Below are 274,315 nucleotides of genomic sequence, written 5' to 3' on the forward strand. Positions count from 1 at the left end.
GTCCTCTATTTGGGAACTTGAAATATGGTCATTCTAGGGGTTGCTCCATTCTCAGGGCCTTGGGTTCCGGAGCTGGTGGGAACGAATCTGCCCTGCCAGCAGCAGCTGCCTGCCCTCAGTGCTTGGGCTGGGCACCGGGTTTGCCTGGCCAAGCTCAGAGCTTGGGCTGTGCAACCACAGGCCCTGCAGCCATGGGGCTGGGGCAGGGGAGCAAGGGGCCCCACAGTTTGAAATCCTCTGTAGTAAATGGAAGGCAGAAATCTGGGGAGGGGCACAGACTGCATGCCTCCCCAAATGTCGCCTAGAGGGGGTGCAAATATGCTTGCTCGCCCCAGGCACTAAAATGATTCATATAAAGTTACGGCTCTGTCTACATTTATATGATGATCTAATACAGCAGAGGTTTGGGTAGGCAGGACAACTGCTATGTTTTAGAAAAAAGTGTGTGTACGTGCACGCGCTGTGGGGGAGCAGTATATGTTGAATGGTTCCCCTTGAGAACTCCAGTACTGAATTAACTATCTCTGAAACTTCCTTTTACAGCAATGTGGAATACTGGCAACCAGCCTGTTATCTGGGTCTACCTAATTCTGAGTCTGGCACCATCTGCTGGATAAAACTAAATAACACATTCATCCTCAGCCATTTACTTTGGTGCTGTTTCTCTCTCACTTAAAGATAAACACACATACCGCACTGGGGTTGTGTCCATTTTCTCTGTGGGTAAGGATAGCTTGAAAGGGTTTAAGATTTCCCACCCTTGAGGAGAAGAGGCAAATGCAGCATTCATCGCTCTTTTATCCCCCTAAACCTGAGAGCAGCCGCTGCTGCAACCTAGAGGATCCTCAGAACTGCTCTAAATTGCAGTAGCTGGGTTTGGAGATTTGGGGATAAATCTGTATTACTCTCTGCACACGGTGGACATCTATCAGGGTGATATCGTTAGCAACTCCATGGCTAAAGTTGTTTGTTTTTTCACTTAATTCCATATTTTAGGTATTTATGTGGCCCTCGTGCCTGCGTTATCTGAGCTCAAACAAATCTCTTGATTCTCAGTGGAATGTAAGTTTCATCACCAGTCTTGCACCATTTTCTCTACTAGCTATAGGGTAACAATTCTGTAACCTATGCATGGATGTATGTGTAGATATCCCATGGTGGTAATGCTGAGACTAAGGTAGTGTGGTATAAATACCAAGTGAGGGGGATGATAGGGTTGGGCAACACCCATTATAGATGCCTTCAAGGTACAGATTTATTTATTATTTTCCTTTTTAAACAGTCATGTAAAATCATTTTGCATGTCAAAGCATTACTCAATCTTTCATTAATTCTCACAGAACTGTAAGAGATAGGTAAGTAGTATTATCCTTAATCTACAAAAGGGAAGTGACTTGCTCTTAGGCTTTGCATAAAGTTAGTGGCAGACCTGAGGTTAAAGGTTTGGGGTTCTTAGCTTCCAATCCCATGCTCAGTCCTCTAGACTGAATTGCTTCTTACCATAATCTGATTTCTTTTTCAGACTTAATATTTATGCTTTGTATGTCTAGAATGCTTACACTTACACTGAGGATGTTTGAACCTGCCATACACCTAATATGGTGAGACAAACTGCATCAGCTGTTTAACTGCTGGCCCACATCTCTATAAGAGGAACATGAACAAGAGGAACGGTGTTTTTGAAGGGAAGAAACTGTGGTAGTGTGGTTACTGTGGAGGAGCATTTTTCTTTTCTCCTCAAAGCTTTTTAAAACTTCAGAATAGTCTTTTTGCATAAAAATATAACAGGAAACACATTAAGACTCCATAGTAGCTATACAATGGCTCAAAGGCTTGTTTGAAACAATAAATAGTAACATAGGTAGACCATCAGCTCCATAATAGTCTGACAAATAGTACAGCTGAATAATTCAGAGTGCATATGATTTTCACAGCCACTGAGCCAGTGGCTGTTTTAAAGACAGCAGAGGTGAAAGTAAGCCAGTACGCCCCGGTACGGCGTACCGGCAAGAGCAGGTGCACTGTACTGGGACCGGCTTTCCCAAATGGCAATTTAAAGCCTTGGGGTAGCAGTGGCGGGGCTCCGGCAGGATTTAAAGGGCTGGGGCAGTAGCGGCTGCCGGAGCCCCAAGCCCTTTAAATCCCCGCCTGAGCCCTGCTGCCCGAGCCCTGGCGTAGCGGCGGCAGGGCTCCGGTGGGCATTTAAAAGGCCCCGGGGCTCCAGCCCCCGCTACCACCCCGGCCCTTTAAATCCCCGACGGAGCCCTGCTGCCAAAGCGCTAGGGTAGTGGCGGCGGGGCTCCGGAGGGGATTTAAAGGGCCAGGGCAGTAGCAGTGGCTGGAGCCCTGGGGCCCTTTAAATCCCCTCCGGAGCCCCACCGCTGCTACCCTAGGGCTTTGGCAGCAGGTCTCCGTCGGGGATTTAAAGGGCCGGGGTGGTAGCGGGGGCTGGAGCCCCGGGGCCTTTTAAATGCTCACCGGAGCCCTGCCGCTGCTACGCCAGGGCTCGGGCAGCAGGGCTCAGACGGGGATTTAAAGGGCTCGGGGCGCCGGCAGCCGCTACCACAGTGGAGCTTCAGGTCCTTTAAAGCTCTGTCAGAGCCCCCAGGGCTCCTCAGTGATTTAAAGGGCCCGGGGATTTAAGGCCACACCTCTTCCGGTTGAGGCCACGCCCCCTGCTCAGGACTCCGGTGTACCGGTAAGTCCTTTAACTTACTTTCACCCCTGAAAGACAGTCTCCCATCCCATCCATCTTTGATCACATCACTGTCCTCAGCACCCTTCTCAGCCTCCCTCCTGCATGCCATCCCACTACAACCTCTAAATCTGCCTTCTAATATTCCTCATTCTCCCCATCCATTTTTCAGTGTCTCTGCTATGCCTCACAGTCTGTGTCTTTTGAGCCCCCTGAACCATGGAGAGGCAGCCATTTTGCTTTTGGGTCTGGGTTTCAATGTAATTGCAAAACAGTGAGCTTTGGCAGCCAACTTTATTATAGGCAGCCTCACTGCCACATTCAGATAGACTGTATGGAAATGGTGGCCATCTTGCTGGTTTCAGCCCCATTGACTGTAACAGGAGATGGTGACCATTTTGAATATGTGAAAAATTGTGCTGGCAGCCTTTCATCATGTGTTCATGAGATAAGTTTAAAAAAAACAACCCCAAAACAAACACCTAGACATAAGAGAAAATTGTGAGAGTTGGCAATACAAAGTATGAATTAACGATTCTGAGAGGGGTAAACGCTTCTGCTCCTTGTTGATCTGATGAAAGCATCCGCTCTAAAGTCCAGTGATGACATTTTGATAACATTAACTATTTCATGGCTGATTAGTTTAGTTGCTGGAAAGGGGGAATTTAGTAAGGGGGAATCTGGAGTTTTTGCAGGGAAGAAAATGTAGAAGGAACAGTGGAAACTCACAAAGGCATAGAGTTAGGAGGATGTGGGAGGAAGAGATACAAAGGGCAGAAATACACACCACCCCCCGTTGGGCCCACTTGTATCTTCTCCTTGAGTGATGGATGCAGTGACAGGACAAAGCACAAATAATAGATAATACATGTTTAGTTACACCATAAAGGCTGTATTCTTCCCTTGATATCTGTGCAAACCTTTCATTAATACCACTAGGTGAACTGCTGTACAGTGTGAGGGGGTGGGAGAGACTGTGTTCTGAATTTATATACATACACCCTGCCATGGACCATAATTAAGCATGGATGTAGGAACTGGTAGTATATTGTATAAAGAACAAACAACACAACATCTCCCAATGGGTCTGACCTCCTGGTTTAGAGGGAGAGCTTACAGTCTCTCTTCTGGCAGGTGGCCCCCCACATTTTGGTGTCAAAAAAGTGGATTAGGTTTACTGTTCCTTCAGAGATGTAACAAAGCAATATGAAAAACAGACCAGCTGTTACCGTTGTCTGATCCTCTGAACCATGTTTTTTAATATAACGTGAGTTACAATGGAGAAAGAGGAGATGGATGCAGATTGATTTTTTTTTTAAACACACTATACTTGTTCCTATGACAAAGTTCCTCAAGTTTAGCCCCTCCTTACAAAAATGTATGCAAAATTAGATATCTCAGAAAGGAAAACTGTTTTGTCCAATCCAGATCTGGATTTAGGCAGTCCGAACTCTGTCCACATGCCATTGCCCTGCCGTCCACTTGGAGCAGTGATTAGTGAGGGTTGCCCTGTCACCCCTCTCAGCCAAGTACAGGCAGTAGCATGCCCTCACATCCCTGGCAGCAGGGATCCCCTCTCCTTTTGTAGAGGCAAGGGTGTTGTGATGTTATTGACATAAATTGTGACCATATAGATCACTGTTGCAACCAGGGTCCTATGGCTGTACTAGTTCTTATACAGAGGAGGCCAAGTGGGGTGTCTATGGAAAGCTTGTAGTTTGCTAGTTATGATTATGCTGTCTGTATGTGTATCATTTTTGTATTTGAAGTTATGAATATTGGCTATATATTTGTTTGATTCTAAGTAGCCTCAGTGAAGCATTTGGTCAGCTTCTTGAGAAAGGACTATTCTCAGTAAGTGCCCAATCAAGAAACACATAACTGAGAATGGACTTTGGGAGACGCCAATCTACATCTGAACTTTCCCAGGAAAGTTCACACTAACATGTAAACAATGGTGTCAGCCTGCAAAAAGCTGAATCATTCACAGACATGTGACTTGCCCAGGTGGCTACAGACTCCATCTTGTTGCTGTGATCTTGCACAGGAGAACAAAGGGGGTTCCACCCACAAGAGAGAATATAAAAGGCCCTAAAAACCCCTCCGTTTTGTCTTCATCTGGCTCAGAAGATAGCCTCTCTACCCCAAAGAGATGCCTGAAAGAAACTGGAACAAAGGACAGTAACTATGGGGGTATGAGTGATTGCTGGACCCAGACTAGGAAGGAGTCTAGTTGTGAAAGAAGCTTATTGCAACATCTCTGAAGGTGAGATTTACCTGCATTTAATTTCCTACTGTATTAGGCTTAGATTTGTGTGTTTTTTGTTTTATTTTGCTTGGTAATTTACTTTGTTCTGTCTGTTATTCCTTGGAACCACTTAAATCCTACTTGTTATATTTAATAAAATCACTTTTGTTTACTAATTAACCCAGAGTAAGCCATTAATTCCTGGGGGAGCAAACAGCTATGCATCTCTCCCTCTATCAGTGTTATAGAGGGCAGACAATTTATGAGTTTACCCTGTATAAGCTTTATACAAAGTAAAACTGATTTATTTGGGGTTTGGATCCCATTGGGAACTGGGTATCTGGCTGCTAGAGATAGGAGCACTTCTTAAGCTGTTTTCAGTTAAGTCTGCAGCTTGTGGGGGACGTGGTTCGGACTTGGGTCTATGTTTGTAGCAGGCTAGCGTGTCTGGCTCAACAAGACAGGGTACTGAAGTCCCAAGCTGCCAGGGAAAATGGGCTCAGAGGTAATCTCAGCACATGAGGTGACAGTCCCAAGGGGGTCTCTGTGACCCAACCTGTCACAGGTGTATTGAGGTAGCCCTCAGTACTTACTCCCAGCAGGTGGGGTGGATGGTTCATGGTTGTTGTACTCTTCTTCTCCAACACACAGGCCTAATCTTTACTAGGAAAAAAGTGTTTATAGAATGTGTGTTTAAAACCCTACTTTAGACAGTAATTTGTATTTTCATACGTGTTAGCTGCTCAGGGTCAACCCTAAGAGGGAGCCTAGGTTTAATTCATCCAGCTAATGTGTTAGAACTACTGCTTGTCTTATTTATGCGGGGGTTTTAATGCTACACTATGGTTTTATGTTAAGAGGTGTTTAACACACCACTTTTTCCCCTAGTATAGACATGGCTATAGAATCCTCTGCTGAGATGGTGTTGGTGGGACCCCCTGGAGTCTGGGAGCTAATACCTCAGGGAGATCCATGGAGCAATTCTCACCTCTCAGAGCTATTGTTTCAGGCCCCCTGAAGACATCAATGCATTGGTCCCACATCATGGTTTCAAGGTTTTCTTTGTAACCAGGAGAACAAGAAACTTACATCCACTTTCATTTAAAAAAACAAAAAAAAGGTCATCACATGACTACACAATGTGGGCTTTAGGCCTGGGCCTATGTTGTGTATGCCTCAATAATCTGGCCATGGAAACACTTTTCCCTGGTGGAAGTGGCTGGTTGCAGACAGCTTCAGAAAATTATATGCTAATTCTCTTTTTGAAGACTGGTAAACATACAAAAAAAGATTCATCCCCTTGGTATAACATTTGGACAGACATTTCACTTACCCACAGTATTTCGTGATGACATCCTCCCACCTCTACTTGCTTATTGGGGAGTAGTTCAACAACAAAATACCAACAAATAACAGCAGAACCAAGTTAAGTATATGTGGTTTCTTTTCCGATCCACTGACTCCACAGGCATCTTTATCATTAATATTTTCTCCCATCTGTCCTGTTGGATGTGTTTATGCTATTGTCTGAGTACCCAGGAAGTCTGTGTTCTCTCTCTGGTGGCACCTTCCTAGTACATGGGACTGGTTCTGCTAGTTCTAGGAAAACAAGGCTCTTAAAGGCAATTAGTGACTTTTACATCTTGGAGTGTGACAGGATTTTCCCACCTTCGGTCTACTGTATTTATACTTGGGCTAAGCAAAGCAGATTAACAATTCTAATAATAGAAAGCGAAGATAAAGTACACAGGACAGGTATAATAATTAACATAAATTATGTATTATGACAGTATCACCCAGAGGCCCTGATCAGGAATTCATTGTACTGGATGCTATATCAACTGCAAATAAAAGCTAGTTTAAAGAGCTTACTTTGAAGGGACTAGTGGCCCAACATAGGGACAAGACCAACAGGGAGTTGAAGAACACCGTGAAGGTGGTTGGGGAAGAAGAAGACAAGGGTGACAGTAATAGGACCACAAGGTTATATACATTAATGCAGTTTAGAGGCTTTTCTTTCTTTCAAGTGGATAGGCACTATTAATGAATTAGGCCCATATCCTCAAAGGTATTTAGGTGCCTATCTGCCTCTTTAGGTACCTAAGTCCACCATTTTTTCAAAAGGTGACATTTTCAAAACTGGTGCCTAGCCCTGCAGGCACCTGTGTTTCTGCTGGTTGGTGTTCCCAGAGTCACCTAAGTGCTGATGCCACCCCAAAGCTAATGAACCACTTGGAGGCCTAACTCAAGCCAAAGCCCTGGAGACCATGAAGCAGGATTCTCATATTAAGTGAGGGAATGGCTATCTTGCCAGAGGGCCTGATCCTGACTTCATGCCTGGAAGACCTCAGCAGAAGGGCTGAATGCAGGCCACTACTAGGTTTAGGGGCAGTACAGTGTGACACTCTGTACCTCAGAGTAGCACCCTGGAACCCCCATATTCACCACTGTCATATAATTATGTTGTGTACAAAGTATGCTTTGTGAGGTATCGTTTTGTGAGGTTCCCCATTCTCAGCCAAGGTGAGCTGCAGGATGCGGTGCCTGCAGGCGAGGGCAGCATGCGGAGCCCTTGCTCCCACCCCCAGGGGCTGCAGGGATGTGATGCCGGACACTTCCGGGAGTGGCGTGGGCCAGGGCAGGCAGAGAGCCTGCTTTAGCCCTGCTGCGCCACGGGGCTGGCAATCTGGTGAGCCAGATCCAAAGCCCTGATGGGCCAGATCTGGGGGCCAGATCTGGCCTGCGGGCCGTAGTTTGCCCACTCCTGATGTACACAATAGACTGCTTGACCAGTAAGGGCGGACCCTCGTGTCACAAGCATATATCTAAAAGAGGGGAAGTGACATCATCACTTGACCTCTCTTCCCCCCTCCCCAACTCAACACCTGAAAGAAACGTCTGGCTGACAGACTTTGAACTGGTCAGGATGATCCCAGACTGGAAAAGAGTCCCACATGTTTACTGAGGATTGTTCCATCTGTCAGGGTGAGACACTGCTTCATTCAAATCCTGTTAATTTGTAGAACTCAGACTGCGAATTTATTTTTGTTTAAGTAACCAACTTCAATCTATATGCTTGCTACTTATAATCACTTAAAATCTATCTTTCTGTAGTTAATACATCTGTTCTATATTTTACCTAAAAGAGTATGTTTTGGTTGAAGTGCTTAGGAAATCTCAGAACAGATTACAAAGGCTAGTATGTGTCCTCTCCACAGCAGGGGAAGAACGGACTGGGTAATGAATTTACACTGGTCAGGCTTCTGAACAGGGCAAGACGGTACGGTTCCAGGGAGCAAGGCTGGGGAGCTGGAGTGGTGGGATCCTCTCTATTGTTGGTTCATGAGTGGCTGGCAAAGCATCCATGTAATTCAGTTGGGTGTGTCCTTGCCTGTGGATGTCTGTGTAAGTGCAGTACCTGCCAGTGATTTGTGGCTTAACAACATTATCACAGTGTGAGAAGGATGTCCCAGGTTGGTGGAACAGAGGGCTCAGTGGTCCCACAGTCCATGTTGCACTCTAGGAGCCCCATCACACACAGCATCTGCAAAAAAGCTGGTGGTAAAGGGAAATGTAGCATGAGAGCACCAGGTCAGCTGCTTAGAATTATAGAATATCAGGGTTGGAAGGGACCTCAGGAGGTCATCTAATCTAACCCCCTGGTCAAAGCAGGACTAATCCCCAATTTTTGCCCCAGATCACTAAATGACCACCTCAAGGATTGAACTCACAACCCTGGGTTAAGCAGGCCAATGTTCAAACCACTGAGCTATCCCTTCCCCTATCCTTTGCTGGCTTCTGAGGATTCCTTGCTTAGGTGCCTAACTTGTTTCCTGCATTGTATATGGAGTCTGGGCACCTTATGGTTGAGGGTTCTGCTAGGCAGCAGACGGCCCTAGGGGTTAGGTGTTGCAATGCAGAGCAGAACAATACCTAAGTACTTTGAGGTTCCGGGCCCAAGGGCCAATTACTGCTATGAGCTCCATGCTGGCAGACTCCCCTTCATAGACATCAGTAGGACTCCACTCAGAGGCAGTGTTCCGTCCACCTGCCTGGAGCTCAACGGAGGCCTGGGGTTTAAATGATTAATGGTCACCAGTTAGACTCAAATTTAACTGTATGCCACATAAACTTGTGTGAAACTGCTATCCAGTCGTCATGGTTATAAATTTCCAGTTTAGACTGGCAAACCGTTGTCTTAAGCAACAATTTAATATTATCCTCAAGATCTCCAATACTATTTTGTTTAGTTAAAGACCAAATTTTTGCTAGTCTGCTGAGTGGTTGCATAAGGCAAGGTTTTATTGTGTTTACATCTGAAAGGGTGACTCAAAAAACTGAAGTAATACAGACTGAATCCATTATTTTAAGCTTCTCTCACCATTATTTTTCTTAGATCTCTTATTTTGAAATTTTACATCACACTGAGGCTTTGAGAGGATGACAGGAACCATACAAGTAGGCCCTTAAACTGAATCAGGGTTACTCTGAATAGTGTTTTATTCTAGTACTAAATAATGTGAAAAGTGCCTGAGGGCTCTAGGCCGTTTGTTTGCAAGAGATGGCACTGAGCCAACCTTCCTTCAGAAATCAAGTGCTGCAGTAGAGGCATGGCATTTCTCTTAGTGGAGATGGGGTTTAATGTAACGATTGACAGCATTAACACATTAATGTAAGAGGATTTTAGCTGACATGCAGCTTTTAGATTAAAGTGCTGCTTAGTAAATTTATCCTCAGCCCTCAACATTAATTTTTTTAATAGCCTAGTTGCTGTCAAGCTTCCTTCATTAGACAATAATTGTATCCCTAGCTCACTCAGAGGAATTGACAACAGTGAGTTTCTTTGTTTTACACTCCCAGTCCATGCAGGTAAGTACAATACCTTGAAAACAGAGGTATGAATCTTCACAGAGTTGACTCAGCCTTCTGAGGTATAGAGTAAAATATATGTAGTTATGCAATCATAATCCTTTAAGTAACCTTGCCCTCAACAAGCGAGAATCAGAACCTCTCAACTATGCGGCATAGGCTCTGTACTGCTGACGGTTAATGAAAATCATGCACCTTCAGAGGCACAAATGTGTGCATCAGAGAATCAAAATGAAGGACACAAAAAGGATTCATACAGGCATCCTAAAATGTTATAGGTTTCATCTTTTGATAGTGAAAATAACTTTGCTGTAACCTGTTTTAATAATTTTTCTTCCAACAATAAAAATGAGGGGACACCAATTTGTGTAGAAGGTAGAGAACTTGGGGATTAAATCTCTGAAAATGAGGTGCACTTGACAGAGCTGATAGAGATTTCCCTTTAGTGCAAGGGTTAGAGGTCTTTGTGTTGTGGGGCAGAAGGCTGAATTTTGTTCCTATGAAAGATAGAGCAGCTGAGGTGTTTCGGTCAGTAACACTCGCCATGTCCAAAGGGGACTGAGCTTTGTTGTGATATTCCTCCAATGCAGTTTTCAAGATGTAACAGTATTATCCGTCCATGCCAGAACTGGGAACAGAACCCAAGAGGGCCTAGTCCTGGAGGAGTCTGCACTACTCCCTCTCCTGGTGGGTGAGGAAGGTGGAAGCGGGGGGGGATGAGAAGCTGCTAGCTAGAGGCTGGGCCCTGGGAACAGAGCAACACGGGCCCTAGCCCTGAAGGCCGTCTACACCCCTAGCAAAGGGCGTGCAGGAAACACGTGCTGGCGTAACCCCCTCCATCCACTATGAGGCTGTTGCCGTTGCCATGTGAGGCAGCTTTTCTGGCAGGGGCACCCTCTGCCTGAAAGACGCCGTGGCTGTTGCTTAACTCCCCCGATCTGTTTACATGCATGAAATCCCTTCCCCCTCGCCCCCCCCCCCCCCCCCCGTATCTAAGGTGGAGGTGAGGAGGGCGTTTGTGTCCCGCGGGAGGGCTGCATTTTACATTTCCTGGCGATCACTCAGGCGATCTGCGCGGACACCTACAGTTGGTCTGTGACGCAGCGGGGAGGGGTCCTTCGCCCTCCACCTCCCGGAGTCGAGTCCCGCCCCGCCCCGCGCTATAAAAGGCGTCGCCGCAGTCGGGCCCTAGTTGTAGCTGCTGCCGCCGGGTCTCGGTCAGCGCGGAGGGACGTGGAGCCGGGCGCCGTCTCGCGGTGAGGGGGGGTGGGGGTGACGGCTCAGGTCTCTTCCCCAAGCTCGCCTGCGCCTGCCTGCGGTGGGGCTGGCAATCCCGGGAGCGGGGCGGGACCGAGGGCTCTAGGCCAGGCCGGGGCTGGAGGCCGCAGCGGCCGCCTGGGGGAAGCGGGGCCTGGCCCCGCGCGGAGGAAAGTGGGGAGGTGGTTGCTATGGGCTGCTGCCTGGGGAGCCTCCTCTTCCTCCAAGTGGGGTGGGGAAGCGCCTTCGGGCCGGGGGGCTTCGTACCACTTGTGGCGGGGGGAGGGCCGCGGGCTTCCCTGGGCGAAGGGCAGGCAGGCCGGCCGGCCTCGGTCAGCGCGGGGTAACGCAGGATCCCTGCCCCCGGTGCTGCTCAGGTAGAAGGACCCCTCTGAGCCCCTGCCGCGCAGGCAAACCCCGGTCTGCTCTCTGCTCCGCTGTGTTGTGCGTTGCCCTGGGCTCCACGGAGCATTTCCTTAGTGTGTGTGTGTTTGTCAGACCTTAAACAAGTGTCTGAAACGTGACCCTTCTTAATGGATGTTGTGTGGGAGCCTGAGAAATACAGGGGACGAGCCCGGAGTACGTCTTTTAACAGCTTCGCAGGGCGCAGAGTTGGCTAAAGATACCGTAAATGGTTCAGCTGAGCAGCTGCTCCAGTAATATTTGAGCGCAGTGCTGTAATTTAAGTACATCTCTTTAATAGTAATACTAAAGCGCTACCTGATTAAGTGTTGTCAAATACAGGATCTGCACTGTTCTGCTTAGTCACTGAGCTGTACTGGTGTCTGAGGCTAACTTGTTTTCCAAGTTCTTTACTGCAAACGATATTTCTCTTCCAGGAGGTACTCTTGTTACTAACGAAGTACAAACCCTGATCTCCATGATTGATAATGAGAATTAAACTACTTAAAATGTCCTTTTGATTAGGACTTCTAACAGTAAAGCCCTGTTTGTGAAACTGATGTAATCAATATGTATTCGAGTTTTGGACTAAAACTGATGTGTGAAACTGACCTTAATGTAAATAGTTTTGCATAGACTGAATTTGATCAGGCAAAGTCTATGGATATATCCCGTCGTGCAGAATTATGTAATAATCCTAGACTTCTACAACCTAGGCATGTATGAACACTAATTTTACACTTTTTGCATTTGTTGCACCTTAACATGACTAAGTTTTGGCTGACTAGATCCAAATAGCATCTTGACATTATACCTATGTCTAATTTTAAACTATTCATTGTGTGAAAATATTCCGTGCTGCTTAATGTCATGTAGTTAATCAGGTCGTGCTAATAACTACTCAACCTATTGTGTCAATGCACTGAATATACAAGAAAACTTGACGCTGTCACTCTAATAACAAATATAAACTTGAAATTGCTCCTTTCAAAAAACATTCACATGAAGGGAGAAGTGTAAATTTCAGTTTAAAGAAAGTCTTGTATTTCCTGATCACAATAAGCAGCAATTTCTATATGACATCATGCAGTCAAAATACTTAGATGTATGAGACTCTCCCTTCACTGAATATTTCAGCTTAGTTAGACTGAAAATAGGGCATTTAAAAATACTGCTGACTCAGTCTGCTTATGGAACAAGCAGTGCTATGATGTAAATCAAATTACACTTAGTAGAAATTTGCTGTATTGACACTAAACAAACTGGAAGCAATAACTTAATTCCAAAATTTCAAGGAAACTAATTAATAAAATGCAGGAAGTCTAAATAGTCAAAAGTAGACTTCGTGTCTTGTCACTGCTTTCTCTCCCGCCCCCTTCCTCTCCCCTGCCCCCCCGCCCCCCCCAAAAAAAGTAAAAAGGATTGCGGGGTGACTGTTTTTAGATGTGAAGTTATATTTATATCTAGCAAATAAGCTAGATTTGTACTTGAGGAAATCTTAACTTCTCATTGTAGGACTGGTCTGCTTAATAATATTGAATGATGTAACTTTAATCAATATTCAGCAGTCTTAAAAGAAAAACCATAGTTGTAACATTGCAGCAATAAATTCAGTATCCTAGTTCAGTGAGAAATGCAGTGCTCATGAGTCTGAGTCCATCCAAAAATACCCATACCACTTAAGATATAGTAACATTTTCATATGGGGTTAAAGGATTGGCTCGAACTCTGCCAAACATAAATTGAGATGAGGTTCTATATTCAGCTTGTATGCTGCTTAATAACCTGCACTGGCTGGGCTTCATTGGGCTGGATTTGTTGCAGTACTCCGGATCAGCAGTATTGACATGCTAGAGTCTGCCTTGTGGAGCAGATAATGCAAGCTAGCTGAAAGAGCGACATCCAATCAGCTGCTTTAATTGCAGTAGATCTTGGGTCTGTGGAATCTTAGGCCCCCTAACCCTTACCTTTTGTCCCCAAAGCTTTTTCCAGCAGGTTTTGAACTGGATTGTCTGACTGTGTCAAATGATGCATGACTTAGCTCTCCTATATCCACTAATGGAGCTCTAAACTGTGATATCCTTCTGCAAAGCAAAATAACAAATAGGTAATAAATGACCAAAAAAGGTCTTGAGACATGGAAGGCACTAGGGCTAATGACTTCACACAGGCTCTTCTCCAAGTATAGCTGCCTTCAAAGACCTTTCCTGTTAACGTAAATTGCTTTCACAGCTAGTATAGAACCAATTAGTCTAGACTAATTCTTTAACACTGCAATAGAAGCAAGCTTGCTTTCTTCTTCTATTAGCTGTTAACTGGAGAAATTCACTGATACAGCTTACATATTAATTGTAATGAATTAAAGCCAGTTTCTAATATTTGAAGTAGCTTGGCTTCAGAAGCACTCTTGAAGGACGTGTGTGTGTGTATATATATATATATATATATATATATATATATAATTTTTTTTTTTAAGGCACTGAGGCACCATTATCATCTCGTCTGACCATCTGCATAGCCATAGAACCTCACCCATAACTTGTATTTGAGCTGTAGCATAACTCTTAGGAAGATCAGTTTTGTGAGGCTTGATAATCAGACTCCTAATAAAAACACCTCCAGGAAACTCAAACGCACATGCTGCAACAAGTAATCTTAGTTTATTATTGTTCCTGAACTTGTTAAGATTTATGCTCTAAAATTCTTCCTCCCCCCCCGCCCCTGCCCCAACCTAGCAACGTATTAAGTAATGTCTTGAACAGTAAGTGTGATGGCAGGTGTGAAAAGCTTACCCAGTATCTGTTCTGAAAGCTCTCCAATATCAGTAATATGTCAAACTTGTTTCGTCTGGGGGAGACTTGTCCAAGAAACCAGAATTTTGAAAGTGCCATGGGATCTAACTTCACCTGAATAGTCTCCAGATGGCAGAAGGGGCTAGCAGATTTGAAGAAATATTGGTATTTGGGAGTACTTGGAAGTTTTGGTGCGTCACTTAAAACCATATTCAAGACCAGAGAGGGATGCTACTGCAGCTGTAGTACTGCCACCATATGGCTGGCATTCATTCACATTGCATCATTGCCCTAAAACTTAAATGTGAAACGTGTTGGCCTCTTGTTCAACATATTAGACACTTCCTAATTGCTTAATCTTGGACGACTTCTTTTCCACTCTCACATCCTCAGCTGCTTTTCTCTAGAAGTAGTGAGTTAAGACTTGCTTATCCAAACAGTAAATTTTGTAAAGATGTGTCTGATTGTATGGGGGACGCTTCATTTGCCCTTCCATATACAATGGTGTGTCCCATCTTGATGGCATTTGTCTTGAAGAGGCAATGTGAATGGTAAAGATGGCTTTTGTAACTTGAACAGCACTTTGTATTACACTAACTTCTCTGCAAACTATTGCATGAAAATAACTGGTGACTTTCTTGTGTTGTAGATGCCTTCCATTAAACTGCAGAGTTCAGATGGAGAAATTTTTGAAGTTGACGTTGAAATTGCAAAGCAATCTGTAACTATCAAGACTATGTTGGAAGGTAAGAGTCCAGATTTGAGAGAGAAGCTTATTGCAAACTAATGTCCCAGGAAACATCACTCAAATCAGAATTTTTAAAAACTGAGGTGCATTACCACAACTCCACTTAAATGGTTCTTGGAAGCACTGTCTTAGGCACAAATATAATAAGAGAAGGGATTAGTACAACCACAAATAGCAAAGCAAACACTTATGTAAGTAACACTTAAGTGTGGGTTCTTATGGTGTAGTTGTAAGATAGAGATGAGTTTTGATGTGCAACTTACTTGGCTATTTAGGCCTAAAGTACAGGTACTGATTTGTGGTGGTAGGCAAGTAGCACAAATTGATTCTAGGCATGTGATCATGCTAAATAGCTGATCTCTACAAAACACTTCTATTCTGGGTTGAATTTACTGGCTTTGTGTGATGGCTACTAAAGTACAACAAACGTAACTTAAACATCAAAGCTAAGAGATGAAAGTGTGTTTAAAAAGTAAAAAGAAGTAAATGGTGACGGGGGTATCAGACTGGCCCTATTGTCTGAATCTTTAACTTAGCTGTTAGCTGCTGCTGCTTTTTTAAAACTGAAATACCCTGTATGTCTCAAGGTCTCATTTACATTAACCTCCCACTGTTGGCAGCTTACAACAGAGGACAGACTATCAGTGCAAGTCTACCAAATACCTTCCAATTGATGTGAAAACTATCTTTTGTCTGACTTTCTGTTGTAGAAGTTTTGTCGTCATAGCCTCTGCAAAACGCACCTCTGTATTTGACATGTCTGTGGTATGAATGTTTCTCTTAAACCTTGTCTACAACTTTGGGGGAATTTTGCATCATGGCATGTGGGTAGAATTCATGTCCCCCTCAGATTTCTTGGCTTCCCCATGGAAAAATGACTTTCTGATGGGGGAAGCAAAGGGAAACTGTAAGAGCGGTCACACACCCCCTCCCCAGAAGCTCGGGCATGTTGTTTCAGGCGTCTGGAGCAGCTGGTGGAGAGGTAATGCCGGCAAGGGGATGCCAAGACTGGTGGCACCTATCCTGCGCCTATCCTTTAGTCCCGGCTGGGCTGTGAGTGCGGGAGAACAGGCCTTCCTCTTCCCCTGCAAGGAATGGCGGGGCTGGGTTAGACCAACCACCAGAAACCTCCCCTGGCTGCTGGAAGTGCTGCATCTCACCCACCCTAGCTTCTTGCTCCCATTGCTCCTTCAGCTGTGGTGGGAGGGTGAGTCACTATACAGGCAGCTGCTCCTCCCTGCATAACCCCTTGCTGACCTCCAACCACCTTCACCTGGACCCCCCTGCAGAGTCTCATTGCCTCTACACCCCCAGTGAGCTCCTCTGAATCCAGATCATGCCCCCGCATCCAGCCCTCCACTCAGCTGCCTGCACCCAGATTGCCCCACCCAAAGCCCCCTCACCTCACCTGGATCCCTCCACGCTTGGATCCTGCCAGTCTGAGCCTGCCCTGGTTCGGAGGCGCCAGGCCTCAGGGTGTTTTTGGACAGACTGGGCCCTTGCGTTGTCAGGATCGGGTGCAGCCTCACCGCTGTGTCCCATGCGTGGGGGCTGCAGGGTGATCTCCCACCTTTGTGTAGCCAGCAGCCTGAGCTCCCTGCTGCTATGCTGGAGCCTCCATTTATTTATTGACAATTAAATTTGGAAGAATTTTAAAATACTGTGTGCAGAATTTTCATTTTATTTTTGTACGGAATCCCTCAGAAATAGTCTGCATTAAGCTTCTTTGGCAAAAAATTGCCAGTTGGTGGAAGCCCTGGTATATACAAGGCTTTAGCACCAGAGTCCTTATCACTGTTGCTTTTAGCCTCTTTTGAGCAGAGTGATGACATGGTATTAAGTGCCAGTGGCCTTGAGCAGTGTCTGCCCCAGGGTGTCTGTCATGAACCTTCACCTGTGAAACCAGTGGCACTCTCCTTCCAAACTACAGTCCCTCTTGTAGACGTGCTGTAGTCTTTTTTTTTTTTTTTTTTTTTTCCCAGTCTGTTGGCTCACTTTGACTGGCACTACTACTTCAGAGAAAGGGCCTATACAGTACTCACTCGTGTCTTGTTTCTTATCTTTTCCTAAAGTGTCAGAAAAGATGCTTGTTTCTAAATGCAGTTATTTCCTCAAGTGTGACACATTTGTCAATGTCAAATTCATATTGAATACAGTTGAAAATAAGAAATGTTTTTATAGGCAGTCAGCTGTTTTCATGGTTGAGCTGTTTTGGTCAGGGATAGTCTGAATGGCAAATTTGCATTCGTCATCCTCAGGCTGACTGTTAGCAGTCCTCTTAAGATGCTAATTTGGACTTCTGCACAACTAATTTGTGGATATGCCTTCAGAAAGCCTTTTACCAAAATAAGTACAATGGGAGGAAGCATTTACTTGATCAGTGATTACAATCGTATGAGTCCGAATTAATTTGGTTTTAAATTTACTCTCTCAGGAGTGATGTCTATCTAAATACTTTTGTTCAAATGCCTGGGTTTATGGAAACAGGCTACTTCTTGAACATTGAGGATCAGACTACATTATTGCAGTGCGGGTGTGGCAATATGCTAGAAACTGGGGGCCTCTCTGATATGCTCTGTGCCACCAATATTAGTGCAGAGAAAGGATACATATCTAAAACTTGTAAGGTGCTGCTTTCTCTAGTGTACCTCCTTCAGAGTAAAGGTTAGATTATGCATACCATTTCCCTTGTTCAATTTTCCATGTTAATGTTGGTTTTATTTAGGCAACTTGTTTCTTAGATAGCTTTCCCGTTTTTGTCCTTGAGGTTTGAAGGCAGTTGGGGAGAAGACAGTAATACCCTTGAGCAGCTGGCCGGGTGGATTTGATTTAAATCACTAGTCAGGAAGACTCAATTTAATCACTATTTCTACAGAAAAGTGCATTCTTGTTGGTTGTTATAATACATATTCTTAATTCTTAATACATATTCTTCACAACTTTTAGATGTAGATTTCATTTTTAGAAGGTGTACACTATACATTTTTAACGTGATTTATTTTGAAAACTTTTCAGATTAGTTTTACAGCTATATCGGAAAATGAATGATTGTTTGGTTATTTCATTTACCAAAGGTAAGTGAAGCACATAGTTCACCTCCCAATGACTTCATAAATATTTCCAATTCAACAGGTTAATCATTAATATTTGGAGGATTTTCTTGCCAGGCTGTATTAGGAGGAGAACATCACCAGACAGACATTTAAATTGTTTTGTTTTAACTAAAACGACATTATTATGTATTCTGGATTTTTTTCTTCAACAGCAAACGTATAATATTTTAACAAAACAAACATATGAATTTTCAAATTTAGTTAAACATTCAAGTTTTTTAAAATCAGGTTTGTTTTTTGTTTTTTTAACTAAAATAGTTTAATTTTTGTGTGTTAAAAAATATTTCGTTTAAATCGACTGTCAGCCAGGTCAACATGAGAAACTTAAAATATTGGCTTATGCAGCTAACTCTGTCGTCTTCACCTTCAATTTCCTGTTTGTTCATAATCTGGAAAAGAAAAACAAGCTTTCCTGCTTTTTCAGGTCCCAAATGATTTCTCAATTTGGAATGAATTAGTCCAAAGGAAGAAAATATTCTTTCTACACTGGCAGAAGAAGCTACTGCTGTTAAAAGTGAGATTATCACTTCAACAGTCTCTGAATCCAAGTTCTTAAGTGACTTCCACCAGTTCACTGGTGTGACTTCCTTTAAAACATCATCAGCAAACATATATTTCTTGAATCGTTCTTATTCCCAAACTGGGTCTCTTTTACGGCCTGCTGCCTTTATAGTTTTTCCCTTCTAGTGAGAGAATGGTATGGTAGATCTCAAATCAATGAAGGCTACACTCAAAAAGACCTCAAGACTTCTGGAATATACTGCTCAAACAGTTTCACTTTTATTTCTACTGCGTGTCCCTCCCTTCTCACGTTTATCTCCAGGCTTCTTGTCCAGATCTATTCCACCCCCAACAATCTTCTATTCATTGAACTTTTTGAAACTTTGTACTTTTAGAGAGAGGTAAGAGATTGACTCTGTGTACACAAATTTGCAGAGGGACAATAGGGTTGAGGTCTGTTGTTTCTCACCTCTGTATATTTGTTTAAAAACATTTTTGCTGTTAACAAGCATGTTACCTCTGGAGAGACCAATCCACAGTTTGAGAACTGCAAAACTAAGCTTCTCTGATATCTTCTAGACTGAGCACTGAGTCCAATAGGGTAGATTAACCTAAATAATCTGTACAGAAACCCCTGGAGCCCCATAAAATTGGGTACCTAATCCATGAACTATTGTAACTCATTTACAAAACTTTTCTTAAACATTACATGAATATATTCTCCTACTATAGAATTAGAAGTTATAATCCCTATTCCATGATGAGATATATTTGAGCTATATGACTTATGAGGAGAGGCTGAGGGAACTGGGATTGGTTAGTCTGCGGAAGAGAAGAATGAGGGGGGATTTGATAGCTGCTTTCTACTACCTGGAAGGGGGTTCCAAAGAGGGTGGATCTAGACTGTTCTCAGTGGTAGCAGATGACAGAACGAGGAGTAATGGTCTCAAGTTGCAGTAGGGGAGGTTTGGGTTGGATATTAGGAAAAACTTTTTCACTAGGAGGGTGGTGAAACACTGGAATGCGTTACCTAGGGAGGTGGTGGAATCTCCTTTCTTAGAAGCTTTTAAGGTCAGGTTTGACAAAGCCCTGGCTGGGATGATTTTAGTTGGGGATTGGTCCTGCTTTGAGCAGGGGGTTGGACTAGATGACCTCTTGAGGTCCCTTCCAACCCTGATATTCTGTGATTCTATAATGTATCTTAATTAAAATTCTTTAGATAGGTTTTTCCTCAAAAAGCATTTTACGAAAATCTGATTTTAGATTAAAAAAAAAATCAGATTTAAAAAAAAAAAATCATTGAGTTTTTTTCCACCTGCAGCTGGCTGAGGCAGTCACTTAAAAGTGCCATCCAGATATTGCCTGCAGCCAGTAGGGATATAAGGAAAACTGGCATTCCCATGTGAAGTGGTAGGAACAGAACCAAAAGTTACAAATGTATTCATGTTTAACAGCAGTTATTTCCTAGGTTATAATGACTCTTAGGCAAAAGCCTTTTAAAATGTTTGTCCCCTGAATATTCTAGTCTTGTGTAGTTCCAACACTTTCCCAGAAAGGAGGTTCATAAAAACATAAGCCACCTACCTTCATTTGCATCCAGCCTTTGCTTACTGTTGTAATATGTTAAACTATAGTAGATAATGCTAAGATGGACAGACCAGATGGCTTGGTCCGCTCCAAATACAGTGGATCTCTCCTTCGTATGTTGGAGCACTGGATGAGACTTCAGAAAGTCTCAATACATGAAAAGTAAAGCAGAAACAATGTTTCACATTTGTGAAAGCAGTTAAATTATTCAGGATAATGCTTAGCTCTGATCTCCCACTGACACAAATTGCAAACAAAAACATCTGTGGAAGTCTACCAGATGGTCTGTATGTACAGCAAACTATGCCTAATCCTTCTAAATAGGGATGCCCGTCTGTGCTCTTACACGCAAAATCACAAACATTAGAAATGAGTATGTTGGTGCCTTAACTTCTAGAAATGTCTCTTATAGATCTAGTTGAACAGACTGGATGCCCTCAAGTAGAAATTGTTTTTAGCAATGAGACGCACAAGATAAAATACTATAGACCTTTAAAATTGTATTTTTTTAGTGTTTGTCCTTCATTCCCACCTTGTAACACCACCAAAAGCTGCTTAGTGTGTTGCTGCTCTGCATGACCAATAAACAAAATTGGAAAACACGAGCAGGAAGTTATAAAAGTTCTCTCAGCAGGTGGCAGAGAATGCACTTGCTTGGTAAGCCCATCCAAAGGGATCTTGCCACTTTTAGAGTTCAGAACATTGTTAAGCTCTTCAGTGTTATCAGTGGCTTTTGGTTTACATTGAAAATCAGAAGTAGTGCTTCTAAACAAATCTCTGTAATACCATAAATAGCACACTAGACAGACCATGTATTGGGAACTCTGGAATCACATGGCACTGCCTCTTACTGCTTTAGAATCCCTTGTGCAAATAAGACACTCGCTGTTGCTCCCAGACATCTGTGCTGCAGATTCATATGCTGATAATGCAGAATTATCTTTCTAAAGGGGAGCAGGAGGAGAAACTGGAGGGCTGAAAGGGGGATGGAGGGACAGGTAGGGTTTTGACACCAAGAAAGCAGGAGGCAGTCTTTCCTAGTTTGGGGGTGCTAGAGGCTTCAGCCAGGACACAGCTGCTCTCTCCCTTGGAGTGTTTAAATTTTTCATTCCACAGTCCAACACTTTGACAACTAGCTTCTCTCCCTGCACCTATATATGTCATTGCATTCAATGAAGTATATCTGAAGTTTCCAATAAAATGATCAGTGAAATACACAATACCTGTTACAGCTCACTACTGCAAGAAGACTTGGATAACAATAGCATTTCTGTTTAAAATCTCCCAATAGTGGTAATTCTGGAGTGCCAGTGTAGGTAGGACATTGGCATGTTAGCCACTGTGCGTAGGCTTGCTTTGAGGAGGTGGAGGTTGGGGTGGTGCAACGGTGGTGTATTCTAACTCAGTTAATTTCTTAATGTATTTGGATGATGCAGATCAGTTATTCATCAAATGCATAGATAATTTTATACATCACTTTACATGGCTGCATAACCTTACACAGGGCACTCAAACTAAGGTAACATACCAATTCTGATATCTTGATTTGCAACAAAATGGTATGGTGCATCATTTAATCAGGGCAGTTACCTTAATGTGGTATTTATCCTGTGTAGTTCAATCCAGGTATGGATTAAAGTCTACGTTGTGAATTGCAGTGTGCTTTCAATATTCTCTACATGATGATGTTAGTCTCTTAGTTCTGAATTTGATGACTCAGTAGAACATAAATGTGTTTAACCATGTCTCAAGTATACTCTGAATTTTTTTAAACAGTGGTTATTGGTTTTACCACCTTCCGTAAAGGATTTTTCTGAACATGTCAAGTGATCTCTCATTGCCTCAAATAGAGTGGAAATTAACTTAGTTGTATACAGTGTTGTAGCTGTATCGGTCCTGGAATATTAGAGACACAAGGTGGGTGAGGTAATATCTTTACCCACCTTGTCTCTGGAAACTAATATGGCTTTTATGTTTCAATATACAATGCCTTGTAAGCCAAATACCCAGCATCTCTATGGCTACAGTATTAACTGCTCCTGCAGAGAGGACAAAGTATTGTCTGTAGTTCATACAGTAGCTCTTTAAGATCTCACTTAATAGTAGATTCAAAGGGAATTCTTTTTTGGAACACTTGTAGCAAATTTGGGACCTAAAAGCTGGTACTGACTAAAGAGTTTTCCTTCCAATTATCCAGCACTGTTAATAGTGGGATTACATTGAAATAGGGATGAACAGAACTTCTAATGGCAATTTAATAGCCTTGCAAATAAGGAAACATAAATGCATCAGTGTATATAGAATATAAATAAAAATACTAGCTATTTGGGTATGATGAGCATTCTGTTATGTAGCATGTAAAAGTGATGCAGCTGTGGTATTATGAAGCCTTGTCTAAGACTGCTTAACTTAAGCAGGAGAACCATAATCTGAATACAAATTGAGTGGATTAGCAACATTCTGTATCGGAATGGTATACTGTAGTTGTGGATTGAAGAAACCATCTGAATTTCAGAAAAATGAGTGAATGGCAAGTTACAGCATCTAAATCCTCTTTCCATTCTTAGATCTGGGAATGGACGATGAAGGAGATGATGACCCAGTCCCTCTTCCAAATGTTAATGCAGCTATATTAAAAAAGGTAAGATGCTACCCAGGTGCTGTTAGTAGCTTTGAACTACAAAAATGTGTAGACTGAGCCATCGCTTAATGAGAACTGGAAATATTAGATTTAAACACAAACTTTCTTGTGCACCAGTTACATTTTTTAGAACATAAACTGTTTATCAGTCAAAAGCAGGATTTGTTGAACTGCAGTTTCAATTTCTAGATAAGATTTTTCTGTAAATCATACAGATAAACTAATTCTTTTCATATTAGTGCTCAAAGGGTGTGGGGCCAGTAGCAGCGGTTATAGCTGTTGCCAGACATACTATACAAGTGCTGTGCACCAAACTCACCATCCACACCCTCATTATTCTTGTCCGGGGGTTCTCCAGTTGTAGACTTCTTGTGGTATTATCTGAGGACTCACTTGAGCGCACCAAATTGAAATGAAAGATTGGGAGGCTTATGTTCAGATCATTAAATGCACTGGCTGGAATCTGTTGTTACTAGGTGAAATGGAAGGAGGAACAAATTTGCAGGTCAGGGCTCTTCAAGGATCCTGTCTGCATTGTGTTGGAAGAGTTTGAACCAATTTAAATGTTTGAAATGAATTGGGTTAGTTCTATAATAAGCAGCATTTGACCAGTGAGGCTAGGACAGTGCGTTCTATAAACTCCTAGCCAGAGTGCAAAAGGCGACTGTAAGAGCAGGCAACCCCTGTTCCTTGTGCAGTGCTTAGGTAACACTTCACTAGTCAAAATTCAGATGAAATAAAAAATGTAATATTAGTAGATTAACTACTTGTTTTCTCCCTTACACAAATGCATAACCATTTATGCAGAGTAGCACTAATGCCCGACCATACTGTCTGCTAATAGGTGGTATTTGGTTTGCTTAACAAGAAAACTATCTGCATTTCTCAACTATCTTCAAAACTGTATGGAGAAGGTCGTACTTAAACCATCTTGTGTTAGCGTTAACATTAAGAGCACAGTTCTGTGTGTCTGTGTTGCTTAGACCGGGGTGGCCAACCTGAGCCTGAGAAGGAGCCAGAATTTACCAGTGTACATTGCCAGAGTCACAGTAATACGTCAGCAGCCCCACATCAGCTCCCCCGTCCTGCCCGCTGGCAGTCCTGCCAATCAATGTCGTCCCCTCCTGCCCAGCACGGTGCACAGGAGGCTCTGGAGGAGAGGGGGAGAAGCAAGGGCTTGGGAGGGGGCGGGGGGGAGGATGCAAGGAGCCGTGTATTAACTTCTGAAGAGCCATATGTGGCTCCGGAGGCACAGGTTGGCCACCCCTGGATTAGACCGTGCACTAATGCAAATGTAAGTCTGCTCAAATACCTTCTGGGAAATTTCCAGAACCAGAATGTCTGACTTTCATTACCTAGGCTCACTCAACAGGATTTTAAAAGGCTTTGAAATTCCAGGGTCTTATAGTTAAGACTGGGTCTGTACATGTCTTACTATCAGGCACAAATAGCGCTCTCACAGCACATTGTGTCCAAGATTTTGTGCATTTTTTGCAGTTTTGGGAGAATAACTGTTCCTGTAATCTGAAGTCAGTCTAAACAGAGCTGATGAGAATGCTTAAGAACAGTTTTTTATATTGATTCTAATGTCTTTAATATTAGGTGATCCAATGGTGCACCCACCACAAGGATGATCCACCTCCCCCTGAGGACGATGAGAACAAGGAAAAACGAACAGATGACATCCCTGTATGGGACCAAGAATTCCTGAAAGTAGACCAAGGAACACTTTTTGAACTTATCCTGGTAGGGTGTCCATGTTCCATTAGATGCTCTCTTCAGCACATAGCTACGTTCTCTAGGCTTCTGAACTTGGTGGTGTAGGTAGAATTGGTCTGACTTTCCCCACATCATAGTAAAATCATTCAAGATAATACGTGTTGTGGACACCCTTCAAATACTTACTAACTACTAAGCAGCCCAATCTACGCTTGAGGACCGAAGTACAAATTTGACGTTTAGCTTTGCACTCAAGTTCAGTAATCCGGTCTTCTACCTGAGTCAAGTTTGTTGCAAACACGGTAACTTCCTTCATTTGAAAAAGGATTGTGTACTAGATTCTGTTCAGCAGCTTGAACCCACTTCTAACTTCAAAAGTCAGTCTTAACATTTTGAGGCCTAGTTCCCCCTGACCCTAATGGTATGTAAGTTGGTGTGCACTTAAGCAATGTGCTGTATTGCGTGGCTAGCCAACTTGCTGCCCAAAAGACCTCATTGTTCATAGGCTTCTGTAAGCCTTTTCTAACAGGAATGTCTCAAATTTTAAGTTTGCTTAGAACTATTCTGAACCGTTCCACTAGGACTGCCCTGTCAGATATACTTAAACACTTGCTGTAATGAGCTACCTAATCAAATTAGTTATCATAAAATGAAGGTAGTCTGTATTTGGTTTAAGTTGTACATCCACAGAGGCAGAACGTTGACTTTAAATCTGGTGACTCTCTTTTTGCAGGCTGCAAATTACTTAGACATTAAAGGTTTGCTTGATGTCACATGCAAGACTGTTGCAAATATGATTAAGGGGAAAACTCCAGAAGAAATTCGCAAGACCTTCAATATCAAGAATGACTTCACTGAAGAGGAAGAAGCACAGGTACTCCATAGTCTGGGTTTCATTAAATTCTGGATTGCTTATATACTGAAGTAGCCACGCTAGTGTTATACACCTTTACCCTGACATAATGCTACCCGATATAACGCGGGTTCGCATACAACGCAGTAAAGCTCCGACACACTGCTCTGAGCAGCGTGTTAAGGGTGCCGGGCCGGGGCGTTGCATAAGGGGCAGAGGGTCTTGAGGGCAGTCAGGGGCTCTCCACCCCCCCCACCCCCCAGGGTCTGGGAGGCAGGAGCTGTGGGGGGGCACTTTTGGGGGCTCCGTAGTCCCAGAGTGGCCCAGGGGATTAGCAGGGGGCTGGGAGCAGCCTGCTCCGCTTCCCTTGCCCCAGCTGTGTCGCTCGGGGGATGGGGGAAGGGATCCCCCCATGCTCACTGGCAGCGGCGGAAGTGGAGCAGCCCAGCCCCAGCCCAGCCCCAGCCTGCTCCACTCTGCCAGCTCCCAGCCGCGGCTCTCCACTTCCCGCTGCAGGTGAGTACGGGGGGCATCCTTTCCCCAACCTCCCCGCACTCACTGGCAGTGGGAAGCGGAGCACTGCAGCTGGGAGCTGGCGGAGTGGAGCGGGATGGGACTGTGTTGCTCCGCTTCCCGCCGTTGCCGGTGAGTGCCTGTCAGGGGGTGTGGATAGGTGTCGGAGCAGTCAGGGGACAGGGATCAGGGGGGTTGGGTAGGAGGTGGGGTCCTGGGTGTGATTAGGGACGGTGGTCTCTGGAGGGGGTGGTCAGGGAACAAGGAACGGGCGGGCAACAAAGCAAGTTAGATATAATGTGGTCTCACCTATAATGCGGTGAGATTTTTTTTTTTTGGGTCTCCTGAGGACTGCGTTATATCGGGGTAGAGATGTTGCTAATGTGTTTCAACTCATAGACTTCCCAGCTAAAACTAGGATTTTTGGTCTAAATATTATAAAGTGTAAAGCAATTGTGCTAGAATTGGTGCCTCAGTTAACTTGCCACTTAAGTTTATCCCTGTGTAGACATACCCTGTGGCTGGCCCAAATCAGCTGACTCTCTGCTTATGGGGCTCGGGCTCTGGAGCTGACAAATCACTGAGTAGAGGGTTGAGCTCGGGCTGGAGCCTGAGCTCTGGGACCTTGGGAGAGTGGAGAGTCCCAGAGCTCAGGCTCCAGCCTGAGCATCTACAGAGCTGTTTTTAGCCCCACAACCAGAGCCCCTGCAAGCCCAAGTTAGCTGACCTGGGCCAGCTGCGGCTCTGCTGCAGGTTTCTTATCCCTCTCTAGATGTACCCTTACAGGTTAATGTTTAGCATGTTGCTTTTTTCACAAGTGAATTAATATCACTATGTCAGACTTGCAAACTTTTTTGACTGAGGTCAGATTTACACTTAATGTAGATTGACCTATATCACTCGGGTGTGGGGAAATAAAATTACCCACCCCTGAGTAACGTAGCTGTGCTGACCTAAACCCTGGTGTTAGCTGCAGCTAGGTTGAGGGAAGAATCACTGAAGCTAAACCAATAATAGGACATTCTGGGTTGCCATAAATAGTCCTTTGTTGCTCTTTCCAAAGCCTCAGCAGTAAAGCTGTAGGTGTGTTGGGGCACCCACCTACAAAGATTCAAGCTACTCAGAATTTCCCTAATAAGGCCTTTCAAGGAGTTAATTAAAACAAGCTGTGCTTTATGGTCTACCTTAAAATGATCATTAAACAACCATTTTTAAGCAGAGTACTCTGGAAGCTGCAAACTTACTGAACAGGTTATAGAACTTGAGTGTAAAGTCAATGCACTTCAGCTCTTCCTAAATCCTGTATAGCAGTGGTCCCCAACCGGGGGAGCCTCTGCCAGTCAATTGCGATCTCCGGGCCGCTAAAATCTGGCAGGGCTCAGGCAGGCAGGTTGACTACCTGCCATGGCCCCACACTACTCCCAGAAGTGGCTAGCTGTTGGCATGTCTCTGCAGCCCCTGGGGTGGGGGGAAGGTGGCTCTGTGGAGCTGGCCAATGGGAGCTGCGGGAGCACTGCTTGTGGACACAGGCAGTGTACAGAGACCCGTTGCCCCCCCTTCCTCCAGGGGCTGCAGAGATGTATCAGCAGCTAGCTGCTTCTGGGAGTGGTGTGGGGCCGTGGCAGGCAGCCTATTTGAGCTGAGCTGCACTGCCAGCCGGGAGCCGCCTGTGGTAAGCCCCTTCTGGGCCGAAGCCTACACCTCTCACCCTGTCCTGTGCCCCAGCCCGGAGCCCCCTCCTGCACCCAAACTCCCCCCCCCCCCCCCCCGAGCCCACACTGCTCACCCCTTGCCCCAGGCTCAGCCAGTGCATGCCCCACAGTTGAGAATGTTACACTGATTTGTGACCGTCCCTGCAGGATTTTGGTTCCATAAACCACAAATGACACTAAATAAGTAAAATTCATGAACTGTCCAGTGGATTCTATGAGATTAGGTGCAGTGTGACCATATGATCCCTGCACCCCCTCCTGCCCCAGCCCAGTGAGAGTGTGTGTGTGGGGGGGAAATGGAGTGAGCGGGGCGGGGCCTCAGGGAAGGGGCAGGATAGATTCTGGGTTGATCTTAAATTCAAAAAGTGATCTTGTATGTTAAAAGGTTGGAGACCACTGATGTATAGCAAGATGACCAGTTAACTAGCTATTCATGAGTAGAACATGCAGGCTATTTTAGGCAGTGGTTGGAAGATGCATATATTATCTTCAGTAACTTCTCAATCTGCAATGGTAAATATTTTACGAAAATTAGTTTCAATCATCCAAGTAAAAATCTGGCATTTCTTCCAATGTCACCCTTTTTGTGGGAAAGGAGCATAATCCAGGATGCCACTGGGGCTGTTTTTGTCTAATTAGTTTTTAGAAGTTCATAGCATGCGTATAGTACTACATCTAATTAAAGCTTTATCTTGTTTAAGGTACGCAAAGAGAACCAGTGGTGTGAAGAGAAGTGAAGTTTTGTGCCTGACACTCTAACACTGTAAGGATCGTTCCAAATACTAGTTGCACTGCTCTGTTTATAATTGTTAATATTAGACAAATGCAGCAGCAAATGAAGTTGTATTAGCAGGATATTGTTCCCTTTGCATGTGTAGTGTTTTTTTGAGTACAGATTTAAATCCTATGGTTGAGTTTTTACCAGTGTAATCAGATGTCTTTTTACTTTACTCAGCAATGAATAAAACGGAACTAAGCGTGGATTCTGTATGGAAATAGCACTTCAGGTTATCCTGTTCATGACTCTTAACTGTCCATGTCCAGTTACAATGTTATCTTGAGATGTCAGAATTTAGATAAGCATTTAAACTCCACTGTAAATAAAACCACTTGCAAAAGTTTTCTGAAATGGAATTAACAAAGCATATTTTTATTCAAAGAACTAAAGGGTTTCTTGGGGAACCAGGCTGAGTGAAGAGTTGTTGAGTTTCCTCCAAACTTCTAAATATGAAGGATAATTACCCTTGGAGTAAGTTAGTACTTGACACAGTTCTTAGTTGGTCACAGGCAAATACTTAGGCATTACAAAATCTCTTCAGTGGCTAGTACTTTCTAAGCCTGTTTTGGTTTTGCCTGCAAAAGACCAGTCCTAGCACAAATGTGGCTTTGGCAAAACTGGGTAAGCTAGTTACAGTTAACCTGGAACTCTTCAGCCATGTAGCTTAAGACCTGCCTCTAGCTGGTACAAAGCAAAATCTGAACTGCTGTAGGCACAGGAGAGTTATGAATTTTAATAGGAAAAGCTAATTCCCAGTTTGACCAAAAACATGACTGACTTTACCAAAGTTAAACTTATTGATCCAGCATGTTGTCAGTAGCTGGCTTTAGGCAATTCTAAACCCGCTTGTGATGTAGCTTTATTAAACATGGCTTCATGTGTCTGCAAGAAACATTTCACCTATGTACTGTACACGAAATCACAGCTTGTAGACTCTTCATTATTGATACAAAACAAAGCTAATGCTGTATCTAGTGTGACTTCTTTTGGACAAAGCCACTTGCAACTAGTTAAACAGTAACTGGTTTTCTGACTTTTACAGTTCCCTTATAGGGAGTAGGAGATGGTTGTGTAGTAAACATTTGAGGTGTGATCTTAGCTTATTGCATTCCATTTTCTGTATAAACCTTAGTTTAGAATTAACCTTAATAAATGTACTTCTCTTCATTTTAAAGATCATGGTGTTGCACTAAGTGGTGTTAAAGGGTTAATGATGGATGTGTTAGAAAAATCTTGTTAATTTAACAAGAGCAACTTGACAGCCTCTAGAACACTCAGTGAATAGCATGTCTTACTAAACATTAAAACTTGAAATTGCTGATAAACTTCCATGTAGCTGCTGCATAAACAAAATCTATGTAGAGAAAATTTTAACATCTGACTCTGTGTTGACTGACTGCCAGTTTGCACTATAAACAGTTTCTCCAACTACAGTCCATGGAACTGAGTGTCCAAACAATGGAGAGTTGGGTATAGCTATTAAGAGGTGGGCAACAGCATGAAAAATTGGAGAGCCACTGCTGTAGCACCCAAGCAGACTTGCTCTCCACCCATCCCTTAACTTGCTTCCTCCAGCCTGCCACAGCATCTCCAGAGGGGTTGCTGAATAATGGGTCCTACGTTCAGAGTAATGGTAACATCATTGGAGCATCCTAATGCTACCAAAAATAAATGCTCTTGGTGACAGATGGGGCCTCTTCTATGCAAGCTATGCAGTTAATCTTAGAAATGTTAACACCAAAAATCATCTGTAGGAAACAGTACACTCTTTAGGAAAGAAAATGAGACCCACTGCTACGGTTAGTGGAGTAAGTTAATCCTGTTTCGAAGACTAATATTAAAGCGAGGTCATGGGTCCTTAGATGTTCAGTTCCTTCCTTAACACAGGTATCAAGATGAACTTGTGTTTAGGCTTTGTTGTTTTATGTTGCATCCAGCAACAAAGGGCTTAAACTTGCTTAGTGTATCTTCTGAGACAAGGGTTGGCCACCACTTAAAAAGTGATGTGATCTACCCTACTTCAAACTGATTCTTCTTTTTGGTGGGTGGAAGAGAAACTACAGTCCTACACATCAGGGGCAGTTCACCTCTCCTCTCATTAAATGTTCCCTTTCCTTATCTTCTAACTATGCCTTATGACAAGAGGCAAACCTACATGCAGCTCAGCTGCACTCTTGCTGTCTGCAGGTACATCCTGACCTAGGCTTGGAGCGGGTATCAGTGCTCAGCTGTACCATAAGGTGAGGACTGGCAGGGTTTAGGATGGGGAGGAGGCAGAAGTGTAATGCCACATAGTAGAATGGGAAAAGTGAGGGGGGCAGACTCAAGAATATGTATTGAATTGCCCTAACTGTGTGTAATGCACCTGAGAAGAGACCTCTTCTCTGGTGTGAGAATTGCTGATCTTCATTGGAGGGTTTGATAATCCAAGATGTTTGTTCATTATACTATGTCTCGATCTTTTAATGCTAACTCATGTTTGCAGGATTCTTATGACCTCAGAATAACACTCTAATTTAAAATGCCACCTGGAGCAATGGTGGTCTGATATTCTAACTAGTCTCAGTAGTGTTTAAAAAAAAAAAAAAACATAGCATAGTGCTGGAAGGCTGTAATAACTTCAGTGCTTACTGAGACAAGGAGAAGAACATCACCATTTCTAATCCAAAGAAATAGTGTTATCCAAGCCATTCCAGGAGCAGTTGCAGGCATTCAAGACTGGCTTGGTGTTACCTAAGAATCTCTAGCTTGTAAGTAGATGTGGAGTAGCTTGCTCTAAAATGACTTCCGGCTGTGTCTGTACCAAAGTTCAGGGAAAGTACTGTTTTTCTCCAAGGCAGAACATGCCCTCTTAAAATGCTACTTGCTGCCTTAAGTGATTTCAAGTAGCAAAGCTACAGAGGGGAGTTTATGGGTGCCCTTGATTTGGGGCACTGTCAGTAGAAATCTCTGTGCTAAGGACCACGCTACTGGGGAAGAAGATTAGCATAGGCAAAATTTTGTCTTTGTGTGTGTGTGTGAAGGGAGAAGCAATGTGATAAGTGCTGTGGGGACGTCTTTGCAGAACAGGCCTAGTTAAAGGGACTATGGTAGGAAGCATACTCAATGATACTCCTAGTAGTTCTGAAAACTAGAAGGGTGGGCTGCCCCATAAAAATAGCTGATTATGCCTCTGTTTAGGGGAACAACTCTTCATGCTTTAGCTGGGGCTCTAATCTACTGCTCAAAAAGCACTTCTCTGTGACTCACTGTGTTCCTGTTTGGGTGAGCTGGAGAAAAGAACCCTGCCCGTCCCACCCCCAGCACAAGTCAAGATAGTTTTGTATTAGTGGTTCCCCCAACCCCAAACTTTCAGGCTGTTGGTAATCGGCTACTGTAATCTAATCTCTCTACTCTTCCAGTTTTAACAAGATTTAAATCCAACACCTCATCCTTTAGCCTTTACACATCTTCCTTTATAAGTGTGCATTAGAAATGTCTCTTTGGGGAATTGACTGGCTCAGGAGTTATTACAGGACTCCAGGATTCAGCTTCTGTAGTGCCAGTTCAAAACCAGCCAAGGGCTGCTAGCCTGTGAAATGTTAGTTGTCATACTCTCAGCAGATAAGGTAGGGTGAACTTAATCCGAGTCAAAAAGGGACAGGAGGTTTCTATGGATATCAAGAGTAGCTAGGGTTGTTATAAGTAATGGGGGAGGGAGGGGAAGCTTTGGAAGAGAGATCTAGAAGGCTCACGTTTCAGAGCTAAAGCCAGGCTACTAGAGAGCAGGATGAGATTGGGGGGAGTGGGTAGGGATAGTGCATATTTTATAGCAGCCTACTGCAGAATTCTTACACCTTTCTCTAAAGCATCTGGGTTTTTGACTGTTTGGGCCGGGGGGGTGGGAAGGGAGGAGGATATACTAGACTGCTCAGGTCAGTCATTCATGTAAGGAGTGGGAGAAGGAGCTCCCCTCATACATAAAGGTGGTAGTTCTAGTTATTGGGACATAGCATGTGTTGAGTAGAATACAGGAGGCAGTAGCCCAGGCTTCTAGCAGTGACGTGGATAAATGAGCATCTTTTACCAGCACTGCATTCATTTCAAAATACCTTAATAAAAAAAAAAGTGACTGCTTATCTGACCACTTTGATTCTTTAAAGGCAAGTTATGCCCATGTTCTTTTGTTTGACTCTTTCCCCTTGCCATGTTCAGTAACAGATACAGCTTTTATTGGCTGAACCAAGGTAAAGGGTGACTGAACCAGGCCCTTGTGCATGGAAAAGAGGATTGGTGATAAAGAAATCTGCTTCAGCTGCTAGCATTCTCCATGTCATTCATATACTCACAGTTGGCTATATGCAATTAGTCTAAAAGCCCTGTTGCCTACAAGTGGGGAAGAAACACAGGAATCTTTAAAATAGTAAGAAATGAGATCTTACAATATAATTGTATAGGATTATAACCCCCCAGTGGCCCTTTTTGAAGGGCCAGGCTGGCACACTTCTTTATTTATAAAGCTATAAACATATTTTGAACATAAAAGCCAAAAAATACAAACTCAGTGATGTAAAAAAAAATTACAGTATATGGTGGATAGTTATTGGACAAATGAAAGTACAGCTGCAAAACACTTATCTGTGCTACATACATACAGTGGTTTTACTTGACTTAATGAAGTGGTATTTCTGTGACTTCTACATTCAAACAGGAAATCAAATGGGTAATTAATAAAAATGAAACTGTCATATGAGAACTAAATCTTGCTGCAGTAAAAATTTACAGGCAAGGTTTTTTTTTTTTTTTTAAAAAAAAAGTAAAACTTCCTATAGCATATCTAAAGACATGTTTTTTTGGTATTTAAAAAAATTAGGATCTCTGTTTTGGCTTCCTAGGGCAAGTTGTAAAAGGTGATAACACTTACTCAATATTTTTTCCTTGGAATGGGCAGCTTAAAGGTCTCCTTGTATGTTCCAAAAACTAAACAATCGAAGTCTGCTCTGTTACACACACACTCTCTCTCTCTCTCTCTCTCAGTTACAGCCCTCCACCTACAGGACTTTCTGAATTTAGCCTAGTATCTGAGAGCAGAGGATAGGGTCAACAGCTGAACTTGTACAACTAAAGTGGGGCAAATTATATTTCGCACAAAGTCAGAAGAAGACTAGAGGTTAAGGGCCACATTTAGTGATAGTGTACAGCAGTCAGAAAATGGGTGTAAGTTGCAAAGGGATCCAATGATCCTGGTTCCATAGCTATGCAAACATCACTTGCCCACTTTGGATAGAAGAGGAAAAGCTGTAGCAGGAACAGGGGCTGTTAGCCAGAGTGCTACTAAGCAGATCCTGCAACAGTGGGAAATGGAAATCAACTGAGTAGACTGTGATATCAGGCAGCCCTTCCCAGATGTTGCCATGCACTTCTGGGGTCCCAATTAGCATTAGACTAAGTGGGTGCCACTTCCACTGAATGCTGAAGTCAATGGTAGTGGTGTCTGTTTACTCCAGCATTGAGTTTGGCTCTTGGTCAAATGGTGCCATTTATATACTGCAGGACTTTCTCCCATAGTATCCCGGAGTGTTAGCTAGCCACATCTGTTTGTCCATTTGTACTCTCTTGTGATGGCTGCTGAGGGGGTAGGTTACATTTGTTTTGCACAACCACAGTAGGTGCAAGTTTCACTTTACACCCAGTTTTTTGACTAACATACCCAACCACTAACCCATGCTATAGCTGAACCATATCTTGTGGTTTTAATAATACTACTACTTGTCATGTCCACAGTACTTTATATCTGAGAATCTCAGAGCACTTGAAAAAAGATTAGCATTCTCATCTTACAGATGGGGAAACTGAGGCACAGAGTGGTGAAGAGACTTGCGTGAGGTTACAGTCAGTGGTTAAGCTGCAACTAGTCACCTACCTCAGCTTTAACCACTTTGGTTGGAAATCATTTAAATGGTACTAGTTCAGATATTGATCCAGTGCTAGATAATTAACCACGTGGTGACTGTCAGTATATGCTTTTACATATACATGTGTGGAAGTGCAGACAATGCCAGTGGTCTAAGGGTTAAATAGGCTCTTTTGGATTTGTGCGTGTAACTCCCGTTAGTACCAACAGAGGTTGCAGTTGCACAGCAAACAGAGACTAATAAAGCACCAGCTTTAGATTTTCTTGCAAAGAATTTGCATGGTTCTCCTCTTCTCCTCCCCCCCCACCCCCCCCAAATCTACAGCAACTTCAAGCAAAAGGAACTGAATGGGGAGGGGGGAACCAATAACTATAGTGCTCTACACTATAAGCAGCTTTCTAATCTTCAGTCTCTGATATAGAAACCTATTAAAAAGTTGGAATAAACATATATAAAAAAGGTTTTGTTGCCTTAAGAAAAAAATACAAAAATAGTTTGTATATCAAAGGTTCTTTTAAATTTCTTGCAAGCCTATATAATACTACTTTAAGTTTGTATTCAGTATTCTAAATCCTATCGTGTACAATAGAAAAAATAGCCCCCCCCCCAATGTTTTATGGTACTTTTCTCTTCAGTCTAGAATAGGTTTTTATAAAGCAGGAAAAAAAACAAGGGTCTGGATTCTGATCTTAGTTACAATGGTATAAATCTGGAGTTATGGCAGTTCCTTTTGTGCAATATCTCTGGATTTACATCAGTGGAACTGAGATCAGAATCTGGCCCCTAAAGGTTTATGTTTACCAGGCTCAAAATATAAATAAAATATCAGAAATCCATAGACACTTTCAAGAGCGAGAGACTGTATTAATATTTGACAGCCACTGGATGGGAAAAGGAGTAGAGAGGAAATAATTTGTATTGTAAAATCTACAGTGCAACTAGCTAGTAGACGCTGTATACCAGCTCATTTCACTTATAACCACATTTAGAGCTTGGTCCTGCACTGCATAGCTGCAGAGTGACATCTGAGGTTAAAGGTGATGGGCAGGGAGTGTGGGGCGTCAAACCCTACAGCAGGGACTCTGTGATCTGCCTCAAAATCCCTGCCTCCAAGGGGAGAAAGGCTGAAGAGGGAAGAGTGGAGCTAAGCACCTCATGAATGTGATGAGCATCATGCTCAAGCCATGTCCACTCTCTACGCTACCCTGGGTCTGTAAGAGTAAGGGAGTGAGTGCACAGGAGCTTGAGTTACAGCAGCTCTGTGCAGCAGGCCACGCTTTGACCTTACATATAGCCTCTATTTCAGGGGTGGGCAAATTTTTTGGACCGAGGGCCATATCGGGGTTGCAAAACTGTATGGAGGGCCAGGTAGGGAAGGCTGTGACTCCGCAAACAGCCTGCCCCTGCCCCCCCCCGACTGCCCCCCTCAGAACTCCCAACCCCCTTGCTCCTTGTCCCCTGATGGCCCCCTGCTGGGACCCCCCACCCCTATTCAACCCCCCGCCCCCCGGTCCTGGTCCCGACTGCCCCGCCCCCTATCCACACCCCCACCCTCTGACAGGCCCCCCAGGACTCCCATACCTTTCCAACCCCAACTGTTCCCTGTCCCCTGACTGCCCCCCCCCCCCCCCCCAGAACTCCCACACCGATCCAACCGCCCCCTGCTCCCTGACTGCACCCCGAATCCCTTACCATGCCGCTCAGAGCAGCATGTCTGGCAGCCACGCCGCCTGACCGGAGCCTGCCATGCTGCCCTGCAGGACTGCGCAGCCCTGCCGCCTAGAGTGCTGCCCACGTGGCTGTGAGGGAGGAGGGGCCAGGGGCTAGCCTCCCTGGCGGGGAGCTCAAGGGCCAGGCAGGACGGTCCCGCGGGCCGTACTTCGCCCACCTCTGCTCTACTTATACTTGGGCTGATTCTTAATCCCACGCATCCTGCTGCAGCTGTTACGCAAGGACCTGTAGGATCAAGTACGTAATGGCAAATGGGGTCTACTCTGAGCCTTTGCAGGGTCCTTTACTGAAGGAGTCTGACTCTCCAGTGTTTACTGTGAACAACCTGAGCAGCAAGGAGGACTCTGCACTTGACTAACATGTTACTATTGTATTTTAGCTCTAAAACAATGAAACATTGGATAGATAGACCTTCAAGCAGCCAGTCCAAGCTTCCTTTTCTGCCTTGAGCGCTCTCACTGTTTGTCTGCCATTCTGTATGCTAAGAGAACTTGACATGTCTGCAAAGACCTGTTACCTGTAAACAATATTTTTCTGTCCTCAAACAAGAAGTTGAATAATAGTCACCTCATTTGCCTATATTTCACTTTTTTCTTATGAGCCAGTCAGAGTGAAATCTAGCTTCCTAACATTTAGCTCTTGGACAGAGACGGGCTTTTTAAAAAATGCTCCTGTACCAGCTTTCCTAACTCCATGGTGAAATAGCTACAAGAGATCTGTGACTGACTACAGTTCAAAGCTGTTTGGGATGCAAGAAACAGAAACCAATGCTTAAGATTTATAGCACCTACCATCTACTGCAAGAAGCCAGGGAGTTAGCTTTCACTTTCAGCTACTTCAGCAGATGATGCAGTAAAAGGAAACTCAGGGTGGGGATGAAAGATTCGTTTACTGATTGGCATTTTTAATTTTGGCGAGTCCTCATTTCAACCTTTTTATGGAGGGAGACACCATTTTTCTATCTTTGCTCCAGATAAAAATGTTGACTATTCCAGCCTCTTTGAATCATTTTGGGGCTCAGGACACAACTGCCCCTTGACTTTGAAAACACAGTTTTACAGCATGGTGAGTAATTTGGGCCTCCAGTCCATTTCAATGGGCAGCAAAACCACTTGGTAAAAGCAAAGTGCCCAATGCATTAATAAGTGTTGACTTGTACAATGTGGCACTATGTTCCTGTTGATGGCACACTGTACTCTGAGGAGTCGCTGGATGCTACTGACACGTGTGGCATGGATGAGCACCGAGTGGATGAGCAGTGAGTGGTCAGTCCAGAGGAGCATGGAGCGCTTTTGACATGAATAGAGGTGGGGAAAGGATTGCTTTGTTCTTTGTGTGCGAAATCAGCAGGTGTCGCAAGCTTGTCTGAAGTAAATGCAGAGGATATGCATTGGAGCGTATCCAGAGGAGAGGGAGGGGAGTCTATAGCACTTCCATCGGAAGAAACTGGGCTGGAACAGCGTCCTTCTCCTTGTAAGTACCGAATGCACTTCTTTTTCCTCCTAAGAACAGTGAAGAGAGTTATCTGTAAATAAAGGGTGAATTTACAGTGTCATATTTAAAATGAAAACATTACAGTATTCACTGTAAACAGGGCACACAGCAGAAATGAGTGCTAAAAACAGAACATCAAATTACAAAAGAAAAAATCCAATTTATTTAAATGCCGAGCCAACAGCCCCTCTCTTCTGGGCCTGTAAGTCTTGCTCTCTGCTACTCTTTGTTAGATAACTGTGTAACTGGACGGTCCAACTCCATAAAGTATGTGGAGATAGCCTTTGGCTGACAGACAGTGTGCAGAACAGAAGCGGAGGACCAAATTCAGCTCTTAGCTAAACTGGTATAAATCCAGAGTAACTTCAAAACGTCAGTACAAACCGGCATAACTCAGAGTAGAACTGGGCCTGTGTTCTCTTTGATTACCTTCAATTTCCAATCATTGTCACTAGGTGGCAGCATAACAACAGAATTCAGCCTTACTTTATTAGGCTGATGGATAAAGAAAGAAAGGCCCTATCAAATGAAGACCATCCTTTCCCAGTGACAAGAATAAGAATGGACAATTAGACTAATCCAGAATGAGCCAAGAAATAAAGCTTCAGCTGACACCATTATTCTCAACATCTCGAGTGTGACTATTCATAGCTCAAAAAACAAGTCAAGTGGAGAATATGAGGGTCAAGCAAACAAGTGCTAAATATTTAAAGCTACTAAAATTTAACTCTCCTTCATGGTTACTCCCTTCCTTAGGCGTAGCCCTTCTAATGGCAAAGTTGTTCCATTTTCAAAAGGTGCCTTTTGCTCACCATTTGAGTTGTGTGCTGTATTGCTGACCTAATGGAAGCAGGGCCAAATTCAAACCTGATGTAAATGGGTTGAAACCCCATGATGCCAAGTACAGTTGCACCCACTTACTTTAGATGTAGGCGGGCTTGTGCCCACCCATCCCTGGTGATTCAACAGGTGCACCCACTTACATCAGATCTGAATTTGACCCCAGTCTAGGGCCTGGTCTATACTTTGGATTAATTCCAATTCAGATGTCAGACCCCAGCAACAAGTATGGCTGCAACAGCTGAAACCCCTTGTAGAATCAGGGAATGCTGTGATTGGCACTTCTTGAATTTACCTCTGCTTGACACTGGGGTGAGCTGAGCAGATGCAGATTGTGGCTTTCCTTGCCTATACCTGGCATATGCAACCTTGCTGACTTCCTACAAATGAGACCCAAAACAAAGCCTAGGTTTGTGGAAATTGTGCAAAGGCTTCTGGTCAGCATGAATTGCCATGCAAAGTTCAAATGTGAGCATGGGCGCCCTCCCTCACTTCTAACAAAGGGGTGCATGTGATGACTGCGATGGAAGTGCTACCTTCTGTTTTAACTTGGAGAAAAGGGCTGATTCTCAACTCTGTCTTCCATGTCTAGCCCAGGATCCCAGGAGGAATAAAGGAGCTGGCCAACAATGTACTGAAAAGTACTAAGTCTAAGGAGCACTTACGTTGTGCCTGTGTAGCCCAAAGTCATTTCTGGGAAGATGGGCAGTGTTGCATTTGTATGAGAAAGCTGGACCTGGCTATGGCTGGGAGAGAGTCACACCCACTACAGAAGTGGGTCACCCTGCAAGGGGAGACAATTATGAAGCAACAGCCAGGGCAGATCCCTTCAGTAAGAGGGCGCTCAGCCTTGGTAACGTGACAATGAACCGGAGGCACAGAAAGGGCTGTCGTTATCTGGCCCGGACAGCAGGTCCTTAAGTGAGGGCCCCTGTGATAGGGTGTAAAGCCCACACTGGTTCCCAGAGGGTTAGCAGGAGTTTGAATGCTCAATTAATGGACCTGCTGGCACTAGAGAGGTGTCAAGTGGGTAAATTAGCAGGTCCACCTGGAAGTGAGTCAAGTTTCCTTAAAAGGCCTGAGAGGGCTCAGCTGGAGACAACCTTGCTGTCTGAAAATGGGCTGATAGATGTCAAGAGAGAGAACTGGGAAAAGCAGTAAGAGGGGAGCTAGTTCTGGTGGTGGGTCTCAAACTAGGGTCAAAGCTCTGAGGAGATGGTGCTGGTGTTCAGCTGAGGAGCAGAGTACTGCAGAAGGCTTGTGAAGAACTCCAGTTCAAGCCCAGCACGGACAGAAGTGGTTAAAGTTTGAACTTTTGGTTGGGGCTTTGGAGAATTCCAGGGGAATCCTGCAAGCCAGGCCCTGCAGGAAGGGTAAAGCCTGAGACCTCTGGGAGCCTAGGGGGCAATGTTGGTATGTGGTGAGCCTAGGAAGGGGCTGGTATGGGGGCCGATCTCCTGGCTGAGATAAGAAGAAGCTCAAGGCGGAAGCAGGTGGCCTGAATAGAGAGACCTTGTCTGCTTATAACAGAGTCTCTGGGCTGGAGCCCAGAGAAGCTGGGGGGCCTGGGTTCCCTTACTGGCTGTCAGCAAAGGTTATGCAAAGACCCTGCAAACCAGGAGTGGAAGGACTAGCAAGCTGGGACTTGGGTCAAAGAGTTGGCTTGAGGATGCAAGACTATTGTTTGTTGGATTTTTGGTTTCCCTGGAAGAGGAGACACTTTAAAGTGACCTGGCTGGATGGGTTGAGTCACCAAAAGAAGCATGTCACCACAGAGCCGGAACAGCTGTTGGCAGGGGGCACAGAGAGCACGCTATGCCACAACCAGCCACAAGGGGGTGCGCCAGTGGTGAGTCCTCTTCTACAGCTTCCTTATCCTTTCCAGTCCTGTAAGTACTTTGAAATACTGGTTTTACAGAGTGGTAGGAAGTGAAGGACTAATGAGGGTGTTTGGACAGCCTACCACGCAGTGGTCTGGCACTCAGACCACACTAAGCTGAGATCTAGCTGGACCACATAAGCTAAGCAGGTACTTGGCTAGGATATAGGGAAAGCCCAAGTGCTGTGGGAAGTGAAATGGTGCTGGTAATTCAAAGGGAAAAGTGTCACCTACTGAATCCAGACTGAACCACTGCCCAGTCATGTTCTGAGATCACTGCTGCAACTGGTGGTTCTTTCAGATCGGACGTAACGCTTTCAGATCACTCACGGCCTTCTCTCAAGAGAGTGGGTGTTACCCCAGTTGGATTTTGTTGCTGAGGTTAATTGTCTACCTCCTTCCCTGTGGATATTTCAGTTGGACATAGACTCTTTCTCTTTCTTTTCCAAGTTGTTGAGTAGTGTTAGTGTGGGCTGTGTGTTACCCCAGAGGTGGCTACGCTTGAAGCGCAGAACAAACAGATTTCTCTCTATACATGTATCTCAAACAATCGGTTGTAAGACCTGTAACATGTGTTTAACATTTGTTAGTATTTACGAGATAATTTTTATGGTAGCTTGACAACCTACCAATAGTTCGTTCTGAGAACCCAACAACGATAGCATGTTGGTAACATCCCTGTTCAGTGGAGGAGGAGGGGTGCACCAACCTGAACTCTTCTACAGCTATAGTTTGAAGTGGAAACAAAGGCACAAGGAAGAATGATTTGGGAACAAAGTAGTAACTGGGGAAACAAGGAAGGATAACTATAGCATTCTGCCCTTCCCCTTCAGGATTAGCCAGTGGAAAGGATGGCAGTTTCCCCGGAGGATCGAAAAGAGGCCAACATTTTCAAAAACTGGACTCTAATTAGCGGTAGGGCGCTCATGTCCCTCCATTCTAGCTGCAGTGCCACTCACTGAGTTTCCTCTATCTGATCCCCCCTCTTGTGGCTCTGCCTCCTCGGCAGAGACAGCCTGAGGCATAGCAGATGGCCACCCACGACTCCTCCTAGAAGAACAGATGTATCACCAGTGCCATTCTGAACTGTTTCCTACATCTGCCCACCCTGGTTCCTCCTGAAAGGGATCCTTGATCCTGCCTAGGCCTCCACAGTGTCTCTGGATCCCAAATTCTTTGCACTGGCTGTGCAGTGCCTCCATTTAAAGCACAACCACAGAGCACTCTGGGGCATATCTAAGACTGAAACATGTTCAGCTACCCATGGCCGAGCAGGAACAGGGACCACCTTTTGGAGGAGGAAAAACAGCGAGGTACAGGACTGGGTGGGTTGGCCAGAGGAGGAATGTGGTCAGAGGGTGCCAAATCCCTTCAAGTCCGGGATGGTGATGAATCTAGGGCCAGCATTGTCCCTGGGGAGGTGCCTGGAGAAGGAGGAAAGTCAGCAGAGTCAGGAATACATATAATTGTCTGGCCTGTGAGTTTCTGGAGGGTAGAACTCCTGTTTATACTGGTGTATGGGCCACTTGCAGTTGTTGTTTTAAGACAGCAGCTGTCATGACAACTCCATTGCTCACACTTCATCCAATGTACCTTCTGGATGAGGAAAGCTTACCATGAATTGTCCCTGTAAGAAGCTCAGACACTGGTAAGGAGTGTGGTGGAGGTAGAATAGGGAGAAGTGTTTTTGAATGAACCCCTAACCAAACCCTTGATTCAAAACTTTGCTCAATGGTCTGTGATTAAACAGCTGGTTAGAGGTTGAGAAAAATCCATTCTAAAATAAAGACAATGGGAAAATGGACAAATTCACAGCAAGTATTCACTAAAATATTCCACTAGCTCTAGCCTCACATGACCACAGTCTTATGGACCAGATCCCTTTGTAGGACAAACTTTAACCACTTTGAAAAGCAAACTTTCACACACATCCAGGCAGAAGAAAAGGGTACTTGAGGCGTGTAGTCCACCCCATACATCACTGCAGAAGAGTGTCTCCATGGGCCCCATTCATTCACGTACTATGAGGATGGATGCTTCAAAAGTGCATGTACTAATAATCATCTTCTCTGTAAACTTACTGGGCAGTGAGTCATTGACAGGTTATCTATTGTCCAATCTACTTGGAAATGCTAAGATTTAGCCTATGTTTAGTTATCTGTATGTACGCAGGACGTTTAGTTAACTGTAAGTACGTAGGAGGCGTTAAGCTAGTGTTCTCAGTGTTACAGCAAGAAGGCCTGGACTAAAGTTATCACATTGCCCCAGTTCACCTGGTTTCTAGGATTTCTATATTCAAATCTCTAATTTCTCTTCAAATAGGAAGACATTTTTATAAACCTTTTATGCCACCTAACATTGGATTCTCTCCACTTTCTCTCTATATGGTTTAAAACGGAGCCCTTTGGATGTGATCTCACATGTCTTGAGGGGAACAACTCTTTCCTTGAAGATACTGGTGATTTTGAGTTTAGATTCCCAGCTGAGAGGGTAGAAAAGAACTTTCTCCTACCTACTGTAGTCAGTCAAGTTCAACCCCCTGCTTAGGTGTCCCAGTTCAGGAGCACAGCTAAAATACAGTACTCTCGGGCAGGCATACATCTGTCTCTGAGCTTGCTAATGAAAAATGGCCTTGTTTTAGAACATGTATTAACTAATATGCTATTAAACATGACTTTGCACTCACTGCTGCATTTATGTGTCAGTGTTGTGGTTAACTTTAGGGTGAACCAGCTGGCATGGTATTAAACACGACAGTCCTTGTGTAAACTGAATGTTCACCACCGGTGTTCGTTCACGCGGGTTCTAACAGGAGAGAATTCTCCACTGTAAACAAGCCCATGGTGAAGTTGTTTCCCCATGCCACCTCAGGCACTTGCTGCTGTGCGTGAGGGCGTGCAGGAAGAAAACTGACTGCTGTATTTATACTCCATCAAATCTGTTTGGGGGAGAGGGAAGGTTAATGAATTGAATGAATCTCTTTAAACAGTAAAATTATAAACAATAAGGAGACCTGCTGTGTCTGATTCGATACAGTAACCCTCGAGGCCTAAAATTTACATGTATGCTATGCAACTTAAAAGAGAAATCATGAGGTATTTGTGTCCATTTAAGCTGTAGAAACTTCAATGGATTGATTAGACTAGGTTCACTAACTATATAGATTCCACTATCTTTCCTCTAAATGTTGGATGGAAAAGGAGTCTCATAGGACCAAGCTTTCCCATTAGGGTTTACAGATTATACTAGCAGAGCCAGAGGAAGATAACAACCTCTGAGGGGACAAAGCATTTTAATCAGTTAAATCTCTCCCATTTTGGAATGGATATTCTCTGGAGGTTTCTGTCCGAGGCAGAAGTCAGTGATGAGGAAACATACATTTCTGAAGCCTCCAAGTTGGCTGTTGTATATTAGTACCTGGAATTGCAGAACAGCTGCTATTACACAGTACGTGAGATGTCAGGGTAAAACATTAGAAAGCATGCTCAGGTTTTAGGAGCACTCCAGCAATGCGTGTTAGTTGGTAAGCAACGTCAGGCAAAGCAAAGTGTTAGCACTGCATCCTAATTAAGAGATCTCAAACTTGGGAGTAAAGATACGAAGACTGCCCAGACACCTAGTAATTGTGCTCTTCATGGCTGTATGGGAGACCTGGATTCAACACTTTGTCCTGGTCTGTCAATTCCCTGACTGGCACTGCTGCTAGGAAAGGCCTACATCACACAAGAGGCTCTTTGACCAATTTTAAGGTGCAGCATTCAGGGTTGCCAAGGGCACCCCTGTCTTCCAAGTTCAGAAAGATGGTGATTGCAGTGGTATCATGAGGGTGTGTTTATATTAAAAATGGAAATGAGGAATTTTCAGGGCTATACAAAATTCCCCAGTTGAAAGATCAGATACAAACAGGGAGCGATTTTGTGTAGGAGGAGAATACAAGGGGTTAACTAAGCCTCTTTAGGACCAGTGACAGACTGGTCCAATTTCCAGCATAACTACAAGACTCGCATGAGGACACTGCCAGTTAAATAGGAAGGATAGCCAGTATCTGACACCCTGGCTCAATCACAAGTGATTTATTTATTTTTCAGCCCCAATCTGGAAGCCCCAATTTCCAGCCAAGAATGCACCAGCATCACAAGCTGTGATCAGCCAACATCTAGGCCCCTCATAGCTGCATATTCCTTTACATTAAAAAGCAAATAATCTGAATCTCTAATGCAAATAACTTTCAGGTTTTGCTAGACAGAAGCCAAAAGATGGTACTATAATGCCCTGTGGCTCGCAGATTGTGCTGAGAACTATTCAGACACCACTTTCCTGTACACACCTCTCCTCTGCTCAGGCTGCATTTACTCCTTACATGGTTGTCCAGAAGTAGGTCATGGGCCTCCCATGCCTGGGAATGTTTAATGACCCTCTGACCCAGGTAATACTCATTCTGTTCACTTGTCAAGCTATTTCCTCATTCTATTTCCACATTCGGTCCTTAGAAGCCTGAGTTGGTGGAGTCCTCAGACCATCTCATTGCTTGGGGCACTAAGTGTTCTAGTGGCCGTGTGCTACTGTAATGGATGCTTTTAGTCCCAAATGTAAATAGGTAAAGGCAGCCCTTTAGGTACACTCTAGGGCCCCTCAAAGCGGTGGTCATGTGGGGGGGAAAAGGCTCCACATCAGGTCCCTCTTTGGAAATAGGAAGATTGGGGGGGGGGGGGGGGAGCAATAAGCATTTGTTTTCTTCCATTCCACACGTGCACCAGTGTGTAGGGATCTCTCATCCTGTAGATCAGCCTCTCAAGAACAGTGAAATAGGAATCTTAATAAAGCATGTAAAATATTACATGCGCTTCGCCAACCTGGTATAAGAAACATATGTTGACTTTTGGGTCTAGCAACCTTGACAACATACTCTCTTTTCTCTTGGACATTGAAAGAATTTGGGTAGAACCTTCAGAAATACCAGCCCACAGCAATGATACCCTGGGAAAACCTTCCCAGTTTGGAAGGAACAAATTTTAGCAATGCCAGTAGTTTTTGTGTGTTAGGAGCCAAGGGCACTAGAAACATGCATGGAAAAATAAAACCACATAAAAGGGGGGGAAAACAACGCGCTCAGGAAAAAGGCACTAAAAGCAGAGTAGAGTTTCTCTGATACACACCTGCATGGGCCGCACCAGTCCGTTTGTTGGTTGAGGCCAAAGCGAGCTCTGCATTTCTTAGGAGAGGCGGGATCTGAACACAGAAGCATGCGTGGCGGAGAATGGGCAAGACAGAGGCACAAAGAGGAGGAGGAGGAGCAGGAGGAAGAAGAAAAGATGCAACATCATTTCAGCCACTTAAGACAAAACTAACAGACTAAAATCCAATTCTTCAACAATGGAACTATTCAGACACCACTCTCCTGTAAGAAAGGGATGGTTAGGCAAGTATCAGAGAGATTACACCTGGCGGGTGGGGGGAGAGAGGTTTGGGAAATGGCCTCAGTTACAGATGTTGGAGACTTTGTTCCCTCAAACCTGTGGTGCTTCCCCAGCTCAACCACTGCTCCACAAAGGCGAGTCCAGGCAGTCAGAGTTCAGCTACAGGAAAGCTAGGAATTCACTGCTTCTTACGGAATGTCAAATTTCTTAGTTTTGAAATGCTGCGAAATCAGAGAGCCACCCATTGCCTCCTGTATTGAAATCCTTACCGGTTCCCTGGTTAAGTGGCTGGCCAAAGAACTCAGTCCTCATACATATTAAAACAGAAGAGGAAAATATTGCAGAAGCAGATTGAAAACAAATAGCACCAATAAGACCCATATGGGGCAATTCCATTCTGCTTCCCTAAATTCTCTCTCTAGTTCTAATGGACAAGCTGCTCTTTTCTGCATGTACTGCCCTAAAGTCCTGTGTAGTGTTGCTGTGTGACATAGGGTCTGATTAGAGTAGTGCCCTATTTTCATTTAGATACATGTGAACTTTTTTGCACTAGTGTAAATGAGATCTGAGCAGTACCTTTGTGTCAATGTCACTCTCATAATTGCCAACTTCTGTTATGTGCTGTTAATCGGCAGCTGCCTTCCAGCCCAAAGAGGGCTGCATTCCAGTGGTGGGTGAAATTATTATTTTTACACCACGTATATTACATAAAATCTTACACTTGTTATCAATCTAGGCAACAATTGAGATGAAAAGTTAACTTACTATGAGAAATGTGCAGTTTAGCTTCATGAGAGACACAAAGCAGATGCCTTAACGTTTTCTCTTGATGTGATATAACAAAGGTCCATTAGTATTGCTAAATTCGAAATGCTTCCAAATCTACGATGTGAATAACTTTGGATGGTGTGGGTGTGCGCACACATCTATACACACAGTGAAATCTGCACAAGGGTCTACTTCCAATAAAGAGCACTTTGTAGAAAGCAACCACGTTAAAATACACCATGGTTTTCAGTGCAATTTTGTTTGACTTTTAGGCTACTTCTACTACAAAAAGATTTGTGATATGGTCCCTGGGGTGGTCTTTAAAGAAGTTTCATAGCTCTTAGATACGCAATATTGATGCATCTAACAGATAAAGGCATCACTTTTGACTACAGAACATTGGTGCCTCCTGCCACTCACAACCTAGTGGAGCATTTCCCCTGCATATCTCTGTGGCAGAACAAATTGTAGATGTGACTTCTATTAAAAATGATTTATTAGCCACAATCTAGTTTGACTGCAGTGTTGTAGCTGTGTCAATACCAAGATATTAGAGACCAGATGGGTGAGGTAATCTCTCTGATTGGACCAATTTCCACTGAGTGAAAGAGAGAAGTTTTTGAGCTACACAGAGCTCTTCTTTAGGTCTGGAATCTCTCTTGCTCAGTTTTCATGAATGCCATCCATGTTCTGGTCCACATGTGTTTTTTAAGAACAAGATAGTTAAATAACTTACTGTGGCTTTAAAATATACCATTTTTTAGCTTTAGAAAACTGACTGAATGAGCTAAAACATGGATGGCAAAATACAACACCCAGTGATAAGCTACTGAGTAACATGCTGCATTCAGTACCAATTAATTTACCTGAATTGGAGTCTTGCTGCTTTTCTCTTGCTCGTCTTTTCTTTTTTCCCTAGGATGTAAGAGGGAAATAATATTAGTTCGCTTCTCAGAGGACTGGTGGAGGCTGCTCAGTATTATGAATACAACAATTGCAAGGGACTGTCATGGGGCATAAGTAAAATTCATGAAGCGTCACAACATCTGGAGTAGTTGTTGCCCGTGAGGCCTGAACCAAGCACCTTTGGAACTAAAAGCATGAGCCTCTTGTGCTTAAACTAAAAAAACAAACAAACAGGTCCATTAGCTCAGAGGCAGTAGCAAACTCAAACCTCCCAACATGACCTGCCCAGTCTGATATGTACATCTCCCTCTGTCATTTCAGTCATCACAGATGATGTAACGAGGGGCCTTGTACAGAACCAGACAGCTTTCTGTGTCATCTGATTGGCCTTTGCCCATCAGTAATCCACACACTAGGAATTAAAGGTGTGTGTGTTGTTTTTTTTTCTTCCCAAAGCTATGGTTGATAACTTCTGCAAAAGGTTGCTGGTAAAACCAACCTTTCCTTAGCGTTTGAGATACATGTACAGTACTTCCCATCAGTCATGGTTAAGATACAGTTTAGCAAGTCATGGGAGAAACCACTGCTTCATTTTCTGTCTGGTTTAGAGCTATCAGTCTTCACAGTTTCAAAGACTAGATAATCTCTGGATGTTCATTCTGAACAACCTTCTTGACAATTAGGGACAGCAAACTCTACTATGAAATAATACCATATTTTTAAATACAAAGGAAGAGACACAGAGTCATGAACAACAACTGTTATGCTTTGTCTCCCCTTCAGTGAAAAAAGTGCCGAGGCAGCACAGAGTGGGCTTTCCTTTGCCAGCCATATTCCCAAATGAAAGCACAGACCAAAATCAGTGATTTATTCCACAAATCAGACTAAGCAGGCTTAGGGATCTTCCACAAGGTAGCTGCCAAGAGGCCAGCTGAATCTTTGCAGGAATGAAACACTGCTTTTTATCCATATAAATGCCAACTCAACACAGACGGAGAGACAAAAAGATACAGCGCAAGCCCTCATGGAAAGGGAACACACTGGTAACAATTTAGGACAAGTATTTCAGCATACACTGGAAGTTACAGGATGCAACACACAATTTTTCAGAATTCACCAAACAGCAAATCAATCTCTCTCCACATACAGTAATATATATGGTGTATAGACAGACAGTTCTGAGGATGTAGGGCCAGATTGTGCCTTGATGATCTCTGGAAGTGCCAGGGGAGGGAAGGAAGCTATAAGGAGCCTCCTGCTTTGGGCCCCTGTGCAGCAGAGAGTCACCGTCATGGCCCGGCCTTGCAGCAGGGAGGGGCCTGAAAGAGCATAGAAGCTTTGTGCTCCTCTTGTGCAGCAGGAAACTTGGAGATGGAATTTCCTCTTCCTGAAGCTCCTCTCGGAGGAATGTGCCGAAAGGCATGAGTAAACTGATAGGAAGGGATATCACAAACATAGGTAGCAAATTCTATAGAGAGGCTGGGCCTTCCTTAACTGTCATGAGGGAGTCACTAAAATGAGAGGGGATGAGCAGTTATATCTGTTCTGAGGATGCTAGTTATAGATAAATAATAATTAGCTGTGACACTCTGAGTACCTTTCCCAGACCAGAGGAAGAGCTCTCTGTAAGCTCTCACCTACAGAAGTTGGTCCAATAAAAGACATTACCTCACCCACTTTCTCTCTCTAGATAAATCATTGTCAAGTAGTTAAAGAAGGAAATGCCCCAGTGTGGCAAATCATAGACTCCAGTCACAGGAGAATACGACCCCCAGTTAGACCAACAAAACACTTGATCTTAACCGAAAAACAGAGAAGTGATGGTTGGATTTTTTTTCCATTCCAAGGCTCAGTGCTAGGCACATGGAATGGAAATCGATGCAGGTGAGATGGCCAAACAGTTTGTTTATATGAACACCCGCTTTTCCATCTACACGTTCTGGTCCCCTTGAGTGAAACCATAGCTGGTGTTTTTTAAAATAACTATAAAAAAAGCATTTGCTCAACTATCTAGGGCCTGTTTTTCACATTCCACATATCTACTGTTTTCTGGAATATATTTTCCTGATTTTTCAAAGTCCTGGAATCCAATATCATAAGCACTTTGATATTCCACAACAGGCTGCAAAGATGGTGCATAAGATTTACATATAATTTAAGAAAAGTGATTAAGAGTTTGGAGACCACTGAGGCCCTGTCCACACTCTAGCTTTTACTGTGCTCAAACATGTTTAGTGTTAGCAAGGTGCTAACACTGCGTCCCTCATAATTGTGGGTACGGTCAAAGCATGTTATGTAACTAGTCTACGATCACATCCACATTACAAATTCAGCTGCACTGAAGCAGCTGATTAGAACACAGCTGTAACCCCTCCTCCTTTGGACTAAACTCCATCTGAGCGAAATAATGCTGGCATTTTAAATCCAGGGCACTCCATTCAGTGTTGCTTGTCAATGAGTGTCTGATGCCAGCTGCCATGGTGGCCCAGGCTTGACTTATGGGTATAAGTCGCTGGATAGTTTTGAATGCTCACCTTCAAGCACATTAGCTGGAGTATCAGGAGTAAAGATACCAGGACTACTGGGCTGGTCCTAGACTGAACTTTTTTAATACCTCAATGGAAAAAACACATCGTCCATTTGTTGCAATTTCTTCTCGTCTGTCTCTGTTCTGTTATGTTCCGTAACAGAACAATGTCCAATGACATACTGGGCATTGACTTTAAAGCAACATATAGTCCACACTGTACTCTGAAGTGTAGTGAAAGGATTAAATAAATTCCATAGCCAGTGAGCGATTCCATGGCCATGGAAGTGTGAAAAGCTCAGGGCTCCTGGAATTCTGCAGCTAACACTGGAGTCGGTGGGTACAGAGTGGCAGACAGCTATACGTTCTCACTGCTGCAGAGTTGACTAACATTCGCTGCAGAATTCTCTTACCCTTGCCGCAGAAACTGGCCCTGAAGTGCCGCAGAATTCCAGGGGCCCTGAGTATAACTGTGTGTGTTCACGGGCTGAAGAGCCTGAAGACTGAAGAGCAAAGTATTAAAATAGTAAAAATGGTAAAGTTTTAAAATAGTAACTGATTTTTAAATAAATCCAATACATGCATAGAAGTTAAACAGTGTTGTCAACGTCCTAGACTTTACTGCAAGTCTCACAATGGCTGATTTTAAAGTCCCAGCTCACAGAATTATGGTATGAGAGAATCTCAGCAGACAAAAATAGCCCTCATGGTTGCAGGGAGAAGCTTGAAATCATGAACCTTAAAAGCTCAAACAGCAGAAGGCAAATAAAAAGAACCCCAAATGTATTACTTTCAAAATATCAGGAGTGGGGTGTGTGTGTGTGGGTGGGGGGGTTGTTTTGTTTTTAAGGTATGACTCTTGACTGCTTGGGGTTGGCAAAGCTGGGTATAAATGAGATCCAAAGAGCAAAGTAATGCACTGTTACTTGATTGACAATACGGTACTAGTCCCATCCTTAAGTCACTAATGGTTAATCAGCAAATCCCTTCTTGTTGCTTCCCGGTGTGCCAAAACTGATTCTGCAAAATGGCAACTGGCTGGTTAAACAACCCTAAGAGGTATCTTCTTTCTCTCAGTATGTAGATGTTCGAGAATATGGTCAAGATAAATTCATATGTTGCCTGTGTTAATAATCTACTATGTTGTTTAGTATTTTCTTCAAACTACCTCTCTTATCTGGGTTGCCAACACCATACGGCAATATTTCAATTGAATCCTTGCCTCCCCCTTCCCCCGTGTTTTCACTGGAATTGTTTTACATACTGATAGTTCTACTCACATTAGCGTTGGGTCTAAACTACTGAACAACACTCTTTAGCTTCTCCCAGTGATTTACACCAGCAGTAAGTCTGGCCCATTTTTTTTTTTTTTTAAATGAATAGACCAAATATGCCCATGCCCAACTGAGACACAGTGTGATCTTATTACCATAACTCTGGTCATTCCTCACAGCTTCCCTTCCTATTGCTTGTCACCTCACTGCATCACACAGAAAATGAAACTAAAATCTTTTGCAGAAGGGACCATGCCTTTTTATGTTTCTGCGCAGTGCTAGGCGCATTTTAGAAACTTGTAAAAATAAAATATATTTTATCTTCACGATAGTAAAGCAGTGCACTCTAAAGGAAGCCTATGTTAAGGCTGAACAGAAGAGCTTCCATGGGATGGACAGTATTCTGTGCTGCTGACGTATCATGAAGAGAAGATGCTCTTCTTAGCGTACAATATTTGGTAATAACAGCCATGACCACATTAGCGTTGTTAAGGACTCTTAAAAATAGCCAGGTTTGTGTTTCAATTCTTTCTTCCACTGCTCTGGACCCGCCTATCAATTCTTCCGTTTCTTCTGCACATTAATAAGGAAACACATTTTTATCCTCTACTTGTTTCTCTGACACAGAATGCATAATAACGCCCTTTGTGTCCCAATGAGTTCTATTAACAAGCGCACAAGAGCTGCTGAAGCAAATCTGTCCTGTATGAAAGGGCTGTTTGCCGTGCTGGCTTTGACCTGTGACGACTTATATGACTTCTTGTGGTTTGAGTGAAGGTGGAAAGCTCCGAATCGCGGTGAGCTTTTCTTCAGTGTGGGAGTAACTGTATTTCCTGTCTCATATCAAGGCACATGCCAAGGGCGTTGACCCAGATTCCTCCTCCCCATTTGAGTTACAAAATTGGGAAGACAGAAAAGCATTTGTTGTAGATACAGTGAGAAAAATCACAAAGCAGCCGCTTCCTGGCTTTGGGCACTCCTGTCCCAAAACAACTTTGGATGATCTGATCACCAGACTGCTAGAGCCTAGATGGCCAGCAGAAGATATGGGGGTTACTGGAGAATTGCAGGTAGGGTGAGAGAATGTTTCCAGAGCACAGATGGCAGCTTCCCCCCCACCCATTTTTGAGGACAAAAGATTCGGTGAGAGAAATGCAGAATGAGGAGGTTTTGTTAAAGGAAGCACTCCATCTTGGTGTGTGTGTGGTGATGCAACCTGCTGTATTAGAGGCTGCTGGTGTTGCCCTGGCTCTCATAACACCGCCGACTGCTGCTTCGGATACTGGTTTAGCAGCCATCCCAGTGGAATACACGCCACTGAGAATCCTGAAGAGCTACATGCATAATCAAGAGATCCTTGGCTGAGGTTGGTGGAGCGCCGCAGAGACAGATGCAGGCTTGTGGAATGAGGCATCACGTGGAGAACAGCCTTTCAGGGAAGCCACAGAGTGGCTATAAACACAGTGGTGGTGTGATCATTTATCTTATCAGCACTAGGAGAGAAGGGAGCAGCTAAACGAAAATGCAAGACTCTCTTTGACTGCAATGGGCTTTGGGTCAAGTCCCAAGCTAACTAGTTAGGCATTTCTATCTAGGATCAAAATAAAGACTAGAAAAGCAAAGCTGAATGTGCATGTTTGTGTAGCACTCTTATGCCTATAAAACCACACCTAATGGGGTTGCCTCTTAAATGATCAGTACAGCTAAGAGAAAATAGGGGAAATGATTTATTTTTATAGTGGCTCTTCTCAAATGCACCACAGATTAGAAAGTAAAGAGGTGATGGGACTGTTTCAGACAGAAAACTCTACACCGGGGCTTGGCTACTGGAAGCATGTACTCGCTTGAAACTTAGTAGTCACAGAAACATTCCTGGAATGGTCAGGAGGAAAAGAAATCAACTTAGAACACAAAGAAAATAATGCTAAAGGGACATCAGGATTCATGTGTCTGCTTTAAAATACTCTTTAGGGTCTAGTTCAAATAAGCCTTTGTGTTTCAAACTTCTCCCTTACTTGATTCCAATAGATTTATCTCCTGCCACCTAAGGATGACCTAACTCTGTTCCCATTGAAGTGGATGGTAAAACTCCCCTTGATTTCAATGGGAGCAGAGTTTAGGCCAACAGGGAGCATTTTTGAAAATCCCATCCTCTGTAAATAGAACAACCTAATCAGATTTCTAGACAGAACAAAACAAATAACATTTCACTAATGTCTAATGAATTGATTCAGAACTGCTACCAAGGCTGCTGGATCCTGCTGTTCTAGGAATCTAATCAAGAAGAGACCAAACATACAGAGAACTGGAGCGCAGTTAGGCTATATCAGAGATACCCAGATGTGGCTTGTTCCAGAGCAGCAGCCGTGTTAGTCTGTATTCGCAAAAAGAAAAGGAGTACTTGTGGCACCTTAGAGACTAACAAATTTATTTGAGCATGTGGCTTGTGTGACTATGGCTTTGTCTACACTGGTGGTTGCAGCATGTAGGGTGTGCATAGCTGTAGGCTGCGTCCATATTGCAGAGTGTAGCTACACCCACTGGGGAAAGTCTCTGGCAGGGGGAGGCGGCAGGACGCCACACTGCTATGAAGGCACGGCTTGGGTGCGTAGAGAGCCATGTTGGGTACATACGCCAGAACCTTAGGATGTCTTTACTCTACTCACCTAAGCAGTGCCTTACCAGCTACTCTGCTATTTATACCCATGCTAGGCCGCTTTCCAGTGTATGTACTCTACATGCCGCCCTAAGTGTAGACATAGCCTATGGGTACTTGAAATCCCAACATTCAGTATGCTTCGTGGCCTTCCCCATCGGTTACTTCAGATCATGCTTCACATTGCCAACAACCAGTGGGGAACGCTGCTCTGACACTGCCATGTGTTGAATCCAGCAGTGACAGCTGAGATGTTTACGGAGCAGATTTCTTGGTGGTCTATTCAGCAACCTTATTCTGGACACTCGTTTGAAATGGTCATTTAAAATAGAAAGACCTGCCTCTGGTATCCCTGCTCTGACAGGAGAATCATGGAAGTTAGGCTTAGTCCCCAGACTGTCAGTACAACCACTGGTGCTGCCATGTTTGGATATTCCTGTTTTAGTTGAACACCGTGAACGGAACATTTGTTTGGGACCCCTTTAGAATCACAGGGTCGGGCAAAGACCTATTAGATCAGGGAGTCAATCATCCTGCAAACGCAGCATATGAGCCCTGATCAGACAACATTGTGCTTACCTTGATGTAGGTTCATACCCTTATTTATGACAGCAGAATCATGAATGGATTGAAAGTTAACCCAGATAGGCTGCTAACCTAAGGCCAGGACTAGAATCTGTACAATGAAGATCATTACCTCCACTGTTGTGGAATTCTCTCCTAATGAATGGCAAGCCAAACAATATTGGAAAAAGTCCAAAGGCCACCAACTCAGCTGATGATAAAGGTGTTATAATAATGGCCAAGAGAGGATATAACCATGGTAAATGGAATTAGAGTAAAGAAACAATAAGGATCCCATTTGAAATTCCCCAAAGCTCATTAAAGTTCAGTAACTTTCACTTGTTACAGTATCTTTATAGCTAATTAACATTACTGGTGGGAAATACAACAGAATCAGCTTGTGAATATTTTATACTCTGTATAGTTAAGGAAACAGAAAATACAGACACTGATATTTCCAGTAACTTTAGGGCAGTGACTGATTCTGGGCAACAGAGCTGCTTCTGTACATTAGGCCAGAGCTGGCAAACTTATAAAAGGACTTTGTCTAGTTTCACACTGGTGTAAATCAGGAGCAATTCCTGTGACATCAGTGGAGTTACTCAGGTGTAAAACAGGCTTAAGTGAGAGAAGCATCAGCCCCAGAGCAAAATGATATTGATATTACATGTCACATCATTCAGTAGGAATATTTCTAATTTTTTAGATTAAATAAATAGTTTTTAAAATTATGATAGAGTACTATAAGGATAGGTGAGAGACTGCTTAACCAGTAAGGGAGTTCATCTATAAAGCATGTATACTTTCCACAGTTAAGGCACTCTTGAAGACCTACTGCCACCTACAGTAAATCTCCTGACAAGCACAATAAAGTAGAAGGAAAGAAAAAAGTGTGTTTCCTATTACCCCTAACCTCTGCCAACTGGTCTGTTGGTCTGTCTTTAGACTGCAAGCTCTTTAAGGCAGGGACCATTCCATCTTACCAGCAAAGTAAGTGCTACCATCAACAAATAATAAAAAATGAGTATAAAGTCTTTAAACCATTAAATCTCCACAGGGGAGGTAGCCATATTAAAGGAGAAGGATTTTCTCTCGGTTATTCCTGAATCATAAAGCTGATCCCCCTAAGGAATTCAGGAAAAGGGCCTAACAAGCACCATAGCGAGTACTGTGGAAGTCATTGCAGCTCTCGATTTATCAATGTCTTAGGCCAGGAGTTCTCCAGATCTGTCATTCAGAGGCTGAGATTTCCTCCTAGACCCACTCCTTTCCTAACCTACGATGTGGTTCTCAAAACATTCCATTCTGCGGATCACCACGAAATGCTCCTCTGTTGTCCATGGACCATAGATGGAAAACCACTGACTGCCTAAGGCCACACATCGTAGGATTATATTTCCATAGGACTAATATTGCCAAGGACCACTCAAGTAATTTAAAAATAATTTTGATTTCTACTTATTTTTCAGAGGAACTTGGGTATTTTTATTAGAGCTTCTAAGCTTCTATTCTAAGACAATAAGTAAGCAAACCTCCTTCATTTAGCAGCTGTTGGGAAATGTGACATGCTTGCCAAAAGTATACATTAATCCCCAGACGACAAAATGTAACATACTGCTTAGACGTATATTCTTATGCCTATGGGTATATGAATACCCTCCCCTCTATCACCTATCTGTATGAGTGCATTGGTGCGCCCCATGGCTATCAGGAGATACGGTATCAGGGACAGCTGTTAAATAAGGCAGGTGACATTTTCAAGTTCAACTATAGCTTTCTAAACATGCTGCCAAGATGGGGCCGTTAGTCCCTAGCTGCATTAAGCACTCACATAGTTATCTCTAGCAGACCAGCCTGGGTAGAGCTGCATGTGAAGCTGCCGTTCCTTCCGGGCCAGTTCATAGTACTTGGCCTGCTCCTCCCGTGACAGTGCGTGCCACTGCAACAAAAAGATGCGTCAGTTGTGAGACTCCTCAGTGCATTTCATCACCATCCCTCTTTGCTGTCAGAATGAGATGAGGGCTAGACGGGCTCTCCTTCCATTATCCCTGGTGTAGCGCCACCCAGTGTCAGCTGAGTTCCATCAGGGTAATTTGATGCTGGGTATTTACAGTGGCATAAGGACAATGTACACATTTTTAAAAGTGAGCCGCTCGCTACCTGCTTGAGGAAAACACTGGTATGTGAGCTAAGCTGACCCTTGAATCTGCAGTGGTATGGCTAATTGGCTTCCCCAGGGAAGGAAGTGAAGGTTCTCTATGTAGCTAGTGGTGCTCGGAGCTGGTCTGACTGGCCCAGGGGCTGCCTGAGTTGCTGGGCAGACCCAGAGCCAGTCGCACCGGCCGCTCCAGAAGTCACAGAATCTGTGACCTCCGTGACAAACTCGCAGCCTTAGTCATAATACCCCTTAAATTAGGATCCAGTGTCAGAGTGGTTTGTTACCGATAGACCAATGATGTGTAAACTATCTTGTATTTCCATCCCTCTGCCCTCATACATTGAACGGGAGTTTGTAAATGTTCATTTCAGTAACAGTACATAAAAGGCACCTACCCTGGTGGTTTAAAAATGTTATTTAAAAAGCACTAGTAGAGGAGAGACCTTCCCATGGGCTTCATCCCTCTAAGGAACACCCCCCCCCCCCCCATCCTTCCTACTGTTTGCTCATCTAAACATTTTATTCTGTGGAGTCACTAGTACATAGACCACATTTAAAGAAACACTGATTTTCCACACAGCCTCACAGGTAATAGTTTTGTTGTTAAGTAGCTGATCAGTTCTCTCTCTCTCTCTCTCTCTCTCTGGGATTGTGAAGAAGAGAATGGCTTTGCTTAGAAGCAAGCAATATGTTCTGTTCTGTGGTCTTACCCTCCTTCCTAAAATCTGATTGATAGCTGCACTTTCTTTCAGGGTGCACTCAGCAATGACTTTTGCCCGCATTTCTTTCATATACAACATGAAAGCATTCAGGGGCTTCTTGATAGTGGGCTTCTTGGCTTCCTTCTCTCTCTTTGGTTCTGGTTGGGGTTTCCTTGACAGAAACAAAACAGTCAGTAACAATCACGCTCTTGCATCTCCGCTATCCGAACTGAACAGTAGTCAGAAGAAACTGTTCCTCGTGAAAATACTAAATAGTAAAACACTTGACCTCAAATGTAGACTAACGCATATTTTATGCAACTAGGGCACGGACCCTTCTAACGATCATACCCATCATTACGTTGGCGCCTTTCAGTTGATGGGGCAACAGTGTAGTGCCGCAAACCTTGCTTGTCGAATCGACAGAGTTGCAAACGTTCCACAACTGGCCTCCACGGGTTTTACCACCCTAAGTGTCCCCTCCCATACAAACAGTGGAATAATTGAGACTCAGACTAAACAGTTAAGGAGATCATTTTGATAGTCTCACCCTTGTCTCAAGACTTGCTGACTTACATGCTCCGGTCGTAATGATCCATTTCTTGCTTCCCAGAGTGGGGTACTATGGCTGGATGAGGGATTCCAGTGGTGTGCATTCCAGAGCTCAGCATCAGGGGATGTGTAAACCTGCAATAGAGGGCATGTCAGTGATCACTGGGACTTTCTGTGTAGCACAACCCTCCCGCGATAAATGGCTGGATTCAGCTCTTAAAGGAGGATTCAGATATGGGAGAGAGACCCGTCTGCAGAACATTACTGCCAGATGAACAGGAAAAGGGGTGGCTGGGTACAGCTTTTTCCATCAGTAGTCACGTCTGGCAGATGGAGAACACATCTTTTCTCACTAGATGGCACTCTTTGAGTTGTTTTTAAGTCACAAGAACAAATGCTAAACTGAAGTAAACAAAGCAAATCATTGAGATACATCCCTTATCTTATGCAGCTCTGAAATTTTGTAGGGAAAGCATTCTTCCTGAAAGAATAATAGGGGTCCATGTAGGGATGCCAAGGTGCTGCAGATCTGCCAAGCCTAACCCAGGACTTTTCCATCACTGCTGGTGCTCTAGCAGTAGTAGTTAAATAAAGGCAGCAGTGCTTCACTTGGTGTTTGATTTCACCTGAAGAATGACACTTACAAAGTTTCTGAATCAATGAAAACAAAGGGGAGATGTGCATTTTGCCTGGGGTCTTTGATACTTTTCTTTGGCTTCATCCATCAATACATCCCTTGCTGAGTATTCCTCTGTCATGATGACAGCGGATGAGTGGATAACATAGTAGCCAAAAGAAAAGGAGTACTTGTGGCACCTTAGAGACTAACCAGTTTATTTGAGCATGAGCTTTCGTGAGCTACAGCTCACTTCATCGGATGCATAGCATATCGTGGAAACTGCAGAAGCCAAACTGATAGCAGAAAAGATTTGGAACAGCATTCAGATTCCATGGGTTTTTTTTTAATAAAAATTAATTTGCAATATAATCTAGCCTTACAGCGATCAGCAGCTTTTATTTAAAAAAAAAAAAAAAAAAAAGCATTTTCAGATCTCGGTTGTCACACTATTTTTGTTAGTGTTACAGCAAAAACCAAAACCACACCAACATTTGGATTTGAATTAGGACCCCCATACACCTCTCTCTCTCTTTTTTTTTTTTTTTTTTTTTTTAAAACAGAAAAAGCATGAGTCTCAGCACAAATCAAACTGCAACCCTTGGAGGTACACCCAGCCCTTGCCATGTTATCCACCAACACAGAAATGAGTTCATAAGAGGTTTCACTAGCTTACAAGCTTCATTAGCTCTGTATAGATTTTTGAGGTTACAGCCAGGCTTTGCCAAGCTTGCCATTTTACGGCAGGAGGTTGGAGAGAGCAAGAATTTCCCCTGGGAGATAAATAACTGTTCATGAGATATGTTGTCACACACAAAAAAAGATGTTTTGATTTGATCCATTGGCCACACTGTGAAGTTTGATCCTCCTCTGACAAGGTGTTCTTTTTTGTCTGCAGTATTGCAAAACCTGTCCCACTCTATAGTATACGTGAAAATGCCAACACCATGCAAGATGAGATTTTTGGGCAACTATTGAGGACTGTAAACTCCTCTCTATCATTTTATAGTCTATTTAGATGCTCAGACAGGAGAAGTTGCCTCAGGCAGCATGGTGGAAAACTAAAGTAACAGGCTGACTATTTTCCAGCCACTGTTCCAGGGATAAGTCCCTGAAGAATGCCTTCAACAACAGTTTGAATGTTATCTCCTACATATCATGACAACACATAGCAGAAGCAAAAGCTGGAGATGCGAACAAATGTTGCTTGCACATAAACTCCCATGGGGCTTAATCTACTCTAGCTGAAGAGACCAACAGGAACATAGGGGCTTGCTGTCGGTCGGCAGAAGGAACAATGCAAGCGTTTGTAACGAACTCTTCATAATTTTGTCCAAACATGTTTGTAAGCGCTCTAGTGCTATGTAATTGTAGGACAAATCCACACTTAAGGGGCAAATTGTGTTAACAGGCATGCCTGTGCAATCAGTGGGAACTGTGCACATGTATATGAAGGCAGAGTTGGGCCCGACATGCTAATAAATCTGCCAGGGTAACGTATGGAGAAGAGAGGGACATTGCAGTACTCCAATGTCCTAGGCTTGTGTTGCAAAATGCAACTTGCTCTGTATGTAAGTTTTATTGTGTTCTAGCGGCCAGATCCTCAGCTGGTCTAAACTGGCAGAGATCCACTGAAGTCAATGGAACTACACTGTTCTGTACCTGACCCTAGGTTTTTAAGTTTTGTGGGGAGGCTTTAATAGGGGTTAGCAAGGAGTTAGTTCCAACAATCCAGTGATGCAGCATAGCAACTCCTCATCCTTCTACTGGAATGCAGCAGGAGACAAATGGAATTTAAAAGGCTCAGATGTTCAAATTTTGCAGTCATGGGGACAAATAAAATCACTGGTAGTGATCATACTCTCCGCCAGCTTTACAACCTGACCAAGAGTCAGTAAAACATGTCAGTCTCCGCACAACATAACTCAGTCCATTATACTGAGGAAAGGAACATTTCTATCTCTAGTAAAGATTACAGTTCAAGGTAAGGGAGCTGTTTGGAGTGGCTGCAATGACACTGTATATAAAAACTGGACCTCATCCAATCTTTATAATATTGATAGCGGGGGATTTTTTTTATATTTGGTTTTAATCAATAAAAAAAGTATAAAAATAAAATCTTTGTGGCTTCTCCATGGAAACTCAATGTTTTTATGATTTTAGAAAGACTTGACTAAAAGCAAAATTCTTTCCCTGCTCCTGCCATCTGGAAGCTTGACAGCCCCTCCCTGGACGTTTGCAGTCTGCTGCAAGCTTGTATGGCGCAAGCTGCGAGACCAGCAGAGCTGCTGTCTTGTCTCACACAGCTCATACTTACCTGGAGAAAGTAGCCCCAGCAGAGAGCGCTGACGAATACGGCTGTCTAAATCCACATGACGGAAGCGGATAGACAGACTGGCTCTGCCTGGGATCGGGAAGAAAGAGTCTATAAAGCATCTACATCCGTGTGGCTTTTCCTAAAAATATCCTCTATAATTGGACTCATTGTTACTCATTGATGTGAAAGCCTTAGTCGCTCTGGCGGCTAGAATGTATGCCACAAGCATCTGTCTTTTCCAACCTCAGCGCAGAGGTAATGCAGATGGACCCAGATTGCAAAGTTCAGATCTGAATGTGGATCCCAACTTCCCCCAAGTGTTGAAAAATACTAGAGCATTATGTGAGTGTATCACTTCATTAGCTCTAAACAGTTTAAAATCTGCTATACAGGTATCAAGATGAAAGGTTCAGGTGGATTATTACTGTAGGAACACATTGTTCAGCAGTGCGCACCCTAACTGAAAAGGTGTTTACAAGGCATAGACACTTGCTGTGCAATACCAAGATGAACTGCCGAGTTCAAAATCAGCCTCAATCCCACTCTGGTGATTAGGGGAATGGTCAACCAATCAAATATCTGCACCTGGGATCACTGGAGTAGCAGGCTTTGGTAGATCTTTTAAGTCAGTAAGGAAAACAACACACTGCATTATACCGTTTTAAAATGATCTGATTTCAAAAGTAGGAGACAAACTCTCAAGTGGTGAAAATTGGTGTAGCTCCATTGAATTCAACTGAAGACTCTGACTTCAATGGAGCGATGCTAATTTACACTAGCTGAGGGTCAGGCCATATATTTCTTCAAATGAAGTAACGCTTACATTCCATACTCAGGACTGTGTACGTGCCAGGTTTGGAATCCGAAGCTATTTTTGAGTTACTAGAGTGCAAATGTCCGAGTTACGTTCTTAATCGATGAAAAACTTTTTCATGCTCAGATAGGTTAAAATACCCCCATCAGAATGGATTTTCTACATACTTTCCAAAAATTATTTCACCTCTGGCTTAAAGTTGGGCATGAAGTTTCAAACTTAAAGAAATTGAAATGAGAGTTTTTTTTGCTAAGCACAAGCAAATTGGGGTTTAGAACAGAAGTGCTGCCTCATTCGTTATTACTGAACATGATCGGTATTAACGGCTTCAATTGATTTCCCACCCTTCTGAAAATGAGGTCCATTATTGTTAATTATTATTATTATTATTATATCCCCGAAGCATCCAGATGTCCTGCAAAGGACTGGGATCGCCTTTTGCCTGGTGCTGTTCAGACAGAGGTAATCACGATGCCTGCTCTGAAGAGCTATCACTGTGGAATCATGGCACTTAGCCCCTAAACCCGAAAGAACAAGGTTTTTGTTTATGGCACTCAGGGAATTACTGTGTCTCAGCTTGATGAAATCTAAAAAGCTCTGTGTGTATTAAAGTTGCAAAAAGAAAAGGAGGACTTGTGGCACCTTAGAGACTAACCAATTTATTTGAGCATAAGCTTTCGTGAGCTACAGCTCACTTCATCGGATGCATCAAAGCTTATGCTCAAATAAATTGGTTAGTCTCTAAGGTGCCACAAGTACTCCTTTTCTTTTTGCGAATACAGACTAACACGGCTGTTACTCTGAAACCTGTATTAAAGTTAGTGCACATGGTTGAGAACTGGCCTGCTCTGTTTACAACCTGCCAGTCAAAAATCCCTCTCACACTACTTCGAAGTTAGTAGTGTATAAACATGTCAACAAACAGCCAAGTGCTACAATATATCAGGAACCTAAACAACCTTTGAAGTTTAGCATTCCTGCCCCAGGGGTGAGAAAACATTCAAAGTTAATCCAGAAGTGACATTCATTACTCTAGGGGCCAAGATATCTGAATATAAAAGGATCATGGCACTCAAGCCTTTATCCAAAGTGATTTTGACATGCAAATTAATTCAATTGCAAAACCAATCCATGATCGCTGGGAATGTACAATTAAAGATTTTATCACCCTATGATGAGAGAACAGCTTTTAGACAAAGGGGAAAACATAATAATGAGACAGCAGCAAACCTGGTGCATAGTTAAGCTGGCGAGCTGTGCAAATGACAGAGTTTACAAGGCTCTTGGTTAAGGTGTGTTGTCAGGCTCCAGCGATCAAACTCACTGGACTGGACTATAATTCATTTTTATTCGAAGTTCCTGACTGTCATCCCAGCTAATTAAAGAGAGAGTTATTGCAGCTCCTCTTCTCAAAATGCTCAGCAGGAACAAAGACCATTTCTGCTGAACTCTTGTTAGGCAGCTTGCTAAGGAAAAGCTGCTTCCTGTATTAAGACCGCTTTGCGTTTGAAGTCAGCTTCATTCCAGAACAGTGAACCTTAAGAACTGTCCACATACCACAGCACTAGTTATTGGCACAAGGAGTCTCTGCGGTGTTTCTTCTCCTACACAATTAGTTTCCACACTGTTTAAGCACCAAACCTCTGTAAAAGCATAAACTGGTGACCTATCTCTTTGATGAAACATTTGAAAATATCAGTCACACTTCCCTGAAGTGCGTGGGGAGAGATACAGCATTCGGGTTGTAAACACACACAGAAGCTCTAAGCGGACACAGCTGAGAACCATCTTTGCTTCTAGGCACTTCTCAAATGCAGAATTTCTTCATTTACATAACTCAGAGGCAGTTCTGACTGGGAACTCCCTTTGGGAGGCCCATCATTCCTCTGGGGGAAGCCAAGCTCGAAACTTACTGGAGCTTACCATGTGTTTCTGTTCACAACAGATCTTGAAAAATAAGCATCAAACTAAAGTTTAGGACTGGGAAATGGTTCTATGGAATTTTGTAAACTTCAAGCAGACAACTATTTTAAAAATTAAAAGTCTATATTACATACATTTCCTATTTGTAAAAGTGCTAATTGAAATGTCTGCTCTCTGATCCACAGGGCTGTTTTTCTATTTGTCATTTTACCATATCAGTTTCATTAGTCATTAATGAACTTGTCTGACTAGCTTGGTTAAAGGCGCCAAATCCTGCCAGATGCTGGCTGTCAGCAAAATGAATTTCCTGTCTGACCAACCAACAAACAAACAAACATTTTGAGAAAGAGACTTTTTCCATGTAACTAGGCTGCCTTTAACTGTTTCCCATTCTCCCAGCTGTGCCTTTGGCCGAGTAGCTGCTTTTTCCTCCAATTTTTTTTTTTTTTTTTTTTCATGTTACAGCACAGTCACTCCTGCAGTCTCTATTTGTCTGTCCTGAGGAGGAATCACATTGTCCAAGGCGTTAAACCATCGGCCAAGAGCAGCAGGTTTAGGACAGAAAGCAAAATTTAATCTCCTCGCACCCAAACCTAAATCTAAGGCTGGCCTCCATCTCTGTTTCTTTGGGGTTAAATATTTGGAACACTAACAACAAACAAAAATCTAGTTAACATGTCACATTGTTCTTTAATTGTTTCACCTCTCTCATTTTAAGATACCTACATGTCTATATCAGGTTTTTGCAAGAGAAACAGGAAATTTTTGCACACTGCTGTCCATTGATTATTTCACCTTAAGATTCCCCCATGCAAATGGTCAGTGATGTATGTTCCCAAACTCACCCTACAGCTATAAATCTTGCCTCATGTCTCTACAATTTCAATACATTATCAGGAACTGGTGATGGCACTCACTGAAAATGTTAATTTAATTTGAAGAGAGATCACGCAAAAATGGCATGTCCTGACTCACCAGATCTGGTTCCTATGAGTACTCAAAGTCACTCAGTTTTAATGACAAAAATAAAATATTAACTAATAAGGAGTGAAGGATTTACATAGGTCTCTGAGCCACTCAGAATGCAGGATTCCAAGAGATCATGGGTTGAATAATGTCAGGACACACACATCCTGCTGTTGGGGGAGCAAGCATTCTGTGTACTCCGCTGAGACAGTTCTCTGCCATACTGTGTTTTTCTGTCTTACACTTCTTGAAAGGCAGCTTCTGGTGGATTGAATGCAGGGCTGGGACACCAAAGTTTGATATGCTCAAAAATAGCAGCCCATGGCTAAATCCAGAGCATGACAGAACTAGATCCCACTCAAAACGAGAAGACTTGATTACACCTAGAGCAGGATGGGCAATGGACTGCTGACCTAAGCAGCTCTCAATTTTTTTATTTTATTTATTTATTTATTTATTTGTTTTATTTAAAATCCCTACACAATGTCATGTGAAAGGCATCGGGGAACGTAGAGAGATATCTAGCTAGTGGCCCAGATTCCCAGTCCCAGCTCTGATGCTGAGTCACCTGGGGCAAATCTCTTTGCTTCTTTGTGTCTCTGCTTCCCATTTGTAAAATGGGGGTGATACTATTTGCCAACCTCACAGGGGAAATTAGGCCTTGTGAGTCCACAGGTGGGGCCATTGTGAAGATTAAAGAGCTAATGTTTGCCAAGTGCTTTGGTAAACAAATTGTGCACCAGTAAATTATACTATTTAGAATGGATCAAAGACCTAGAGAGTAAATGGACCTTGGTGCGGCTTAGGATGCAGGTGTAAGAGCAACGCTCAATTTGCCTGCTGAGGCCCTGGATAAACTGTCAACACTTACCATCCCATAGAAGGTGTTATCTGTCCAACCCCACCGGGAGGGAGGGAGTAGAAACCAGGGATATCCGATGTTTGGGAAGGACGGTGCACACCTAAGCAGAGGATCAAGACTTTAGTTAGAGAAGGAAATTTGGGAAGAGCAAGCAGTAGCATTTCCAGGTTTCTGGTCATCCATATGTTTTCAACTTCTATATTTACTTCCATGTACTCCAAGGACAGCCACTCAGTTAGGTTTGCGACTCGTGAGGGCAGATCTACACTACCGCTTAAGTGGATGTAACTTATGTTGCTCAGGGATGTGAAAAAGACACATGCACGCCCCGCCACGAGCGATGCAAGTTATAGTGCCCTAAGCGCTGTCCACACTGGCGCTATGTCCATGGGAGACGCTCTCCTGCCAAGGTAGCTTCTGCTCTCACAGAGGTGTAGTAATTATGTCTCCCATCAGCATACAGCTTGTTCACCGGACGCGCGGTAGCGCTTCTAGCGCAGACCTGCCCGGAGAAACGTATGTGACAAAAGTATTTTCCTTTGCACAATCGTTCCAAATGACAGGGTACAACAATTTATCCCTTTTAATGGTTTGGTTGGGTCTACGCTGCATCTGGGAGCAAGCCTCCAAGCTCGGCTCCACAGACTTGTGCTGGGTGGACTCTCACTAGCGCTCTGAAAATAGATCTGAAGCCTGGGCTGGAGGGGAGTGGGGCTTGGGATTCCAAGCTCCATCCTGATAGGCAAGGTCAAAGCACCACTTAGCCAGCTATTTTTATAGGGCTAGCGTGAGCCCTGCTAACACCATGGACCAGGGCTGGGAGGCTCCCTCCCAGGCATGCCCTTCGGTGTAGCCCTTTGCTGGGGGGCAGGGCAAAGCGATAACCTTCAAACATTACTGCAGAAAAAAGATGACGACTCTACTCATGTTTCGTTCATCCAAAGGCCACAACACTCACCTGCCAAACAACACTGTGCTTTGCATTTCGGCTCCATCCCAGCAGTTTCTATTCCTCTCTTCCCACTCACACTGCTCCTGCTCATCACAGATAAACTCTTCCTTATGGGGTGTCACAGTAATGCTGACCAATGACCCCATTCAGGAGCAAGGCCTTCCTTCCCTGTGGCTTCCTGCCATTTCATTATGCACTCTCTTTATTCATAATGACTTTTTCCATGCGCTTCCCTCAGGGCCGTTTCTCTAAGTGTCCCTTGTGTATTCCATTTCAGAGAGGTCTTGATTTTAAGGGCCTGATTGTCTCTTCCACCACAACCTATTTGTGCTGCTCTGTTGGTGTCAAGGGGCCATAAACTTAGTTCATGTGGCCAGCTGGGAATTCCCCTTTGCTAATGGGATTCCCTGGGTGCTCTTCACAGCTGTCGGTAACAGAGTGTCGTTAGAGGAAAGGGGTTATGGCCAGAGTGTCTTTATACATTGACTATTTTTCTGGCTTTCAGGACAGCTTCTCTTGGAGCCTTGGGCAGCTGGGAAGAAGTTAGAGCAGCCTTGAAGCTGCTCCTACACGGAGGGTCAAATGGGTCTTCAGCTGCCCTCAGAATTGGGGAACTGAAAAACATAAACACCCTGCTTTGCTCTCACTGCACTTGGCACAGGATTAAAACCCAGAACCAGGCTTTAGGTATTTACCTCCAAAAGGGACATGGGGAAGAAAGATCCCCAGATTAATGTCCCCCATGTGGGAAGAAAGAGAGCGAGCGTGTGTGCATCTGTCTGTGTGATGAAGAGTGAGATGTTGCCAGGGAAATGCCTTATGGTGAAAGGATATGAAATGAATGATCCCTTGCACACAACACTGACCTTTTGTATAGTTACCTGGTGACAACAGAACATCAAATAATCTTCCAGTTATGTATTAGCCAATAGATCCTTGCCCTGAAGGACACTGAGGATGTAGTTTGGCCTATCTCCAGGAGGAGATCACTCTAGATTCATGGGTCTTCAACAGAGATTTATGCCGTGGGACTATTAGCAGCTCCAGTGCCAATCTTGATTTTCATGAAAGGACATAGGGCAGCTGCCAGTCCCTGGGGTAGGTTGGTGCTCTACTGTTTAAAGCTTTACATACTAATAGGAAGTCCCTGAAGCACACTCACAGGCAGGGACTTTCAAAGGCCCTTGAGGAGTCATGGAGCTGTGTTCTGCAAGTAGTTTTCAAGGGCAGCCTGATATAAGGCGCATTGTGTTATATTCCCTCAGGAGCCAAGCAAGATTGGAAAAAAATAAAAAATAAAAAATAAAATCTTCCCTCGCCCCTTTTGTAAGACTTGGAAATCTGCCATTAGCTATGCTTCTAATAGGTTTTAATTTAACTTTGTATTTTTCTGATGACTTTATTACATGCTGGTGGCTGGCAAGCAATCGGCTGTCTGGAAGAGACACCAGACATATTCTGGTATCTGTTCCATGGGTGTAAATCCTCAGCAGTCTGTGGATTTACTGAGGGTAACACTGGTGAGACCAGAATGTGGCCCCTAGGGTTCAAACTGCTCACAAATCACCATCACCTCCTTAGCCATTCCCCTTACTTTATCGCACATTGTTTGGCAGCACTCGTAACTCAGCTAAACTATCATTTTGCAACATGCTCAGAAGCTTTAGAAATTGAGATTACGTGGACTGGTGACTGTTGTATGAAATTACAGAAAATTCCCCCACTCCAAAAGGTGAGCAACAATACTGTGTGGGTGGAACACTTCATTTCTTTACCTCTCAATGGGGGTGTTGGCAGGATAGCTTCACATAAAGTTTAGAACGGTAGGTAGCCATGTGGCTTTGGTATGCAGGGCTTTGCGTGAAACACACCATCTTGTGCATGCACCTGGAGTTTTCCACTGACTTCCAGGTTCAAATGAACCCAAGATCCCTGCCAGAATTTAGGTTGACACAAAGCTGTAAATTAACCTAGTTTTACTTGAAACTATGCCCAAGGTCTGCCCAAAGTTTGTGAATCTTAGCAAAGCTTTGGATGAATTTGGAAGATTTTGAGTCTGTTGCACCAATACAACATATAACAGCAGCTTCTCACTAGCCCCCAAACCAAAAATGATTTATGATAAATTCACACATGTATTCACTTTTCACAGTACAGGGACTAACCTCTCCTTATCGTACTTTCCTCTATACTCTTCCTGAGATGATTGTCTGCTATGTATTATATTAACAAATAAGAGAAATCCAAATACTCAAACTGTGTGACAACCACATACGCACGGCTGCAGACTGTAAAAATCCAGCTACACACCAGACACAGATCCCAGTTAGTCAAAATATTTCCTGTTTCAAGCATTTATTTTCTCATAATGACAACCTGACAACTGTTCGGGTATGAGTCAAAAGAAAGGTTACTTTCCATTTTCTGGTTGACTTTTGTGACTCATCCCCAGACTCTGGTCTATTCTAAGGCTACAAAGGGAGTTATTACACGGAGAATTAAGCAAAATGGATGATCAAGGCAGATACTTTTTGATGTTCAAGCCTCTCTTGGCCATGACTGCAAAGCATCCTCAAGGAGCTAAATCCCAAGCAATTCCCCTGCTAGCCGATGCCCCTACCTGCCCATGGCTCGCTGCACTTAGGGTTTGCATTGATGGTCATTTATTTTTTAAACTGGACATAGGTTAAAGAATCTGACCATGCTGCAAAAACACAGGCTATGTAGCAACTCTAATTTCAACAGCTTATGGCATCAGCCCCCTCTTCTAAGTCTTCATGAGGACCCCTGCCCCAACAAGCTTATGTAGGATAAGAGTTACCTTGTTTCTGGTTGATGTCGGCTGGCAGGTGTGGTGAATGGGAGCCATGGCTGAAATGTTCGTTGCTGTATGGAATGAGTGGGGTGAGTGGATGGACTCCGTGGGACGGCTGCACTACAGGAACCTTGTTGGACTGTAAAATACAAGGGGAGGGGAAAGGCTTCAGCAATTTATGCCTTTGTGCTTTACAATCCAGGTATATTGAGTATCTGGTATTAAGTGTCTAAGCAAATATCATTAGAACTGCTATTCCTAGCAACAGCAAAGGTCTGGATCAGAGACTTCACAGGGGGGAGGGATAGCTCAGTGGTTTGAGCATTGGCCTGCTGAACCCAGGGTTGTGAGTTCAATCCTTGAAGGGGCCATTTGGGATCTGGGGCAAAAATTGGGGATTGGTCCTGCTTTGAGCAGGGGATTGGACTAGATGACCTCCTGAGGTCCCTTCCAACCCTGGTATTCTATGATTCTATGAAAGCAGCCATTCATGCCTGCCTAAGACTGCAAGTGCCCTCTATAGGCCTGGCTTTGGAAGTGAGATGCTGAGAATTATAATAAATCCTCTCAAAGACAGAGCAGAAAAATATCTTTACCTAAATAAATAAATGCTACAGTCCCTTACAGGAAAGATCCACACCAGCAGTGACACTGGTGTATTTTGGACCATCACAGTAAAATAAAACACTGTTTTGTAATATTTATGATGTTACCCTGAACCAGCACAACCAACATGAAGTTTTCAAACTCTTCAGTACTACCTATTCCACACAGAATTTCTCAAATGTGGCCACCAGTGGCTTTTCTTGTGGCCACAGCCTCCTGGGCAGTGATGAGGGACGGGGGGCAAAGCAGTGGTCCCTCCCTCTGGAGACACAAATGCTGGAGGAGCAGGCAGCTAGTGAGTTCCCAACCTTCCTGGGGATGGTAGGGTTGGGCTTCCGCCCTGGGGTGTTGGGCAGCAGGCTCTGGCCACTGGGTTCCAACCCCAGCTGTGGGGCTCACACCCCCATCATCCCTGACCCCCTGCTGCCTTCACCAGCCTGTCATGTTTCTCCCACTGTTTCCCTATCTACCTCCCCATCCAAGGCTTAATTTGTCCCTGGGCTTGCCAGGACTGAGTAAGTCTGCTGATGTGAAAAGTGATATTTGTATGTTTGTTAATATCACTTTTCACAGCAGCAGACTTACTAGCTAGCAAGTCTTTTTAAAAAAAGGAACCAAAAAAGCAAAAGAAACAACAACAAAAAAGACAAGAACCGGCAGAGCACCTTATTTGTGTTTCTATTCTGTGTAGGTTCAGTAAACAACAGAGACAACTACATTATTTTTATTATTGAGTCTGAAAAAAGATTCAACAAATTAGAATGATTTGGACACGTGTATACGCTTATTTATTTGTTTTTCCTAAAGTTAATTCAGTATTTTAGGAAAAATTTGTCAGCGCGGCCACCACCAAGAGTTGTTGGCCGCACATTAAGGCCACCAAAAAATTTGTTGTGAGAACCCCTGGCCCTACAATACCTTCTTTATCACAGGATGATACTGAGTATGTTAGCAAATGTACTGCTATCCTAGCGCCCTCTGTTTTGCCCTGCCAGTTCCCTCTGCTGAGGCACGTGGCGGGGGGGTGTGCGCTCTCTCTCTCTCTCTCTCTCTTTTTTCTAAATCTAAATGTGAACATGTGTTTTCTAAAGTAAGCGACAGGCCCGGTGTGTTTATATCAAAGGTGCTCACTAATACAGAGACCCAGCCCTCTGACTCCAGGGGCCCCTCAGTTTAGCAGACTTGAAGCATGCCTATTTCTTGGGCTCTCAGACATTGGAGGGAATGAGTCAGACGCGAAGCAAGGAGGTGGGGGGACACATGAGGTCATGTGTGCCGTGCCCCCCCCCCCGAGTTGCTGCTTGGCTTGTGCTGAGCATGCTCACACGGACTGAGCATGCTCAGTAACATCCGGTGAAGCCACTGCCCTCACTCTGTCCCCGTCTCTGGAATAAGTTTAGTCACCTTTGTTAGTGTATAAAGTGCTACACTTTACATCTAGCCACTTCAACTACCAAATTCTTCCCTATTGGCAGAAAAATGTAATCCCTTGAAAGAAAGCTGAAGGAACACACAGCAAAATGGTTTCAAGGAAAGGGATAAATTACCCCTTCTTAGTTGCCCTATATGACAAAGAAAAAATGGCACAGAAAAGTGTGTGACTAAAGGTAAAGAATAAATAGCACAAACTGCCGTTCTGTGCTAATTTGTACTTACAAAGACACTTCCCTGCCTCAGACTCTGCTAAACCATAGGCAGTGGTCTTTTTGAAGTAGGGACAGGTGTCAAAGGTAGAGATTCTGGAAAGAGCACAATCCCTTCAGCTGCCGGTGAAGAAAGGAAGGCGCAAAAAAGGAAAGGAGAACAATCGGAAGCAAAAGGACAGTGTGTCCTGGGAACAGGCCCTCCAGATTCCTGAGCTATACTTTGGAATACCCAAAGGAAAGACTGGCCCCAAAGATTCCCACATAGTTTTACACCGAGTCAAGTACATCCCGGGACACAGAATTTAGGAGCTTATAGGTCCACACTTTGGAACACTCTGGGTTTTCACACGTACTAGTCACTGATTCTAGTTGTTTTAGGTTTTCAGCACCTCTGAAAATCAGGCCCAAAATGTCTAATGGATGGTTCTCAGAAATGGAGAAACCCGTATTTAGTGGACGCTTTTTGAAAGGATTGGCTTTCCTGAGTGCTGTGTAAGCACTCATCCAGAACAAACATCAACTAAATCTATACCTTCTACCCCGCCAAACCTGAGTAACCTTGGAATAGCTTCATGCTAGTCATGGACAAATCTGAAGGATGCAGCAAACAAAATTAAATTCAGAAAAAACATTTGTCTCCCCCTCTCTCTCTGTTTCACCACCAGAGCAATCAAGTCCTGAAATCTTTGTGAAATCAGGCTTCTGTGTTAAGCACAATGCAGAATATTTCTGCATGTTGGAGCACAGAAAAGGGAACTTGTTTAAAACAGTTGCAGTGCTTTAAGGAAAACACACACACAAACTTTGCTGTCTGCCTCAAGCATGTCTGCCATTTCATACTTGCCCAGTTTCGCCCACAATTGCCTTTAAACCCAAACTGACTTCACCATGATTAGGGAAACAGTCAGGATTTGTCCCAGGGAAAATCTGCAGACAACATTAGGACTGATAATAGTACAAGTTTTCGGAGGAATAAGAGTGGACCACATACAAATGCTGATCAGTAGTTAAAGGAGGGGACCCTGAATCAGCTCTCCTGGGTTCTATTGCAGCATCTACAAATGATTTGTTGTGTAGATGTAGGCAAGTCACTTATCTCTAGGCTGGATTCTCCACTACCTTTCATCTGGTTTAGCATTTACACCTGTACAACGTGAGTATAAAACATGACTTTTCTGATTTCATAGCAGTTTCACACTTAATCTGCACAGGTAGAAGAAAGTGGAGAATCAGGCTTCTGTGTCTTGGTTTTTTTCCATCTATAACAGAGGATAATAATACATAATCCACAGCAGTCTTGCAAAGCTGAACTTATATGAAGTATTTTAAAATCCTTGGGTAAAAAATACATTATGCATTTATATAGCATCTCTGTATTAATTGGAATATCAATAATCTGTGCTAGTAGAAACTGTGTTACTTCACATTTGTATACACTACCAAATGTTTGCTCAAGTAAATAAAACAAAGCTGCACATAAAATTTTATTTAAGAATGAAAGCAAAGCAGCTCTCCAAACTCAGAGTGTTTAGTCAAACACTGGATCTTTAGGTTCTACCATGAAGCACTGAATTTTGACCACTCTGGATCATGAGATGAAGTCTGGAATAGTTTTTCAGGGATATTTCTGAAATTAGCTATAGTTGAAGCCTAATTAAGTGCCGGACTTTCAAAGTTAAGGATATGCAACTCTATATGCATATCTCCACGTTCCTAACTTAATACATTAATACCCAGCAGGCTCGTGCAAATCAGTTGTCTGTGCACACTAAAAGCCACCCTTATACCTATGTGCTTGTACAAATATTTGATTTGTGCACACAGCTAGTGCTTTATGTGCAGAACTTAGGCACAAGCAAAATTATATGTGCAACTTCACCTGCCTAACTGATAATCCAGCCCTTGATATATTAAGGGTGGGATTTTTAAAAATGCTCAGTGGGCCTAATTCTGCCTCCTTCGAAATCAGTGATAAAACTCCCATTGACTTAAATGGGAGCAGAGTTAGACTAGTGCCAAGTGCTTTTGAAAAATCTAAACCTAAGCATTTCTGTTGTCCACAAAAGGGCAGAATTTTCATTCTTTCACATCCAATCTGGTCCAAAGTGGAGCATCATTCTACTATTTGATCCCGGTAGGAGGTACAGTCCTGTGCTCTTCTGATGTGTGGACTGTGGGTTTCTAAAGCAATGAGTAAAACAGCTGGCCATTTAAAAAAATGTGATTCATCATTATTTTAACCCCCAATATATATAAAAAGGAACAAAACACAAAGGTCATGCAGTTACAGCAAAGGCACAAACTGACAGTTTTTTTTTTCCCATTAGACGCAAAGCAGGACACCAGGGCTTGGCATACAAAAGGGCTGCAAATCAGTTACTCAGATTTTCTGTCAGTTCAGATGGAAAACATATTGCATACACCAAGATAAGTCCAGCCTTTCCCCCCCTGCTCCCGTTAAATTACTCCTTCACCTGGCTGTAATACCCTTTCTTACTACTCCTGGCCTGGCACACACATCAGGCAGGCCAAGGCCCTAAGCAAGCAAGCAGGCAGAAGCATGTCAGTAAGGGCCTGCCCGGGGGTGCTGCTTCCTCTCTAACAGCAAGTTGGCAATGGGAGCCTGTTTCCTGAGCTAGACAAACAGAGAGAAGGAAGGAAGGTTCTGGGAAGATGCTGAGAAACTGAGAAGGTGTCTTCTACTTTGATTCACAGCTTTAAATATTTTAGTCCGTATTTGTTCACAACCAGGAGCCACCTTCATGGTTACTAAAAGAAAAGGAGTACTTGTGGCACCTCAGAGACTAACCAATTACTCCTTTTCTTTTTGCGAATACAGACTAACACGGCTGTTACTCTGAAACCTTCATGGTTACTGGCCACCATCAGATTCTCTATAAGCTGCCAGGCACTGCAAGTTGTAAAAACAGATCTGACTGCTATGAAAGCCTATACTCAAGACAGGGGGCATCATTTCCCCTTTTGATAAGGCCTGGATTTAGTTCCTGCAAACAATACATTAATACCTGAGAGAATCTTGAAGGTAAGTCTGAAATTGCCAACCAATAACTGCCTTATGCTGGGAAAACTGACCTGAAGACAAATGTTTCCACAAGCTGAATTGCATTTAGTATAGGAGTATCTTAAAAATTTTAATAGTCCCTCCAACCAGGCCCCTATTTAACCTTCAACCTATATTAGCTTTGAGAAGACAATTTGCAGGGAGAACGCAGGAGAAATAGAACTGTTACTGGAGGACTCTGAACGGTACTGTTTTGCATGTATTTTTATGTAGTTTAAATATTTCACCTGGGGAAAAAAACATTGAAATGACATTGTAAGGGATGTGGTGGTATCAGAAATAGGTCTATCTAGAATGTCTCTCTAGAACACAGGGGAAACTGGGATGGGAAAATGTAAGTTATACTAAAAATATGAGGAACTGGATGACTCTGGGATTGGTGAAGGGCTCTATGAACTTTTGTCAAAAAGCCACTGATTCAAATCCATTTTAGGTCAGTGGTGGCGGAAAGTTTTTAGTTATCAACTGAGGGCTATTTTAGATGCCTATCTAAAATAACCTGTCTGGTTTCAGTCCAGCCTCCCATGCACAGATGTCTACATCAAAACCCACCAAAACTGGAGTCTTTGTTCGCAGTCTCAGTAGAGGCCAAGGAATGAATGGGCCACAGAGATTAACATCTTCTCACCCTTAAAAGTGGGACCATTCACACGACCCTACAGGACAGCTTACACTGCTCTGCTACCCACACAGGGCCTGTTTTATGGACAAGAGGATGGACACAAGAACTGTTGTTCCCAAATGGGACACAGTATCTGAATGTTCTTGTGTCCCAGATCACCATTTTTTCTAACAAGTTTGACATCTCAGACTTGTCTCTAAACACATACTTTCTGAAGTGTGCAACTGCGCATTCTCGTTTTGTTCACCCTGGTAACCAAATAACACTGTGTTCTGGTGCAGAATTCCTGTCACCGTCATGCATAATCTTATACTGCTCTTACTTTTAAGTAGCCACACTACTGAGATTACTCAGCCTCTACTAACCTGTGTGAAATTGAGAGAGGGGGGGAAAAAAAAAGACCCAGACAGCAGCAGCTATCACTCTGAAGCTGAAAAGCCACCTTCCTAACTAATGTAATTGGATGGGCAGTGCAGAAATGCAGGTGCATTGATTATTAAGGAAGACGAACTGCTGGCAAGGGACAATTATGAGACTTCCTCCCTCACATATAGGTGTGTCCAACTTCAAGAGAAGCTCTAGGCTAACTATCAAATTCTTATTCTTGCTGAATGGACATAAAACCAGAAGATTCATCATCACCACCATCACCGCAGTATCTTTCCCTTCACAGCAGGATGAAGGGCTAGGCAACTCCATCCTTGGCCAAACGTGACCAAGATGCATGTGCAAACGGGTACCATTTATCCCTTGCTGCCCAAGGTTCCTGAAGCCACCAGTGGTTTTACCAGTGCATTATCCAAAACTGCTCAAAGCAGGTGTTAAATCATTGACGCAGTGCTGAAAATGCTAACAGTCACAGGACCCTTGTCTACACTTGGTATCCCAGCATTGCTGCTGCTGGTGTAGCTGCATCAGTAGTAGCAGGTAGAGGACATGTTTTAGAAATATTCCCTTGTGTAGACAAGTCATAACTAAAAGGAAGACACGTAATGCTGGTGGCCCTTAACTCACTAGGGGCCTGAGCCAATGAAAGCCTTTTTTATTAACTTCATTGGGAGCTGGAGCAAGCACCCAGGGTCAAAGCCCTCAGCTGGTCTGCAGACATGAGCTGTAAACTCTGGATATAGCATTCAGGATGATACCAAACTTCTTATGGATTCTCACCTGAGATTCCAGGTCTGTGCTTTGTTGTTCACACATTAAAATAAGAGAGAAATGCAGGTAACACAAGAATTAACACATTAAAGCAAAAGAGCAAACGCATCCAACCACAATTTGAATTACACAACAAAGACAACAGAGGATCTGTGCATGGGGCATCTTTGCTGGGACAGACATTTGCACATTTGATACAGGTGCTAATGTTTCAAGGTTTCCCCCCACCCTCCATTTTGAACAAAATAGAACTAGTACAAAGATGTTTAATAAAACTACTTAAGTGGCGCATCTCCTGTAAGAGGGAAACTTACAAAAGTAATTTCTTAGATTTCCCTCTGTTTGAGAAGAAACTAGCTGGAGGATTTTGCTGACACTTTATAACAATCAGGCCTAGCAGCAGGTTACTGACCCTCCCAGCTGAGATAAGCAAATTTCAGAACCTGCAATGTCACTCCATCCCCACTCGAAATGAAGAGGGCTAAAACTAACTGATCATGCACTTCAGATTCCTGAATCCTCAACATAAGGGTGAGGATTTATAATCAAAGTTTCTTCCATTACACTTTTGATATTTTAAATAATACTCTGCCACTATTCTGCCCTGCCAGCTATTTTTTTTTTAAAAAAAGGACTGCAAAGTATTCCTGAGGCTTTGGAAAACTATAGTCAAATGGCAGACTCTGCAGCTACAGACCAGTCTGTTAGCACTCATCCAAGTAAGCCACTACAAAATATCCCAGTAATATAAAATAAGTAAAACAGTAAGAAAGTATCTGCTCTCCAAATTTATGTTTGAGACATCATATGAAATATCCTAACCTCTGGCTCCCAATTCCTATTTACTACCTCAAATCTTTTCTTTAAAGCAAGAGCCTTGCTCTTGTACTTTCTTTCCTACACTCTCTTTCAGGGAGGAACAGTAAGGGAGCACTGATCATATTTCAGTTATTGCCCTATTGTAAGAGACATATATTTTATGCCACCTCTGGCTCCCTGGGGCTGCCGTGGATTGGTTTGGGTTCCTGGCATAAATTAGAGTAGCCTCAGGGCTGCTCTAACCTCTATCTGTCTTCAGCAGGCCCTCGAGCCTATTGCAGCAGCTGGAGATCACTGGAGCATAGCATGCTCTGGCTATGCCCCTTCCTGTTAACCTCTATGCCAAGGGCTGGGAGGGACTGTGGTGTCAAGTTGGCTGAATCAGCTCTATGCCACCTGAAGATTTCCCTACACTAGCCTATTGTAAGGCTGGTTTGCAGCTGCAGAGTAGAACACAATGGGTCATCTGGTCCATCAGCTTCAATGTTTGAAACCTTGTAATGTGAAAACGATCTACATTTAAAACATTTTAATTTCCTTCTGACTTTTCATTCCATTCACTGATTACTTACTTTAAACTGAGTGGGTAAACTGCAAGGAGTGGATGACAGTTAACACTTGTGGTCTCCAGACCTTATCAACATGTCAGCCATAAAGGAAACAGAAATCACGTACTGACCGCAGGACATTTCTACACTGACCCTTTGGTAATTAATTGTGCCTGTTATGGAGGATCTGGCTCATGGAGCTTCGCACTGCCACATTCTGTTTCCTCAACATCCAAATGGAAAAACACAATCGGTCTTCTTTCGCAAAGGCAGAATTAATGATCATAACAACATGTTCACTTACATAATGCTTTCCATGCCTAGATCTCAAAGCAGTTTACAAAGGAGGGAAGATCATAAGCCCCATATTACAAATAGGTAGGCACAGTGACTTAGTTATAATCACAGAGCAAGTCAATGGCAGATTCATGAATACAACCAAGATCCCAAACCCCTGCCCAGTCCTCAGGACAATACTGCCTCCGTGGCTTCCTGAAAATTAGTTCGGCAGACACCACAGAAAATGCCAGACTTCTAAGCAGTGTAAATCTGGGAGAAGGGTTGTTTTTCCCCAATTTTTTTTTATTTAGACAAACAAAAAAGTAAAATTTCCATTTTTGCTGCATAATTGTTTCCCTGGTGATGTCGCTGCTGCCTTATAAGTATATCATACACCATTCCTCAGGGATCATACGGTCTCCTTGTGATCACAGGAATATGCCACATGCAAGAGATCAGTAGGAAAAAAAGACCATCAGCAAGGATATATTTACGAATGGTTGCTGCTTACTATAATACTTTGCCTTTCTGTAGCTCTTTTCATCTCAAAGTCTTCAGATGTGCCCTTTTTTTTTTTTTTTTTACAGATGGGTTACAGAGGCACAGGAAGGTTAAATGATTTGCCTGCTGTCATACAGTAATGCAGTGGCAGAGTTGGGACTTGAATCCAAAGAATCAGTTCCTGGTCCTGTCTTTTAACTAGTAGACGTCACTACCGATGTTATACATATGTATCATTACAAAAGCTTGCTGTGTAGATTGTCTGCATTTCCCCTCTCCTACTGCACCTACCCACCTTGCTGAAATCTCTTTGTGTTCTGATGACACATGCACATAGCAGTGAGCTACTACCAGTGAGCTCTAGTCACAAGAGGCGCAAATCTGGAAACACCCCCCTAAGTTTTTGTATGACTAGTCCCTCACTGTCACTAACCAAATACTGTACACAAGTTTGCCGCCGCCACTGCTGAGTTGAGTGATCACTGTGGTTTCTAGCATTCGGCAGGGTAACCTAAGCAGCGGTAAGTGCAGATTAGTCATATCACTTTCAAACTTTCCCACATTGCTGGCCCCAGAAATAGCTCATTGAAAAAGCAGCAGGCAAGTCTGTCAGCTTCCTTAATCTTTGGGGAGACTCTCCATGACTCCATGAGAAATTCTTGTGAATGAAAGTCAAAAATCTGGGCAGCTCACTCCATCTTATTTTTGTATTTTACCAGATTGACTTTAATTGGCAGAGATAGGCAAGAAAGTTATTCAGACAACTGAAGGAAGCATTTGCTTTTCCATCTAATGGAAGGGAAATTGTGGTTTTGGGGATTGAGCAAAGAACCGGGAATCCCTGCCTGGCAAAATAAAGAAATAGCAAGGAATGAGCTGCCCAAAATTTTGAACAAAGATCTCTTTCCAGCTCTAGTGGTGAGTGGCTGCTGTGTCGCAAGTCACTGAACTGCCCTTTGCCTCAGTTTTCCCATCTGTAAAATAAGGATAATAATCCATCTTTGCAAAGTGTGTGAGCTCAAAGGAAGAATGAAAACCACCAGATAAGAGCTAAGCATTGTTGTACGTGTAGGGTGACACTTTCAAAGTCACCTAAGTGAATTGGGAGCCTAAACCCCGTTTTTCAAAAGTGACTTTGGCACTTAGGAGACTACATCCCATGACTTTCAGTGAGATGTGCCTAAAGCACTTAGACCCTTTTGAAATTTTGACCCTTAGTCACTAACCTCTAGATCCTAAACAAAGTTGAGAACCTGCACAATTCCCTCCTTTTTTCCTCTCACCACTTGTTCAAACATGGGACTGCACTGACTCGTATTGGCATCTACACTAAAACAAAACAAAAAAACAACCCAAAACCCTTGGCAGCAGGTCTTAAAGCCTGGGTCTACAGACTTGAGCTTGCACTACGGTGCTAAAAATAGCCAGGTAGATGTTCCCTCTTGGGCTCTGAAAGTTGGCAATGGGGATAGGCCTCAGAGCCTGAATGAGAATGTCCACACGTGGCTATTTTTAGCACCATAACACGAGCCTCGCGAGATCCAGGCTCTGAGGTATGTTGCCAAGGATTTTTCCCCATCCTTAGAGCACTATATGCTGTTCCATATCCTGCTTATAATTATATGTATTGCCTGGATTCCCCAGTCCAAAAAGCTGAACTTAAAGCAGCTGGAGATTGCCCCTGGAGAATTGCCCCTCTGTAGGGAGGTGGTCTCCATCAGCACGGAGCTGGAGAAGGTGACACTGCTGCCACCTGCACCACCTCTGTAGCCATCTGGGCTGGAACACCGGGGTGTCAGGAGGCGAGGGGAGTGCTGGGGCAGGGAAAGGAAGATCTGTTCCTCTATACACCCAATTTTCCACTGATGTTAAGGACCTTACATGTGAGTTAAAGCTGTCCTGTTTTGGAGCATGTCAGGCTCCCTGACAGCTTCCCCTCTCCAAAACACGCAAGTAGGGCTCAGGGCGGTAGAGAATCAAACCCAAAATATTTTAAAATGGATTAACTTTTCCTACTTGAAGCAGAAAATCCGAACATATACCACAGTTAGTGTAGGTCCTACACATAAACACAGCTGCACATGTTGATATGGATGGGAGACTGGCAATAATCAGAACTCACGTGAATATTCATGTCACTCTCCCGTAAGAGCCACATAAACAAGGACAATTGTAAGCCGTACTCACTGAATAACCTTTTTTCATAGTCCATCTGGGTCTGCTGGAAAACAGCAGTCTTCAGCAGCGGAGCCTTGACTATCTCAAAAGCCCTGTTATCTGAAGGGGAGTTGTGTCCCCTGGACAATTCAGATAAGAAAAGTTTGGATAATCAGCTGAGCTGGCTTCCCTGAGGCTAGTCTGCTCACAGGAGCTAAAATCTTGCTTCCTTTGTTTGCCCAGTCGAAAAGAGAAGCTCCAGTTCTGTAGAATTTTGTATATGTGCAGAGCTTACTCCTCAGAGCCTAAGAGTTCTGTATAGCTGTTCGTTTACACTTGAGGAGCCTTAAGAGGAAAAGACTCTGAAGCCTGCATGCAGACTTGTTGGGGAGCCATAATCTGAAGTAAATGGATATCTCCCACTTAAGACTTTAGAATGACTGTGGTTCTAACATACATGCTGCAAGCTATGCAGTCAAGTCAGGAAAAGTCATCCTACGTGTGTTTGTCACATTTCACTTCTCAGGGAGAGATGAGTCCACATTTAGGCCATGAAAAACAAAATGCATGAACATTTACTGTTGCTGATTCAATGGGGAGTTATCTTTTTTCTGTAAAATTAGTCATCCGAGCCCAGCTTTTGTGCTTGAGAAATAAAGCTATAAGGTCAGGCTGCAGTGAATACGAAGCACGCTTTGCACTGGAAGAAGTTCCCAAGCTCAGATGGGGTGTACCCTCATGCCTTTGCTGATTTCATTTTCATCTCCTTGCACTGTAACCAACTCAAATTAGTGCAAAAGTATTAGGGATGTGATCCATGCTGCAGATTGGATCTGAAGTTTATTAGAAGCTCACAGGGGTGGGTGGATGTGAGTTTGCATGCAATGTTCTGATTTAGGCCCACTGCAGGTATTGGCCTGAACAACCTAGCTCAGAACCAGATCTGAACAGCCCCATGGTATGTCTAGAATCTGGCTGCTTTGCCAGTTTGAACCATTGTGTAATAAAAATAAAACAAATAGGATTGTTCTGATGCTTGTTCTGATGCCTCTAGACACCTTAAGCAATTGTCTCTTTGTGCTATTGCACCACAAAAACTTTACTGATAGAAAATATCACACCCAAGGTAAAAATTCAATATAATTTTTGTTGTTGTTTGAAAGCGTGTGAGCACATACCACTTGAATATAGCAGTAGCAGCCGCCGCCACCTCAACTCTCTTAGCAACTGGGCTACCTCCAGTGTCAACTCATTTCACATCTCTGTGCACTTTTTCTCTTTTCTCACTTTTGCTACACTGTCTCATATCTCCAGCCCACTGCTGTAGCAGAAAGGAAATAAGGAAAGTTAATGCCGCTCACACTTGGGCGCTACTTTCCGTGGCTATGCTGCTCCCTTCACCAAATGTAGCAGGGAGGGGGGTTAGCATCTCTGGTGCTGCTGCTCTGTTCTGTGTCACTGAGGTACTGGCTATCAGATATGGCTTTCTGGGTTCGCGTGAGTACTGGCCTCTGACCTAGCTAGAACAAATGGAGGCCTGCCTGCTTCCTCTAATGAACAAATGATGAATGTTGAAAAGAGCTACTAGAAAGTGGAGATGAACTAAAAGGACTGGACGAGTGATAAGTGGGGTGACAGAAACAATGGCAGGTTGCTGCTGCATTTTGAAATCCTAAGATAGGTACTTAGATGCTAAAGCCTCTGGGCCAGATTCCCAGCTGCAAGGTGCCATGAGTGGTTGGAGAGGGCAAAAAGGAGCTAGTTTAATGTCTCTGATTCTGAGGTGAACTATGCACTAGCCACACAGCTGGTGCAGATGTGCCTGGGGAAGCTTTAAAAGATGATAGTTGGCTGTGTCCCTCAAAGGCTCAGAGTTTTACACTTCATCACTGCCCTTCTCCACCAGATCAAACCCCCAAGCCAGAGGGAGCCCTGCTTAACTTTCATATTGCAGGTTGAGTTTTCAGGAGACAAACTAGATAAACCATCATTTTACTGATAAAATTTGCCTTTGAAATTAGTAAGATGACAAGCATGGAGCCCTATGAGAAGCAGATGGAACATATCTCAGAATTCTATTTATTGTGCATGAGCCAGAATAGAATTCAGCTTACTCTCCAACTGCTGTGTTGTCCCAGGCTATAAGAACTTCTTCAGGGCAGGAACTGTCCTCTTACTCTATGTATGTTCAGCACCTGACACCTGGGGGGGCAGGATTCTGACTGGGGTCCCCAAATGCTATTGTAATAGAAATAAATAAGAAAAATAATAAGAGCAGCAGCAAGAGTAAAATAACATTGTAAAAAACTTAGTTTTGTCACTAAAGTGAACAGTGTGATGTTGCTGAGAAAAAGGCAAATGTTATTCTGGGATGTATTAACAGGAGTGTTGTATGCAAGATGGGGGAGGTAACTGTTCCACTCTACTCAGCACTGGTGAGGCCTTAGCTGGATACCATGTCCAGTTCTGGGGCCACACTTTAAGGAAGTCATGGACAAATTGGAGAAAGTTCAGAGGAGAGCAACAAAAATGTGATAGGTTTAGTAAAAATGACCTATAAGGAACGGTTGAAAGAACTGGGCATGTTTAGGCTAAAGAAGAGAAGGCTGAAAGGGGACACGATAAGTCTTCAAATATGTAAATAGTTGTGATGAAGAGGAACGGTGATCAATTGTTCTCAATGTCCACTGAAGATAGAACAAGCAGTAATTGGCTTAGTTTGCAGCAAGGGAGATTTAGCTTGGATAAGAAGAAAAACTTTCCAAGTATAAGGATAGTTAACCATTGGCACATGTTATTTAGGGAGTTTGTGGAATCCCTATCTTGGAAGTTTTTAAGGACAGGTTAGACGAACACCCATCAGGGTTGGTCTAGGTACTTTAAGCCTGCTTCATTGCAGGGTGATGGATTACATGACTTTTCAAGGTCCCGCTCAGCTCTACATTTATTTCTATGATTCTATTATATGACTTTGAATAGACAAAGAAAGCAGATCTGTTGAGTAAGAAGTTGCTTTATTTACCTATTTTTCAGAGTTACAGGTGAGTCGCATCATACGTGCATTTAACTTACGCTAATTCAACTATATGCCCTTGCAAAAAAAAAAAAAAAAAAAAAAAGAAAAATAACAAGATACCTGAAAATAGTGCGGGCGATTCCGCCCACCATTCCACTCAATGAGTGTATGCCCCAGAGTGAGCGTGAGATGGGAGACGTGAATCTGCTGTTCCCTCAGTCGGTCTCAGTTCCCGCGTGCCTCTCAGAGTGTGAGCATCTGCTGCGCTGAGTGTGAGTCTAGTGTTTAAAGATACTGTACATATTTTTTGTACAACATGGCCCCTAAACGCAAGCCAACTACTTCATCTGGTGCTCAACCGAAGAAACAGCGATCTGTTCCAACGCTAGAGGAAAAACTGGCTGTGTTGGACTTATTGAGAGACGGTATGTCGGTCTCCAACGTGGCGCGTAAATATGGCCACAACTAATCTAGCATCCATGCCATCAAGGTTCAAAAGAGAGAAATTCGTCAAGCCGTGGCATCAAGTGCTCCAATAACTCCTAAGGTGATGAGCCAGGTGCATGATAAGACTTTAGTGAAGACTGAAAAGTCATTCAACTTATCGCTGGAAGACATGAACTGTAAAACGTGTGCCTATCGATGGCAACACGTTGCGAGAGAAGGCTCTTAGCCTCTATGCGCTGTTCAAACCTCCCTCTGAAAAGGGACAGCCTTCTGATGAGAAGGAATTCAAAGCCAGCCAAGGTTGGCTTAACAGTTTTAGGAAACGCTTCAACCTCAAAAACGTGCAGACTACTGGTGAAGCTGCATCTGCCAATGAAGAGGCAGCAAAAGCCTACCCCAAACAATTAAGGAAAATCATAGAAGAAAAGGGCTATCTTCCGGAACAAGTTTTTAATGCTGACGAGACTGGGCTCTTCTGGAAAAAAATGCCCAACCGCACTATTTCTGGATTGGTTCCACAAGTGCTTCATTCCGGAGGTCAAGCAGTACCTCGAAGAGAAAGGACTTGACTTTGAAGTGTTGGTGAACGTAGACAATGCTCCTGGCCACCCTGCGGCACTCCAGTTTGCGCATAACGACGTTGAAGTCGTCTTTCTCCACCCCAATACCACCTCCATCTTCCAACCTCTCGACCAAGGCGTGATTCGCTGTTTCAAGGCCACGTACACGAGGCTTACATTCTCACAGATACGTAGCGCTATGGATGCTGATCCTAATCTTAATGTGATGGAGTGTTGGAAGTCCTTCAACATTGCCAATTGCATCACTAATATTAAGCAGGCAATGGATGCAATCAAGCCTGAAACAGTCAATGCATGTTGGCGAAACCTATGGAAAGAATATGTGAATGATTTTAAGGGTTTCCCGACCATTGACAAAGAAGTGAAACGCATTGTTCAGGTGGCCAGGCAAGTGGGTGGTGATGGCTTCGTTGACATCCTTGAGGAAGAAATTGAAGAATTAATTGAGAGCCATAGAGAAACAATGACTAACGAAGAGTTAGAGGAACTGATAAAATTGTCTACAGAAGACAAAGATGATGACAATGAACAGGAAGAGCCAGGAAGTTGGAATCTTCATAAATTTGCTGAAGTGTTCCAAGCAGCGAAACACTTGAATGATTTAATTTCTGAATACGATCCCTCTGTGGAACGAAGCCTCAAAAATCACATGCAGTATTACGGACGATTTGAGACCGTATCAAGAAATGTTTGAGCAGCTCAAGAGACAACAGCGACAGTTGCCGATCACCATGTTTTTCAAGGAAAAACAACCAGCAGCAGATGAGCCTACGCAATCAACTTCTTGAGCTGAACCAGGGCCAACCACTTCGTCTACAACTCGCTCTCCGTCACCCAAGCTCTCCATCACCTCCATCTCCTGGATCGACATCAAGCCCTGACGACCCCCTGTAATTACCTCCCTGTAATTACCCCCTGTAATTAAAAATACAGTACTGTAAAATTATATTTTACATATGTACTCTTTATTATATACTGTAATTACTGTATACATTTTACATTTATACATATTACTGTACAGGGCTGTATACACAAAACCAGGTACAGTATACTGTACTCGATGGGCGATTTAAGGGATTTTCAAGGGTAATTTTGACTAAACGTGATTTTCGCCTTACGCGCTGACTTGAGAACCTAACCCCCGCGTAAGCTGCGACTCCACTGTAAATTGCATTTAAGGAGCACGAGGGATTGACCTAGGAGGAAAGACTAAAAGAGCTAAATATATATAATGTGCATGGCCAAACAAATTAAGGGGTGGGGATGTGATGATCATCTGCAAAATACCTGAAGGATGTAAACACCAAAGACGAGAAGAATTGCCTCGGTCCAAAGGTCGATAACTGGGAATAATGGGATGAAATGCAGAAAAGGGAATTTTTAAGCCATATATCAAAATAAATGTCCTGTTAGCAAGAGGTCTCCAAAGGAAAGAGGTAGAAAGCCTTGCATATCAGGGCATTTAAAACTTGATAGGATAATACATTGATGAATGTGCTGAGAAAACAATCCTGTGCTGAGCCTGGATAGACACGATGAACGGATAAATCTTTTCCATATCCAATTTCAAAGTCATAGATTAGAGTAGCACTCACTGCACTAGGACACTAAATTTCTCTGCTATTGTTTCAGAAGGTGGAGGAAGTAACTAGGGGGACAACAATTTTAGACTTGTTTCTGATTAACAGGGAGGAATTGGTTGAGAGTCTGAACACTGAAGGCTATTTGGGTGAAAGATTTTGAAGTGACAGATTTCAGGATTCTAAGGAAAGGAAGGAGTGAGGGCAGCGGAATAAGGACAATCGACTTCAAACAGGCAGATTATAACAAACCCAGAGAACTGGCAGCTAAGGTGCAAAGGGAAGAAATCTAAGGGAAAAAGGAGTTCAGGAGAGCAGGCAGTTTCTCAAAGAGCCAATATTAAAGGCGCAGCAGCAAACTATCCCCTTGCAAAGGAAAGAAAGGAAGAATAATAAGAGGACAAGTATGGCTTCACTAGTTAGCTGAAAATCAAAAAGGAATCCTACAAAAAGTAGAAGCATGGACAAAGTGCTATGGACGAGTACAAAAGAATAGCACAAGCATGTAGGGACAAAATCAGAATGACTAAAATGACAAAATGAGTTACACCTAGCAAGAGACATAAAAGGCAAATCAGTAGAGATTTTATAAATAGAACCAGGAGTAATGGAAAGATGAAGGAAAGCATGGTCCTCTAGATAGCAGGGAAGGAGAGCTAATAACTAATGACATCAAGGCTGCTAAGGTGTTTAATGCCTATTTTGCTTCAATCTTCAATAAAAAGGTCAATTGTGACCAGATACTTAACACAATGAATATTAGCAAGGGGGGGGGGGGGGGGGAAGGACCATAAGCCAAAATAGGAAAAGAACAAATTAAAGAATATTTAGATAAGTGAAATGTAGTCAAGTCAGCAGAGTCTGATTAAATTCACCCTAGGATATTTAAGAAACTAGCTGAAGCTTGGTACCACTAGCAATTATCTTTGAGAACTCATGGAAGATGGATAAGGTCCCAGAGAACTGGAGAAGCGCAAACATAGTACCTATCTTTAAACATGGGAACAAAGAGGACCTGGGGAACTACAGACTAGTTAGACTATCTAGGATACCTGGAAAGATACTGGAACAAATGTATAAAACAGTCAATTTGTAAGCACCTAGAGGATAATAGGCTTATAAGTAATAGCCAACATGGATTTGCCAAGAATAAATATTACCAAACAAACCTAACTTCCTTCTTTGACAGGTTTATTAGTCAAAGATGGGGGGGATGCTGTAGATAAGATATAGCTTGATAAAGGCTTTTGACGCAGTCCCACATGACATTCTCCTACACAAACTAAGGAAATGTGGTCTAGATGAAATTACTATAAAGTAACTGGTTGAAAGACTACACTCAAATAGGTTTCAGAGTAGCAGCCATGTTAGTCTGTATCCGCAAAAAGAACAGGAGTACTTGTGGCACCTTAGAGACTAACAAATTTATTTGAGCATAAGCCCACGAAAGCTTATGCTCAAATAAATTTGTTAGTCTCTAAGGTACACAAGTACTCCTGTTCTTTATACTCAAATAGTAGTTACCAATGGTTGGCTGTCAAACTAGGGGGAATGTATCTAGTCTGTTTTCACAGTGCATTGTCCTGAATCTGGAACTATTCAATAGTTTCATTAATGACTTGGATAATAGAGTAGAAAATATGTTTATGAAATTTACAGATTACATCAAGATGGAAGGATTGATAGCACTTTGGAGGACAGGATTAGAATTCATAATTACCTTGACAAATTTGGAGAATTGATCTGAAATCAACTAGATGAAATGCAATAATGACAAGTGCAAAATACTATACTTGGGAAGGAAAAATCAAATGCACAAAATACAAAATGGGGAATAAATGGCTAGGTGGTAGTACTACTGAAAAGGAGGTGGGAGTTATAATGGATCACAAATTGAATATGAGTCAACAATGTGATGCAGTTGTAGGAAAGCTAATATTATTCTGGGGTGTATTCTGGAATGTTGTATGTAAGACATGGGAGGTAATTGTCTTGCTTTACTCAGCACTGGTGAGGCCTCAGCTGGAGTACTGTTTCCAGTTTTGGGCATCAGACCTTAAGAAAGATCTGGACAAACTGGAAAGAGTCCAGAGGAGAGCAACATAACTGATCAAACATTTAGAAAATCTGACCTATGAGGAAAGATTAAAAAACTGGGCATGTTTAGTTTTGAGAAGCCTAAGAGGGGGACCTAATAACAGTTTTCAAATATGTTAAGGGCTGTTATAAAGAGGACAAGATCAATTGTTTTCTATGTCCACTGAAGGTTGGACAAGAAGTAATGGGCTTAATCTGCAGCAAGTGAAATTTAAGACAGATATTAGAAAAAAACTTTCTAACTATAAGAATAGTAAAGCTCTGAACAAGCTTCCAAGGGAGGTTGTGGAGACTTTTGAAAAGAAGTTAGACAAATACCTGAGGGATGGTCTATGTATACCTGGTCCTGCCTCAGTGCTGGGGGAAGACAGATGACCTCTCAAGGACCCCCCCACCCCTACATTTCTATGATTCTATGAAAATAATTTCATCTGTCCTAAAAGTTAAGGTTATTCAATATTAAAGCAATGCCAACTTTGTTATTTATAAATAGCTCTATGCATGATTGAGGAAAGAATTGAGCAACCTTCTCAGTTGTCTATATATTTCTGGTCAGAGCTCCACACCTGTTCCAACACTGGCAAAGTTTAAGTTGCAGAGGACTTTAACTTTTCCTAAAAGAACAAAGAGCTAAAATGCTCTGAGCTTGCTGTTGGCATGAGGTTCTTTTGTCTCAGAAAAGGAGCAGTTCACCAGTGAGGTTCATTTTGCTGCTGTGGGTTTCTGTTTTTAAATGAGGATGGTTATTATTTTTAAGCTACACTCAGTAGGGGAAAGAGCTGAACTTCTCACTGCTTACGGGCACAGGAAGAGACATTTCACTTCTTGAGTATTTATCTGTTGAGAGAAAGATGTAGGTGGTTCTTTGCAAGAAAGAAATTAAAAAAAAAAAAAGAAAGAAAGAAAGATCAGAAAGGTCCCTTAGTGGCTACTTCTCTCCTAGAGTGGCAGGGACAAGTACTGAGTTGATTACATCCTATCAGAGAAAAGGAAAAACCCTGCAAAGTGAACTTTTGACATCACTGCCCAATATTGACAGTCACATTTAGAAGAAGAGCTACCTCACTTCGAGAAGCCTTCTTAATGGTGCAGAAAGTCCCGCTGCTCTCCACTCAAATTTTGCCTATGAAACACTCCACAGCTGCAATATTAATCAACTTAATCAAACTCACACTAATGCACATGTTCAAGGCGACCTGTACACTGTACCAAAATTCCCTACAAGTGTAGTGACATGCCAAAGTAAAAGAGCCATTCGGGGTAATGGAACAAATGTCACTGTGGTACAACCACACTAACTGTATTGTAACAGAAAGCAGTATTTAATCCATTGCTTATTTCTACTTCAGTTCTGTAACATCCATCTCCACTTGGGTCCTGAGTGCCTGCTTCAATGTCATGTGTGCCATCCTCTAGGCCACAAGTTCTCAAACTGTGGTCTGCGGACCACCAGTGGTCCGCAAGCTCCATTCAGGTGTCCGCAGACAGTTCTCTCTAAGGTACGCACCTGGGCAGCTACACTAATTAGGTGCCTGCACTTTGAAGAAGACGTACCTGTAAGGTAAGGTAGTGGCCTTGAAGGAAATAGGGGGTAAATGGGAAGGGGCAGTGGGGTGAGAAGAGGGGGTGGGGGGAATCTGGGATGTGCAGGGCTGCACAGGCCAGAAAAAGAGGCGACTTTCCTCAGCTCCAGGGCTGCTGCTGCTGAGGAGAGACGGTCCTCCTTCCCAGCCTCAGCTGTGGCTGCTGGGATGGGGGAGAGAGAGAGAGAGAGAGAGAGAGATCCCCACTCCTTCCCAGCCCCAGCTCGGGGGCTGCCGTGGCAGGGGAGAGAGGGCACATCCATCGCATTAGAAATGTAAGACTACTGATACTAAAATATGAGTTGTGTGCTTTTATTTATAGGGAAAAAAAAGGTTAATTATTAAGGTTTTTTTAATATAGTGCTTTTATCCAAAGTGCTTTACAATAGTTAGCTAACTGTACAAACAACATTTGGAAAGATCATTAAGTGCTCCACCAAGACCCTCAGCAATTTTCAAGGGGTCCTCAAAAAAAAAAAAAAAAAAGTTTGAGAACCACTGCTCTAGGCTACACGGAAAACATTTGTCATATGTATCTTCTGAAGCATTGAGGGAGCCCAAACAGAGCCATATAAGTGCTGACTTTATAGGCCATTATGCAGTTTTGTGATGTTTGAAATAAAAACTTTGCAAAAATAAAAAGGCACTTACCTGACCCTCAAAGGCTGGTAAGATCTGGCCTCCCTTTTATGCTAAGCGTCTGATAAAGGTGTGAGATCTTACTCAGAAATAATCAGGAAAATATTCAAGAGAGAAGGGGAGGAAAGCAAAAACAAGAAAGTAGGAAGCATAGCTATTTATTGCATTATGTTTTAAGGAGCCATGAGATAGCCATTTCATAAGGTACAAAAGGAATTATTTTGACTTGCTATGTATTTAACATCATCAAGACAGACAAAACAAGAAGACAGATACTCTTCGGTGAGAACTAGAAATGGGCTTCAACCGCAAGATCTGGATCCGGATTTCAAACAATCTAAAAGTTCAGATCCAGGGCTTAGTTTACATCATTCTGAAGGAGACATTTATAACACATGGATCCAGATATGGGTTTGAATCTGGATTAAAGCTAAAGGGGTTATCAGATTGAGGATCTGGGTTTGGGTCCATCTTCAGTCAGGATATGCTCTAGCAGAGGGATGGCAAATTTTTGAGAGATTTCTCAGCATATCTATCGGCAAATACCTCATGATTTCCTTGTCTGTTATCAGTCTGTTATTTTCTGCCATTCATTATTTGCTAAAATGTTGTCTCTCCACTCATGACAAGGCTTGCAACTGCTTAGATCCCCCCCCCCCCATTTAAAACAAAAATAAAAACAAAAACCGCTACTTCACTTGAAAGAGCTGAAGGGAAATTTAAAAAAAAAAACCTGATGCGATTCACGGTGTTTCGATTTTCCTTAACATCAGAGGTGGTGAAACTTAGCCTCTTCACACAAGTGACAAGGGCTGCACCGATCTGACTCACACGAGTGCTTCTTGGTGATGCACCCATTACTGACACAAACACATGCTGGGTAAAATTGAAGGCGTTAAGTAGAGCAGCTGAAAGTTGGCTGGCCTTGTATATAAATTCAAGGGCATGAATGGCTGCAATCTGTTGGGTGGTGCTTCAGCTAACTGCTGCACAACTACAGCCAAACAGCAATCATCTGAACAAAAGTCTCTCAAATAGACTCACTTACCACTGTAACCTGCTCCTCTCCAGCCTCCCTGTGCTACGTAACGTCCCTTCAATCCCTCCAGCATGTTTCCACCAAGATCATCTTCACCATCAGCCCTTCTGACCATAAAATTTGCCGCCTTAAATCTCTTCACTGGTTTCCCTTCCCTATTCACATGAATTCCCTCACCCACCTGGCTTCACCTCCAATTTCATTCCTGCCTATACCATTCCCACCCACACTCCATTTATTCTACTTTCACCTCACCTCTTCCTTTGACCAGTGTCTGCTCACATCTGTATAATTCAGTTGGCTTCACCGGAGTTACCCGCAACCCCTGTCTTACACCAGGGAAAGGAGTTACCTCCAACCCCTCTCTCACACCAGGACCTGTATCAGGCCTTTTGTGTCTTAGGATATCTGATGCTTTTCTTAGTCCCAGCTCATGAAGTCATGTTATTATGTGAAAAGAAAAGGAGGACTTGTGGCACCTTAGAGACTAACAAATTTATTTGAGCATAAGCTTTTGTGAGCTACAGCTCACTTCATTGTGAAGTGAGCTGTAGCTCACGAAAGCTTATGCTCAAATAAATTTGTTAGTCTCTAAGGTGCCACAAGTCCTCCTTTTCTTTTTGCGGATACAGACTAACACAGGTGCTACTCTGAAACCTGTTATTATGGTTATTATGTGAGAATCTCAGCGTGAAACCTGTTATGTGAGAATCTAAAACAAAACAAAAAAGTGTCTAGCCCCGGTAGGAGAGAAAAACTTGAAACTGTGAACCCTAAGTGCTCAAAAGCCCAAAGGCAAATAACAAGACCCCCAAATTTATTATATTTTAAAATACTGAGTTTTTCAGGTCTGACTTATGATTTTTTAACATCTGTAGTTGGCAATATTGAAATGTCCTCCCTTCTCCTCATAAAGTAGCTGTCCATTGGGAATCATTAGGAATGGGATAGATAAGACAGAAAATATCATATTGCTTCTATATAAATCCATGGTATGCCCACATCTTGACTACTGCGTGCAAATCTGGTTGCCCCATCTCAAAAAAGACATATTGGAATTGGAAAAGGTACAGAAAAGGGCAAAAAACATGATTAGGGGTATGGAACGGCTTCCTTATGAGGAGATATTAACAAGATTGGGACTTTTCAGTTGCAAAAGAGTTGACTTAGGGTGGGAGAGAGATGATAGAGGTCTATAAAATCTGACTGGTGTAGAGAAAGTAAATTAGGAAGTGTTATTTACTCCTTCTCATAAGACAAGACATAAGGCTCACCAAATTAATAGGAAGCAGGTCTAAAACTAAGAAAAGGAAGTATTTCTCCACACAGCGCACAGTCAACCTGTGGAACTCTTTGCCACAGAATGTTGTCAAGGCCAAGACTATAACAGGGTTCATAAAAGAACCATACAAGTTCATGGAGGATAGGTCCATCAGCGGCTAATAGCCAGGATGGGCAGGGATGGTGTCCGTAGCCTCTGTTTGCCAGAAGCTGGCAATGGGCAACAAGGGATTGATCACTTGATGAGTACCTAGTTCTGTTAATTTCCTCTGAAACACCTGATAGTGGTCACTGTCGGAAGACAGGATACTGGGCTAGATGGACCTTTGGTCTGACCCAGTATGGCTGCTCTTATGTTCTTATGTCCAATCTGTCTTCTCTCAGATCCCTTCTCCAAAACACACTTCTCAAAGTCTATCATTATTAACTCTCCACCAAAAGAAGTGTGGGCAGTATCTATTTAAAAAACAGAGAAACAAAATCCCCTCCTACACCACTGTACGATATCATTTCATCCTTGACTGACACTTTCAGTGTGTTGTTGTCTGCTGTTTTTGTTCGTCAGCTTCACAGCACATTTCCTCCATGTTCTGCACAGTGTTAAGCATGCTGATTGCACTCCGCAAAAACAGTAAGAGTAAAATAAACTAATCCTGATATCCCTTTTAGATCCCTATTTCACACATTTCCTAAGGCTACATACTTACACAGTGTCAGATGACATTAGGGTGAGGTCATTTTAACATGCAGGACATGGTGCTTCACATCACACCTACATTCTGTGGTGTGGGCTACTGCCTAATTGAAAGATAATGAGGTACAGACAACATGGGATAGTAATTTATAATCATTATTACATTTCCTTGGTATTTATTTTATTGCTACGATGAACTCCTTCGATAATTATGTGGATGCCAAAAGCATTTCCACTGTAAATAATCATGAATAATTGAATTAGGGCCTGATCCAAATTCTCAGTGAAATCTCACAGAGTCCAGGGCAGAAAAAGAGACACAGTGGGTAAAATCCTGGCCTCAGTGATGTCAATGGGAGTTTTGCCATTGGCTTCAATGGGACCAGAAATTCACCTAGTGAATATAAGAGAGAAATTGACAGCATGGTCCTAATTCACCACTGACATAAATGAGTGGAACTTTGTTTGTTTTACTCCCACGGTGTTGCCTCTGCTTATGCCAATTGTGAACGTGAATGCCCTCTCTCTCCAATATGGAAAAGGCCTTGCGCACACCATGATTCTGCTGCCATAAGACTTTCTGCAGACCCCACCCCCGTCACAAAAACATGTTCCAAAATCTAATCTGTGACATGCTGAAAATTTAAAACTAGGGGGCAGAATTACATTTATTTAAGTAACTTGGTGAACGCCCTGTGAATTGTATTACCCATTCCCATGTTTAATTCAATAAAAACTTCGTTTTTGTTAATTTATCTGAAACTGCTGCAGAATTTCCACTCTGCAGCACTGCACTGCGGCAGAATCTAGGCCCCTCTCTGAAGAATTTAGGCCAGTCTTGTGACAGCACACCCAGAGCTTTGATTGTGGAATGTTGATCGCTAAAGTCTAAAATACTTCCTTGAAGCAATTAAACTGAAATTCAGAAACACAAAATCAAATTCACGAGCATGGCCAGAAATGAGAAGCCCTGGTACATATAATACGTCCCCAACGCAGGGTAGTGGAGAGCCACTCTGTGACAGGGATAGCAACCCAGAACAGTCTCTCTGCTCACAACAACCACCATATTATACTAATCTGCACTAATGGTTTTTTCTCAGTTTCTTGCTTAAACTCCTCTCTTGAGGAGGCAGAGGGAAGATAATCCTCTTTGGAGTCAAATGAATCTTTTATTGATACCCTACAGCCGGAAAGTGATAGGAGCTTTCCCTGTTACTCACTTTCAAGGATGACATGTTTACAAAGAATGCCACTGTCACTAATCTGGGATGATACTATAGGTCTGCCTGGGAGAAATCTTAATTTTCTTGATATATGGAATTAGTTTCTTTAATGCCTAACACCCTTTTTTCAGTTGAAAGCAAGCATGCTTTATTGTGCCAAATGAAATAAACACTTTAATTAAAATGTAAAAATTTTTTACAGCTGAATTCTTGAAAGCCCCCATTGATATGTCAAACCCCACTTTCCCGTTTTGATTCTCTCTCTGATCTCTTGATGAGAATGGCCGAATTAAAACCTGTGCTTGATGGATTTGCATAAAATTAGACAGCCAGGGAAATTAACAGGGAATTTAATGGCTGCTGCCTCTGCCACATCTGATGCTTTTACCAGATTAAAGACAAAAGAGTTTGATTTTGTTTTTTAAACCACTTTAAAAATGTATTAAATGTTACTTAAACTTTTTGTCAAGAGGGGAGCAGCAGGAAGGGATAAAAATCCAAACATATACATATGGTACTAAATACTTCCTACAGTGAGAAGCAAACGGCCCCATTGCTAGGTTTAGAAAAGAATCCCAACTAATCTCATTTTGCCACTTGGCTTCTGGAAATTCCTTCAATGTTACCTACAATTTAATTTAAAACAAGGAGCAGTCTGAAGACTGGTCAGCTAATCCCCACTGCAGGCACTATTCAGCCATCGTTACTGACTCCTTATGGGCCAGACTGTCAGAGGACCATAGGAAAGCCTTGGGCAGCGGTAGAGGACAGACCCCATGTAAGGTCCAGGGAAAGCTGCAATTCCTGTGCTTAGGCAGCATAGGCAATGCTCCCTCTCTATGTCTCTGGGGGTATAAATGGCGCCAAAATGAAGAGTGGGGAGAAAACAGGGCACAGAATCTTAGAATGATAGATGTGTAGCACTGGAAAGGACCCCATAGATCATGAAGTCCAATCCCCTGCACTGAGTCAGGACTAAGGGCAGATCTTCACTACCCGCTGGATCCCCGAATGCGCTCCCCGTCAACTCCAGAACTCCAGCTCGAGAGAGGTGAAAGCGGAGTCAATGGGGGAGCGGCAGCGGTCGACTCACTGCTGTCCTCATGGCCAGGTAAGTCGACCTAAGATACGCCGACTTCAGCTACGCTATTCGTGTAGCTGAAGTTGCGTATCTTAGGTCGAGCCCCGCAGCGTAGACCAGGGCTAAGTATTATCCAGATCAACCCTGACAGGTGTTTGTCCAGCCTATTCTTAAAAACCTCCAATCATGGAGATTCCTAAACCTCCCTACGTAATTTGTCCCAGTGCTTAACTACGCTGACAGTTAGGAATTTTTTCCAAATGTCCAACCTAAATCTCCCTGGCTGCAGTTTAAATCTACTGCTTCTTGTCCTGTCCTCAGTGGCTAAGGAGAACAATTTATCACTCTCCTTGTAGCAACCTTTTATGTATTTGAAGGCTGTTATCAGGTCCCTGTCTCAGTCTTCTCTTCTCCACACTAAACAAATCCAATGTTTTTTTTCAATCTTTGGTCATGTTTTCTAGACCATTTATCATTTTTGTTGCTCTCCTCTGGACTTTCTCCAATTTGTCCACATCTTTCCTAAAGTGTGGTACCCAGAACTGGACAAAGAACTCCAGCAGAGGCCTTGGAGTTGACTAGGCACTAAGGGGGGAGCACAGTGCACCTTCCAAAGGCCCTCATAATAATCCCTCCCTCCCTCCCCTGGACCCATATCTCCACCATTTTGGCACAATTTGGCCCTCTGTTGGTAAAACTCCCTATGTACCATATTTTTCACTTAGATACAATCTATGCAACCTCAGTGACTTGAATGGAGTTGCACTTGTGTAATGAAAGGTCAAATTTGGCCCAATGATTTAAATAGGATTTCAGTTACTTTTAATGAGAGCTTTGCCCATGTTGGGAGTGTTGAATACACATTAGGGCTGACTCAATGTGCTCTAGATCACCCAGATTTAAACAACAAACTGTTTGCTCCTTTTGCTTTTCACCTTTCTGACACAATGAACCATTTTTATGGCTATCAATCAAGCCTGACTGAAAAACAGATTTGAGAGCAGTTCTTACTTGTGAGAACACCCCAGTTAGCCAAAAATGGCAATTGTAATTAAATTGAAAATATAATAGTCTCAACAGGCAGTCTCTGCTATGCTTGCTACTCTTTGCATTCCAGGGCAATGCGTAGTGCCGGTCCAGCAAGGCCAATCATTCCATCCGCACTCACATGTAACCTTGCATAAGTGTTTGTTGATTTCTCTCTCACCCTGCATGTAAATTAACACCTTGCCTCCTCTTATATTTAATACTCAACTGGCAATAAGGGGGAAATTGTTTCAAATGCTTATTTTGGGGGTGGGGTGGGAGGTTGAGAAAGGAAATCAGGATTGTATTTTTAAATTAGTTTATTTCAGAAATAAAGAAAAAATGACAAAAGGAAGCACTTAGCTGAGAGACGGTAGTCTACAAACCTACTTCAGAGTAAATCCACAGTCAATTACATCTGCTGTAAATCCAAGTAACTCTATTGCCAGTCATCAGCACAGAATAGGCTCAATCCAACTCCCACTGAAGTCAGTGAAAATACTGTCACTCAATTGAAAAGGAGCTTGGTTGAGCCCTTAATCTGGATTTATACCAGATGGAATTTTTCACCAAAATTCCGAATTTTGAAAAATTTCAACCAGCTCTGTTAGAGAGACAAGGTGGATAAAGTAATATCTTTTATTACTTCTGTTGGTAAGAGAGACAAGCTCTTCAGCTTACACAGTGCTCTTTTTCAGGTCTAGGAAATGTACTCAGAGTGTCACAGCTGAATACAAGGTTGAACAGATTGTTTAGCATAAGTAGCTAACACATATTTCAAAGGACCAGCTCTACTGTTAATAAAATTACTATGTTACATTTCACACCATATACTAGTGGACACATAGTAAAACAAACATCAGCAATCTATGATATATTAACTGCCAGAGCAATGTCTGCTGGAAATGGCCCACCTTGATTATCACTACAAAAGGTTTTCTCCCCCCACCCCCCGCTGGTATTAGCTCATCTTAAGTGATCACTCTCGTTACAGTGTGTATGGTAACACCCATTGTTTCATGTTCTCTGTGTATATAAATCTCCCCACTGTATTTTCCACTGAATGCGTCCGATGAAGTGAGCTGTAGCTCATGAAAGCTTATGCTCAAATAAATTTGTTAGTTTCTAAGGTGCCACAAGTACTCCTTTTCTTTTTGCGAATACAGACTAACACGGCTGCTACTCTGAAACCTGTACCTACACTTGACATTTGGGGATTTCTGAGTTCTTTTTCTAGGTTTTAATCAATGTTGTCAATACATTCCATTTAGAAACATTTATTCTGATATCATTTTGGGGGTGGGAGTGATAATAGGATGATAATATAGTCAAGGAACAGCGTGAAGTCAAGAAAACTTAGTTCTATTCCTTACTGTTTTGTACCTCAGTTTCTCAGTCTATAAAATTGGCATAATAAGGATTACCTACCCTGACTCGTATTATGTCACTCATACTATAAATTATATCTCATCATATATCATCAAATCCTGTTTTTCAGGTATTGAGATTCCTCAACTGGACTGTGTAATGTTTGGTACAAAAATGCCAAGTGGTATGATCATTTCAGTTTATTGGTCTTTGATATAAAACCAGGATTTTGAGAGGCTGTTTGCTTCTGCTGTTCAAACCTCGGCTGAAGTTATAATCTCCTGTTTGTGATACCAAAACAAGTTGCTGGTGGCAAGGTGACATTATAAATGGAGGATTATGACTGACTAGGAGGAGAAGAAGCAGCAGATTAATTATTCTCCTTGCTTTATATTAATTATTAAATAATGAGGGAACAGAGAGTTAGAATTGCTTCGAAGCAGAATTTTTTCTAAGGTTCCAGCTACTGCTTGAAGAGGCGGATCATGAACTACACTCTGGGGATAACATGGTTTGTAGAGCCATGAAAAACTTTCACTACGAAATCTGAGACCACACAAAGTGTGGCTGGCCTTGGGTTTCATTACAAACATGAAACTCAGCCTTGGCTCATCAAAAGGTTCACAAACTAGGACTGATCAAAGGTTTCATGTTGAAACAATGTGAAACTTGCAATTTCATATGGTTTTGATGAGAATTTTTTTTTCCCTGTGCAACGTTGCTCTTTCAACTTGATTTTGCTTTGAGTTTGGGGTTCATTTGAACATGAAACACAAAGGGTACAAACCCACAGGAAACTAAATCACGGAATGTAGTGCAGTCCTAGTGATCAGATCCTCACAGTGGGAGCCAGTCACCCGATTTAGGAACCACTGACACTGCAAAGTCAGCCATGTCAGGGAACTTGATTAGAAACTGCTAGTCTGCAAACACATTTAAGACCTAGCTTCAGCTTGCAGTACAGATAAGGATAGATAACCATTCCTAAAAAGAGAACCGAGAGCGGTGGACCTCCTGTGTCCATACAGATCCCCAAAGACTTCAGTGGGTGTTCACCTGTGTCATCTCTTTAAAGGATTATAGTTATAACATACTCAGTTCAGTCGTGCAATATAGACAGACCTATCTTATAACCATGTCAAAAGACAACTGTGTTACAACTATAAGTTCCCCCTACATGGTTGATTTTGTAGTGTAGACAAGCTCTTAAGTAACCGTTGTTTGAGGGGGTTAATTCCTTAGAAAGCTGAGGGATACTTTATTAGCTTTTCCTCATTGCTATATCTCAGCTCTCTGTGACATAGTCTTTTTCTCACCTTGTGGGTGTGGCTCACTGGATGTCCCATGGCGAACAAATGAAGGGTTGTGCTCCATGGGTAGAGGCTGGTCTAAGGCACAAGGAGCTGAAGTGACCTGTGCAAGGTCACACTGGGAGCTATTGACTCAAACAACAATAGGACCCATGCTTAGCCAGGTTCCTACAGTCCATTGTGCTAACCTGCTAGACCACACTGCCTTGAGAGCAGATTTGAGTCTATATTATCATCATACTCCTGAGTTAAGTGTGCAGATCTGAATATGCAAACAGTCTGATCTAAAAAAAAAAAAGGTACACTTTTTAATGTGTATGTAGGAATCTGAATCCTTTTAATAGCAGAACTCAGAGAACTGCCGAGGGGTTTTCCGCTGCTGTAGTTTACTGTACTAAAGTACTTGGGCATTATTTTGTGGCTGCTTTTGCCCTGAAATGCAAGCTCTCATCCACTGTAACAACTTTAGCAGCTAGATTTGTTCCAAAAGGTGGATTTAAAACAAAAAGGAAGACGACAAATTACAATTCTGGTTTTTAGTTCACACACCAAGATTGTGGATATTTTGGAATAAGATTTTCTCTGATGATAGAATTATACATGCTTCTTGCCAGATAATTAACTAATTTACAGAAGCACGCTAATAAAATGGCAGCGACCTACTGCTCAGCTGTAGATCATTTTGCAGCATGGAACTCATTTTTGAACTTACTTTGGATTATCCTTGTTTTATTACTGTAATTGACATTGGCAATATTGAACGCTGAAACGGAGGTTATACAGAACATCAGTTGTACCCAAGTGGTATACCTACCCCACCCACCTCCAAATCATTTTCATATCTATATGCTGCTATTTTTTAATTTGTCTCTCTCTCATTTAGGGCCTTTGCCATACACTTTTAAAAGGCCTATGTGTTCTACACCTGGATCTCTGAAAGTCTGAAAATCAAAAAAACCCTCTCTATGATGGGAGCATGCTCAAAGGACAAAGGAAACTTGCTATAAAGGAACACGCTACGGAGCTGAGGCCTTAATTGAGGTTTTATAAAAGTTAAAAATGTTCTACAAAACAAATGTTTTCAGGATTTGTTTTAAAAAATCCACACTAAACAATGTTTTATTTGGTTGGGATTTAAATATTCCGTTGGAGTGTTTGCAGCCTAAACATGATAATTTTGTGCTAAAACATAATTTCCAAAAATGAAACTGACTATTCTGCGTCCACTGTCTAAGATAATTTAAAAGCAAAAAGGAAACTAACATATAAATGATGAACGGCTAGATATTTTTAAAAGTTCTTTCAGTTTTTACTAAGCTAAGGCGTCCCACAGAGAAAGACATTTACACTAGACATACTGCTAAGCCTAACCATACCCCTTTAATTTGTTGCCTACTTTCTGGTACTGTTTCAGATGATAAAGGAGACAGAGCTGGGACTTTCTGAAGAAATACATCCTCATACAAGCCACCCTCTAGTTGACAGCATTTAGGAAGAAACATCTCAAGCATGGGTTATTCCATCACTGTCCACTATGAGGTTTCTTGCACCTTATTCAGAAGCATCTGGTACTGGCATTGTCAAGAGGGGATATGCTAGACTAGATGGACCAGTTTTGTCATTTATCAGATTTGTGGCTAAATGAAAAAGTGACCTGTGAGGCTGGGAATAGTTTAATTTTTTTTAAGACATATTTTCACAAGTGCTCAGCATTGGCTTAACTGCTCCCACTGAAGTCAATGGGAATTTTACCTTTAACTTCAAGACACAGAAGGGCATATTTTCAAAGATATGGAGGTGTCTAAAGATACAACCCAATGGGTCTTTCAAAAGCGCCTAAGAAGATTAGGTGCTCAACTCCCATCAAAATCATTGAGACTTAGGGCTTGTCTACACTGGCAACGTTAAAGCACTGCCACGGCAGTGCTTACGGGCTTGTGTAGTCGCGGCACAGTGCTGGGAGAGCTCCAACCATCTCCACGAGGGACGTAGCTACCAGCACTGTCTATACTGGCATGTTACAGTGCTGAAACCTGCATCGCTCGGGGGAGGGAGGGGGGTGCCTAACTTGCTCAGACTTTTGAAAACCCCATTAGGCACCTATCTGCATCTTTAGGTGCCCAAGTAACTTTGAAAATCTGACCCTGAAAGCACTTCCTGAAAATCTCACCCATAATGTGTGAGGGGGTAAACAATGCACAGTAACAATCATGTTCTGCGTGCTGGACGGTTCAAGTATTTTTTACATTATATTTTCTTTTTTTCTACTCTCATGAAAGATGCAAAGTGCTTTAAACTAGTAAAACACTCAGCTACTATGACAGGTTTCAGAGTAGCAGCCGTGTTAGTCTGTATTCACAAAAAGAAAAGGAGGACTTGTGGCACCTTAGAGACTAACAAATTTATTTGAGCATGAGCTTTCGTGAGCTACAGCTCACTTCATCGGACGCATTCAGTGGAAAATACAGTGGGGAGATTTATATACACAGAGAACATGAAACAATGGGTGTTACCATACACATTGTAAGGAGAGTGATCACTTAAGATGAGCTAATACCAGCAGGAAGGAGTGGGGGGAGAAAACCTTTTGTAGTGATAATCAAGGTGGGCCATTTCCAGCAGTTGACAAGAACGTCTGAGGAACAGCTACTATGGTGATATGCGTGGCATAAATATCTAAATAGATAACAAAGATACCAAAAATCACTCTGAAGGTCTTAACAGGAATATACAATTTTATTTTATTTAGGACTACAGTGTCCTATTTAGACTTTAATGTATTCCTTTTAATCATTCACCTCCAGGTATAACTACTTCAAACCAACTGCACCACTGAAAAGCCACCTGCTTTACCAGGCTAAAGAGCAAACCAGGCCTAAAAGCTGCTTCAGGCATGAAGGTAACAGCTACAGCTCTGCTATTTCTTCAGAACATCTGCAAAGCTACTTCACCTCTGCTTTTTAACTGATAGTATTTTATCCTGGTTCCCAAGAGAACCACACTAAAGGAGTATGGTTTCATACAGGTGTATAGAAGGTACTGTGCACGTACAATCTTTTTGCAATATAACCAACTACCTTTTGTGAACAAAGTTCCTGTGTAAAACCTTGAAGAGTCACCCTTAAGCTTATCACAAGATAAATCCCTGTCTATAGTATTGTGAGGCTACCAGTAACACAGATAAGTCTGGTAATACATTGCATTAAACAGGGATAATCTTATCTTCATAGCTATCCCCTACAGTTTGCGGGTGTGTGTGTGTGTGTGTGTGTGTGTGTGACTGCCCGGTTTCATACAATAACAGCTCAATCACAACTCATTATTTCTCAGCTGTTAAGTTCTTGGGCCAGGGATTGTGTCATCTTATGTTTGGAACACCTAGCTCACTACGATCTTGATCTTGAGTGGGGCCTTTGCACGCTACTACAATACAAATAATAATTCAAATTAGGACTAGGCCTTCTCTATGAACTGTGAAGAAAACGACAATCCTCCCCCTAACCCCAAAGTACTAGAATAAGCTGGAAGGACTCCAAATACACATATGCGTATGTGCTATTTGTCAAGCCCGTCATGTTTAGCTAAAGTAATCCTCTCAAATGGTGAGACTTCTCTAAGGATCTTAAGCCATCATGCTAGCTGAATAGGAGGTATACTGCACTAGCACTTTATTGTAATGTGTGTTTGTGCAGAGAAATAATTGTGTTAGAAACCAGATGACAGAGTCTGTCGTCAGGCTGTTTTAAGGAATGCATAATTCTGATTGGAGACAATCAGGCTAACTGTTTCCAAAATTCTTGTCACATCACAATAATGATCATGTGCAAAGGAGTCATATTTTTATGCCTTCAATATCTTGAGTCTTGAGCTAAGCACACAAAGGGAGCTTGGAAGAGGCTTAGTCTCAGCTCTGAAGCATCTTCAGATGATTCATGGGGAGCCCATGGAGGTCATTTTGGCAGACAACCATCTCTCTTTTTGATTAATGCGTACGAATGATAACTACATGTGGTTTCATGACTCGTACCAAGAAAGGTGAATCAATTTATAATTGGTTGTAATTAGCGCTCCCACAAGGAGTTGTTACATTTTGTTTTAAACTTTTAGCTAAGTTGCACCCAGAAAGGTGTGAAATTCTTTCAAGCCCGTGCAAGCACCACAGAAAATCACCTCCCTATCTGATCCTTACAAACAAAAGGCCAGATCATTGATTAGTAGCAGAGAGAAGTAAACACCAGGATCAGAAGCCATGGGACAGAAATAGCATTCTGGAAAGTAAGTCCCCTTGCGGGTTGGCAAACAGAGAGGCTCTGTCTGCACTAAAATCATACCACTGAAACTTCCAGTGATGGGACTGAAACACTGCTAGTTACCTCTGTGCTCATACTAACCATGTTTTTTATTTTTGTTTTTTGGGGTGGGGGGTACACTAATATGCAGTGATCCCTGCAAAGTCTGCAGTGACAGTGCATTGTGGATTCCTATCACACAGTTCCCAGCACAGCGAGCTGAAGTAGGTGCCCTGCAGATGAACAGCTGGTAACAGTATAGTGAACACATTTATAGTACAGCACAGTAAATGCTGAGATAATATTACATTCTATGTCTGATAATACTGAATAGCAATTAACAGCATAATAACAGTTATGTATTGTACTATATATGCCTTTATTGTAACAGTGATGACTATATATATATATATATATCCATCATTTGATTTCCAGTTCTTTGGTGTTTGGCTGCAAATCCAAAAGAGTTTAATGCAATGTTTGGTTACATTGGTTATGTTTGGTGTGTGGCTACCCCCACACTCCTTCATGTGGTCCGATGGCCAGGATACTCCTTCTCCTCCACTAAAAGACTTTGGGCCTGTCACTCTAGAAGCTAATTGGACAAGCACCTCGACCAGCAGACAACACTGCTAGAGGATGTACGTTCACTATTCTATATTCTTCTGTGCAGATCTGCAGGAAAATTTCCTCTTAAAGTTCTGTTCTTTTCCATGTCTTGCCATTTTCAAAACTCACTACGATTCTCTCTCTCTTATGGTTGCTCCTTACGAACCAAAGGTGGGGCATTCTGGGGGCCAGGGACCTCCACACAGGCTTACGGCAGGTCTACACTACCGCTTAAGTCGATCTAACTTTAAGTTGCTCAAGGGTGTGAAAAAGACACCTCCCTGAGCGACGCAAGTTACAGCGACCTAAGCACTGTCCACACCGGCGCGATGTTGGCGGGAGACGCTCTCCCACATAGAGCGTCTTCACCAGACACTAGCTCTTCACTTGACCTTAGTTCCTACTCCCTCTGCCACATTTGTGGCATTGGTCTGCTGTGGGATCACACAGCCCAGCCAGAAGCACAAAGGGAGACAAATGGTGGCTGGAAAGCAACCAGATGGTAAATTAAACATTTTGTGGACTGGGGAGAGTGTTCAGTAGACTAGTGATGCAACATATAATTTGCTATTATACTAACTTTCCCTTTTTTGCTTTCTCTGCCATCTAGGACCTATAAACTAGTAGTTTTCTTACAATCTTCCCGTGTGGAACTAATGCCCGCACAACACCATTGGTGATCGTAATGTAGACTGCTAATGGAGACTGGCTGCCACCGTTTTAACCACTGTGTCATTCTAAAAGTTAAATAATATTCTGGGCTGGTGACATGACATAAATATCATCACGTCACAACACAAGTAAGGTATAAGACCAAATCTCTTCAGATTCAGTTGATCGCAGGTCTGCTGGCACAGATGCCCTAGAAAGATTGACCAAGGTCACTAGTGGCTACCATCTTGTCTCTTTTCAGTTAAAATTAATGTCACAGCTCCTTTTAAAAAACTGCCTCTGGTTATAAGAATTGTCTGTGCTCCGTTCTTTCACACTAGTGACATCTGACAGATGATGGTAACAACAACTGTTTCAATTTAGAAAACCTTTTGCCTTCACACCTACAAAATGTAAGAGAATTAATTAATATGAATGTGTTTAGTATTATAAATCTTGTCTTTACACACCTAACCCTGTTGTTTGCCATCCTGTAGCTGTGCGGTATCTAAAATTAGCCTGTAAACTTTCCAGGCAGGGCCCTTATCTTTGCATGTGTATCTCAAAGTCACCTAGCACACTTCTGGGTGCTGTCCATGCAATACATACACATTTCTATGAACACTGTCCTTTAAATATCTGTATCAGGAGTTAAAATGAAAAACAAGAGGTAAGCCAATACAAAAGGCATCTAAGCTCTCCTTTTGGTTAAGAAGGTTGTGTTATTAATTATTATTATTACTTCTACTACACAAAGTTCATCTATTTTAAAATTTCAGCTAAGGTGTTTTTCTGTAGCACCTGTCACTATACATTCAACACAGAAAGCATGATTGCATCTTTAACATGATTTCTGGCTATATTATGCAATGGTTTTGTTAGCATATGTCTTTCTTCCTTATTAGTAACAATAATGTTCAGCACTTGGATAGGGCCAAATCCTAATGTGCTTATTAAAGCAACATTCTCATTGAAGTTAATAGGCGCTTACCATGAGTAAGAACATCTGAATTTAGCCCACAGTGTTTTTCCTGTTCGAAAGCCCTGTACAAACATTGACTAATTAATCCTGACAATAGCCTTATGATGTAGGTGCATATTACTCTCCCCATTTTATAGACAGGAAAACTGAGACACAGAAAATTTAATTACTTGCTCAAAGCCACACAGGGTGCTTGGGACAGAGCTGGAAATACAACTAACACCTCCCAATGCTCCACTCTGTGCTTTAGCTACTAAATAATGCTTCCTCTCTGTAAAATGCAGGAGAGATTACTTTCCTCTGGCCCCTCAGAAACCCCTCCCTCCCCCACCAGTCACCCCCCACTTAAATACTGGTATACACAGGATGTAACACCTTTAAATTGTGCTAAATCCCATCTGCAGTAGTGCTTAAGATGTATTAGTTAAAACGTGTTAGTTAACACATTTTTAAACATGACTATTTTCTGCATAAAACAACGAGGAGTACTTGTGACACCTAATAGACTAATTTCAGAGCAGCAGCCGTATTAGTCTGTATTCGCAAAAAGAAAAGGAGTACTTGTGGCACCTTAGAGACTAACCAATTTATTTGAGCGTCCGATGAAGTGAGCTGTAGCTCATGAAAGCTTATGCTCAAATAAATTGGTTAGTCTCTAAGGTGCCACAAGTACACCTTTTCTTATAGACTAACAAATTGTTAGTCTCTAAGGTGCCACAAGTACTCCTCATCGTTTTTGCTGATACAGGCTAATACCTATTTTCTGAAACCTATTTTCTGTATCTAAACAAATCCTAGGGGACAATTTAAGCAGCCTCTTTTGCAATGCATTTACACGGAGTAAGATGTTTTCCAACCTATGTTCACGTCATTTCTGATCTAGACTGTAAACTCTACTTCAGGGATGAAGTCCTGCCACTACCAAAGTCAATGGGAGCTTTGCCATTGACTTCAGTGGGGCCAATATTTCACCCCAGATGTTTAACAAACCATACTATATGCAGAATTATCCTCCCCCTAAGAGATGTCCACTTGAACTGATTCACCAACACATCTCTAAACGACATGTTTTAAACTGAAAAGGAATTAATGTGTATTAGCCATGTTGTCGTAGGTTTTGATATTAGGCCCTATGATTTCAGAAGAGTTTTCAGCAGGTGGTGATGGGAAGGGTAGGTGTAAGAGAAATTACCTGCGCTTCCTTTTGCAGTTAAGTCTGGTGCTACTCACAGAATTTTGGAAAGGAATACACAGCTGGGAAAATGAATTCAGACTTGGCATGTCTGCTACATGGTCCAGATTAGCATAATTAAGTACGTTTCTGCTTACATATTAAATTTTAATATTAAATCTGATACAAAATAACTAATTTAACTTGTGACATATGAGTCATAAGTATTCCATGGAAAACAACTTTACTGCGTGGTATGTTGCACCCCAGGTGCATCTCTTAAATTAGCTATCCCTAATTTCCTTAACCTGGATTTCCCAAATACAGCAATGAGATCCAGTGATCATTTGATTTTTTCTTAAATTTAATTTATAGGATGGTTGTTAACTGAATTTGTGAACATCTTTGTTCTCATCCTCTGCATCCTAATCTGCACTGGCTACAATGACATCTGCTGGTAAGTATAAAGCCACGCAACTCTCCCAAATATTTCTATCCATTCATCTTCTAGGAAAACTGAATAGGGATTCCTGTACCTCTGTTTCAAACCAGTACAGTGCAGATCCATAGGATAGGTCTCAAAACCAAAAAAGTTATGCTAAAATCGGAGAGCCAAAGTTCAAAGGCACCTATTCCTTCCCACCCCAAAGAACTCTGCAGAACACAGTGATGCATTGAAACCCTTTGACAGTGGTTTCTTTAAAAAAGTCTATTTAGTTTTTTTCAAAAACGCGTGCATGTGTGTGTCACAATAATGGAGGAATCATATCAGCATAATTATAATTTACTAGACCACTGCAAATTCCACTGTAGATAGAAGCATTTCCAATGGCAGATAACCTGATCTGTGTCTCTGGCTGCCTAAGGTGCAAATCCTTTGGCGTACAACAACTAGAGAAGTACAACTGCAGACACAAATCCTTTAAATTTTGATTCTTAAAAGACCTCTGAATTCACACACCAGAGCAACACAAGTTGTTTTCCCCTACACCTGGGGAGGCTCTTGTGCAGACACCCTGCACCAATATGGAGTTGCACTGAAGTCTCCATTGCAGGAACTTTGTAAACAATTTTCAAAAGCACCTAAGTGACTTAGGAGACTCACGGCTTATCTACATGAATATTCAGTTTGCGGCAAGCTGGGATATGAAACCCATTTCAAAGAGGACTAGATTCAAGCTCATTAACAAACTGTCAATATGCACCAGCAGGGTGCACGCGGATAGTCAGTGTGTTGCAGGTAAGTGTGAGGTAGATTCACAACCTAAACTAAATTTTGTGTGTAGAGATGCCCTAAGTCCTGTTTTCAAAAGTGAATTAGGCACTTAGGGCTAGAGTTTTGATGGTATTTAGGATTTTCAAAAGTGCCTAGGCATACTGCAATCAATGGGAGTTAGATAACTAGGCATTTAGGAAAATCCCACTAGGTGTCTAAGGGCATGTCTTCACTAGCAATGTTAGGTTGCAGAGTAGCAGCCGTGTTAGTCTGTATTCGCAAAAAGAAAAGGAGTACTTGTGGCACCTTAGAGACTAACAAATTTATTTGAGCATAAGCTTTCGTGAGCTACAGCTCACTTCATCGGATGCATTCAGTGGAAAATACAGTGGGGAGATTTATATACATAGAGAACATGAAACAAAAGCACTCCCGCTCCCAGCGCTATAAAAAAACCCACCTCCATGAGGGGAACAGCTCCCAGTGCTGTGCACTGTCTACGCTGCCACTTTACAGCGCTAAAACTTGCAGCACTCAGGGGTGTGTTTTTAGACAAGGTGTAAAAGTCTTTACAAATCTATCTCAAAGGAACCTAAATCCTACTGAAAGTCAATTATCTTTCTGCTAGTACTACAGTGTCATCTTAAAATGCATTTTCCCACCAGCATTTGTGCTAGCAAAACTTTATCGCACCAATGTTTAAAGGAAACAAAAGGTTATGAGGAGAGCTGAAGCCAATTCATTAAAAAACTGAATGAATACTGTAGCTGTCAACTTGAAAAGAAATTTGCCAGGGACAAGTCTCTAAATAAATCAGTAGTTTGGGATCCACAGAAGGGTCATGTTTGCATACTGGCCTCTTGCTGTGAACAGCTGAGAGGCAGCTGGTTATGCTACAGCAACATGGTCCCTGTACATAAATTGTGGCATCAGTTATCTGTGATGAGCTTTAAAATCCCAGGATTGTCCATGCCAAACCCAGACTGTTTTCTCCTATGGATTATACCTGGGAAAGTTTTTGCAGCATTCACTGTCACTAGGTATTTTTCTTGTCAAAGGTAAAAAGGAAGACTTTCTAAAAGAAGATAGTTCTTCAAAATTGTTTGAAAAAAATTAAACCAAACTTTAGTGTAAAGTGAGGGGAATTTAGTCTGATATCACAACAACCCAACATCATCTCACGGGGTACAACAGAGAAATATTTCCTATTGCCACCTATTGTCTCTGAAACTCCTTAAATGTGACACCTCTTGTCTCCTTCTGTGAAACTGCAGGAAGTTAGATCAACAAATTCTGGAGCTAACAGCCTCCAGATTATAATGTAAGGGAGCTACAAGCAGGGTTCTCTCACAAAAAGCTCCTCAAATATGGAATTCACTCCACCCACTGGGTTGACAGACCCACGGTCTGTTGATTTTCAGGGCCTGCTGAGGCAGTAAGCTGTGTCGGTGGGTCCAATCAGGGATAGTGGGTGGAGAAGGGTTGCTCAATTTGTTATGTATTTTTAAAAAAATGTCTACATGTGTCTTGAGCTTTGAAGAGGTGCATTTTTAAAAAACTAAGAAACCAAAATTAATTAATTAAATGGTTGCCAACAGAATGCACAGTTAACATTTTCTCACATAGGTTGGAGCTTGGATTTAAGTTAGATAGCTTATCTTCAAGATGGATCCTGATGCTTCATCACTTACTACTTTAGGAATTAGGATGCCTCCAGAAGAAATGTATTAATAGATTCCATGAGTATTTGCCATGACTGGAACACTTAAGGGTGTGACGTTGGCGTGCAAAAAAGACCAACTGGAAGCTCAGTGAATCAAACCAGCATTTCTCAACCTACATCTTCCAGGCGTTATAAAAAGATTCAGGGCCTAGACAAGACTATGATGATGGAGACAAATTTATCTGCCTCATCAGTGGTATACAACCTTAAGAGTACAAAGGGCCTCAAAGGCAACTTGCCCGGAGGCTGTGGCTGCAACTAGTTTGCATATAAATTTAAAGCGGATTTTAATAACCATGAAATGCATCTGATTTTTATTTATAGTAGGTGTATACAGCATTTCACAAAGCATGTAGAAAGAAAAAATACAACTGGAAGCCAGAAGTGGAAGGAGTATCAATGGGAAAACGATCATTATTTTTCAAAACTAGCTTCTTGATGTATTGCTTTATCATTGAGGTGTCCCCAGGCATAATGGGATGCAGGTTTGAATCTGTGAGAAGACTTCAATCTTTTGAAAGGCTTAATGTCAAATCAGAAAAGATGAGCCCCAAAATGTAAGTTCTTCATTTGTCATTCAGCCACTATTTTTAGAGATAAGAAAGGAGTGGACTGGAGCACAGCAAGTTATTCAATTCTAGGTGAACTTGGCCTCAAGTTTCTTTGGTGTCATCTGAAAGTGGGACTGCAAACAATTTGATCCCTTTTTTTGCCCTTCTGAAAATATTTGAACTGTTGGTCAAATGAATTCTGAAACTATTTTATTCATGCAGAATAGGGGCAACACTCACATCTGGAAGGTTTGCTGGCAAGCTGCAAAGTGGGGAAGGTCATTCTGTTGCATATGTATACCTCCATGAAAAAAAGCATCAAGGTTATTTGCAAGCAAGATCAGAAAATAGCTGATTCTTGTGCTGGAGTTGGAGACTGAACTACTTTTAACGTGCAACGCAGTATCCAGGCAAAATACAAGATCCAAAGAGCAAACTGCTATCTTTAGAGCTATCAATAGATCCTGCACACTCCCTATTAAAATGCCTTGATCTCTTCTGAAAGTCAATAGAACTTACTAATGCTTTCCCTCTGCTATACGACTGAACCTCAAAGCAGTCCATCTGCTCACCTTGTTCACTTTTGGAAAAGATTCTGGTCCAGTGGTTTAATGAAGTTCACTATAGTGATGACAATAGATATTTGTTAATGAAATCTAGATTTTTCCAAGAAAGGCTTTTTTGGTAGATGCTGAAATAGCACCAAAGTTTCCTTCATAAATCCCAAAGCAAAGTCAGACAATGAAAAGGAACACTCTGCTGCTTTGTACTCCGACCACAGAAAGAGCATCCTCTGTTGTGATGCTAGCAAGTTTAGACAGACCCATATCCAGAAAATGCACCTTCCATCAGAGCAGATCCCTGGGAAGGCCAAATACTTTTATTTGAGCTTGAATTGAAGCTAGACCCACTTTAAGAAGAGTTGAAAGTAAAGGAATCCACATGAAGGAAAATACTCAGCCAGTATCTGATTGCAACCGCTGTATCACACAAGGAAAACGGCTTGCTCTAATGTAGTCAGGACCCTAATAATTTATGCCTTTATACCACAGGTCAAAACCAACAACCTAAGTTTCACCCAAAAATCAATTGTGTCAACTGTGGAGTGTCTTGTTTCCTGCATTAAATACTTTTCAACAAGCAGGCTGTCATATTCAGCACCATTTCCAAATGGTCTGAAGCTATAGCCCGATGTCGAGCACATTGCAATAATCCACTCTGGAGGTTACAAAGGAATGGATCACTGTGGTAAATTCCACGTCTGAGAGAGAAAGTAACACACCTATTGCCATCTGAAAACTAATGCTCTCTCACTAACGCTCTCTCTCTACTGCTGCTATCTGATCATCCAGAAGCAACTGAAGTGAAAGGTTCCACATTCTATTGGCAATCCCCAGAGCTCATGAAAAGCATGTTCGTGTGTGAGAGAGGGAGAGGCTGAATACATTTCACTTAAGGTTTATACATTAATATGTGAAACCCACAGCCCATTCTGAACTACATACAGCCTATAAAGTTAGGCCAGAAAGAATCGGAAATGAATGCAGTTCTGAATGCTGGGGGAAGTTATCTGACCCATATGTCTTAGACACAGTCATAAAATGAATCCAGAAGATCTCATCGGCATGATGTCTGTTGGGTTTCCCTCTCTTCTGATGCAGATTGAATCTCCAATATCAAACCAGAAACTTACAATCTCAAATGATTATTCTTAGACCTGATCAGTCATAATTTTATCCCTGACACTAATTAACAGATATTTTAGAATGAATAATATTTGTTTAAAATGAATTTATGTGCTGCACATCCCTTCACTGCAGGCCTCAGACTCTCTGCACTTTGGAGTTCTGCTCCATGGCGCCTGATCCATTGTCGTGCAGAAGGTGTTTGGAGGCAGCACAGCCGTGGGTTACGAGGCACATGGTGTGGCCTGTGTACACCTCCTAACTGGTGTAGGAGAGCCTCAGACATGCCCTTCCCATGCTGGTGAATGTAGTGCCATCAGGGTACTACGCTCAAGTACATAAGCCTTGCACTCAGGGGATGCAAGAACGGCATTTATGCTTCATCCCTGAGCAAGAGCCCGTGGCATGCAATAGTTTACTCTCCTCAGAGCTGTAATACTTTGGTCTAATCCCGGTTATTGGGCTTGGTATGGATGTGGCTGGGTGGTATTTAGTGGCCTGTGATATACAGGAGGTCAGATTGGATGATCTGGCTTTCCCTTCTAGCCTTAAACTCTATGGCTCTAAATAAAAGACTTAAGCCTTGTCTACACACAGATTTTGTACCAATATAACTATTTTAGTCAGGGGTGTGATTTTTTTTAAATATACTGATACGGTTGTGGACTCAGTTATATTTATAAAGAGTGCTTATATCAGTAGAGCCTACTCCTCTTATACTGGTATCGCTATGGCAATAAGCAATACCTGTATATGCACTTTTACACTGGTGTAAGAGCATCTACACTAGGGAGGCTGTACCACTTGACCAGTACTTGTGTGTGTAGACAAGGCCTTATCTGTTCGAATGTATTTAATTAGGTGATACAAGACAGATACAAGACAGATTTTCCTTACAAATTCTGTCAAGTTGTCACCAATTCCTATTCACTAGTGACAGTAACTGCCCCCACAAGCTAAAATAGTACATATTAGGAAATTACCTGAGAGGAGCTGTGTGTGTGTTTGGGGGGTTAATTTTAGTTTCATACCTGAAGTTACTTACTCTTCGATAGTGGTCTCCTCTATTGCAATTTATTTGTAGTGGAGCTCAAGTGAAAAACACTACGTCTCTATTTTCCATGGTAAACCACAATGAGTTTAAATTCACTTCACTATATTTGCAAACAAGCAGCTCCTGCATGCAGAGAAATCCTAGTTTCATTTCAAACCCTAACCCCTGAACGGTCTTTGTCAAAGCACTTTCAAAAACAAGAAAGTTAAATTCTCAACCACAAGCAAAAAACCTCAGAGCTGGCCCCATTGTGTCCTGTGTAGCCCTAGCAGAATTGGAGCTTAAATTTTGGTTTCCATGCCATGGTATTTTTCTGGGCCAAACACCTGGTCTGTCTGGGTTGGTTAAGACCAGATTCTGAGTACAACTACCCCTGCACTCTCTGACTGCTTTCCCCAGCACCTCCATTTGAGATGGAATTCAGCCATACTCTCAGGTACTAGACTAATGAATACCAATCCTCTCCCCAACCCCACGGCCTACATCTAAACACTGCCGGCTTGCTGTCTAAATGATCACTCCCATTCACCATCCAACATGCAGCAAGAAACTTGGCAGGTTGGATCTTTTAGACTTTAGGGATCAGATCCTAGCCCCAGAGCTCCAACCACTTTGTGATATTATGGTGGTGCAAAGGCAGATTCCTAAGTCCTATGGCTCCTAATCAGGCTTTTCATGTCTCTCCTTTATTAGGAAAGTTGTCTATGGGATGGGAAGCAGCAGAAGGGCTCAAAGGGCTCCTCTGATAGAGCAGTGGATGTTATTCCATGTTTTATACTGTCTCCTTGTCAGCTGGTGGATAAAACATAAGCCGTGGGGTGGGAGAAAGACAATAAAGCCATTGTGTGAGTGGCCAGATATTCTTATTTGCAACTGTTGCTAGTCTCTCCCTAAGAAAGTTGCACCATTTAATCTGGCTCACCTACATTCTTTGTAGGTACAGTAATCTTTCTTTAAAAGGAGTCTATTGCTGTCTCAGCACCATGATTACTCCCTACTACAAATGTCAACTTACTGCCACAAGCAGCGAGACAGACAAGACTTCAAAAATCAGACTTGGCAACTGATCTCTACCACATGAGATGAAAAGAGATTTTTTTTTTGGTTCGTTTTCCCTGGTGGAGATTAATAAAAATGGGGTCACCTGAACTACCTGAGTGTGCACGGTCCATCCCAGCGTGGTTAGATGTTTGGCTGTGTGTGTGTGTGTGTGTGTGTGTGTCTGTGTTTCCTGTGTGCTGCCCCAGCTCTGCACTGACAGCCAGCACAGCAGACCTCGAGCGAACCGCCCAATGACCACAAGATCTGTTAAGGTACGAAAGCACCAGGCCAAGTTTATTGTCAACAAAGTACTGTAATAGCACCTGGCAGACTCTACAAGGATACTATGTACGCCCGTGACAATGGGGATGCAGCTCAGTGAACGGTGGGACTTTCAATTCCCCCCTTGCCTGGACAAAGATAGTTCCTTTGAGATAGATATTTATACCCGGATACAAACAAGTTATGTACTGCGTCTGACATAGTTAGTTACTGCCCCCTGACGTGGCTAGTTATTACCCATCACCTTGTACATGTTGGTTTGATTAAAACATCTCTATTACATACTGTCATCCTGACCTTATCTTTTAGGAGCAGTCAGTGTGTTCCTGTTATCCTTGGGGAATGTTTTTGTACCATCCTTGATATTAGGATGTTCTAGTAACACTTGATATCGCGATGTGTTTGCATGAGTACTCTGTGCCTAGAACTTCTTAGGAATGTGTATTTTGGCAATATCAGCCCTGTGTGACGTTGCACTCTATATGATTTTATAAAAATATGCTAATGAGTGTGAATATAATGTAACTGGAATATGCTTCATGGAAAAGGTCTCTTGTAAGGTGTCATTACAAAGCTTATAATCTACTGAGTGTGCTCATCCTATTTGTATAAATGTATCACTCTTGTATCTGAAACTAGAAATATAAAATATAACTCTGAGATCCTATTGTAGTTATGCAAAGTGTGGGCCATTAATGGTGGTTTGGAATCTTAATGGCTCCCATTAACCAGGACAATTGACTGTAGATGGCTCTGTTTTACTTGTAAGTCTTCCTGTATACCTGTGTGCTGGCAAGTGGGTAATGAAGTCTTACAGTGACATGTGATCACGTCACCTGAACTGGAATCCATCTTTAACCTGGTGTTTTTCCATTGAGAAGGAGGGGTGGGAACCCAAAGGGACAAAGGATTCCCACCTTATGCAAAAGATATATAAGTGGGTGGAACAGAACAAAGAGGACCATCATGAGAAATCCCCTAGCTACCACCTGAGCTGGAACAAGGGCTGTACCAGGGGAAAGGATTGTGCCCAGACTAGGAAGGTGTCCAGTCTGTGAAAGAAACTTATGGAAACATCTCTGAGGGTGAGATCTTATCTGTATTCAGTTTTATTACTGTACTAGACTTAGACTTGCATGTTTTATTTTATTCTGCTTGGTAATTCACTTTGTTCTGTATGTTACTACTTGGAACCACTTAAATCCTACTTTCGGTATTAATAAGTAAAAAGTGATTTTATTAAATTAACCCAGAGTATGTATTAGTACCTGGAGGGGGGAGCAAACAGCTGTGCATATCTTTCTATCAGTATTGTAGAGGGCGAACTATTTATGAGTTTACCCTGTATAAGCTTTATACAGGGTAAAACGGATTTATTTGGGGTTTGGAACCCATTGGGAGTTGGGCATCTGAGTGATAAAGACAGGTACACTTCTTAAGTTGCTTTCAGCTAAGTCTGCAGCTTTGGGGCAGGTGGTTCAGACCCTGGGTCTGTGTTGGAGCAGACTGGCGTGTCAGGCTCAGCAAGACAGGGTGCTGGAGTCCCAAGCTGGCAGGGAAAGCAGGGACAGAAGTAGTCTTGGCACATCAGCTGGCAGTCCCAAGGGGGTTTCTGTGATCCAACCCGTCACACCCTGTTCTTGCCAGATTCTGTGAGCAGGTCCTGCCCCATACCAGGCCTCTGATACAAGGGCTTATGTCTGATGCGCTCTTCCTACTACACCCAGTATCACTTCTTTCCACCCAGCGTTCCAGGGAATTCCAGAGGCAGTGTCCAGTGATCTGGAGGTAAGATGGGTTGGCAAAATACCAGTCCTTACCATTAGCTTCCAAACACCGCCCTAAGGTGTCCCAATGTGTAATATGCATCATGAAGGGTTTACTCATGCATTACTCACAAGTACAAGAGTAAGGAAATATAAAACAAATAGTTTCTGTTCATATAAACTTGTTGCTGAGATTATTAGCTAGATTGAAGAGGAAAATTACTATTTAGTTATCTTGTAAGATAGAAACATATGTTAGGAGGAGCAAATAATGGCTTTGTTTAAACCAGGGTTCCCCCTAATTTTTTTAAACTGTGGGCCCCTCTTACTAGACAGCTTGTCTCCAGGACACTTCTACGCCGATTTGTGATTGTGCAGAACACCTGCCAAGCCACCTGTTTCTCCTCTCCTCTTCACACATTGCTGAGTTCTCTTCTCTCCTGCTTTGGACGCTCCTTTCCCCACTGGTGGCTGACCACTCCAGTCCCGTTGGTGACCCCAGTCCTTAAGGAAAGACCCTGTTACCTCTCCTCTTCCTAGGCAGAGGAGCCTAGTAGAGGCAGCAAGATTGGCTTCTCCTTGTTTCCAGCTGCTTTTTTCAGCTTCCACACTCTTCTTTGCAATGAGCAGCCTAGAGACCTGTAGAAGCAACTATCAGAGAGCAAGAGAGCAAAAATCATGTGATCTGGCAGCTCACCAGTCAGTACTCTGGCTACCACCAATGGTCCACAGACCACAGTTTGGGAACCACTGGTTTAAACAGTAAATGTAGAAGTAACTGAAATTGATGTTCTGTTATTTCTCAGTGGTTCTCCCGACTGGATGTTCAGAGAAAGCAACATATCTCAGGCGAAGACTGCAATGGGTGGATATATTGCAATGCCAGTAACATTAAATGGAACATGATGTTGTACAATAAACATTCTGAACATAAATCCTAGAGTCATTTTTGTTGCATGTGGTTGTTATAATCTTCTGTGTATCGGCTTGCTTGGCTTATTATAGCACTTTCCATAAGGCTGTTCATTAACACATGTACTGAACCTATGCTATGGTACAACAAGGTGTATGAATGGTCTTCAACTGTACAAAGTGCCATAGTTTTTACAAGATGAAATTATTCAAAGGTAACTTTACAGTTGAATTTCTGAAAAAAATGATTTAATAATTTTAAATTTCCTTTTAGTTCAGGTGGACATTATGAATCTCACATTAAATGTGGGTTCATCTCCAAATAGTTAGCACATTTCACATTTAAAGTGTGGGTTTGATAAGTGGCTTTACAAAAATAGCCATGAGGGGTTCCGTGTTTATTGCCTCTCAGTGACTTCAATGCACATTTGCCAAGTTTACAAAATAAAATTATATTTTTTCTACATGCCCATCCTGCAAACTCATCCTGGGATCTGAAAACCAAGCTGGGTTCTTCCCTTGCACATCATCACCAATTCTAAAGATTATATATGCCAAATTCTACTCTGCCACACTGTCCAGACCTATCATCTTCAAATTATGCCCATTACCCTGTTCAACCCAGCAATTTTGCATTTTAAATCCAACCTTACTTGAGGGCTGAAAAACTCATAGGATTTGCATTGGTCCATAGAGACATTTGCTTCAAGGTTGTCAATTTGAATCCAGCCCAGATCAGTAGTGACTGAAAGTTGCTTTAATCTGAGAGCTGTCTGATGGCCTTTGAAAAATGAATCCAGCTTCCAGTACCCACTCCACAAAAACACAGCACCACAGTTGCCTCAGCAGAGAGGCAAATGATAGTTAATTTCATGCCCATTCAATCTTCCCATCTCTATGCAGAAAATAAAAAAAGACTTCAGTCCGCAGTGCTCTTAATACAACCCCTTTCAATATCTTTAGCAACAACCCTAAACATCTTCACCATTGCACAGAAACTCTACAGTTTAGGACAATTAGCAAAGAATATCATACCCACAAGAAAATGCAGGGAAGGTTTAGGGAGACTGAATATAATTATTTGAGTTAGAATCTGACCAAGACATTCAGAGAGCTGCAGCGGCACAAGAGCTAGCAAACAGAGCTGTAAACAGGGGAGTTTCAGTGGGAGTTTGTAAGGGCAGTTTGTCTTGTGGTGCTTGTTTGGGGGTTTGTTTTTGCTGTGGTGGTGGAGTTTTGGTGTGGTTTGTGTTTCCCAGATTAACGGGATTTAGGTGGGAAGGCGATGACAGATACAGAGGCAGCAGTGGGAGTGACTCATGTAGTGGAAGACACAATGAAGATGACTGGATGTGGAAGCTGCGGTATGTCCATGATCCTGGAGGGGGTACCTGGTAAGAGTTTTGTCTGCATGAAATGCCATCTGATAGAGCTGATGGAGGAAGAGATGCAGGTGGAAAGTCTGGTTGAGTTTAGAAAGGGGTTTGAGCAGATTATGGAGCACAGACATGAGGTTTCGGAAGGGAAAATCTCAGACTTGCAGATGGTAGCAAGACTGAGGAATTCTGAGGGGAAACTGGGTGAGGAAAGTAGTCAGTGGAAGCATGTGACTAAAAGAACCAGGCAGAGGAAAAGACGGGCTAGTGAAGGAGAAATAGAGCTTAAGAACAGGTTTGCAGAGTTGGAAAATGAAGAAGGCGCTCAGCAGGTAGTCACTGAAGGTGGAAGGGCAAGGAAGAAGAGAAGAGCGGCTAGTCCTATAGGAAAAGGGGAAGAGTCAATGGAGACTACACCAAATATGAGCCCCAGGAGGATACAGGATGGGTTGAAGAGGATTACAAGGGAGAACAGAAAAGGAAAGAACTTGCAGCAGACGGAACAGGGGATAGACTGGAGAATAGCACCATCACCAGGAAAAGGCAGGTCTATGTGATTGGGGACTCTTTACTGAGAAGAATAGACAGGCCTGTAACCAGAGCTGATCCAGAGCCTAGAAGGGTGTGCTGTCTTCCAGGTGCTAAGATATGGGATACAGACCTGAGGTTGAAAAGGATCCTAAAGGGACCAGGAAAGAATCCCCTAATTATCCTTCGTGTGGGAACAAATGATATGACTAGCTTCTCGCTGGAAAGTATTAAGGGAGACTACGCTAGGCTGGGGAAGACGCTTAAGGAAATCGAGGCTCAGGTGATCTTTAGTGGGATTCTGCCCGTTCCTAGAGAAGGGCAACAAAGGTGTGACAAGATTATGACTATCAACAGATGGCTTAGGCAGTGGTGCTATAAGGAGAGCTTTGGGATGTATGGCTACTGGGAGGCATTCATGGACAGAGGACAGTTCTCTTGGGATGGACTTCATCTGAGTAGGGAAGGAAATAGACTTCTAGGATGGAGGCTGGCACAACTGATTAAGAGAGCTTTAAACTAGGAATCTGGGGGAGATGGTTGGGAGATGTCCAGGTAATCTCCACGCTGGATTTTAGCATTGTGAGAGAAGAAAACGAAGTAAGAAAGGATACAGCCATGGGTAGGAGAATGTATATAAAGGAGGAAGGGCAGTGTGGATTCCAGTCTAATAGGTTATACTGGCTGTAGAATGACCATGCCTAATAGGGTACAGAATGTGAGCGAGGCCAAACAGCAAAAATTAAGATGTTTGTACACCAATGCGAGGAGCCTAGGTAACAAAATGGAGGAACTAGAGCTACTGGCGCAGGAAGTGAAACCAGATATTAAGGGATAACAGAAACATGGTGGAATAGTGGTCATGACTGGACTTCAGGTATTGAAGGGTATGTGCTGTTTAGGAAAGACAGAAATAAAGGTAAAAGGTGGTGGAGTAGCATTGCATATCAATGATGAGGTAGAATGTAAAGAAATAAGAAGCGATGGAATGGATAAGACAGAGTCCGTCTGGGCAAAAATCACATTGGGGAAGAAAACTACTAGAGCCTCCCCTGGGATAGTGGTTGGGGTGTGCTATAGACTGCTGGGATCTAATTTGGATATGGATAGAGCCCTCCTTAATATTTTTAATGAAGTAAATACTAATGGAAACTGCGTGATCATGGGAGACTTTAACTTCCCAGATATAGACTGGAGAATGAGTGCTAGTAATAACAATAGGGCTCAGATTTTCCTAGATGCGATAGCTGATGGATTCCTTCATCAAGTAGTTGCTGAACCGACTAGAGGGGATGCCATTTTAGATTTGGTTTTGGTGAGTAGTGAGGACCTCATAGAAGAGATGGTTGCAGGGGACAATCTTGGTTCGAGCGATCATGAGCTAATTCAGTTCAAACGGAACAGACGGATTAACAAAAATAAATCTGCAACTAGGGTTTCTGATTTCAAAAGGGCTGACTTTCAAAAATTAAGGAAATTAGTTAGGGAAGTGGATTGGATTGAAGAACTTATGGATCTAAAGGCAGAGGAGGCCTGGGATTACTTTTAAACCACGATTTGAGGACTTCAATAGCTTAGACATAGGTGAGAGGTTTTTCGCAGGAGTGGGTGGGTGAGATTCTGTGGCCTGCGTTGTGCAGGAGGTCGGACTAGATGATCATAATGGTCCCTTCTGACCTTAGCATCTATGAATCTATTAAATCAAAGCTGCAGAAGCTATCGGAAGTCTGCATCCCAAGAAAAGGGAATAAATTCATAGGCAGGAGTTGTAGACCAAGCTGGATGAGCAAGCATCTCAGAGAGGTGATTAAGGAAAAGCAGAAAGCATACAGGGAGTGGAAGATGGGAGGGATCAGCAAGGAAAGCTACCTTATTGAGGTCAGAACATGTAGGGGTAAAGTGAGACAGGCTAAAAGTCAAGTAGAGTTGGACCTTGCAAAGGGAATTAAAACCAATAGTAAAAGGTTCTATAGCCATATAAATAAGACGAAAACAAAGAAAGAAGAAGTGGGACCGCTAAACACTGAGGATGGAGTGGAGGTCAAGGATAATCTAGGCATGGCCCAATATCTAAACAAATACTTTAGCCTTATTAAAGATTGAGGCAAAGAGGATCTTAGGGATAATGGTAGCATGACAAATGGGAATGAGGATATGGAGGTAGATATTACCATATCTGAGGTAGAAGCGAAACTCGAACAGCTTAATGGGACTAAATTTGGGGGCCCAGATAATCTTCATCCAAGAATATTAAAGGAATTGGCACATGAAATTGCAAGCCCATTAGCAAGAATTTTGAATAATGAATCTGTAAACTCAGGGATTGTACCGTATGATTGGAGAAGTGCTAACACAGTTCCTATTTTTAAGAAAGGAAAAAAAAGTGATCCGGGTAACTACAGGCCTGTTAGTTTGACATCTGTAGTATGCAAGGTCTTGGAAAAAATTTTGAAGGAGAAAGTAGTTAAGGACATTGAGGTCAATGGTAAATGGGACAAAATACAACATGATTTTACAAAAGGTAGATCGTGCCAAACCAACCTGATCTCCTTCTTTGAGAAAGTAACAGATTTTTTAGACAATGGAAACGCAGTGGATCTAATTTACCTCGATTTCAGTAAGGTGTTTGATACCATGCCACATAGGGAATTATTAGTTAAATTGGAAAAGATGGGGATCAATATGAAAATTGAAAGGTGGATAAGGAATTGGTTAACAGGGAGACTACAGCGGGTCCTACTGAAAGGTGAACTGTCAGGCTGGAGGGAGGTTACCAGTGGAGTTCCTCAGGGATCAATTTTGGGACCAATCTTATTTAATCTTTTTATTACCGACCTCGGCACAAAAAGTGGGAGTGTGCTAATAAAGTTTGCAGATGATACAAAGCTGGGAGGTATTGCCAATTTAGAGAAGGACCGGGAAATCATACAGGAAGATTTGGATGACCTTGTAAACTGGAGTAATAGGATGAAATTTAATAGTGAGAAGTGTAAGGGTATGCATTTAGGGATTAATAACAAGAATTTTAGTTATAAGCTGGGGACGCATCAATTAGAAGTAACGGAGGAGGAGAAGGACCTTGGAGTATTGGTTGATCAGAGGATGACTATGAGCCGCCAATGTGATATGGCCGTGAAAAAAGCTAATGCGGTCTTGGGATGCATCAGGCGAGGTATTTCCAGTAGAGATAAGGAGGTTTTAGTACCGTTATACAAGGCACTGGTGAGACCTCACCTGGAATACTGTGTGCAGTTCTGGTCTCCCATGTTTAAGAAGGATGAATTCAAACTGGAACAGGTACAGAGAAGGGCTACTAGGATGATCCGAGGAATGGAAAACCTGTCTTATGAAAGGAGACTCAAGGAGCTTGGCTTGTTTAGCCTAACCAAAAGAAGGTTGAGGGGAGATACAATTGCTCTCTATAAATATATCAGAGGGATAAATACCGGAGAGGGAGAGGAATTATTTAAGCTCAGTACCAATGTGGACACAAAACCAAATGGATATAAACTGGTCATCGGGAAGTTTAGACTTGAAATTAGACGAACGTTTCTAACCATCAGAGGAGTGAAGTTTTGGAATAGCCTTCCAAGGGAAGCAGTGGGGGCAAAAGACCTATCTGGCTTTAAGATTAAACTCGATAAGTTTATGGAGGAGATGGTATGATGGGATAACATGATTTTGGTAATTAATTGATCTTTAATTATTCATGGTAAATAGGCCCAATGGCCTGTGATGGGATGTTAGATGGGGCGGGATCTGAGTTACTACAGAAAATTCTTTCCTGGGTATCTGGCTGGTGAATCTTGCCCATATGCTCAGGGTTTAGCTGATTGCCATATTTGGGGTCGGGAAGGAATCTTCCTCCAGGGCAGATTGGAAGAGGCCCTGGAGTGTTTTCGCCTTCCTCTGTAGCATGGGGCATGGGTCACTTGCTGGAGGATTCTCTGCTCCTTGAAGTCTTTAAACCACGATTTGAGGACTTCAATAGCTCAGACATAGGTGAGAGGTTTTTCACAGGAGTAGGTCGGTGAGATTCTGTGGAACTGCGTTGTGCAGGAGGTTGGACTAGATGATCATAATGGTCCCTTCTGACCTTAGTATCTATGAATCTAGATTTACAGTCCAGGTTTTATGAAGAGCAGTTTGCATACAAAAATATTCTACAGTGGTCTTTGGGTACCACTATAAGCCATTATAAGAAGACTACAAATCTGTGCTTTGAAAACCAAACTGGTGATTAAATAAGTAAGTGCAAAGGACTATATTATCATGATCATCAACAATTAATATACGACCACACCCTGTGCTACAACAGTTTTATCATTTGGGACATCTGCCCTCACTCACACTGCCACCAATACACATTACACTTACAGAATATTTAAAAAAAAATATTGACCACGATGTACATTTCCAGAGAAAAAAAGATGCTTTGTAAAATGTATGCTATGGTGAGGAAAGGGCGGGGGAAGGAAGGGGAGAATATGGAACCAAAAATTAATGTAACTCCTCTTGCTCCCCCCAGATTGGTCATCAACAAATAGATTTTGATAAAATTACATGCAGGTACATGATAAAAAGTATAGAGTTTGGATGCGGTAAATATCTTAAAGTCTAAATACACCAGGCTACACAAACATCTACAAGTCTCTGATCTTTCCTTCCATTCTTTCCATGGGTTCCAGCTCCCCCATCTGTTGGTTATCTTGTTGTGTGGGAGCCTAGATAGCAAAAGTGCCAGGTGTCATGCATTAGATAATACAGTCCAAAGACTGGGGAGGAGGCTGCCATTCCAGCCCATCTCCGCTATAAGTATAATTTCACAATGTATCTAAGTTATTGAACTGACCCTCCTCTTTGTAACTTGACTGAAAACTACTAAGTCCTCTGCTGTCTTCTCTCCTTCTTTCTGCTCCCTCCGCACTCAGTTCAATGTCTTACTCTGATTTTAGCACCAGGCAAGTCAATTGTAAGATAAAGTGAAAAACCTCCACTCTGCCTATTGAGGTGAACATTTTAAAGCAGAAGGGAAATTCTAGAGAAAACTAGATGAGGACAACACAGAGAATTTTAAATTATGGCTTTTAGGTTTGTTTGTTTGTTTAGTCGTAGAGTGCGTCAGGCATTGGTCAGTGCTGAAGGCAGGATTCTAGACTTTATCAAGGCAAATTCAATTTTTTTTCATAAACTAAAGATTACAGTTTTGTAGCATGCGAAGACTTCATTTATTTCTTCCAGCAGCCATAGTGCATTGCTGACAATTTAACAGATTTCAGTGACTAAGAAAAAAAGCATTTAAAATGTTTATGGAGGGAAAGTGTGTGTATGTGGGGAGGGGAACTTCTGTCCCTCCAAAGAAAGGTTTATTTTGCTGATGTAATTGGCCTACATTGTGTGCTCCAGCAGATTGCAGGCTTCTGTTGAATTTGGAGAACCCAGTGTAAGTATTGCCAGCTCCTAGACCACATGAATTGTGAGTTAGGATTTTCAAAATCAAAGCGTTCAGGGAAAAATTATCCCCTTTGATACCACAGAAGGCCTAAAAATGTCTTCAAAACTGAAATTTAGCTTCCATTCTGGGTACTAGTTGGCTATTCAGCCTACTGGTGAAAACTCTTCCCAGTGCACTATTTTGTAAGACATCAGCAATAGACTTGGAAGATAGTTGCAGTGAAATTTACTGGAATAGTTGCCTGGATATCGTTCAGACCCCAAAATGACAATGAAATCAATTTTGTCCCATATTACTCAATTTGTCTTGTCTAAAGAGTTGTAAGATGCTAAACAACTGATCAGACCAGATGAAGAATTATCTCATGTATATAATGATTAACAGCAAAATCTACAATTTCAAGATACTATCAGTCAAAAGATGTTGTAGCAGAGTATTAAAATAATCCAGATGCAAATCAGCATAATTATAGTCTTTGTTTAATTGATCATATTGAAACAGGCCATGGGTGAAAGTATACTCCTCAGTTCTATGCAAAATCTTTTCTTTGGCTATATAAAATTGTATATTGCCAATTGTATCTACTACATCTTATATTTGGTTTGCCTCCTGGACTGAAATTAAACAATTTTTTACTTTGTCATAAATTATAAAGTAATACCAGGAGCTACAATTTTCAAAGGAGCACCAGATAGGTGCCTGAATCTCAGTGAAATTCAATGGGAGCTGAGCATTTAACCACATTGGGATCCTTTGAACATCCTAGCCAATAACACTGTTATTAGTATTTACATTTATTCTTAAACATTTTACAAACTACCTCCTGGATGCTGCAAACATTTATGTGTGTGCATAGACAATTGCAAGATTGTCCATGTGCACAGAGTTACTTATAGGCATTAATGTTCGCAGGGTAGGAGCCTACGTACATAGAATACACAGAAATTTTTAAGTCACTTGTGGAGTGGAAAGTAGCAACCAGCTTTAAGGGAAGTTGGAACTAGGGGCTGTTTCTGATAAAGGACAGTGTTTCAGAACTCTACTTTTACTCACAATGCCATAGGGCCTTCAGACCCAGATCTAAGTACCCAAATCCCATTGAAATGGGAGTTAGGCACCTACAGATCTTGGAAGCTCTGGGCCTTAGCATCCATAAAGAACTGACAGGACCCTGAATTTTAATAACTACTGCAAAAGATTGAGCTGCATAGACCTCTGGCCTTGTCTACATTGAGATTTTAGCCATTGGTGAGATAACTTTTTACCGCATGCACGCCTCCGCCCTTACCCCGTCCATGCCTTTGCCATGGAGCCGGGAGCAGGGTCACAGCTCCAGGAAGGGGGCATGCGGATGGGGTAAGGGGGCCAAAGCTGGGGCCAAGGCTGGGAGCAGGAGCGGACTCTTGGCCAGGGGCCAAGGCATACAGCCACAGCTGAGTGCAGAGCCACTGCTGTGTGCAGAGTCCTGGGTGTGGGGTGGGCAGCCGGGACCCTGGGCATGGGACGGGCAATTGCGGCTGGGAGCAGATCCCCGGGTGCAGGACTGGCAGCCAGGACCCCAGGACCGGGGCCAGCAGCCAGGGCCAGGGCCAAGAGCGGATCTGGGCGACAACTCCCTCCCCACCCCTGTGGGGGCTGGGCCAGGCCCCAGCCGCACCCCCCTGAATGTTACTCCACACCCCCCTGGGGTGGGGGGTTGTGCCCCACAGACTGAAGACCTCTGCTTTAGGAAAAAGTCATACAGAATTTAACAGGGATGAAACCGACCGAGTACTACAGACATTAAATAGGATTCTATATGTTTTATCTAAAAATCTACAGTATTTTGCAGAGAACTCTCTCCTTTCTCTGAAGTACCCTAAGCGTTGTGCAGAATGTAATATAGAATTATATCCCTGTATCACAGGCTGGCTGGCTGGCTGTTTAAGGGAAGATGGATCTCTCCTCACCTGTGCAGCAGTTAATTCCCCTCACCAGGTGAAGAAAATGAATATCATGTGACCCAATCAGGACTCTACCTTTTCCAGTCCAGAGGCTTAGAGAGAAAGGGTGATAGCAGATGGCGCTGAGGAAAACACAAGGCAGGCAGAGGCATGGGGAAGACTCCAGGTAGGAAGGTTTGGGAGTGCTTGGGAAGGAGCTGCGAGCAACCCAAGGGATGGGCTGAGGGGAGAGCTGGAAAAGAGCCTGGGAAGGGCTGAAAGCCTAGCCTGGATGGCTGGCAGAGTGATTAGTGGAGATGTCGGGCCCGGTCTGAGACTGGGTCAAAGACTTTGTACTTTGTTCTGAACATGGACTAAGGAACTCTATTTCCCTGGAAGGGATGGATTTTTGTTAAGGACTTAGCTGGAGGGCCAAGCCACTGCAGCAGCCAACCCAGGTTTTGGGGTTTATCTCAGGAGCCCTGAGAAAGTGAAGGAGGGGGAGGCAGAACTGAGGCAGGGCTGCTGCAGAGCCACCCATTTGATGAGGGGTGCTCTGGAAGTGGTGACCGTGTCATATCCTGCTATACAAATCTGTAGTCTGGCCTAACAAATTCCAAAGAAAAGTTATCTATATCTATTCGATTCCTAGGACTTTTCCATAATAGTCCATAATAAATAAAAAGTACAGATCCTTTGAGATTACTAGCCTATTAGTCTCCCTGGTGACTTATTCCATATGGTGGAAGAATGATCAAAAAGCAAGAGGAGCTGCTGCTGTAGGGAAACAGCAAACCATTGCCACAAAAATCAAAGCTAAAATATGAAGCTGAGGGTGGTATATTACCTGCAGTCCCTAGATGCTGGCAGTATAAAGGCCATATCCTTAGCTCATGTAAGTTAGTGTAACTCCATTAACTGACTTACAGCTGCTGAGGATCCAGCCCTGAATCTGCAAAGGCATATATGCAGGGATGCCACAGACCAATTATGAAACAAAAGAACACCATCATTGTTGCCACTGATGTGTTCTGCACCTAGACAAGATGCTCTTTACAGTACTTTAAGCTTTTGCCCTTATTTTTAGTTATTTTGTGTACCTGGCAAGGGAGCGAGTTTGTTCTTGATTAGATTCAGCATCTCTGTGAAGCAGTAATGATGACGGCAAATTGTATGAGAGGGGTTGTAAGTTACTTATTTACATACATCAGAACCGTGCTAATTACAATGGTGACTGGTGACTTCAGTGCAGGTTACCACCTTTTGTGAATTAGCAACATGCCAACACCACAGACTGCAAAAAATCAAAGAGCTTACATTGTTGAATCTACTTTGTTCAGTTCTTCTGTTGAGCTATGAGAATATTTTATATTATACTAGTGAATATACTGTACTATAGTTTGTAAAAGTAACAAAACTTTGGCAATAATCCCTGATGTGCTATGAAGTCTCTGCGGAGAAGGGAAATGACTGGGCATTTTATAATTATGGAAATAGGGGGGTTAAGTGAAGGAGTGTGAGGTACTACTCAACACGTTTATATGTTGTGAACCAAGCTGTGGTGTGTCTGGGGGACCGAGATAGGTAGGGACAGGATATTTGTCTGAGATGGGTCAATGAATGGAAAAGCTGGAGACCCCCTGGTCTGGCACTGGTTCTGTTTAGTGACACAAAACCAGACAGTGCAAACATGGAACCCCCTGCCCTTGCAAAAAGGAATAATGTCTTTTCACCAGCTAATCACTTGCATGTTGTGTGGCGAATACAACTCTCAACCTTCATCTCCAAGGAAAGAAACTAATGGAGCAGCTCCGCTGGATCAGTCTAATGAAGGAATCTCTCAGGACTCAGGCAAGGGGTAACCCACTCCATCTGTAATAGGAAGTGGAGCACATGTACACAAAAGAGTACATTATATGTTCTCCGCAGCGAAGGCAGTTTGCCTTCCGGTTCAGTTCTGAATATATGAACTTTACAAGAAATCAGTCCATCCAGTGCCAATTTGCAGTGACGCCTGGTTGCGCTGGCAGCACTATTGCTAGCGAAGGGTTTGATCCTGTGCTCGCTGACGCTAAAGGCAAAGCTTCCTGACTTCAGTGGCACAGCACCAGGCACGAACTGTGCGCACGCAGCACAGATCTCATTCCCTTCAGCCCTCAAAACATTCTGTCCAGCAAGCCAAAGGAGCAGTACCACTAGCATCAGCCACAGCAGCGCTCACAGGTGTAGTTTGACTTCTATATTAAGGGGGGCAGTCAGGCCAATTAGCTCCAGTCAGGCCAATGGGGGGAGCAAATTCCACACTTGCCCGAGGCTTGTAGTTTGGGGGGCAATGCTCCCTGACCCCCTCCAAACTCTGCCCATGGCAGCACTTATCTACCTCTATCATCTTTCTAGGCCAGTTACGGAACGGCAAGGCAGTTTGACTTACTCTGTTCCTTAATGGGGAGAAGGATGTATGCATAAATACTCCACTTTAATTACACACTAGAATGGCAGATATAAATTTAACACTAATACTTTGTACTTTTTAATCACAGATTCTAAAACCGTTCACAGAGGTGGGTGAGCTTTGTTGTTATGATTATGTAGCATATGATTATGTAAGGTGTGTTCGTTACTTAGGCACACAGATGATGTGACTTGCCAAAGGTAGCGTAAAGGCCAAGAGGACTGAGACTACGGAGGAGCGCTTGTTCTCTTAAAGGTAACCTGCAAAGGGGAGAGTGCCTCCCTTCAGTTGTTTTAGTTTGGTTTTTTAGGCTGTACAAAGCAGCAGAGAGGAGGGTGCAGGCAGGGGTGTGTGTTTCAAAATAAAAAATACTTTAGAAATTCAGATCTTACGTAGCGGAGAACAAATCCTGTCTCCAGACTCCCAGACCTGCACTCCCAGCTAGTTGCACAACTGTTAATTTTATATCCAAGCTATATCTAAATAACATTTCCAAGACACGGCCCTTCCTGTAAAACCATACAGCTAAAATTCTCATCTCATCACATCTTGATATACTGCAGCATCCTTTTCTCTAGCGTTGACAAATGCAATCTTGCCCCGCTCATATCCATTCAGAATGCTGCCGCAAAGATCATTTTCCTAGCCCATCACTTTGACAAAGTCATACCCCTCTTTGAATCCCTCCACTGGCTCTGCCTTCTCTTCCTCATCAAACATAATACTTCACTCTCAAAGCCATTCTCAGTCTATCTCCACCCTACCTGTCCTCTCTCATTCACTATCAAAATGTCGACTCCCACCTCTGATCAGCCAGTGATGCCAGCTTCTATCACCAACTTGTTACATTTTTCAACAAGTGCCTTCATGCTTTCTCTCATGCTGCCCCTCACACTTGGGAGGAACTTCCCGTTAACATAAAAGTTACCTCATTATCCTCCAACTCCCTCCTTAAAACTCTCCTTTGCCATTATGCCTAAAAAAACTTGACTATAGTTAGGCTGTTAATGCACCAAGACCACTGTGTATAGGCGAACAATCCTGTTCACCCTTTCCTTTTATTCCCCTATCCGTCGTCTCATCTTATACTTAGAGTGTAAGCTCATCGGGAGAGGAAGCATTTTTTTTGTTCAGTCTTTGTACAAAGCCGAGCACAAAGGGTCCTGGTCTAGGAATAGGGCTCTTAGGCACTGTGGAAATACAAATAATAAATAACTATTACCATTTGACCTGCTTGCAACACCACAGCTGAACTGTTGAAAGTAGAGAACAGGTATATTCCATCCTCCATCTAAGGCTCTCTGTTATAACACTCTCCTTGAGATAAGACTCTCTTCTGCATTAAATAACCCTATATTTTATTATTTTACTGTAGCCCCACTTCATTAACTAGGATTTCATGTTCACTGGGATTCAGTGGCTGCAGAATTTGCTGTAGATTCCATCTTGGCTTCAAAGTTAGGGTGCAGAATCAGCTTTTTTTGTTTGTTTGTTTTTTAAAGTTTATAGCTTTATGGTTGCTAAGATTATTGCAGTAGTGCTTAAAGGTGCTAATTAATTGTGTTGGCTGTTTGTACAAACATATTGTAAAAGTCCCTGTCCTAAAGACTTATGCTGGATACATCATAGAAGCAAAGGGATCAGAGAGATGGGTAAACATACTTAGACAGAGGAGCTGTTCTAATTCCACCCCCCACTCCCGCTTTTTTTAAAAGAACAAAGGTATCCCTATCTGCCTTTCTAGCTACTTTACAGGTTTCAGAGTATCAGCCCTGTTAATCTGTATTTGCAAAAAGAAAAGGAGTACTTGTGGTTAGTCTCTAAGGTGACACAAGTACTCCTTTTCTTTTAGCTACTCTACAGTTCCTCAACCAGCCCATCTTTAATAACTAACCTGGACTACTTTACCACCTCTTACCCCTGCTTTCCTGCTCCCCAAATGACCCCTCTCTCCACTGAATGCATCCGATGAAGTGAGCTGTATCTCACGAAAGCTTATGCTCAAATAAATGTGTTAGTCTCTAAGGTGCCACAAGTCCTCCTTTTTTCCTTAGACTAGATAACTGCAAATGTTGACATTCAGTTCACCACTATGAAGTTTTGTGTGAAATGTGAAAGAAAAGTAGCCTTTTTGAGCAACTACCATTCATTCCATCTTGGCCCCTCCTTTTGGCACACTTCCATAAGTTAACTGCTCTTGGGCAAAATGGCCCTATTTTATGCCCAGTTCAAATGTCACCTATCTCCCAGTATCACCCCTTGCAGTTAACTAACTCCCCAAAGCTTCTGTGACTGACGGCTGGCGGGATCATTACAATCTGGTACAGAGTGAAACAAACGTTAACACAACATGTAGGTCTGTGCCCTAGATCACAAAAACTGATAGGCAAAGTCTCTACAGTACTTAACAGTGACAGTTTCCTGTGTCCTAGCTTCGTTATGTCCAGTTTTGAAGACCGATCACCTCATCCTAAGTAGGTCATGTAAGTCCGGAAAATAAATCACTGTTGACCTGACATTTAGGCTAATGTTGAGGACACTTTGTCCTGAAATGCCTCATGTGATGTGATAATCTTGATCTCATTCCAGTGATCACATATTTTCTATTCAGTTGATTAAAAAGCCTGGTAGGTCTGCATGCAATAGTAAGCGGGCCAGATTCTGATCTTAATTACACTGCGTACATCCGGAGCAACGCCATTGAAACAACCACACCAGTGTAAAAACAAAAAAACCTTGTTTATTTTCCTGAGATTGCCTGGGTAGTTAGAAACCGTTACATATCTTCACCCATGTTTAGCCTAGCTGTAACCTCACACTCCACGCAATCTGTTTACAGACGTTTTTCCGAGGTCCACCAGGTGTGGATGCGGTTACCAACTTTGTGACTGTTTACCTCAGCTTTCTTTCTGCATCACATTGTCAGACTGTGTATATTAAAAAAAAAAAAAAAAAAATCAGATAACAATGGTACTTCGGTAACAGCAAGCTCAGCTTCTGCATACTAGACTCTCTCATGCACTGAAGGAGGTGGTTCATACACAGTCCTTTAGCAAACCACATACGCACTGCTGCAATCAAATATCTGCCTTATCTCTCACTTCACTGGAGTAAATTATACTGAATGTTTTTTTTACCCTTTCAAAGCTAATACACAAATGACAGGATGTTGTTGAAGGAAAATATGAGCTTTCATAAGCTATTATTATTAGCACATGCGCACCTCTCTGGTGCTTTGATCTTACTGTAGATGCATATTTACTTCTCCTGACTCCATGGTGGCTGAACTCAAACATGATGTCTGCACTGATAGAGATGATGAACAATTAAAGTCAGATTTGCTAGCCACAACATCACTGAACCAGAACTCTCAAGTACTTAATACGCTGTATGCCGTTTTCTAAGCCCTCTCAGAAGCAACTAGGTGCCGGCTGCAGAACGGAAGGGCGGTAATGTGTATTGAATAAATGCTCTTTGATATTCAGAGTGTAATTTAAAGCAAAACTGTGCTTCCTCCATTGTTTTCTGTTCGGAAAACAAAAACAATGTTTAAAGTGCCATTCTACACTGACTATGTAAAAAACTGTCCACCTCACTCAAAAATTCAGAGACACAACAGCTGGCTTTAGTGACCAAAAATAAAGTTAGTTTAAAAACAAAAACCCACCGCTAGCGATGCAGAGGCAACTCAGAGAAAGCTGGATTCTATTCCTCATGCATCATCAACAGAATTGTTCAAGTTCCAGTCATTCACATATATGCAAATCCAGCGAATCATAGAATATCAGGGTTGGAAGGGACCTCAGGAGGTCATCTAGTCCAACCCCCTCCCCTGCTCAAAGCAAGACCAACCCCTAATTTTTTGCCCCAGATCCCTAAATGGGCCCCTCAAGGATTGAACTCACAACCCTGGGTTTAGCAGGCCAATGCTCAAACCACTGAGCTATCCCTCCCTCAAGGCAATAAGAGGTTTTACAGGTGAGACTGAAGGCATAATTTGTACTGTAGTATTTCTATTTATTGATGATAATGCACAAGAAGGAAAGAACTTAGCTTGATACTCAGACCTGAACCTAAGTGTTCAGGGCTAGCAGTCAAAAAACAAAAAAGTTCATTTATTGAGCATAGCTTATTTATGTGCATTACAGTTGTGCCCAGGGGCTCCACTATGGAGCAGGGTTACATGGTGCTTGACAATATGCAAGCACACAGCAACAGACAGCCTCAGCCCCGAAGAGAATACAAACTGAATAGACAAAACAGAGCAAGTATGTTAAACAACTGGAGGGAACAGGAGAAAGAGGAAAAAGGGTAGGAACAAGCAATTATATAGACTAGCTTCATGCACAGTTAGACAATTTTAGAGTCCACTTTCAGAGAAGAATCGCATTTTAATACCTCACTGGGCCAATTATCATGGAAACAAAGTAATCAAGCTCCTAGCCACGGAAGGCAGCATGCCAAAATAAAATTCAATAAGCTATCTAGGAGGCCAGGTCTTGAGTGATGACCTGACCCCACTCACTGCTTGCCTCTTTGAATGCACACTTACTGCATGATGTAGGAACCAGATTTTAATCCAGTTCCCTTTTCCATCACTCTATTGGTCTGCACTGGCAGAGACTCAAAACACTTTCAGGGTGCCATACCGAAACTTCAAAAACTCTCAACTAGCCGTATTGGCTATGGAAGGAGAAATAAGAATGGGAACAGTCAGAGGAGATCTACATCTGTCTGCAATGCTGAGCAATTGTTTACACGTATTGTTGGCACAACATTTCATTATTGGATCAGGGTGAATTAGTTAAGTTTTCCAGAGAACTACACTGACTAATAACTTGTAGTTCCCCTAGACTTTTTAAACATTCAACAATACACTTGTCTTTAGCACTGAGACATGGTAGTAATAATGTAAGCCACGTGCATGCATTTCGGGATATAGTGGTGTACATAAGAGAGTAAACAGTGGGGAAGAATACATCATTTCTTTTCTTTTGGAGTGCTTTGTATGCCTGGAGATCTGTCGCTGTCAGTCAGTGGGGACTGTGCTGGAATGAGCCAGATGTTGGATGTGGTGAGCACTGGGTGTGCTCAAAAGGCAGTCAGAAGCTACCTGGGAAAACTCCACTGAGGGTGAGGAGCATGCCAAGTGACTGTGAGGAGAGGAGACTCACCAGCTGCACCACACTAAGACACGAGATGTCCACTGACAGTGCCAGTCCATTTGGATCCAGGCAGTACTCCCTCCCTCTTCCCCCAGAGTCACAGAAGGAGACGGGATGAGTACTCGTTCCACGAGAGAACTGAAAGGAAGTGTATGTGAGGGGGTACAAGTAAACATTCCCTCAACATTTTGTCAGAGCAACAAGTGTGGAAGTTTGGGTGAGAAACAAAGGGCTGTGTCACAATAGTTGCTTAGGAGAAATTCACAACCAACTCAAATAGGATTTGTAGATGACTTTTATTCAATGGTGTGTTTTTTCCTCTAAGAAATTGTGTCAGTCTCTCTCCGAAGTGTAACTCTATAGAATAGATCTTGGTCATGAAAAGCTGGAGCTCTGGCCTGTTAATCAGGAGACTGAAGTGTACGGGAAATCAGCACATCTTGTCACAGCGTACCCGCAACTCATTGGAGTCACTCAGAGTTTAGGGCACTGAATATCACCTAAAATCAGAAAGCTTAAACACCATATTACATGCATATGATACTTGTGCCACTTTATAAGAGATGGGTGTCAAACCCATTCTGTGGAGGCAAGATATAGGCACAGATTATGTGTGTCACTGGGCCATTCCATCCTGGCTCTGCTGGGGTAGCATCAGCTGGGTTCCCCCACACAGAATTCTCTGCTCAGTTGAGCAGGGGCTGAGTTCTCCTTGCACTGAACCGGACCCCAGCTCACATGAAGACAGGAATGGATGGTCCATGGACATGGGAAAGCCTAACCTGCCAAAAGAGGAGGGGTGACGATAGGCAGCTCTTGTGTGATTACTCCCTGCCAATACCAGGTGAGGATATGGGGGGACGACACAGATGGGTGTGCCTAGGGCTCTGGATGGTCTTAATCCATCCCTGTGTGAAAAAGGCCACAATTCCATTTTTAATTATGGTCCTGGGTATAAATTAAGGAATCCACATTCACCTCAATCCACAGAAGATCTTCCCTGATGTCCCTAAAAATATGGCTTTGATGTTGTAACTAAACTTTTTAGTTACCCTCATTATTCATGGTATGCTTTGTTGTCACATTCTGCACCGCTCAGTAGGAAAATATGGTCTCCGGAAGGAGCACTACTATTTCTTCCCTTTGATTCTCTTCCCTTCCCATCCTCCTTCCTTTACTTCTCTCTGGGTTCTCCCTCTGCATTTCCTTCCCTGCAGCAATGTCCAATCCTCCATGGTTGTGAGTTTTGCCTTAAGGGCTTTTTTCCCCTCTGCTTCTCTTTGTTTGTTTGTTTATTAGAAATAGCAGTGGTATCATACCTGGTTTTGCTGGATGACTCAACTTAATTTTCAGAGAAACGATGAGCTTTCTCAGCCCTTTATCGAAAGGGCAGGATTGCAGAATTTTAACAAAATTGCCTTTTCTCTCAAGTACTTCTCCAACAGATCTCTCCAGAGAAACAGAGTTTTAAATAGTCTGAATAAAAGTCACTCTCCTACACTCTCACTCACTCAAGTTTTCACTAGCACGGTATGTGTGAGGGCATAGTCCTACCAGTCCCTTAGTTACCTTTACAATTTTTCAGACAAAAACAGGCATAGGTAAGATCTGAATTTCTAAAGTATTTTTTATTTTGAAACACACACCCCTGCCTGCACCCTCCTCTCTGCTGCTTTGTACAGCCTAAAAAACCAAACTAAAACAACTGAAGGGAGGCACTCTCCCCTTTGCAGGTTACCTTTAAGAGAACAAGCACTCCTCCGTAGTCTCAGTCCTCTTGGCCTTTATGCCCCTGCAGGTCTTGCTTAAACATACAAGTTGCACCAGTTTAACCTAATTTTTTTTTAAATTATTTAGTTATAGTGATGCAAACCGCTGTGTAGACACACTTATAACAGTTTAAAACGCAGTTATAGTGGTCTAGCTTGCACCAGGCTGTTGTCAACATGGGGACATGGCATTAGTGTAAATCAATGTGTGATTTCAAAAAAAAATTAGTGAAACTGGTGCAAAAGCATGTGTGGACCTGTGTATTTTGGTTTAGTTTAAGTCAATTCCTGAAACTGAAATAAGCCTGGTTTAAAATGAAATAAAAGTAGCCACTGAGCAAGTCTTTTGCACCAATTTAAGTACATTGATTTAAAAACTGATTTAAGTTAAACAATGCAATTTCTCTGTGCAAGAAAGGCAACGGCCTTTCAGGTGCAAGCTAAATCTGTAAAGACAAGTTTAAATTGATATAAAGATGCCCCCACACAAAGCTTCACTAGTTTAACCAAATGGTTTAACATCACACCTTTAGTTAAACTGGTGTAACTTTGTGCGTAGGCCAGGCCTTTGTATACAAATTAATGATACAAAACTCTATAGTATTAAGAGAGGGATGAGACTCCCTCAAAGCTAAAAAGGTTAAGTTGTACTTGACTCCTTTAGTCTCCATTCCTCATCAGCCTACCTGGAATTCTCACCTGGAAAATACACGGCAATGGGCCCCATTTGCAAGATGTATATTACATCAATTATACAGTATTTTCTCCATGAAACATCATCACTGTGGGCCTGATCCTCAGCTGGTGTGAACTCATGAAATAATTGGAGCCACACTGTTTTACACCCGCTGAGGATCTGGTCCACTGGATTCTGTGCTATAGAGCTGCATACCTACAAAATTTCTTGACCGTGAGTTGAAAGAAACAGGAATTTGCTGCACAAAATTGGTAGAGCTTCTTAACACATCAGTGCAGACTGCAGTTTAGAAGAAGCTGCGGGAGGAGAAAGGTCTTTGAGTTTGTATTTAAGGTTGGCAGCAGCCATTAATTTCTTAACTGAAACTTGCCCAACCCAACTGTGCCCAAATGTTTTAATTTGCCTACTGCTACAATATGCAAGGGAATTGGCAGTAATGTATTTGAAATTAAAACCAAAACTGGCACAGAAATTGCGAAGCTGGCAGAAGAACTAATCTGCCTGCCATGCATTTGCTAATTACCATTGTACTTAGTTCAGAAGGACTTATACAACAAAATAGCTAGTGTGAACCACATCCCTGCATCCATGAAACTAGCCCATGTAGGGTCCATACATGCCACTTAAGTCATTAGTTTGACTGGGGGAGAAGGGCGAATGCAAGTGGAATGACTGTGAAAGAGGATCTCCATTTCATCTGCACGCCAGGTTGGCGGGGAATGATTAAACTTGGTGCCAGCCCTGACTAGGCTGGAAGGGATGGGATGATGGGGGAAATTGCAGTTACATGGCTTCAGCACCCTTAGCATCCTACATAAGTAGCATGGGAAGGGTGACTGAAAACACCACTCAAGCATATAAATTACAGCAGCATCCATGGATGGGGCCCATAGCCTTGCCCTGGGCTTGGGGTGTGGATTATACAGGCTTTATGGTTGAAATGACTGTCACCAATAAATAAATTAGCACCTAGTTATTCACAATCCATCCATTTCTCACATACTCCGAGCCAAAGAGATGCTGAATGTGCTTCCATTAGGTTCAGGAGGACCAGCAAGTTACATTCCATACTGTATGTTGTTGTGTATTGCAGCTGACCATGAAAGACACCTCACACACATATTGCCCATGCAAGTGGAATCTTACAAGTTATCGTCAAAAACATGGGAGGGGATGGGGAAATGGAGAGAAGATGTTAAAAAAAAAAAAAAATCACATATCAGTATGAGCATGTTAGAACTATAAGAGCCTTATCCTCTCCAGCAATGGCATGGGGGACCATGAAGAGCAGCTGTCAACTAAGCGAGGCACGTTAAGGAGGCTATTGGATAATATGGTGGTCCCAAAACAAATGTAGTAAAGCTAGGGATCTCTGGTCTGCCTGATGGATCAACAACAGCTGCAGTGAGGAAGTGCAGAGGGAGTTTAGACAAGGATTCCATAAAAGTTAGGAAAGAAAGAAAAGACTGGAAAGTTGGCAAGTGAGAGCACCACTGCGAGAGATAAGACGAGTGAAAGCCCTGGAAATGTGGTGGTATGATTTTTAACCCTTGGAGCTGAAAGACAGAACCTGAGATGAGATCCAGGACCTTCATTGTGCTGTCTACAGATCCCAGAACAACTCTATTAGAAACTAGCTGAAAGAACAGTATTGCACAGCAGAGAGAGGACAGAATAATAAGATTGAAAAGACATTCATTATACTTTACTGAATGTTCTGGGACTAATGAGTACGTAAGGAACACATGAATGAAAGACTGCTCCATTTGTTGATCTAACCTTGGGTGCAGAATATATGGAAAAGATTTCTGTGCGTGTTTTGTGTTTATGAAGCTTCCGCAGAAATCACTGTGAAAAGAGGTAATGCTCATGGAAGTCCAGAAAGACTACTGGTGGTTGACTGAAACATATGGAACGTATGCTTAGTTACAACCAAAAGACCATAATGGGTGGACCATGCCTGTTATGCCCAGAAGACCATGACATAATGGGCCCAACAGGGGAGATGTGGTGAAAGCATATGAGGAAGAACAATAATATTCAGGCTACCACTAGAGCTGGCAAAGGGGTGAGCTGTGATGAAATTCTGAGGTAGCAATGGCTTTGCTTGGCTCTGTTGATGAGGTAGAAAGGACAATTTTCAATGCGAATGATGGGTATTCCACCCAGGTACCAATATGGTGCAATTACAGAACCAGTTTAAATCACTGTTTCTGGGATCATGGAATGTCATATTTCAGGAAATGGGATCCAAGGCATTGCTTGGAGAAGTTAAGTGTAATTGAGATAATTAGAGCAACATGAAGCATGAGTCAAATTGCTGAGTGGAGCAGTGCTTCAAAACTTGGTTCGAAGATGAGTTTATTTGCATCTCCACCTGCAAAACGAGGGTGTCTTAAACGAGACTGAATATCCTTGAAATCTGTGCTCATCTCTTATTACAGGGGTTCAATACAAGGGACTCAACACAGAGGTAAATGGGTGAAATTTAAATGGCCTGTGATGTACAGGCAGTCAGACTAGATGATCTCATAGCCCCTTTTGACCTTAAACTCTGACTTTAAAGCTGTTGGTATTTCCAAGTGAGATATAAGGAGTAAAAAAAATTTTAAAGGAATAATTCAACCACATTTTTCTGAAACACCACTTAAGACCAAATTCCTCTCTCAGATCCACATGGGAGTTCCTGATGGGAGTTCTGCACCTGTAGGCAGACCCGGATATCAGAGTTAAGCTCTGCTGCGTGGATCTGAAAGGAGAGTCTTGCCTTTTACAAGACACACACATTGTCTTTTTAAAGTAATCTACAAACCAGTTCAGTAAAAGCTGACTGCATTTGTTTCCACACTTTTGGCTCTGTCCCAAAACTCAGTCCCGGCAACACAACGTTCCACAATAATAAGCCAAATCTTCCCTCTCATGGCTGTGCTCCTAAATCTCCGCAGGGTTCAGCTCATTGAGTTACCACCCTGTTTTCCCCTCAGGGGAGGGAAGGACTGCAGCTGCAGACGGGGGTATCTTCAAATCATATGAAGGCCAAAAATCTGTGGGGAAAATCTGGCTTCAGACACACATCTTGGGGGCACGGAGAATCAGCCTATCTGTACTTCTGTCTAGGTCGCATAACTTCTGGCCACATAGCTTGCCTGTGGTGCTATGATCTCTTGGCAGCATGTACCCCTTACCGCCCTTGGTGCAAAGACAGGATGGAATGGAAGATCCTGCTGCAGGAAGCAGCACTAATTTCTGCTGGCTTTTGTGGGTTACCAGGAGAGGTGCTGCTTATGGCAGCTATTCCCCATCCTTGCACGGAGACGGAGAGGTTTTAGAGTAGACTAAGTAGACTTTTCCACTCCCCTTCTTATGAATTCTGGGCCATATCTGCTGCTTGGTTTCCCTTCTGCACAGCATCTAGCTGAACGTACACAGAAATTTGAGGATATAATTGTGCCTGGGATGTTCTTCGGAAAAAGAAGCAGATAACTCTTGTTAACTAAATGAAAATAGCAGCCATGTTTTTATTTAGAAATGATACAATCTGTACCTCCCATTTTCTGCTGCTATGAAACCCACGTGGGGTTTGGGAAAACTTTGCCACAGACAAATTCTGAAGTGTCACTAAAGCTGGTTTTGGTTGATTCCTCCAGTGGTCTGAGCTGTGGGAGCTCTCTGGGCCCAGAAGAGAATCAATGTGCTGCAATGCAAGAGGTGTCAAGCAATGTGCAGACAGCCTGCATGAACACATGTGTGCCTGCATGCTCTCACCTGTCGCTCTTGGTCTGAAGAACAGAGAATTAAAAGCCAAAACATAGGCATGATTGATGGCTTTAATATTTTACGAACAGACGTGCTAGCAAGACTCACTTATGCAGCCAAATAACTCCTAGTTCCTTCATGTCTTCAAAATTTGGTTCATATCCAGTTGACAGAGTCCTCTAATATTTTCATTATAAACCTTTCTGTGCCATATGAAAGGATCCTATTTGCTTCTGACTTTGCCTCAAGCCATTAACTGACAGACTGGCTGCTAACTACAGTTAACAAATGATTTCCCAGAGATTACTGTTTAAGTAAAAAATGTTCCAAGTTAAACAGGCTTCTTTACAACAAGGAATTTGAATTATGCATCCAGAGGTTTGGTACATGTGTCCAAAAAGTATGTAGTACAACTGTTGAGGTTTTTCTCATCAGCATGTTACAAGCTGGTAAATAAGCAATGACACTTTGTTGTCAGATTAATAACACAGATTTGTATAGTCCATGTATCTTAAAATATTTTGGGATCATACATTCACCACAACATTTCTATCCAGCTACCACCACCCTATGGAATTTATCATTTATGTAGGAAAAGCTATTTGTTTTTTCAAAGGAAACATAATGCCCTTTGCTTGTGGGGAAGCAGTGGTTTGGAGCCACCTGCAACTTGCTGAAGGATTATGAAGTTGCAACTGGTTTAATATTCAAAAATACATGCTGTAGAAGGCAACAGTTGGGGTTTTGTTTTGTTTTTTTAAACCCTTCTGAGTATTTCTAAAATGCCTATCACCTTAGTAGGTTGACAGTGGGTTTTGGACAAGATATTTGTTTTTAAATTTGACATGGCTTTCCTTTCAGTGCTTCCTAACCACCTTATAAAACGCTGAATAATTAAACCTCAAGGAAAACTGAGGCACAGCAAAGTAAAGACCAGTGTCACAGAGGGAGTTAATGTCAGAGCTGGGATAGGACACAGGTTCTCTGACTTTCAGTCCTGTGCTTTATTCACAAGGCTATCCAATTTCTCTTCCACAAATCTTGGTAACATCCCTCACTACTTACGTGACTGGAACATTCTCCATTATCCCATATACAACTTCTACACTAATGCACATTCATTAGATGTTTTACATGTTGTGCCTATCAGGCAAAGCGGCTGGTGCCCTTTGATCACTCAATTACAAATAAAAAAATATGAACACCTTACTAGAACCTATATGCTATACAGAGGGTCAAATCCAGCCTGGTAGAAGCAGGCACAACTCCTTTGAGTGTGTTTCATGGCTGGGATTCACAATTCGTGTATTTGCTTTTGCATTTTTTTTCCAACTCGGGCCAAGAGCGACACACCTAGCAACCATTTTGAATGTCATTGTATGAATGACACCAGCCTCTGTTCTGGACACTTCTGCTCGCACGCTTACTGAAGCCAAATCTGGTCTCATTGTTTATCCTAGTATTCTGCCTTAATCCCTTAGAATATATTTTTATTTACATGCACTTCTGTTCTTTTCCTGCTATTAAACATAGTCTGGGAAACAGTTTTTACTAGTCCTGCAAACGTCTACGGTTCTTTGCAAGCATTGGACTTGACTTGGCAATAACCATGGTTTTGACCGAATTATAAGTTAAGTCACAAACAATTTGGTTTCTAGTTAGTCCATTTGTTCAAATAGATGTGACTTAACTTCTTTATGCAGGCCTATAATGTAATCATTGGTCTCACCTGGCAATGTTTTCAGGTGACACTTTTGAATGTTTTGCCATCCTTTCCATGCTCCCAGTGGTTTTAGATCTTCCAGGTCTGCCCTCTGCAGCAGTGTGGAGGATTCCACCCATTCCAACTTCTTGACAATACCAACTGCTTCCATTAAAAATCTGGAAATGGTGCAACCACCTCCTCCTGCTCTGTGCCAGGTTTCCTTCCAGCTGAGGGATTTGGGCATCTTAATTATCTCCATTTTACCAGATATTTCATTTTCTTCTGACACCATATAACAGAGTGACACACAAGTGTTGGTAAAAGACTGATCTTCACTTCCTCCCTCTAGTCACATGACAGAAGTTAGTCTCCAGGGGTGGATCTTAGCTCTTTGTTCAACTGTCACTTGTATAACCAGATATGTGGCCACCTCCCCATCAAGTATCCTGTGTCAAACAATTTCTACTGTTTGCTTCAAGTTTCATTTTTTCAAGCTTATGTGTGAGGTGAGTAGTGATACATCAGGTTGCACAATCATTCTACTCTCCTATTTGTCTTCAGCATGGTAGCCAAAAGAGTAACTGTCACAAAAGTGAAGATGAAAGTCTTATCTGTGAGACAGTTGGCCCTAAGGGTGTAATGCAATCCCCTGTGTTAAGCAGAATGTGTTAAAACTGCTCAAGTGCTTATTAGTTTGCAATGGTCTCACCTGCTAGTGGCAGGAGGTCTAAAAAAGGAGAAATGCAGTGGTGTTGTAGCTGTATTGGTCCCAGGATATTTGAGAGACAAGGCGGATGAAGTAATATTTTTTTTTGGACCAACTTCTGTTGGTGAGAGAGACAAGCTTTCAAGCTTACACAGAGCTCTTCTTCAGGACTTGAAGAACTCTGTGTAAGCTTGTCTCTGTAACCAACAGAAGTTGGTCCAATTAAAGACATTCCTTCACCCACCTTGTTTCTTCAAAAAGAGAGAGTCAGCTATAAGGCAGTGGAGTAGTAGAGGCCAAAGTTGTTTAGGTTTTTTTGTTTTTTAAACCAGAAAAATCGTGAGTTAAATTCCCACCAGGCAACATAAATTAGGTTTAGCCAAGACCTATTGTGTTACTCATATATGTGGGCTGGGCTTAAATGCTTACAAAAAATAGTGATGTCTCAATTTTTTGTACCGTGTGTAGTAGTATAGGGACCTGACCCTCTAGGCACTATAGTAATACAACTCCTATAATTTTAAATATATTACAGTCATACCTTTGCAAGCAGGTTTACAATGTTTCTAGTTACACAATAATTTCAATCAACGCCAAACACTGAAAACTGTAATTTGATGTAATGAGCAACTCTTTCTTTTGAAAGTAAGAGTAAAATTGTCTCTACGTTAACTCTTGCATTCAAGTGCCACTAAGAACTTCCAATATTCAAACATAACACCAATCTAACATGTATTCTTTAGTGGGTTCGGCTCATAAAAAGTACCCCACAAAGTTTCCCTGTACCAGCCCAGTGGAGTGGTAGAAAACCTAAACACACTTATATTGCCAAATGTGACCTTGGTCTCAGCCATGAAGTTAGTCATGGAAAAAAGCAACCAAAAAGGAGAATTAGGCATAATGCTAATTTCAAACCACAAAGTGGTCAAAACCTTTTTTAAAAAACGTTATATCTAAATATAAGTACCAGATACTTTATACAGTGTATTTCCCAGGGTGTGAGCCTGGATTGCTTACCACTGAGATAGGAATATACCCTTAAAACACTGTTTACTTTATGAGGCTTGTAGAAGTCCAAATTCTAAGGACTATTTCATCACGGTTTTTTTCCCTCCTTGTTTTAAGGAACTACATTAGCAACAGCTAACAGTTATATGATATCATTTGATGGCAACTGATTCTCCAAACTTACTGAAGGCATATAAAAATTCAACAGCTTGATTAAAAGTTCCTGGAAAGGAACTCTGAAGCTGGACATGGGACAAGATTTACCCTTTAAGTTAAAACACAATTTGGAGGCTGAATAAAACTCCCACTGTGAATCACTTAAACTTATATTTCCTAAAGACTTTGTCGTCTATACGATTAGAACCACAGTTACATCTGATTTGAATGAAACTTCAGACTTAATGGTTTTCATGCCAGCTACTTTCTTGAACACCCTATTATTTTGTTTGATATCTCCAAAGCTTTTCTCCCAATCCCTTAAGCAAACTAACTTTTAGGGAAATAAATAGTTTCCAGTGGGTTTAGAGGAGACATACAGTTAAAGGTAGGGATGGGCTTAAGCCACAACATTCAAAACACTCCCATATTTGAAGATTCTTGGATCCATGGTCCAGATCTCTACTTACAAAAGAAAAAAAAAATCAATTACAGATCAACACCTACATTGCAAACTTTTTTTAAAAAAGAAATACCCTTCCAATAGTGAGGATTTTTTTTTTTAAACAAGGGAAGTTCAGCTGATGTAAATTGACCTAAATAATTGTTTTCCGTGGAGCTATGAGAATTTACACTATCTGAGGATCTGCCCCCCAGATTCCAAAGTTTGGAGATTATAAACTCTCAGGCTTCAAGGCATAAGCCAAGCTCTAACTGATGAAGTTAGGAAGAAGCTTTCCTTTTGGACAAGTTATTCCATAACTGCCTACTGGTGACTCTGACACATTCCTCTGAATACTAAACAACATGGTCTGATTATATTTGGCAGTTCTTATACCTAGAGCACTAGGTAAGAATATAAGTTTTGACAGCCAAACTTCTGAATATCAGGCAAGTACGTGCTTTGCTTCTATGACAAACTGAAAACTTAATAAACCATACAAGAAAAACATGACTGTTTAAGAAAATTATATTGACAATGCCTGTGAGAAGAACTTCCCTATTGAGGGGGAAAAAGAGGAATAATTCAGAAGAATGGTAAAAGGAGAACACAGCTGATGTTTTCAAGCACTGAGGCTGTCAAATTGATGACAAGGAAAGAGTTTTCCTGCGAGAAAGCAAATCTCTACTGATTACCCATTTTTTTCAATAAAACTAGTCGGAGGAGCAGGAATAAAAGCAGAAAGAAAAGGCTATAGATGGAAGACTATTTATGGGACAATAATGTCCCGTTGCTAAGTATATTCAAGTCAGAGCACTCTGTGGGTGTGCATGCATGTGGATGTCAACGCAACTATTTCATGATTGCCAAAATTACTACTAGCCAGCATCCTCTGTGAATGGCTATTTTTAGGACCCAGCTTTTCATGTGGTATAATGATGTGGATTTTACAAGAGTATTTATAATGTGTTTCATATGGTGTAGAGTCCTGCTCAAATCGCTTTGTATCAGAGAAAGTTTAAGAATTTTTTTCATTTCTTACTTAAAAATTATTGCTTCTGCTTCAGATTTAGGGTTAGCATTTGTTTCTCCTAAGTGACAAAACTGGTTGTCACGGCATTTCATCAAATCAACTCATGAGTCCAGAAAACATTAGTAGGGACCCAAAAAATCTGCTTGCCACTTAAAGTGTTCTGATTTCAAAGCCCACATTGCCACCTGTTGTAAGTTATGGCATGAAACCACAGTCCAAAGGCCAGATTTTGATCTGCATTATACCAGTGTCAATGAGGTTGTGCCTGCCAGTGTAACGGAGAGCAGAATTTGGTCCAACATCTAAACAGCCAAGTCATATTAATCTTAAAAAGAGGTTGGATGCAGAACATTTTTCAGCAGGAAACAACTTCTTTTCTCTTCCAACTTAAATGACACACAAGCATTTGCTAGTGATTTCCACGATGCAATATTTTAGGAGGTCCGAATAATTAACCATTCCATACCGTAGAACATGAACCAATTTTCACTTGGTAGATCTTAGGAGATTTTTATCTCCCAAACATGAAAACAATATCTAAAGGACCCCTCCTCTGTTAGAACACAGGTTCATTTCAAGAAGCTTGTGTGAAGAACATCAACTAAAGAATTATTTTAAAAACATGCTCATTTTGTTGCCCTTTTGCTGAGTCAATAATACTTTTGTGATTCTAGCCTCTCACATTTTCCTTTTTGTGTATGTCACATCCCAGAAGAATCTCTGTTTCCACTAACATATGCCATTCCAAAGAATCAACCACAGGAGAAAATAAATTCAGCATACAGCATAGGGTTTGAATCACGTTTTTAAAAAATATACTTATTTGGTCAGTCCATGATTACTGTGTGGTTCTTTTATACAGATGTGTATTTTGTGTATACAGTTCAAATGGCTCAGTGGAACAAAAGAGACACTCAGTGTTTTTTGCCTAACATTTGGCCAGACTTCAAACTGTTCTAAGTGGATGTGGAAAGTGCTTTAGATTCTAAATACCTAGTTTTAGTTTGTAGTTAAAACCTCGCATGTTAGTTTTTAAGGGAATACTAATTTTGGGACCGAGTAAAACAAAATGGACCAGATTCTTTGGTGCAACTGAGCTGGGCTTAGCATGGGACTGGAGGTTGGGGTGTCAGCCACCTTAGTGACCCTTCAAACCTGAGCTTCTGGCCAGTTTGACAGTCCGGGTACCAATGGCTCCAAGAGGCCATTTTGTCAGCTGGGGCTTGCCAGAGTATGGATGCACCCCCCAACCATGACCCCATTCGTATGCCACTGAAAGACTAGAAAACAACTCTGACTTGGAAGGAGAGAGAAGACCAGGAACAATCACAAGATATTTAGAAACCTAGAAACACTGAGTGACCATTTACACCAATATCATATGAACAATAATACTAGATCATCACAGAGGATTAATTAAGCCTTCTAGTCAATAATTACAGCAAACAGTCAGTCACAGATCCTCTAGAGAATTTTTTAATACTCACATGAAATGACTCATCACAATAACTAGGCTTCGACGGATTAGATTTTTATCTGTGAATGTCAGTAAAACGTCAATTTGACCACACACACAAACTGATGAAAAATATTTCCACTGATGACTGAAATTTAGTTATAGGCAAATAAAGAAAAATGCTGCTTGAGAAGTTAGTTTGATTTAACAATATTTATTTGTACAGTTTGACATGTGCTGTTGACAATTTTGTTTTAACAATTAAAGTTTTAACTTTTTGAATCTCAACATCTGCCATTAACTGTCTGCCCCCCCCATTCTGACACCCTCCATAAATTTCCCACAACTGTGAATTTAAATTGATAAAAATAAATGCTTAAAAACCCCTGATATTAGCTGTTGAAATTATAAAAAAATAAATAAATTGAATTCTGCAAAGCCTAACAATGCACCAGCTATCTCCTTTGAGAATCATCGTGTTATATACATTTTATCCTTTGACACTTTCTAATAGTTCAACATGTATCATGTTTATATTTAAAAAAAAAATACGCACCAAGAGTATCAGTAACTCACTTTATTTCTGACTTTAACTAAACACTCCATATATCAGGTGTGGAGAAAAGAGAAGCAGATGGGCTTCCTAATTAGAGGTACCATTGCTCAGAGCTAAACCACAAGGGCCTGTTCAAAGGCTTATCTTTCCTGGACAGTCAACTGCTTCCTTCTCACTCAATGACTTACGTCTACGAGTTAAGTTAGGGGCCAGTTTCTGCCATCCTTACTTACATTAAGTAGTATCTCACGCTGAGTAATCCCACTGATTTCCATTAAACTACTCAACTTGAGTAATGGTAGCAGAATTTTGCCCTCAGTAGCTTGGAGTGTGGTGTTGATTCATAAACATCTAAATGCAAACAGACAGAAGAGGGTGGGTCTCTGCGGTGATTATGTGTCACATGGTGAGGAGAGACCAATGCACAGTGAGAGATATTTGGCCAATTTAGTTTAGAGGAGACTGAGAAAAGGCCTTTGTGTGCATATGGATCCTCAAGGCTCAAAAGTATATGATGCTGTGATTTCCCTTACAAAAACAAAAGCAGGAGGATGTAATGCTCATAAAATGTGCTGAAGTGGTTGCCCTTGAGAACGAAGTCCTCAGTTTACGCACACAATAGTTTTGGTGCAGACAACATGAGGTGCTGAGTGTGCCACAGCACCAACATAGCAGCGTGAGAAGACATTTCGTTATCCAGATCATTCAGAAATTGGTGTCGGCTGGGATGGCTAACAAGCCCGCTCAACAGCAACAGTGGATTTTATAATGCAGGCACAAATCCATCAGGAACTGGACTAAGATGTCCAACTGAGAGGAGTTAGTGCTGTGGTCTCTCAGATAGTAATGGTCTTTAGGTCTCTATGATCCAGCTAGATTAGAACTAGCAACCACAAAGTGAACAGCTCTGTAGCCCATTAAAAGTCCTCTGAGTCATCAAGTCCTCCTATTGAACCTTTGTTCCATCTTCCAGATTCAGGAAGATTAATGAGTAAATATCATGTTAAAGCTTTTTTTTTTTTTTTTTTAATTTTTCTTGAGGAGCTATTTGAAAGAAGACAGCATGAAAGTCCACGTGGGGATATTCATGAGATCCCACTGTGGCAGCAACACAGGACATTGTGTACGCTGAGAACTTTCCCCTAGAATGGTGACTCCTTTAAGACTGACAAGAGTCATGTACATACTTTCCTGCCTTTGTGACCTCCACCCACCACTGGTAAACTGAGGCAACAATATAGAGGACTCTTTGAGAGATGCTGACAGTACCAAAAAAAAGCACCAAGATAAAGAAGTAAGCTGCAGTGAGAGAGACATAAAAAGCTAAAGAATAGCAGCAGAGAATAAAGGAATGAGTATTGTCTGATGTTGAGTCACTTTAAGCAAGGTCATGCATCAAGGTAGTAAGTGAGAGGGAAGTTGCAGTTCTGGTTGTACCAATACCCTACCCCAGGAACCACTACAGCAAACTATTTTGTGGATGGGCCACTTCAGCTGTAGTGCTGGCCATTGCAGAATCAAAGCAACAATGAATGCATGAAACCCTTGGGGGGTTTCCATCAGGACTCATACCCAAGGCAGAAGTCTTGACTGAATGGCAGATCCACAGACTTTATTACAACTCACACAAACCCACTCTGTCCAAGAAAATGTCATTCATCTCCCTACAAAAATACTCATATCATTCACTTAAATTCTATATGAGCAGAGGTAGGGGACGTTGGATTATGAATTTCCTTTATTTTCTCTAAGGCCACAAGTGAATCACTGAAAGTGAAATGCTAAATTGCACTAAAGGAACTTTAAATGTGGTGTCACTGTAATACTTACAGTACAAGTGTAACCAGACAGAACTGTATAGGTGAAATAAGCATGAGTGATAGATACTTCCTTAAAAACAGTTGGTATGTGTCAGGGTACAACTGTAATCTGACATTTTTACACATAGACAGTAAGGATCAGACTTTAATCTTACGTGTGCAAAGCACATAACCGCACCTTGAAAGATCTGCTATACTAGCAGATTTTCTAAGATACACAGGGATACAAGCTGCTCATATATCTATTAAAATCTGGCCCATCATAGATACACTACGAGAATAGTAAATATAGTCAGCCATACAGACGTGTTAATGTGTTTGCATGTTTAGTCACATAAATGGTTACATGTACAGGTAAACAAGAGAAGCATTCTGGCAACAACTCTGCACTGATGGTTTTTCAGGATTTCCATGTGAACACAGAGGTTTAATAGTGTCTGTAAATAGACTGTAAAAAATTGACACTAGGCTGAAATGTGTTACTCTTGAGTTTGGAGCAATATCGTTTTAAAGATTTTATTTTTTAATCTCAATTTGCAAAGAACTAAATGGTGAGTATTAGGCTGAACAAGTATGTTTCCTTGTTTCAGATACATTGTATCCCTGATAAACCTAAAAATCACCTAAAAATCACTTTGTTCTTCAAAGTGAAAATTTCCAAGACATTAATCATTAACATGGATGAGCCTTGTGAGTTTTGGTTTAGGTTTGTTCTTGTTTTTAAAATATTCACACAGCTGATTTGGTAACACTTTAACAGACAGCAACAACAATAATCCAATCTGCATGGGTGGTGACTTTAACATATGTCAAAATTAACATAATTACAACTACATATCAGGTTTCAGAGTAACAGGCGTGTTAGTCTGTATTTGCAAAAAGAAAAGGAGTACTTGTGGCACCTTAGAGACTAACCAATTTATTTGAGCATAAGCTTTCGTGAGCATAAATTGGTTAGTCTCTAAGGTGCCACAAGTACTCCTTTTCTTCTAATTACATATCAGTAAACTATGCTCATGATTGGTGCAACAAGTGACAAGGTATCCTATTAAGGAATTGTTGTGACACCCTTTAAACTGTCGAAAGATGTGCAAACAGCTATTCACAAGCAAAGAGTTATACAAAAAACTTTTATTTTTTTCCATGTGAGATTTTTCTTCACCTTTTTTCGGTCAAAATTTTTTTAAAAGAAAGTTTTATTATCGGGGGGACAAAAGGCCATATCTTGTCATTGCTTCTTATGCAGAACTCTCTAATTTATTTCAGATAGTTCAATTATTTCAACTACTGCTTCAAATACAATATGGTGATATAATATGAATCCCCAGAAATTAACACACACACACACACACACACACACACACTTCCTCAGGATATGACCACAGCTGAACCAAACATAATAGACTACTTTGGAATCTCTGTCTCTTAGTACATTTGACCAGCTGACATTTCACTTTGAATATAAAGAACTATTTTCACCCTCATCTTATCTCAAAAGCAAGGTGAAGAGCTGGAAGATGTGGTTTGGTCAGGGGAGAGCAAATTAGTCATCTGCCGGCCTGCTCAGATGTCCCTTGGCCAGGCAGTTGCTCAACTATCTCCTTTCCCTTCAAGTGACAGAAGCAGGATAACCAGTGTTGGCATCTGCAGGGGAAGAGCACTGTCCCACTAGTGCCCAATAGAGTGGCACCTACTGTCAAGAGAAACTGATTGATTGAAATCATGATGGCTCCATTGATTTCACTCAGCAGCAGGCACTAGTGGTAAGGCACAGAGCTACTTTTCCTTTGCAGCTGCTAGTCTGAGCCGATCTATCTAACCAGGTATTTATATAGCCCTGAGCACCTAAAGAGATAGTGACACATTATGATCACACTGAACCATTGATTGCAATAGGACCAGAATCTGCCCCTAATATTTTTTAATCTCAAACCATTACAATATTTGCACCAGTCGGAATGAGAACCACCAAAGTTCCAGATTTAAAATATATTTGAGTAGCTCACTGAACTACATTTACACATTAATTTGTTGGCCACTTCTTGTAATACTTCTTTCCTGTTCATATTCTGGAGAATTAGGGATCAATATTTTGCTATGTGATACTTTGGCACAGCAAGTGGAGGGAACTTGCTAGGAACAGGACTAGATTTTCAGACATTGAGAACGCAACTTTGCATCTCTGAGCAAAAGGCACTAGAATAGAATTTAGCCCTGTCTTGTACTAGTAATGGAGGAGACACAAAACTGACTGGCTTGTCTAGAAAACTCTGGACTCCTCCCAGGTGAAATGGACTATAGAGGATAATTCTGGGGAGATTCTTAGTATGTCTTGTTTGGTTTAAGGAGGATGGTCTTCTTTTTATACTGAGTAAATGCTAATGTATTCTACGAAAACGGTTAGAGTTTGTGTAGCACTGCCTTCTACTGAATGGAAACTGAACTGGTTCGCTGTGTGCCATAGATGTCATACTGCTAACAGCTAATGGAGATTCTCTTTTAGCTCAAACAGATTCTGATATTATCACATGACTCCTGAGAACTGGGGCCATAGGCATATGCCTTGCGTGGCTATGCCTTAATCCAGCCTTGCCCAAGGTTGTATACAAACCCCACTGAGAGAGAACCAAATCTGAGGAGCCCCACAGAGTTACAGGGTATCAGATTTTGAAAATCCACACAATCTTCTGTCAATGGCATCTCACTGTGGCACGTCAAGTGGGTGAAGCTTAGGATAGTACTTCTACTTCCCCCCTTCCAATTTGAGCTTTGGTTTAAATATCTATTCTTAAATACTTTTAAAGAGATTCTGTAGGGTGTTTGCAAAAAGAAAAGGAGTACTTGTGGCACCTTAGAGACTGACTAACAAATAAATAAATTTGTTAAGTCTCTAAGGTGCCACAAGTACTCCTTTTCTTCTTGCAGATACAGACTAACACGGCTGCTACTCTGAAACCTGTAGGGTGTTTGTTTTCCAAATAACTGGGTGCACTGAAGCCTCAGTTTGCTGGAGTCCAAAGAATGGGAAAGCCACTCCAGAGTCTCAGCCTTGCATTTGAAAAGCATTACTTATTCCCTAAGTTACCTTATAAGCCCACCAAATCCAACCGTTTTGCATGGAAAATGATGGCAAAATTTGGCCCAAAGAGTAGATGGCCTGATCCTGCCCAGTTAAAGTCACTGGGAATTCTGTCACTGACTTTAGAAGCGCAAGGTTGGCCCCTACACACTTCCACTACCACACAGTTAATATCCTTATTTTATATTCCCATATACAAAATACAGGAACTTGTCAGTGCTTCTGAAAACCTTTAACTACCGTGCGCTACAAGATGTAACAATGTTCAGAAAACTCCCTCAGGCCTACACTCAATTATACAACCAGAGCAAGAAGAAGATTTTAATCTGATCAAAGTTTTAACATGTTTTACTTCTACTGTTAGTAGTTACATCTGTCTTTTAGGTAGTTACAAAGGAGGCACCTTAATTTGCTTTAAAAGTCATTTGTACTATTTAAAACAAGGATATACTTTTATGATTTGATGTTTCATTTGGAAAAATACTTTCTGAACACATTCATATTCATTCATTGGAAGTTTCATGCAGATTTGTAACTGACTGTTTTGGGAAAAGCTAGAGCCTTCTCAGAGGAAGGAGTGCAGGCTTAGTCCCTGGATACACATATGCAGCACCAATATTGATGATGCTAGTCCAGAACACCTTATGACCTAATACAGCCACAATCTGTGGAAAGCATGCTCAAGCAGGTATCAATATGATAGATCATAATCACATTAAAAGAGCCTTGTCAGTCTATTGAATGGGCAGCCTGAATTTGGCCAGACTGCCAAATAGCTGACCACAGGGCACTAAAATGAGGTCTTTAGTAGGGGTGCTGGAACAATTTGTATAATGAGGGTGCTGAGAGCCATTGAACCAAACTGTAACTCCCATATATGATGGAAACTACTACAAGCCAGGGGGTGTGGCAGCACCCCCAGCATCCCTAGTTCCAGCACCTATGGCCTTTAGTCACCATCTCGCTGTAAGGTGAGAGCAAAATTCATCAACTGGCGCATTCTACTGCTGGTGAACTCAAGCACCAAGTCACTTTTAATTCATGGTTCAAGAAAGGCACACATGCACATAAAAACAGGGATTGGGTGCATTTCAATAAAATGTATCATAGTATGTTTCCTATATACATATACGAGGTTTTGACAAGAGATCAGTTCAAGGCACACCTAGTCTATTACTTCAGTTACCAAGCTATGACTGAGCCCTAAGGGAAACTGAAACACAAGTGGGGCTAATGTGAAAATAAATTTAAAAAAATTAATGTTACCACAGTAATGCTTAAGTTGTGACTTGTTCACAAAAGCAGAAATACTCCGAACTAATGCCAGCCTTAATTCACAACAACATGTCTAAGTAAAGTAGGAATCTCCAGACAATATGGAGATGGTAATTTTATAATGCACTACAGTGCGAGGGTTCAACTTTCAGCCTGAATTCTGAATGCTCTTGGATCTTTCAGGGAGCTTTGCTATGCCTGAGATATTTTTTTTTCCCAACCATTTAATGAAAAACTCCTCTGACAGTTTGAAAAAGCACTGCCTGGCTCATTCTCTCTTTTTGGGGTGGGGGTAGGGGGGCGGGGAGGATTACAAAATTCATCCCAGCTGCCTACAAATGTTCACAGGAAACCCCAGTTAGAGAAAGCGCTTCACTATCACTATGCACTGTAGTGATGTACAACCCCATTTGTTCACACATTAAAAGAAAACAAACTCCATTCCCTTAACCTGGCAGAATTTTAATTAAAAAACACAATATTTTTCTTGGAGGATAAGTATCCCAAATCTTCAGTCATAATACGGATCACACAATCAGTGGCAATAATCATTAGATCAAGACCTACTTCTTATAGAACATGGACAGTATTAATATAATCACAAATGATAGTAATAAAAGTACTTACTAGGTTAACTTTTTATAATCAGTCAGTCAATACCAGCACAGACCAAATTGCCCAGAAGAAAATATTAAAGTTATACGTATTGTACCTTCTTTACAATTAAAGGAAGACTAGCAACTTCTCTTTGATTTAATGAAGCACTCTTTCCATATTTCTTAAATAGGTTGCAGATTTTTAGATAGAAAATTAAATCACCATTTCAATCCACCAAACCGAAGGCATTGCACAATCTGTATGGCTTGATTAAAAGATTTCCACTGATTTTAATGGGCTTTGAATCATGCTCGCTCTGCTTGTCATTTTTCACTCTTTTGATTACTGTACTGTTTGTTTTACCCTGTCTTCCTCCAACTGTAAACCTGTACTTTTTTACATTAGCAGTGGTGGGAGGTTCCTTAACTGGTTCACTAACCAAAAGCCTATTTCTTAACCACATTGCTAATAAATAGGCTGCCACAGTTTTAACCAATAGAATAAAATCTGCAAAGGGTTAAGATGGATATAAATATTCACAGAATTCTGAAGCATCTGAATAGCTGCTGTGCCAACATAAGTGACAGCTCATCCAACTTCTGTACCAGGGAGCACAAACTAATGCTATTGTAAAAAAATAGCTTTAGTATCACACTTCAAAATGTAATAGTGAAAGAAGGGCGTTATCTGTTAGAGAAATGAGAGGATTAACAGGAACCTGGAGTAATGAGTAGGGGGATAGGAAGCAAGTGACGAGATGCATATACAATGCTCCATATTGGCCCTGCCTTGCAAATGTATCATTTATTTTTGAATAATGAAGAAAATTATAAAAACGTAGAGGCAGGTCCTCAGATGCTGTAAGCTGACTTCGGTGGAATTACGACAACTCCACCAGCTGAAGGTCTGCCCAGTAAAGTGTAACTGCACTACATACACAAGTAGATTTCAAAAATAACCAGACACCACCACTACCCTACAAGCTAACTACTTTAAACCTTGTGATATTGCAATCATTTGGATGATGCACACAAACATTATTATATTACACCTTCACTCACAGATTTTCATAGTACCCCATCACCAAAGCATTCTTCATAGCAGCAGTTTTTGTATTCTTACTTTTCCAGTGCATAAATGATTGAAATTTCTAAATTTAGTAGAATTTCAATGAACCTCCAGTTTGCATTAAGGAGGTCAAAATACATTGTTCAAAATCTTGTAGCAGTAAGATCAAAACTAAAAATGAAAACATATTCTGTTCTCATTTACACAACTCCAAGTCCAGAATAATGGTTGAAACCCATACAGTCACTCCAGATTTACAGCAGTACTAACAACGGCAGAATTTGCCTCTTTGTGTTTGTTAGTTGCAATTTCTGTTGGAAAATCTGCTAGAGGTGGCTATGGATAGGGATTTTCTGGCAAAACCCCTCCCTAAATAGCATACTATATCAAATAATTCATTTAGCACAATTTACAGTAAGTACTAACGTGTACCTAATTACTAGAACTTACTTGATATTTCTTTGTAAAACTTCTGTAAAATAAAGATTGGAACAAACATTGCCTGCTAGTAACATTAGACCTTTGCATAGGACCAACTGCAATTAATTAAATATGGTAAAACGTCCATCAGTATGGAGATCATCTACAACGGAACCCTTTCATTTGGCGCAGGGGGGGAGGGGGTGGCAAAGCAAGCCATTTTACAAGGGGAAGTCGAACTGGGGCTAGATTCTTAAACACATACATCACAAATTATCATCTAATATTTAAGCAAAAATGAAGGGGGCATTCTGGAGGCAGCTCTTGCTCTTTTTGTTGAAACACTGGAGATGAAACTAGAAGCTGAGGTGATCTGAAAAGAAACCCCTCTGGATAATTCAGAACTACACCACTGTCTTACGGCTGAGCATCATTTACCCTCTCTGATCTTTTTCCTTTAATTTCTTTAGGCCACCGTCTTAGGCATTTTAGGAATAATGCTACATCCTGTCAGTAAAAGCACTGGCGTCAAGTGACTGCACGGCAGACAGCAATATACTTCAATTGTGAAAGGTTAAAAAGTCTCAAAAACATCATGAACTCACCAAAGGTGACATAGATCCATTTGGCAGATAAGGGTCTGAGAGCATTAGAAAAGGGTAGCCAGAATAAGCAGATCCTTTGTACATCCCCGTGTCCTGATGCTTTATACCTGTTAAAATTAAAGTACTTCATTAGGACTTGCCCTGCAACAGGTCATTCCTCTGCCTGTGCGAGGTGCTTGTAGTTTACAAACAGAACATTGCGTGCATCATGTATTTTTTTGGTGCCTTCTCTACCAGTAGAATTATTTCATGTGCATGGTTTGCCCTTAGGACTTATAAACGCTCTGTATGGTCTACCTGTGGGACTAGCCCACCCCCATCAACGGCTCAGACTTGGCTTTAGTAATAAAGCCAAATAAAAGCTTTTCCCTTTCGCACACTTCACACAGCGGTAGTATTCCTGGACCATCCCCCCGGCATCACCGCCGCTTTGCAAAACTTGCCTCCCAGGACCCCCACCAAGAGAGGAGCAGATCAATAATATTTCAAACCCTGTGAGAAAGGGGAGGATTGTTTACACGTTAAATGTCAAGGGAGTGACTGAAAGCCCCTTGTGTTGTGGCAATCCAATGTATCAAGCACGCAAGGGCTTCTTCATCTGGCGAATCAAAGTTCCTCCCTGGTTTTTTTTTCTTTTTGTCTGCTCTGATTTATAGAAAGAAAACGAAATTTCTCTTCTCCCCCCCCAGGACTCAGCACATCACCCAAGTGGTTGCGGGCGGGGGGGAGGGAGGCTGCAGAAAGAGGAAGGGTAGGAGAAATGAATGGTTTACGAAACTAACCATCTTCCATGTGATCCGGGAGTTTCTCCTGATAAACCCTTTGAGGATCCTGCACACGCCTGATCGCCTGTGGGGGAGAGAAAAGCACAGCAGGGGAAAGGGGGAGGGAGACAAAGTTTTATTCGTTGCAATAAACCCGAAGGGAGTCGGCTGGGAGGGGGCAAAGCCCTTTGTGCGGGGCGGGGGGCTCTCACCTCCGGATCGGCCGCCGCGGCGGCGGGGCTGCTGTTGCTCTCCGACTCGTTCACCAGCGAGGACTTGAGGTCGGCCAGGTCGCGCTCGGTGAAGGCGTTTTCCTGGATCTTCTCCTCTTGCTCCCCTTCGTCCTTAAAGGCGATCATCTCGTCATTGGCCCCCAGGTCATCCCCGCCGCCGCTGCTGAGCTGGGGCATGGTCCCCACCCCCCCGCGTCCCCGCCTCGCCCCTTCCGAGCCACACGGGAACTTCGCCGGCTGCAGCCGCGCTCCCCCCACCCCCCGAAGATCAAACCCTTTTGGGGGGGAAGGGGCGGGGGCAGGGGGGGTTGCAAGGCTGCAGCCTGGGGGGGATGGTGAAGCAGCAGCAGCAGGATCCCGGGGCCAGCAGCAACCCCCCTCCCCGCCCCCCCCCCAGCCAGCCCCCGGAAAGTTCAGCGAAGTAGCAGCCTGGGGTAGTGCAAGCCCGAGGCTCCGACCGGGAGAGACACGGCTCTGGAGCGCCCGGCGCCGAGCGGTGTGTGCGAGCGAGGCGGCGGAGCCTCAGCAGCCAAGGGCTGGAGACATCAAAGCAGCCGCCGGCTGATTGACAGCGCAGGGGAGGGGTTGGGTGGCGGGCTCGCTCGCTCTCTCTCTCTCTGTCGCGCGCGCGCGCGCGCACACATGGAGCCCCGCGCGCCGGTCTTAAAGGGCCCGCGCTCGCCGCCTGCACGCCCCAGCGCGTCCCCGCGGAGCGAGCTGGAGCCCGGCTGGGCGTGGGGGGAGGCACCGCTTTAACCCCCCCACCCCACCCAGACGCCCTGGGGGCGCAGCCCGTCTCCGCCGCTGTGGGGCCCGTGCGGCTCGCTGTCCCAGGGGCCGGGCGAGGTCTCCCTGGGGAGGGGGGGTCTGAGGCGGGCTCGGGGGGTTTCCAGAGCGAGATTTTAATGGGCTGAAATGTTAAATTTCAAGCCCCCCGCCCTAGCGCTGCCAACCTCGCTCGCTCGGGCGGGTGGCCGGCCGCGGAGCCGCTCCCGGGGTCGGTGGGAGGCGCCCCCGACTCACACGGCGGGGGCAGGATCGGGCCCGCCCCTGAAGTTTGCTTGGGGGTTTGATTTGTCTGGCTGCGTGTTTGCCGAGGCAACGTGCAAACCTCGAGGGCTCGGTCAAAGCCTCTCGTCGGAGGGTACATCTCCCTCCCCACGTCCCCTCTGCCCAGCCCCGGCGTCCTGCCTGGGTCCTGGGCGGCCGCATTCGCCTTGGCAAGTCTTGCAGACCCCCCTCCCCGGTCTCGTTAGGAACACAGACGTGACGTCGGATTTCAGAAAATTATTAGTTTTCCTAACTTGTCCGGAAACATGAAATTAAACATCTTCGCAGCCACTTTCCAAAGACACGAGACACGTCTGTTCTGGCGTCAGCGTGAAGAAAAAAAACAACAACAATCCCACAGTTCCCATGGAAAGGAGACTCCCCATCTCGGCTGGTCAGAGACAACAGGTCTTGTGCGTGTCTCTGGTAGCTTAGAAAAACACACCGCTGTTTGTTTTCCTTAATTAAGATCACATAAGATAGCCTGGAGTTTTGGAAGGTTTTTCTACAGGCTATAACGACGCCGGCTGAATTGGTCTTTATGACCCAATATAGCACATATTTGTCGCATTCAACACTTTAATTAAGGAGCCGAAAATCTGGGTCCCTATTTTGCCTGTTAATTAAGGAGCTTATTGCTGTGTATGGCTTTTTTATTGCTTTTTGGGATGAGAATAATTATTTGGTGCCACTTTAAAAAGTAATCAATATATTTTGTTTCTAAAAACCACTCTGACCAGATATGTGACTTTTTTTTTTAATGTCACAAAATGGTTGCTACTTTTTTATGGGGAAAAATAGACGATATGTGAAATGGCTAGGATACTATACCTGGTACTGCTTATACATCTCCTTACTCAGCTAGTCAAACCAAATTAATGAAAGTGCTACAGTTTAGGCGAATCAGTTTGTACATTTCCTTTCTTTTTCAGATTATATTTTAAAATAATCAAAAGCTGCAATCAATGTAAGGAATAATTTGAATGAAATATTTGCTACTTTAAATTTTCCTTTCTTTCAGATGATCCTCTTGTTTTGCATCTGAAAAAAAAAATATCGTCTGAGATTTACAGCCCTCCCAAATGGAGATAAAACCTTGGCAATGAGTTGGAAACCTGTTGTAATCTGTGATCCAGGAAACAAAGAGCCTCATTAATGCAGAGATTTTGGTGAGCCTTTGATGTTAGCTAGCATAGCATTCACTCTCAGTTCCATTTGCATTTAAACATTCATAAAAACATCATCTCTGCTTCCTTTGCCTTAAGCAATTTAGGAGTAAAGTATAGCTTCTATTTAAAGAAACCCACTATGGTGAGGCTTAGAATACAAATATCACATAATCTTCAAGCAGAGCAAATATTTTATCCTATATCTCTGGTGGTAGGCACATAATATTATATTTAAGACCCAAAATAAAATATCTATCTTATTTTCATTAACCTTGACCTACACATACAAAAAAAAGGGGGGGGGGCAGAGAAAAGCCTTTTAAATCCTAAATACACCAGTGAGTGAGTAATAGAAGTTTTTAAAAAATCCCCAAGATTTATATTATTCACAAGAGCCAATTTTTAAAAAAATCTGGGTGCCTAAAGCTAGGTTACTAAATCCATATTTAGGCACCCAGTTCTGAGAGTATTGGCCAAGATTTTTTTTCTTTATTTGTAAAGGTTTCAAGTTGCTGAATCTTCACTCTGTTATTAAAATAGGGTCTAAGGAAAGAGACTTTTATTTTTACAGTCAAATGTGAAAATAAAATTAACACCTAAGCTTGACTATAGTAACAAAATAACCAAAGGAGTTCACAAATCAAAATAAAATTAACACACACAGAATTTTTCGTCTAAAGCAATTCACTGCAGTTTGCAGAGTATATTCTGGCTATTTGTAGAAAGGAAGCATGTGGTAAAGTTGGGAAGTCATTTAGAAAACAAAGGCCTATCCACTTTCAGAACTATAGGTTCAAAAAATTACATCTAAGAGAAGGGGAACAGTGCTAAAATATTTCAAGATTCCGAGTCAGGTTGTGCAAATCCAGAACTCACCATTAAAAACAATCAGATGATGCAGAATCTCATGAGATGGCATAGTTTTGATTGTATTTCAGTCTTCATAGCAAATATAGGAATATCTTCATGTTTAAGGCTATGAGTCAGTTTAGACAGGCTTGTTTTTTAAGCACTATAGGCAATTTTCCCATATGATAAATGTCTACAATTTAAAATTGAAATGGAAAATGGTTTAAAAACAATTTTACCTTGGGTATGTTTTTGGAGCTGGATCAAAGTAAAATGAAAAGCCTGGCTCACTTGTCAGATCATATCTACACTGAACCTCAAGGTTTGATTTGTATTATTTACATGGAAAAGGTCCCAAAAGACCAATTTGGCACTAAGTATCATCATTACGTTGTTTCGCTTGTATGGGTGATTAAATCAATCCAGCTTTTCCATTTTAATGTTTTTGGAAAGGTGCAGTCATCTGTGAATTAAGGAACCTTTTCTGATGTCATCTTTGTGCCTCTGACATACTTTACTTTATGTGCCTGCTTATAAAAAAAAAAAAAAAAAAGAAGCACATCTGCGATCAGCATCATTACGTTTTCTAATTACCTTTTTTTTTTGTTTTTTACAATTAAACATGTACAATAACTTTTCAGAACATTGTCACTTATGTGACTAAGTCACGGATGATAACTATGCGTTTTAAAGAATAAAGAGATCTATTTTATCAAATCTAATCATCCCACACTTATCAACATGGTGTATTCTGAATACTGTACAAATTTGTTCAATCAAACAGGTAAAATGTTCTGTAAAATCCTCACTGGGTGAAGTCCTGGCTCTATTGACGTCACTGGGAGCGTTGCCTTTGGGTCCAGGATTCCACCCATTATTCTGTGAAAAGAAGCTTCAAATTGAGATGGCTGAATCTATTTATCAGTGTTACCAGCTGTGGGGATTTCTTTGAGAGTCTCAGGAGTCTGGGCTGGAGCCCCTCTGCCTGAGGGGGGGCCCCTCTACTATGCCTGCTAGGAAAGACAGCCAGCCAGAGCTGCTGCAGGAAGTAAGCAGAGCTCTCTCACACTCTTGCTCCTGACACCATTCTTATAGGAGGGGATGGGGGCAGCTCCCCCCCCCCCTTCTGTGAGTGAGGGGACTGCTCCTCTGTTTCTTTCTCCCTCTCCTCTTCATTCCTGTAGCTCCTGGCCTGGGAAGGGGACTCTGGAGCTGCCCCTGTAATATTGCCCCTTTGCTGAGGTTTCTGTCCCAGGCAATCCATAAGGGTGCTCAGCACATGCTGCCAGCTGTGCAGTTCCAGGGGCTCAGGAATCAGGATCATTCCTATTGGTCTGTTTTTTTGTATCTCCATGGTGGCAACCCCAGCTACCCTCCCCCCATCCTGGAAGGTGAAGAAGGAACCCTGCAGCCACCCAGGCCTAGGGAAGGAGGGCGAAGAGCCCCAGAAGGAGCAGAAGTGAGGCTAGGGGGAAGGCCTGAACTGAGGGGGAAGGCTAAATGGGGGGATGGAATTGGGCTGAACTGGGGAGTGACTGAGGGGGCTGAACTGATGGGTGGGGTTGATGAGGTGCTGAACTAAGGGGTCTGAACAGGGAGCTGGGAGGGAAGAACTAATGGGAGTGGGATATGCAGGGCAGAATTATAAATACATTTGGGAGCATTGGCAACAATAATATGTGTCACACACGTTGAGTGTGGTCAGGGGGAGTTCAAATATCAAAAGCAGATCGAAACTAATATATAAACTATCTCATAGGTTTTGGGCCAATCTCATGATCTTTTCGGGGTCTGACTCATGATTGTAGAACCTGGGGGTGGGGGGGTGGCAGTTCAGTCCTGTAATTTTCTCTTTTTTTTTTTATTGTTTTCTTAAATATTTTTTTCATTCTTGTATATCAGTTCTGATTAGGTGATGTAATTAAAGCAGGCAATTAAGTAACAAATTGAAAAGAAAAATGGATGCTGCATGTGCTTGTCCCCACCTGCTCTATGCTTTGGGAACAGTGGGTCTTACGGAGATGAAAGAAAAGAAGATACAGGTAGTTGAAAGTAATATAGTAAGGAGAATGGCAGGCTAGCACAGGGGGCAGAGGAAGGAAGGAATTAAGGAAAGATGAACCTGGAACTCTTAGGGTATGTCTACACTGTGATTAAAAAAAATCATGGCACCAAGTCTCAGAAACCAGGTCGACTGACTTGGGCTCGCAGGGTTAAAAATAGCACTATAGCCATTTGGGCTTGGGCTAGAGCCCTGGCTTTGAGACCTTCTCCCCACGTGATCTCAGACCCTAGGCTCCACTCTGAGCCTAAACATTTACACTGCAATTTTTTATCCCCAAGGCCTGAGCCTTATAAACCTGACTCAGCTGACCCATCCATGCCACAGGTGTTTTATTGCAGTGTAAACATACCTTCAGTGATAGCAGGGAGGGTGCACTGAGGTGGGTTGGACATGTGATAAGAATGAAAGAAGAAAGACCAGCAAAGAAATCCTGGGAGGAAGAGGACAATGAGAAAGGATGTGAAAGACTGAGGATACAATGGAAAGACTGTCAAGAAAAAGTTTGAAGAGAAAGGGACTGGAACTCCAAGACCTCTTTGCCCTGGACCAGAAGGAGTGGCTAAGAATGGTGGACAACTCAGACGCAAGGTAAATGGGAAAAGGAGTTGAGAAGTTCAGTGAAGTTCTGATTAGCTGACATGTTGCTCTCTTTTGACACATTCAGTCCTCCATTACACCAGTGCAGCGCCGTTGAAGCCAATGGGTGTAAGTAAGGGCTAATTTTAACCAATGTTGGTTTATATCTGTGTTCATACACTTCTCTCTCTTTGTGTATATGTCTTATTGTTTCATCTTATGTTGGGGCATATGTGTGTCTGTCATGTGCATACAAAATTACCCTCAAGATTTATTTTAAAAAGACTTGTTTACAATGTTTTTCACAGAAGATTGGTTAATTCTACCATTAGCGGAAGTGTTCTACATGCTTGAAGAGGCTGCAAAAATATATGGAATTCTTTTTTGGAAACATTTGCACAAATTGTTGATATTTATTGCTCATGGAAGTGCAGGATTAAGGCTCTGTCTATACTGTGGTATCTTACAGTGATGTAGTTATGCTGGTATAAATGCCCAGTATAGATGAGCTGTACTGTGTAAAAGGGGGTTAATATCAGTGCAATTTATCCTGATAAGTTACCAGAGTAAATCAGACCGCTGCAAGTCCTCTTTTGCACAGTAGAGGGTTTACACTGGTGTAACTATCTGATGTAGTTACACCGGTGAATGTTCCCCTGATCTAGACAAGCTCTAAGAAGGAGGATTAATTCATCAGTTGTAAACTGCAACTTCCCCACATAGCTGTGATAAACATTGCACCTCGTTCCTGAGCTGTGGCACCCCACTTGCTCATCGCTCCTTTGATTCCCATTCTCTTGAACAGGTATTGACATGAGAGGGTTTTGTTGTATTTTGGGCACCTAATGCCTGATCCAGGATTTGAACCCTTGATAAAAAGGATAGGTAATTTATCAGTCCATCCCCGCACTGAGACTCTCTCTATCCATGATGATTTTTCAGTATTTTAAGAAATTAATTTGACTTAAGTGACAAGTTTTTAGGACACACACTGATCTGGTAGATGTAGTTAAAGGATTTGCCTGAAGCATCCAGAAGGCAGTTTTTAAAAGTACCCACAGAAAGTTACTCCTCCAATATTACAAGTGAGGCTGCTTTATAATGACTAAACACTTTTCTGTATATATCAGAATTATTCCTAGATACCATGACTGAGGACTCTTCTTTTCTTTCTCTTGGCAGGCAATCAGCCAAGACACTGTAATCTGTTAGTTGGGGCCAGGGTTCTGCCTTTTCTAGGCAATCCTAGGATAAGGAGAGAAAAAAGGAATGAGAATAGTCTTTAAAAGGTCACCGTCAGAGAGAAAAACCATAGAGTAAAACCTGTTCCAGTCACCATCATTATTAGCTAACCACCTGTTTTGTGAGAACAGGCCATACTGTTGTCAAATATACTGCTCTACCTGTTGTTACAAGGCTACCTCCATTGAGCCACAGAGTTTTGTTGGTCCCTTGAGCAGTGCTTTCTGATGGTTTTCACTTAAAAATCCTTGATCCTAATACAAACCACACCTGAGATTATTAAAACTGAGATGATTTTACAAATTCTCATTCATTTTTCACTCTTTATGTATTGTAGTCACTTCTTGCACGAACTTAGTTGTCATTATGTTTATTGTCAGTTTCTAGACAATTTTACTATCAGGATCTCATGCACTAGCGCAATGCTGCCAGATTTGGCAAACAGGAAAGGGCATATTTACTACTTTGCAAAAATCACTGGATCCAGTTCTGCATCCTTTAGTCACACAGTCATACAAGCTGTCCCTCCTCACATGCGTTAAAAGGACTCAGAACCTGCAGAATGAAGCTCATTGTTTCCACTGAATTTTTTTCTTAAATCGTTATTTTTATTTTTACAAAGCCAAAGTTTTGGATCAAGATTGACCTCACACCATCCCTTTAAATATTTACATATTGCTGTGTTAAATATATGTGTCATCACTAGTCCTTGTGCAATTTATTTGAAGCAAGTCCATCCATTTAGTTTAGATGAACTGTGGCCAAATAACTGTACTGAAGCTGCCTTCAGAGTCTGTTAGGTAGATTTCTTTGAAAGAAATTGCTTGAATAGCTCTTCCATAACTACATGCAAACAGCCGTTCACCCTCCCATTGTCAGTTCTTTGACAAAGCGCCATATAGTAGAGATGCTTTTCCAGAAAGGGAGAGCCCTTTTGTTAAAAACATGCTGTTCATTGCAGCTATTCCACCTCCAACTGTGGTCTTGTCAGCTTTCATAAGCTCAATAGAGGGTTGTGCCTGATTAGTACTTAGGTTTCCTTGGAGGTCTACCTTCTAAGTGCTGCAAGGAGTGGTTTTGGTGATTCAATAGGTGGCACGCTTCCCTTTGAGTCAGTGCTGATGTCCCAGCAGGAGATTAGGAGCGCTGGAGCTGTTGATTTTTGCAAACTGAGATATTGGCCACTTGTTGTCATTAAAAATCCCCTGATACTTTTTGCTTAAGGAGAGGTGTTAGCGCCTGTGTCCAGGCCAGCTTTCATTCTCCCTCCCTAAATCCTTCCTGTAGTCTCAGATGTATAGGTTATTCCTCCCTTTCTGTCTGTGTAGTATTGATGTGAACTGTTAAACAGTGCATTACACCTCCTGGATGGCTAATTGATCCTAGGATATAGTGTCTATATAAAAGGAGGGTCATTACTTTTCAGAAATTATTCAAAATGGAGTTTTATATTTTAAGTGAATCTAGTGCTCATTAGCTTGTCACACAGACAGACCAGGAGTCTGAAGTCCTAAATGCATTCAGAGCTAAGACAGCACTTGTACAAGCAAGCCACACACTAGCTTGCTCCTGTGCATCTGTCCTGCTCTTTGTCTAGTGGTGGGAGGGGATTGAGCCTCCAGGGCTGGGTCAGTCTTTGTATTCTCTGCTGAGACCACCAGTTTTGGTGGTGATGGTGATTTAGTGATGTGGCATTTGAGGCCTGATTCTGAAAAGTTCTGGGGACCTTCAGTTCCTATACAGTTAAACGAACCTGTTCCTTCATGGTGTGTGAGAGGGACTAGGCAAATCCCACTGACTTGAGGGCGGTCAGCACTTTGCAGGTCAGGCTTTTTCCAGTAGGCACTAGAATGAAACCACCAGTTCCTTTCACAGAGGAAGTCACTACCAGATTGGTTTGGATTCAAGCCACAGATCTAGAGCTAAAAGGCTCTGTATCCCAAGCCCCTTGCGACAAGTAGTCTCCTTTTCTCGAGCAACAGTCATGTGCTTTCATCACTCTACAAATGTGCAAAACCTATACAGTAATAAGAGCTGTATTTCTGGTGGAAGTTAAACAACAATAATAAAGAGCTTAATAATAAGTAGCAGATAAGACATGTTTCAGAGTAACAGCCGCGTTAGTCTGTATTCGCAAAAAGAAAAGGAGTACTTGTGGCACCTTAGAGACTAACCAATTTATTTGAGCATAAGCTTTCGTGAGCTACGAAAGCTTATGCTCAAATAACAATTGGTTAGTCTCTAAGGTGCCACAAGTACTTCTTTTCTTTTTTAGATAAATAAGAGATTTGCTAAAATGCTTGGGGAGGGAGAGGGGACAGAGAATAAAACACAGAAACAGTGATTTTAGCAGGACAAGAAGAAAAAGTACATAAAATTCATACAGGTATTTAAGGACAATGAAGGCTAAACATGAATTATGTTATGAAATGGTTGCGTCTCGATGCAGCCTAACGTGCCTTAGCTTTTCATATATAAATACTTTTCTTGAAGCAAAGTCACCTTTATTGGATGTAAGACCTATTCCATGTAATTTATTTTAATGCTTTAACATATTTCCCCTAGTTAACCATTGCTATTTCTAAATGTAAATTTCCTTTCAAGTTGTTTTAAAATGAAAGGGCCTGCTTCACTCTTTGACCTTCTGTAACAAGCAGACCCTTGAAATTTAGCATTTCCAGAAAGCAAGCTGAGGGAACAACAGATGGGGTTAGTAAATTACAGCCTACAAAGGAACTGTACAAGGAGTAGGGTTGGGATAGATGGAGGGCTTAAAATACCCTGTGAGATTTTTCCATGCTGCAGCCTGTTTCTTGCAGTTGAGCACTGATTGTTAGATGTATAACTTCTGTGACATTAACTTTCTGCCATGATTGATTTGTAGGAGTCACTCCACCCCAAAATACCGCTCCCTGGGTCTCAACATTCAATAATACTCAGCCAGGGGCATGCATCTTCTACGTATGTTTCAATGGTTTGCATTTTCATTTATTTGCTAACGATAGTCTGATGGGTTTATTTACACTGGTTTGCAAATTCCAGATCTGTGTGTGGTTTTCTAGGAATTTCATAGATAAATCAGTGCATGTCTATTTCAGGATAGTAGTGGTTTAGAATCAAAGTCCATTTCCCATAACAATAATCCTAAACTGTATCTGTGATTTTTTTCTTCCAAAGTGTTCGTTCTCTTTCGGATTATCAATTCAACTTTCAAAATCCTGGGCCTGATCCAGCAGCCCTTATTCTCACTAGTAAGTCTAATTGAATGAATGGGGCTGCTCAAATGTATAAGGGCAGAGGAGTGGGCATTAATTGATATATATTTCCATTATGTGATTGCTCTAAGGTTTGCAGCTCCATAACATTAGTATTTGATACAGACTAACAGAAGGTTGTCATTGTGATCAAACAGAAAGCTTCTGTAAGGAAGAATACATTCTTTGCATAGGTGTGATGAGTATTTGATGGGAATTTGGTAAAATGTATTTAGGACACCGTGAAGGTTCCTGAAAATCTTCACCGTCATACCTTAATTTTCTCAGTGCTGAAATTCCAAAACTAAAAGGGACCTTCTTTAGCTGCATTTCAAGTAAGACTGAGATTATTTTTATAATCCTTTTTACAAGACCAGTCATAAATCCTCCAAAATTCATATTGTCTAAAGGAACAGTAATAATCGATGCTCAATCCTGCCAACTCACACGAGTAAGGATTACTTGTGTGAATAACAGTTTAGAGACTCTGTCCCTCACTATGTCCAAGAGAATCTTAACACATTTTACAAACTTTACATGTGTTGGGTGTGAACCTGTAAACCTTTGGGTTATAGAATCATAGGGCTGGAAAGGACCTCAAAAGGTCTTCCAGTCCAGTTCCCCATGCCAAGGCAGGATTACGTGAGAATAGTTCATAGTCATGTGAGTGAGTTCAGTGGGCCTCCTTGTATGAGTCAGGATTACTCATGTGATCAAGCGTTTGCAGGATACCTCACCGGAATCACTTCAGCTGCCACTGAAATGGACCCTCTTCTGGAGAGAAAAGTTGCAGCTGTTTAGGGCATGTCTCTGCAACCTTAATTTATAGAAGTAATCCTTACTCAACCAAGTAGTCCCATTGGCCCTGTCAACATGAGGGACATCCCAACATTGCTATCGCCAGTTCAGCACTACCTCTGGTAATAGCACTGGAAGTGCTAGTTTAGATGGACTGCTGGCATTCTGAGCACTGTGTTATCAAAGCCAGTCTAACCAACACAGTGTTTAAAATGCTGGTGGCAACTGGTGGCTAATCTACACTAGGCTGGCTCCCACTCTTGCTAACGTTGCTGCAAAATTTGCCTAGTGTAGACAGGCTGTTGACATTAATGGGGCTATTTCCATGATTAAAGATAGCAGAATTAGACCTTAAGCTGCTCATAGCAAGTCTATATATATATGTGTATATATAAATCACATTCTGCGATTAAACACTTTGCAGTTGGACAGGACACCAAGGTTAACACGTTTCATCTTGATGTAAGATCATTAATGACCACATGCGGTCAAGACATTGCTTTAACATTGGCAAGACAGCACCTCCAGCCTTGCTGTGTCCCTTAGCATCATGCTGGAGTATTGGTTCAATACTAGTTCAGAAGGAAGAGTGTTTTTTCCCCCACTAGCAACACTTTGTGTCACCTGGATTTTCCTCTGAGAATTCCTACCCAAGTGCAGCTGACCCTACCAGAATTATAGTTAGGCTGGTTGTACTACTGATGTAATTTCTGTTTCTTGTAAACCGATCTAAATCTCTGCCATCCTTACAAACTGTACAAAATGTAGCACAGTGAGAACTTCATAGTTTCTGTTTGCTTGCTGAAATGATGAGTAGAGTGAAGCAGGCAATGTGATTTCAGACATCAATAAAGACAGGCAGTAATGCCAGCAAACATTTATGGTTTCAGTGAAAACGCTGAACAGATTCAGAGTTATTTTATGGCAATCAAACTAGACAAAAGAGAGCAACACACCAGGTGCTGCCTCCGTTTAGTAGGAAACTAGATTCACTCCAGTGGGATTACTTGTGTGAGTGAAAATCTCAGGATTGTGTCTCAGCATGTAGCACTTAGTGCAATCAGTGAAATAAGCTATATAATGACTTCCTCGTGCAGTGGAAATAATTTGGAAAGCATATGGAGCAATTTGAATGGTCTTTGTTTAAGGAAGAAATTTGTTGTAACATCTGTGTCAGTCTGCTTAAAGCAGGGAGCTGCTTCCTATTGTCTTATAGACCCATTAATCCCTCTAGTTTAGAATCTAAGTGGAATAGATTTCTCTTTTTGAACATTCAGGAACTTAAACTTTCTAGCTCATTATATATGCTTAATTGTAACCCTCAATTATGAAACCTACATTACAGAGGGCCTTAAATGTGTCTTACAGAAGATCAGAAGGTTTTAAATATGTTTTCCAGCCTCCACACAAGCATGGTGAAAAGACAAAAAGAAAAGAAATGAGGAAAACAGATGGGGAAGAAAATATAATATTCCTGAATTCAAACTGAATTCAGATTATACTTCCTTATGGGCAGGAACCAGCACTTCTTATTCAGGGAAGGACTCAGTGATTGGTAAGGGAATTTTGTCTGAATAAGGAACACAGAATTAGGCCCTAACTCAGGGGTGGGCAAACTTTTTGGCCCGAGGGCCACATCTAGGTATGGAAATTGTATGGCAGGCCATGAATGCTCAGGGTTCCCGGCCAATGGGAGCTGTGGGGGCGACACTTGGGGCAGGGGCAGCGTGCGGATTCCTCTGGCTGTCCCTACGCATAGGAGCCGGAGCGGGGACATGCCGCTGCTTCCGGGAGCTGCGTGGAGCTCCGGCACGTGCAGAGCAGGGCAAGCCCCGGACCCCGCTCCCCATTGGGAACTCGAGGGCCAGATTAAAATGTCTGAAGGGCCAGATGTGGCCCGCGGGCCATAGTTTGCCCACCCCACCCTAAAATATTGCTCCCATAAGATGCACTCCCCTCTGAAAGGTGATGGAAAGCCTCAGCCCAAGTGTGAAGCTGTTTTGCCACACAGAACAGTGTGTAGCTCCCATCCAGCGCTTTCTACCCTTAGATCTCAAAGTGCTTTGCAGCCAAGGGTAAGTACCATTATCTTCATTTTAAAAATGGGAAACATGAAGCCCAGAGAGCTGAAGTGACTTTCACGAGGTCAGTTGCTGAGCTGGGAATATGCCTCAAGTCTCCTAGCTCCCACTCCAGCACTGTAGCTATTTGGACCACACTGCTGAAAATGAGGGGGAAATTGGTTTGTGTGACTGTTTTTCAAAATGATCTCAGTACAGCCTGTCTCTCAGCTCAGTATGAAAGTTCATGAGTTTTAAATGACACTTTTAGCTCCTATATACTGGAATTTACATTATGACCTTAACTACACAGATACAAATTCAAACAAAACAGCTCCTTTGGGAAATACGTATTCAGTATTTTTGGCTAAATTCTCCCCCTTTCTCCTGTGTGAGCATGGAAAACCCAGAAGGGTTTGGAATCTTCCGGAAATGAGTGGCAATGCACTGTCAGTTTTCTGAGGTGGAACTGTGCTGACCCATGAGGAGCAGAGACCTAGCTAATGGGTGTGTGACTATGCACATCCCCTGGACAAATCAGCACATATCTTGTATGGCACCCCCGGCTTATTTGGGTAAATGGTAACTGCTAAAATGACTTTTGTGACTTGCAGATCATATCTGTATATTAATGTTGCCTCTAGATCCTCATCCCATTCAGGTCAGTGGCAAATATCCCACTGAGTTCACTGGGAGCAAGATTTGGAGTTTGAGCTGTCTGGCCTCTAATATCCCCCCCCACCCCCCCGATAAATCAGAAAATAATTTTTTGAGAATATTTTTGCGCATGTGAATTTATTGCTTGTGAAAGATGTTGGTAGCTATCACTGGAGGCAGATGTCCTCTGTTTAGCCACAGAGAGGGTAGAGCACTAGTAGCAGCTTCCTTATTCCCCCCCCCCGGCACCCCCCGCGTGCTATATTCCAGGTAAAGAAGACTAAGAAGGGAATTCATTCTTCATGCCCCACTCAGCTCTTGGCATCTCCACTGAGTCTGCCAACAAGTGACCAACTATTGTGGTGTTTTCTGTACCATGGAGATGCATTAAGCGCTCTCATCACAAGCACTTCACAGCTTAATGAGGAGGTGTAAGTCCAGCAGTCTAGCTGGGGGTAAAGCTGGGTAAACTGAGTTTGCCCACTTCTCATTTAGGGAATATGGAGGTTAGTTTAGTTTACCCACTTGTTTTTTTTTTTACTACTGTACCACTGTGTAAGTCTACCTTTGATGATGGCTTTGTCCAGGCCAACAACCTTGGACAGTGCGTGGAATTCACCAACACGAACCTCACCAAGTGGCATTTATGCAGAGTTGGGCTGACCAGCTACTCGTGTACTTCAAAGCTGGGGAAAGGGCATCTTCTCTTTATATCCTGGGCCAAATAAGGGCTTGGCTTGTGTAGTGGTGATTGCACACCTATCTCCTGGTGTTGGTTACCCGCATCATAGATAGAAGCGGGTTAATGGAAGCAAGCTCTGTGGGGCTGCTACATCCCCAGCCCCTAGCACAAGTGGGCAGGAGGGGGCAGGATGAAGAGGGGAAATAGTGCCGAACCCACCCTCCAGGGGTTCTGGTGGAGTAACTGCTGGCACATCCAGTGTAGACCCAGTGTAGTTTAATCCTTCCCTGGAGCAACAGAGGAACTGGAAGGGTGATTGTGGTTCTCCATTAACTCTGCACTGACCCTTTGCCCCTTAATCAGGGAAGAGGGTTATCTCACAATATAGCTCTCTATAAGGTAAGTCCGGAGCATACAGTAAATAGAGCCTGGGGGTTGGAACTATATTACGTCTTTTGCTGTTTTCTAGGCTAGCTATGTGAACATCCTCAGTGCATGTTCTCATATTCTGTACTACAGAGCAAAATGTGGTTCCTATATGCTCTCCGAGGGAGCAGGATCTAGGACACTGCATAAGGATGTGGGGCTCTTTGTTGAATCATCATGTTGTCAGGTACTGAAACCCAGCAAACAGATGCATAGTAATTCTGCTGACTTAGAGTGGCAGGCAGTTTTAATTAACTCCAACCAGAATATAAAAGGAGTTGGATAGGCTTCTGTGGGAAGGTCACTGGGACAGAGATGGGGTTCAGGGAGCACCTCTGGGACCAAGCCAGGCTCAGGGGGAGGTAGCTTAGCTTTTGTTCTTACTTAAGTTAACAATAAAGCAAACCTCAGGAAGAGGGTGCATTTTGCATTCTCGTGTGTGTTGAGAGAGTCGGGTGGGGGGCACTACCTGTTCACAATATATATAACAGTGAAATGCAAGTAGAACTAGATCTGGATAGCTGCTGCCTGCTGTAATTCATAAAGAAAGTATCATGACCTATTCTAAATTTGGATCAGCACTTTTCTTTTCACTTGGAATAACCGTAATATATTTCTGGACCCAAATATTGTTCAGAATCGTCCATGGCTATATTCTCACTGACTTCAGCTGGAGCAGAATCTGCCCCCATCTTTCTGTGAGTGCTAGTTCAATAATTCCATATGTCTGGGCTTGGCAGATTTTACAGTTTCTTTAGAAGTAATAATAAAATGAAGTCCAGGTTTTTCCTTAACTGATATTATGCAGTAGCTCTGTGCTTGTTCATGATGAGTATGCGGTTAGGCCGATACGGTGCCATCAGCTATTTCAGGGCAAATCCTGGAATCCTAGACACAGGACTTGGCTGGCAAGTAATAGGGAAATGGACTGTCAAATATTTTGCTATAAAATGTATGAAAACTTTAAAGTTCACACATAATTTTCCTTTGCTGTGGTGCCTACAAAAAAACTTGGCAATGTTTAGGCTGCTGGTATGCTGAGACCCCACTGCCTCTCATGTAGACTAATATGGTCTCATTGTTCCCTTGTGCTCTCCCATCCGTCTGTCTATATCCACATACTGTCTCTTGACTTATACTTCGATTGTAAGCTCTTTGGGACAGGGACGGTGTTTTTGTTCTGTGTTTGTACAGAGCCTACCACAATGGGGTCCTGATTCACAAGTGGGGCTCCTAGCCCCTAACACCATACAAATCATCATCATCATCTAAGTCAATAGGAGTTTTCTATGTTCAGGGAATACAGGATCAGGCCCATATCCTGTTAGGGTAAAATTCAGCCTAGTGCAGAAGGCCTACTTGGCTCCATGCACTGTTTAAGCCCTTAGAGGCAAATTTGCCTCTGTGGATAGGGATGTCCTTCTGCATTAGGACCTGAGGGAGTCCCCGTGTGTGTGGGGAGCGGCAGCTTGATTTGATGTACCTGTGCAGGAGTGTGAACCTGATGTGGCATGAAGCTCAGCTCTGCAGAATCCCTGCTTGGTAGTATGCAAGCTGGGTGGGCATAGCAGGCTTGGGCTGAGGGTGGAACCAGAGGATTCACCATTGGGCAGTTGCCCTGCCCCACTGCAATGGCTGTCGTGTTGGGGCAGTGGATGGCACTGGCTGAAGACTCTCTAGAGGGTAGCTCTATGGATGTCCCACAGCCAGTGGGGAGTATTTTTGGTCACTTGGGCTGGGCCCTGAGTCCCTAGCCTACTGCTTGAGTGGGGCTTGTGTGGTAGAGCTGCGCCTGTGGTGGGTTATGTGGCCAGTTGTTGACAGCCTAGACAATCAGGGCTACCAAGGCTCAGGCAGCTCCAACAACACTCACCTGAAGGCCCTGCTGGGTCCTCACTCATCCAACTGAGCTGTGGGCAGGCTGAAGGCATTTGCTTGCTGTTGAGCCTTCTGCCACATGGGGCTGCTGCAGTGCTGGCTGAGCTGGCAGCCAGGTGTTTTCTCTTGCTGCTCCACCTCTCTGTTGGATCACAGCCAGGCATGAACAGCAAGGAGAGGAGGTGGTGGTGGTGGCGGTGGCAGCGGCAGCAGTAGCGGTGGAAGAGGCGAAGGGTTCCCACCCACCGACAGCTGCACTAGGCTCCCCCATCACACACCTCAGCAGCTCCAACAAACAATCCCCACGCACGCACAGGCAGCCGCTGCTCCCCCCCCCAGGCATCTCACCGCTCTCAGCAACCCCTCAGACAGTCACCGGTGTCTCCCAGCGTCCTTCCACCTGCCCCGTTATGTGCACTCCTGTGTCCTACCTTCCCCAGCTCACAGGGCAGGGTTAGTCATAAGCTGAAGTTGATGGCTGTGTGCAAACTAGCTTGTTGATTTGCATGGAGCTGCACAAGACTTGGCCACTGTGGACAAGATCTTGTGGTTGTTTAGAGACCTTAAAGGGGTTTTGAATTCTTTTCACGCTTTGCTGTTCTCAAGATGTTAAGTTTACGCTCTCAGGTCACTGTTTGGATAGTTGGGAATGGTATTTTTCCTTTCTGTTTGTTGTATCCTTGATGAAGCCTGAAATATTTTATCCTCTCTAGCAACATGCACTCTGTCACCGAGTTTGTTTTTCTCATTTGTATAACATCGACTGACTGACCTTCCTATGTTTTGAATGGAACAAAAATTAACATGGGTGGTTTTACTTAACAGTCCATTTTATGTGACATTGTGTCAGGCTGAAAGGATGTGGGGATTCCAAGGTGGTGAAATTGATGCTTTTTCAATTGAAAAGAGACAAAAACCATAAGGAAAGAAACTGCTTTGTAGGGATCAGCTGCTGGATCTTACACTCCAGGTCTGTTGCCCTTCATTTTCAGGAGGCTGGAGGGATTCTTTGTGACCCAAACCTATATCTTCATCTCATGACTGGCCCCTCTCTGAATCCAACCATTTCTGAGCTTTGGAGGATACAAATCTTAGCCTGGGTCCAAACTTTGCAGGTCTGCTATTTTAAAGTTTCTGAGGAGTGAGCACAGAAAACAGAGAATGCAAAACAGTAATTTGTGTACAGATAGTGATTAAGTGATTAAGCATCAAAACATGCTCTATAGTTGTTCTGTACCCATAACTGCATATTTCTCATTTGAGATGGTACATAGTGTTACCCATCGGCCCCTGATCAGGACCTAGGCTCCTTCATTTTTAATCTGAAAACTTCAGGCCTGCTTTTCAGAGGTTCTGATCACCCACAGCTTGTGTTAACTTGAGGTGAGAGCTGAATTGCAATGCACTCTTCTTGGCATTTTGTTTGCCACCTACATCATGAACGGTTGCAAGAAGTGCACTGCCCTTCAGTTTTCTGTTAAACTGAAACTAAGCACCCAAAGCAGATTGCTGTAACATCCACAGGTTACAAAGTTCGTTTTCAAGCTTTGTGAAATGTACTAAATATTTCCAGCTCGTTTGTTAGTCATTTCCTATTCTTCCATATAAACGGTCAACAAAGAAAAGTGAAAAAAGCTGCTAAGCAAACCTAAGCACTGCCCTTGCCAAATTTACCCAGATTTTAAGAGCAGCACAATGTTTGGTGCATTTTGTATACAAATATGTAATATTATTATATTTTGCTCTTTCCATCTACAGGTATCAAAAGCCATTTTTATGTTGTATATGTATATTACAGGACAAAGGAAGGTAAATATAATTAGCTCCTTTTTCCAGATAAGAAAACTGAGGCACAATGTGGGAAGAGCGAGATGCACTAACCTTGGTTGTCAGGGCACTCATCTGGGGGTGGCGACATTGAGGTACCAGCCTTTGCTCCAATGAATATTTAATTATATCTCTCTCTATAGATGCACACATACAGTGGGAAAGATTGAGAGAGATCTGTCTTAAAATAAGAGCCAGTGCTCCAGGCTCTAAAGGGGAGGTGGCATACCTGATTCAAGGCCCTGCTCTAAATTAGGCAGAGCAGAGAGACTTGAACCTGGTTCTCCCACATGGCAGGTGAGCACCCTGACCACTGGGTATAACAGAGGCAGCACCTCCTCAGCTGTGTTTTGTGATTGAGCTCTGCAGGTGAGAATACACCTAGTTTAAAAATCCCACTAGGGCTGAGGTATGAGCTAGGCAGCATCAGGACAGATGGCTTTGCACGTGTGTACTGGCAGACATTTTGGCCGTGGAGAACTTTACAGGTAGAAACTTAGGTACCAGCTGAGCAGGAGGTTTTGAGGATCTCAGTGGCATTGAAATGTTGGACTTAAACACCTACATCCCTTAGTGGATCCAGCCCTCAGTAACTTGCTCCGGGTTAGACAGCAGTAGCTCTGTGAATAGAACTCTGGTCTCCTGGTTCCCAGTCTAGTGGCCTGTCCACTGAGCCATGTCAGTTCATATAAGAAGTAAGCTTTTTGTCTGAGATCATATCTTCTGGGATTTTATAACTGTTCTTGAATTATAAATGATTTCTACATACAGTTCTCCTGCATAAAATGCCAGTACTTTTCAGCCTAGTGGTGAAATAGCAATTATGTACAATGTTGTCAGGTGAAAACAAACAAGTTTTTCTCAGTCCCATCAAACACTAAGTCAGGGATAAATTGAATATTATTGTTATAGGGAATCCCCATCAATGAGTCCTTATCTGTTTCCTCTTCCTATGCCCCACCACTGCATCTGCAACAGAGCATGGAGGAGGAATAGAAAGGCATTTGCTCTAGTTACTTAAGCTGTGGTTGCAGTGCTCCATACGGAGATGGAACCAAACCAAATACTCAGTTACAAACACCTCTGCTGGACTCTGATGAATTTTGGAGCTGGATCCATACTCGGTATGCGCCACCCCTCCACACCATCTCTCCAATGGGCTGAACCAGAACTTGGGCTCTGAAAAACCCAGAGGTCTGGGGAATTTCTGATCTGAATCCAAACTGTGTGGTTTGGATCCATTTCCACTACTTCAAACTACGTCTGTGCTGTGATATCTTGAAAAGGTATGGTTTTCATTCCTACTCTATCTGTTTCTAATATGAAATGGAGTCTGTAGCTGATAGTAAGTAGTAGCTCATGCTGAAAAATCAAAGAAAAATGGTAATAATAATAATAATCTACAATGATCTACTTCTTTCATCTACAGATCTCAAAGCACTTTACAAAAATAGATAATTGTCACTGTCCCCATGTATAATGGGTTGTTCAAGGTTATACAGCAAGTCAGTGGTGGAACCAGGAATAGAATCCACATTCTCTTGGAGCTAGCCCCTTTTCCCTAAATATTGGACAATGCTGCCTCTTTCCATGTTGTCGTTTTTGAAAAAGAGATATAGTTTCAAATTACATTGTATTGTGACAATAATGTATAATACTCAACAGTGCTAAAATACCTTCCATCCAAGGGTCTCAAAGTCCCTTACAGAGATAAATTAAATCCCATGCGCCCCCCTGCCCCCTGTGAGTTAGGTAGGTAGGTAGATAGATATATAGATAGATAGATAGATATATAGATATATCTATGTGGCTATACCGTGACCCATCTTAAAATAAACTTGTGATGACCTCCCCCCCCCCCCGAAACTCCCTTTTGGATCAGGACCCCCAATTTGAGAAACACTGGTCTCCCCCATGAAATCTGCATAGTATAGGGTAAAAGCACACAAAATACCAGATTTCACGGTCCATGACGTGTTTTTCATGGCCGTGAATTTGGTAGGGCCCTACATATATGTATCCTTTTTCCAAGGATCTCCATTCTCATAAATTATTCTAACTAAATAAGACTTTACTGGCCTTACTGCCAGGTGAAATAGGTGTTACTATGCCCATTTAACATCCGGGCAAGCTGTAGCAAGGAGAGGTTACATAACTTGCCTAAAAGGGCTCATTGTAGAGCCAGGATTAGAACCCAGGAGTTCTGCATCTTAATCCTGTGCTCTAATAGCTAGGTTTTACATCGCTTCTAGTAGTGACGGGGGAAAAAAGAACAAGATGAAGAAAAAATAGTTAAAGCAACCCAGACTTGCTACAAAGCCTGGCAGTTATTAGAAATTTACCAGTCTGTTAAATGCAGAGGGGTTATGTTTATTAGATGCTGCGTGCAAGAGGATATTTTAACTGAAGGACAATTAAACCATCATGGAGTACAAACCAATATAAATCAAATTAAAAAGAAAGATGAAACACTTCTCAAATTGACTTTTCTTGTCATACAGCAGATATGCAATGTTTATATTCTGTACATAACCGTGTGACATGACAGCTGTTTAAAAGATGTAATGGCCTCTGGCCAGAGGAACAGGGCTGTGCAGTAGATGAGCAGGGACTTCTTGGGAACTGTTAGGCAGGTAGGATCCTCATTGTGTTGAAAATCACAGCTTCCATGGTAAGGTGAAGATATTTGCTTTTGCACCCCCTGGTGGTGGCTGGTTGCAGAATGGTCTGACAGTCTTCCAGCTAAGTAAGGACTTGATCTTCCAAACCCTTATCGCAGGAGTAGTTCTTACACGATTTTGGGCTGCTGCAGACCCTGGAGTGACTTAGCAAGATTGTAGGGTTGCCTAAATTATGGCAACCTGTCCACAGCCGCCTATGGGCGGCTGCACCCCTTGGAATGCCTAGTCTTATATATTATGGCCCTGCCCTTTGTCATTGCTGATATATCCCTCCTGGCCCCACCAGTGTGTCGTGGACCTCAGAGGGCAGCATAAGTCTCTGCCAGGGGAATTCTCTCCTGACTGGATCTGGGTCTCTGATGACCCCTTTATGCTGCCACAGCTGTATAAATAAGCTGTAGTAGAGGGAAAAGGCCTTCCCTCAGGGTGAAATTCACCTCTGTGCAGAGGGTTAAAACTCATGTGAAGTGGTACATAATCCTTGTACTGGCCTTCTACACAGGGGTGAATTTCACCCTCAAGTAGAGTCCTATTGAAGTGGGAAAGACAGGAGGTCAAACTAGAAGATCTGGTGGTCTCTTTTGGCCTTTAACTCTGACTCTCTAACTACTCCAGCTGAGGAGGGACTATGCTGGTGAGCACGTGTTCACAGATGCAGTCCCAAAGGGTCTGCTCCTGCAAGGTGCTGTGAATCTCGAAAGGGGTGCTCAGTGCCTGGGCTGCCATCCCGGTGCAGGATTGGGCCCTACGTGAGGCACGCTGGTGTGATAGGAGAGAGATAATGGAATTATACAAAGGAGGGGGAAAGAGCAGTGCAAAATGAAGCTTGGGGCCACTACAACAGCACATACAAAACAAAGGTTTATAAGTTTCTTACCTCCAATTGTTGTCCAATCGGTAATATGGTAAGAATTCTAAGAGGTCCACCTTGCCAAAAGCAGGAGGATATGAACATGTAAAAACATAGCAGTTGTGGCATGTGGACTTACTCGGGTGTTCAGATCTTGGAAAAGTGAATTGCTGTATTAATGTGTGACTTTAGCAGCGATATGCAGCAGTGGAAATAGTATTACTCTGCTATGAGAGCTTTCTGCCTCATGGCAGATGATTTAATCAGGGGATTTTTTTTTTAAATGAAAATTAAAAAGTAAAATAGAGACAAATAGGTAATTAAACATAGGCTCTCATATTTTTGGTTTTAGTGTAAACGTACTTTTAGTTGTAAACCTCCTGTCATTTGTAAAGAGATGCATATAAAAAGTTATATGCATGAAATTGTTCATATTCTTGTGTGTTTGTGTGGGAGCAATGCACCGACAAAGGGTGCCACAGTGGTCTACAGTAATGGTACAAACCACCACATCCAGTTTGGAGAAATTGCTGTGGATATTTTTACATGGGCATATTTTCAACCCCATTTCCAGCATTTTATTTACCTGGAGATAACGTGGCTAAAGCAGCACATGTTGAATTGAGAGTATACCTTTTGGCCAGGGCCTAGTCAAATGCACGGGCCAACAGAATGGCTTTGCATTGCTCTGTGTTCTAACACAAGCTTTGTAACCCACAGGCTCTGCCTGATCCTCCTAACTGACAACTCATGTCTTATGACCCTAATACTGCTCTGGGCAGCTTGAGCCTGAATTTACTTCAGCTCTTGCAAACCATAAGGCCATCTCTGCCCTTTGTTTGTTATCTTGACTTAAGCTACACAAGAAAATATATTTTTAGATCCTGCTCCCATTAAGTCAATGGAAGTTTTGTCATGTCCTTCAATGGGAGCATGATCAGGCTGCTTGTGATTTTATCTAAAGTGTTTGGCCCCAGGCAGAAAGACAGGATCTTTGAAAATGACAAATTGTAGGTTTTGGAGAGGTCATTAACATATTTGTCATAGGGAGAGAGGATAAATAAGCAACCTTAAAAGAAAGATATTAATTAAGCTTTAGACAACGTTGCTGTTTACTGATGACATACCGTAGCTCTGCAGACAGCTATAATTTGCAAAGTGAACCCAACCAGCATACAAGCTGAGCAATTAGTTCTTTGTGAGTTGCAAGAGTGACATCATGTGTGCAAAACATGCCTCAGTCTTCAACAAACAACACACATATTCATTTATTCTTCCTGTGAAGTGCCTCTGTGCTGCTAAGGCACTAAATCATACTTGTGATGGACGTTTTATCACTCAAAATTCTGTGACTAAGGAACCTAAAGTGCAGATGAAGAAAGCTTCATCCCAAAGCACTGGTTTAAAGTTTTAACATAGACAGACAGAAACAAACCAATTCAAATTCAGATATCTGATTGAGCACCATATTACTGGTACCCAGAAGCCTTATGTCTTTTAAAGAACTAAATGTGTTCTTACGAAAATCTTGAAAATCTAAGATGAAAGGAGCCCCACTGTTTGTACCAGCTGAAGAACTAGCCCTATAAAATCAAAATATTATTATTCCGATGCAATTGTTGGGAAAGCCTAGCTGTTGGTTTTACGATACATTATTTAGACATTAATAATATACATATAGGAAATATAACCTAGCAGCGTGAAACAATCAAACAATGAGATCTATTAAAGATTGGGAATGACCCACTGCAGACTAAACTGTAAGGAACCATCTGATACAGACAGAGGGATGAACTAAAGCCTGGATCCATCAAGACACTTAAGCTGACACTTAAGCTCACGCTTAACGTTAAGCAGGTATATAGTCCCATTGAATTCAACTACTACTCATCTGCTTAACGTGATTTGCAGGATCAGGCATTAATTGACTTCAAGGGGATTTTTCAGCTCTATTGTCTATGCTATTAAAGGCCCCATATAAAATTGTTTTATTACAGGTACTGACATTTTTATTGGACTTTTTTTTTTAAAAAAGAAAAGGGGGGGAGCATTGGTAGGCTTGATTTCATATGTGTGTTTTCAACATGTGAAAAAAATTAGTGTGTCCGTTCTTTCATACCACGCTTCCGTACAGGTGAAGTTAATTTGGCACCACTGCTGTTTGTATTTGATCCTATAGTGCTGCAGAACGAAATAGGAATGGGCATAATGAGTTTTGGGTTCATGCAGGATTGGGACCTAACAAACTAGCACCACTGTAGTGGATTAGAGAGACCTGAATCATATCTAAGTAGGCTTCTATTACTGCAACAAAATACCTTTTCTGTGTTGCATTATATGTTTCCATGGACAAGTGTAAATATATGCCCAAATCTCCTTTCCTTTTGTTGTCCTAATCCTGTGAGGTGCGCAGTGCTCCTAACTCTGTGTGTGGATCACACTCAATATCTTGTAGGACTGGATGTTGTATTAGGATCCCACTGATGTCAGTGGAAGAGACTCATTCATTTCAGTGGGGGTTGGATCACACCCATAAAGATTTTCATGTTGCAATTGTATCTACTTTTCATTTCAGTATGAATTTCTCCCTATAGCAGGATACTTTGAACCCATCATCTACATCACATGCTCTTTTCAAATGACTCAGTCATAACTCTGGTCCATATTTTTTCAGCTGGAGGCCATATTTACATTGCCCCTGGGGGATTTAAAATCAGAACCTTTTGAAAAAGCATAAACTATTCTCTGAAGCCAGCAGTGCAAAATAGCCAAATAAAGGCTCATGTCCAGTCTTGGGAAACAATGAGCAGATATCATCAGAACATAAGAACGGCCATACTGGGTCAGACCAATGGTCCATCTAGCCCAGTATCCTGTCTTTCAACTGTATCCAATGCCAGGCACTTCAGAGGGAATGAACAGAACAGGGCAATTATCAAGTCATCCATTCCCTGCTCTCCAGACCCCGCTTCTGGCAGTTGGAGGTTTGGGGCCCCCTGGAGCATGGGGTTGCATCCCTGACCATCTTGGTTAATAGCCACTGTTGGACCCAGGACCGGCTCTAGGCACCAGCAAAGCAAGCCTGTGCTTGGGACGGCACATTTCCAGGGGCGGCCTTCCGGCCATCTTTTTTTTGGGGGCAGTTGCGCTCTCAGAGCTGCGCCACTTAGATGGGGCGAGGGGGCCACGCCCCCGGCCGCAGCGGGAAGGGGAAGCCCCAGCCCCGGGATGCTGAGCTGCCAGGGCCCAGCCGCTACCTGGGGAGGGGAGGGTGAGTCCTGCTGGAGAGCTGCTGGCTGCACCACCTCATCTGCGCACTGGCTGCCGTGCTACCTTGTGCCACCCCTTATATCGGGGCTTCTCGGCGCGGCCGGGCGGGGGAGGGGATAAAGTCCCTGCAGGTGCTGGGAGAAGGTGACATCACTCCCTCCGCTTCCAGCGCCGCCTGCAAGCCCCACCCCCGCCTGAGCTTGGGGAGGCAAAAAACCTAGAGCCAGCCCTGGTTGGACCTATTCTCTATGAACTTATTTAATTGTTTTTTGAACTCTGTTATAGTTTTGGCCTTCACAACATCCCCTGGCAACAAGTCCCACGGGTTGACTGTGTGTTGTGTGAAGAAGTACTTCTTTTTGTTTGTTTTAAACCCGCTGCCTATTACTTTCATTAGGTGACCCCTGAATTCTTGAGTTATTTACTCCTTCACATAACCTTTACTTATTCACTTTCTCCACACCATTCACTATTTTATAGCCCTCCATCAGATCCCCTCTTAGTCGTCTCTTTCCAAGCTAAAAAAGTCTTTTTAATCTCTCCTCATACAGAAGCTCTTCCATACCCTTAATCATTTTTGTTGTCCTTCTCTGTACCTTTTCCAATTCTAATCTATCTTTTTTGAGATGGCGTGACCAGAATTGCTTGCAGTGTTCAAGGGTGTGGGCATACCATGGATTTATATAGTGGCATTATGATATTTTCTGTCTTATCTATCCCTTTCTTAATGGTTCCTAACATTCTGTTAGTGTTTTTGACTGCTGCTGCACATTGAGCAGATGTTGTCAGAAAACTATCCACAATGACTTCAAGATCAACTAATTTAGATTGCATCATTTTGTATGTAGTATTCGGTTTATGTTTTCCAATGTGCATTACTTTGCATTTGTCAACATTGAATTTCATCTGCCATTTTGTTGTCCAGTCAACCAGTTTTGTGAGATCCCTCTGTAACTCTTCACAGTCTGCTTTGGATTAACTATTTTAAGTAATTTTGTATTGTCTGTAAATTTTGCCACTTCACTGTTCACACCTTTTTCCAGATGTTAAACATCACCGGTCCAAGTATAGATCTCTGGGGGACACCACTACTTAGGTCTCTCCGTTCTGGAAACCGACCATTTATTCCTACCCTTTATTTCCTGTTTTTTAGCCAGTTACTGATCCATGAGAGGACCTTCTCTCTCAGCTTACTTTTCTTAAGAGCCTTTGGTGAGGGACATTGTCAAAAGCTTTCTGAAAGTCCAAGTACACTATATCCACTGGTTTCAGAGTAGCAGCAGTGTTAATCTATATTCACAAAAAGAAAAGGAGTACTTGTGGCACCTTAGAGACAGACTAACAAATTTATTTGAGCATAAGCTTTCATGAGCTACAGCTCACTTCATCGGATGCTCACAAAAGCTTATGCTCAAATAAATTTGTTAGTCTCTAAGGTGCCACAAGTACTCCTTTTCTTATATCCACTGGATCGCTCTTGTGCACGTTTATCAAAGTGGTTGCTGTAGCTCTGCTTTAGTTTTTCATGTTGTAACCTGCCTTGTTCATGATGTGACCTCCCTTGTGCCCTTAAAAAAATGGTGTGGCAATATAACAGCACCTAAGAGGTGAAAATCAACCCGAAAGAACTTTGAGGGCCAGAGTCAGAGTCTGACCCTAGTTTACTTGTCTGTTGCTGAGGATGTTTTATACTGGCTACTCATACATGAAACCATGTTGCCTTCTATTGGGTGAATATGTTTGAGACGTGTGTTTTCAGAACAGAAGTTCTTGAGGTTGATTTCTGCTTATGACCGAGTCCATGTGGTCATTACAAAGTTATCCTACTATTGATAGAGAGAAAATGACAAATGGTGTCTAGCTTTGTCTGTAGCACTCCTCCTGGCTGATCACAGGACTGGAAGGGGGTAAGTCAGCCATACTGTAGCTCTAGAGGACCCATGCAAGGCTCAAAGCTTTGGTGCGAGAAAAAAGTGCTGCCCCACTTTAAAAGATGTTACAGTCTTGTTCCCCATGCTTGAATGCTGGCAATTTCCTTTTAACTGAAAAACTGGGGGCTCTTCATATAAAGCTGGTAAGTCAATTCCCTTATCTGTAGCTGCCAGTATGGCCACGGATGTGATGTGGGAAACCATCGATTGTGGTGTTGTGGTCTGGGGAGGAGAAGAGCGCATTTGCATGAGCTCTCCTCAGCTAACTGAGCTCTGTGGTGCTTACAAAGCAAGGCTGAAGGAGTCAACCTCCCACAGAGCCAGAATGTGCTTGCTTCACAGACCATTCTGGTTGAATTATTCCTCTGGCAATGTACCCCCTAAGTTAAAGCTTAACAATGTAAAGCAGGCGGAGGGCTCGCTAAACTTATATAAAGCATGGGTTTGATTAATTTCCTGTCTTTTAAGGGTAAGAATGTGTGAAACGTGGTCTTTGCTGGACCTTACACCCCTGTCCGCATGCTCGCCACCCCTCTCCAGCATGTGCATCTTTCTGGCCTGGCATGCTTCTCCATATTTTGGAAGAGAGAATTTGGACACTGCGTACTTGAAATCATGGCATCCGTCCTATTATTTATTCAGAATCACCCCCAAAAAGATGAGCTATGTGGACTTAAGTGGGAACACAAAAGAGCTTTTAATCTACCCAAGAATCATCAGGTAAGATGAAAACAAAAGTGTCATTATCAACCCATCAGACAACACACACACACACACACTTCCTTGCTATACACTGACATACAGCATGTGAAAGACCTAAAAGAAGTTTCTCTGTTTCTCACACACGCATGCTCGCACGTGCACAACCCCCCAAACACCCCTCCACCCACCCACACACCCCTCCCACAAAGCATATAAGAAAGAATCCCCTTGGTGGTTTTTAATGAAAATGCAGTTTCATAGCTCTAATGGCCAACAGCTGGAAAAATGCATGCCTTCCTTCCTTCATCATCTCTAGACTTATTTGAAGGATTGGTGTTTTGTGGCTTTACTGGGTGACTTTCCTGATGATTTGATTTAAAAAGTCATTTAATTTCTTCTAAGGCCACTGTGGTTACCATAGAAATATATTAGCTGCAAGACAAGGAATAATTAGCTTACCTTTGTTCCTTTCTTTCTCCTAATTTCTTCCATTCAGAATTTTATACATGTAATTAAAGAGATTATTCATCTTTGTGATTTTCCCCCCTCCTATAAATTCATTTAAAGACCAGACTCTGATGTCTTCAAAGCATAAATAATAACTATTATATTGGGTAATTAGTCCAACCTGTTTGTCCATAGAACAGAAAATAGTGTGTTTTCTATTGAGACACTGGAATTTAAACGAGGGGGAACTCTTAGTTTTCACAGATTGCAGCACTGTGCGTTATCACTTACTTTATTATTGTAACTAATTAGCCTCAGCTAGGCATTATTAGATAGCTACATATTGTCAATGTGAAGTGAAATGGTTAGTAATTGTTCTGAATATGTTGGGTGGTTATGAATGCAAAGCTAGCTAAATTGCTAATTGTGTCCAAGGCACTAATGCCAGAACTGTTTATCTATATAGGGCAGGATTCCCAAAAGCGATAAGGGCCTGCTCCTACTCCCATTGAAGCCAGTGGTTTAACTTGAACACTATTGACTTTCAGACAGACTTGTGCTCCTATATCACTCAGAACCTTTTGAAAATCCCCCTTATTTTTTATACGGAATATATGTAAACAATAGGCCTACACAATAAATATTACAGCCTATAGAATGTCTTTGCTACATTAAATTGGTGGTTTGCACGGAAACATTTTATAAATTAAACAATATGTTTTAGGGGAAAAAATCTGTTTGCATGAATATCATTGCAACTGGACCTGAATTAGGCAGAATTCAGCTCTAGTTACACAGGAAAAACTCCGGCTAAAATCAGTTGGATTTTGGTGTATGTAACAGATCGGAGAATTTGATCCAGCATTTTTTTGAATTTGTTCCAGTTATACAGAAAAAGTTTAAGTGACAGGGTCCACTAATTTTTTTTATTGCTTTTCCTATTAAATTCTATGATTACTTCCAAAAGTGATCTAGTATATCATATAGTTAATTTACAGATCACCTACAAAGAAATTTCAACTGGCCAGTATTTAGTTCATAATTTTGAGCTGAGGGTTGAACTTAAATACAGATATTAACAAGAATCCCTAATGGTTCTAAGTGATGGTTCTAAACAGGAGAATAGTCTGTAAAGATTATGGCTAGGGTTTTCAAAAGGGATTTAGTTTGAAAAACCTTATTGATAGGAGTTGGGCAGATTTGAAATCCCAGCTTGCAAGGCCACCTTTTAAACATGGGCACCTAAATTAAAGTTACCCAGGCTGTAATCTGTATGTCAGTGTTTAGGCATAGGGCCCCAGATTTTTACAGTTATGTAGGCATTGCACCAGCTGAGGAACTAGCTGTGCTCAATGTTGCAATGCCTGACTGATTTAGGAGCCTCACTCTCATTTTCAAAAGGGATTGAGGCATTAAGGAGCCTAAATCCCATTGACTGAGTAAGTGTCATTGCCTTAACTGTAGGCAGCCAAGTTTGAAAATGTTGGCCATAGATGCCTAAAATGTGTACTTGCCTATGTCCCAATTTGAACATCAACACAGTGGGGAATAGAAATAAGCCTCAATGAACCTGGTACCCTAGTATTATAGTTGGTCGCTCAGTCAGATTTTCCACCCTCTACTTTCCTGTTAACTGCTTTTCCACTTCTTGTACATAGATCTGTGGTAGTTTTAGATCATGAAGATTATGTTAATCCCATCTGACAGATTCTAGAGTAGAACCATCATCGCATCCATGACCTCACGGCAAATTCAGGCTATCAAATTAAAGATGTTTGACAAGCCTCCTATAAACCATCACTCCACACTATGGCAAGCAAAATTCAGGTCAGACTTCCCCTTTGAAGCTTTTAAAGGCCAGCCTAGTTTTGTGATGGTCACTCACTGATGTTTAAAGACTCATCTGTCCCTGAAGGTGCAGCGCATAGCTTTGTGTGTCTGACCAAGGCTCCATCTAGTGACTGACCCCTAGAATTATAAAATCTTGCTAATTGAGAGCTAATGGGCTTGCTTCTTAGGCTCAAGTGGTAGGGGCTGGTGCTTAATATATTGGATTTGATCAGCTCTGATGATCGTGGTATTTAGGTGGATGCGCTCATGGCTTGTTACAAGATAGCACCCTATATGGGACTTGAATTCCATTGAACCTCAGATGTTCTGGACAAACTTGTCTAATGGCAGGAATATTCACACTACCTGAGTGTGTGTGAATGTGACTTCCCCTAGTGATGGTTCTAGCACCTGTAACAGCCTGCTTTTAACAGCTAGTAATAACCAATTTAGCTTAAGTAATAAGGGTGCATTATTTTGGTGTGGAAGATCCTGGGTTAAAATTCTGCTGATGACTATGGTGTCTGTATGTATGCAGTGGTGGTTTACTACATATGGAACTCTCATTGACAGTAACAGGAGCTGTGAACAGAGATCATGGGCACTACATGGCTATAAATTTTCAAAGTCCAAACCTCTAGTTCTTCCTGACTACAGCTTCATAGAGTACTGGCCTCATACAAATCTCATTTGCATAAAGATTTCGAATCAGACATACTGGGCCATATTTTCAAATTGTTCTATTGTTTACCTAGTGGTCACCTTTGCACATGCTCACTGACTTTTGCCCATGCACACAGGGAAATTGCACCCTTAATGACTCAATTTATGCTTGCCTGTATGGGGCTTTTGCACACAGAAGGACATTAATAGAGACTGTTTGAAAATATGTCTCCGCTGTCTCTTTCTACCTCTTATAGGATGACAGGTAAAATAAAACAAATTTCTTTACACCAACATGATTTTTCTGATAGATCATCTGCAACAGTGTGAAATATCACTTTCCAGGAAATTCTAAGACTGGGCATTGAGATCTACAGTAAAGCACACTGCTTAATGCTGTTCTGCACAGTTATGCATCATCTGAATTAAACATTATCATGAGAAGTACTAAGAAAGTATAGAAAATCCATTGGGCTTGTCTACATTGGCACTTTACAGCGCTGCAACTTTCTCGTTCAGGGGTGTGAAAAAACACCCCCCTGAGCGCTGCAAGTTTCAGCGCTGTAAAGTGCCCATGTAGATGGTGCACCAGAGCTGGGAGCTACTCCCCTTATGCAGGTGGGTTTTTTTTTTAGAGCACTGGGAGAGCCCAACTGTCTGCAGTTGGTTTAGGGAAGTCCTGAGAACTCTGATCTTTATCATAGCATAGGTCAAGTCCAGACCACTCTGTTTATCTCACAGAGGTGACACTATAGTTTAACCAAGGCTAATGCTTTAGCACATCAATATAAAGGAAATATACAAGTCTGAACTTCATCTGAACCCTTTAAACGGTACTTGGCAACAGGCAGGCAACCAGCAATGGTGTGTATTATTCAGGGATCTGGTTATTTTTTTCAGAGTATAGAATCTAGCAATTATCTCATAAATATGGTCGTCTTTTTGCTGTCTTTGATGTGGCAACTTTTGATTCTCTGAATGTTGCTTCTTACATTTACCTTGCTGCTGATGTCACTATGTATGCTGGGCAAATGTCATGAGGCCCTCTCTAGATCTGTATAGGTCAAGATAAGGAAAATAATTTTCAACATCCAAACCATTATCCTGTGGTAGAAGATACACTTTGCCCTTGATCTTTAGTGATCCTTGCCAAAACTCCACTGGAGTTCAGGGAGTCTCAGCAGGGATCAGTTTTGCCATATTACACTGGACTTCCAAAAAGAAGTCTCCCAAAAGCTTTAAATTGAGAGTGTGACCCTATGTTGCATTGTGTCCCATGCTATAGTAAGATATAAATAGAATTTGAGATACTGGAACTGGAAAAGATTTAGTAGGTCACGCAGAGACCATCCACCAGCACCACAAAGGATTCTCCCTACCAAATATTTATTAGTGCTTTATCTTGCTTGCTTTTAAACATCGCCATTGATGGAGTTTCCACAAATTTCCTTCTCACCCTTAGTTTATTCTGTATTCTAATTTTCTGCTGTAATTCTCTTTTTCTCAGGTTGAGTCTAAATTTATCTTCAAGGAATGTCATATAATTGCTCCTAGTTATCCACCCAGTCCCACCCTGAACAGTTCCTTTTCCCCTGGGATGTTGATACCTTTCAGATGTTCGTGGGCTGTTTCCTTTTCTCAAAGGCAAATATATTCAGTTCTTCTAATCTTCCCTCTTTCATCTATTACTGCTAAGCCCGTCATTATCTAGATATCCTCGCTTGAACTGCAACTCATTTATCAACAGCATTTTGAATAAGATCTCCCAAACAGCACGTTATTCTCTGGGCCTTATTCTGTCCTCAGTATACGTGTATAAGTCCCATTATATTGGTAGGAGTCATGCACGTGGATCAAGTTGGTATGTTGCCATATCTGTTGGTACATCTGTGGAAGAGCCAGAGATGAACTTAAAGAGAATATCACCTCCTCTAACTTGTAATGACATTTTGTACCACAAATGAGTAGTAGAGTTTGTCCCATGGTTACTGGCCATAATTAAATGTTTGTCGGAGAGAAACACTAGAGGAAGGAATGCATGCATGATTGATACAGGAAAAGAGGCTGTGTTTGCCTAGCATTTTAGAGATTTTATTTAAAGAAGCTTCCAATGCCAGTGAGATCTCTGCACTACAGGAGCCGATAGCGGGAGCTAATGCTGCCCATCCACACCTATAATTGATGTAACTGACTTTTTAAAATCGTTATATATTTTGCCTTCAAGAGTTTGCTTATTTAAGGTTAGCTCCTCCTCTTTCAGTTTGAGGCTTCGGCTTTTATGACAGGTGAGTCTCTGTGTGTTTCTTAGGTCAAGTTGTGAATTTGATGTGCTCCTTTCGTGTGTGCATCTGCGCTCACCTTGCAGTGTTATGTGGAAAAATAAGTATTTAGGGAGATACTGCAAGGAAAATGTTTTTAGAGTAAGTAAATTTTGGCCCTAAAACTTTTCTCAGTGTCTGTTTAACATAACTTTATGGTTTCATGCTGTGATGGGCCAGGAAGATTGCAGAAATATATGTTTAGGAGTCTTTTTATAGCAAACAAATTATGCTAATACACAGAACAGAAAACAACTTGTAAAACCACTAAGTACTAGCAATAAAATATAGTGACCACTGACTATTTCATTTCTGAAAATAAACTACTATAGAATTACATTTCAAATGCTTTGCAGGCTGAACACGCTTCTAAATGTTAGCAGATTTTGAAATAAAAAAAAGAAAGAGTTGAACAATAAATCCATATGAAAAATTATCTATAAGTAAACAACATGTAGTTAAGAGAGGAAAACTGATCACTCCTTATGCATGCAGCAAAATTTTAACAACAATAATAATAGGGTAAACTATGGCTGAAATGGATGGCCAGGTCCTTTGCTGGTGTAAATAGACATCACTCATTGACTTCAATGTCAGTTTACACCAGCTGAGGATTTGGCTCTTGCTCTTGGGTGCACTGCATTGTAAGAACCTGGTTTGGTCTTTTTCCCTCTTGAAGATGAATTGTGAGAAGAATCAGATGGATATGTACTAAGAGGAGGAATGACTGAAATGATTTTCCCTTAAAAAAGGAACTAATGTTACAGAAAAGCCCAAAGAGGGTTTAATGCCTGGATGCCAGAAATGGGGTAGAGGACAAAGGGCCATTATCCCTCCCTTCCCCCCAGTTTTGAGAACCTGAACTCAGCAGGGCCCCCTCTGGTCCCTGAGTGGAACTGGGCGGCCCATCGGCAGAGCCCCTGCTGGTTGGATGGAGGGGCAGAGAGAGGGAGGGGCAAATCCCAGAGAGAGGTAGGGGCAAAAATGTCATTGACTTCAATGGGATTTTTGCCTGAATAGAGACTGAATAAAAGGTGTGAGCCTAAATGTGCCATGGAAATCCATGTAAAGAGGGGACTCTTTGTCAATGGATCTTTTCCTCCTCCCATCCCCAGTTTCCTTATTGCCAAGCCCTGTGGAAGGTGCTCTGTGACTCTGTGGATCCACACATCAGGGCTCAAATGCACCCCTCTTTAATGCTCTTCCCCCAAGTCTACCTCCGTACAGTGGAGTTGCACCAGTTTCACTGCCAGAGGATCTTCCACAGCCATAAGGCTTTGTGGCAAGATGAGCTGCTAACTGAATTTAAATCAAATAAAGGGAGTTTACAAATATGCAGAAAATTGTACCATTAAAACATTTAAAAATCCTGCAGTTGCCTTGGGTTTGGTTTAGTGCTCACCTTGATACGTTCAGAGACCCGGAACTATACCCAGTTGCACTAGGGGCGGCTGAACGTAGCACACCTAATTTTAAAGCTTCTCAAACTTTCTGGGGTTGAAAACTGGGCGGTGGACTCCAGCCTTTCTAGGCTTGTGTTCTGCCTTGGCCTGACCAAATGGGAGGTTATTTTCCAGCTGAAAAATGAATTGTGTTTACTCCCAGTTCAGAATGGGACTTACTGTAACCCCTGGGGCCAAAAGACACTTCCTTCTTCATGAACTGGAAAGAACCTGAGAGCTGCTGTCTCATGTAATTTCCAGCCCATAGAGACTGGCTTCTGTGTGTGTGTGGGAGCCATTGTGTGGAAGGGCTCTGGAGGTGAGAAGGGGCAGCAAACTTTTGAATTGAGTGTGTGCTCAGAAGCCCTTGAAGGCAATGGAAAATCTTCCATTGCTTTGAATGTGCTGTGGCTCAGGCCCATGGAGATGGGCTCTGTTTAAAACAGCAGATGAGGGAGAAAATACATGATTTAAAGAAAGGGGTTTGATAAAAGAGGAGAGGGGAGGAAAATACTTTTCTGGCAAGGGCTGTGGGAAAATATCGGTTACAGAAATGTGTGGGTCTGTTAGAGAAATCCTCCAATTGAGGGGGGAAAAAAAAAGGACAGGGGCTTTGAGAACACGGGCAAGGAGGAACAGTGCAGAAGAATTAAAGGAAAAAAAAAAAGCCTTTTGAAAATCCAGTGCTCCACAGGGCCACCCTTTCTGCCACCATAAGGTTTTTGTTGAGTGAGTTTTCTTCCTTTTCTGAATAAGGGAGATATTCTCTGTGCCACTGGTTGTGGCTGGCCAGCCATCCTGAGTACTGCAGCAGCCATGGCTGTGAAATTCCAATAAAAATACCGAGGTATAGGGCACGCACATGTGTTAGTGACTCTGAATGTCTTTGGAAACTGTCAAATAATTTTCGTGTATGGGAGACCACAAACTAGCTATGCCACATGTTTGTAAGGTGTTCCTTCCTCCAGGCAAATAACATTCATGCTATACCCCTTTTTTCTGTCCTGCTAATTGCTGCTCTTCAGTTGTCCATTTGCCCTTATTAAATAAAGGCACCCATTATTTGTGCCATTGCTGATTGTGATGGGGTATGTACAGTTTCCTCTATGTGTCCGACAGGCAGACATGATGTGCCTCCTGTTGATCTGTCTTCAGAATTGCTGATCAGAGGCTATTCTTTTGCTCTGGTTAAATAATGGCACTGCTTTTTGCGTGTGTGACTGTTCTAGAGTTATGTGAACACATGCCCTGATTGTAAGCATTTTCTGTGCATGTTTTCACATGGCAGTATATCAGTAGTAAGATAACAGTCATATGAGGACAGCACCTTCTGTGTAAGTGTCCTGGAATGTTATTTAGTATCCAGAGGTGAAAGTAAGCTGGTACACCCCGGTACAGCGTACCGGTAAGAGCCGGTGCGCCGTACCAGGACCGGCTTTCTGAGAGGGCAATTTAAAGCCCTGGGGTAGCGGCGGCGGGGCTGCAGCGGGGATTTAAAGGGCCCTGGAGCTCCAGCCACTGCTACCCTCCAGGGCCCTTTAAATCCCGGCCTGAGCCCTGCTGCCCGAGCCCTGGGGTAGTGGTGGCGGGGCTCTGGTGGGATTTAAAGGGCCCCGGAGCTCCAGCCGCCACTACTGCTCCGGCCCTTTAAATCCCCGCCAGAGCCCTGCTGCCAAAGCCCTGGGGTAACGGCGGTGGGGCTCTGGCGTGCATTTAAAGGGCCGGGGCGGTAGCGGCGGCTGGAGCCCCGGGGCCCTTTAAATCCCCGATGGAGCCCAGCCACCGCTACCCCAGAGCTCGGGCAGCAGGGCTCCGGCAGGGATTTAAAGGGCTCGGGGCTCCAGCAGCCGCTACCACAGCGGAGCCCCAGGCCCTTTAAAGCTCTGCCAGAGCCCAGAGCACCGGGGGTAGCGGTGGCAGCCGGGAGCCCCCAGGGCTCCTCACTGATTTAAAGGGCCCAGGGCTCCGCTGCGGTAGTGGCAGCTGGAGCCCTGGGCCCTTTAAATCACCCCTGAGCCCTGGGGCTCCCAGCCACCTCTGCTCAGGACTCCGACGTACAGGTAAGTCCTCTAACTTACTTTCACCCCTGTTAGTATCTAATAGATGTATGTTGATTGCTTGTTTCAATAGTGAGGAGTGTAAGTAACTTAGAACACCACAACACTTGCAGTTCCACTTTCCATTATTGGCATCAAAGGGTTTAGGAGAGTTTGTATTTCTAGAAGTTGTTACAAAACACACACATACACATGTACAACATTGCCTGGAAAAGTATGTATTGTAATACACCAACTAGTACACTGCCCTCTACTGGATGGATTTAGAACTGCTCAGTTATGTGTTCCAAGTTTTAAAGGCCAACAGAGATTCTCTGTGCCGGCAGGTGCCTGTGTTTTTACAGCAGGAGACTCATAGTCCTATTCTTGATGTCTCTGTGAAATTTCATGTGGCCACTGTGTGCAATCAGAATGACAACTGTGAAGTTCCTACATGACTGATTTATAGACATGAGCCTCAGTCATGCAGCAGGGTTTAGATAATTGCATTAAGTATATGTGGGACTCAGTAACAGAGAGACTTTTGCATGTGTTGGTTGAAAGGCATACAGTAATTTTCAAATCCCAAAGGCACGGGTGTGCCAAAAATGCATGTGGAAAAGGACAGTTAAATGACTGACCAGCCCCTTGTGTGCACATTACCCCGATTTGCCCTTATAATTACAACTATATGCAAAAGTGTGGGTGCCCTTTTGTGCCTATGCTTTTTCTGTGCATAAGCCTTGTGTATCTATTTTAGAAAATGTGATCATATACAACCATGAGGACCAAATACACCCCTAGCATCAGTGGGTAGTGTAGTTCAGTGGAGTTGTGCTTGATTACCTCACTGATGACATTTTGTATACCCACTGAATGCCAAGATGGTGCAATCTGCATCACCTTCCAATATTCTTGAGGCAATTTAGATCCCATGTATCACATATACAACGTACCCTACTAAATTTGGCCCTGACACTTCCACGGGTTTGCACCCGTTTACTTCAGTCTGAATTTGACTCTGACAGACAGAATTGAAAGCATTCTGGCTATTTAGAAAGTGCTCAGTGAGGTCAATAAATGAGTGCACTTAGACTAGAAACACATGCAGAGCTGTAGCAATTCACACGTTGTGATGTGACCCTTCTGTTTAAATTTTCATTCATCTCTGCCTATATTTAATTGTCCATGAAGAAGATCAAAGTTTGGGAAAGTGGATGGTTAGTATGGGACAAAAATAGCCTGTATTTAGAAACACTCAAACAGTTTTGATTGTTTTGCAGAACTTGATAACATTACTGCTTTTGTGCTGGACTTTTAGCTACTAAAGTGTTAGTCTTACAATGTGGATGTGAAATTCCATGATGATCCGACACAGCATTTGTGATTTTCTGACATTTACCAGACAATGATAGGTTGTATTAAAAAAAAAAAAAGATAATGTCAACATTAAAATTAGTAAGAAATTTACTGCCATAGAGAGCCCTGAAATAGGATCAATGGGAGGCCACATGCATTCAAGGGATATGAATAGCCTTTAGTGTGGATAAAAAGGAAATATTTGCACAACACAGACTTTAAAGATGAGCAATAAGAACAAATTCATGACTGAAGGGAAAAGGGACATTGCCGTGTAGGAAAGCCCCTTGCTTAGAAGAGAGAAGGATACTTACTAATCTATTTTGCTTCATATCACAGATTTCAAAGTGAAGCAAGGAGAGGCATCACAAGGCAAGTGCACCACTTAAAGCCCACATACAGGCTTCAGTGGATTTAAGTGGAAGGTCGTGGGCTGATTGCTTTTTGGGGTGAATTTCACACCCAGTTAATTTACCACATTTTTGCAATAAATGAACCATAGTGTTATAAAATACAGTAAGCACTTTATGATCAAACAAAAGATCTGATTCAGGATTCCTTGCACTCCCAAATCTTCCATTGAGGCAGTAGGCATTTGAGCGCTGCCAGGAATATAGGATCTGGCTCTAAATCAGGAAGTTATCTTAACTGCTCAAGAAATACTACAGCTTCTAAACAGACTTTCAAAACTGTCACAGAAATTTTGTTGCCAAGGCACAATATCCCCTCCCCCATGAAGATGATAATGGTAATAAGAAAAAAAACAAATGCTATTTTACTTTCATGTTCCATCCAAACCCTCCCACCCCCAAAGAAACCAAAAATCCTACCCTAGTGAGCAAACAGAATATTCGCAAGACTTTTTGAAAAGAGCATAAACCCAAGTAAATTTGCAGTCCAAGAGCTGTTGAAATCTATATTAGATTACAGGAGGGGTCCTGGTGTTAATGTACTGGAATCTGAATAAGTGGAATCCATTTAAAACATTCAGCCACTTAACGCCCACTAGGAGTTTGCATTGCACTTGGCATTCATAGCATTTGCCTCTTTTACCTTATGCTATTATATCATTGTTGTTTGGATGCTTCAGTTGGAAGAGTTTGTGTGTTTGGGTACTTATCTTAATAAATAAATTTTAATCCCATTTAATTTTTCTACAAAATTATAATTATAGGCTCTGGGATGTCTCACTTTCCTTTCTCTGCATCAGTATATTTAACATGAGCCCAGATGAGGAAGTCAGAAGATAGGGTTTCAGGACTTGGTGCATATTATATTCACTTGTCTGCTATGGAAAAGGACAAACATCAATGAATGGCCATTGATTTTAATGGAATACACATGTAAAACAATAACAATACAAGTGTGTTTCAATGGAGGATCTTAAAGTACTTTACAATGTCATTAATTAGGCTTCACAACACCCTTGAGGGACTGTAGGGAAGCAGAATTATCCCACTCTACTGATTGTGAAACTAAAACTCAGGGCAGAAGAAGGGTTGGATCTGGAGGTGCTAGGGAACAGAAATCCACCACCCACCTCAGCCTGTATGGCTCAGAGCTGCGGCTCCACTCAATTTGCTGGAGTAGCCCCTACATGCCAGTCGGATGGTGTTATGATGCCACAGGATGTGAGTAATACAGGCAACTCTTGGACTATCCTCATCACTACTCTCTGCACCAGTCAACAGATAGATTGCAATGTTTGGGGGCCCATTTACTTTCAGGGTGCTTTTCAACCTCCCTGGAATCTCCTATTTTTCTTTCTCCTTTCTAACGGATCCAGTGTCATGCTGGCTCTTCTCCTGGTAGAGGAGGGCTGGATGTGACTGTGTCCGCCAGAGGGGTTTGCTAGAGAGTGGAGTAGTCTATCACTCAGCCCACCTGTATGTGGGAAGCAGTGGTGGAGGTTCCTAGTCAATGCCATGTTGACTTTCTGTTTATACAAACAGCTTTTATTGACAGAGCTTTGCTTTATGAAATTATTTACAGTACTCAAAAAGTTAAATATAGTCAAAACAGAAACCACATTGACTGTGGGGAGTGGAAAAAAGACTTTGAGCTGCCAGACCCCTTTAAAAAGGTGCTATCTTTGACATTAGTCATAGCCATTGTCTGGATTTCTTTGGATTCATGTATTTTGCTTTATTATTTTTTTTAAGTTTAGTTGCAAAGAAATGCATTTCCTCTTTGGCATTTCATAACCACTGGAATGAATATTTAACACTTGTGATTCCCAGAGAAAGCCTGAGTTTTGAAACATCCAATGTCGTAGCTATTACAAATTAATGAACATTCTCTTAAATATTTCTGTTTAATATCTTTGCTGCCTTAAAGTTCTGCTAGAGTAGGGAAAAAGAAAGCTTAATAAAAAAATAAACAAGTTGCTTTCAGTTTGTTGGGGAAAAAAGGACTGACTTCTGGAGAAATTTGGATGGCTTTTTATTTTTAATAGTACAGGGGCCTGATATCAAGCCCATTGGAGTCAATGGAAGGTCTCTTATTGATTTCATTGGTCTTTGGATCAGGCCCTCAGATCTTCAACTTGTGTGAGTTTTCATAGCTCAGTTGAAGTCAATGGAGGTGGGACAGTTTATAGTAGCTGAGGATCTGCCTCTCTAGGGTCTTAATAACTTTTCTGGAGCTAAGGCTTTACACTATATTAACATGGAGCAGTGTTTAGTGGCAATTAGTAGAACTCTTGACAAACATAAGTACCCTGAGAATGATCTGCAGCAGGAACTTAATAAAAATAGAGGGAGACAAAAACTAAATAAAAGATTGTGGGTGTGTTTGTGTTTTGTGTAATCTATTAGGCATTGAATTTCTCTGATTTGAAAGAGGTTTGATTCTGCTTCCCTTTGTGTTGACCTAGATTACTTTGAAAATGTTCCCGTTGATGATGTTTAATAAATCTGTGCCCTTGATATTATTAATGAAAAAATAACGGACAGGATTGCTCAGGAGTATCCCATTTTGTGACTTCAGGTTTTTAATGCTTAATGTGAAAAAATGTAATGACAAATTATGAACAATTTTTTTAAAGGATTGACTACTTTAAAAAAAGAAACTTGAGAGTGACATTTTTTCAAGGCTTGCCACTTTTCAAAGTTTGCTGCTTTTAACTCTGCTTATGATTTGCTTTTTATTCTTTGTCACAATCTTCTCATTTGCTAATTCAGAAATGGTTCATCTGTTAAATAATCTAGCACTTGATGCCAAAGAAAAGTTTCAATTTAATATATTTATTTCATTTCCGTTTTTATAAATTCAGTTGTATTGTAATGAATCTAACAAAGCAAACCACAAATAAATATAATCTGATCTATCAAATAATGAATTCACAGTAGCAATAATTAGATGCATTTAGTTAATAAATCTGTATCTATATCTAGTGCTGTGTGACAATTTCTCACTCAAGAAATAAAGGTGCTACATACACACCAAAGCTACAAATTTCAGAAGTTTCCATTGTCTACTTATCTAATTATGAATCTATCTCCATGCAAACATGTCTACTGCAGGTAAAAATATATTTAGATGTCTATCTTTGTTCCACTGTACGCTTACCAGTAGATAGCTATACATAGAAACATAATACAGCGTGTATATCCTGCTATCTTTTGAAACTTACAGAAAATTACCAACAGTTTTTTTTTCTGTAGTTTGCTTTCATGTTTGTGAATATACAGAATTAAAAAAAAAATTAAATACTTTGAAAATCAGTTGCTTGGTTAAAAACATATTTCATTAAATAAGCAACCGCATTTTTATGATTTTCAGTCTGTGTTTGCAGTGTTATTTGATAATATATTGACCTTGAAATTAGGCAATATTGCTGTTAAAAATTAAATTTATGTAGCGTTCATTGGTAAGACTGAAGTCACGTACAGTGGCATCTGATTGCTAGAATTTAAGAGCAGGTGTGGTGGGTTTCATAGAAGTAGATCTGCACCACATGTATATTACTAAAGAGAATATGGATGTAATAAATTAAGATTTTCTTGGGAGCACACACAGTTTTCTTGGTTCTTCTGAACTTTCTCCATACCAGAGTGCAATTCAAATTAAAATGAAAAGTCTTTGCAGGAATATTAATTTACATTTTTAAAATTTAAGTAAGAATGATAATATTTTCTAGCAGTACTTTAAAAATGCAGATAATCAAAAATAATTAAACACATTTTTCTTCATTAATGAAAGCATGACTGTTTTATATTGTGATTTGTGAATATAAGACAACACAAACAGTCCTTGATAACTGCATGCTGTTTAGTGATATGTTTAAAGTGGATGAGCCTCAGTGTTAATCAGACTTGTTCACATCTCCTGGTTGTTTGATCCACAGTCTGATTGTCCATTAATATTCAAAATCGACAAAGAGAGAAAACACCTGGCCTTATTTTATGTTAACACATTCTGACAAAGAGAACATGATCAATATGGTTATAACAGCAAAGCAGTGTATGGCACTTTGAATTTAATGGACAGTTATACATTAATAATTAAGGAATCAAAGGAGGAGTGAAAGTTTAATGAGTTATTTTAAACTGTTTTGCCAGGGAAGGTATTGGGTTTTAAAAAACCACAAAGATTTATTTAAAAAAACTGTCTTCCCAGGACCCAGGTTTTATGATGATGTTGGGCTGTACATAAACTGAGCAAAAGTTATTCCTCACTACAATATCATTTCAGTGTTTGTTATTATTTCTAGTTATAATCCTATTGGGTTTTCTTGATCTCGGTATTGAGAATTTTCATTCTATACTATATTTCAGTAAAAAAAAATTTCTACTAATGTTGATGTTAGTTCTTTTAGAAAATGTGTATCTGTCTGATGCTGATTCCATTGAAATGGCAAATATCCCAATGACTTCAATGGGAGCATGATTTTAGATTTTCTGTTTTCTTTGTAATTTATGGTCCTGATCCAGGAAAGCGCTTATGCACATGCTTAACTTGAAGCATGTGCTTAAGTCCCAGTGACTCAAAGGGACTTAAGGATCAGAGCTTGTCTTAAATTACTGCATTAAAATTACATTTCTTTGTCAACTGTGCCAGAATATCTGATTAGAATCCAGTTGTCAAAATCAATTCAATTATTTAAAAGGTAATTAATAATTTCCTTCACTTAATTTACAAGGACAAATCATGTAAATCACTGATTTTTTTTTTTGTAAAAAGGGTCATATCAGAACTAAACATACATTTTTCTCTTCCATTTCATATCTTGAAAGGCTATGATTTTTTTAATGTGCTTTGACTCCATCTACACTGTGTTATAATTAGAGGTGAGTGACTAATTCATAAGACATGATTCAGAATCCAGTGAATTTAAACTTTTTTCTGTTCACAAATTCTCGGATTGTGATTATTCTCAGATTTATTGGTTGCTTGAAATCACTTTAAAAAGGCTCAAATTTAATTTAATCTGTGATTTACTATTCCAAATCCAAAATTCACACTGTGTTGTTTAGATATGACTGCCACCCAAACCACATGGTATTGTTTCTATCCTGTGATTGGAGGGGTCTAACTTTAACATGTGCTTTCCACGTCTATTCCAGCATGTGAGATTAAAATTAGCTTTCTCTTATCATTCATGCTAGTATAACTGTATCACACTAATGTTCATGGAAAACAAATACAGAAGGGGCATGAGAATAGCCAAAGCAAAGCAGTTACAAATTTAAACAGACTATATTTTATATTTTTTATTTTTATATTATTTATTATCTTATTGTTTTAGTATTTTGCATTATTCTCTAGAACTGCAATACAGCTGGGTGCGCCTGTGTTTCCGCCTGCATCTTGAAACTCAGTAAATGTTTAGTGCAGAAGGGGTCACAGTTCCAGAATAGCAAAGGTTTTTTAAAATAAGTTAACCTCTGCCATCTCATCAGTCCAGTATGTTTCAGGTAAATACTGTGTATCGTCACCTACATAATCACATCCAGGTGTGCTGGTGTCTGTCAGAGAGTTCATGTAGGATCTGACCCTGTGAGATGCTGAGCACCTTCAATTCCATTGAAATTGAGGGCACCTACATAATTATTAATTAACAGATAGGATCCATAAAAGAGTAAGGAAATTTACAAAATACCCTGAGGTCTACTTTGCATAAATGTATTCACAGACTTGATTATTTATTAATCTAGTCTAAGGGAAAATTCTCCTTTGTGGATAAATGCTTATTCTGCATTGATTCTTTGTGCAGAACTGCTGGTGGCGTCAGTGGAATTTCTGTGTGTGGAATGAGCACAGGATATGACAGAGTCCAGAGTGTGGTTAAAGAGATCTGAAGGTGGCAGTTCAGAGTTTTGCCTAAGGGTATTAAGAAAAAAGTTATGTACTAAAATATTCAGAGATTAAGTTGTAATGTGAAAACATGAACTAAACATATCCCCCAGTACGCCTTAGATTTAGCAGAGCTCTGGGAGGTCTTTTCCATAGTAGAATATTTGAAAATATGGTTTGCATTAGGGGGTGTAGAAAATTGAGACTTAGGGGTCTTGAATGTACAAAGGTACTATAATGCTGCATTGGGGTGGTTGACTAGAATGAGAGTTCAAAATATGTAAAAGCAGAAGTAAATGGTGGAAGTTAGGGGATCCTGCTGTGACAGGGAAAGGGGTCTAGGTGGCACCCTAGATAAATGTTTTTGCCTTTTGCTTTTGCAGACCTTGGTTAAACAACAAGGGACTGCACCAAAGACTCCCACTGACTTCAGTGGTGTTTGCATCAGGTTCTAGGTGACACAAATCAGATGTCAAGAATTATAACATTCATAAACCTGTCGGAGAACACTTCAATCTCTCTGGTCACGTGATTACAGACATGAAAGTTGCGATATTACAACAGAAAAACTTCAAATCCAGACTCCAGCGAGAGACTGCTGAATTAGAATTCATTTGCAAATTGGATACAATTAACTTAGGTTTGAATAGAGACTGGGAGTGGCTAAGTCATTATGCAAGGTAACCTATTTCCCCTTGTTTTCCTAACACCCCCCCCCTCAGACATTCTTGTTAAACCCTGGATTTGTGCTGGAAATGGCCCACTTTGATTATCATACACATTGTAAGGAGAGTGATCACTTTAGATAAGCTATTACCAACAGGAGAGTGGGTTTGTGTGTATGTGGGGGCGGGGCGGGGGAGAAAACCTGGATTTGTGCTGGAAATGGCCCACTTTGATTATCATACACATTGTAAGGAGTGTGATCACTTTACATAAGCTATTACCAGCAGGAGAGTGGGGTGGGGGGAGAGAAAACCTTTTGTAGTGATAAACACCCATTTTTTCATGATTTGTGTGTATAAAAACAAACATCTTCTGTATTTTTCACAGTATGCATCCGATGAAGTGAGCTGTAGCTCACGAAAGCTTATGCTCAAATAAATTGGTTAGTCTCTAAGGTGCCACAAGTACTCCTTTTCTTTTTGCGAATACAGACTAACACGGCTGTTACTCTGAAACCTTTCTAGGTGACAGTGAGCTTGCAGGTGTCAGCCTACAGGTAATAGATGAACAATGTCAGCACTTGGCAGGATTGGCACCCTCTGCTCATGGGAAGCCAGGACTTGGATGGAAGGAGGTGTTGTAGGGCTTGATTAACTTGTATTGGCTGTGCTGTCTGGGGAAGCCTATATATTCCTGGATTTGCAGTCTGCCAAGCTTTATCCAACCCACCATTTTCAGAAGCTCTGGAATGCTTCACTTTCAGTTCAGACAAAACCGAGTATTTATATTAAATCTTCTCCAGGGTTCAGTTTACTTCACAAATGACCTGCTGGGTAGCTCTGTTGGCAAGATATAAAGTTTTGATTCAAGCTATTACAAAAAATAAGCTGGCCTGGAAAAGTACCAAGGTCCTTTTGCTGCCATGCAGCATGAAATGGAAATAAAGGTAGCCAGTGTGTGTACTTGACAACACTGTGACATGTGATGTTTTCAGAGGTATCTCGGGAGCATCTACCACATTTTACAGCATGAGAGGCATGTCATCTGGAGCCGTTTTGATCTCTTCGAGCCTGTTCACAAATGCACATATTTCATAACAAGCCCTACATCTTGATAAGAATCTCTGAGTTTCTTCTACGAGGTACCTGCAAACAATTCAAAGCTCTTCTACACAACAAATGTGAGAACCCCCTGACCACAGGCTGCTTTTAGAGCAGACCAAGATTTGACGTTACTCATATCTTCCAGTACCTGTCAAAGTTCAAACAGGAAACCTGGTTTTTCCTCTAATGTCAACAACTTTTTTATTTAAAAAAAAAAAAAGAAAAAAAAGAAAAGAAAAAGCAAGTCTTCAGAGGCAGGTTCAGAATCTCGAGCAGTGGAAGTCCTGTATTTCTTCAGGACAAAATAAACTTTCTCTGGTACGTCATTTATTTGTGACATTAACAAGAGCTGAATATGTGGTTTTAAGTGAACCTCTGGGTGCTTCAGTAGAAACGGACACATTGGCTTTGAACCACCACGCACCAAAAGACCCATTAATTCACACAGGAAATAGATAATATATAGCAGAGGGCTCACTTTAAATAGTACTTGGCTTGGGAAAGGTCAGGAAAATACCTGGTTTCTTTCCTTTCATGCTGCTACATTAAATGCACCTAAATTTGTATGTATGACACCACTTCCCATTACTGCAAATATATATCTATATAGTTTGTCTGCTCGACTGAAAATTTAAATACAATAAATAATTGTATTTACTAATTATAAAATACCTTTCTTTGGAGGATCTCAACCATTAATTAATTCTCATGGCATCTCAAAAAAGTAAGGAAATATTCTGACACACACTTTGCAGCAGGGTTAAGAGACTTGCCCAGTGTCACACAGTGAGTCATTGTCACAGCAGGGGACAGAATGTAGGAATCCTAGCTAACAGCCACCTGCTCTAACTACTATAGAAAATTCCCAGTATTTAATAATAACAATTAATATAGTAAATGTTGCAGCTCTAAGCACTTTACATCCCAGGATTCAATGCGATTTATAGATATTAAATGAATTAAGCCTTTCAGCACCTGTGGGAATGGGGAAAATGTATAACAGCCCATCATTCTTGACATCAACCAATGTTCATGATGGAAAACATTCACTGTATTAGGAAACCTACTACGCTGGAGGATCATTTTTCTCTTATGATGTGTGCTTGGCAGATGAGAAAAACATCACAAATACAGCTGCATTGTGAAAAGAACACACAGGCATTTCCATTACTTTCATCTTGCTTTGTATTTGTCATTATAAAATATGCTTTTGTGGCATGCCTAATTAAGGGACAGAACATATGGTAAAGACTTCTTACAGTAAAATGTCCATAAAGTTAAATTCTATAGCTGGATTTTAAAAACAGCTGGATAATATGATTAGTAATAATACTTACAGTGAGTGATACATTCTAAAATAGTGGTAAGGAATTGACATGGTCCATGACATAAGCTGATCCTTGCAGGGGTCAGGAAAATTTTTGTTTCTCTGTGAACAGAATTGCATGAAAGACTGAATGTGTCAGGATTTTTTTTAAACTGTTCCATGACTCATCAAGCATACTGAACCTAATGGACCAATATGCATACTCAATCTTACAAGTCCATGTTTCAGTCTAGTAACATACTGTCTGCTGCTCTTTACTTCCAACCTTGCAACAGAGTCACTGCACTTGTAAAAGGAATTTAATTATTTCAATTTACCCAGGATTCAAACATCATAATTTAAAACACAACATTCAAATCAACATGTAAAAACTACGGTACAATTTATTTGATTATCAGTCTGTTCCATATGAAATGTGAAACTAACCCACCCCAACTACAAATTGACAGGAATCTTCAATTCTCAATCCATCAAACCGCCTCTATCCTAATTGCCCATAAATAAGAAGATGGTAAGAAGAAAGTGATCAGTTACTGTATCAAACAATTATAACCACTTCTACTATGCTTTGCAATTTAGTAAAGGGAACATTTTCATTTCTAAGATGCATTTTATTTCTAACTCCTAATAGCCAATGAAATATCAATGGCAAATAATTCCAGCTATGAGCCAGTTTCTTACGGCCCTGATTCAACAAAGCACTTATGCAACATGCTTAGATCACATGCTTAAAGTGAGTACGTGCTTAAGTGCTTTGCTAAATCAGGTCCTTGATGGTGGGCCACTTTTAAGTTCTGCTTTGATAGCAACTCAGATTAGCAATAAATATTAAAGTACTGACAAGCTGCATCTGCCCATGTAGCTAAGTTTGCTATTTGCATCGTGCCTTCCATATCCATGTGTGTTCACTGGCTCGAAATGCACTTTATCGCTGGAAGTTCAGTCTGCAGAGTGCAGTACATACAGGAAAAATTCTGGAGTCAGCCAATATGAATTTCTCGTGCTCAAGCTCTGATCCTGCAAATCTGGCTGTCTGGCCAGAGACATAGGATTGACCCCTGTGGCATGGGAAGCAAGTGATCTGTTGTAGTATGGTCATGTATACGCTTATACCAAGAAGCATCCAGTAGGGTGGTGGATACTTCTGTTTTGAGAGGTGTCTCCATGTAAATACTACAGCATCACTGCCAGTGCAGTGATATGCTAAGATCATTGTGGGCATTTCTGTAAGTATATATAACTACATTCAATTCAATTCACTACTTAAAGGCATAAGGATAATAAACTGTCCTTTCATAGTAAATGTATGTTCTGTAGCTATAGGCACCTTAATAGTAATTGTATGTACTGTAGTTGCATTGTGTATTTTTATGGTTACATATAGACTCACCAGGTCCTGGATAATAGATTATTGTGGTTGTTCCTTATTTCAGCCATGGAATAGATAAACTATGTTTGTTTTTCATGGCCTTTTAATGCTGTAAATAGCAGTTGTGATTCCTCCATACTCTTGGGAAAATTCATCTCCTGAGGTAAATGGGTTCACACTGATGCAAATTAGGTACATGCGCTGAGGGCTGTGTGGATCTGGTACCTAGGTGTTCAATAACATTTCTGATGAGCATTTGCATTTAGATTTATGGAGAGCTTTTTTATTCCTTGCACTGTGCCATGGCAAATATGAAATCCCACTCAAAGACTGCAGCAGTTTGCCAGCCTTCAGGAGACCACAACAGGGATATAATGATTAGACTCTGAGTGTATAACAAAACGTGTTCCCTGCCACTGTGAGCAAAGCTTTAAAACCTCACTACTTTTAAAATTTGATTCCAAAACCTCTTGGTTCCTGGTTTTACCTGGGTCATTCTGAGATTAAATTGTCAGGGCTCAATCCAGTATGTCCTCTGCATGCAGACCTATTATTTAAGCCGTGGGAGCTCTGCATGTGTGTGGTAAGATCCACTGTACCTACATCATGTCACATAGCAGGTACAGCAGTGCAATCTTCCCCTCCTGTGTTTCCTTCACAGTGCATCCGAATTCTTACCACTGGGGTAAGAAAGACTGTTAGAGCCCTGTAGCCCACTTGGCCTTTGACTTCTCTGTTATGACTGCCAACAAGGAACTGAACTGAGGCTCCCAAACTCATTTCACATCAGCCAGCAAACAACCTTCAGATGGTAAGAACCTTTGGTCACTACTGACCTGGGTTGGATTTTATCCAGCAACTTAAAACTGAAAGTTTCTGTTTCTCAGTTCCATTCCCCTTAGCCCCTTACCGTATTGCATTGTAAGGGAAAGAGAACAACTGGCTGTGTTAACTCAGGTGTTTTCGAGACTCTGCCCTAGAATTGCTATGAATCTTTTCAGGAGCTTTTGTTTGATTTTTCAGAATTAACGTGATCATGAAAGACGCTTAATTTGTAAGGGCTTTCTGACTTTTGGAATTACATACATACAACAATGGAATTCACCAACAAGAAACTAGCTGGTACATTTATAGATCACCAGGTCCCTTTGGAAAAGAGCTTCATTAGCATCCTCTGTCTTTTCATATATAATGACACTGTGACACTAACTTCTTTATCTCACATACTCTGGTTTTGTATTATGGCTGTAACAGCGTATGAGGCCTCTCCTTGGATTAGATTGTAGCTTTGCCACAAACCCTGCCTGTGGGGCTGCATGTAGCTGCGCCTACTCAGGAACAGTGCCTGGAGGGATTGATTCCTCAGAGATGCACAGTTACCTCCCTGCTTTGTCCTTGCTTAACATGTAGACAGGGGGAGAATTAATGTGCTGCTGGTATAGGACAGCTGCAAAGACATCCCCTGTATTGGCTCAGATGTACTGAAAACTACATTTGGGAGGGCTGCAGAGCTGCTCCAGGCTGCACCTGCTCCAGTGATGTGGGGAGTAGTTGATACACCCAGCTGTTTGTTCCTATACACCTGGAGCCACCATGTGGGTATCCCATGCAAGGCAGTCCTTGCTCCCTTTTATATGCTCCTCACACAGCTATGCAGCTTTAGTCACAAACTATCTCATAGTGTCTGTGCAGAATGGTCAAAGACTTCACTTGGACAAAATGAGCATCTTTTCCTTCTGGGTCTAATGCTATTTCACATAATATCAAATGCAGCAGTCATGTACCGCTCCATCATTATTCATGCCAGTGTATAAAGCACAAAGATCCTTAATAGCCAACATTGGAGGAGAAACCATTGTTGTGTTATTCCTATATGGAGTCATAGGAGAATAAAGTCACTTTTAGTCTAGAATAGAGTGTCCACATGGGCAGTACTACTGGTCAATTTCCCTGCGCAGACAAGCCTTAGGTGTGATAAGCAGCAGCATATAGTTAGATCTGGCTGGAATGGATGTGTTGGAGAGGCACCAGCCTTCTGTGTGCAGATGGTTGGTGTATTCTGCACAAAATGAACTAGAATCATAAACTGTGTTTTTATTTTTCAGCAGAAGGTAAAGCATGGGACTGCGATTTAGGAGATCTGAGTTCTATTCCTGACTCTCCCGTTGACTGAATGTGTGCTGTGGTTAGTCATTTAATCTCTCTGCCTCAGTTTCTCACTCAGTAAAACAGATGATGATATTCATCATCCTTTGGTATGTGCTTTACAATCTATGGAGGAAAGGCTTTATATAGGTACTCAGTGTTGTCATTATGTTGTTTTGTTATTAGGACTTCAGATTATTCTAAGGGTCAAGGAATTAGATCTCCCTAATTTCAAACAACTTTAATGTTTTGGGCTCAAAATTCGGAGCCAAATGTTTATTGAGTTCATATTCCAGTACAGAGAATACACTATCTTTACACTTTTTTTGATATATGACTTACCACAAAATTCTATATAATAACTGCTGTTTCATTGTAGTGACAAGATGCAATTCATGTACTTTGTTTTGTAACAGCATGTACATGGTCCTGTTAGTGGAATACATAAGGGTTTAAAAGTAGCTTCTTTCTCTCACATATGTTAGTTTCGTATGATGTTGGTAGCAGCATGTGTTTCAACCCAAACACTCTTTTCTTTCTTTATTTTTTTAGGTACTTATCTGGCCCTCGTCACCATAGTATCTGAGCACATCACAATCTTTAACGTATTTATACCTCACAGCACCCGATTAGGTAGGAAAGTACTATTGTCCCCATTTAACAGCTGGGGAAGTGAGGCACAGAGAGGTTAAGGCCCAGACCCAGAAAGGTATTTAGGTGCCTAACTTGTTTTGTCACACCTGAAGTCTATGGGTGAGCAAGGAATTGAATTTAGGTCTCTCGGGGTACGTATACATGGGGACAAAAAACCCATAGCTGGTCTGGGTCAGCTGACTTGCGCTTGTGCGGCTTGGGGGTCCAGGGCTGAAAATTATTGTTGTGGATGTTCAGGCTCGGGTTGGAGCCTTACTTCTGGGGCCCTGTGAGGACAGAGGGTCCCAGAGATTGGACTCCAGCCCAAGCCTGAACATCTACACCAGTGGTTTGCAAACATTCTGAGCTGAGCCCCCTCTTCAAGTTACAATATTCGGTTGCGCCCCAACCTAGACAAAACTAGATACGTGCAAAAGTATGCTTGATCTCCCACTCATAAACCTAACATAGACCTTCACACAGCTTTAGTTAAATTACCTACACCTGTCAATTTCAAAGAGCAGATACTTATCAATGGCACAGCCCAGGCTTCCTCAGCAACAGGCTCATGGGTGGTGGGTATAAATAGACCAGGGAGGCTAAGCCTCACCTGGCGCAGCCGCCACTGACCTGCCGCCGGATGCCTGGGCCGTAGTGGCCCTGCCCGTGCTCTGCCTCTTCCCTCTCCCTGCTCTGCCCCTTCCCTGAGGCCCCTGCACTGCTTGGTGAGTCCCTCCTCTCCTCCGTCCCCCTCCCCCATGAAGCCCCCACCACCCCACATCCCTTCCCCTGTGAGGCCCCCACCACCTTGCCTTCCCCCTCTCCTCCACCCCCTTCCCTGCAAGACCCCACCACTCGCCACATCTCTCCTCTCCCCCACACCTCTACAGGGGAGGTGGTTGGAGGAGAAGAGGGACAAGGAGAGTGTGAGCAGCGGGGACCTCGGGAGGGAGAGGGGTGGAGGAGAGGAGGGATGCGGTGAGTGGCGGAGAGTGGGGGGGTCGAGTGGGAAGGGGGGGGCCTGGGGCAGAGTGGCTGTGGAGTGTGGGCTGGGCCATGGGAGGAAGAGGCAGGACAGGGAGCTAGCTTCCCCCAGGGGAAGCTTCACCCGCCGCCCATGAATGGGCACATGCGATGGTCTCTGGGGTGGAGCCAGCGCTGGGTGCAGAGGCTGCTGGGAGCAGAAATCGGCATGGCCATGGCTGATGTTGATACTGATCCGCAGGCTGGGTGGGTCACTGAGGTGAGTCGGGGGGGGCTGACTTGGACCCTGCTGTGCAGGGCTGGCAGGAGCCACCTAGTATTGCTGCTTGCCCCTCTGAATGTTCGTCCAGGCCCCGCTAGGGGGGCCTGACTCACAGTTTGAAAACCTCTGATCTACACAGCAATTTTTAACCTCACAGCCAGAGCCCCATGAGCCTGAGTCATCTGACCCAGGCCAGTTGTTGCCAGGCTGTGAGGCTTTTATCCGGTGTAGACATACTCTCAAGTCCTAGGCTAGCGTCTTAACTAGTGGACCATCCTGCCTCATGTGTAGACACTAGAGAACCTGAAAATGAACTTGACTAGAAACTGACTGTAAACAAATATGAAATGGACTACACTGTGAGAAATGCAAAAACAAACAAAAAAGCATAAACAGTGAAATATAAAGTTGATTTTAAAAATTTGTCATTTTTAATAATCTAAGCTATTATTAGAACACATAGGCAAGGAAATGTCTTTTTAAAATATTATTTCAACTAGATAAAATCCTTTTAATTAGTCTGAAATTTCTGCATACGTTTTACAATAACATATTCCCATGCCAGAAAGCTGGGAAAACATGGAAATCAGTGACAGGTTGTAACAGTCACTGACAGGATTCAGCAGATTATTTTAGTGAAGGTAAGATAAATGCTATACATGTAGAAACATTTGTTTGGTGGTCCCTTGTCTCTGCTTTGTCTTCTCACATTGCACATCTGCTTTGGAGCGGAATAAATGCAGCCAGGGTTGAGAACCAAGCTGTTTCCATGATGCAATATTTAAATGATTTTATGTTTCCATAAATGAAACCTATATGCCCGGAAAAAGAATTATTGTCTGTGTAGAGCAGATTACAATAATAAAGTGCTCAAGTTATTCCAAACTAGCATAGGTCATTGTGGATAGTAGTTCTTTGAGACCTTTGCACTTGAAAGACACCTTTGCATTTGAGCTCTTTGGGTAGAGACTACATCTTCCTAAGAGTTTGTTCAGCATCTGGCACACTTGGGGCCTGATTCTGATGAGAACCTTTGGGCCCTTCACAACGCCAATAATAAATACCAAGCACAGACTGTTAATTCACACTAATGACTGGGAGACCTCTTGTGAATGACTGAATGTTGTGAATTGCAAAGAGGCCTTGATACTGCAAGTGCTCAGTGCTTTCATGGCCCATAGAGATCAATGGGAATTAGGTGCCTAAATACCTTTGTAGACCTGGGTCTCAATACCTTGCTTAACATGGGCAGGTTCTATGTAAGGAAACTATTGATCAAGAGTGAGTATCTCGAATCGTACTTTGTTCATGTATGTGACCATTGCAATTTGATTTTAATTATTTGTGAAAATACTTCACAGTGTGGAGTGATGTATGTAGCTTTATACCAGGTATAACGCTGTTTCCATGCACTGCACCTTGACACGTCTAAAGATCTGTGGTTCGCAGGAGACTGGCAGCCACTTTTTGTTTTGTTTGGTGCAAACTGTTACAAGAAGGTCATTACACAATGTGTGAGCTGTCCTGGAGACAATACTTTTATTCTTTCTCTGATGTTGTGGTTTTAATGTTTAAAAACAAGTAATTTTGACTGCAAGTGGTATGGTTGCTCTTTGCTAATGAAGAATGTAGAACAACATCAGGAATGAATTTGGCCCATTAGGCGGTGGTAATAGGAGACCTTTGTTGTTGCATTTTTGCCGAGAGTTGGGCAGACTCCATATTTTGGGGGGGGGGGGGGGGAAGTACAGGTTGTGTGCGTGTAACCGCCCTCTGCCATGGGTTATCTGTAGGGATTGAAACAAGGAGCCTCAGCATTGAAAATATGAGCCTTTAAAGCTCGAGCTAAAGGAACAACTCTTCTAGCCACTGGCAGAAGTAGACTCTTAACCTCTTTTGTGAACCAGCCTCTAGTGGCAGATAGAGACCCACACTAATGTGGATTATGTGTAAATTAGCAAAGTACAAGGTAGCAAAATTTTACTGTAATATTTTTTGTGTCATTATAGTAGTTTAAAAGTGTTTTATTTCAGACAATGAATTGGCGCCCAGAGAGCCAATAGTTAGTGATCTCCGCACTAGAATAGGGAGCTGGGAGGCAGGGCTCCTCTACCTGACATTGATGTTTGATGTGACCTCAGGTAAGTCACTTGAGCGCTGCTTATAGTTACACTGGTGTAAAATCATTTACTCCATTCACTTCAGTGGAGTTCCTCTGGATTTATAGCAGTGTGCGAGAACAGAATTTGTCCTCTGTGCCTAAGTTTACCCATCTGTAAATGGGTATAATATTTTTCTCAAGGGTGTTAGGAGGATGAATTAACTAATTTTTAAGAACTGTTTTGAGATCCTCAGATGAAAGATGATACAGAAGTGCAGCGTATTCCATAGTCAGGTATTTCTCTTAGCAGTCAGCTCAACTGTTTGATGCCTCTGAACTGCTGAAAAACTGCTACATGAGCAGGGGAAGGAATTCTGAGAAGTCTTATGTTGCCAAGAAACCCACTTCTTTGGAGTCCATATGTCTTACATTGCTTCTTAGTTCTCAGACTTTAACAACCTTGTGGTGTAGCTTTGGGTTTTTTTTTTTAAAAAAGAACACAACAGAAATACTCTGTTTTCTAACGAAAAAAGAAAACAGCTTTAAAATACAATGCGATGTAGGCTGATTTTCAGTAGAATTTTCTTGCTGTATTCTTTTTTGTTAAGATTGTGTGTGGGTGGTTGCATATGACAACGGGCATGTTTGGGCTCCATTTAATGGCGTGGGAAAAAAAAATGTTAGTGAAGTTAAGAGAGAGCCACAAAATCAATTTAGATTAGATGTTTCTGATGTGGACTTCCTTTGCTACTAGCATGGTTTTATCTCCATAAATGTTTTTTTCCTTTGGTCTCTCTCTTTCCCCTCTAGAGGGAGCTTCTATGAGTAAGTGGAATCTTTGCCCCCCCCGTTTATAGATACAATCCATTTCAAAACAATTTGTCCACTATCTAAAGGTAGATATGCTTCCAAAAGCTCAGAAGTCTTTGGTCTGAAAACCAGGCTGCAAATCTTAGAAGATCAGCTGTCTCGCAAGTTTTCAAGCACCTCCTCTGTTTTGGCCATACTCGAAATACCCAGGATTAAAAACAATTTAACGGGAATATTTTCTGTTTCTGTCCTAAATTTTTAACAGTTTTTCATTTTTATTTGTGGGGGTGGGAATATGATGTCAGGAGAGAGGAAACTTCTAATTCTGTGTTAGAGATCTGATTGGTTTGAGTAAAATTTGGCCAATTTTTAAGCAAAGGAGATATGTAATGCAAATATCCAAATTTTCAGATTTTTATATGGTTTGATGTAAAACCACCATTTTTTGAAGGTTAGCAAACAGGCAACAACAACAAAAAAAAAACCCCATAATATAATTTTGTGGTTGCAAAATCATCTGAAAATTAAAATATGCATGTTTGGCAGATTCTCCCTCCTGCCCCAGATTTCACACAGCTGTAGATGAGATATGTTTTACTTCTGAAGGCCTTGATTCATATTTGCATCATTTGCCATTTCTTTTACACTCTAATCAACTTACTGGAATGCACATTTATTCTACTACATATGAATATTTGCCATAATTCTGATGATGCTAAACTGGTATGATTTTTTGCAATTTTATTAATGGCTCTATCTTGCCCTATCTGAGTTTAATGAGAGTTTTGCCAGAGACTTCAAAAGAAGTGGGATAAAAGGCCCTAACTTTGCGCATATCATCAGAATTTCCAAAGATCTGCAGCAGTTTGCACTGATGTGTAGTGTTGCCGAATCATGACTCCGTATGCATTGAAGTCAGTGGGAGTCTTTTCATTGACTGAAGTGGGAGTTGAATTGAGACCTAATTGCAGATATTTATTCCACATTAATTCTTAGTCTTGTTTATCAGTATTGCCGTAACTTTTTCACCTTCCTCTCCTGGAGAAAGTACATCTTACACCCATTTTTGTCCATCTTTTAACTGATCCTGTAGGTGTTCTGTCAATTTGACAGCCCCTTCCTTCCCTCAATGCTACAGCTTTGTTCAGAAGAACAGAAATCACCAGAAATGTGGATTTGCTGCCTGCTGTATAGTAATTACGATCCATCGCTTCAGTGATGCTCAGTGTTTCACCCTGGCAAGCTGAGAGTTAGCACAACTGTAATCTGCAGCTTCAAAAGGGTATAAACAGCAGGTCACATCATGCATATGGATTATTTAGGAATCTGGGTATTGTAGTTTTCTTTCAAGCTAAGCTCTTTCTCATGTTTAGCTGGTGTTTAGATAAGAGAACTAGGGTAACAAGACAGCCAGCCAAATGTAAATCAGCTTTTATTTTTATCCATCATTATTTGATCTGTCATGACAAAGACTACTAGATGCCAATGGAAAATCCCGTCTCTGTTGCCAATTTGCTGAAAAACTTGAATTTTTTTGTAGTGCAGCATTTAGATTTGTCTTTTGTTCTATAATAAGATCTGTTGTCTTTTGATTCACAAAGTTTTCCGATGCCAGCAAGGGAATATAGCATTAGAATTCAGTTCTAACACAACTCTTTGAGTTCAGGAAAGCCGATAGATAGCCTGACTTGTCTCTTTCTCAAATGGCTCTAATAAAATAATTATGGGAAAACATATATTAGAAACCTTTGTGCAGCAAACAAACCAACGTAATCATTTGTGCGCCCAATCTCTGAGTTAGTAGCATAGATGCTAATAAAGTCTGTTGATTTTTAAGTAAATATCCTTTCGCAAGAGAACTTCACTGTAATTCAGCTTTAGTTAATGGACAGTTAAAGTGATGCCGAAACCTTCATGTGAAGGTACTTCCAAGCTCGGAACACCGCTATTACAAGATGTCTGAGCTTTAAAGGGTTGTAAATTGTGAAAACAGTCCAGGGAAAGTATTTAGATTCAAACAACTCCACAGTAATGGCTTTTATGCACGCACCTTTGGTGTGCTGTTGGAATAATTACCCGTTACATAAGGCACTCTGGTTTATAAAATCATCTGTCCTGGCACAAGGAAACAAATGTACAGTAGTTTAATCTGAAATTATGGTTTTGATGCAGGAATTACTGGATGAAATTCTATGGCCTGTGTTCCCACAATAGGTCAGATTAGATGAACATAAGAGTCTGTTATAGCCTTAAAATCTATTAATCTAACACTCCTGCCTTATATAAGAAACAAGAAATGCAAAACATTTTCTGAACAACATTTTAGCTTTGTGATGGTACTTCTATTCTAGGTCTGCTTCTTTTTTGGGCCTACAAGGAGTGGTGGGTAGATGTATATCTCCGGGCACTGCCACCACATAGTGGTATCTTACTATTGGTCTTCAGGGTCAGCTGCTGTATTATCTTCCTATTGCATTTTCCCAGTGTTCGCTCTGTTTCCTCACCTATCAGTGCTGGACAGTTACTGAGTTTTACTTTTACAAGCGCTGAAAATTTGGTTGCACCTGGAGCTCTATCCAATAGGATATCCCTTTGCTGAAGTTAGGAAGCAGCAAACCATAGACTGATCTGAGTAAAAAGACATCAGCCCTAAATTATATTTTTTAGAAAGATTAAAGTGAGTTAACCCCAGGTATCTAGGTTATCCCCGCCTGGTGATTAAACCACTACGTCATCCCTTGGGCAGGGAACATTCCATCTTCCTGCGCAATGAGCAGCTTTTCCTGTTTAACCCCCCCAAACAAGCTGTGTTCATACTGGCTCCAACCCCTCTGCCTTCTGTGCCTCTCTCAGGCCTTTAACATCCTTTAGCAGTTTGTAAGGTGATTTCCCACTGGGGCGGTTGATCTGTTCTCACACGCTCCCCACGCAAGAAATGGAGGCAACATGTGGAGATGTCTCACCTTTAAAGGGTTTGTTTCCCAGACAGGAAAATGACTAATAGATCCATTATTCAAAGCAATAATTTTCGCACTCCAAGGCCATGAAGGGATAATGAGCAGTCCAAGGTTTGTGGCAATCTATCTGCGTTTTGTGGACTTCCCAGAAATAATTTTCAGCAATACAGATCCCACCCACTTAACATAATATTGCAACTTTTAGACATTTTCTTCCTAGTTGTAGCTTTAGTTTGCATTTTCTTTGGTTGCCCATCACTAGTAGCTCATAGCCTGAGCATCCCCAGAACCAGCATGAACAGCCATTATGTTGCAAATGCAAATCTTCATCTCTTCGATTTAGCTGTCCCTCAAGTCACACACAAACCAGCAAGTTTTCAAGGTGCTCTGGTGCTGTTTTCAAGGTGCTCTGGTGCTACCGTAATGGGGAGCCATTAGCACTAAGACAGACAGGTAATGTTGGAGTCTCTGAGGAACGGTTAATTGTACTTGACGCAGTATCAATTCCTGAGCAGCTCTCTGCAGTCTCCAAAGGATCATGCCAGAGGAGGGCTCTGCAGCCTTCTGCCCTGCCATGCCTTCTACTGACACAAGGAGCCCTCTGCTAGTGGAAGAGAATCATCTGCAGGTGCTGTTACTGCTCCCCATATTCTGTTTTCACTCCCGACTCCTCTGACCTGCACAACTGCCATGCGTGTGTATGTGCATGCACTTGCTTGTGTACATGTGAGTTCTCAATGCAGAAGGGGCTATACAGAAAATATAATGCAGCTTCTGGCCTCTTGGCTTTACTCTGTTACGGTACTTGTATGGCTCCCATCACCAAAGTATCTGAGCATCTTAATGGCAGGGGCAGGTACTCAGTCTGTCAAGGAGGGGCTCAGCATCTTGCAGGAAAAAGCAGATTTTCACTTTGCCATGCTGACTCCATCAAGAAGACAAGTGCAGGGTCTGTGCCTACAAAGCCTCCTGGTGCACAACTCTCCCTTTCCTACAGTGAGGGATGTGCCTGCTAGTCATCTGCAGGATTGGGGCGCCTAATACCTCACTCAGAGTGAAATGTACTCCCCTGCAGAGGGCCAGCTTGATGCCTACATGCCGCTTAAATCCCACCTGAGCCATATGTTGAGAGCTGTGGTAATACGAATGCAATGACCACTTTCTCTAATTTCCCAGGTTTCTATTGTTATCATAAGTATACAGTACTATATCAATCTACCTCCCCAGTAACCTAATGCTCTGTAAACAGGAGAGAGAAAGCAAACAAGGGACCATTCTCAGAAAAGCAAAGGTAACCACATCTGAAAAACTAAAGTGTAACTCTCATAAAGAAGGGAAAAAGAAAACCGCTTTCGGACCAATTGAGCTAACTGATTTTTTTTTTTTTAGTAGCCCTGGTTGGAGCTCAGAAGTAATGAAGCATAGCGAAATGGAAAACAAATTGCCTCTTTGAGACAGTTTTTCTGCATTGCAGTGTGTGAAAGATCACCAGGGAAATAGGACTGGAACAAACAGGGCACTGACTGTTTTGATTTTCAGTGGACAGGCTGGGTGTTTATCAAATGAGAGATCAGTCACAACGCGTCTCCTGAGTTTCCTCCTGAGTGCTTTGCTGCCACTGACTAATTACTGCCGTGGCTGACTTAATTCCATTTGAAACTTATTTTAAAAAAGATAAATTATTGTAGATGTTCATATACATCCTCCCCGTGCACCCACCAGTCCTATTGTTCTCTGTGTATACATGTACATACACAGACACAAATACTCTATAGTTGTATCCTCAAGACTTGCTCATCCAAAAACTTTAACATTCCCATTTAATATTGTATTTTTTTTCGGGGGGTGGGGGGGAGAGGCTGGAGGGGGCAGAAGAGATATTTTGTTTGTTGCTATACCTCGTTTATTTATTTACTTTTATTTCTGTTTCTAATCGGGGAAGCTCCTATATTCCCCTGGTGTTTGGAACTTGTATTCTGTCCAGCTTGGCCCTCCTAGGGCGCAGTGAAAAGTCCATCTATTTACCTGAGCTACTGAGGATGGGGTGAGGTGAGGTGAAGTTCAGGGCAAAGGCAATTGGTAGATATTTAGAGCTAGATTTCCAAAAGGGTTCAGGGCCAGCCCCAGGGTTAGGCCAATGATTTTGGTGCCTTTGTGGGCGCAGAGCTCTATTGAAAATTTGACCTCAGCTGTGGGTGGTTTCACCTGGTGAAAAGTCTTGCTTGTGGCCAATTCTTTATACTATGCTATGTGTTTGGATTTGTGGGATGGGTGCCCATGGCAGAGGAAGAGCACCTGTTGCTGTTTTTTTAATAAATTTGAATAAATAAGTAATAATAAATGCATGAGCATACATAATACGCTGGTAGTAAAGTTCACTTAAATGTGCAAGTCTCGAAACTTCATGTGCATGTGGCAGAGACCCTTGCTTTTTGTGATGTTAACACTCTGAAAAGCTTTATAAGATTCCACTGGAGAAAAATTAAGAATTCTAAGATTCTGCACAAAAACACCACCACACCCTTGATATGAGAGTTTTGGAATTGATTTCCATGGGACCAAGACTTGGCTCAGTAAAATATAAGCTGATCCTAAGAACCTTTCAAAACACTTCATGCCAAAATCTTTCCTCAGATACATGCATTGGGTTCCCATTAACTTCAATGGCAGGTGTGTGAGAGTATCTAAATGAACATTTTAGCCCTAATTAACTTTTCATCATTCTGGAACAGTACAGGTTTTGAAGTATGTGGTTGAAATCTTGGCTCACTGAAGTCCATGGCAAATCTTCCATTGACTTTAACAGGGTCAGAATTACACCCTACATGTCTACTTATCTCATAGTAGAGGAAGGACAGAATAGGCCACATAATGCTGGGAAAATATGTAATGTGCAGTCAATCAAGCTGGAGACCGAGCGAGAACAAGCACATAGTCCTTGTGAAATAAGGAGGGCATTTTCACTACGTTGCCATGGTGTTTGAGAGGAATGTGTTTCTTAACAACATTGATGGCACAGAAATCTCAGCTTCAAAGCTAGAATTTACCTTTCATTTTCCTTTTATTGACGTGCTTTTTTTAAAAAAGAAAGTGACTGTATTTAACAGACCTACATTCTATGTATTGGGGATTAAACTATATAGCATGTTCTGTTCTGATTGGAAACTTAGCTACATACTGAGGGCTCTTAATGCTAAAAGGGTTGCAGGAAAAAGCATATATACCCAGAGCATTAGAGAAGTATTAATCTGCTCTAAGAGCTTTGTTCTTTGAGGCCAAATTCTAATCTGAGGTTTCCTGGATGAAAGCCAGGGTTGAGTTTGGAGCATGGTGTTTATATTAAATAACTCAAAATATATTAAGCAGCTCCTCATTACTTTCTATTGCTATTACTTGTATATAGAGCTTTTCACCACAGAGAAGCCCAAAGAGCTCACATAAGTATCCAGCTGAAATGCACACGATCTACACAAGTTACTTCAGTCACCACTGAAGTGCAGGATGAAGTAAGGCAACTATTTTAACAGTGCACAACATGGGTACATGGCATTTTAGAACCGGAAGTGAAGATTACTTCTGTTGACACTGCACAGGGAATTTAAAGCCAGAATGTAATTACCCCATTGGCCAGGATACTGTGGTTAACTCTTCCGAAAAGCGTCTTGAGGACTTTACTGACCACAAGGACCTTGGTTTTACATCTCCTCCATCACACCGCTCCTCCAACAGCTCATTTTTCCTAACCAACTGCTCGATGTTCCCTAACAATAAGTCCAGGCTTTGGTCAGTCTTTTGCAATGGACAATCTTTTCGGCATAACATCATAAGCATTGGGGAAAAAAGCCACTTACCAGGACTGTTGACATGTCTGAAAGATTAATTGGAGATCTACTCTGACATCTGCCTCCAAGTTTCTGATTCTTCTGACTGAAGTAAGAACCAGTGTGCTGTATCCATCTGTGGAATTTAAATTATTTAATCCCCCTATGACAAAATAAAAGCATGAAAATGTTCCAAAGAAGTATATTTTTACACAGGTGCTCTCTAGAATCTGTTTTTATATCATTTATGAAAGGAAGTTCAGGGGGTTTGGCTTGGTTTCAGTTGACATATTATTACCACAGAATCATGGCACACTTCTCCGAAAGCCAGAAATGTACAAATTGAACAGTGAGAACTCATATATAAAATTGATAGATTCATATGCATCAGTCTTTTAGTAGCCTTTTTTTATTCACCTATTTTTGTTCATAGTCTTTCATGGGAAAAAAAATTCTGGGGAAAATTTTACAGTGTGCAAACAAAAAGAAATCAGCAGTGACTGAAAGAACAGATTTGACAGCTGAGATCCGTGAGGACAAAACATTTTATGTACACCATAGTTTGTTTTGTTTTAAAAAACCTTTGTGTCCAAAGCAGTATGTTGTACTGGGAAGACTCAGTTTAATGCTAACGTGATGTTCCTGCTATCCTGATTGTATGGTAAAAGGTGTATGATGAACAAGAAATAAACATGCAGATGGGTGGGTGGTGAAGTTGAAAGCCAAGAACCTTCAGTCACCTGGGAAATGAGGACATCTAGTCTAGTATGCGTTTACTTTTGGAAGCATATTAAGCATGATTTACTTGTATACAACGATTGTTTTGGTAACTGAGACCTAACTTGCACCATGCAGTTATGCTGGTTCCACATACAGTTGGAACTTTCATCAGCCAATCAGGTTCTTCCTTTCTTCATGCCTAATGCCTAATTTAACATTATTAAGCTATGTTGGGCCAAGGGCTAAATTACAACTGATAAACCATTGTTAATATCAGAAACACAGTGGCATAGTAAATTACAAAACATCAAGAAATATGTTGGATGAGAAAACATTTTACCACCCTTTGATATCACTGCTTCAGCCACAGAGGCAAATAGTTTCTTCCAAAAGAAGAAATGGTCCTTTTTTCCCCCCTCAATGAAGTGCTTGATTCAAATCTTCATGCCTACAAGCTTTTCTCATATTTTGTTTGTAAAATTTAACATGGGCAATAAATCTGTTTGCTTGTCACTAATATTCTGAAATATTTCCTGTCTCAGCCAATATTCCTGCTAGCGAATTTGTTCAGTAAGACAGGGAATTTTGAAGGGGCCTAATGCAATTTAGGCACCCAATTTCTATGGAGAGTTTAATGGGAATTGGGTGCCTAACCAATTCCCTTAGATTCCTTTGAAAATTCCAGCCCAGAATATTTGTGGAAAGCAAATACGAAAGGCTGCGATTTCCAGCCAAAGCAAATGTGTTTAAAGATGCAAATGAATAGTCTTGGATTTTCTGCAGTAGTTGCCCAGCTCTGTTACTGATCTACGAGATCAGTTGAATGTTTCGCTTTAGCAATTGGTGTTACTTTGTCAGGGTGAAATTCTTCCATGTGCAGAAGCCCAGAACACAACTTTTATTTTGAGGGTTTAAGTGAGACTTAAGTGATGCTCAAGCCTTGGGCTGACTCTCTGCATATTGGTGAATATAACTCAAAGTGAGCAGGGAGAATTGTTATTGAGCCTTTAACATTAAAGGTTTATGTCCCATGAAGAAAAGCATCCAGGGTCTTGGCCAAGTGCTGATATACAGTTCAAAGGTCCAGACTGTCTCTCTGACATCCCAGCATGGGAGGAATTGTAGAATTTAATAGAAAATTATAACATCCATAAGTTTTTGAACCATGACAGAATTGAATAGAGAATTATTTCCCTGCTATAGAATTTCTGTAGGATAGTTCAGAACAGAATATCATTAAATCATTTAGGGTTTTAGGGTAATTTCTATAAAACCTTATTACACTTCTATAGCACTCCATTGGTTTAATCCATTACATAGGACTTTGCCATAAACTGTGTCCTGGCCATCAGGAAACTCAGGTTCTATGTCTATGTGTCAGTAAATTCAAGACTATGCTGTCATTGCATGGCTCCTGCATTTGCCTACTCAGTCACTACACTCTATGTATTCTCTTCCTTCTGTGAGTCTGCACTGCTGCTCTGAGCTATTGCTCCCTTTCTTTACAACTAGCAGCTGTGATTGCTGAAGCAGCTGCTTTGACACTGAGCAACAAGTTCAGACCTGGCATAAGTGTATACAATTGCATGGAATAATTACATTGGGTCTGAATCCAGTCTCAAGTTGGACGTGTAGGAAGAGTAGCTTTGAATATGGCAGAGTCCTGATCTTGTTCCTAAGTGGATATGTCAAGTTGCAGTGTGGGAGGTTTAGGTTGGATATTAGGAAAAGCTTTTTCACTAGGAGGGTGGTGAAACACTGGAATGCATACCTAGGGAGCTGGTGGAATCTCCTTCCTTAGATATTTTTAAGGTCAGGCTTGACAAAGCCCTGGCTGGGATGATTTAGTTGGGGATTGGTCCTGCTTTGAGCAGGGGGTTGGACTGGATGACCTCCTGAGGTCCCTTCCAACCCTGATATTCTATGATTTTATGATTTGTTTTTTCTCCTTTGAGGAAACATACAGTGTGATGGGCAGAACATGACACACAAAGAGAGTTGTAATATAACTCCTGAAAGAAGAACTGTATCCTCTTTGTAAAGGAATCCAGCCAGAAATCCTGGAAATCACATGGAAAATGGTTCAAGCAAGTGGAATTTTTGTTTTTTTGCAATTAAAATTAAATAGGCAATATGGAAATATACTCTTTTAACAATGCTATGTCCATTTCTTACGTTCTTACAAAATTAGTTTTGGCATAAGACTCCTGTCAAGGTTCCTTCCCCACTCTGAATGCTAGGGTACAGATGTGGGGATCTGCATGAAAACCTCCTAAGCTTACTTTTACAGCTTAGGTTAAAACTTCCCCAAGGTACAAACTATTTTACCCTTTGCCCTTGGACTTTCGCTGCCACCACCAAACGTCTAACCGGTATTATTATTATTAGGAAAGAGCCTGTTTGGAAATGCCTTTCCCCCCAAAATCCTCCCTTACCTTTACACCCCCTTTCCTGGGGAAGGCTTGATAAAAATCTTCACCAATTTGCATAGGTGACCACAGACCCAAACCCTTGGATCTTAGGAACAATGAAAAAAACATTCAGTTTCTTAAAAGAAGAATTTTAATAGAAGAAAAAGTAAAAAGAATCACCTCTGTAAAATCAGGATGATAAATACCTTACAGGGTAATTAGATTAAAAACATAGAGAATCCCTCTAGTCAAAACCTTAAGTTACAAAAGGACACAAAAAACAGGAATATCCATTCCATTCAGCACAGCTTATTTTCTCAGCCATTTAAAGAAATCATAATCTAACGCATATCTTGCTAGATTACTTACTAAGTTCTAAGACTCCATTCCTGTTCTGTCCCTGGCAAAAGCATCACACAGACATACTCATTGTTTTTCCCTCCCCCCAGCTTTTGAAAGTATCTTGTCTCCTCATTGGTCATTTTGGTCAGGTGCCAGCGAGGTTATCCTAGCTTCTTAACCCTTTACAGGTGAAAGGTTTTTTCCTCTGGCCCGGAGGGATTTTAAAGGTGTTTACCCTTCCCTTTATATATATATGACAACTCCATACAATCTAGCTGGTCCTTCTACTGCTGCCTTTAGTCTTGACATATTGAGCAGGAAACTGGCCATGAATAGGACAGTGGGACGGTTCCCATGACACATTCCTCACAGAACACAAAGATCCTGAACCACCAGACCTTGGAAAGGTAGTTGTGAGGAGATGGGATCTTCAGACACTAATGAGAAGAAACACCTGTTAGTTCCTGAAATTACATAGAACTATTGCATATTGCTCACTAGGGGCTGGGTCCAAAGCCCACTGAAATCAATGGGAAGATTCCCATTGGCTTCAGTGGATTTTGGATTAGATCCCAGATATATTAGTTGATGTTTAATGAATGTCTCAAATCATGCAACAAGCACACATTGCAACACATTACTCCTTAAAACAAACCAGTTAATACTGAATATGAGCCACTGAAACATTACCCTATTGAGAAATAAAATACCTTATTAAGAAAGAATTGAATTACAAGCGATCTTATAAAGATCCATAACTGATGAGTAAGCTATTAAAAACTACACTTTATGAATGGAAATATATTATTGTACATGTCAACTCATTTTAAATTTATTTGATATGCATTTTTAATATAATATTGGTGTGGGAATTCTTTGTAATTTTAGCAAGAGGTCATACTTTACAATGAATGGAGTTTTCCATTAATTTGCTTCTAATACTTTTCTTTTCATCCTCTTGTAAGTAACAATATTTATTAGTATACATAGCAGTGACTTACTTGATTGTTAGCCAAAGTATGGTACCACCAGAACACCCTGGTAGTTACAAAATTAAGTAGCAATGACATCCAGCAGCAAAGTCGTGTGGGTGAACATAACTGATGCCACTCCCATGACACATAAGAACCAGCACAGTAAATGATAGACCCCGAACTTTCCAGGGGAATCTGAAACAAGAAGTAAATCTTCGGGGTTTGCTATAATACAGGAATCAGCATACAATATTATGTCTACGGTGTCTGTCTACTGTCTTCTAGTTTATCATTTACATTGTCGTGTGCGCTACAACGATTTTGTCCATGATTTTGGAACCATCACATTGCCCATGAGTGGTAGAGTCACTAGAAGGCTATGCTGGTTATCCAGACAAGTGGAAATAACATTTTAATAGCACTGCACATCATTACATAAAGTAGAAAATTAATAATCAATATTCTATGTGCAGCTGTGTTCAGTTCTGGGTTTTATCCAAAAAATATGGACTAATTAGTGGGATTCAGAGAAAAACGTAAAATATTCAGAGGTACGAACTGAGGAGGAAAGTTTAAAACTGCTCAATAAGGCTAGATTGGCTAAGTAACAATTAAGGTGGGACATAGTCTACAAATATTTGAAGAGGTTTAGCATCAGTAATGTAAACACATTATTTAGTGGGATACATTAGGAGCAATTTAGTGGGATGTAATTATGAGTAATGGGATGAAATTAAGAAATGGAAAACTTTGGCTGAATATCAGGAAATCTTGACAGTGAGATATGTTCACCCATGGAATAGTGGTCTGAGAGAAGTGGACTTTGGACCATCACTTGAACCTTTTAAAAACTAGATTGGACAAAGTACTAGAAAATGTGTGATGGAGCAATTCTGCACTGGCAGAGGGAGATGGACTGGAGGAACCAATAAGCCTTTTACACTTATAACTGTTGTGATTTTTTCGATCCCCGGGCATCAGAGGGCTTACTTCCGGTATGAGTTTGGCCCAGTCTTTGCAATAGCTTGAAATATATACCAGGTTTTGTGAAAGAAAGCATTTATGTGATAACAACGATGGAATTTGTGTGTGTATATATATATATAAAGGTTCCATTTACACACACACACATCGCAGTAAGCAGCAGTAATAGGAAAGCAATCAAAGAAGGGATATCGACGAGTTTAATGGGGGCGGGGGTCTTAGTAAAAAACAAAACAAAACAAAAAACTGCCTAAGTGCATTGGCAAGCCTGACATTTTTAGTCAGGAATGGAGTTGTACATTTGCAAGCAAAATGGTGTCCTCCATGCAGTGTGACTTTGCACATACAGTGCATGCGAGGCCACGCTGTACAGGGGACACCATTTTGTTTGCACGTTTGGGGACCAGACTAAATTGTCTTGCGGGTACAGCTAGTCCTGGGGCATGCGATGTATTCCTTGCATACACTGATGGCATGCCACTGCCTAAGTGTCATTGTTTGAAGGAAGCCTGTGAAAAGTGCTCATTTGGTTAAGTGGTTTTATCCGCGACTCAGCTGTACTTACATTCTTTAATGAACATATAGGTAAGAATCAGACTAGCTGCATGGCCATTATGCACATAATCACCACAGAACCTTGGGGATCTCTGAAAGAATCCACCAGTAGATACTAATTTCACTGTCTGTTTTAGCAGAAGTTTCCAGTCTCCATCAGGCTAATAGGGAAAACAAAACAGAAAACAGCAGCTCTGTGATTTGTTGAATATCACGTTCTAGATTCCTTGACAAATTTGGAGCATTCATCAGTTGATTTTAAAAAAATCTACTTGAATCTATATTTCAGTAATATACCCTATTAATATCTTAACAAACAAAATCTTTCCTTTTACAGTGTTTTCACTGTGTCCTTTTCAGCCAGGCAGCAGGAGAGGAAGGTGTGACTGTATGTGGAGTTTATATAGGGTCTACGGTATGTAAAATATAGGTAGTGTACCTTAGTGGAAGAACATTGGATGGGGAACCAGGAAAGCCTAAATTCTAATCCCAGCTCTAGCACATATCTTCTGTACGACCTTGGCCAATTCACTTATTCATTCTGAGTAAAATTTTCAAAAGTGCCTCAGTCCCACTGGCTTCAAAAGTCACTGACGGTCACTGACTTAAGCTCCTGAGTGACTTAAGTGCTTTTAGAAAAGGAGTACTTGTGGCACCTTAGAGACTAACCAATTTATTTGAGCATAAGCTTTCGTGAGCTACAGCTCACTTCATCGGATGCAGTGCTTTTGAAATTTCCATCCTGCATGCGTTTGCTTCTCCAGGTTATAAAATAGGGATAGTTCTTAGTTATTAGTCATATGATCACAGTGCCTAGGCATCCCTGTCATGCACCAGGACCCCACTGTGTTAGGTGCTGCACAAACAGAGAACAAAAAGATGGTCCCTGCCCCAACAGTACTCTCCTATTACCCTGAGGGTGTTAGTATTATGGGCATGTTCCTGCCCCCATTGAAGTTATTGGTAAAATATGACTAATTAAAGGCATTTTATATACAGTAATGGTTTGAAATTGGCGACAGTATGAGAATACTGAGATATTTGCCTACGCTCATTCATTCTGTGTTTGCATGTCTGGAGGATCACGCAGAATTTAATAAAGAACAACATGTTTTAAAACATATTTTCAGAATTGAAAGTGATGTGAGGGGCATGGTTTGGCCTCTCTGAGGACATCATAGCAATATGTGTGCCAGCACCATGCACCCCTTAACCTCTATTTTGAGCTAAATTAAAATGACCAATTTGAATAGAAATGCTGACTCATCTTTTACTAAGCCTGGCACATATGCTGCAAGGCTAAATCTGGAATCCTGTTTTTATATGCTCTACAACTACATGCTATATTGCTCAGCAACTTCCCCACTAGCTCAGCATGCCCATCAGGACAGGAGTATGATACCTGCAGTTTAGGTTGGTAATAAAATGTGTTATGTGCTTCCCTCATCACCCATTTTCCTGTCACACAACGATGCACATTAACCAAGAATGAAGAACCCAACATCTTGTCACCCCGTGCTGTTTATCTGGTTTCTGCTCTGCCTTTTACAATCTGAGCCACTAACGCTTTACCTTTTCTTCACAAGTAATGTCAGATGATGGGACAGTCAGAACCATGACATATATGGTCAAAGTCCGTTATAAATGCAGGGTATAAATGCAGAGTCCTGAACTTAGGACAGAAGAATCCCATGCACCGCTACAGACTAGGGACCGAATGGCTTGGCAGCAGTTCTGCAGAAAAGGACCTAGGGGTTACAGTGGACGAGAAGCTGGTTATGTGTCAACAGTGTGCCCTTGTTGCCAAAAAGGCCAATGGCATTTTGGGATGTATATGTAGGGGCATTGCCAGCAGATCGAGGGACGTGATCGTTCCCCTCTATTCGACATTGGTGAGGCCTCATCTGGAGTACTGTGTTCAGTTTTGGGCCCCACACTACAAGAAGGATGTGGAAAAATTGGAAAGAGTCCAGCGGAGGGCAAAATGATTCGGGGACTGGAACACATGACTTATGAGGAGAGGCTGAGGGAACTGGGATTGTTTAGTCTGCGGAAGAGAAGAATGAGGGAGGATTTGATAGCTGCTTTCAATTACCTGAAAGGGGGTTCCAAAGAGGATGGATCTAGACTGTTCTCAGTGGTAGCTGATGACAGAACAAGGAGTAATGGTCTCAAGTTGCAGTGGGGGAGGTTTAGGTTGGATATTAGGAAAAACTTTTTCACTAGGAGGGTGGTGAAACACTGGAATGCGTTACCTAGGGAGGTGGTGGAATCTCCTTCCTTAGAAGTTTTTAAGGTCGGGCTTGACAAAGCCCTGGCTGGGATGATTTAGTTGGGGATTGGTCCTGCTTTGAGCAGGGGGTTGGACTAGATGACCTCCTTCCAACCCTGATATTCTATGGTTCTATACAAATAATGAACAGGAAACAGCGCCCAACGATTGACCTGGAAGATATGGCAGGGGCTAAAGAAAATTATGTTGCATACTGTGTGTTCCCATGAAATTAGTCCTTTCATTATTTAATAATGACACTTTATGGTTTGTGTACTGGCTGTGTCATTTCCATGACATCCTTGTTTGGGTTGCTCAGTGATAGATTCTGGAGGCAGCTGGAGGGAAAATTATGAAATGATCCAATCTCCAGTGCTACAGACACACTCGTCTGGAAGCAGCTAAACTGTGAGTATAGGATTCTTACAGAAGTTGGTTGCAAACAATGTTTTCAGGGGGTGTTTAGCAAATCTGCTACAATCAAAACAGAAAGAAAAGGAGTATTTGTGGCACCTTAGAGACTAACCAATTTATCTGAGCATAAGCTTTCGTGAGCTACAGCTCACTTCATCGGATGCTGCATCCGATGAAGTGAGCTGTAGCTCACGAAAGCTTATGCTCAAATATATTGGTTAGTCTCTAAGATGCCACAAATACTCCTTTTCTTTTTGCGAGTACAGACTAACACGGCTGCTACTCTGAAACCAATCAAAACAGGTTTTCTTGGACATCACAAGCTTGATTTGCTGCCTGCTGGTGTAAGGGAGTATAGTTTGCTGCCCTGTAGCAGTGAGGGAAACTGTATATGACAAGAAAGGCAGATAAGGTTGGCACCAGAGCCCTCCCTGAAAGTTTTCCCATGAGAGAACATGAGAGTTTTCCCATGAGAGGGTAGCTTTAAATTGTAGTTGTGTCTCCATAGGTGCCTTGCTACTGGAGGCTATGTGGGGCAATGCTGAATTAGTGCATCTCTCAGGTGCCCTAGCCACACCCTTTCTCTGGCCAGCTCCCAAAGGAACTAATCCTGGCTTTGCCACTGATACACCATCTGGCCTTGCACAAGTCACTTAATCTCTCTGTCTCCATTCCTGTCCTCATATGTAAAACAGGAATTGATGCTTCCTTACATACGTGGCAGGGGGATTGGGAGGTTTAATTAAGGTGGCACTTTGATAATTTTAAATAGCTATTTAAGGGCTCAGCTACTATTGATGTCAATGAAATGCCTACTTGTATCGGAATAAAAACCACTGGATGGACCACAGTATTAACAGCATGAGGCTGCTGACTTCAGAGGCTTTAAAAGCTCAGTCAGCGTGTCCGACATATGTGGAAATTAGATCTGGGAATGGTGAGATCACATATTTTGCTGAGGACCAGTTGTTGACAAAAACGACGATGGAAGATGATAATAACAAAGAGCATCCAGCATAGAGGAGCATAGCAAAAGTCTTGTGGCACTCATTTGGGTATCTGATACCCACATCTATCACTCGTATGTGAACACTCTTGTGTCTTCTCTGAATATCTGATTCTGAACTCTTTGCATCAGATGACAAGCAAGCAGAAATTGGAGGATCAGGAGGTGGAGGAGGCATGCTGCGGTCCATTCGGAGGTGGATGGTGGAATCTTGATTACGCTCCATGGGAAGGAATCTAATCAAATATAGCTTTTACCCTGGTCAGATGAACTCTGCAAAGATTAGAATACAATATGTATATTTATCATAGTAGTGATTCTCTGTACTTCTAAAACTCCTCCGTCTGAGGAATTTTAAAAGCATTTCACCTTAATGCATTGTGCCTCACAGCACTCTTGTGAGGCCCAGCCAATAATTATCTCAATTTTACAAATAGGGTACCTGAAGCACAGAGAGGCTGGGCAACTTACCAGAGGTCATGCAGCAAATCAGCAGCAGGGACAGGAATACTTCCCGGATCTCCTGACTTTTGGTCCTGAGCTTTCCCGACTGGAATGGTGATGAATCAGAGTAGGGCAATGGAACGACTCCTTTGGATGTGTGACTCAAATGCATATCACTCTTCATCCTTGAAGTGCCTCCTTATTACACAGATCTGCTGGTATGGGGAAAGGGACAAGGTATTTGGTTCAGGTGCCTCTTAGAATATATTAGAGAACTTTAGCACAAACGGCCAGATCCTCAGCTGGTATAAATCAACGTAGCTCTGTTGGAGTCCATGCAGCTAGACCAGTTCACTCCAGCTGAGGATCTGTCCCATAATCTTTTATGGACTAGTTTGTTCTTGTAATATGCTTTATGGTAAATGCATTATGCATTTTATTTCCTGGTCATAATGAGGGAAACTCACCTCTCCAGAGAGAGCCAACACCACTTAAGTGCCACCTAAGCCTCAGCACAGGGGTAAATATCACCTCATTCCCTGTTTCCAGAAGTGTGATACAGATTTTGTCAATTGGGTATCAGTTGGGGGTGTGAGAGAAGAAAGCTTGGAGTGGTGTGACATTTTTACAATCTTCGGAAGGAGTCCTAAGTTTTCAAAACACTTACATCCCCCTCTCCCCTCTGGGGTTTCTCTTTTGTGAAATTATTTAATAAAAGCTGTTTTCAGGTGTTTTAGTGAAGCTGTAGATTGTGGCCATACTTTCTCAAAGTTTGCCATAAAAGGGACTGGGAATTGTGTATTGCTTAGGTCATTGGACAGACTGGGAAAAGTTGATTGGGAGGTGCAAGTAATTCAGGGTCAGCCCTTAAACCAGCAAGTGTTCTCATTTCTACATTTTAAATGAGCAGCCTCGGGCCTCTGAATCACAAGGAGTTTTGGCTACACAAGTACCACAGAGTCAGGCTCCTTAACACCACTTTATATGCAGAAAAAGGTCCATAAATGGCGTTTGGCTATTCCCCAGCCTGGAATTCATGGGGAATTTGCTCCTTTTCCTGGAGTCATGGTGGGGACAAAGCGGTCAGAGATTTACACAAAAAGAATGGGTGGCAAAAAAATTCGATAAAATGAAACAACTAGATCCTCAGCAGATGCAAATTGGTGTAGCTCAATAGGCCTATACTGATTTACACCAGCTGACAATCTGGCTCAAAGAGAGTAATTAAATTTACTGCAAAAATAAGGCATATGGTAGATTTTACAAACTGAAAATGGGCTCAGCCAGTGAGTTTTCCTCCCACCACCTCGTTAGAGTGTCACCACTACAGCTGAACACGTTAAAATGGATTGCTCCCTTCAAAAGTTAGTTTAAATCTACAGAAGCTGAAGCAAGAGTGGGAGGATGATATAGGTCAAGTGCTTCAGGAAGACGCCAAGCAGAATGTTTAAACAACCACAAAATGTGTTTCTGTTAACGTAAGAAATAACTTACTGCTTTTTAACTATTGTCATGGAATTTATTTGACACCCATCAGAGGAATCCTTAAAATAAACTTCTCTCCGGTGCTACACGTGTGCCACAGGAAGAACCCTTATAAAATGCTGATGGTGAATATTAACCTGTCTGCCCACAAAGCCTGAAATATTGCAATAATGTTACTAACGCTTACTGTAGTGTAATTTCTCCAAAGAAAGGGATGGTTTGCATACTATGGATCAAATACAATCTACGAACCATGGAGAAACTTCTGTTGACATGTGTATCACCTTACACAGACCACCACTGAGCTCAATATAATGGGAAAATATTGAAGATAGGCGTGTTTTTGCAAAACCGATGTGACTCATAGAATTAACTGTGTTGTTAGACTCAGTGTTTGTTGCAATTTTTTTCTCTCCTTCCAGGACATTGTCTTTCTTTCTCACCACTTTCAGGGGGCACTGGTCAATGGTATGACTTCCCAGTGCTCCAAAGCTGTTTCTGTGGCCTGTTTTTTCCTGGTTTCAGAGTAGCAGCCGTGTTAGTCTGTATCCGCAAAAAGAACAGGAGTACCTGTGGCACCTTAGAGACTAACCAATTTATTAGAGGATAAGCTTTTGTGGGCTACAGCCCACTTCATCGGATGCATAGAATGGAACATATAGTAAGATAGATATATATACATACAGATAAGTTGGAAGTTACCATACAAACTGTAAAAAGAAAAGGAGTACTTGTGGCACCTTAGAGACTAACCAATTTATTTGAGCATAAGCTTTCGTGAGCTACAGCTCACTTTATCGGATGCATACTGTGGAAAGTGTAGAAGATCTTATTATATACACACAAAGCATGGAAAAATACCTCCTCCCACCCCACTCTCCTGCTGGTAATAGCTTATCTATTAGATCACTCTCCTTACAATGTGTATGATAATCAAGTTGGGCCATTTCCAGCACAAATAAAGGTTTTCTCACCCCCCCCCCCCACACAAACTCACTCTCCTGCTGGTAATAGCTTATCTAAAGTGACCACTCTCCTTACAATGTGTATGATAATCAAGATGGGCCATTTCCAACACAAATCCAGGTTTTCTCACCCCCCCCCCCCCACACAAACTCACTCTCCTGCTGGTAATAGCTTATCCAAAGTGACCACTCTCCTTACATTGTGTATGATATGATAAAGTGTGAGAGGCTAATTAGTTAAGATGAGCTATTATCAGCAGGAGAAAAAAACTTTTGTAGTGATAATCAAGATGGCCCATTTAGACAGTTGACAAGAAGGTGTGAGGATACTTAACTTAAGGAAATAGATTCAATATGTGTAATGACCCAGCCACTCCCAGTCTCTATTCAAACTCAAGTTAATGGTACCTAGTCTGCATATTAATTCACGCTCAGTAGTTTCTCACTGGAGTCTGTTTTTGAAGCTTTTCTGTTGCAAAATTGCCACCCTTAAATCTTTTACTGAGTGGCCAGAGAGGCTGAAGTGTTCTTCTACCGGTTTTTGAATGTTATGGTTCCTGATGTCAGATTTGTGTCCATTTATTCTGTTGCGTAGAGACTGTCCGGTTTGGCCAATGTACATGGCAGAGGGGCATTGCTGGCACATGTCACTTCACTGTTTGTTCAGCACAGCACAGTCTAATTAGCTGACTGAGAAAGATAAGAGGAAGGAGCAGGGTGGCCTTAGGCATAGCCTGAGTAGGTAGATGTCTGGTAGACCATAGCTAAGGGGACCAGAAATTGTCCTAAAAGATATGGGCTTGGTCTTTCACAGTTCCAGTCAATGGGCGTTTTCCTGAATGGGAGCAGGATCAAGCCCATACTTTAGTTCAATCACAAGTTATTGGGCTCAATGCAACAATCACTAGGTCAAATTCTATGGCCTGCGTTATGCAAGAAGTCAGACTGGATGAACTTAATGGTTCCTTCTTGCCTTAAAACCAAATTGTTGGGCAAAAGTCAACATGGTTTCTGTAAAGGGAGATCATGTCTTACGAATCTATTAGAGTTCTTTGAAGGGGTCAACAAACATGTGGACCAGGGGGATCCAGTGAACATAGTGTATTTAGATTTCCAGAAAGCCTTTGACAAGGTCCCTCACCAAAGGCTCTTACATAAATTAAGTTGTCATGGGATAAGAGGGAAGATCCTTTGATGGATTGAGAACTGGTTAAAAGACAGGGAACAAAGGGTAGGAATAAATGGTAAATTTTCAGAATGGAGAGGGGTAACTAGTGGTGTTCCCCAAGGGAAAGTCCTAGGTCCAATCCTATTCAATTTATTCATACATGATCTGGAGAAAGGGGTAAACAGTGAGGTGGCAAAGTTTGTAGATGATACTAAACTGCTCAGGATAGTTAAGACCAAAACAGACTGTGAAGAACTTCAAAAAGATCTCACAAAACTAAGTGATTGGGCAACAAAATGGCAAATGAAATTTAATGTGGATAAGTATAAAGTAATGCACATTGGAAAAAATAACCCCAACTATACATATAATATGATGGGGGCTAATTTAGTTACAACAAATCAGGAAAGAGATCTTAGAATCATTGTGGATAGTTCTCTGAAGATGTCCATGCAGTGTGCAGCAGCAGTCAAAAAAGCAAACAGGATGTTAAGAATCATTAAAAAAGGGATAGAGAATAAGGTGGAGAATATTTTATTGTCTTTATATAAATCCATGGTACTCCCACATCTTGAATACTGCATACAGATGTGGTCCCCTCATCTCAAAAAGGATATACTGGCATTAGAAAAGGTTCAGAGAAGGGCAACTAAAATGATTAGGGGTTTGGAATGGATCCCATATGAGGAGAGATTAAAGAGACTAGGACTTTTCATCTTGGAAAAGAGGAGATTAAGGGGGGATATGATAGAGGTATATAAAATCATGAGTGGTGTGGAGAAAGTGAATAAGGAAAAGTTATTTACTTGTTCCCATAATATAAGAACTAGGGGCCACCAAATGAAATTAATGAGCAGCAGGTTTAATACAAATAAAAGGAAGTTCTTCTTCACACAGCACACAGTCAACCTGTGGAACTCCTTGCCTGAGGAGGTTGCGAAGGCTAGGACTATAACAGGGTTTAAAAGAGAACTGGATAAATTCATGGAGGTTAAGTCCATTAATGGCTATTAGCCAGGATGGGTAAGGAATGGTGTCCCTAGCCTCTGTTTGTCAGAGGGTGGAGCTGGATGCCAGGAGAGAGATCACTAGATCATTACCTGTTAGGTTCACTCCCTCTGGGGCACCTGGCATTAGCCACTGTCGGTAGACAGGATAGTGGGCTGGATGGACCTTTGGTCTGACGCAGTATGGCTGTTCTTATGAGTACTGGGACCACCCACTGTAGTCACTCAGCAGTAAGGCAGTTTTTGGCAGGGAAATCTGACTGTCATGGCTTTTCAAATATTTTGTTTTAGCCCATGCTTGTGTTTGTAATTTTAACTGCACATAACACATAACAACCATCATACAGTACCTCACCATTGCCTAGCTGTCCTTCTAAAAGGCTGGAACATCTGTTTTCAGATACCATGGCAACTAATCCAAAAAAGTAAGATTATCTCTGTAATCCAAAAAGCAAGAGAAGAACCAACATAAATAACTGCTGGGTGAAATTCTGGCTCCAAAGAGGTTGATAGAAGTTTTTCTATTGACTTCAATGGAGCCAAGATTTCATCTATCATAATTTAACTGAGATAATCCATATGTTTATTATTACACACACAGGGCTGAATTCTGAAGGCATAGAGTTGTGCAAATGTAAAGTCAGTATAGCATTTATCCCTCACTGCTGCATGCTAGCTGGTCTCTCTCTATAGGTGTCTCTAAAGGAGGCTATGGTGTCCTATAGTGTGACCTGTAGATGCCCTCTGTAGGTCTAGACAAAGCTTCCCTACTAGAGGTTTTTAATGGGTGGTAAATTAAAACAAGTGATTTCTGTTAATCTGTCAAGTAGAAATGGACCTACACCAAGAGCCTGGATGCAAACAGCATTTCATCATCTCAGACTCCAATGCTCCAAAGACTTACAGACATACTTAACACTAAGCAGCTGAGTGTTATTATTATTTGCATTACAGAGACCCTGATTACAATTATGGCCTTCTTTTGCTAGACACAGTATATACAGCTGATAAGAAACAGTCCCTGCTTTAAAGAGTTTACAATCTCAATAGATGAGGCAGACCAAGGGTGGGAGAAAGCAAGTTCTTTCTCTTGTTAATAGGTCAAAGGAGCAACATTTTAATGCTAGCCCCACTGATCTCAATGGTGTAAAGTTAAATGTATGTGTAAGTCTTCACAAGACTATGGCCTAACTTTGCAGAAGTTTGGATTGGTAGCTAAAGTTTTCAGCTGAGCCATTTCTCTCTTCAATAGGCTGAACACATGAGCCATGATCCTGCAATCAGATTCACATGGATGAGTTCCACCAACATCAGTGTGGGTCTGTATGGGCACAAAGGTCTGCCCACCTGGACCTGAATTCTGGATTCAGTCAGCTGAAAATCTCACAGACTCAATGTAGCTTAAAAGTCATAAATAATACAACAGCTATGGGCTGAAATAAGGTTGGCTTTCTAGTCAATTATTTTCCATAGTTTCTGGAACTACCTGTTATTTACAATGAAACTATCATGAGACATTTCCATAATTTTGTTATTTAACATTTTTTTGATGACAAGCTTTGTTGAGCAACTGTCTTGTAAAGTGACCTATTTTTCATTTGTTTGAATTTTTTAAGCACCTTGCTGCAAAACTAGTAGCATTTGGCCTTTTTATCTTATGACCATGCTCTTCTCTATCTTGGTAGTAAATCATCCATGTTGTTTGACATGAAAATTCCAGAGTAGCATGCTTGTCACATGACTCCTGTAACTGCTAATTAACTGTGTGTGTCTTCCCCACATAAAAAGCACTTTTTTCCTAATGGGTGGGGGAAGACACTGTGTTCTCTTTCTTGTGACCTACTTGAGCTTTAAAGGCTTCATTTAACAGCAATGTTCTGCATATTTCCTCAGAAGTTACAGAAGTGATGTGATCTGTAAAGTGTCGGGGCATTTCTGGTGCCTTAAGCGAGGCTGTCAGCCAGTAAGTCTGAAAGTTCTGAGCCTGGGATGCACTGATTACATGGTGATTTTGGCAAGTCATCCAGATAGGTCAGAGAGCAACAGCAATGAGAAGAAGAAGGGGAATCTTGGGGAACAGCTAATGCTTAGCATATGCTTCTGCAGGCCAGGTGCTGGAGCTGTGTGCTAGGTGGGCTTGGCGATGAGGGGCAAAGAGTCATATGGGAGCCTGGGTAGAGACGTTAGCTGGGGAGAGGAGCTTCAGAACCAGACAAGGGGAGATGGCTTTGTGAAAGGAAATGACTGCAGCAGGGGAGAACACCGCGATCTTTTGATCTCTGAGCTGTTCCAAAAGTGCCACTTTAGCATTGGGACTAAAGGGGTGGGTGGAGCACAGGAAAGGAAGACCTAAATTGGTTGGCTCTGTTCCTGCAAAGAAGGCTAATGCTCGTGCTCTGTCTGGGGTCAGTGAGGGGAAAGTTTGCCCCTCTCTTCCTCGTAGGTGCTCATACAGTCACCTGGTTATAGAACATGCACCTGGCGGAGTTATTCAGCTGCTGTTTCAGATGAGTTGTGAGAGCATGCTGGATCAGTTCAGCAGGATGCCTTCCAGGAAGGACGTCACAGGTTGGGGGATTGGAAACTTGAGGTTGATGCCCACCAAAATCTAACTCAGAAGGGGAAACAGGTGCTTTTGTGCATTGCAGTAACCTTAAAAAAAGAGGGGATTTAGTTCTACGCTGGGTTAACCACTCCTTTCTCCACCATTCCTACACAGATGCTGCAGATTGAAGCCATCAGGAGCCTATACCTAACTTGGAAATGACATACTCAATAACCTCATTGAGTTTTTAAAATGGTGTATGTGAGCTTTAGTGATTTGGAAAATTGTTGGCTTGATTCTCCTAAAGCCTGAAGCCCTCTCTTTAGATATAAAGTAGATACAGTGTGGGAACTGGCAGTCAAATCTCAACCATGACCTAGAAGGGCTACTGTGGAAACTGGCCTATCCTGTCACCCCAGGGGCCCATCCAGAGTTTATTGCAGGATCAGGGCCTTGTTTAATTAACTGGACACAGAAGCTAAATTTAACATTACAAACTTACAAGGCAGTTGAAATTCAGGAATGTCGAAGCACAAACTGTGCGCTGTATCCAGTGGCTAAGTCCTTAGCACGCCAGCTGACACTAGTATAAAGGGGCTTCTGACAGGCACAGTGAGTCAGTGGAATTCTGATATTATGCAAGTGACATCACAATGTTAGTGCAATAAAACAAATTTCCAGAAAACAGAGGAGAGCCAAAAGACTTCAAATACATGTAGAGATGACAGATGACAGAAGAAGAAACATGCATAAACGAGAAATATGGGTCAAGTATTGTTATCTGTAATGGATCACGAGATTCCAACATTTGTTTTAAGTCCTTGAACTATCATTAGAGTCAAACTTCCAAATTCCTCCTTTATGGGTTTTTAAATGAAAAGAAAGTCCTAAGGGACTGATCCAAACCCTACTGAAGTCAAGGCTCCCATGGACTTTGGGTTAGGCCCTAAATGATGCTATCCAGTGCACGTACTGTAGTGGAAGGGGGAATGGAGCATCTCTCAGAGTACTCCCTTTCAGAAATCATAGAAATGTAGGGCTGGAAGAGACGTCAAGAGGTCATATAGTCCATCCCCTGTGCAAATAAGTTTAGCTAGCCCATCCCTGATAGATGTTTATCTATCTAACCTGTTCTTAAAAATCACCTGTGACAGGGATTTCACAGCCTTCCTAGGTAATCAGTTTTGGTGCTTCAGTATCCTTATAGTTAGAAAGTTTTTCTTAATATCTAACCTATTTCTCCCTTCCTGCAAACTAAACTGACTGTTTCTTATCCTACCCTTGGTGGACATGGAGAAAAACTGATCACTGTCCTCTTCATAACAACCTTTTACATATTTGAAGACTTCCCATGTTTCCCCTCCGCCTTCTCTTCTCCAGCCTAAACATGACCAATTATTTTAACCTTTTCTCATGTCAGGTTTCCTAAACCTCTACTCGTTGTTGCTCTCCTCTGAACTCCGTCCAATTTGACAATATCTTTCTTAAAGTTTGGTGCCCAAAACTGGACACAGCACTACAGCTGAGGCCTCACCACTGCCAAGAAGAGTGGAACAATTACCTCCTTATCTTACATATGATACTACTGTTAATACATCTCCAGAATGACATTTGTCTTTTTCACAAGAGTATCACACTGTTGACTCATGTTCATTTGTGATCCACTGTAATTCCCAGATCCTTTTCTGGAATACCGTTGCCTACCCAGTTATTCCCCATTTTATGCTTGTGCACTTGATCTTTCCTTCCTAAGTACAGTACTTTGCACTTGTCTTTATTGAATTTCTTCTTATTGATTTCAGACAAATTCTTGAATTTATCAAGATCATTTTGAATTCTAATCCAGTCCTCCAAAGTGCTTGCCCTCCCGACCCCACTCCCAGCTTGGTGTCATCTGCAAATTTCATAAGTGTACTCTCTACTCCACATCCAAGTCATTAACGAAAATATTGAATAGTACCAGACCCAGAGCAGACTTCTGAGGGTCTTGCATTCTCCAAGCTTGACAGCAAACCATTTATAAATACTCTTTGAGTATGTTTTTTCAACCAATTGTGCACTCACTTTATAGGGATTTCTTCTAGACCGGGGTCGGCAACCTATGGCACGCGTGCCAAAGACAGCACATGAGCCAATTTTTAATGGCACGCTGCTGTCTGCCGGGGACAGCAGCGTGCCATTAAAAATCCTGCCCGGCCCAGCCCAATCTTCTCCGCCCACCATTCTCTCCTTGCAGGGCAGGCAAGCTTCCCCCTCCCCCCGCCTCTTTCCCCAGCCTGCAGGGTTCCTGCCCCTCCTTCTCTCCCTCCGATCAGCTGATGGCTACTGAGGGAGAGAGGGAAAAGCAGAGCCGCAGCAGGCTCTCTGCTCTGGGGACCTTGGGGAAGGAGGTGAAATTGGCATATCCCCTCCAGCCCCCTGCCGTGAGCCGCTCAGGGCAGGGGGCTGGGAGCACCCCCACAACCCCAGCCCACACCCCCAGCCCTCTGCCCTCTGCCCTGACCCCTGAACCCTCCTCACACCCCAGCCCTCTGCCCTGACCCCTGACCCCTCCTCACACACACCCAGCCCTCATCCCTGCACCCCCTCACACCCCAGCCCTGTGCCCTGACCCCTGCATCCCCCCACAACCCCATCCCTGACTCCTGCAGCCCCCACACATACCCAGCCCCCCCACACCGCATGCCCTGACTCTTGCACCCCCCACATCCACATTCCCACCTGGACCCCTCGCACCAAATGGGAGCTGCCCAGGTAAGCGCTCCACACCCAAACCTCCTGCCCCAACCCTGAGCCCCCTCCCTCATTCTAGCTCCTGGCCAGACCCTGTACCCCAACCCCCAGCCCTGTTCTCAGTGCACTCCCACCCTTAGCTCAGTGCAGAGAGAGGAAGAGAATGGGCCAGAACCAGAGGGGAGGGATAGCTCAGTGGTTTGAGCATTGGCCTGCTAAACCCAGGGTTGTGAGTTCAATCCTTGAGGGGGCCATTTAGAGATCTGGGGCAAAAATTGGGGATTGGTCCTGCTTTGAGCAGGAGGTTGGACTAGATGACCTCCTGAGGTCCCTTCCAACCCTGATATTCTATTCTATGATTCTATGTGGACAGGCCGGGACCCGAGACCAGCTCAGCCCACTGCCGGTCTGGGGTTCTGGCTGCCGGCCCCTTGCCAGCTGGGGTCCCGGCCACCAGCCCCGCTCAGTCCGCTGCTGGTCTGGGGTTCTGGCTGCCGGCCCCTTGCCAGCTGGGTTCCCGGCCACCAGCCCCGCTCAGCCCGCTGCCAGTCTGGGGTTCTGGCTGCCGGCCCCTTGCCAGCCAGGGTCCCGGCTGCTGGCCCTGCTCAGCCCACTGCTGGCCTAGGTGAATGGAACCCCAGGCCGGCAGCGGGCTGAGTGGGCCAGCGGTGTAAGATCAACATTTTAATTTAATTTTAAATGAAGCTTCTTAAAAATTTTGAAAACCTTGTTTACATACAACAATAGTTTAGTTATATAATATATAGACTTATGGAGAGTGACCTTCTAAAAAACGTTAAAATGTATTACTGGCATGTGAAACCTTAAATTAAAGTGAATAAATGAAGACTTGGCACACCACTTCTAAAAGGTTGCCGACTCCTGTTCTAGACCATAGTTTCCTAGTTTGCTTATGAAAATGTCACGCGAGACGGCATCAAAAGCCTTACTAAAGACCTGGTATACCATGTCTACTGCTTCCCCCCATCCATTAGGCTGGTTACCCTGTCAAAGAAAGAAATTAAGTTGGTTTGGCATGATTTGTCCTTGACTTACTTACTTATCTCCCTCTTACCCTCTAGATGTTTACAAATTGACTGTTTAATAATTATGTCAGCTGGAAAGGGGAGCGCTCTTGTACTTGGAGCCAGAAGCCTCTGAGTGTGGGGACGGTCTGAATGCAGTAAGAAATAACAGCACAAGGAGAAAACTATGGCAGGCAGAACAAGATTTTGGGGACCTAAATACGAATTAAGACATGCAGGATCCTACCTATTTCTATCCCACCTATGACCAGGTTTGCCCTACCACCGTGTACTCAGAACCTCAACTTGCGGCTGTGTCCTGCTCTCTTTGTGACCGTCCATGGTCTCTGATGTCTGTCATGCCTCTCAATATGGACATCTGACTGAGGAAGAAGGCAGCAGCAGAAAAGTAACTTCATGGGCATGAACCAAGAGATGAGTTGGGTGTGTTTATGCGGAGCTCCAAAGTATGAAAGGATTTATGATACTGTATAGGTAACATAGAACTAAGGCCACAAGAATGATGATGCCTTGACAATCAGGGAATTGGGGCAAAGGTCCACCCAGCAAGCCATAGTGACCTGGTGAGTTTGTGCTGAGGCATGTGGAAGAACAAATGCTGTAGGCTTTGGTTCATGAAACATCAACATTGCATCTTTATCCCACAGTCATCCCATGAGTCATTCTCTTTGTGGATGGGTTGCTCTCAAAATCCTCCCGGTGCTCAGGACTGCTTCTCACTGCCCACAGATACTTCTTATTAAGCTTTCTGGAGCTTCAGTACATCGTGGGGTCCTTTCTTTTCATCCTGTCCCATGATATGAGAACAAGGCATTCAGTGGAATGTATGTGAACTGAGAGAACAAAGAGAAGGCTTCTTCCCAGGATGTACAAAGTCATTAATCTGTGGGATTTACGGCCACAGGAGAACACAGAGAAAAATATACTGGCTGTAGTTTTAAAAGGCTTGGATAATTTTATGGCCAAATTTATGATGTATTTTCAGTTTTACAATGTAAGAAACAAATTCTCCACCACTGAAATCAAATGGAGTTTTGACATTGACTCTTAGTTGTAGGGATCTGGCAGGAATTCTCACCTCACCACAGTGTACGCAAGTGCATTATGAGATTTTTGTTTCGCCTCCTCTGAACCATCAGCTGTTGCTGACAAATAAAGAGAAGCTACTCTGATCTCTGGTATGACAAATCTGATATCCCTACAGTATGTTTGGGCCTTCGACTAGCGTGTGCATTTACTACATAGTCTCCCATTTGTAACAGGGAAATGGGTCCTTTCTCTTACTTGCATTAAAGAAAATCTGTGTCAGTAGCAAATATTTAACCAAACTCTTTGGTCTGAGCTGACTTAACGAGGAATTATTATTTGATCAGCACATTTTCACATTCAATGCAGTTGAAGAGTCTGTGTGTGTTTTGATGGGGTAAATTTCCTCCCAAGAATGAAGGAATTCAGTGCCTTCTGTATCCAGAATCTCTGGAAGTTTATTCTGAATTGTAAATGGTGACCCATTCTTTTTCACTTGCCATGTGCTTTTTAATAAACAATTCATGATATAATAGGCCGACAGCCTCATGCACAAAAATATCTATTTTAATCTCAGTCAATTATAATTGCTGTATAGAATGATTAATAGCTGAGGCTGAAAGTATCCTGCAGTAAGGAAAGGGTAAATTGAAGGATGAAACAGAATAATTATGGATATGTAAACTTGCCTGGCCAGAAGGCTGACTCTGGAAACACTTACAGAGATTGTGTCTGTTAGCTTTAAAAATTATTAAAGTTTAAAGGAGCATTTCATTGGGGTCTAGTCTCAATCACTTCAGCGTAATTAGCTTTCTTTGAAGATGACCTGCATAGATAGCTCACAGTTTCACCACTTATGAGTAATGCAATGCAGCCACCCCAAATGTATTGGTATCTGATTAGATATGGACCTCAGACACTATCAGTTCTGATTCTGAATTTCCCCAGCATTTGATGGTGATTTAATTCACTGCACAGGTTTTCTCCCCTCTCTCATCTATCCGTCTCTGAGCCTGTCCTTTCCCCATTGCAGTCTATGGCAAAACTCCCATTGACTTTACTGGGGCAGGATCAGTCCCCCTCTGTTCTCTCTGATCATGTGTTCTGTTTGTTTTTAAACTTGTTGGGCTGGAACATGCCACTAACCCCATTTATTTTTTAATAAGTTCATGTGGAAGCATCACTTTGCCAATGCCTAGGAACAGGTGCGTTGCTTCTCCTCCCCATACCACTGCAGCTTAAGACAGCAACAATTGTCTTGAGAACTGCAGTAGGAAATCACAAAGACTCCAAATAATCTCTGTATCAGAGTCTCTCTGCTTAATAGAACTCACCCCACTGCATCGCCCAGATGGGAACTTCCACATGTCTGGTTATGCATACCAATTGCAAACACTATAACATTAGCACATCCATTTCCATTTTCCATGAATGACTCTTAATACATCCTCCTTCAAACCATGTTCAGGGATTGCCTTTAGTCTGCGCCCTCAGACGCAACTTCTAGTCATTAAAATGGTAATTGGAATGTCTGCCATTAGTTTTCATTCTTTCTAGTGCTATAACTTCACCGTTCTGAGTCCTATATAACCTCAAGCCTTTGATCTGTGTTCATGCTCAGCCCCTGGATAATGGCCCCAGAATAAAATTGATTCACTTATTTTTAAAATGTTCATTCTTGCAATTTTAAGAAGTTGTGTCATCCATACTTTGTTTTCTGGCATTAGGGACAAGTCTGACTGGGATTTTTTTTGAGGTATATCCCCACCCCACCTTCTCCATCCCATACATGTGTACACACACACACACACACACACACACAATACCTAGAACCCACAGGTCCTAGAGAACACTTTATTCTATTAATTTAGTCTTCTATTCTATTTAAAGTAGATTCCTAAGGAGACTGTGATTTCACTGAATAAATTTGTTGTCTGATATTTTTTGACAAGTATCTTTTTTCCCCTCTACAGAATGGTCACATCAGTTCTAAATTCAAACTGTGTGGCTTGGTGGGTCAGATAAATCATGTTGTGCCTGTCAGATGGTGCTGGTTCTTTAAGGGAAGCTCCATGTCTGGCATGGCCCAGTCTTGGTTAAGTGCAGCTCAAGGGTATTCTAGGCATTCAACGGATGTAGTTGGGTTCGGGGGGCAGGTGATGGGAGTTGTTGTCTTGGGAGCAGTGCATGCTGGGAGAAGGGATATAAAAGAGCTGTCTTTTTGGCTATACTACAAGGGGTCAGGCTGACAGTAATGGGTTTTTAATTGAGAGGCCTTAAAGTGTGAGGCTGGAATGGAATGCCCAGGAGTTGGGAGGAAGGATCAAGGAGAAAGAAGCTTGGGGAGGGCCAATGGTTCTGAATAGTAAAAGGCTCCTTGTGAGCTCTGCATTGAGCAATGACAATTTAGACCGGTGCTAAAACCAGGAAAGGAAATGGTGTGGGATTATTGCTGTGTGAATAAGAGGCACCTTGTTTTGGTTTTGATTTGCTAGCAATTCTGAAAAATGGGGAAAAAAAAGTCTGGGGGTTGAACTGAAAATGAATATTTGTTATATCTTTGGTGTATTGAAAAGTCCAAAAATTGTTTTGCTTAGATGAAATGTTTTGACTTTGACCATATGTAATGTTTTGGCTTGTTTTTTAAAAAAATAAAATTAAAAGAAACTTTCAAATAAAACATTGTTTTGACAATGTCAAAATTAAATGTTTTGAGGGTGGGGTTTTTTTTGTGTGTGTGGTTTGTTTGGGTTTTTTTACTGAAACAATTTGATAAATGGACATGAATTTATGCATCTGGTTTTTGCAGAAAATGTTGGCCAAAAAATTTCTCCCAGCTCTATTTGGGATAAGAAGAGCGGTGTAGCATTGAAGCTTGATGCCTGCATCTGTTTCTGTTGAGGAATCCTAGGCTGATGCTCCCATAGAAGGAAGGAGGAAATCTCTTCTTTTTCCCTGCATTGAGTGGGGAAGACAAGGCCGGAGGACCCTGGGCAAGAGACTGTTCAGCTTAGGAGGATGAAGAACAACTGAGATCTGCACTGACACATGAAACCCTGCAGGTGAAGAATGGTGGTAGGATTTATTTATTTCTTTTTGACAGGTTTCAGACTAGCAGCCGTGTTAGTCTGTATTCGCAAAAAGAAAAGGAGTACTTGTGGCACCTTAGAGACTGACCAATTTATTTGAGCATAAGCTTTTGTGAGCTACAATTCACTTCATCGGATGCATCTTATTTCTTTTTGTTTGTTTAGGATTGTTTTGCACTCTTTGTTCCATTGGGAGAGATGGGCTCTTATGTTTGCCTGGGGGGCTAAATTAAGGGACTCTGCCAGGAGAGTGGGGAACTGCATTGTCTACCTGCTAAGAGGAGACAGTCATCAGGAGGGAAACTGAGGCCCAGAAGAGGGTAACCAAGGCGTGGCTGTGATTGGGAGAGGTAAGCTGACCCTGTTACAGTGTCCTAATTGGATGAGCTTGAAAGTACTTTCCTTCTGGAGTGAATACTGACGTCCACTTCAAAACTTGTTTTTGTGTGAACATTTTTGTTAGTAAACTGGGTGGCTGAAGAGAATTCATTAAAAATTCAAATATTATGGAACACTTAAAATTTCACCCGCTTCTAAAAACAACCTGTTTCACAAGTTGAAAATCATCTGCTTTCCCATTTGCAATTTCACAGACCACCTCCCTTCCAATTCCCAGTCATTTAATGTCCCAGTGGCACCTACAGCAAGAGTTTGCCTGGAAAATTAATATTGGGGGGAGTGGGAACACTTTACACATTTAATTGCTTTTAATGTGATCTAGCAGCTATAGATGAGTTGGAGACACACCCTGTGGTCCACAGACAGCTGTGTGATCACCAGCATGTCACCATTGGTCTACAGATCAGTTTGGGAATCTCTGTCCTGCAACTGCTGAGAGCAAAGACTGATTAAGCATTTAGGATGTAGAGTGCAGGATGGAGCAACTGGATTCCCTGTTCTACAACATTTCAAAATCTTTTTTGAAAACAAGTGCAGCTCATTCATTTACAGACAGGAACAATTACTCCAGCAGAAGCTTGCCCACTACAATATGAGAAATTTTTAATTTCCCTTTTGAACAATAACAATACTTAAGTTGGTAAAAAATGAGACAAAAGATGAGGGAGAGGGAAGGGAACTGTCGAAAAGAAAATATGTTGAGGAGAGGGGAAATTGATGAACTAGATTCTCTTAAGCAAGCATCCTAAATTACTTAGTTGTGAGCAATGGTACTTTGAACAGACAGGATAACACAAGAAGAAAATCTAGGGTAGAGTGGATGTAGAAAAAGGAGAAAAGAAAGTTTTCTCGTCTAAGAAGGTAGGTTTAGTGGATAAGCCACAGGAACTGTGGAGGAAACCATAATAATAATGCTTTGCCTTATCTAGGATTTCAAACAAATGATGTAGGCAGAATGGGTATGTGGGTAAGGCACAGAAGTGGAGCTCTGTAGAGCTGGGATCTGTTCCTTGCTCTGTCACAGTTTTCCTGTGTGACTGTGGGCAAGTCACCTAAGCTTTTTGTGCTTCAATTCTCCATCTGTAGAAGGGGACAACAATATTTTGCTGTATCAAAGGGGATTGTGAGCATACATTAGCTAATGTATGCAAGGTGCCCAGATACTAAATTGATGGGAGCTAGAGGAAAAAGTCTAAATTCACAACACTGATGTAGGTGAGTTATCATAAGTGCTTTACACATAGGTTCACTGACTTACCAGAGGCTCCTGGTGTTGTAGCCTGGTTGCTGCTAAGCACTTCCAACTGCTTACTTGGATTGTAAGCTCATTGAAGTAGCTCTGTCTCTTACCTTTGTACAGCGTCTAGCAGAATGGGGCCCAAGCCGCTGGGGCCTCTAGGAGCTAATGGACTACGATGTCATCTCACAATCAAGCCTGAATGAACAAGTGACAGAGTCAGAGAGAACCCAGGGAGTAGGGTTGCCAGGTATCTGGTTTTCGACCGGAACGCCCCTATCAAAAAGGAACCCTTCCGGCTCCGGTCAGCACTGCTGACCAGGCCATTAAAAGTCTGGCCGGCCATTAAAAGTGCAGTGGGGCAAAGGCTTCCTGCCTGCCCTGGCTCTGCTGGGCTCCCGGAAGCAGCGGCATGTCCCCCCTCTGGTGCCTACGCATAAGGGCAGCCAGGGGGCTCTGCATGCTGCCCCCGCCCCAAGCATCGGCTCTGTAGCTCCCATTGGCCAGGAACCATGGCCAATGGGAGCTGCAGGGGCAGCACCTGTGGACAGGGCAGGATGCAGAGCTTCCTGGCCATGCTGCTGCGTAGGAGCTGGAGGGGAGGACATGCTGCTGCTTCCAGGAGCTGCTTGAGTTAAGCACCACTTGGAGCCTGCACCCCTGACCCCCCCATCCCGTACCCCAGCCCCGATTCCCCCCTCCCGCCCTCCAAACCCCTCAATCCCAGCCCAGAGCTCCCTCCTACACCCCAAACCTCTCATCCCCAGCCCCACCCCAGAGCCTGCACGCCAATCCCCTTCCCCAGCCTGGAGCCACCTCCTGCACCCATAACCCCTCATTTCTGGCCCCAGCCTGGAGCCCCCTCCTGCACCCATAACCCCTCATTTCTGGCCCCACCCCAGAACCTGCACTTCCAGCCCAGAGCCCCCTCCCATACTCTGAATCCCTTGGCTCCATCCCCCAGCCCAGTGCCCCCTCCTGAACCCCAAACCCCTCATCCCTGGCCCCACCCCAGAGCCCACACCCCCAGCCGGAACCCTCACCCCCTGCACTCCAACCCACAGCCCCAGCCCAGAGCCCCCTCCCTTACCCTGAACCTCACATTTCTGGCCCCACCCAGAACCCGCATCCGCAGCCCAGAGCCCGTACCTCTCCCACATCCCAACCCCCTCCCTCAGTCCTGTGAAAATGAGTGAGTGAGTGAGGCTGGGGAGAGCAAGCGACAGAGGGAGGGAGGGGGGATGGAGTGAGCGGGGGGGGGGCCTTGGATAAGGGGTGGGGCAAGGGTGTTCGGTTTTGTATGAGTAGAAAGTTGTCAGCCTCACCCAGGAGACCTGACTCAGTCCCCTCTTCTAAGTGGGCAGTACTCTGTCCCTATTAAGCTCTGATTCACATTAGTGTAAAACTAATAACAAACAGCATTAAATAGCTCCTGTGGGCCGTTCTCAGTTGTGAAAGTGAAATGTAGCTGTAGGATTCCAGCATAGTCATTTTGCATTACCTCATCCCAGCTGGATGACCATAGGTGGCAATCCATCTCTCAGAAGGATGTTCAGTGTTCCTCTAGGAATCTGCCACTGTCCCAGGGCAGGGGGTTCACTTCTGCCTTGGGTGGCTAAACATCTGTTAGCAAAGCAAGAATTTTAAAGTAGGAGCGTTATAAGACTCTCTCCTGCTGGCTGCTAGCTTTGAAAGGGAGTGGTCATCCAAGGAGGAGAGAAGGAAAGATATACAGCCTGCAGAGTAACCCATTCCTGTGGTGATCAGGAATGGAGCCTCCTAGCAAAGTTAAACAAAGCCTAGCCGCATCAGCTGACCTTGGGTAAGGGAACAAAAGGGTTTCCTACCCCAGCACTGGCAGGGAATTCACCCAAATTGTTTAGCTTGTTCAGCAGGCCAGACCAAAGACAGTCCTCTCTCTTCCTCCTGAAAGTCATGCAGGGGACATTCTTCAGCCCTAGTAAATTCCATGGAGTTTGCAGCATTGGATGGAAGGGGTTACTTAAGGTGCAAACAGACTGGAGTGAACTGGGCGTAGCAGAGTGCAGAAGGCAGGGAGCTTGACTGAATGAGCTTTCTCTCGTAGCTCTGCAGTACCGCTCCAAGCCAAAGGCATCTATTTTTTGCTATCAGAAACAGCTCCATCTATTTCTGGCCCCACTGTATGAAGATACAAAAGGCATTAAATATTACTGCCACTAGATGGCAGACGGGGGCTATTACCTAAATATTAGCATATGGTTAGACACTTGATTTCTTCCCACTCACAGTAACATACACACTTTGTAATAGCCACGTAGCTGCTTCTGTCTGGTCAGTAACATGGTGCATTTCTATTGCATAGAACTATACGTTTAACCACACCATCTGACATGATGTTAAATACAGCTTGTCCCTGTCTACATTTCATCATCCTCCTGTTCAACATCATGTTAGTAACACGTTTCCTCAAGGTTGAGTTCTAACACAAACTAACTTTCTAGTTAAAACAAGCTCTTTCAGAACAGAGTGGAAAAGCTGGCCCTGCTGAGTCAGTATCTAATCCAAGGGGAAATGGACTATTCATCTGGCATGTTTCGCAAGAAATGGACAGCTCCTCCAAATATGAAACCATCCTTACGATGACGATAAGATTTTTGAAAATATTGTCCTTAGTCTATTGAGTGACTTCTGCCTTTGCAGAACTACAGCCTTTCTAAGATGCTGGTGATCAAAATTTGCCCATGGGTAACAATTTTCTTGCTATGTGTTTGCTTTACATCTTTACAGCTCCTTCTCAATATGCAGCAGGTTTGAAAGGCAGAGAAAGGATTTATGAACATCCAGTATTTTCTGTCTTTTAAACAACTTTCTAAATATGCTACATTTAATTTCAACTGTGTAGCTGAAGAATCACTTGCACTGATTTCTCTTAAACAACTTAGTTACAAGAGAGCTTTTGAAATTGCAAATAATCATAGAACTGGAAGGGACCTCGAGAGGTCGTCTAGTCTAGTCCCCTGCACTCAAGGCAGGACTAATTATTATCTAGATCATCCCAGACAGGTGTTTGTCCAACCTGCTCTTAAAAATCCACAATGATGGAGATTTCACAGCCTCCCTAGACAATTTATTCCAGTGCTTAACCACTCTGACAGTTAGGAATTTTTTCCTAATGTCCAACCTAAACCATCCTTTCTGCAATTTAAGCCCATTGCTTCTTGTGCTGTCCTCAAAGGTTAAGAAGAACAATTTTTCTCCCTCCTCCTTGTAACAACCTTTTAGGTACTTGAAAACTGTTATCATGTCCTCTCCCAGTCTTCTCTTCTCCAGACTAAACAAACCCAAGTTTTTCAATCTTCCCTCATACATCATATTTTCTAGACCTTTAATCATTTTTGTTGCTGTTTTCTGGACTTTCTCTAGTTTGTCCACATCTTTCCAGAACTGGACACAATACTCTCTCCAGTTGAGGCCTAATCAGCGCGGAGTAGAGCGGAAGAATTATTTCTTGTGTCTTGCTTACAATACTCCTGGTAATACATCCCAGAATGATGTTTGCTTTTTCTGCATACACTGTTGACTCACATATAGCTTGTGATCCACTATGACCCCCAGATCCCTTTCCACAGTCCTTTCCTAGGCAGTCATTTCCCATTTTGTATGTGTGATTGTTCCTTCCTAAGTGGAGTACTTTCAATTTGTCCTTATTGAATTTCATCCTATTTAATTCAGACTATTTCTCCAGTTTGTGCAGATCATTTTGAATTTTAATCCTATCATCCAAAGCACTTGCAACCCCTCCCAGCTTGGTATCATCCGCAAACTTTATAAGTGTACTCTCTGTGCCATTATCTAGATCATTGATGAAGATATTGAACAGAGCCAGACCCAGAACCGATCCCTGTGGGACCCCACTTGTTATGCCCTTCCAGCATGACTGTGAACCACCGATAACTGCTCTCTGGGAACGATTTTCCAACCAGTTATGTACCCATCTTATAGTAGCTCCATCTAGGTTGTATTTCCCTAGTTTGTTTATGAGAAGGTCATGCGAAACAGTATCAAAAGCCTTACTAAAGTCAAGATATACCACATCTACTGCTTCCCCTCTATCCACAAGGCTTGTTACCCTGTCAAAGAAAGCTATCAGGTTGGTTTGACATGATTTGTTCTTGACAAATCCATGCTGACTGTTATTTATCACCTTATTAACTTCTAGGTGTTTGCAAATTGATTGCTTAATTATTTGCTCCATTATCTTTCCAGGTACAGAAGTTAAACTGACTGGTCTGTAATTCCCCTGGTTGTCCTTATTTCCCTTTTTATAGATAGGCACTATATTTTCCCTTTTCCAAATAGAGTGGAAAAATTAGTTTCAGAGGAAAGAATGATTTTTGGAGTGTACAGTGAAATCTACCATGAGCCACCAGATGGCATGCACAAGCAGTGACTTTGCTCAGCATGGTCTAAAATTTAAATATCCTGTAGACTCCTATTCAAAAGTGTCCATGTCCTTATTCATATCGAGGCAACATATTGCACTCCGTACAAACAAAATGATAGGGCTTAGTGAGCTGAGCATAGGTCCAGAATTTAGAGGTATCCAGTGAAGGACTAAGAGCCAGGAGCGCCTAATCTCAGATCTTGGCTCTGATGTTGACTTCCTCTCCAGTCAAGCCAAGTTCAAGTATTCTAAAGTGTCTAGTAACGTAGGGTGCTTGAATTGAGACCCAGAAATACCACCTAAAATTAGTGACCACTCTGGAAAATGTTGGCTTTAGCCTTTCTGCCTGAGTTGCACAAAACTCAGAGAATGCCTCTGAGGAGGGCTGTAAATATCTATCATTTATGATGGAAAACATTATGAAGATCAAAAGAAAATAGATATTGCTAGTGCCAATTAATGAATTAAAGAGCTAAAATATATAGGAAATTAAAATCTCCTGATTTTTTTGTTAGTTTCTGCCACATCTTTGCAGTAATTATTTTTTTTAAAAAAATAGAGAGAGTGAGAGAGACTGACTATTCCCTGCTGCCTGTGTGTTTACATCTATTTGGAATCTGCTGTCAGTGCCAAGCATTGAATTCCTCCTTTTTCTTCTGGAAGTTAGAATGAAAAAAATTCACCATTTTTGGAAGCCTCTGATCCTTTCCAGGGACTAAGGGAGGTGTCAGTAAACATGTGGTGACAAAGCCAAGCAAATCCTCTCCCAATGTATCATGCATGGACTGAACCCCTTCCAATGACTTAGCCATGTTTCCACACTGCCATTGATCTGTCTTACAGCTGAGAGGAAAGTCTATATCTTAAAGTTGCCCTTCACAACTCACATCCCATCCTGGCGTTTGCTTTTATTCTTTACTTAAACAGGAACCTGAGCCTGAGCTTCTGCCTCTTCTTGGCTAGTTCTGAGTTTCATCCTGCATCATCCCTCCATTCTCTTAATATTATACAATATCAAAGGGTTTAATCCCTAAGATAAACAATAGGTCCTAGCAATCCCCATCACTAACTCTCGGTAACATTTCTCAGTTGCATTCCTATACCCCTAAGTGATGCTCTGGTATGTGACTTCCAGCCAAGAACGGTGCATTTTGACAGCTGTCTTGTAAAACCCCTGCTCCTAAAGGGCTTACAGTGGAAGTGGGGACAGACCTTCACAGCAGCATGGCATGAACATGCTTTCTTGAATGGAGCGATATGTGCTCGATTTTTTTCACAGCTTAGCCTTAGTCTATCATCTTCTTGGAGAACAAATATATCTTTCATGGAACAATCCCTGGCTTCAGCTGCAAACCATGATTTGCGTTTTGCTAATGGAGCCTTCACATTCGTATGCAGTACGTGATTATGTATACATTTGATACCTAACTTTAATTGATGCCAAGGATTGTCCTAAGAGCTATGAAAAGGTATTTTCTCTTTGCAATCTGCTGACTCTATAAATCGTTCATCCTGCGCTCCTAACATTACATCCACATCCTTCTTGTAACAGTTAGCAAAGGCTTTGTTTGCCCAGTCATAATATTTGGAGTTCTTTGAACAGAAAGCTGCTGTAAAAATAATAATAAAAAAAATCTGGCTAATCCTGTACAATGACAGCTTCAGATATAAACCTACTGCTGGTCAAATCCAGAGGCTGAGTTACTATACTCTGGGCTCTTTGCTTCCCTGCAGTAATTTAAGTGGACGGGAACCAGGAACTGTGGATCTTGGGACATATGCCTCCCCTTTTCCAAAATAGAGAATGGGTTGGGCTCTGGGTGATTTGGGAAGGGCAACTGGGGTGGAAAATTCCCTTAATGCAATATGTATAATGTTAGAAACCTCTATATCTATCAGAGAAAGGTATAACATGATCCAATGGCTGTAAATTGAAGCTAGAGACATTCAGACTGGAAATATGATGTAAATTTTTAAGTGAAAGTAATTAACCAGTGGAGTAATTTGCCACGGGTTATAGTGGATTCTCCACTACTGACCATTTTTCGATCAAGATTGGATGTTTTTCTAAAATATATACTTCAGGAATATTTTGGGGAAGTTCTATGACCCTGTTTTACACAGGAGGTCAGATTAGATTATCACAATAGTCCCTTCTGGCCTTGGAATCTATGAATATGGGGAAATTATATTTTACCTTTGCAGGGAGATTCAACAATCTAATACATCTTCACCATCTCGCAGTACTGCCGTACTGGCACCATAGTCTCATTTTGTTAGTCATCAATTTTCACTAGCTAGTACTAATTAAAGTTGTGTTATCTTAGCAACCATAGCAAAATTTTATTTTAGCCCTTAAGGATCTGGAACATCTTGCACTGTATATTCCTTTTACGTTCAGAAGAATTGGTCTCAAAGGTGATAAAAGACTATAATGGAGCTGAAGAATGAATGTATTCTTTTAAAGCAAAATGTAGTTTTAGAAATGAATCAGTTCTGCTCGCTGCATTCGTCCTTGTAAAATAATACTGGCAAACCTACCCAAAGAATCCTGTTTGCTTTGCCTATATATTATCTATATGGAGATTATTAACAACTCATGACATTGAGATCTTAGGTGTTATCCAAAACCTTATTGAAAATCCTGGGAAAATTGCCCATTGAATAATGTGGCAGGAGAAGCAACAAAGGCAATTAAGGGCAGGAAAACCAGGAGTGGTGAATGGACAAGTCCCAGGGAGTGAGGCAGGATGGTCCAATTGCTAGGGCACTCGCCTAGCCATTGGGAGATGTGGGTTCAAATTCCTCCTCTAGCACAAACTTCCCATGTGACCTTGAAGAAGTCCCTTAGTGTCTCAGCTCCCCAGCTGTGAAACAGAGAATGGTGTTTTTCTCTCTCACCGGGACAGTGTGAGCATAAACACGGTAAAGATTGTAAGGTATTCAGATACTATCATAACAAGAGCTATATAAGCACTGAAGGGTTAAAATCCATTGCTGCTGTAATAACCTGGTATATGGATTTGTGCCCAAAGTCCAGAGTTTGGTCAAGAGGTCAGAGGCCTAGCAATAGCTAAGAGAAAGCAGAATAACCAAAGATAACCTTGCTTTTGAAAAGATATGCCTGCTCAGCAAAATGCCAGATGTTGGGGACAATAAGTGTGTCTTATTCAAAGTCGCAAATAGAAGAAGCCCTGTTTCTGTTGTGTTAGTTTCTTCTGTAGGGAGATGTTCTTCCCACACATCCAACCTTGAGTTTATGAAAAGTTCAAGCATGTCAATATAAGATATGGCCTCCTCCCACCTCCCTTTCCCAGGAACCAATGCCTGCCTTAAAATACAAATTAGCAACTTGAAAGACAATCTTTATTCCCATATACTTTCACTGTTTCTTTGCTTTTACCCCTAGATATGTATCTGTTGGACAATCAAAGGAGCTACTTCATTCCTGTGGACCCCAAATTAAATCCAACATATATTCCATACTAATACATTTATTAAAGTACTAATTAAATGCTAAATCTTAATTTGTTAACTTGAGACCATGGGCGGAGACATGTAACCTTTTGACCATTGGCTGCTGTGCTATCATGTCTAGCAGCTAAACCTATCTGGGGGTGTGGGACTGCCTACCCCGTCACTTTCCCCGCCCATGGAAAATCCATATATTCTATTGTAATCAATTGATTGACAGTGTCTCTGAGCCTAATAAGCGAGGTGACACTCCGTCAGCGCTGTAGGTAATAAACTCCTATGCTTGACCTCTACACGGTGTGGATTTATGTCCTTCAAGCACCTAAGGGTATGTCTACACTACGGAATTAGGTCGAATTTATAGAAGTCGGTTTTTTAGAAATCGGTTTTATATATTCAAGTGTGTGTGTCCCCACAGAAAATGCTCTAAGTGCATTAAGTGCATTAACTCGGTGGAGTGCTTCCACAGTACCGAGGCAAGCGTCGACTTCCGGAGCGTTGCACTGTGGGTAGCTATCCCACAGTTCCCGCAGTCTCCGTTGCCCATTGGAATTCTGGGTTGAGATCCCAATGCCTGATGGGGCTAAAACATTGTCGCGGGTGGTTCTGGGTACATATCGTCAGGCCCCCGTTCCCTCCCTCCCTCCGTGAAAGCAAGGGCAGACAATTGTTTCGTGCCTTTTTTCCTGAGTTACCTGTGCAGACGCCATACCACGGCAAGCATGGAGCCCGCTCAGGTAACCATCACCGTATGTCTCCTGGGTGCTGGCAGACGTGGTACTGCATTGCTACACAGTAGCAGCAACCCATTGCCTTCTGGCAGCAGATGGTGCAATACGACTGGTAGCCGTCATCGTCATGTCCGAGGTGCTCCTGGCCACGTCGGCCAGGAGCGCCTGGGCAGACATGGGCGCAGGGACTAAATTTGGAGTGACTTGACCAGGTCATTCTCTTTAGTCCTGCAGTCAGTCCTATTGAACCGTCTTATGGTTAGCAGGCAGACGATACGGATTGCTAGCAGTCGTACTGTACCATCTTCTGTCGGGCAGGCAAGAGATGAGGATGGCTAGCAGTCGTATTGCACCATCTTCTGCCGAGCAGCCATGAGATGTGGATGGCATGCAGTCCTTCTGCACCATCTGCTGCCAGCCAGAGATGTAAAAGATAGATGGAGTGGATCAAAACAAGAAATAGACCAGATTTGTTTTATACTCATTTGCTTCCCCCCCTTCCCTGTCTAGGGGACTCATCCCTCTAGGTCACACTGCAGTCACTCACAGAGAAGGTGCAGCGAGGTAAATCTAGCCATGGATCAATCAGAGGCCAGACTAACCTCCTTGTTCCAATAAGAACAATAACTTAGGTGCACCATTTCTTATTGGAACCCTCCGTGAAGTCCTGCCTGAAATACTCCTTGATGTAAAGCCACCCCCTTTGTTGATTTTAGCTCCCTGAAACCAACCCTGTAAGCCATGTCGTCAGTCGCCCCTCCCTCCGTCAGAGCAACGGCAGACAATCGTTCCGCGCCTTTTTTCTGTGCGGACGCCATACCAAGGCAAGCATGGAGGCCGCTCAGCTCACTTTGGCAATTAGGAGCACATTAAACACCACACGCATTATCCAGCAGTATATGCGGCACCAGAACCTGGCAGAGCGATACCGGGCGAGGAGGCAACGTCAGCGCGGTCACGTGAGTGATCAGGACATGGACACAGATTTCTCTGAAAGCATGGGCCCTGCCAATGCATGCATCATGGTGCTAATGGGGCAGGTTCATGCTTTGGAACGCTGATTCTGGGCTCGGGAAACAAGCACAGACTGGTGGGACCGCATAGTGTTGCAGGTCTGGGATGATTCCCAGTGGCTGCGAAACTTTCGCATGCGTAAGGGCACTTTCATGGACCTTTGTGACTTGCTTTCCCCTGCCCTGAAGCGCATGAATACCAAGATGAGAGCAGCCCTCACAGTTGAGAAGCAAGTGGCGATAGCCCTGTGGAAGCTTGCAACCCCAGACAGCTACCGGTCAGTCGGGAATCAATTTGGAGTGGGCAAATCTACTGTTGGGGCTGCTGTGATGCAAGTAGCCCACGCAATCAAAGATCTGCTGATATCAAGGATAGTGACCCTGGGAAATGTGCAGGTCAAAGTGGATGGCTTTGCTGCAATGGGATTCCCTAACTGTGGTGGGGCCATAGACGGAACCCATATCCCTATCTTGGCACCGGAGCACCAAGCCGGCGAGTACATAAACGGCAAGGGGTACTTTTCAATAGTGCTGCAAGCCCTGGTGGATCACAAGGGACGTTTCACTAACATCAGCGTGGGATGGCCGGGAAAGGTACATGATGCTCGCATCTTCAGGAACTCTGGTCTGTTTCAAAAGCTGCAGGAAGGGACTTTATTCCCAGACCAGAAAATAACTGTTGGGGACGTTGAAATGCCTATATGTATCCTTGGGGACCCAGCCTACCCCTTAATGTCATGGCTCATGAAGCCGTACACAGGCAGCCTGGACAGTAGTCAGGAGCTGTTCAACTACAGGCTGAGCAAGTGCAGAATGGTGGTAGAATGTGCATTTGGACGTTTAAAGGCGCGCTGGCGCAGTTTACTGACTCGCTTAGACCTCAGCAAAACCAGTATTCCCACTGTTATTACTGCTTGCTGTGTGCTCCACAATATCTGTGAGAGCAAGGGGGAGACGTTTATGGCGGGGTGGGAGGTTGAGGCAAATTGCCTGGCTGCTGGTTACGCGCAGCCGGACATCAGGGCGGTTAGAAGAGCACAGGAGGGTGCGGTACGCATCAGAGAAGCTTTGAAAACCAGTTTCATGACTGGCCAGGCTATTGTGTGAAAGTTCTTTGTTTCTCCTTGATGAAACCCCCCACCCCTTGGTTCACTCTACTTCCCTGTAAGCTAACCACCCTCCCCTCCTCCCTTCAATCACCGCTTGCAGAGGCAATAAAGTCATTGTTGCTTCACATTCATGCATTCTTTATTCATTCATCACACAAATAGGGGGACGACTACCAAGGTAGCCCAGGAGGGGTGGTGGAGGAGGGAAGGAAAATGCCACACAGCACTTTAAAAGTTTACAACTTTAAAATTTATTGAATGCCAGCCTTCTTTTTTTTGGGCAATCCTCTGTGGCGGAGTGGCTGGTTGGCCGGTGGCCCCCCCACCGCGTTCTTGGGCATCTGGGTGTGGAGGCTATGGAACTTGGGGAGGAGGGCGGTTGGTTACACAAGGGCTGTAGTGGCAGTCTGTGCTCAGGCTGTAGTGGCAGTCTGTGCTCCAGCTGCCTTTGCTGCAGCTCAACCATACACTGGAGCATACTGGTTTGGTCCTCCAGCAGCCTCAGCATTGAATCCTGCCTCCTCTCATCACACTGCCGCCACATTTGAGCTTCAGCCCTGTCTTCAGCCCGCCACTTACTCTCTTGAGCCCACCACTTACTCTCTTCAGCCCGCCACCTCTCCTCCCGGTCATTTTGTGCTTTCCTGTACTCTGTCATTATTTGCCTCCAAGCATTCGTCTGTGCTCTGTCAGTGTGGGAGGACTGCATGAGCTCAGAGAACATTTCATCACGAGTGCGTTTTTTTTTCTTTCTAATCTTCACTAGCCTCTGGGAAGGAGAAGATCCTGTGATCATTGAAACACATGCAGCTGGTGGAGAAATAAAAAGGGACAGCGGTATTTAAAAAGACACATTTTATAAAACAGTGGCTACACTCTTTCAGGGTAAACCTTGCTGTTAACATTACATACATAGCACATGTGCTTTCGTTACAAGGTCGCATTTTGCCTCCCCCCACCGCGTGGCTACCCCCTCCATCCTCCCCCCTCCCCGTGGCTAACAGCGGGGAACATTTCTGTTCAGCTGCAGGCAAACAGCTCAGCAGGAACGGGCTCCTCTGAATGTTTCCTGAAGAAAAGCACCCTATTTCAACCAGGAGACCATGAATGATATCTCACTCTCCTGAGGATAACACAGAGAGATAAAGAACGGATGTTGTTTGAACGCCAGCAAACATACACTGCAATGCTTTGTTGTACAATGATTCCCGAGTACGTGTTACTGGCCTGGAGTGGTAAAGTGTCCTACCATGAAGGACGCAATAAGGCTGCCCTCCCCAGAAACCTTTTGCAAAGGCTTTGGGAGTACATCCAGGAGAGCCGTGAATGCCAGGGCAAATTAATCCTTTCACGTGCTTGCTTTTAAACCATGTATAGTATTTTAAAAGGTACACTCACCGGAGGTCCCTTCTCCACCTGCCGGGTCCAGGAGGCAGCCTTGGGTGGGTTCGGGGGGTACTGGCTCCAGGTCCAGGGTGAGAAACAGTTCCTGGCTGTCGGGAAAACCGGTTTCTCCGCTTGCTTGCTGTGAACTATCTACAACCTCATCATCATCATCATCATCTTCTTCGTCCCCAAAACCTGCTTCCTTGTTGCCTCCATCTCCATTGAAGGAGTCAAACAACACGGCTGGGGTAGTGGTGGCTGAACCCCCTAAAATGGCATGCAGCTCATCATAGAAGCGGCATGTTTGGGGCTCTGACCCGGAGCGGCCGTTCGCCCCTCTGGTTTTCTGGTAGGCTTGCCTCAGCTCCTTAAGTTTCATGCGGCACTGCTTCGGATCCCTGTTATGGCCTCTGTCCTTCATGCCCTGGGAGATTTTGACAAAGGTTTTGGCATTTCGAAAACTGGAACGGAGTTCTGATAGCACGGATTCCTCTCCCCATACAGCGATCAGATCCCGTACCTCCCATTCAGTCCATGCTGGAGCTCTTTTGCGATTCTGGGACTCCATCATGGTCACCTCTGCTGATGAGCTCTGCATGGTCACCTGCAGCTTGCCACACTGCCCAAACAGGAAATGAGATTCAAAAGTTCGCAGTTCTTTTCCTGTCTACCTGGCCAGTGCATCTGAATTGAGAGTGCTGTCCAGAGCGGTCACAATGGAGCACTCTGGGATAGCTCCCGGAGGCCAATACCATCGAATTGTGTCCACAGTACCCCAAATTCAACCCGGCAAGGCCGATTTAAGCGCTAATCCACTTGTCAGGGGTGGAGTACGGAAATCGATTTTAAGAGCCCTTTGACTCGAAATAAAGGACTTCATCGTGTGGATGGGTGCAGGTTTACATCGATTTAACGCAGCTAAATTCGACCTAAAGTCCTAGTGTAGACCAGGGCTTAGATAGATAGATAGAGGGGAACTGGCAAAGGCGTGTATGCTCTCTATAAAAGGTCCAGTCTCAGCAGGGTGGATTCCATTTTTAATTATAGTCCCTAGATTGGTGCGTAAATTTAGGATTGCATGCCATCCTCAGTCCACAGCAGACCTCCCACTGATGCCAATAGGAGGTGCATAAAGATCAAGGCTAGATGGCAGCCATCATCTAATAATTAAGCTTTTAATTATTACTTATAAATCATGTTCAATAGTTACCCCATGGGAAAATATTCTCACCTCTAAGAGAACTGCTATTCCTGCCCTTTGCTTCTTTTCCTTCTCCATCTTCCTTTCTGTTACTCATCTTTCCTCACCTGTGCTTACCCTTTGTTCTTCCCAGTGCATTCTGCACTAACCCACAGCAACTGCTGATTTGCCCCATGTGGGTTCCCTCCATCTCCATTCTGTTGGCTAAAATAATCAGTGATTAAATAGTTAATGCAGAGGTGTAAAATGTCATTATTAGGCTTTAGGATCAACATTCCAATGCGAATGGGGATGAGCAGATAGCATACCATTTAGAGTCATGGTTCCAGCTGCCTGCAAACTCAGGAAACCAACAGTTGATTCACATTTGGAAGCTTTTCTTTGTAACCATGAGGGCTAGAAACTTTCTTAAAAATCAAAAACTTAGATTCAGCAAAATCTGAAAATGGGCATGGGCCATGTAAATACATCATGTGGGTCCCTGGCTGGGTGTTTGATGCAGGGCATTCTCAGAGACTCATAGGCCAGAAGGGACCATTGTGATCATCTAGTCTGCCCTCCTGCTCATTGCAGGCCATAGAACCTTACCCAGCCACTCCTGTAATAGACACATAACCTCTGGCTGAATTACTGAAGTCCTCAACTCACGATTTAAAGACTTCTGGTTACAGAGAATCCACCATTTACTCTAGTTCATACCAACAACTGACCCCGTACCCCAAGCTGCAGAGGAAGGTGAGACACCCCCCCCCCCACAGGGTCTCTGCCAATCTGACTGGGGGAAAATTCCTTCCCAACCCCAAATATGGTGATCAGTTAGACCCTGAGCAGGTGGATGAGACCCACCAGCCAGACACCTGGGAAAGAAATCACTGTAGTAACTCAGAGCCCTGCCCATCTAGTGTCCCATCTGTGGCAGTTGGGGATATTTGCTACTAGCAGTCACAGATGGGCCAAATGCCATTATAGGCAAGCTACCATACCATCCCCTCCATACATTTATCAAGTTCAGTCTTGAAATCAGTTAGGTTTTTGCCCCCACTCGCTCCCCTCGGAAGGCTGTTCCAGAACTTCACTCCTCTGATGGTTAGAAACCCTTGTCTAATTTCAAGCCCTTTAAAGGAGGCTACAGGCCAGGCATGTCCCTGATCTTGGCTGAGCCTCAAACCAGGGAACTCTGTGAGGTGTTGTTTTCAAGAGGAGACTAGATAGCAATACGTGCTAGGGAAGCCCATAATACTCACCTCCCTTATTCTCAAGAAGAGGGAGGCCAAGGAGGAGGCAAGACTTGACTTAAACAACATGGTTTCTGTAACTAATGAGGTCCTACTGTGTGGAGGCATCAGAGATCTCGAGGCACTTCGTGTAAGAAGAGGAGTTAGCCCCAGTGGCCGCAACGTTCTTATTGTCCTTATTGCTGTGCACTACTTGGCTACCATTCTGGCTACGTTTCAGTGTGTTGTGTGCTTATAGTTGTGAAGTGCTTTGGGAGGACAGGTGCTGTGTAGCACAGGTGCCAATTTTTGTTGGCGCCAGTGGGTGCTTGCACCCCCAGCCCTGCACCCACCCCTGCCCCAACTCCGCCCCTCCCTGCCCCTATTGGATCCCTCCTCAAATCCCCGCCCCGGCCCTGCCTCCTCCCCCAAGCGCGCAGTGTTCCCCCTCCTCCCCCTCCCTCCCAGTCTTGCTGCGCGAAACAGCTGTTTCATGGCGCAAGCGCTGGGAGGGAGGGAAGGAGGAGAAGCAGAACCCAGCGGTGCACTCGGGAGGAGGCGGAGCAGAGCGGAGGCAGAGGTGAGCTGGGGGACAGAGGTGGGGAACTGCCGGTGGGTGCAGAGCACCCACCAATTTTTCCCCGTGGATGCTCCGGCCCCAGAGCACTCACAGAGTTTGCGCCTATGCTGTGTAGATGTACAGCAATCATTTCATTTTTGTTGATGGTCACTCCCTGTGTGTCACCTTTTTTGTATTACCATAGCACCTGGCAACCCCAGTTATGGACCAAGACCCCATTGTGCTAGGCGCTGTACAGACAGAACAAAAAGACTCCAAGCAGAATTTATAAAGGCTGAACATATTTGCCAAAAGAAACAAGTGATCCAAGTGCTAAACCCCTGACTCTTTCTACCAGGCTTTTGTGTGTGTCATGTGATCAGAAAAAGGGACCTGGAGCTAACTGCAAAGGTTTTAGAGTTTAGAGCAGAACCTGAACTCATAGAGCAGGTGGAACTGGAACAGAAAAGCTCATGTAGTGCAGAGGTCAAGCTGATCAAAATGCAGAGAAAACTCCCACCTAGTGTTGGAACTGGGAAAAAAATGCTACAGAAAGCAATTGACTGTATTTTTTTCTCTCTCTAGTGATTTCACCCTTGCAAATGCTAAATTTAGCAAGTGTATCTCAAAGCCAGACGCTGAACGTGTGGTTTTAAAGATGAACAATGTCATGTTGGGGTTCTTTTTACAGTTGAAAAAGGAGCTGAATTCATCACTTTCCCATTGGCCATGAAGCCAGGCTAATGACTGGGGCCATTTATCACATACTTAAAGAATCACAGCTTAAAATGTGTCCTGTTTAATTACATACTAAAATTACAATACCCCATTTAAAGCTGAAGCTGGGTTCATGTAAACCACTCAATGTAAATTACATCTCAAGTATTCTGTTTGGCTTTAATATGCACAGAATAAACACTGCAGCTAATGACCAGATGGGCTCTTTTATCAACATTACATTTTTGTCTTTATAGACAAGATTATTCAGTCAGTCTGGCTTAATATGAATAGATTACATTACATATTGTAACCAGATTGGAACAAATAGTAGATTTCTAAAAAAAAATACTTGTTCGAATTTTAAAGAATTTTGATTTGAACATTTTTGTGACATATATTACACACTCAAGCAACAGTATAAGGAAAATTGACTTCAAAAAAGCACACTTTAAGAAACTCAGAGAACTGGTAGGTAAGGTCCCATAGGAAGAGAAATCTAAGGAAAAAGGGAATTCAGGAGAGCTGGCAGTTTTTAAAAAGAGCCAATATTCTAGGCATAATAGCAAACTATAGTGATGCAAAGGATAGAGAGGAAGAATAGTAAGAAGCCAATATTACTGAAGCCAGGAGCTCTTTAATTACCTGAAAATTTAAAAAGTGAAAACATGCACAAATTGCTAAGGATTAGTACAGGGGGAAAAAAAAAAGCACAAACATGTAGGGACAAACTCAGAAATCCTGAAGCATAAAATAAGTTACACCTAGCAAGGGACATAAAAGGGAATAAGAAGAGGTTCTATAAATACATTAGGAGCAAGAGAAAGATGAAGGAAAGTGTAGGTCCTCTACTTAGCGGAGAAGGAGAGCTAATAACGGATGACTTCTGGAAGGCTGAGTGTGTTAATGCCCATTTTGCTTCAGTCTTCACTAAAAATGTTAAGTGTGACCAGATGCTTAACACAATTAATATTAACAACAAGGGGGAAGGATCACAAGCCAGAAAAGGGAAAGAATAGGTTAAAGAATATTCAGATAAGTTAGATGTATTCAAGTCAGCAGGGCCTGATGAAATTTAACCTAGAGTACTTAAAGAACTAGCTGCACCAATCTTGGAATTGTTAGCGATTATCTTCCAGAAGACATGGAGGACTGGAGAAGAGTAAACGAAGTACCTATCTTTAAAAAGGTGAACCCAGAGAACCCAGAGAATTAAAGACTAGTCAGCCTAACATAGATACCTGGAAAGACACTGGAACAAATTATTAAGCAATCAGTTTGTAAGGACTTAGGGGATAATAGGGTTATAAGTAATAGCCAACATAGTTTTGTCAAGAACAAATCATACCAGACCAACATAATTTCCTTCTTTGACAGGGTTACTGGCCTAGTGGATGGGGGCAGGTGACGATGTGATATATCTTGATTTTAGTAAGGCTTTTGACAATGTTCCATATGACATTCTCATAAGCAAACTAGGGAAATATGGTCTAGATGGAACTGTAATAAGGTGAGTGCATAACTGGCTGAATGAGCATACTCAGAGAGTAATTATCAATGGTTTGCTGTCTAGTTGGGGGGACATAACTAATGGAGTCTCTCAGGAATCTAACCTGCGTCTGGCACTATTCAACATTTCCATTACTGACTTGGATAATGGAGTGGAGAGTATGCTTATACAATTTGCAGATGACACCAAGGGAGGTTCACAAGCACTGTAAAGGACAGGATTTGAATTCAAAATGACCTTGACAAATTGAAGAATTGCTCTGAAATCAATAGGTTGAAATTCACTAAAGACAAGTGCTAAGTACTGCTACACTTCGGAAGAAAAATCCAATGCATAACTACAACATGGGGAATAACTGGCTAGGCAGAAATACTGCAGCAAAGGATCTGGGGGGTTATAGTGGATCACACGCTGATGATGAGCTAAAAATGTGATGCAGTTGCCAAAAAGGCTAATATAATTCTGGGGCGTATTACCAGGAGTGTCATACATAATACCTGGGATGTAATTGTCCAGCTTCACTTGGCACTGGTGAGGTCTCAGCTGGAGCACTGGGACCACTTGGGTGCCACACTTTAAGAAAGATGTTGACAAATTGGAGAGAAGCCAGAGGAGAGCAACAAAAAATATAAAAGGTTTAGGAAACCTGACTTATGAGGAAAAGTTTAAAAAAAACCTGGGTCGTTTTAGTCTTGAGAAAAGAAGACTGTGGAGTGGTGTGGGGAGGATCTGATAAGCCTTCCAATATGTTAAGGGCTGCTATAAAGAGGACAGTGATCAATTGTTCTCCGTGTCCACCAAAGGTAGGACAAGACAAGAGGCAATGGGCTTAATCTGCAGCAAGGGAGATTTAGGTTAGACATTTGGAAAAACTTTCTAACTATAAGGTAGTTAAGCTCTGGAATAGGCTTCCAAGGAAGGTTGTGGAATCCCACATCACTGGAGGTTTTAAAGAACAAGTTAGACAAACACCTGTCAAATATCCTGTCTAGGGATATTTGGCCCTTCCTCAATGCAGAGGTAAGGACTAGATGACCTCGCGAGGTCCCTTCCAGCCCTACATTTCTATTATTTTGTATTTGCTTCCAGCAACATTCAAGTGCTGAAGCTTTACTTGTGAAAATAGATATACAAAGCAAAATTTTAGCTCAAGTCTTACACATTTGCTAAAAGTTCATTTTATTGTACTGCATCTTCAATTCTAATTTTTTTTTTTGCTAAGGAACACAGTGAGAATTGCCAATTTTATAATCTAATATACAATTGAGACTGGCTAACTTTTAGTTGTAGAAATTATTCAGTCAGGGAACAGAAACATGCCATGTAATTAACCAACATGGCAAGAGCTGTGAATTGAATAGTTGAGTGTTCGCAGTTTGAATGCTCTGCAGCCCAAGAATTAATCATTGAGTGAACTCCTGAATAATTTTGCATGACAAGTACCCTCTGACATTCTTAAATCTGTTCATGGATAATTCATGGACAAAAGAGAAATTTGTCAAATTATTTATTATTCACTTATCTTTAATTGTAACCAACTCAGATTAAGGGGCCCCAGCCTTTGGGGAAGGCATGACAAAAGCCAATGGCTGAAAGTTAAAGCCATTCTGTTAAAGCCACAAATTTTGAACAATGATGGTGAGTAACCATTTGGAACAAACTGTCCAGGGAAGTGATGGATTCTCTGTCTCTTGAAGTCTTCAGATCAAAACTGGATGCCTTTCTAGAAGATATGCTCTAGCCAAAAAAGTTAGTGGGCTCAATACAGGGTAAAATGCTATGGAGGTCAGATTAGATCTAATGGTCCCTACTGTAGGATACTGTGTTATTTTATTTTAATGGAAAGGACCAATTGTTCAAATCTGCAGGCTAAGGCCAAGAAGATGCTAATATGGACAGCACATATGATGTGTTTCCAGTAACTTTTTATATCCCTTGTGGCATTATAGCTAAAACAATGATAGTACATACTACTTCCAACTAGAATAATGGAGACGTAATTGAGGACTGGGAACTTGCAAAGTATGATAAACTGGGATTTGTCTGGGTAACAGGAAGTTGGTGAATCTGTGATGTCCACTGAACATCTGTAAATCTTATTAAACTACATGTTACAAAAGTGGTGTTGGCTACAGATCATCTGACTGTGCCCAAAGATTTTGCTGCAGTTGCTAGCTCTGGTATAATATATGCAAATATATGTTTCAGGAAGAAGCCAGGTTTCAGGAAACAGACAGAGGTGTACACCAGGTACCTTTTCCTTCTCTATCAGAGATGAGGCTGTGCTCAGATTTTCCCGCAAGTTATTCCTGGTAACTACAGCTCATTGGCACACATCACATCTCCCTGTGCCAGAAAGATGAGGCCAGCCCAGATTAGGGAAGAATTGCACATCACTCATAGTAGGCTTTACATTGCTAATCCGTTGAGAGGATTCTCTTTCTTTCAAACCATTTTTTTTCCTTCAGAAGTATCCAGTCTTTCAAAGAGTAAATTTTTGCCTAGAAAAAACTGACAGTGTATTAGAGGCTTATTTAGTGACTCCCAGCCATTATTATAAGTCTTGCCAGTAATAGTCATTGGAATGTGTTGGAGAAATATCAAAAGCACATGTCCATCTCTGCAGAGATGCTTCCAGTGAGGTGCACTTACATCGCAAACATGACCTCCACAGTTGCCAATATTTCTTCTACCCGCTCCAAAATCTATCTCAGTGGCTGTGTTTCACTACTGGAAGGATGGAGGATGTAAGAGGTGGCTAAAGTGAAACCTATCCCACCTCACATCACTGATTTCTCTTTCTGCTGAAATAATATTTCATGGAGAAATCTGAGAGGTCACCTGGAGCCTAGTTCTCAGGGGCATAATCTACACATCTTCACTAGCTGGTGGTTGTAGAAAACTGTCACCCAAAGGCCAGTTTCTGCCACATTTGCTCCATGAGTTGCCCTCTTCATTTCAATGAAAGGTACTGTTCTTTGAGAATACATAAGAAAATTTAGCCCTAAACAAGTAGTTGCAGTAAACAGAGTGTTCTATTGCAATGTTATTAACCAGAGGAAGAAAAATTGTTTTTCGTAACCTCTGAGGATAGGACAAGAAGCAATGGTCTTAAATTGCAGCAAGGGAGGTTTAGGTTAGACATTAGGAAAAACTTCCTAAATGTCAGGGTGGTTAAGCACTAGAATAAATTGCTTAGGGAGGTTGTGGAGTCTCCATCTGTGACGTTCTCCTGGTGTTATCTGGACTGGTGATCTGCTAGGTCACTCCAATCCTTGACTTTAGGAGCCAGCCTTCCCTGCTCTGCTGTGAGAACCCCCACTCCTGGGCTGTTCACGCACAGCCTCTGGCATGTAAGCTGCTTGGATTGTGCAACCGAATGACACTAGCCAATATCTCCGGTCCCAGACACAACCTGCTGGACACTGCAAGCTTATATGAGTTCGTCAATTTAACAAAGAAATTGATATGCACCAGGCTTGTTATCCCAAGGGGAGTCTCTGACATGCTTCAAACCAAACGCACTGCTTCAGGTAGAATAAACAGATCTATTAACTACAAAAGATAGATTTTAAGTAATTATAAGTCAAAGCACAAGAAGTCAGATTTGGTCAAATGAAATAAAAACAAAACACATTCTAAGCTAAGCTGATCTTAACACTTTCAGTGCCCTTACAAACTTAGATGCTTCTCACCACAGGCTGGCTGGTTGCCCTTCAGCCAGGCTCTCCCCTTTGATCAATGCTTCAGTCAGTTGGTGGTGATGTCTGTAGATGGAGGTGGAAGAGAGAGGAAGAGCATGTCAAATGTCTGTCCCTTTTATCATGCTCTCTCTTCCCTCTTGGCTTTGCCCCCCACCCTTCAGGGTCAGGTGAGTATTACCTCATCGTAGTCCCAAATTTGCCAAGGGAAGGGGAGCGAGTCACTCGAGAGTCCAACAGATCCTTTGTTGCTGCCTAGGGCAGTGTCCTTTGTTCCTGTGAGGCAGGGCTCGGTTTGTCCCATACATGCCCTGATATGGTGTGAACTGCCCCTCTGTTCCTGGAGGGTTTTGCCTGGGCTTGTTTTAAGTCATGAGGACACATTTTCAGCCTCATAACTATATACATGAAATTACAACCTATAACATTACTATAACAACAATGCTCACTGCATCATGAGCCTTCCAAAGACACCCGACATGACAAACTTTGCACTGGATACCACACAATCGTATTATAAGGATGAACATGGGGGTGCAGGGTGTTCCCCCGAGATACAGAGTGTCACACCATCATTGGAGATTTTTAAAAGCAGGTAGACAAACACCTGTCAGGGATGGTCTAGATAATACTTAGTCCTGCCACAAGTGCAGGGGACTGGACCTCTTGAGGTCCCATCCAGTTCTATGATTCTATGACATTGTGTTGCAAGCCTAATCAGTGTGGTGGATCTGTCTGCCAAATTAATACTCCTACTTCCTTTGAAAAAATAGCTCTCTGAATTTAATAGCCTACAAATAATCTCCTGCTTGATATATACTTATCTGTTTGCCATGCATACCATACCTTTTCTGTTTCTATAATCTGTTTTGTAAAATAATAGTGTATCACGTACACTATTACATAAGTGATACGTAAGTGTATCACGATAATCACGTACACTTAAAAAAATTAGTGGTTGTGAAAACTTTGTCCTTGGTTCTGCATTTTTCAGGGGGATTAACAGAGCTGAATGTCCTTCAGAAATGGAGTGTGTTAGAAGTGCTTGGCTTCAACTTTTTCTTCTAAAGGAAATGTTCAGTACAGGATGAATTCTAACAATAGAAAGGGTCCCCTGTAAATTGGTGGGCCACTAATCTCTGTCAGCTCACACCAACTACACCAGCAAGATCTATATTCCAACAAGCTGTCATGGTATTGTGTGAGAGAAAGTGTGGTCTAAAAGACAGACAGGCTGAGAGAACTCCTGGGTTCTGGTTTTAGTTTTTCTATGTAAGTCAACCATGACCCGACTTCCAAAAATGCTGACCCCTGAAATTGCTAGGAGCTGCAGTAGTTCACTACCTCGGAAAAATCACACTATTAATTTTTTGTGTCTCAGTTTACCCATCTATAAAAATAAGCTTGTGACTCACCTACTTCACAGTTCTTTGCTTTTAAAGTGTGTTGAGTTTCTCAGATGAAGGGTGTTACAGAAATACAAAGTATTGTCTGATGAAAGTGAAATAGCATCCCCTCTTAATTCTGTACCATTGTGTGGCTCATCTTGTTCCTTGATCCCGTCAGGCTTATTGAGTTTCTTCAGTGTCAACAGCAATAAAACCTGCAATTTGTCCTGGAGCAACTGAACACGTGTGTTCTTTTCTACTCAGTAAGGACATAGTCTTTCCTTTCACACCTAAGTGTCATCACATCTAAAGAATCATGTGAGGCCAATATCCTGGGGACCATGGGTCAGCATTGGAGCACACTGTATGAAGGGTTCTCCAAGAAGGTAACACTACTAATGCTCCTGTGGTGATCCTTTGGCTAAGATAAGGGTCCATGACATGTTTTTGTGAGTCAACCAGATATTGATTTTTCATTCTACCCTCCCCTCCAGTCTTCTTCATTGCAATCAACAGAAGATATCCATTGAGCAATCAAACCTGGAATTCAGCAGCCCACCTGACATATATTCATCTCTTCCTCTTAGTTTATTCTTTGAAGGTTTCTCTTGTACCTGCAGTCACATCACACTACAATGATACTACCCCAAATTCCTTCCACTGTCAGTCATCATTCCCTCACTGACTTCCCCATTGACTCTAATATTGTCCAGGGCCCATAATCAAACAGACAACAACTCTAAGCAGCCATCTCCTTGCCTGGTATATTAAAATCCAGACCCTTCCAAAATAATTAAAGTCTTAGAGGCCATTATATGCGTTTTGATATCCTGCTTCCAAGGCTGCAGGATACCTACCACATTCTTCTCCCACTTGCCTAAACTAGTATGCAATTGCCTTTGCAATGTGAGGATGAGATTACAGAAACTACAGGAGTTTGCTCTCCTCTAAACAGCTGTGTTTGAAGTAGACTACTGGTCCAGGACAGACAAGGGAGATAGTGTTGCAGCCTTTACAGTTTTTGTTCAGAGTAAAAAGGAAAATATACAGTGACAGAAAGAATCTTGACTTTGATCATTGCCAGTTACAGGAAATCAAAACATAACCTAATGTGGCGGGGGGCAGAGGAAGAGAGAGAGGAGGAGAGATAAAATATTGCCAGGTCAATTTCTTTGTTGTTTTCCTAGATCAAAAGAGGCTTGGTAGTTTCGCTTTTATTACATTTTCCTTTTGTTTCTGTTTTTGGCTTTCTGTCCCCGTCCTCACCTCCCCACTGCCAAAATCAATAAAATGGGATAGGTGATGCTATAAAACCTTTTTCCTTAATTTCTTTTGGAATTGGGTATGTTGGTTTGCCAACTGCAGTTTTGAGCCTTTGCATTGCCAACTTGGAGTTGTGCATATGTCACTGAAGGCAGAATCTGGCCCACACTATATCCCCACATGTTTCACAGTTGGTATGTAAGGACCTGATCCTGCAAACACTGAAGCACCTGTTGCATCCGATGAAGTGAGCTGTAGCTCACGAAAGCTTATGCTCAAATAAATTGGTTAGTCTCCAAGGTGCCACAAGTACTCCTTTTTTTTTTGCGAATACAGACTAACACGGCTGTTACTCTGAAACCTGAAGCACCTGAGTAACTTTCCCTACCGAAGTAATCCCCTGGGCCCTGACTTTTAGGAGTTTACTCATGTTCTTAAGTATTTGCTGGAGATGACCCTAACTTGATCATTTAATTTTAAATGACTGGATATAATTCAAATACTCATACATATATAGGGTTTGAGCCACTGAAAATTCATTGCCTGCAGCTCTAAGTCTTATTTGTTTGCCAAGTTTTGACATGACCTTTTAAATATTTTTTTTCTTTGTTAACACGCAGGGAATTCAGTTATGTTCATTTGATCTGTATTTAATTGCTTTAATTGATAGTCGGCACCCAGATGCCTTGCTGCTGGGTGATGAGCAAGGCTCATGCTTTTACATACATAAAATATTTGTTTCACAAAACAAATGAAGATCCTAAATGCCTGCTGATCATGTACCGTAGTGCATGGGCATGTACGAGAACTGCAAGAGCTACATAAAAGCTGTAGTGACAGGCAAACAGCACACATACCTTTACTTGGCATCTGCAAGGGCATAACAGACCACCACACCTCTACTGCAATTGACGTAAATGGGCTTCTTCTGGTTTCCATGAAGCAGCCTACAGAACAAAACTGCTTGGGCCTGCTAGGAGAGGTACACACCCATTTTGCGTGCTCCAACAACCATTTGTGCACACACATGAGGTGGTTAGGGGACTGCCTGCACAAATGCAGGAATTGCCTGTGTAGCCAGCTCCTTGGGCAAAATCAGCTGCATGTGCAAAAGTGAGTAAGCAAAACCAGAGGGCAGGGCAGTGCTGAAAATGTGAACCTCATTGTCACCTATGATGCTGTAAGACTGGCCAGTACCCAAACAACTATGTCCAGACCTTTGGAGATGCAGAATTTATTGACCTCCTATAACATAATTTACAGGCTCACACTAATTATACTACTCATGTCCCCTTGGGGTAAGAGGTTTGATCCTGTCAGTGGCTGAGAGGCTCATGGCAAGTGCTTGTAGGAGATCCACTTTTCAGGATTGAGCCTTAGGATTTTATAGCATATAAATTACAAATGCATACATGATAGAGAACCCACAGTTATAACACCTGTTTCTGCTGCAAGCCTGTTGATCTTATCTATACTGCCTTGTGTGAAACAGAAAACGGTCTCATTTTACTGGGAGGAACTGGCAGGGTGAACTATTGCATTAGACTGGAAATGCTATCACCACACAATTCATAGGGAACCCCTGCCAGACAGGATTAATGCTCTGAGTAACTGGGACAAAGGCCCAGATACCAGCCAGACTTAAATCCTTCTTGATCCCAGTAACGACATCACAGTCTGTAATGAAACTCATCTGTCGGTCACCGGAAGGGAAATGTTAGCAACAGAATTAAAATGACATGAATGCATTTAAATGCGCAGGGCCTGATCTGTGAGTATCCATTACGCGATCCAGCCCTGCTCAGGGATGTCTTCTTCTGCTGCATCCATGTAACTCCCATTAATATTACCGAATGAGAAAACAATCCTAGTTTAAGGCCTGGAGGACATGCTTATTATTTCTAGTACAGTAGTGTCTACAGAGCCCAAATAGATCAGGGATTCCATGTGCTAGTTGTTGTACAAACATAGTGAGAGTCAGTCCCCGCCCCAAAGAATTTACAATCTGTTTAAAACCAGATGCAACAAGTGGGAGGAACAAGTCTACAGGGAGGGTGGGGGTGAGGTTAACATTTTTTGCATAGATTAGTTATATACTACTGGAGAGAGATGGTTTATACTGATAAGCAAAAATATAGTTTTAATCACTCCTGTTTTGTAAAGGGGCTTGAATCAGAAGCAGATTTTATAATAGGCAGGGCCTGATTCCTTGCTGCCTTGCATCTTGTGTCATTACTGACTCCTGTGCATAAGTGTAAAATGCTGCCAGATCTGCATGAGAATTCAAAATGTAATGCAGAGGAGAATCAGACCCACAGGGCCCAAATCTGATTGTATTTATGCCATGGATGTAGCACCATTGACTTCAGTTGAGTTACTTCTGATCTATACTGGTGTAAATAGGCCCATAAGCAGGCTCAGAATTGAAAAGGTGCATCTCTAAGTAATACAGTAGAGAGTTTAAAAGTAACTCCTCAGCTGCCATGCTAACTTACATAACCAATGGTAAATCAGTTCCAGATTTACTACTAAGGTAAGCATCCAATAAAAGCTGTCATACTAAACAAGCCTGTCGGAGGGCAAGATCTGAAGTATCTGACAGCAGAGCAGGGATTCCCCGACACTCCAGCCTCACTTGTGTCAATGACAAAATAAACAGAGATGCAACATTATCCAAACCACAGACAGCTTAAATAAATGAAGGACCTGTGCCTTTACAGCACACTGGTTATTTTTTATGAGCCTCCTCCATTTCAACCAGAGCTGAAAGCATAGATTTTTGTCCTGTGACAGTAGACAGCACAATCCTTCACTTCAGCCAGCATTTAGTAGGATAAGCTGCAGTTCACTCTGTTTATTACCTTAGAAAAGAATGATGCAAATCTCTAGTTAACATACTGAGGGATTTGCTGCCACCTTTCGGTGGATGCATGTCATGTAAGTAGAGAATCAAGTTATTGTATAGTGTAGCTCTCACCGTTACTCACCCATTATAAACACCCGCTTTCTCTGCTCTGCCTTAGCCCACTGCCAAGTTCTCAATGCCCCCCACTCCACCAAGTAGCAGTGGGGCTCACCCCTCACTGCACCATCCCACACAGCTACCACCTTGTCTCTTTCTACAGGCAGGGTCTCGGCAGCTGTGCCTCTGCTGGCCTGTCCTCTAGCGCTGGTCTGATGCCTCCTGGCAGACGTGGGGCAGTGCCTGCCAGGCCAGGAAACAGGCAGAAAATGGAAGTTCCAAATTTGATTGATCACTAAAGCACTAACTTGATTTACCAAACTAAATAAAAGTAAAAAACACCAAGTTTGGGGATTAGTAGAGCTATGGTTTTGATATATAATAAATAGGCACGAACCTCATCTCCCCAGGCCTGATTCTCTACAGGAAAAATGGCAGAGATTAGCTGCTAGATTTTAGCTAACTACAGATACTTTCCCATCCACTATGTAGTATGTGCATTTGCAGCAGCTTCCTAGGTGGCACTAGCACTGCTTTGCCTTTCAGTCCCAGACTCTCTACAGGTTCAAGGGTTCACTGGTGTCATGGCTTCCACTCCCTCATCTTCCGTGGTAACCTTTCCTTCTCCCCTGTTCAGGGACAGGCTGGCCCACTTTTACAGTGTTTGGGGCTTGATTACCATGGATAACTGGGTCCTGAGCACCATCAGATTGGGTTATGTCAGATGGTTCCTCTCCATCCCGCTTTCCACCCTTTTAACCTATGCCTCTTCAGGGACTCCTCTCATGAGACAATGCTCCTTGAATGGGTTTAGTCTCTGCTGGCTTTGGGGGCTGTAGAGGAGGTCCATGTGCATCATCGGGGTCCGGGATTCTACTCGCAGTAGT

At 42.4% G+C, this 274,315-nt stretch overlaps 2 protein-coding genes and 1 long non-coding RNA gene across 24 annotated transcripts; 2 read left to right on the forward strand and 1 right to left on the reverse strand.

The window, feature by feature from the left end:
• Nucleotides 1-10,830: 10,830 nt before the first annotated feature.
• Nucleotides 10,831-33,207, forward strand: SKP1 (S-phase kinase associated protein 1). Of its 2 annotated transcripts, none has more exons than XM_037906515.2 (6): nt 10,831-11,068; nt 14,913-15,009; nt 22,780-22,853; nt 24,456-24,599; nt 25,306-25,446; nt 28,352-33,207. In XM_037906515.2, the coding sequence occupies exons 2-6, from the start codon at nt 14,913-14,915 to the stop codon at nt 28,385-28,387; spliced, it is 492 nt and encodes a 163-aa protein (XP_037762443.1). In that variant the 5' UTR covers nt 10,831-11,068; the 3' UTR covers nt 28,388-33,207. The 2 variants fall into 2 exon arrangements, with proteins under 2 accessions (XP_037762443.1, XP_037762444.1); XM_037906516.2 differs by lacking the exon at nt 10,831-11,068 and adding an exon at nt 18,027-18,085 and having other exon boundaries at nt 14,960-15,009.
• On the reverse strand, nt 32,857-158,281 carry TCF7 (transcription factor 7). Of its 21 annotated transcripts, none has more exons than XM_037906433.2 (13): nt 157,395-158,281; nt 157,201-157,267; nt 156,419-156,525; nt 69,061-69,193; nt 65,297-65,387; nt 60,723-60,809; nt 57,814-57,924; nt 57,247-57,409; nt 56,210-56,317; nt 50,298-50,387; nt 47,318-47,366; nt 40,896-40,991; nt 32,857-37,555 (listed from the first exon to the last, which is right to left on the reverse strand). In XM_037906433.2, the coding sequence occupies exons 1-13, from the start codon at nt 157,590-157,592 to the stop codon at nt 37,476-37,478; spliced, it is 1,380 nt and encodes a 459-aa protein (XP_037762361.1). In that variant the 5' UTR covers nt 157,593-158,281; the 3' UTR covers nt 32,857-37,475. The 21 variants fall into 21 exon arrangements, with proteins under 21 accessions (XP_037762361.1, XP_037762362.1, XP_037762357.1 ...); XM_037906434.2 differs by having other exon boundaries at nt 32,857-37,578; XM_037906429.2 differs by lacking the exon at nt 40,896-40,991 and adding an exon at nt 45,423-45,495.
• A 71,890-nt stretch (nt 158,282-230,171) lies between these two features.
• On the forward strand, nt 230,172-255,066 carry LOC122461510. Its single transcript, XR_006283447.1, has 4 exons — nt 230,172-230,311; nt 244,859-245,124; nt 245,304-245,488; nt 254,610-255,066. It is a non-coding gene; the product is annotated as an uncharacterized LOC122461510 (long non-coding RNA).
• Nucleotides 255,067-274,315: the final 19,249 nt, after the last annotated feature.

This window comes from Chelonia mydas, chromosome 8 (assembly GCF_015237465.2).
Source record: "Chelonia mydas isolate rCheMyd1 chromosome 8, rCheMyd1.pri.v2, whole genome shotgun sequence".
Taxonomy (NCBI): domain Eukaryota; kingdom Metazoa; phylum Chordata; order Testudines; family Cheloniidae; genus Chelonia; species Chelonia mydas.

Excerpts from the sequence above, each read along its gene's own strand:
- SKP1 (XM_037906515.2), top strand. The coding sequence starts at position 14,913 with ATGCCTTCCATTAAACTGCAGAGTTCAGATGGAGAAATTTTTGAAGTT. Across the intron at positions 24,600-25,305 it reads CACTTTTTGAACTTATCCTG|GCTGCAAATTACTTAGACAT; the intron begins GTAGGGTGTCCA and ends CTCTTTTTGCAG. Across the intron at positions 25,447-28,351 it reads CTGAAGAGGAAGAAGCACAG|GTACGCAAAGAGAACCAGTG; the intron begins GTACTCCATAGT and ends ATCTTGTTTAAG.
- TCF7 (XM_037906429.2), bottom strand. The coding sequence starts at position 157,592 with ATGCCCCAGCTCAGCAGCGGCGGCGGGGATGACCTGGGGGCCAATGAC. Across the intron at positions 157,268-157,394 it reads CCGCGGCGGCCGATCCGGAG|GCGATCAGGCGTGTGCAGGA; the intron begins GTGAGAGCCCCC and ends TCTCCCCCACAG. Across the intron at positions 45,496-47,317 it reads GCAGCAAGACTCCAATTCAG|ATCCCGCCTCTCCTAAGAAA; the intron begins GTAAATTAATTG and ends TTCTGTGTTCAG.